This window comes from Plecotus auritus (genome assembly GCF_963455305.1).
Source record: "Plecotus auritus genome assembly, chromosome: 1".
NCBI classification, from domain to species: Eukaryota; Metazoa; Chordata; class Mammalia; order Chiroptera; family Vespertilionidae; genus Plecotus; species Plecotus auritus.
The window spans coordinates 191979448-192229747 of NC_137770.1; the positions used below are offsets into that span (position 1 = coordinate 191979448).

The 250300-nt window shown below is 40.7% G+C and overlaps 4 protein-coding genes and 2 pseudogenes across 20 annotated transcripts; 2 read left to right on the forward strand and 4 right to left on the reverse strand.

Annotated features, from left to right (window-relative positions):
- Positions 1 to 64256: 64256 nt before the first annotated feature.
- LOC308241885 (V-type proton ATPase subunit G 1-like) lies at positions 64257 to 64713 on the reverse strand (annotated as a pseudogene). Its single transcript has one exon. The product of its transcript is annotated as a V-type proton ATPase subunit G 1-like (transcript).
- Positions 64714 to 93642: 28929 nt separating this feature from the next.
- Positions 93643 to 170844, reverse strand: GPAT3 (glycerol-3-phosphate acyltransferase 3). Of its 3 annotated transcripts, none has more exons than XM_080647012.1 (13): positions 170449 to 170844; positions 149632 to 149921; positions 138829 to 138895; positions 112370 to 112640; positions 108475 to 108549; positions 106573 to 106662; positions 104767 to 104860; positions 101294 to 101409; positions 100030 to 100085; positions 99471 to 99556; positions 98692 to 98820; positions 97849 to 97928; positions 93643 to 94909 (listed from the first exon to the last, which is right to left on the reverse strand). In XM_080647012.1, the coding sequence occupies exons 2-13, from the start codon at positions 149770 to 149772 to the stop codon at positions 94798 to 94800; spliced, it is 1317 nt and encodes a 438-aa protein (XP_080503138.1). In that variant the 5' UTR covers positions 149773 to 149921; positions 170449 to 170844; the 3' UTR covers positions 93643 to 94797. The 3 variants fall into 3 exon arrangements, with proteins under 3 accessions (XP_080503138.1, XP_080503137.1, XP_080503139.1); XM_080647011.1 differs by lacking the exon at positions 170449 to 170844 and adding an exon at positions 150191 to 150443; XM_080647013.1 differs by lacking the exons at positions 138829 to 138895; positions 170449 to 170844 and adding an exon at positions 150191 to 150325 and having other exon boundaries at positions 93644 to 94909; positions 112370 to 112542.
- ABRAXAS1 (abraxas 1, BRCA1 A complex subunit) lies at positions 170416 to 195642 on the forward strand. 8 transcript variants are annotated; one of them, XR_013959335.1, is made up of 10 exons: positions 170422 to 170584; positions 173170 to 173260; positions 177428 to 177464; positions 180514 to 180580; positions 184935 to 185128; positions 186713 to 186832; positions 187571 to 187655; positions 191270 to 191384; positions 191764 to 192454; positions 195151 to 195642. XR_013959335.1 is itself a non-coding variant. In XM_080646959.1 (9 exons), the coding sequence occupies exons 1-9, from the start codon at positions 170498 to 170500 to the stop codon at positions 192195 to 192197; spliced, it is 1230 nt and encodes a 409-aa protein (XP_080503085.1). In that variant the 5' UTR covers positions 170422 to 170497; the 3' UTR covers positions 192198 to 193843. The 8 variants fall into 8 exon arrangements, 6 of the variants coding, with proteins under 6 accessions (XP_080503087.1, XP_080503085.1, XP_080503086.1 ...); XR_013959336.1 differs by having other exon boundaries at positions 170481 to 170984; positions 195151 to 195628; XM_080646959.1 differs by lacking the exon at positions 195151 to 195642 and having other exon boundaries at positions 191764 to 193843.
- LOC308255711 (trafficking protein particle complex subunit 14-like) lies at positions 182611 to 183821 on the reverse strand (annotated as a pseudogene). The gene is made up of 4 exons: positions 183547 to 183821; positions 183299 to 183450; positions 182871 to 183061; positions 182611 to 182758 (listed from the first exon to the last, which is right to left on the reverse strand). The product of its transcript is annotated as a trafficking protein particle complex subunit 14-like (transcript).
- Positions 193995 to 199872, reverse strand: MRPS18C (mitochondrial ribosomal protein S18C). Of its 2 annotated transcripts, none has more exons than XM_080647039.1 (6): positions 199727 to 199872; positions 198877 to 198929; positions 196530 to 196613; positions 194769 to 194826; positions 194193 to 194252; positions 193995 to 194112 (listed from the first exon to the last, which is right to left on the reverse strand). In XM_080647039.1, exons 1-6 carry the CDS (start codon positions 199809 to 199811, stop codon positions 194036 to 194038), a joined length of 417 nt encoding a protein of 138 aa, XP_080503165.1. In that variant the 5' UTR covers positions 199812 to 199872; the 3' UTR covers positions 193995 to 194035. The 2 variants fall into 2 exon arrangements, with proteins under 2 accessions (XP_080503165.1, XP_080503164.1); XM_080647038.1 differs by having other exon boundaries at positions 199643 to 199872.
- A 35-nt stretch (positions 199873 to 199907) lies between these two features.
- On the forward strand, positions 199908 to 242956 carry HELQ (helicase, POLQ like). Of its 5 annotated transcripts, none has more exons than XM_080646918.1 (18): positions 199908 to 200412; positions 201448 to 202165; positions 206571 to 206749; positions 207368 to 207568; positions 208000 to 208072; positions 213574 to 213671; positions 214806 to 214904; positions 216582 to 216727; positions 219201 to 219440; positions 223336 to 223477; positions 223837 to 223941; positions 227891 to 228149; positions 229486 to 229643; positions 231839 to 231937; positions 235168 to 235341; positions 238356 to 238469; positions 239377 to 239511; positions 242413 to 242956. In XM_080646918.1, the coding sequence occupies exons 1-18, from the start codon at positions 200218 to 200220 to the stop codon at positions 242503 to 242505; spliced, it is 3228 nt and encodes a 1075-aa protein (XP_080503044.1). In that variant the 5' UTR covers positions 199908 to 200217; the 3' UTR covers positions 242506 to 242956. The 5 variants fall into 5 exon arrangements, 4 of the variants coding, with proteins under 4 accessions (XP_080503044.1, XP_080503042.1, XP_080503043.1 ...); XM_080646916.1 differs by lacking the exon at positions 242413 to 242956 and adding an exon at positions 240356 to 240520; XM_080646917.1 differs by lacking the exon at positions 235168 to 235341.
- The last annotated feature ends 7344 nt before the right edge of the window (positions 242957 to 250300 follow it).

The window sequence follows — 250300 nt, forward strand, 5'->3', positions numbered from 1 at the left end:
GAGAGCCTGGCTGACTTTCTCTGGCGGAAGGGGGAAGGAAGCCCCCGACCGCACTGAACCCCAGTTCTGACTGCACTGAACCCCAGTTCCGGGCGAACCCCTGGGGACCCACACTCTTACGGGGGGAGTCTGGACTCTCAGGGGGAGACTCGAGCCGGGGAAGGCGGAGGACTGAAAGCGCACGTGCCAGTGCGCACAAAGGCTGCGGAGGTTGCCACAGGCTTTCCCTAGTGGAAGGGAGTCAGAGGCTCCTGACTGCACTGAGCCCCAGTTCTGACTGCAGTGAACCCCAGTTCCAGGCGAGCCCCTGGGGACCCACGCTCTTGTGGAAGGAGTCTGGACTCTCAGGCGGAGACTCGAGCTGGGAAAGGCAGAGGTCTGAAGGCGCACACATGTGCGCAAGGGCAAGGCTGACGGGAAGCCAAGACTGAGATTCCACCCCATCCAAGCTGAGCACAGAGGCTATTGCAATTTGGCAAGTCTAATCCTATAAGGCTGTCTCCAGCACCGAACTTCTCCCAGCATAGACACAGCTGATCCTTACAGCCAACTGGCCTGGAGGTCAATTCTTCCCAGTGATACCAACAACAATAAAGACTTAATTACAACAAGGCTGTACACACAGTCCACAAAGGGGTGCACCAAGAGTGTCCACCTCAGGTTAACTGGGGGGGCAGACCCACTGGGCCATATTGGAAACCTAGCACACAAATCTACCTTACCAACTCAGGGAAGCAGTGAAAATGCGGCGTCAAAGAATCAGATCACAAACGAAAGAAATGGAGGAAAACAAACGACTGGATATAGAATTCAAAACCATGGTTATAAGGCTTTTTAAGAATATCCTAGAAAAGGCCGATAAATATAACAAGACCCTCGAAGATATGAAAAAGGACCAAATAGAAATTAAACATACACTGACTGAAATAAAAAATATTATACAGAGACCCAAAAACAGACAAGAGGAACACAAAAATCAAGTCAAAGAATTGAAATACAAAGAAGCAAAAAACACTCAACCGAAAAAGCAAAAAGCAAAAAAAAAAAAATCCAAAAAGTTGAAGATAATGTAAGAAGAATCTGGGACAACTTCAAGCGTACCAACATCAGAATTATGGGGGTGCCAGAAGAAGAGAGAGAACAAGATACTGAAAACCTATTTGAAGAAATAATGACCGAAAACTTCCCCCACCTGGTGAAAGAAATAGACTTACAAGTCCAGGAAGCCCACAGAACCCCAAACAAAAGAAATCCAAAGAGGACCACACCAAGACACATCATAATTAAAATGCCAAGAGCAAAAGACAAAGAGAGAATATTAAAAGCAGCAAGAGAAAAACAGTTAATTACCTACAAGGGAGCACCCATACGACTGTCAGCTGACTTCTCAACAGAAACTATGCAGGCCAGACAGGAGTGGCAAGAAATTTTCAATGTGATGAATAGCAAGAACCTACAACCAAGATTACTCTACCCAGCAAAGCTATCATTCAGAATTGAAGGGCAGATAAAGAGCTTCACAGATAAGAAAAAGCTGAAGGAGTTCATCACCACCAAACCAGTATTATATGAAATGCTGAAAGGTATTCTTAAAGAAGAGGAAGAAGAAAAAAGTAAAGAGAAAAATTATGAACAACAAATACATATCTATAAACAAGTGAACCTAAAAATCAAGTGAATTAAAAACCTGAGGAACAGAATAATCTGGTGAATATAATAGAATCAGGGGCATAGATAGGAAGTGGACTGATAATTCTCAGGGGGAAAGGGGTGTGGGGGGTTCATGAAAAGAATGGACAAAAATCATACACCTATGGATGAGGACAGTTGTGGGGGAGGTAGGGCAGAAGGTGGGGTGGGAAATGGGTGGAGGGGAGCTATGGGGGGGAAAGGAGAAATAATTGTAATAATCTGAATAAAGATTTATTTAAAAAAAAGAAAAAAGAAAAAAAACATGGCCTGCAGGCTAGCCACCTGGTTTTATAAATAAAGGTTTTTGGGAACACGGTCACACCCATTTGTTTAAATATTTCCTATGGCTGCTTTCAAGCTACAGTAATATAGTTGGGCAGTTGTGACAGAGAGTGTATGGCCTGTAAGTCTAAAATAGTTACTATGTGATCCTTTAATGAAAGGTTTGCCAACCCCTGCCCTAAATGATTAAAGTACCGAGATGGCCTATAAAAAATATTCTGATAGGACACTGAAAGGCATATCATCCACTCTTTGCCTTGTTTCCAAATTTTTAACAATTTTTTCCTTACAAGAAAATTTAGATGGGATAAAGCATAACTTTATGAACCAAGATCCAGACTGTGAATGTGTAAAACCCAGAAATCAGGAAAGAACTTTAACTTTCACAGACAATGGAATTGACTGGGACCATAATCCAATTATACCTTCACAGGGCAAGATTACTGCAGACAGCATCCAAGTTTTATAGTAACCATATGGTAGAGTCAGAATAGACTCTGTCAAATCTTCTATACTTTCTCCTTTTCTTTATAAAACACAATGATAATTATTCATAGTAATAATCCTGGGATACAACATAATCTTGAAGTTTGGCAGTGTTTCATGAAAAGTAATGTAGTCTTGCCCTGGCCTGTTGGTTGGGGTGTCATCCCATACCCTGAAAGGTGGTAGGTTCGATTCCCAGTCAGGGCACATACCCGGGTTGGGGGTTCAAAACCTGGTTGGAGTGGGTATAGGAGGCAACTGATCAATGTTTCTCTCTCTTGCTTTCTCTCTCTCCTTCTCCCCTCCTCTCTCCAAAAATCAATAAAAAGCATAAAACAGCCCTAACTGGTCTGGTTCAGTGGCGCATCGGACTATGGACTGAAGGGTCCCGGGTTCGGTTCGGGTCAAGGGCACATGCCTGGGGTTGTGGGATCAATCCCCAGTAGGAGGCATGCAGGAGGCAGCCAATCTATAATTCTCTATCATTGATGTTTCTATCTCTTTCCCTCTACCTTTCTCTCTGAAATCAATAAAATATACATATTTTTAAAGCATAAAACATAAAATAAATTTTTTTTTAAATAGTCTAATCTTGTTCAGCATAGTTTCAGTGATAATGAGTGTTTCCTTGGTCTGAATCTCACAGTACAAACAACACATCCTGTGGCAGTGGTTGTCAAACTGCACACTGTAAGGGCAGGTGGAAACAGGATAGAGGAGTCAGCAATTAAGGAGTCTCTCTTATTTTAACTCCAGCAGCTGCCTTTTACCCATTTAAAAAACCAAGTGTCCACTTTGAATTAAGGCCTACATGAGGAGAAAAAAATAATTTAAAAAATTTTAAATGCCCAAAGATGCTGCTCGGTTGTCAAGGATATTTAATGAGGAGAGAAAACATAGACATGAAATGGGACATCACAGCAGATTCTGCAGCCATTAAAAGTACTTTAAAAGTCATTGAAAGTACTAAGAACAACTTCATTCTCATAAATTTGACAATTTGAAAGAGATAAACCAATTCTTTAAAAAACAAAAATCAGCCAATATGAAATAGGCAACCAAAATAGTCCTGTAATGACTAAAAAACTTGGACTGAACATTTTAAGACTCCTGAAAAAGAAATCTTCAGATCACAATGATTTTTCTTAGAATTTTACCAAACATTTAAAAAGTTAACACCAACTTAACACAATCTCTTCCAGAAAATTAAAAATGAGAGAATACTTTCCAACTAATTTTCAGGCCAGTATTACCCTGATACCCAAAGCAGATAGAGATAATAAAACACACACACACTAACAACCAATATCTCTCATGAATTAGAACACCAAATGTTAACAAAATATTAGTAAATAAAATCCAACAATAATACAAAAAGAATAATATACTATGACTAAGTGGAACTTATTTCAGGTATGCAAGCTCATTCAATATCCAAAAATCAATTCATGTAATCCACCATATCAACAAGCTAAAGAAGAAAAATCCACTTACAGAGAAAAATCATTTAACAAAATTCAATACTTATGACTTTTTAAAAAAAAAAAAAATAGGCACACTAGAAATAGAGAGATACATTTTCTGTTCCACGCAGATTGAATCATGTGGCTTGAGTCCAGCATTAAGCCAGGCCTGATACTAGGTTCAGGGAACCAACTCTTACCCTGCCGGCCACTGATCATAAAGAACACTCCAAAAAGCTCAGAGCTAACATCATACTTAATGGAGAAAGATTAAAGGCTTTCCCTCTAAAATTGGGAACAGGGCAAGGATCTCCATTCTCACCAAAATATTCAATTCAAAATATTCATGTTTGAAACATACCGGGTGTGTTAATCATTACAAGAAGGCAAGAAAAAGAAAGAAAATACAAGAAAAAAATATTGGAAAATAATAAATAAAACTATGTCTCTCTGCATATGACTTAAGTATTTATTAGAATATCCCAAACAATCTAGAAAAATAACTCCTAGAACTAATAAGTGAGTTCAGTAGGATCACAGGACACAAGATCAACACTTAGAGATCAACTGCATTTCTATATACTTCAACAAATAATTGGAAAATTAAATCCAAAACTCAATACAATTTACAATACAATTGTTCCAAATAAAATAAAATACTTAGGTATAAAATCTAACAAAATTTGTACAAGATCTGTATGATGAAAAATAAAAAAATGCTATGAAAGAAATCAAAGAAGACCTAAAAACTTAAAAAGATAAACTGTGTTCATGGACTGGAAGACTCTGCATACTAAAGATGTCAATTCTACTTAAATTGATATATAGATGCAATGCAATTTGTACAAAATTCTCAGCATGGTTTTTGTAGACATCAACAAGCTTATGCTAAAATTTATATGGAAAGGGAAAAGTCTGAGAATAGCCAAAACAATTTTGAAAAAGGATAAAGCATTAAGCAAAAGCAATATGATCAGTTATTTCACACGTTAGTATACTCTTTCATGTGCACTGTTATCTTATGTGAGATGCAGTTTTGCACAATAGTTCTGCATACAATTTTGGAGCTAGACAGGCCCGGATCTAAGTTCTGGCCCTATTGCTTGTTAGCTTTGTGACCATGGGCAAGTGATTCAATTGCCCCATCAGTAAAAGAGAGATGTAAGAATATCATATATAATAAAAGAGAAACATGTAAATTGACCATACCTCCATGATGCCCACCAGCCAATCAGGACTAAGTATGCAAATTAACCCAACAAAGATGGCAGGCTAATTTGCATACACAGGTGCTGGGCGGAGAGCAGAGCAGGAGAGCTGGCGGCTTGGAGGACTTGGCAGAGCAGGAGGCCATGGGATGGAGACAGAGCAGGAAGGGAAAACCAAGAGCGTGGGGAGCACCAGGAATTCTGGGAATAGTAGTTCTGGTGGCAGCCCCAGGACTGGAAGCAGAAGCCCAGAGTGCAGGGAGCAGCAGGAATGCTGGGAATCATAGTTCTGGTGGCAGACAGATCTCCTAGACCAGTGTTTCTCAACCTTTCTAATGCCGCGACCCTTTAATACAGTTCCTCACGTTGTGGTGCCCTCCAACCATAAAATTATTTTCGTTGCTGCTTCATAACTGTAATTTTGCTACTGTTATGAATCGTAATGTAAATATCTGTGTTTTCCGATGGTCTTAGGCGACCCTGCTAGCGGTTCTCAACCTGTGGGTCACGACCTACAGGTTGAGAACCGCTGCTGTAGAGCCTAAGACCATCGGAAAACACAGATATTTACATTACGATTCATAACAGTAGCAAAATTACAGTTATGAAGCAGCAACGAAAATAATTTTATGGTTGGGGGTCACCACAACGTGAGGAACTGTATTAAAGGGTCGCAGCATTAGAAAGGTTGAGAACCACTGTCCTAGACACTAGAGCAAAGTGAGCCCAGAGCAAGTTACTGTTGCGGTGGGGGATGGAGGGTAAGCAAAATGAGAGACATAAGTAAAATCACAGTGTCTAGGAAAAAGTAAAGGGAAGATATCCTAAAACTTCCAGGAAATCTCCACCAATGAAGCAAAGGAAAAAAATGCCTCTATTATTCTGTGAGCAACAAACCAAATTGGGTTGGGGTCTCAGACAATTCGCTCATATGATTGCAAAGACAGAAACTCCTGGATTGAAGAGGGCTCCCCTGAGGGCTCCCAGATTGGAGAGGGTGCAGGCTGGGCTGAGGGACCCACCCCCCGTGCATGAATCTTCTTGCACCGGGCCCCTAATTTGCTTCATATGGGGTGTTATAAGAATTAAACGAGATAATATGTGTAAATGCTTAGAAGAGAACCTGGCCCATGAAAAGTGCTCATTAAGTGCTAACTAATGTTATTTCTGATTCTTACTACATACCTCTGATGCAAACACGGTTTTAAATTACTGTTTTGTATAGCGGTCATGTGACTTGCCCAAGGTCACAAAGGAGACCTTGTATCCTGTTTCCACCAAAACCCTCTGACAATATCCCCATAATCTTCCTCTAGTATTTAAATATAATAATGACAACAATAATAATAGCTAACACCATGCAATATGAAGAAACCCAGGCACAGAGAGATAAGTGATTTGACCAAAGTCACCCAGCTAATAAGCAGCCTAGTCAAGAACCAAACACAGTTAGTCTGGGACCAGAGCCCAGGTTCTTAATTACCACACTATAAAAGAGGTGCTATTTCATTCATTCATTCCATACACAATTCTTAGAACTACTATTTTTGAGACGGTGCTAGGTTTCAAAACAACAGGATGTATAAAATAGTCCTGGACACCCACGAGCCTACAATCTAGTAAAGATAAATTATGATACAATCTGATGAATGTTGTTTGAATGGCATGAATAAGATGCTTCAGCTGCACAGAGAGCAGCTGACAGTGTCTGGCCCAATCAAGGAAGGCTTCATGCGGGAGGTGCCCTTTCAGGGAAGTCTTGCCTCAAGATAAAGGAGCAGGTGGCATATTTCAGGCAAAGGAAATACCATTAGTAAAGGCTTGGGATTCAAATGTGCAGACGTACTGGAGCCAGTGAGAAGTCCATTCACATTATCAGGTACATGAAGAACAGTAACAGGGAAAAAAGGTTGGAAAGATGGACAGGAATGGCATTGGAAAGTCTCCAGCACAGTAAACCAAGAAGTCCGAATTTTATCCTTGAAACAGGAGACAGGGCAAACAGGTTTTAAAAAGCTGTGTAATTAAATTACTGTGATTCAATCATTTTTAGACCACTAACCCTGGAAGATGATAGACTTGGCTGGGACACATATTTGCAGGATGTCCAATTAACAAATGGTTAAAATGGTCTTAGAGAGACAAGAGTGGAGTTGGGGGATCTGTAAATGTGTTTGTGTATACGTGTGCAATATGGTGTGGTGTGTGTGTGTGTGTGTGTGTGTGTGTGTGTGTGTGTGTGTGTGTTACTCTCCAGCTGATTCTGAAGAAAAGCCTGGTTTGGGATCTTAAAAGAAATCCAGTGGAGCCCTGGCCAGGTGGCTCAGTTGGTTGGAGTGTCCTCCCGTACACCAAAAGGTCTCGGGTTCAATTCCCAGTCATGGCACATACCTGGTTTTCAGGTTTGATTCCTGGTCGGGAGCTTATGGAAGGCGGCTGATCAATGTTTCTCTCTCTCTCTCTCTCTCTCTCTCTCCAATAAACATGTCCTCAGGTGAGGATAAAAGAGAGAGAGAGAGAGACCCAAGTGGAGTCCAATTAAAATAAGTGAAAATAAAAAGAGTCTGTATTAAAGACAAAATACTAAATTAGAATCCTCAGGATTTTGTGAGGAGTGCAGTTGGTGCAGGAGCCTCTTATTCGAGTCCCAGGAATTACAGAGGAACTGCCGCTTGTGACCCATCGTAAGACAAGAGGGGCCAGGCAGTCAACATGCCATCCCTAAATTACCTCAATGCCAATGGCATGTACTAGAGTTATACTTTTATATTAAAAGAAACCTTGCCCTGCCCAAGCTAACACTACCTCATTCACATTTCCATCCTTTCTCCTGCTTCTCTGCTCCAATTCCAAGTCAGTGTCCCTACTAAGGCCCAAATTTCGTCACGGAAATATTTCCTTGGCCATTAAAACTTGTTTCTTCCAAAGGCTACTGTTTAAACAATCTGAATTGGAATGATTGTATCATCCCCAGTAAATTAGCTACTTACTATTCCCTGACCTATTCTTCCTATCACAGTCTCATTTGATTATTCCAAGCAGACAAGTCTATTTTCCTCCGTTGGCAAGCAGAAGAGGAAGGTGGGATGGAAGTTATATTAAGAAAAAAGTAAGTGCACTGTAGTGCATACTTGAAAGCATTTCTACGATAAAAGGACGGAACTTAACCCAGGAAAGTCACAGTGTCAAGCTTAAATGCTTTCTCTACCGGTGTGCTGGGGGAGGTGGGGCACATAACCTGGAAAGCTGGCTGAGCAATTATATTACTGACAGAGTTTTATGAGACAATATCAAAGGGGAAGTGCAATGAGGCTGTGTCAAACCACAGGCTGCACAAAAATATGGGATCATAGAAAGAGGGACAAATAAAGTTGGCAATGAAGAGGGCATTAGTTTAATTGCTTAACCTTTCCTTTCGACTGCATCTCTAAGTGGAGCAAAATGTTCCCTCAGGTCTCCTGAAGGCACCTGGTGCTTAACAGGAGAATAAGGACCCTGGAGGCAACGTCAGGCAGGAGAAGGAGCTGATCGCAGAGGGAGAAGTCAGGACTAGTCAGGGTGAGATAAAGTGTATAACCCCTCAAATGATGCATTTCAGCTTTCCGCCAAGTCCGAAATGGCAGGTGGCAAAGCTCTGACCCCAAAAGAAAACAATTTTTGCACTGGTGGGAGAATTCATGGAAGAATGGTTACTTTTGCTTCATGCTTTGTAGGTACCATTAGAGATCACTGGGAATAGATGCAAGGGAAAAGGAAGTTGTGTTTGTTGGGCAGTTCAGCACAGGGGAGCCTTGGGGACCTGCAGGCTGTGAATTCTAATTCTGGCTCGGCTGCTAATTTCCCCTGGGACCTTGAAAGGATGCACTTAATATCGTAAAGCTTCAATTTCCTTGTCGGGAGAGGTGGGCCTGAACCTTATCAATAAATAATTACGAAGCATGCATTTCATTCACGCCCCCAGAGCAGCCTATTACATGGAGTTATTCACAGGAGGAGCAAATTAAAATGTTTCTAAGTACAATTAAGCATATATATACATATATATATATATGTATATATATGTATGTATATGTATATACTGTGTGTGTGTGTGTGTGTATGCACACATACATATATACACGATGGTAGATGTTTTACTTAAATCTAAACTCTAGAGCGGCATTTTTCCCCCTAAAGAATCAAGCCTCAAATGAGAAGAAATGTCAAAGCTCTTTGAAGAAACATTAAGCTCTGTTCAGATATGAGGCTTTGTCATTATTATTATTATTAAGCAAAAAAAATTGTGTTAAATTCTGAAGGTGCATGCTATTCCCACCCTCCAACTAAGACTTTCATTTATTCCATGTTTATTTACCAAATATCTTTCCTGTGCTGGCATTAACTAGGCACTAAGAATGCAAAAGGGAACTGTGGCCAGATACCAAAGGACATGGTATAATTCCACTTACAGAAGTATCTAGAATAGGCAAATTCACAGTGACAGTAAGTAGAATGGAGGTTGCCAGGGGGTGGGAGGTGGAGGGGGTTGGCGAGTTATTGTTTAATGGGTACAGAGATTCCATTTCCAGTGACAAAAAGTTTTGGAAATGAGTGGTGGTAATGGATACACATGTTGTGAATATACAAAATGCCACTAAATTGCACATTTAAAATGGTTAAAAAAGTAAACTCTATGTTATGTGTGTTTCACCACAACAATAACACAATAAATTGAAACCAAAAGAAGAAGAGAACTGAACATGTTCTTTCTTCCTAACAAATCCAAGGCCCTTACCTCCCAGTTTTCTCAAGTTCTTTATCATTTTGCATTCTGACACTAAGAACCTACTTGATTCGGGGTTATTTCCAGAATATTGAGTATTATCAAACTTTCATTATCTTGGATGTTCACTGAAGCTCTCTTCTCACAGCTGAGTAAATATTCTTCCAACAGGAAGCCTGACAGATGAATTGTCTTGGCCCTGAGATGTATGTTCCCGTCAGAACTCAGACAAGTGTGGCAGTTTCTTCCTAAGCTCCTTTTTTGAATAGTTTAGCATGACTCAAGCCTTCACCACCTTCCCGCACCTTCAGGGTATTTTTTCCAAGACAATTTGCCATTAATAAAGGCCGTCTTCTCACAGGAGAGAGGGCAGCATGCTGGTCTGGAAAGGGGGAGGGGGGATTAACTTGGAGAATCAAGCAACACACTCAGGAAAACTGAATTCTGGTTCCAGTTCTATTCCTAATTTAACCATAAGACCAAAGCCTACCCCACTAAGTCCTCTCTATGGAAAATGAGAGATTATAACACCTCCTAAAAACCTCACTGTAATTTAACAAATCAACTCCCATAGGAACATGTTATTAAAAAGATTTAAACAGAGCAAAATTATTTTGGTACTTCAGGAATTAAATCACTTTGGTTGCGATCCAAGACTAATCCAATTTATACTATATTCTACTTAAAGTTATGAGTGTTAAAGTCAAGTTATTGAATTTAGGGTTTATTTGGCATAGTATTGGCTGATGTGTTTGTTGTGTCACTTTAAGAATATAATTCAGCCATGTAATTCACCCTAAATTTCATCTTCACTTGCTCATCAAATTCACTAATTTACTGTTCTTTAAATTCATGCCTCACCCTAAACCACAGTTATTCAACCTCATCTTTAGTGACATTTTGAACAGGGTATCTGGAATAATTTTTTGTTGTGAGGAGCTATTCTGTATATAGTAGGATGTTAAGCAGCATCCCTGGTCTTTACCCACTAAGATGCTAGTAGCACCCTTCCCCAAAAGTTGTGACAACTAAAATATCTGCAGACATTACCAAATGTCCCCTGTGTAGCAAAATTGCCGACACCACCCTGCCACCGACTCCCATCTCTCACCCCCAGCCCACCGAGAACCACAGCCCTCGACTTGTTTCTAGTCATGTAACAAACTGCTTCTGACACCCCCCCCCCATTCATTCCTTCATAATGCCTTAATGGCCACAGTTTGCTTCACCTTGTGTCTTTCAGAACACCTCCCCTCCTGTGAGAAATAGAGTAATTCTTGTCCGAAAGGCACATCTATGGGGACAGCACAAGCATGTGATATTCTGAACAGTACCTTAAAGGCCTCATTGTTCCTGAAAATATTTAGCTAGCAATGCCTAAAAAGATTTTGAGGTAGGACTTAGAGATGAGGTATAGATCAAATCAAAATTGACTAGAAACCTTACCAAAATCCTTTTAGGGAAAAAAAAAAGTTGTGTAACCTTTTCAGAAACCATCACTCACTTCAAATTGTTTTAATCCAATTTCAGTGAGAATTAAAGAGCACAGAAATACTGCTTGTGTGTCAAGATCCTCTTGAACTTTTCTAGCAAAAATGGATTCTTTCTATAAACCATTCTTGACTGTGTGGCAAACTTGCCTAATTTCGGTCTGACTGGAAATGTTTTCCACACACTTTCTCCCTGACCCCAACACCAGCTTCGTAAATCTCAGATGGTCCTTGAGAGACTACAATGTGATTTAAAATATTGGAAAACTTGAGATTTCAGGAAACTGATGTAACCTGTTTAATATTTACCCCTCTCTTTCAAATCTCCCAGACTGTCTAATGAGCTTTTCAGGGTGTTTCTTCCAATCGATTGCCAAGATAAATATGGCTACATTTGAGGGAGGAAAAAAGGAGAAAGATATTTCTATAATTCTGGGTGCTTTCTACCTCTGCACCTGATTAGGCCTGCAAATGGGAGAAACCATCCATTTGGGGGGAAAATAAGATAAATCTCCTAGTTTTAAATACCATTATGATATGATGTGAGGAAGTACAGTTTCTATTAGACAAAAAATACATTCTATAAATTCTTTTGATTAAGTATCCATTGTACTTTCCAAGGAAAGATGTAAGCAGACAAAAGTCCAGGAGCTAAAATTTCAATTCTTTGGTCTCAACTACCTATCACAAGGCATTAGCGAACAGGAGCTGAAACTGTGTGCTTAAGCCCAGACATGTATTGTTAAATGTGACATGCTCAATTTATCATTAGTTATGAAGTGAAAACGGATGAATACACATTCAATTTAGTTCAGCTGCTTTCTTCATTTATCACACTCTTTCATCATCCATCATTTTCCCCCACCCTTTTGATTTGAACAAATAACACACTTTCATAAGTTTAATCTAATTAATCATAATTTAAGGTAATGTTCCCTTAATGAACCATACATCTGATTTTATAAAGTTTGTTGCAATTTTAATAAAATGTGTTCCAGATAGAATCTAAAAATTTTCTGTTTGAAGCCCAACTACCTAATCATTCTTCGGCCTAATTCATGTTTCTCAACTCTGCGTGGATGCGTGAGCATGCACACACAACACTCACACACAAGCACACTCTTCTTTCTGGGGTCGATGAAGATATAACAATACTGAGAGTCATTGGAGCATATTGGTCTTCTATGGAACAACTGTTTCAGTAAATTGGAAAGTGTTCGTTGTTTTATGAGATGAGATAGGAAGTTAAGAAAATTAATTACAGAGTAGAGAAAAAAGTAATGAGGAATAAAAAGGATTCCTCTCCCATTATTATTATTATAAATATGAAGTCAGGCCCTGATGGTAACCACAAAGACCAGGACAGGAAACATATAAAGCAGAAATTGCCATTTGTGCATAGTAAATTATGCTATCAATCCCAGAATCACCTCTTTCCAATATAACTCCAAAGAGAGTCTCACAGGAGAGATGATAGTCTAAAAACTGTTGTAATCACATATTATTCTCCATATTTGAGCAGGGGGAATAAGATGAGCTCCCAGTCTGAATCTGCACAAGCTTTGGTTTAGGTGGCAAAATGTCACAGAACACTTAAAGCCAGAGGAAACATCAAAACCATTTTGTTCAAATCCTTTGCTTCAACAAATGAGGCAACCAAAGCCTTAAGAGATTGGGGACTTGCCACAGGTCACTGAAGTAGGTGGCAGTAGAATGAAGACTACAACACAAGCCCATTGACTGGCATTCCAGCACCCACTCCCACCTGGCCTTGCATTCCCTTCCATGGCAAGGAAATTCACAGGCCTCTTCCCTGTTTAATACCAGCTGCTTTCTCTTTTGTATTAAAAAAAAAAAAAATGAGCACATTTTAGAAAGAAAAATAGGAGCTTTTTAGAGCCTACTAGACCATACATAATCCTATCTAATAAAGAGGTAATATGCAAATTGACCATCACTCAAACACACAAGATGGCCACCCCCATGTGGACACAAGATGGTCAGCAGGGGAGGGCAGTTGCGGGCGATCAGGCCTGCAAGGGAGGGCAGTTGGGGGCGATCAGGCCTGCATGGGAAGGCAGTTAGGGGTGACTAGGATGACAGAGGAGGGCAGTTGGGGCAACCAGGCCTGCAGGGGAGGACAGTTGGGGGGGACCCAGGCTTGCAGGGGAGGGCAGTTGGGGGTGACAAGGCCTGCAGGGAAGGGCAGTTGGGGGTGACCAGGCCTGCAGGGGAGGGCAGTTGGGAGTGACCAGGCCTGCAGGGGAGAGCAGTTAAGGGTGACCAGACCAGCAGGGGAGGACAGTTAGGGGCAATCAGGCCTGCAGGGGAGGGCAGTTGGGGGGGACTGGTTCAGCAGGGGAGGACAGTTAGGGGTGACCAAGCCAGCAGGGGAGGGCAGTTAGGGGTGACCAGGTTGGCAAGGGAGGGAAGTTAGGGGTGACCGGGCCAGCAGGGGAGGGCAGTTAGGGGCAATTGGGCCGGCAGGGGAGCAGTAAGGCATTGATCAGGCAGGCAGGGGAGCGGTAGGGGTTGATCAGGCTGGCAGGCAGAAGCGGTTAGGGGAATCAGGCAGGCAGGCAGGCAGGCAAGCGGTTGGGAGCCAGCAGTCTGGGATTTTGAGAGGGATGTCCCAGATTGGAGAGGGTGCAGGCTGGGCTGAGGGACACACACCCCCGTGCACAAATTTCGTGCACAAGGCCGCTAGTATTAATATAAAGTAGCAGTCTCAGGACACTTTAGAAGCCAAGTGTCACACTGATGATGCTATCAGAGGGAACAAAACCCCTCCACTGCATCTCTCATTGTCCTCTTACAAAAGCTGAGGCAGCCCCGCAGGCGTGGCTCAGTGGTTGAGCATCAACCTATGAACCAGAAGGTCATGGGTTCGATTCCCAGTCAGGGCACATGTCCAGGTTGTGGGCTCAATCACCAGTTTGGGACTTGGAGGAGGCAGCTGATCAATGATTCTCTCTCATCATTGATGTTTCTATCCCTCTATCACTCTCCCTTCCTTTCTGAAATCAATAAAAATATATTCTCAAAAAAAAAAAAAAGCTGAGGCACCTTGTTTCATGTGGGAGCGTTGCCTCCAGCCACAGCACTTTGATTTCCTGCTGGGAAAAGCTTTTCTTGACTGACTAGCTGCTCTTTACAGTCCTTCTCATGGGCATGGGGTCTGCTGCTCTGCTGCAATCTCATTAGCAACACTGGCACCATTTGCCCCAGCTCTCTCCTTATGTCCCTGACATTCTAGCCACAGTGAGTTGGGTGGTTTTTTCCTGAGCAAGATGCAAGGGTCATTTCTTTCCTCGGTCTTGTCCAGATGAATTCAAAGAATGAAGCCAGGACGAAAGGTGGTAGATAAAAAGGGTGGAAATTTATTGGAAACAAGTACAGACTCCCACATAGGGAGCGTGTTCCAAAGGGGGTAACTCACTAAGCCCCTTTTTTAAGGTTTATAAAGGCTGCAGTGCTTTGTCTCTTGATATTCCCTTCTGATTGGTCACTATATCAACTTCAAAGCTCAAACCCTACGAGGTACACCCCTTTCTTTTCTCCCCCTTCAGTGGTAGAATTCTCTGCCTCCTGTGAAAATCTGTTTTCCTCTTTCTCCCATTTGTCAGCATTTCTCCATCCCCTATGAGAGTTTGTTCCCTCTTTCTCCCCATACCCTGTGGCTTTTCCCTAACTTCTGTGAATGGATGTCTTCCTCTCCCCTTATCCTGTGGCACCTTTTTTCTCTCTGTGAATATATGCCTTTTGGCAGCTCCAAGCCTTCACATTTGCAGTCCTCCCCCATGGACCCTCTAATTCCTAAAATTCCCTAAACCTGCCTATTTTACCCCTAAAACTCCTTTCAATAGAACAGCAAGACAATGGTCAAAGTGAAGAATCAATTACCACTAATATAAATAGTCATCCCCTCACCTCATGGTTTAAGGGCAGAAATCATCTAATAGTCCTGACATCCATCCACCTTGGCAAAATGCTTTTCTGCCCTAAAACCGATTACAAATTTCACTCATTACTGACCAATGCATAAGAAATGATCACACACTCACAAACGAAAACATGAAGACAAGTCTTAGCTGGTTTGGCTCAGTAGATAGAGTGTGGGCCTGCAGACTGAAGGGTCCCAGGTTTGTTTCCGGACAAGGGCAGGTACATCAGTTGTAGGTTCCTGGCCCTGGTCAGGGGGCATGCTGGAGGCAACCAATCAATGTGTATCTTTCACATCAGTGTTTCTCTCTGTCTCTCCCTCTCCCTTCCACTTTCTCTAAAAGTCAATGGAAAAAATACCCTCGGGTGAGGATTTAAAAACAAAAAAAAAACACTCAGACAAGGTTAATTTACGTGGTGTGTGTGTGTGTGTGTGAGAGAGAGAGAGAGAGAGAGAGAGAGAGAGAGAGCGCTAAGGACAGTTAGATCCTGCAGGTCTTCCAAGGGGCTGCTAAACCGGGCAGTCTTAGATGGTAAAACCCTGCTTACACCCCGGACACACCGGGGATGGCCAGTGTGGGCACAGAGACCACGCCATCTTGAAATATAGAGCTACTTGAGACTAGGATCCTAGCCTCACCACCACCCAATCTGGTCTCAGACGCAAACTGGGACCCTGCAGCCACTATGGGCAAAGACCTGCGACCACAGCTACAGATCCACAGACGCCAAGAATCCAGACATCCCAGCTGCAGATTTCTGTGAGTCACTGAACCCATCCCCCTCCCGGCAAGCTCACTACAGAGCCATAGGAACTGCTAGACCCACCTCTTGCAAGCAGGTCTCCTGCCCACACAGGGCAGCTCCACTTACCTGAATTTGAACCTGGGTGCACAGACACGGGGAGACTGTTTCCCACAGCACGCACTCCCGTGACCAGACCCCACGCCCACACAGGGTGGCTCCGCTACCTGAATTAGAGCCTGGGCAAGTGCACACGGAAGTCTTTTTTCCGCAGCACAGGAGTGGACCTCCTGACGACACAGGGCAGCTGTGCAACCTGGTTTCCCCAAGCAGACTAGGGGCCCTGATTCTCCACAAAAGAGGAAGCACTGAGCACCACTGACTTGACTCTGTTTCTCATCGCGTGTGCCTGGGACCTCTGATTCCAAGTGCATGCTCACTAAGAACCAGTGACTCCAATTCTCGGCACATGCACACACAGGGGCCCTGATTCTCAGCGTGAGGCCGCACCAAGCAACAGAGACTCTGATACTCAATTCTCAGTGTGGGCACAGGGGGATTCTGACTCCTGGCACCTGCTAGGGGACTCTGATTTTCAGCACATGCCAGCAGGGTCTCTTTTTCAGAGCATCGCAGATGGGGACCCTGATTCTAGGTGTGCACATGAACCCACACTGAGTGCCGGTGTCTCTGATTTGGGCGAGCATGACTCCCACCAACCCACGGCAGCCACACGTGTTGGTGTCAGAGCTCTTCAGTGACACTCGGGTGGCATAAAGCTCCCACTGCACATGGCCCAGGCCCTCACAACTCAACATTTGAACCTTCTGGTGATAGTTAGAATGGGGAGACAATGAAACAATCCCCAGAGGAAAGAAAAAGAGGAAATGCCAAGAAAGAAAATAAGTGAAATGGAGGCATGCAGCATGACAGAAAAAAAATTCAGAGTACTGATCGTACAGTTCATACACTGAATGGATGAGAAAATCAACAACTGAAGCAAAAATCAGTAAGAAATCAGAAGTGATATAGCTACGAACAAAAACACCATGGAAGGTTTCAACAGTAGACTAGAAGAAGCAGAGGACCGAATTAGTGAGTTAGAAGATAAGGTAGAGAAACAAGCCCAAACTGAACAGCAACTGGAGAAAAAAAAATTAAAAAACAGGAGGAGAGCCTAAAGGAGCTTTGGGACAACACAAAACAAAGTAACATATGTATAGAAGGACAAGAATAGCAGCAACGATTAGAAATCTATTTGAAGAAATAATGACAGAAAACTTCCCTGATATGGGGAAGAAAAAAGTTACACAAGTACAGAGTCCCAAGCAAGATGAATCCCAAAAGACCCACACTAAGACACGTCATAATTACAATGGCAAATGTTAACGACAAAGAGAGAATCTTAAAGGCTGCAAGAGAGAGACAGAGAGTTACCTACAAAGGATCCCCCATCAGATTATCAAATTATTTCTCAACAGAAACACATCAAGCTAGAAGGGAATGGAAGGAAGTATACAAAGTGATACAAAGCAAAGGACTGAATCCAAGAATACTCTATTCAGCAAAACTATCAATAAAAATTGAAGGGGAAATCAGGAGCTTCGCGGACAAAAAAAAAAAGGCTAAGGAAGTTTATCACTACCAACCCAGCAATACAAGAAATGCTAAAGGGAATTCTGTAAAAAGAAAAAATAGAAAGGAAGGAAGGAACACAGGCATAAAGTACAGAAATGGCTACAAACAAGTACCTATCAATAACAACATTAAACATAAATGGATTAAATGCTCCAATCAAAAGAAATCGAGTGAATGAATGGATAAGAAAACATGGCCCATATATATGCTGTCTACAGGAGACCCACCTCAGAACAAGGGACTCACACAGACTGAAAGTGAAGGGATGGAAAAATATCTATCAGGCAAATGGAAATGAAAAAAAAAATCTGGGGTAGCAATACTTATATCAGACAAAATAGAACTCAAAGTGAAGACCATAACAAGAGACAAAAAAAGGCCATTTCATAATTCTAAATGGATCGATACAACAAGAGGATCTAACTCTGATAAACATTTATGCACTCAATGCAGGAGCACCCAAATACATAAAAAAAAACTTCTGGAAGATATCAGGGGAGAGATTGACCACAACACAATCATAGTAGGAGACTTTAATACCCCATTAACATCACTGAATAAACCCTCTAGACAAAAAATTAGCAAAGAAACATTAATCCTAAACAACTCACTAGATCAGATGGACTTAATCGACATCTTTAGAACATTCCATCCCAAAACTACAGAATATACATTCTTCTCATGCGCACATGGGACATTTTCAAAGATAGACCACATATTTGGACACAGGCAAAGTCTCTCCAAAATCAAGAGGATTGAAATCCTATCAAGCACTTTCTCAGATCACAATGGCATAAAATTAGAAATCAACTACAGTAAAAACAATCACAAAAATTCAAACACTTGGAGGCTGAGTAACATATTATTAAACAATGAGTGGGTCACTAAAGAGATTAAAAAATAAATAAAACACATCCTGGAAACAAACAACAATGAAAACACAACAATCCAAAATCTTTGGGACACAGTAAAAGCAGTCCTGAAAGGGAAGTTCATAAAATTACAGGCTTACCTCAAAAAACAAGAAATACTGGTAATAAACTATCTAACTCTGCAACTTGAAGAATTAGGAAGAGAGCAACAAGAAAAGCCCAGTGTGATCAGAAGGAAAGAAATAATGAAGATCAGAGCAGAAATAAATGACATAGAGACCAAAAAAACAACACAAAAGATCAATGAAACCAAGAGCTGGTTCTTTGAAAGGATAAACAAGATTGATAAAGCTCTAGCCAGGCTCACCAAGAAGCAAAGAGAGAGGACCCAAATAAACAAAATCAGAAACGAAAGAGGTGAAATAACAACAGACCCCACAGAAATACAAAGAATCATAAAAAAATACTATGAGCAACTCTACTCCAACAAACTGGTCAACCTAGAAGAAATGGACATATTCCTAAAAAAAATACGACCTTCCAAAACTCAACCAGGAGGAATCAAAAAATCTGAATAGGCCTATAACTATGGAGAAAATTGAAGCAGTAATAAAAAAAAAACTTCCAACAAACAAAAGCCCTGGACCAGACAGCTTCACAGGGGAGTTTTATCAAACTTTCAAAGAAATAAAACCTATCTTCCTCAGACTATTCCAAAAAATTCAAAGGGAATGAGCACTTCCAATGCTGGCTCTTTCTATGAAGCCAGCATTACCCTAATCCCAAAACCAGATAAAGACATTACAAAGAAAGAGAATTACAGGCCAATATCCCTGATGAACATAGACACCAAAATCCTCAACAAAATTCTAGCAAATCAGATCCAGCAGTACATCAGAAAGATCATACACCATGACCAAGTGGGTTTTATTCCAGGGATGCAAGGATGGTACAACATCCACAAATCAATAAATTTTATACACCATATAAACAAACTGAGAGATAGAAACCATAAATCATATCCATTGATGCAAAAAAAGCATTTGACAAAATCCAATACCCTTTCTTGATAAAAAAAAACTCTCAGCAAGGAGGGAATAGAAGGATCATACCTCAACATAATAAAAACCATATATGACAAACCCACAGCCAACATCATACTCAATGGGCAAAAACTAAAACTAAGAACAGGAACAAGACAGGGATGTCCACTCCCATCACTCCTGTTCGACATATTACTGGAAGTATTAGCCATTGCAATCAGACAAAAAGAAGAAATAAAAGGCATCCAAATTGGAAAAGAAGATGTAAAACTGTCCTTATTCGCAGATGACATGATATTGTACACAGAAAACCCCAAAGACTCCATCAAAAAACTACTAGACTTAATAAATGAATTTGGCCCTAACCGGTTTGGCTCAGTGGATATAGCATCGGCCTGTGGACTGAAAGGTCCCAGGTTCGATTCCGGTTAAGGCAGGTACCTTGGTTGTGGGCACATCCCCAATGGAAGGTGTGCAAGAGGCAGCTGATTGATGTTTCTCTCTCATTGATGTTTCTAACTCTCTATCTCTCTCTCTTCCTCTCTGTAAAAAATCAATAAAATATACATTTTTAAAAATTAAAATAATAAATGAATTTGGCAATGTAGCAGGATACAAAATTAACACCCAGCAGTCGGTGGCTTTTCTATAAACCAATAATGAACTCACAGAAAGAGAAATTAAAAAGACAATCCCATTTACCATTTCAACAAAAAAATTAAGATACCTAGGAATAAACTTAACCAAGTAGACCAAGGACCTTTACTCAGATTTCAGGAAGCTAAAAAAAGAGATAGAGGAAGACATGAACAAATGGAAGAATATACCATGTTCATGGATTGGTAGAATCAACATCATTAAAATGTCCGTACTACCCAAAGCAATCTATAAATTCAACACAATCCACATTAAAATACCAACGGCATATTTCACAGACCTAGAAGAAACTCTCCAAAAATTCATCTGAAATTTTAAAAAAAAGATCCCAAATAGCTGCAGCAATCTTGAAAAAGAAGAACAAAGTTGGAGGATCACAATACCGGATATCAAGCTATACTACAAAGCTACTGTTCTCAAAACTGCCTGGTACTGGCACAAGAACAGACATATAGACCAGTGGAACAGAACAGAAATTGACCCAAGCCATTATGCTCAATTAATATTTGACAAAGGAGGCAAGAGCATACAATGGAGACAAGACAGTCAATAAATGGTGTTGGGAAAACTGGACAGATACTTGAAAAAAAATGAAACTAGACCACCAACTTACACCATACACAAAAATAAACTCAAAGTGGATAAAGGACTTAAACGTTAAGATGGGAAACTATAAAAATCTTTAGAAAAAGCCATAGGCAGCAAAATAGCAAATATCTGTCATAGCAATATCTTTACTGATACAGTTCCTAGGGCAATGGAAACTAAAGAGAAAATAAACAAATGGGACTACATCAAAATAAAAAGCTTCTGTACAGCAAAAGAAACTATCAACAAAACAACAAGAAAGCCTACTGCATGGGAGAACATATTTGCCAATGTTATCTCCGATAAGGGTTTAATCGCCAACATTTACAGGGAACTCATACAACTTAACAAAAGGAAGATAAACAACCCATCAAAAAATGGACTAATAGGCACTAAGGACCTAATAGACACTTTTCAAAAGAGGACATTCAGAAAGCCAAGAGACATATGAAAACATGCTCAAAGTCACTAATCATCCAAGAGATGCAAATCAAAACAACAATGAGGTACCATCTCACACCTGTCAGAATGGTTATCATCAACAAATCAACAAACGACAAGTGCTGGAGAGGATTTGGAGAAAAAGGAACCTTCCTTCACTGCCGGTGGGAAGGCAGGCTGGTGCAGCCACTGTGGAGAACAGTATGGAGTTTCCTCAAAAAATTAAAAATGGAACTGCCACTTGACCCAGTAATCCCACTTCTAGGAATTTTTCCCAAGAAAACAGAAACACCAATCAGAAAGGATATGTGCACCCCTATGTTCATAGCAGCACAATTTACAATAGCTAAGTTTTGGAAACAGCCTAAATGCCCATCCGCAGATGAATGGATTAGAAAACTGTGGTACATCTATACAATGGAATACTATGCTGCTGTAAAAAAGAAGGAATTCTTACCATTAGCAATAGCATAGATGGAACTGGAGAGCATTATGCTAAGTGAAATAAGCCAGTCAGTGAAAGATAAATACCACATGATCTCACTCACTTATGGATAATAAAAAACATTATAAACTTGAACAAAAATAGACAGAGGCAAAGAAGCATCGAACAGATTGTCAAACTACAGCGGGAAGGCAGGGGAGGGTTGGGGGGGTAAGAGATCAACCGAAGGACTTGTATGCATGCATATAAGCATAACCAAGAGACGCAAGACACTGCAGGTGGGGGGTTGAGGGCAAGTGCCGGTGGGTAGGGGAGGCCGGGGGCAGGTCAATGGGAAAAAAAGGAGACATATGTACTACTATTTGTAATACCTTAAACAATAAAATAAAAAAAATAAAAAATAAAGAAATATTCACAAAATATGTTAGACAAAAAGGCCGATAAAAAGTTTTGCAGTATTATCTCACTTTTTTAATTTTTTATGAATATATTGCTTGTGTAAAGAGACTGGACAAGCATACACTGAAATGTTAGGTTTTTTTGGGGGTTTTTTTTGTTTTGTTTTGTTTTTTTGTTTGTTTTTTTTATATTTTATTGATTTTTTACAGAGAGGAAGGGAGAGGGATAGAGAGCTAGAAACATCGACGAGAGAGAAACATCGATCAGCTGCCTCCTGCACACCTCCCACTGGGGATGTGCCCGCAGCCAAGGTACATGCCCCTGACCGGAATCGAACCTGGGACCCTTTAGTCCACAGGCCGATGCTCTATCCACTGAGCCAAACCAGTTTCAGCCTGAAATGTTAGTTTTAACTAACCTCATGCGTACAATTTGTGGAAATTCCCTGACTAGCGTGATTCAGTGGTTGAGCATCGACCTATGAACCAGGCAATCATGGTTCGATTCTGGGTGGGGGCACCTGCCCGGGTTGCAGGTGATGTTTCTATCTCTCTTTTCCTCTCTGAAATCAATTTAAAAAATGAATTGTGGAAATTATAGTTCACTGATTAACTGTGTGAGTTATAATCATCTAATTTCCCCCTTCTGTGAAAGCAAGACTTGGCCTACCTTATTTACTGTTATATTCCCAGTGCTTTGCATGCACCTAAAGAGGCGTAACAGTTCGATAGCTATCTTTTAAGAGAATGCACATGATTTTTTATTTTCTTGTTTATGCTCATTGATATTTTCTCAATTTTCTGTAGTGAGAATATATGCCTTTACAATGATAAAACAAACAATACACGTATTTTTATTGTTGTTGCTGTTACCAATGCCTGTTGATATTCTCTTCAAAAGCAACTTTGGAGTGCTTTCCTAGGAAGCAGTCACAATGAAGGTCCCAAGGAAACTAGTGAAAACTGGGAAGTCAATAGAAATTTGATATAAAACTGACATATTCGCAAATCAGATATCAGCACTGATAAGTATGCTTTCCGGTGTCTTTCTGTCAATCAATAGTTAATTGAACAGCTACTGTGTACCAATCATTCTAACAGTCCTTGGGATGGAGAGAGGAGATGAACACAGTGAAGAACTGAGTAAAAAAATACCTCCCCACCTCCAAAGAAATTACGAATTTTATTGAAAAAACCGAGCCTATAAGCATGTAATTCCATGTAAGACAGAATGAAATGTGATACAACAGAGCTATAAATTAAATGCCATGAAAGAAGAGAAAGGGGGGATTAAAAGCAATTGTGTGGTGCAGAGGTCAGAGAAGGCTTCAAAGAGGGGCTGACATCCTTAAAAGATCCATAGTTAAATTTTGATAAATGGAGAAGAAGGAGGTCTTTTCTACATTTAACCTTGAATTAGAATAAAACTAATTCCCAATAGCCTGGCATTTAATCACTGCAGAATCAAAAGGCCAAGCAGACTCGCTAAACATTCAGGGACAGATTTTTTTCTAACCCAGAGGGCATGCAGCAGCAACAACAAATTACAAACTTTGCCCCAGAGTTGGATGCTTGTCCAGCCCATACCTGCCCAACCTGCAGTAGAGCAGCGACAGGTTCTGAGCATTCAATTTATTTTTTTCAAAGCCTTTATCACCACCTGATTAGCATATCTTTATGTGCTGGCTGTCTGTCTCTCCCCACTAGAATGAAAGCTCCAAAAAGGCAGGGATTTTTGTCTGCTTTGCTCACTACTGTATCCCCAGCACCTAGAAGAGTGCCTAGGATATGGCAGGCATTCATTAAATATTTGTTAAATCAGTGAATACACTGTAGTGTGGAATGTAACATGCAAAGTATGCTCCATTCAGCATCATCACTAACACACCCAGTTAAAGGGCCAACTAAGATCCTGAATCCAAGATGTATGAGCCCTGTAAGCATATGGATTTGGACCAGTAGATTCAGGACACTTCAGGAATGGAGTAGTTTCAGAAGCTTCCAAGTTCATTACCCTAGAAAAGACCTTGGAGAGGCTGGCTCATATCCCTCAGAAAACCCATCAAATTAATTCATTTCCTCCTTCATTCCTCCATGCTTTCATTTAACAAGCATTTACTGATTTTTGTTCTGTATGAAGTATTGTTATAATACAGAATTTGTCTTTGTCCTAGGTACCAGGGAGAGAGCTCTTAAACTCGAAATTTCCCATGTGTCTTTGTTAGATGGTACCACACTCGGCTTTATACTAAAGAAATGACTCAGGATGAGGGCTGGTCAGGCCAGAAAGACCAATCATGTGACTATAGGGTTAGGACTTTGAGCTAGGTGATATAACCCCAATCTCCACAGAGAAAAGAAGGGTTAGAGCCCTAACCGGTTTGGCTTAGTGGATAGAGCGTCGGCCTGCAGACTGGAGGGTCCCAGGTTCGATTCCAGTCAAGGGCATGTACCTTGGTTGCGGGCACATCCCCAGTAGGGGGTGTGCAGGAGGCAGCTTATCGATGTTTCTCTCTCATTGATGTTTCTGACTCTCTATCCCTCTCTCTTCCTCTCTGTAGAAAATCAATAAAATATATTTTTTTTAAAAAAGGGGTTAGAGATTAAGTTCTACCACATGGGCGATAAGTCAATCAATGCAACTCCAATAAAAACTCTGGACCCTAAAGCTTGTGTGAGCTTCCTGGTTGATGGGCATATCAATATGCTAAGAGAATGATGTGTCCTGATTCTATGTGCCACAGATATGAAAGCTCTGTGTTTAAAACCCTCCAAGACCTCACTCTATATGTATCCTTTATAATAAACTGTAATCATTAAGTATAGCACTTTTCTGAATTCTGTGAGTTCGTCTAGAAAATTATCAAAACTGAAGGGTTCATGGGAACACCCAAATTTTTAGTCAGTTTGTCAGAATACAGGTGGCCTGGGAACCCCCAAACTTGTAGCTGCCATCTTAAGTACGTGTGGTTTTGCTGGGTACTGTGCCCTTAACCTCTAACCTCTGACCTAACTCAGATTTAAAGAGCTTAAGGTACTCACTCTTTATCACCAGTAAAAACCCAGGATAAAAGTAGAATTTGGTAATCAATTAGCAATATTACAAAGTATGAAGGCATCCCCTGGTAGAAGCACGCTTTCCCCTCCTGGTACCACCAAGGCAATAAGAGGACAGGAGCACCAGGAAGCCACTCCAAGTTCACCCAAAGGCCAACAACCCATGATTTGGCTAGGAGGGCTGCAACTCCAACATTCCCATGTGTGTGCCTGTGTGCATGCATGCATGTGTGCATATGTGTGTGTGTATGCTTCAAGAGATATAATTATATATATGTGTGTGTGTATATAATTTCCTGCAGAAGAATTGCTTGTTGGAATACTAGGGGAAAGTCCAGAAACAGGTTTTCTCATTTCTATCTGAAATGTTTCTTCCCAACAAAATTTTCAAGTATACTCTTCTAAGTAGGAAATACAAAAATACTTCCAAAAAATTATATCTGACAATGAAGTCAGTGCAATATATCAGGCCCAGAAATTGGCATTCTTATTTTAAATAATGATACATATGGTATTATACTAAATAGATTATGAGATAAGAGGACAATTCCGACATTAATATCCTAGATGAAACCTTAGTTTCTTAAACCTTAGGAGCCCCCGTTTTTTCGTCTGTATAATGAGGATGACAAACCATGTCCCAGATGCCTTAAAAGATTTTTATAAAGGAGGGGGAAGCTATTTGAAAACTATTCTCACTGTCAGATATGGGTTGTTACTATATTATAGCGCAAGAAACTACTGAACTTGAGTTTGTTTTTTTAAAGTTATTGCATTTCCTTATTTAAATTTTTTAAATATATTTTTATTGATTTCAGAGAGGAAGGGAGAGGGAGAGAGATAGAAATATCAATGATGAGAGAGAATCACTGATAGGCTGCCTCTTGCATGCCCCACACAGGAGATCGAGCCCACAACGCAACCTGGGCATTTGTCCTGACTGGGAATTGAACTGTGACCTTCTGGTTCATAGGTTGATGCTCAACCACTGCAGCCACGCTGGCCGGGCCCATGATCAACCTATATATATAAAGAGGTAATATGCAAATTGTCCATTACGGCTTCACAGTAACAACCGTTCAACAGGCTGCTCACACATGGAGCACCTCTAGGCCCCCGCCCCCGCTCCCGAGGGGCGGTGGTGGAGGCTCCCTCCAGCCTCCCAAAGCCACGCGGCTCCCTCCCAGCTCCCGCGGTGGCGGCAGCTCCCGAGGGTGGCGGCAGCTCCCATGGAATTGGGGCGGGTCCCTCCTGGCTCCTGTGGAAGCAGCGCGGCTCCCTCCCGCCAGCTCCTGCAGAAGCAACACAGCTCCCACAGAAGCGGCGGGTGGCCTACTGTGTGTGATATCACATGCTGGGCCACTAGTATTTATAATATGTATCAAAGGTCAACCGATAAGACTGGAATTGCATTTTTTGGAAACCTTAGCAAAAAGAAATTTGGAAGATTTAAGATAGAAACAATTGAGTGAGCCCTTGAGCACTTGTCTCCTTTGCTAGAGTATTTAAGTAAAATTTTCAAGAAAAACTGGAAATGGGATTAATAACAAGGATATACTATATAATGAACAATTTAATATTAATCCTGTACACTTACATAATGCATCACTGTTGAATTTCACACCAATTAATCTCTCTTCAGCCTTCTGACAAATGCTATGAGGCTTTCTAAATATGATGCTGTAGACCCAGTAATGCTACAATTTTCCCAAGGTCACAGAGAGAGCAAATACCACCTGAAAACAGCTGACATTGAACAAAAATAGCTCATATTTATTGAGTGCTTATTATGGGTCAGATACCACTCTATGCATTTCACACACTTAATTTGTCTAATGTTCCACCAAACCCTATAAGGTAATACTGTCGTTTAACTATGGAACTTGAGAAAGAGAGAAGTTGGAGACTTCTTCACAGTCACACAGTTAATAAATGATAGAACTAGAATTCAAAGTCAGAAATCCCTATGTCAACTATCCCCAAAAATGGGAACATCCATGAAGGAGTCCCTTGTTTCATTTCTAGGTCTTCAATAAGAGGAAAAGGGTTTCTGGACACATTTTTCCCCCAAATAATCATTATAACTCATGGTCAGTAGTTACTCTTTGTTTTACACTTCAGTATAAAATATATTGTTTTATGCTTATATTAGGCTGAACCTTATGAAGCTGCTGTTTTTATAGGATAAAAATGGTGAAACATTAGCAATTTCATACGGTTCAGCCTAACACCATATAGATTTTTGTGGTCTAGGCTAGTGGGCATATACTATATTCTCTACATAGATCCAAATATGAACACACAAAACAATTTCTGGCAAATATTTCTATATTAACTTGTAAGATGCTTCAGAGCAGCTAGTGTTTTATTCATCTTTGTACCCCTTACAGCACTTACCATAACACCTTACACATTGAGCTTCTCAATTAAATATCTGTTAAATGAGAGAAACCAAGATGGCGGCATAGGTAAACACCTAAACTGCTGCCTCGCACAACAATTTCAAAACTACAACTAAAAGACAGAACGGACACCATCCAGAACCACAGGAAAGCTGACTGAGTGAAAATTCTACAACTAGAAGGAAAGAGAAAAGCTCACAGAGAATTGGAGGTACGGCAAAGGGTCTTTGTGCGCGCAGAGAGGAAGGGCGGCTGAGAGCCTGGCTGACTTTCTCTGGCGGAAGGGGGAAGGAAGCCTCCGACCACACTGAACCCCAGTTCTGACTGCACTTAACCCCAGTTCCGGGCGAACCCCTGGGGACCCACGCTCTTACGGGGGGAGTCTGGACTCTCAGGCGGAGACTCGAGCTGGGAAAGGCAGAAGTCTAAAGGCGCGCGCGGGCCAGTGCGCACAAAGGCTGCGGAGGTTGCCACAGGCTTTCCCTAGTGGAAGGGAGTCAGAGGATCCTGACGGCACTGAGCCCCAGTTCTGACTGCAGTGAACCCCAGTTCCAGGCGAGCCCCTGGGGACCCACGCTCTTGTGGGGGGAGTCTGGACTCTCAGGCGGAGACTCGAGCTGGGAAAGGCAGAGGTCTAAAGGTGCGCACATGTGCGCAAGGGCAAGGCTGACGGGAAGCCAAGACTGAGACTCCACCCCATCCAAGCTGAGCACAGAGGCTATTGCAATTTGGCAAGTCTAATCCTATAAGGCTGTCTCCAGCACCGAACTTCTCCCAGCATAGACACAGCTGATCCTTACAGTCAACTGGCCCGGAGGTCAATTCTTCCCAGTGATACCAACAACAATAAAGACTTAATTACAACAAGGCTGTACACACAGTCCACAAAGGGGTGCACCAAGAGTGTCCACCTCAGGTTAAGTGGGGAGGCAGACCCACTGGGCCATATTGGAAACCTAGCACAAATATCTACCTTACCAACTCAGGGAATCAGTGAAAATGCGGGGTCAAAGAATCAGATCACAAACGAAAGAAATGGAGGAAAACAAACGACTGGATATAGAATTCAAAACCACAGTTATAAGGCTTTTTAAGAATATCCTAGAAAAGGCCGATAAATATAACGAGACCCTCGAAGATATGAAAAAGGACCAACTAGAAATTAAACATACACTGACTGAAATGAAAAATATTATACAGAGACCCAAAAACAGACAAGAGGAACACAAAAATCAAGTCAAAGAATTGAAATACAAAGAAGCAAAAAACACTCAACCGAAAAAGCAAAAAGAAAAAAAAAAAATCCAAAAAGTTGAAGATAATGTAAGAAGACTCTGGGACAACTTCAAGCGTACCAACATCAGAATTATGGGGGTGCCAGAAGAAGAGAGCGAGCAAGATACTGAAAACCTATTTGAAGAAATAATGACAGAAAACTTCCCCCACCTGGTGAAAGAAATAGACTTACAAGTCCAGGAAGCCCACAGAACCCCAAACAAAAGGAATCAAAGAGGACCACACCAAGACACATCATAATTAAAATGCCAAGAGCAAAAGACAAAGAGAGAATATTAAAAGCAGCAAGAGAAAAACAGTTAAGACAAAGAAACCAAGATGGCGGCATAGGTAAACACCTAAACTGCTGCCTCGCACAACAATTTCAAAACTACAACTAAAAGACAGAACGGACACCATCCAGAACCACAGGAAAGCTGGCTGAGTGAAAATTCTACAACTAGAAGGAAAGAGGAAAGCTCACAGAGAATTGGAGGTACGGCAAAGGGGCTTTGTGCGCGCAGAGAGGAAGGGCGGCTGAGAGCCTGGCTGACTTTCTCTGGCGGAAGGGGGAAGGAAGCTTCCGACCGCACTGAACCCCAGTTCTGACAGCACTGAACCCCAGTTCCGGGTGAACCCCTGGGGACCCACGCTCTTACGGGGGGAGTCTGGAATCTCGGGCGGAGACTCGGGAGCCGGGGAAGGCGGAGGACTGAAAGTTCCCGCGCGCGCGCGCGTCTGTGAGCACAAAGGCTGTGGAGGTTGCCACAGGCTTTCCCTAGTGAAAGGAAGTCAGAGGCTCCTGACGGCACTGAGCCCCAGTTCTGACTGCAGTGAACCCCAGTTCCAGGCGAGCCCCTGGGGACCCACGCTCTTGTGGGAGAGTCTGGACTCTCGGGCGGAGACTCGGGAGCCGGGGAAGGCGGAGGACTGAAAGCGCACATGCGCGCAAGGGCAAGGCTGACAGGAAGCCAAAACTGAGACTCCACCCCATCCAAGCTGAGCACAGAGGCTATTGCAATTTGGCAAGTCTAATCCTATAAGGCTGTCTCCAGCACCGAACTTCTCCCAGCATAGACACAGCTGATCCTTACAGCCAACTGGCCCGGAGGTCAATTCTTCCCAGTGATACCAACAACAATAAAGACTTAATTACAACAAGGCTGTACACACAGTCCACAAAGGGGTGCACCAAGAGTGTCCACCTCAGGTTAACTGGGGAAGCAGACCCACTGGGCCATATTGGAAACCTAGCACAAATATCTACCTTACCAACTCAGGGAATCAGTGAAAATGCGGGGTCAAAGAATCAGATCACAAACGAAAGAAATGGAGGAAAACAAATGACTGGATATAGAATTCAAAACCACGGTTATAAGACTTTTTAAGAATATCCTAGAAAAGGCCGATAAATATAACGAGACCCTCAAAGATATGAAAAAGGACCAACTAGAAATTAAACATACACTGACTGAAATAAAAAATATTATACAGAGACCCAGAAACAGACAAGAGGAACACAAGAATCAAGTCAAAGAATTGAAATACAAAGAAGCAAAAAACACTCAACCGAAAAAGCAAAAAGCAAAAAAAAAAATCCAAAAAGTTGAAGATAATGTAAGAAGAATCTGGGACAACTTCAAGCGTACCAACATCAGAATTATGGGGGTGCCAGAAGAAGAGAGAGAGCAAGATACTGAAAACCTATTTGAAGAAATAATGACCGAAAACTTCCCCCACCTGGTGAAAGAAATAGACTTACAAGTCCAGGAAGCACACAGAACCCCAAACAAAAGGAATCCAAAGAGGACCACACCAAGACACATCATAATTAAAATGCCAAGAGCAAAAGACAAAGAGAGAATATTAAAAGCAGCAAGAGAAAAACAGTTAATTACCTACAAGGGAGCACCCATACGACTGTCAGCTGACTTCTCAACAGAAACTATGCAGGCCAGACGGGAGTGGCAAGAAATTTTCAATGTGATGAATAGCAAGAACCTACAACCAAGATTACTCTACCCAGCAAAGCTATCATTCAGAATTGAAGGGCAGATAAAGAGCTTCACATATAAGAAAAAGCTGAAGGAGTTCATCACCACCAAACTAGTATTATATGAAATGCTGAAAGGTATTCTTAAAGAAGAGGAAGAAGAAAAAAGTAAAGAGAAAAATTATGAACAACAAATACATATCTATCAACAAGCGAACCTAAAAATCAAGTGAATTAAAAACCTGAGGAACAGAATAATCTGGTGAATATAATAGAATCAGGGGCATAGAAAGGGAGTGGACTGATAATTCTCAGGGGGAAAAGGGTATGGGGGGTTCATGAAGAGAATGGACAAAAATCATATACCTATGGATGAGGACAGTGGGGGGGAGGTAAGGGCAGAAGGTGGGGTAGGAAATGGGTGGAGGGGAGCTATGGGGGGAAAAAGGAGAAATAATTGTAATAATCTGAATAAAGATTTATTTAAAAAAAATAAAATAAAATAAAATAAATATCTGTTAAATGAAAGGATAATGTGTTTATTTATTTATATCTATACCTTGTTCCTCAAAGGTCATAAGGTCTCAAGTTAAAGATTAGGCCTCATTCTAACAAGGACTCATCATATCCAAAAATTGTACACAATAATTTAAAAAGAAAAATTTTAAAGGGAGAGACTGACATGGAACTAATCCATTTAGAAAGATTTTAATCATATTTGGTTCAAAATTCCAAGCTACCTATCTGCACAGAATGACCTGTCATTCTGTTTCTTAAGTAACCTCTATTGGCTTAAGTGTCCCAAGCTTTGGGATATCCCTCTTCCTATTCTTCTAGGGTTGTGGCCAATCTGGACCTGCCCCTGAGTCTGAGAAGTGGGAGACAAAGGTGGAAGGTTGAAAGATGGGTGGTGGATTCAAGGATGCATGGATAGATAAAAGGATGAAAGGATGGATGGATGGATGGATGGATGGATGGATGGATGGATGGATGGACGGACAAATAGGTGAATTGTATGCTCCATAAGAAGGAAGAGGAAGAACAGGAAGATATGATGCCTGTCTCTTGTTCTCTACATTATATTATATATTCTATTGTCTCCGATCTGCACAGATTTCTTTCTTAAAAAATAATATTAAGTTACTAGTATGTGTGGCATCCACTTGCTCATCTAAAGTACCTATATTAAAGCATCTCTGCTTTAGCAAATTCTAATTCTGCTGAGCACATTCTTCTGCTAAGAAACAGGCTGGACTCTGATGATTACTAAATAAGAACATAATTAATTATTTCTTCAACTGAATAGTCCTGAATTCTACCACAAATCAATCAGTTCTTCTAGCCTAAGAAGCTCTGACTCTATTTTAGCTCAATGAAAACAAAATCAATGAAGGCCAATTATAGCCCATCTCGTTAGGGTATGCAAATGGTGTGCCATACAAATGCACAGCCATTGCCCCTGGAGTCTCAGAGGAAGTTGGGGAGCCAACTATGGGCTGCTGCTGTCCCCTAGCTGTTCAGCCTGCACAGTACTGCCATAGCTGGAGTCTGCAGTGTGAGACCAAGGGTAAGCTCCCTTCCTTCAATCCTTTAACAAATATGCATTCAGAGGTTCCTATACAGAAGGCATCATTGTTCAGAGAGCAAGTCTAGACAGACACCCAATGTTCAAGAGTATTGATCTACATTCTAGTATATCAATATTCTGAATCTGAAAGCTGGTTCCCTTATAATTCACAAGCTTGCAGTCTGATTGTGTAGTGTTCATAAATTTCCGAGCAAGGATAACATGTCACAAACTGCCAGAGAAGTACTGTGTCAGGGACAGACACAGGGTTGATAAGCACACAATACTGAGATGTAAAACCAAGCTCCCCTGCTCCCCAGGATTCCCTGACACCTACCACAACCCAGCCCAGGGGCTGAAATTTCTACTACTGCTATGATTCTTTGGGGCTAAAGGTGTGCATCTTTAGAGAGCTCCTAGTAAAATAGAGAGGCATCAGATGGAAAGAGTAGATAACCAGGCTACTGTTTCCTAAACTCCAGGTATTTGGACACCAAATTTCCACTTTTTCCACATCATATTGACCATATTTCATTGAACCTAAAATGTTGTGACTGTTGAACCTTCTTGATTTGACTACAAGTGTCAACAGCAGAAGTACACCACTGTGAGTGTATTGCCTGACCTAGCCCATTGGCATCTTAAGATGACACCAATTGCATGATGCATGATTTCAGAGATGTTAAAATAGTGAGGGGGGTGTAAATCTTTACAATCTTTGAAAGAGTAATATTTTTCTCTTTACATCAACTCACTTTTTTTTACTTAATAAATTTCTCTTTAAAATAAAACTTCTTTTTCACTGCCTTAGAAAACCAGTATCACTGACATAAATAAAAGGGCACTCTGTACATAAACGCAATTAGAATGGAAAAAATAATTTAAAATTCTAGCTAACATAGTTAATCAAGGTATACATTTTTATTTATGGCTTTTTCTAGTGTTATATATTATATTTCAATACAAGAAAAGGTCTAAGAAATAATTCTACCTCCCAAGGTTTTGAGCCTGAAGCCTATACTTGCTTTGTTAAAAAGTGAGATTAGCATCCTGGCCAGTTACTCAATGGTTAGAGCATCAGCCCTCAGACTGAAGGGTCTGGGGTTCGATTCCAATCAAGGGCATGTACCTTGGTTGCAGGCTCTATCCGTGGTCGGGGCTCATGTGAGAGGCAACCAATCGATGTGTCTCTTTCACTTCAATGTTTCTCTTTCTCTGTCTCTCCCCCTCCCTTCTACTCTCTCTGAAAATCAATGGCAAGAATATCCTCAGGTGAGGATTAACAAAAAAAGTGAGATTAGCAATTGGTGAAGGATTAAAACCATGAGAAAGCACCAAAATGAAATTTTCTCCTTGTCTTAATAAGAGAGATTTTGGAAAAAATTAAAAAGGGGGTCATTTTCACTTTATACAATTCAATGTTATGTAATACATTTATATGCCACATAAAATATTCTCCCTCATACCAATAATCGTTCCCACAGTGCTCCTGGTGAAGAGACCCTGAAAAAGCACCACTAACCCCATTAGAAAGAGTTATCAGAATTAACAGACTGTTAATTTGGGAAGCCAAGGAAAGAATACTAGATGATGAGACAGAGGAAAGGGGCATTGTGACAGGTATAGAGGAAGAAGCCCAAGGCTATCTATCACAGAGGATACAATCCAAGGGAAAATATCAAAGTTAGGGAGGAGAAGGATGCTGAACTGCCAGGGAGGGCCAACATAAATGCCCTGGGCTTCTGGGAAAGAGATGTACTGGGGTGTGTCCATGGAAAAAGGAGACAATTCGAGTAATTAGGAATAATAAGAAAAAACCCTGACCACTTAGCAATTGCTCCTTCAGTGAATCAAGGAACAGAGGACTCTATGAAAATAAAGGACAGCAAGTGCGGTCAGCCCTTTGCATACTTGGATTCAACCAACCTTGGGTTAAAAGTTGGGAATCTGAGGTTGGGAAACTACAGTTGGGAATGCAAAAATACTGTTTCATTCCTCAGTTGGTTAAATCTGCATATGTGAAACCCAAGAATGGGAAGAGCCCACTGTGCAGTTGACCCTTGAACTACGCAGATCTAATACCCAGAAATTTTCATCCTGTAAACAGAGGACATGAATTTACAGTATCGATAAATACAGCAGGGTACTGTAAATGGGTTTTCTCTTCCCTATGCTTTTCTTAATAACGTTTTCTTTTCTCTAGCTTACTTTACTGTAAGAATACAGTATATAACATACAAAATATGTATTAACTGACTGTTTATATTATCACTAGTGGCCCGGTGCATGAAATTCACGTGGGGGGGGTGTCCCTCAGCCTGGCCTGCACCCTCTCCAATCTGGGATCCCTCGGGGGATGTCCGACTGCCGGTTTAGGCCCGATCCCTGTGGGATCGGGCCTAAACCGGCAGTCGGACATCCCCCTAGCAATCTGGGACTGCTGGCTCCTAACCCTCACCTGTCTGCCTGCCTGATCGCCCCTAACCACTCTGCATGCCGGCCTGCTTGCCCCCAACTTCTCCCCCACCGGCCTTCTCGCCCCAACTGCCCTCCCCTGCCGGCCTCATGGCCCCCAACTGTCCTCCCCTGCCCCCAACTGCCCTCCCCGGCCAGTCTCTAAGAAGGTCTCCTGGTCTAATTAGCATATTACCCTTTTATTAGTATAGATAAAGGCTTCTAGTCAATGGTAGGCTATTAGTAATTAAGTTTGGGGGGAGTCAAAAGTTATATGTGGATTTTTTACCGTATGGGGGTCAGTACCCCTAATACCTGAGTTGTTCAAGTGTCAACTGTATATACTTAAGGACCCTGAATTATTATACTAAGATTTTGTGGGAAATAAGCTCTTCATTCTGATATTAAATCACTGCTATTTTAGGGGTTTTTTTGTATAACTCTCTTAATACCAATATACACCAACCCCCCAATCTCTCATGTTCTCCTCTGGAAAGCATGAAGAACAATTAGCCAGAATGGTTTTCACCATAATCCTTATACATTGGCTATTTTCTAAATAATGCAACCCACGTCCTTTAACCTAAGATATGACTTACTGAGATACCAATCACTTAAGATGCAAGGCCTGGATGTTCCAAGTCAGTGTAATGTGAAGTTGGTATTCTTAACCAAAATGACATAACCTTTTAACCCCACCTTTAGTCTTTTCACTTATTTTTTATTCCATTCATCATTTTGTGCTTCTTGCCTTAAATCTATTTACCTCTTTTACTAGTAAATACAGTCATCAAAATTGGTAATTATATTCTAAATAATGGGTGATCAATGCCAAGGGTATTCTTGCCCTTCTCATGTCATACTCCTGTTAATACAACTCTCAATCATGTTCCCTTTTTTAAAATAATAGCATTACAAATTGCTGACTCATATTTAATTTATGGTCCACAATACCTCAGCCAATTCTTTTAGTACCCTTGGATGCAAATCACCAGGGCCTGCACATTTAGATAGAGATCTCATTTATTTAAATTATCTTCCTCCAAGCCTTCTTTTCTCTTTTCATTCTCCTAAAGAATGCACTACCTGTTTTCAGAGCTCCATTCATTTGATCATGCAGAAAGGTTTTTTAAAAAGAGATTAAATGCCCTGTGGCCTTTTGATGTCATCACTGAATCTCTATCTTTCCTATCTAATTAAAGGACAACACTCTGCTTTAGTCTTTTCTTGCTCCTGATAGAGTAAAAAAAAAAAAAGAATGTTCTATTTCAACTGTGAAAGTTGCATCTCATTTCCTGCTTTAGTAATTCTGACCTTACCTCTATGAACCATCCTATAGGTATTTGTCCTTGAAGCATCAACTTTCTCTAAAATTTTTTCTATTTCAGAAGCCTGTGCAATTCTTTGAGAAATCAGTTATATTTCTTTCTGTCTTACCAACTCTTTTAGACATGGATATGAACCCTCTTGCCCTTGACAAAGCTCTAATAATGCACTTTAAGAAATATAATCTCATGTTTCAGTAATTAGTTGAAAAAGAGATGAAAGAAAGGAGCCCAGGTGAGCAGAAAGTTTCTTAAGAAAATACATCATGAGCTGGAGAAACCAAGATGGCGGCATAGGTAAACATATAAACTTCTGCCTTGCACAACAATATCAAAACTACAACTAAAAGACAAAACGGACACCATCCAGAACCACAGGAAAGCTGGCTGAGTGGAAATTCTACAACTAGAAGAAAAGAGGAAAGCACATTGAGACTCAGAGGAGCTGCAAAAGGCTGAGGTATGGAGACTTGCACACGGAGAGGACGGGCGGCTGTGTGCACGGGCGGCTGAGTGCGCGGCTGGCTTTCTAAAGCGGGAGGGAGAAGGAAGCTCCCGACTGCACTGAACTCCAGTCCTGGGCAAGACGCTGGGAAACCAGACTCATTCGGGGGGAATCTGGACTGTCAGGAAAAGAGAAAGCACACTGAGACTCGGGAGCTGCAGAAGGCAGAGGTCCGGAGGCATGTGCGCAGAGAGGACTGACTGCTGAATGCATGGGAGGCTGAGTGAGCAGCTGGCTTTCTAAAGCGGGAGGGAGACGGAAACTCCCAACTGCGCTGAACTCCAGTTCCGGGCAAGTTTCTGGGAACCCCGACTCATTCGGGAAGAAACTGGACTGTCTGGCAGTGGGCGAAACTCGAGGGCAGCTTTCTCTCAGATGTGCTTGCAGCGATTACCAAGGGACACTGATACCCAGGGGCCTCATAGGGCAGGGCTGATGGGAAACCAAGGCTGTCTGATCCACCCTGAAACTCCGCCCCTCCCAAGCTGAGCATAGAGGATTTTGCAATTTTGCAAATCTTGTCTCATAAGAGTGTCTCCAGCACAGAAGTTCTCCCAGTGTAGACACAGCTGATCCTCACTGCCAATTGGCCTGGAGGTCAATTCCTCCCAGTGATATCAACAACAATCAAGACTTAACTACAACAAGGCTGAGCACACAGCCCACAAAGGGGTGCACCAAGAGTGTCCACCTCAGGTAACTGGGGAGGCTGAGCCACTGGGCCCTAGAGGACACCTACCACACAAAGCTACTCTACCAACTCAGGGAATCAGTGAAAATGTGGAGACAAAGAAACAGGTCACAAATGAAAGAAATGGAGGAAAACAAACGACTGGATATAGAGTTCAAAACCACGGTTATAAGGTTTTTCAAGAATTTCCTAGAAAAGGCTGATAAATTTAGCGAGACCCTCAAGGATATGAAAAAGGACCAACTAGAAATTAAACATACACTGACTGAAATAAAAAATACTATACAGAGACCTAACAGCAGACTATAGAACCGCAAGAATCAAGTCAAAGAGTTGAAATACAAAGAAGCAAAAAACACTCAGCCAGAAAAACAAAAAGAAAAAAGAATCCAAAAATTTGAAGATAGTGTAAGGAGCCTCTGGGACAACCTCAAGCATACCAACATCCAAATTATGGGGGTGCCAGAAGAAAAGAGAGAGCAAGATACTGAAAACCTATCTGAAGAAATAATGACTTGAGACTTCCCACACCTGGTGAAAGAAATAGACTTACAAGTCCAGGAAGCACACAGAACCCCAAACAAAAGGAATCCAAAGAGGACCACACCAAGACACATCATAATTAAAATGCCAAGAGCAAAGGACAAAATTAAAACCAGCAAGAGAAAAACAGTTAATAACCTACAAGGGAGCACCCATACGATTGTCAGCACATTTCTCAACAGACGGGAGTGGCAAGAAATATTCAAACTGATGAATAGCAAGAACCTACAACCAAGATTACTCTACCCAGCAAAGCTATCATTCAGAATTGAAGGGCAGATAAAGAGCTTCACAGATAAGAAAAAGCTAAAGGAGTTTATCACCACCAAACCAGTATTATATGAAATGCTGAAAGGTATTCTTTAAGAAGAAGAAGAAAAGGGTAAAGATAAAAATTATGAACAACAAATACATGTCTATCAACAAGTGAATCTAAAAATCAAGTGAATAAAAAATCTTGATGAACAGAATAAACTGGTGAATATAATAGAATCAGGGGCATAGAAAGGGAGTGGACTGACAATTCTCGGGGGGAAAGGGGTGTGGAGGTGCGGGAAGAGACTGGACAAAGATCGTACACCTATGGATGAGGACAGTGTGGAGGAGGTAAGGGCAGAGGGTGGGGTGGGAACCGGGTGGAGGGGAGCTATGGTGGGAAAAAAGAGGAACAATTGTAATAATCTGAACAATAAAGATTTATTAAATTTAAAAAAAAGAAAATACATCATGTGTTGCTGGGATTTTTTTTTTTCAACACCAAGTAATATATGGTCACTTGTATTTGGAATATTTTCCTTCTTTAAATCCGTAATATTTCCCTTTACTAAAATACCCCAGAGAAATATATTCCATATTATGTCCATCTACCCAATCCAAAATTTGTCCTAACCACTCTTTATTCTGGACTTAAACTAAATTTCTCTGCTTGCCACCTGACCTTATTTCCTCCTATCATGGCCTGAGTAGAACAGAAATGAAAACTAGAGTGTTACTATTTTTAATATAACCCAACATTTTATTCAGTGCAGTTCTGTAACCACTTCTCAGTATTCTCACTGCCAATAAATGTATTGGACTAATGAATCCAAGCCACCTGGGTAACTATAATAGCCCCCAATTGTTGGCTTGTTGTCCTTCTTACCATCCCCCCTCCCCCCACCCCTGCCGTCTTTTCTCCAAACAGCAGCAGGCTGATCTTTGGAAAATATAAATTACATCATGTTGATCCTCTGCTCTTAGTATTCTGTTGACCTCTCTTTCCACCCAAAATAAAATGCAAACTCTTTGTCATAGTCTACAAGTCCTTCCATCATCTGACCCCTGCCCGCTCACCTTCCTGCTCATTTTGATACTTGGACCTTTGTACTTGTGCCCTGCCTGGATAACTCTTTCCCTTCACATCACTATCTGCTTAAACATCAGTACTCATTACATTCAACTTGACCTGCTTTATTTTTTTTCATTCCAATGTCCACAACCTTGCATCATATTTATTATAGTTATATACGTTTGTATAATATGTCTTCTTACTAGAAGGTAAGTTCTGTGAAGGCAGGGATCTTGTCTGTTTTGTTCTCTGCTGTATTTCCAGCAACTGAAACAGTGCCTGGAATATACCAAGTATGCAAAAATAATTTTGGAATGGTTAAATGATGAAATAATCCCTGATCTGTTTACCTAGTCACTGATCACATTCTTTCAAGGACACAAATGAAACACCATGATAAGAAAAGACTGCTTGGAACTCATGTGTTTGCTCCTAAAAGAAGTCCCATATGTAGAGAAAGAATTTGACTTTATAATGATATTGCAGTTTGGAAATATCTGTTATGGAACACTATTCTGAGTCTTTCATTACAAAATCACTGGGGGAAATAATTTGTAGATTATCTACAAAAGAAAATCTTGCTTTGCCCACTGTTCTTTGCAAAGGTCAAAAAGGACAGCACTGATCAGGGTTCAGGAGGGGTAAGAAATTCTGAATAAATAGTCATTCTGGGTTGAATTATGAAATCTAGGAAAGCATGAGAGCATGCTAAATACTGAAAAGAAGGCTAGAGCAAGGATGCTACTGGGAGAATGTGTTTCTTCTCTGTGTCCACACCTACATCTTCCAGGGAATGAAAAACCCAAATTATAGTCATACTATGAATTTTGTTTGACATAGGGTCTGGGCTGGAACAAAAGCCTAAGGGAGAAAAAATCATCTATGATATGCATGCACTGTTTTCGTAAATATTCTTGTTTAAAAAATAACTCAACTGTTAAGTCAAAAATACATTTTTTCCAAATGTTTCACCACCATTAAATATCAAGATGGAATCTATTTAGCAATAATCATTCATACATACCATTATTCATTTTTAAAAAATGATCAATAAATAGATGTTGCACACTTACTATGTTCTCGTACTGGAGAAATAGCATTTATGGCAGTGGGTGTAGGGATAAGGAGAGGGTTGAAAGATGTAGTCCCTATCTTCATGGAGATCACAGGCTGTCACATTGGTCTTTAGGCTTTAAACACTACTGCTCTCTGGTGCTCTTGCTAAAAAGAGAGGTGATTATGATCCAAGCATCCAAGAGTAGCCAAAAGGTCTAAAATAGAGAAACAATTTGGACACTTATTTGATCATGGCTGCTGGAGAAGTGATGGTTTCTCAGGTGTATTACAAAATAAACAACTCCACTAAATTCGTTGTTAATAAATATGCTTCTCTATGCTTGTCTATGTCTAATTATTTGGTCTCCAAATAATTCAGGTTCTGTGTTAAGGTTCACTGAAATTAGTCAGAGGATCACGATAAGGTGAATGTGTGGTTATGTTTACAAACACACTTTCTATTCTTTCCATCAACATACAAAAACAAGTTTAACAGAGAAAACTGAAGCCTTCCCAACTTTCCACCATGTAAACCACTGCATTGGAAATAGATGGGTTAGCTCAACATTCACTCCAACCTCTGTCCATCATGCCTTCCTGCACTGCAGAAGCTGGAGAGATAAAAATATTTCCTGACTCCTTTGAAGATGTGCTTGGGCAAGATCCAGATTCAACCCTGAGTGAAATGGGGAGAGAGAGATTTGTTTTGCTGGTGCAGATGTAGCAGGCAGATCATGCTCCAGAGCCTATGTTGGAGCCAGCTTCCTGATTTCTAGATTTTGGCACAGGTGGTGTGTTTCTGAACCAACAGTGGAGGCAGTGGTGTCCTGCTCCCAGACTCACAGGTAAGGGAATGTGACCCTGGAACCAACAGCAAGCCCAGGGGCCTCCTGGCCCAGGGGCCTCCTGATTCCCTAATTTCCTGATTGTATGGAAGTCACAGTTCCTTTGCCAGGTGGGTTTGGTTTGTCCTTTTGGTAGTAGTCCCTGGAAGGCCAGCTGGAACCTGTTCCTCCAATCCTCTCAACAATTCTATAAGCACACTGTGTTAAATCACCTGCTTAAAATAGCTTGAGTGTTTTCCCGGACATCCAGCAGAGCCCTAACTGATAGGACCCTGAACCATAACTCTACCCAAGAGGTAAATTATTATAACCAATAGCCTCTGCTTTTTCTGTCTACAGAAAACATTCTCTGAGTCTTATCTAAACACTACTTTGTGTGGTATTTTAAGAGTGTGTGGTTTTTTTTACACTACTTTAATGACTCCTAAAAAAGAACATAAAATTCCTTTTATGTCTCCTTGTCCTCTCTCCTCCTCCATTTTTAGTCAGCCTCCATTTCCTGGGTCATGGTAAGCTCCTTGAAGTAGATCTGTTAATGCAAGGGTCATAAAAACAAGACGTGCCCTGAAAACATCGTATGGGGGCTGTGTGGGCAGGTTGGATTCAAGAAACTCCATTTTGCTTTAGTAAAAATTATTTTGTTAGAAAACTTTGCACCTGAGAAACATCAAAATCTGGGATTCCATGCTTAGGGTTAACACAGAACACTAGAGATAATGTAGTCAGGCCTTCCAAAGCTGACTGAGAGAATGAGGCATTTAGTTCTTTACAATTTTTAAATCAACCACCACCTTCCAGCACGTGGAGCAAAATCATCATCATCATCATAATCAGAGCTCCTACCTGTTGAGAGCTTATGCTGTGGAAGACTATATGCTAGATCAACAACTATTTCCAAACCTCACATCACCCCAGAGATATCATTTCCTTTCTGTAGATGGAAAAAACTGAGGCACAGAGAATTTAAACTGCCCAGGGTTTTAACTCTGTTTAACTCTAAATACAATCACCCTTCCAGTATGTTCATTCAATCCATCATCATTTAGTACCGTGGTCGGCAAACTGCGGCTCTAGAGCCACATGCGGCTCTTTGGCCCCTGGAGTGTGACTCTTCCACAAAATACCACGGCCTGGGCGAGTCTATTTTGAAGTGGCGTTAGAAGAAGTTTAAGTTTAAAAAATTTGGCTCTCAAAAGAAATTTCAATCGTTGTACTGTTGATATTTGGCTCTGTTGACTAATGAGTTTGCTGACCACTGATTTAGTAAAACTTTTTTGAGCACCTCCGTGGGGCCCTGCTTCCCTGGCCCACGCTGCCCACAGGTAACACGGGAGATTACCTGCAACAGGTCAGACAGCTCCACAGCCCGCTCTCCTCAGGAAACGGAAGAGGCCAGTCCTGCCCGGAAACCTGACCGCCACTTCTTTTCAAGAACACCTTGCTTTGCTTCTGACCTTTTCAGTTTTGTTTTTCATGCCTGAGCTTGCAACTCAGCACCGCCTTTTCTATGTAACTTGGAGCAAGTTATTTAAACTCTCTGAGCCTCAGTTTCCTCTTCCTTAAAATGCACAAAATGAAACTACCTACCTCATGGGGTTTCATAAGGATTAACCTAAGATTGTATATAGGGCATTTAGGAAAGTGCTGGCAAACGCCGGAAGCAGCGGGTCACTCCGAAGAGGCCCAAGGGCAGAGGGAACCTAAACATCTGGCCAGGCGTCCACCTGGGTGAGCGCACCCAGAAGTGGAAGCGCTGGAGAGCTTAGGGAAAGGGGCGGGGCAATACCGGAGTCGAAGGGGCGGGGCAATGCCTGACCCTAAGTGGCCTTTCCCATCTCGTGTGGGCATCCCGCAGAGCCTCTCAGCCCGCCAGCACGCACAGCCACCAAGTTTGTCCTCTGGATGCTCGGCTAAAGCTGGGAGCCCAAGATGCCCGGGAAAAGCTTTTGCAGAATGACGCCCGGTTCCAGATCTAAGGGAAACATGCATAATTCCAGAGAACTCGCATGGCACGCAGAAGCCCCGCCAGGTGGCTGATGCCGGGGAGAAGCTGTCTGAAGCGGAGTCCCCCTGCTGCCGTCCTGAGCGCCCCCCGCAATTGGGCCGGTGACCCCAGATCTGCAGCTCACTAACAGCAGGTGCCACAGCAAAAGGCATGGCACCACTTTGTGCCCCTCTTGCTGGAACGAAGATCAATGTCATCAATAACCACCAGGCCAAACAATTTATACCACCTGGATGAAGACAATGACGGTGAGCTGATGCCCAATCCACAGGATTTACAATTAACCTTATGTTGTTTTCTGGTAGGAGATAAACATAAATATTTGCCTTCTGAGTACAGGATAGTCAAATTCAGCCCAGTTTGTAGCTGTAATTTTTAAAAGACTGAACAGTTCCTAGTTCGCCTTGAAGCCAAAAGAATCATCTTAGCAGCAGAATCACCCACGTGAGGATGGATTCAGGTCTGTGTAGTTTCCAATAAGGAGAGTATGACATAAATTTGCTTCACCCAGGGCAGGTGCAACAAACGTGTCTCTCTCCTCCTTGAGCGCAAACCGGACCTTAGTTGTATCTGCTTCCTGCTCTCCTCTCAGCCAGAGCACTTGAGGGAAATGAATCCTTGACACCAGGGTGGCTTTCCCTCATGCAGAAAGTCAGCGGAACTGCCACATGGAAAGGAGAAAAGCAAAACAAATTGGGCGCATGGGTTTGTGTGGACAGGGTTGGTTTACTCTTTCCACTGCTCCCACTGTCAGTCACTTTCATGCTGTGTGGACAGCTATCCACCGTGTCCCCACCGGAGTGAGCAGACCCTTCTACCTTCCATCCTGGTTCTCAGCCCAGGAGAGCAGGCATCACATGGAGAGGATGAACTATATGCCAGGAAACCCCAGGCTCTCTCCCAAGGAGAAACTTGCTGCTTACTACTTCTGAAGAAATCTTCCACCAGACCTTTTTTAACATTGGTCAAATTTTAACTTAAAGGAATTTATCAAATGGGTATTTTATGTTTTTAATAAGTGTATCAGCTAGAGCATGGTCCTCATAATTATAGTACCTATCTATAAAAGGATGGTTTTAGCTCAGGAGGAAAAGAAGATTGCATAAACTGATGAGGAAGAACTACCATGTGCTAATGTATTATAGCAAATGAATTAAATAGCTATCCTTTTATGAATTACTAGAGGCCACTTCTTTTGGAGGGGTCCCTTGGCCTGGCCTGTGCCCTCTCGCAATCCGGGACCCCTCAGGGGATATCGGAGAGCCAGTTTTGGCCCAGCCCCCACAGGCCAGGCTGAGGGACCCCACTGGTGCACAAATCCATGCGCTGGGCCTTTAGTATGCATATGAAATCTGGTTAATCTCTTCCCACCCTCCCCCCTTCCCTCTGAGATTCATCAGTCTGTTCCATGTTTCCCTGCCTGTGCATTGAGCATCTGCCCCCTGATGGTCAGTGTGCATCACAGCTAATGGTCGAACGGTCATTTAGGCTTTTGTATCCTATATAATAAAGAGCTAGTATGCTAATTAGACCAAATAGCAGAACGACCGTCCAAGGAAGGAATGGTCACTTCTGAGCAGAGGTGATCTGTGCTCAGATAGTCCTTTTTCCAATTAAAAGCAAAATACCTGTAGTTGTTCAGAAATGCCATGCAAATAACTCAGTGTTTACTGTGTATCTAAAGAAAATACAAATATGCAAGTAAACCCTTTAGAGTTTGTCTTCAATTTAAGATGAGCCTCTGCTCTATTGAAAGCTGCATTGGGCCTTACTGAAAATGATTGTTACGCCTGAGAAGTGCGTCAGGTTGAAGTGACATTGGATGCATGGGAAAGGAACTATGCACTTGGCCAGATAGGTGACCTATCTGTGAAGCAGCCAGGCTGGTCAGGTGAGGTATTTCAGGAGGCCTCGGGAATGGAACCATGTAGTGCACTAGTGGAGTCTCAGGATGGGCAGGCCTGGCACAGATTACACAGAAGAAGGAGAAAGCAGGGCTGAGTGCAGGACGCCTATCTTAGTTTTTGCCCCAAAGCGACCAATGGTCAATGAGTGAGGTTAAGGGCAGAGTGAGGTTAAGGTCAACGAGTGAGGTTAAGGGCAGAGTTCTTTACTAGAATCTCTTTTCTCACTGTTTTCTAGCTGTGTAACCTGCGTCAATCCACTTAATCCCTGCAGCCTCCATTTCCTTACCTGAAAATTGGGCACAACACCTTCAGTATAGTTATTAGGATAAAATGAGGCAATGTAGCCTCATTTAGCACAATTCCTGGTATATAGTTAGTATTCAACAAATAGTAGGTATGACTGTTATCTATACTAGAGGCATGGTGCACGAAATTCATGCGGGGGGGGGGGGTGTATCCCTCAGCCCAGCCTGCGCCCTCTCCAATCTGGAACCCCTCGAGGGATGTCCAACTGCTGGCTCCCAACCGCTCGCCTGCCTGCCTGCCTAATTGCCCCTAACTGCTTCTGCCTGCCAGCCTGATCACCCCCTAACCACTCCCCTGTCAGCCTGATCAACACCTGACTGCTCCCCTGCTGGCCCGATTGCCCCTAACTGCCCTCCCCTGCCAGCCTGGTCGTCCCCAACTGCCCTCCCCTGCTGGCCTGGTCCCCCCCAACTGCCCTCCCCTGAAGGCCTGGTCTCCCCAAACTGCCCTCCCCTGCAGGCCTAGTGACCCTCAACTGCCCTCCCCTGCTGGCCTGGTCCCCCCCAACTGCCCTCCCCTGCAGGCCTGGTACCCCCCAACCGCCCTCCCCTGAAGGTCTGGATCCCCTCAACTGTCCTCCCCTGCAGGCCTGGTCACCCCCAACTGCTTTCCTCTGCCAGCCCGGTCACCCCTAACTGCTCTCCCCTGCAGGCCTGGTCGCCCCCAACTGCCCTCCCTTGCAGGCCTGGTCCCTCCCAATTGCCCTCCCCCACTGGCCTGATGGTCCACAACTGCCCTCCCCTGCCAGCCATCTTGTGGCGGCCATCTTGTGTCCACATGAGGGTGGCCATCTTTGACCACATGGGGCAGCCATCTTGTGTGTTGGGGTGACTGTCATTTTGCATATTACTATTTTATTAGTTAGTATACCAGAGGCCTGATGCACAAAATTCCTCAGCCTGCAGCATTGTGGAGCTTCTCCAGGCAGAGAGCCCATTGAGAACATATTTGTTTTGCTCATCTTCTGTCCTAAGAGGCCCTTTTTACATAGGAAGTTCTAAAAAAAAAAAAGTTGTTGAATTTTACCTTTCTCTCTTACAGAAACAAACTCCAGAGAAAACCTGTCCTCTAGAGTAACCACATCATCCTAGTTTACCAGATTCTTCCCTGGTTTGGGCAATGGAAGTCACATGTCCTGGGAACTTCCTCAACTTGGGATCACCCTATTGTCCTCTCTGGCATATGTACAAGTACTTAAAGGGCAGTAGTCCCTGCCCATCTCAGGGAATACTCCAAGGAAAAAACAAGATTATCATACACACACATTTGAACTATTCCAAAACATGAAATGGAATCTAACATGACAGTTATAGAAACATAATTACCTACAAGATAAACTTAAAAAGATTTTTAGCCCTGAAGATATTTCTCTTCTACTTTCTTTTTTTTAAAGAACCTGATAGTTACATCATAACTACTGAAAGATACAATGAGGGTGGGGCGGGTGAAATGATGGTAGAAAGAAGCGAGACCCTCAACATGTACTGTCATCTCTTACTTAGAACACCAGTGTAATGTGAACTCAACTGCACCTGTGTAATTTTAGCAGCATACTGTGCACATGTTTTAAAAAATCAATTTTTCTTAAGAGCCAAAGGGTTAAGGAGAGGTCGCAGGCACAATTGGAGAGCCTAAAAGCCAGATATTATTTTTGAGAGACTATAATAGCCTGGTGATCAGTTCAAGAAAATCACAGTCATTCAAGATGATGTCTTACATGTACTAGCTTCTCTGTAAAATGAATTTACCTTTTCATTATTATTTACTGAGTGAGCCAGTATTTCATTTGTATGGATTTTATCCAGCAACTAGGAAAAAAACACACAGAGAATCTAATAAAAAGATGAAGCTGCTCTACAATATTTTGAGTCTGTATCCTGCCTTTTGAGGTCACATTTCTGTCTTTTTTATGATGTTCATTTTAGAAAATGAAAAAAATTTGTACATATGGAGTTTTGCATGTTATGTGTTCCAGTTGACAGCAAATTCAACCTGACAAGTATAGAGACATTCCTACCAGGAATGACAGCCACAAAATAAAAAATAAAGTCACAACCTCACAGCAGGTTGGTCTCACTGGTTTATCATTTGAGTGGTAATATAGAATCTTGTCTGTCTGGTCCAGGCATTTCAGTTCTGTCATTTCAGGATGGTGGTAAGAGCATGATACTGTTAGATTTGACACGTGCCATTTTTTATGTGGAATGTTGAACCTTTAGAAAGTGTATTCATTAGCAAGTCCCCTCCTCTTAAAAGGGACTTCACTAAACCCCCAACCTTTCCATTTCTCATCATTCACTCTTAAGTCCTGGTGTGTAGGGAACTTCACAATTAAACATCTTCTTTATAATATCATTGCACTGTGCTGCCGTCCAGGTTAGAGTTCATTAAAAAGTCTTTAAAAATTAAAATCTCTTACACAATGATTTTTCCAAGTAGCTGCAGAGTCACTACAAAGTGTCTGTGACTCTATTTTGGATTTTTCTAATTAATAGATACAAAAAAATCGGGTTACTGAAAGCAACCCAAGTGTCTATCAGCAGATGAATAGATAAGCAAAGTGTGGTGTATACATACAATGGAATATTATTCTGTCTTAATAAGGAAGGAAATTCTGATACATGCTACAACATGGATATACCTTAAAGATATTATGCTAAGTGAAAGTGAAATAAACCAATCACAAAATATAAATACTATGATTCCACTTATTTGAGGTAATTAGAATACAGTAGTCAAATTCATAGAGATAAAAAGTAGAGTGGTGGTTGTTGAGGCTAGGAGGAGGGGGAATAAGGAGCTATTGCTTAATGGGTATAGAGTGTCAGTTTTACAAGATGAAAAGAGTTATGGAAATGGATGATAGTGATGTTTGCATTTATTATGACTGTATTTAATACCATGGGACTGTACACTTAAAATGGTTAAGATTATATATTTTACTAGAGACCCAGTGCACAAAATTCGTGCGTGGGGGAGGGGGTCCCCTCAGCCCAGCCTGCACCCTGTCCAATCCGGGACCCCTCGGGGGATGTCTGACTGCCAGTTTAGGCCAGATCCTAGAGATCAGGCCTAAACCGGCAGTCGGATATCCCTCTCACAATCTGGGACCACTGACTCCTAACTGCTCACCTGCCTGCCTGCCTGATCGCCCCTAACTGCACCCCCTGCTGGCTTTGTTGCCCCCAACTGCCCAACCCCGCTAGGTCTGGTCACCCTTTACTATCCCCTGCCAGCCTGGTTGCCCCCAACTGCCCAACTGCCCCCCCTGCTGGCCTGGTTGCCCCTCACTGCCCCCCTCTGCTGGCCTGGTTGCCCCTCACTGACCCCCCCCCTCCACCGGCCTGGTCGCCCCACGCAGCCTGCTGCTTGGTCATTTGGTCACCCTCCACTAACCCCCCTGCTGGCCTGGTCACCCCACACAGCCTGTTTGATCATCTGTTCAGTTGCGATGGTTGCTTAAGCTTTTATATATAGAGATGTTATGTGTATTTTACCATACCAATTTAAAAATTCAGGAAAAAAAAATATATATATATATATATATATGGCTACTATCATATAAGGTTTCTTAAACTTTTTAACACAAAAACAGAGTCCTCATACTCAAAAGTTTAGGAACCTCCAGTCTAGTGGGGAAAGTATGGGTGGGAAACATAGAACTTTGGTTTGTATCCTATCTCAAACACTACCTTTTGGGCTTAAGTGAGTCATTTGTCTTCTCTGTGCCTCAGTCTCTACATTGAATAAATGAGAACAGGTGAAGGGAAGCTCACTGAGAAGTTTAAAAATAGCCTTCAAAGGAAATAATTATGACTTATCCAATTTCCTGCCCCATTGCTACTAACCATGACCGAAAGTATGAAATTAACAATAGTCATTTCTCAAGTAAATACCAAATCCACCTGAAACCATAATTATAAATCCCAGATTTATTAATTAGCGTTATTTATTTTAATCCTATCTCTGGTTGTCAATATGTGACCACATTGTGGTTACCTAACTCTTCTGCTTTGTGAGTGGTAGAAAGCTTATCTGTCAAATGACATTGCTTACGGCATCCAAATACATGAAGCAGTATTCCCTTCTAATCCATGAACCATCTGGGTGTCTGTACTAACCAGGTCCAGAGCCATGGAGGCAGTCCCAAACCTCATGGGTCCATCAGGAGAGAGTCGACAATTATTCGGTACTGGCAGCCTGCCGCAGAGGTAAAAGCTGGGCCATGTGTCGCTGGGGTGAGAGAGGTGTTGGCTTCTTTTCCATGCCACCCACTACAAAATACCCAGGCTCATATACTCATTGCTGGTTTCCCCTAATTTTTAGACATCAGACTAAATTCTAAATCTTAGCTTGAGCTGAAGATCAAAATTCAAGCTAAGATCAACAGTAAAACCTGCAGTAATTCTGAACAATAGCAGTCTTTGAAGCAACATAGCACCTGTCCACTTTAATTTAAAGATGCGCTTCAGAAATTCAATACTAAAAAACCTATTTGAAACCACAGCTCTGTGGCCCATCTTGATGGATATAAAATAACATTATTGTTCATATGAAATAACATTAAAGAGGAAAAATTGAAAATAAAATGATATTTTTAAGACACAGTGATTGATTATAACTATGTAGAATGCTTATATGTACATTAGTAAAGATTGATTATTTTGAATAATAAAAATGGTTTAATATGTATTATTTCATTAAATATGTTTAAGTTTGGAAGGACATTAGAATGGAAGAAAAAGAGGGTCAGAAAGATTCAATACAACTTCAATGGAACCAGTTTTAAACAAGTGACCTGGGACACTAGCCCATAAAGAGCCCCTTTAGAAACCCCTGACATCCTCAGGGTCAAAGGTTCATAGTTCAGTGGCCATTTCATTATCTGAATCCAGTGGGTGCCATCCTAGCCTCATGCTCCACCATCACCTTCATTTTTGTTATTCCTCACTCCGTCCAGATCAGAAGCTGCTATTTGTTGAAGAAGCAAAAGTGCAACCCCACTGGGAATGGGTAAAACCCCAAACGTCTGGACAGGTGGTATCATCTCTCAGAGTCAGAGGGACACAATGCCCATCAGGAGGGAAGGGTCTCTGCTATATGTTAATGCTGACCTTCTTGGAGCAGCATGCTCTCTTTAGCTCCTACACATGTCTAATCACTAGGGAGTCGTCTAGCTACACGAATTTTTCACATTTGTCAGCTAAATCAGCGCTCCAAATGCACAATGCAGCACTTAGAAACATTATGTGAATTTATTAAATTCTCTGGAGGACTTTGGGTCCATAAAGCAGTAAATTGATTACAGGGAACTGAGACCATAATATTTTCATCAGCAACAAAAGCCGTCATGCTCCCATATTGTCCATGGCATGTGAAGAGAAACTGTTCCTCACTTCACTTAAGCCAGCAGGCTGAGAATCACACAGCAAACGAGAAGAAAGCTCTGAGATGCGCTAACATAATTCATCATTTAATCAGTTTCTTTTAGAATGCCAGCTTTCCAATGCACCAGTTATAAGGAAACATGTGAGAAGTAAAAATGGCCTCTTTCTACTCTGGATTTGCCTATGAATGCTTCCAGAATTAGCCCTTGAGATCATCTGCTCATTGACTTTCCCAGGAAATTCAGGGATGATGAGTGATAATATTTTTTAAATCTATCACTTAATTTTAATAAACATCTAAAATGACCATAGCTCTTTTCTGTGTGTTAAAGGTTCATAGTACAAGGGGCATAATCAGAGGGTCAGCAATTCTTACTCCCCTGTAGCCTCCAGACTAGACAAGGTCTGTGTATGAGGGAAGCAGGGACCATGCTGCAGAGAGAACCACCAATTTAGGGCGTACGACTCCTCTCCTCTCACCGTAGCCCTTGACCCACGACCCTTAGCTGTGATGGAGAAGTAGCAAGGTCTTCATAAGGCCTAAAAACAGCTGGGCTAAAGAAAGAGCTCTGTTTTATTCATTTGTGGATTCCCAGTGTTTGGCAGGCTGCCTGGTACACAATAGATCCCCAATAAATGTTTATTAAATTCAAATGAAATATTAAGACAGCTCAGCAGTTTGTCAAGTTGTATGAATTCAGGGTAATGAGTTACTTGGTGAGTTTTTTTTTTTAAGTTTTTTCTTTATTGATTAGTGAGTTGTTTTTAAATGTAGTAATTTGCAAGCATAATTGTATTTCATATGTGGTAATTCACAAAGCTAAGTCCAGCACTTCCCAGTTCATATTCGAGACTCTTGATCCAGTAGCAAAAACTATCCATTATAGCCTCCTTTTTTCCCTAGCATATGTGCCCATCCAGAGTAGTCTTCCAAAACTGGAATTTTCTAGGCCACACCAGGGCATAGAATCAAAACCAATCAGCCATCGTTTTCTGTGTGTTTCTTCTTCCCCACACTATTAGCAGCAGTTGTCTGAATTGCAAAGACTGTATCTCCCCCTGACTTTTTTGCTTGTGGAAGTAGGGATGGATTATTTTTCCCCTATTGTTTCTCTGATGCTTAAAAAAAAAAAGCCTATCAATCCTTCAGAAACTAATCTAATTTATTTTGAGATTTATGTTTTGAACTCCATTTACACAGCCCAAACCCAAAAAGCCTCAATTGCTACATGAAACAGCACCACCTACTGGCACCATTCTCATATTACACCCTCATATTCTCAGCCCTGGAATCCATTTAAAATTACTGAACTCTCTCCCTTTGGAAAACTTTGATAAGTAACCTCATAACAGAACCGTTTAGAAAGACTTCAAACAATAAATTTATTACTCTATCCTATACTCAAGGAAACTACTCCCTGCTCACAATATTTGTGTGTTGTTGTGTTGTTTTTTTTAATAAAAGGGAAAATATCTAATCTCTACCTTTTTCTTGGACCATATAATTGTAAAAGACAGAAGTTTCCTTCAAGTGTTTCACCAATATTAAATGGGTTCAAAGCAAATATCTCATGTGTTTGTGTTAAATGAGTTCACCAGTACTATTTCATGTGTAGTATATTTATTTCTTACAAAACACCAAAACTAGCTTTAATGATAATCATGTACAGTAGTTGCTTTTTTCACTTAAACATTTATTTACTGGAGGCCTGATGCACCAAATTTGGGCTTTCCTTCCCCCGGCAGCAGGCTGCCAGCTGGGGTCTTCCTTCATTCCACACTGCCCCCTGGTGGTCACCACACCTCATAGAGAGCGGTGGAACTCCCAGACAGTCGAATTCCTGAGGGGAAAATTTGCATATTAGCCTTTTATTACATAGGATTTCTGATCAGAACATTCATTCAACAAATATTTACTGATCACCTTGGCTTGGGATACCACTGTGAACAACATGGATCTTGCCCCTGTGCACATACAGATGATAACCTAGGGGAAAGAGTACACAACCCGCACTGTGTCCTAAGTTTCATAATGGAGGAAATTATAGCTTGTGGGACCACAGAGCAAGGGCACCTGACATAGTCAAGGAGGATTCAAGAACAACCTTATAGCAGGAACTGTTGTTGTACCACCCATATCCCTTCAGCCCACACTGAAAGTCATTTGTATCTTCAATAGTTTTAGTCACACTGTTGGTTTTCTACATCAAGTACCCCGGTCTCCACAAAATGGACCAGCTAAAAGTGCCAGGGAATTGACACCCCAAAACAACCCTCAACCAGTGAGGGGTGGGAGTTGGTGGATAAATACCCCAGCTTCCTTGGCCCTCAACAGATAATTCTGAAGTGTATTCTACTCAGGCTCTTAAGAGGTACCCAGTGGAACATACGTAATTACTATGTTGCTAGCACTGTTGGGATTTCAATAGGTTCAATAAATAGATCCATCTTTCCCACAAATGTTGTGAGATGATTAAGAAATAAGACCAGAGGAAAAACCAAGATGGTGGCATAGGTAAACACCTGAACTTGCTCCCTCGACAACCACTTCAAAACTACAACTAAAAGACAAAACGGACATCATCCAGAACCACAGGAAGGCTGGCTGAGTGGAAATTCTACAACTAGAAGGAAAGAGAAAAGCACACTGAGACTCAGAGGAGCTGCAGAAGTAAAGTGCAGAGGTATGGAAGCGTGCGTGCAGAAAGAGCTGGCAACTGAGTACACAGCTGTCTTTTTCAATCCAGAGGGAGACACAAGCTCCCAACTGCTCTGAACTCCAGTTTGGGGTGAGACTCTGGGGACTCTGACTCATAGGGGGAGAAACTGAACTGTCTGGCATCGGGCGAAACTCGAGGGCGGCTTTCTCTCAGAGGTGCTTGCAGCGATTACCAAGGGACCCTGAGACCCAGGGGCCTCTTAGGGCAGGGCTGAGGATCAGCCATAGCTGTTTGCTCCACCCTGTTAATTCCCTGAGACCCCGCCCCACCCAAGCTGTGTGCAGAGGTTTTCACATATGAATGGCCTGATCCTTTGAAATCTAAAATTACCTAACAAACTGCGGCTGAGTCAGAGAGACACAGAACATCCAAAAGAAGGCCCAAGGCCCCACAGCAGCTTGCATTGCTTCACAGCTGGGCCTCATCTGGGCACCATCAAACCCCAAAGAAGAGGAATCTGAAGATCTCTCTGTAGCTCCTGCTAGGTGGCCTCAGGCAGAGGCTAAATTAGCACCTCCTTGGAGATCCAAGAGCCAGTGTACCCAGTGATCAGAGTAGGATCATCCAGATTACAACTCCTCAGATGCATAAGGGACACACTCAGGGGGCAGACTCAGTGAGCACCAAAGCCCCACTGAAGCAAGTCTTGCCTCATAAGGGTGTCTCCAGCACAGAAGTTCTCCCAGCATAGACACAGCTGATCCTCACAGCCAACTGGCCTGGAGGTCAATTCCTCCCAGTGATACCAACAACAGTCAAGACTTAACTACAACAAGACTGTGCACACAGCCCACAAAGGGGTGCACCAAGAGTGTCCACCTCAGGTAACAGGGGAGGCTGAGCCACTGGGCCCTAGAGGACACCTACTACACAAAACCACTCTATCAACACAGGGAAGCAGCCAAAATGCAGAGACAAAGAAACAGGTTACAAATGAAAGAAATGGAGGAAAGCAAACTACAGGATATAGAGTTCAAAACCATGGTTATAAGGTTTTTCAGGAATTTTCTAGAAAAGGCCAATAAATTTAGTGAGACCCTCGAGGATATGAAAAAGGACCAACTAGAAATTAAGCATACACTGACTGAAATAAAGAATAATATACAGAGATCCAACAGCAGACTAGAGGATCACAAGAATCAAGTCAACGATTTGAAATATGAAGAAGCAAAAAACACCCAACCAGAAAAGAAAAAAGAAAAAAGAATCCAAAAATATGAAGATAGTGTAAGAAGCCTCTAGGACAACTTCAAGTGTACCAATATCCGAATTATGGGGGTGCCAGAAGAAGAGAGAGAACAAGATACTGAAAACCTATTTAAAGAAATAATGACAGAAAACTTCCCCCACTTGGTGAAAGAAATAGACTTACAAGTCCAAGAAACGCACAGAACCCCAAACAAAAGGAATCCAAAGAGGACCACACCAAGACACATCATAATTAAAATGCCAAGAGCAAAAGACAAAAAGAGAATATTAAAAGCAGCAAGAGAAAAACAGTTAGTAACCTACAAGGGAGTACCCATACAACTGTCAGCTGATTTCTCAACAGAAACTATGCAATCCAGACGGGAGTGGCAAGAAATATTCAAACTGATGAATAGCAAGAACATACAACCAAGATTACTCTACCCAGCAAAGCTATCATTCAGAATTGAAGGGCAGATAAAGAGCTTCACAGATAAGAAAAAGCTAAAGGAGTTCATCACCGCCAAACCAGTATTATATGAAATGCTGAAAGGTATTCTTTAAGAAGAGGAAGAAGGCCGAAACCGGTTTGGCTCAGTGGATGGAGCGTCAGCCTGCAGACTGAAAGGTCCCAGGTTCAATTCCGGTCAGGGGCATGTACCTTGGTTGCGGGCGCGTCCCCAGTGGGGGGTGTGCAGGAGGCGGCTGATCGATGTTTCTCTCTCATCGATGTTTCTGACTCTCTATCCCTCTCCCTTCCTCTCTGTAAAAAAATCAATAAAATATATATTTAAAAAAAAAAAGAAGAGGAAGAAGAAGAAAAAGGTAAAGATAAAAATTATGAACAACAAATACATGTCTATCAACAAGTGAATCTAAAAATCAAGTGAATAAAAAATCTTGATGAACAGAATAAACTGGTGAATATAATAGAATCAGGGGCATAGAAAGGGAGTGGACTGACAATTCTCGGGGGGGGGGAAGGGGTGTGGGAGGTGGGGGAAGAGACTGGACAAAAATTGTACACCTATGGATGAGGACAGTGCGGGGGAGGTAAGGACAGAGGGTGGGGTGGGAACTGGGTGGAGGGGAGCTATGGGCGGAAAAAGAGGAACAACTGTAATAATCTGAACAATAAAGATTTATTTAAAAAAAAAAGAAGAAGAAGAAAAGAAATAAGACCAAAGAATAAGACTGGATATCACATTGATAATATTGAAGAATGTGGCTCATATCTTTAGGTAAGGGATTCTGTTATACTCAATCTAAGAATTAAAATATAGTTGTCCTCTCCTGCCCCCATCCAGTTTTGCTTTCTGTGGTTTCAGTTACCAGGATCAACTTCAGTTTGAAAATATTAAGTGGAAAATTCCAGAAATAAACAATTCTTTTTTAAAATATATTTTATTGATTTTTTACAGAGCGGAAGGGAGAAGGATAGAGAGTTAGAAACACTGATGAGAGAGAAATATTGATCAGCTGCCTCCTGCACACTCCCTACTGGATATTGCCCGCAACCAAGGTACATGCCCTTGACCAGAATTGAACCCGGGACTCTTGAGTCCGTAGGCCGACACTCTATCCACTGAGCCAAACCGGCCAGGGCAAAATAAACAATTCTTAACTTTTAAATTGCACACCCTTCTGAGTAGTGTGATGAAATCTCACAGGCCTGATCCTTCCCATCCGAGACATGAGTTACCCCTTTGACCAGTGTATCCACACTGTATACCCACCCATGAGTCACTTAGCAGCCTTCTCAGTTATCAGGTCAGTTATTAAAGAGAGACCACATTCACATAACTTTGATTACACAATATATTATTGTAACTATTTTATTTTATAATTAGTTATTATTGTTAATTTATTATTATAATGTATAGACTAAACCAGCAGTGGGCAAACTACGGCCCGCGGGCCGGATCCGGCCCGTTCGGCTGTTCTATCCGGCCCGCGGAGCCGAAAGAGCGGAGGGTTCTCTTGCTCTCCCCTCCGCTCCTTTACTTTGAATTTATATTAGTTCATACAAACACTCCATCCATGCTTTTGTTCCGGCCCTCTGGTCCAGTTTAAGAACCCATTGTGGCCCTCGAGTCAAAAAGTTTGCCCACCCCTGGAAAAAAATAGTGTACATAAGGTTTGGTACTATCTGTGGTTTTGGGCATTCACAGGGGGTCTTGGAACATATCCCCCACGAATAAGGGGGAACTAGTATACTTATCTTCTGAGGTACAAGCACCATTGTAAGGGGCAAGCCTCTGAGAGACAGGCCCTGTCCACGGCATATTTATGACAAGGAGCAGAATAGAATTCAAGCTTCCAGCAGACGGCCTCATCCCAAGAAAAAAAGGGAGAGACTGAGCCATACAGTACCAGTTCCTCCTCCCACATTCACCAAATAAGTGACTCTTCCTTCAGAAAGGAACAGAAAAGGCTGAAAGTGTTATACTCACAGAGCTCCCTTCACACAGAACAAAGCATCAACAAAGGGAAAGAGTGCCCCAACACCACTACCAATGCTCCATCACCTATCAACAACACTTTAACGTAGTCTAGCTAGTTCAGTGACTCCGCCACAAACCCACTCAATATAATAAATAAAAACAAAATATTTTAATTTTCAAACTCTCGGTACTCTTTCCAAGTAATATTGGCTCCCAATTAAGGCCACAATGATTAATTATATAAACAGGCAATGATAAGTGAATCTATGATTTCTAAGAATTAATAAATGGATTTTTGCCCTAGCCGGTTTGGCTCAGTGGATAGAGCGTCGGCCTGGGAACTGAAGAGTCCCGGGTTTGATTCCAGTCAAGGGCACATGCCCGGGTTGCAGGCTCAATCCCCAGTAGGGGGCGTTCAAGAGGCAGCCAGTCAATGATTCTCTCTCATCATTGATGTTTCTATCTCTCTATCCCTCTCTCTTCCTCTTTGAAATCAATAAAAATAAATAAATAAAATAAAGTAATAAAAAAAATAAATGCATTTTATTGATGTGAGTACTGATATTATCTCCACTGCTCAGATCAGAAAACTGAGACTTAGGAAGTTGCTGAAGGGCACACAGCTAGTAAGAGTGGAGCTAGGATTCAAACCTTGGTCAGTCTTATGCCAAAACTCACGCACTTAAGCACTACCCTCTTCTTCCCCTGTAATTATTAAGCTAACTGTGTGTCTTAAAATAAGTCAGTCACGGAAAAGGACAAGAGCCATATGATTTCACTCATATGTGGAATATTAAAGAAAAAGTGATAAACTCACAGACACAAACAGCAGTGTGGTGGTTACCAGAGGGAAAGGGAAGTAGGAGGAAGTCGCAGAGTGTAAAGAGGATCAAATATACTAGTATGGTGGCAGAAAAACACTTGACTTTCGGTGGTAAGCACACCATACATTATACAGATGATGTATTATATAATTCTACACTTACATTTACATAATCTCATTAACCAATGTCACCCTAATAGATTTAATAAAGCAAAAAAGAGAGAAAGAAAAAATAAGTTATTCAATTTGCTTTAGATTAGAAATGCCAACTGAATGGTGTAAATTGATTCTGCTTCCATCTTTTTAGACAAACCATTGCCAACTATCTTCCAATCTGAAATTAATCAAAAGTCAGTAATATCTTTGATTTTTTTAGGTTCTATTTATCCCTATTCTCTATATCAATGAAGTTCCCTTATTTCAGCACCACTTTTGAAATATATGCAGTTGTGGAAAATGCTACAAATGGAACATATACACAATTCATACTGCAATTACAGCTCCTTAGTACTTAATGCTGTAATTATTTTTTATGTCTTTAAATTCACAGAAGACAGCACCTAAACTGATATCTGAAAAATATTAGGGGCCCAAATAAGTGTTTATTTGAATAAATGAATGAATGTCTCTGAAGTGTATGATTCACTGAAATAAGTTTCTCACAGAAGTTTTCTCTTTTGGGAATTTTCAAAGGTATGTGAAGTGAACTCATAGTTGATCTACACAAGTGAATGACTGTGGAATAGATTGTTGGACCAAGATTAGCCACTATATCTGGACCTATGAGGAATGCACATTATCCAGAAATCCTAAGCTTGGTGTATCTTTGAGTTGTCTCCTCTTGAGGAGGGGTTGAGTCTGAGTTGTACTCAGAAACAAAATATTTTGGAACTTTCAGAATTGCATACATAGGGAAAAGGTATGGATGTGTGCTGGTGTCCAAGTAGTGGAATATAGTGGGTTGTGGTTGCTCTTCTAGTTTGCTTATTTGCCCAGCAAGCATTCCTACATATCCTGTCACTAAGGAAACATATTCATGTCGCTCAGGTCCCTTCTCCTCTGCCCCCCAAACACAGTGGACGATCACCAGACTCAAGCTGGCTGTTGATGGTACCTCATTCCCCTTATCACCTGATTGGTGCAAAGCTTGGCATGTCACCTAAATCAGGCCAGTCCTTCCTGGAGATCCCTCTATTACACCTGAATCGGAATGCAGAAATTTGGACTTCTGGCAACAATCATCCTTGAAACAAGAGGGAATAAAACCAAACAGAACTGAGAAAAAGAGGAAGCAGGTCTTGGTGACACTGAGTCTGGATCTAGCTTCCGTGGCCTTGATTCCTACAGCAACTCCATCAGTTCTGTGAGATAGGTTTCTATCACTTGAGGCTGAAAGAGACCTGATGAGCATACCAAGGCTTTGCCCTAGCCAGATAATGTAACCGCCCTTTATGACATTGATTCTATTGGGAACCGTTTTCAAATCCAAACAGCCCAAAACCCTCATCAAATTTTTAAACACAATCTTTCTGGCAAGTTGAGGAGGAGTTGAATTCAATATATTCATAATACTGGCCACAAGATGGCACCTAAAGCATTCTTTCAAAGACAACCAGACAGGATGATTACCCATTTGTAATGTCTTATTCATGCCTCACATAGATCCTACTAGGTTGCAAAATCATTCCATTCTGGTCATTCTGTTTTGTGTTCTGATTGTTTCAGTGCGCCTCGAAGAGCATCTTATACTTAATGGTCTCAGGGAAATCAAGTCACTAAAACAATGCACAAATGTTAAAAGGTGAGGTTTGATTATTTCAGGATAACAGCTCTATCTGCAAAGTGTTCGAAGCATTTAGTCTTATTAACAGGCTGTATGACTGCTGAGATCACCAAACCTTATTATACAGCCATGATATTAGCATGATTATTGGCCCTTTCTTCATGGCCAAGCACAACTTTATATTATTTTTAAATTGTTTTCTTTGTTTTCCGCTTAGAGTCACAAGTTTATATCCCTGTCTTTAAACCAGATTTAGTGTCTAGCAATTGGCCCAAGAAGCCTTTTTAAGGCTTGCCTTTGGTTTTCAGTTACAACCTACAACACATAGGTCAACACAAAGATATACTGCATCTTACAGATTCTATCTTTGAATTATGTTTTAATATGAGTTTATGAAAAATGGAAGGACAAAGTCTCTTGAATAAAATATGATTCTATAACCAGAATAAAACTTCATGAGCCCTCTTTATGGGGAAAAGTCCTTCCTCATTGACCCTCCTTTGATAGTAAAACAACACCATGATCACAACTTGTCATTTTTCTTTTTAACACTTGGCACAATTTGTAATTATACATTTCTATTTAGCTATTTGCTTAATATTTTCCTCCCTCTATCTATAGTTACTATCTTCATGAGGGAGGAACCATATCTTTCTACCACTATGTACTTAGCACCTATAAGATTGACTAACACTCAATAAATACCTATTAAATGAATAAAAAAAAATGAGTGTCACAATTCTAAGTCAATTTCCTGAATACAGAGAATTGCTATAAAACAGGTGCCGTTGTTTATCAGAATATGATTTATGTCTTGATAAACAATGGCAGGTACACAGAACAGTCCCAGAGTCCAATCCAATCCAGGTAAGGAGAAAAGCCTTTCTCAGAGAACTTTGGATCTGTACTAATTACTGGTATCCAACCCATTTCCAGCATGCTCTCTCTTCTATCTATAGAAGAGGCTAAGAAGTTTCAGAATCTATTCCTATTCCAGCTAGAGTTCTCCTTAAACTCCCTTAGCCACAGATATAACACACTTAACCTGGGCCCTAAACTTACATAGGACTCTTGACCTATTAATATCTTTCTAATCAACCTTTCTTTCCTGCCTTTTCTCTCCTTGTACTCACTGTTTTCAGGTGATGTCAGTAAGATTTCCCACACTTTTATTAACTGTTTAACCTGGCTATAGCTTGTCTCCTGGCTACAAGGACTTTTTCTTTACAAATTGACATATGAACAGAAGTATTTACATAGAATATGAAGACTGCCCACAACAAAGGGAACACTGAGAGGCCAGTACTGTTGCTGTACTTATTAGAGATACTTTTTTTCTGTCTGAGATATTTAGTTTTAGGCAACAAAAATTAAATCTGGCTGACTTACACTGGAAAGCAATGTATTAGAAGGGCACTATAATTTGTAGAATCAAAAGAAAAAGTGTAGAATTAGTACTCAAGGAGGAAACAGAGCAGCTTTGAAGAGCTGGGTAGCAGGAAATAGAAGATTGTCTTCAAAATGCCTCAAAGTGAACCAGTCCAGTCCATGTTCAGTCCTTGTGGACACTTCACTCCAGATTCCAATTTCAAAGAGAATATCTGATTGGCCTAGAGGGGGTATGTGACTAACCCTTGTCCAGAGATGGGCACCTTGGTTGACAGGGCCACTGAGAACCCACCTATGGGGGATGCTTCAGATACTGGTAAGTTGAGGAGGAAGGAAAGGAAATAGATTATCTCCAGATGTGCATTAAAGCCTCTCAATCTAATACAGATTTCGTTGGGTACTAAAATGTGCCATGTACCTGTTAGGTCTGCACCAACAGGAGCCAGGCCAAAAGACATTGTGAGAGTTTAAGAAATTTTATTACATTCTCTCACAGAGACTGAGACTAGTATACTGGTATAGGTGCCAGGGAGCAAAAGTAGGGAGAGTGGGCTATTTATATCTCCTGTGCAGGTCAGAGTAACCAGTCACACTAGGTGCAAGCAGGAGGTCGGGTGTAGGCAGTCCACTGGAAACTGGAAACTATTCTGTGTGTTATGTGAAGACTTGGAAATAGATAATAAAGGCATTTGGACTTGGTTTTCTAAAGTCAAATAATGAGTTAAACTGGAGAAGTCTTGGAAGAAGTCTTGGAAACTAAATCTAGCAGCACTAAAGTTCAGTGCCAGAAGGACCTGAAGAATTCATCTTTGTCTAATCCCCTCACTACAAAGATGAAGCGCTGACACTTTGGAAAGGAGAAATGGGCGAATTAAACGGGTCACCTAAAAACACAGAAGCGGACAATCTCTCTTTTTTAATAGATTTGTATTGATTTTTTTTAGAGAGAGGAAGGGAGAGGGAGAGAGAGATAGAAGCATCAATGATGAGAGAGGATTATTGATTGGCTGCCTCCTGCACGCCCCCTATTGGGGGTCAAGCCCACAATCCGGACATGTCACCTGCTCGGGATTCAAACCATGACCTCCTGGTTCATAGGCTGACACTCAACCACTGAGCCACACCAGCCAGGCCTGACACTCTCTTTTTAGTTTTAACTCATATCTATTCAATACTTGCTCTATGCCAAGCACTCTGCATTTCTACAATGAGACATATTTATTGTCTCATTTACTCCTCTAATACCTCTGAGAACGACTGTAATTAGGCTAATTTTACAAAGGAGTAATTCGGGCTTACAAGGTGAATTTACTTGCCCAATGTCAAAGAGCTAATAAATGGAGGGCCAGTTTTCAATCCCATGATATTTGATGCCAGAGCCCAGGCTGTTAACCAGGACCTACTATATGTCAGACACCATGCTGAGAGTTTAGAATACATGACAAACAAGATACAATACCCGGCCCTGAGTTGCTGCATCTGATACTGTGAGTTACTGTTGTGGTCTGCAGTGATGTTTCTGTCAGGTGGGGAACAAGCATTTCTCCTTTGAAATCTACTCAATAGCAGCAACTCACTATTAGGCAATTAGCTTAGTGCAAAGATTATAGGATTTAGGGTCTGAAGACTCTAGTTTTAACCTCAACTCTGCTATCTACTTGTCAATTAGGAGCCCTGGGTTGGCCTCTGTTGCCCATACACAAAAGAAAAAAATGCCCATCCTGATTAGCTCAAAGGACTATTGGGAATTTAGAAAATTATAGACTTGAAAGCCTCAGCAAACGTTCGAGAATTACTGCAAATACCCATCTGAAGTCACATTTTCAAACCTTTGTAGAAATTATTATAATCAGTTCATGAAAATTTAAGGAAGTAAAACACAATAGTGGTTCATAGTGGGACAAGAAGGATGGGAAAAGCAAGGAACCACAGATGAATACAATAGCACTGATCATGTCCTGGTTCTTAAGTTGATCAGTGGTATTATGGGTGCTCAGTTTATTAGTATGTTTTTTAACTTATAAATGTGGTGTGGACATTCTCTTTTATGTGTTAAACTAGAGGCCCAGTGCATGAATTCGTGCACCAGTGGGGTCCCTTGGCTTGTGGTATCGGGCCAAAATCGGCTCTCTGACATCCCCTGAGGGGTCTCGGATTGCAAAAAGGCACAGGCCAGGCTGAGGGACCCCACTGGTGCACGATCGGGGCGGGGTAGAGACATGGGAGGTTGGCCAGCTGGGGAGGGACCACAGGAGGGCTCCAGGGCATGTCCAGCCATCTTGCTCAGTCCAGATTGGCCAGACCCAGCAGCAAGCTAACCTACCAGTTGGAGCATCTGCCGCCTGGTGGTCAGTGCACATCATAGTGACTAGTCGACTAGTTGACTGGTCAACTGTCTGCCCCCTGGTAGTCAGTGCACGTCATAGTGAGCGGTAGAGTGGTCTTACCATATCATTAGCATATTATGCTTTAATTGGTTGAACACCAACCAGACAACCAGACACTTAGCATATTAGGCTTTTACACATAGGATATTGACTAATAACTGTTTCGCCTGGCTGGTGTGACTCAGTGGTTGAGTGTCAACCTATGAAACAGGAGGTCACAGGTTCAATTCCCAGTTAAGGGCACAAGCCTAGGTTGCAGGCTCCATCCCCAATAGGGAGCATACAGGAGGCAGCCAATCAATGATTCTCTTTCATCATTGATGTTTCCATCTCTCTCTCTCCCTTCCTCTCTGAAATAATAAAAATATATTAAAAGTAATAATAATAACTGTTTGCATTTTTAACAGAGAAAGTAATAGATTACTGAAAAAAAGCTTTAAGGCAAGAGATTAGAAATATGTAGACTCTTTTCAGGGTAACTTTTGTATTTGGGGGTTTTTTTAATTATTTTTGTTATTGTGATATGTATTTATATGTTGCTTGAATTAAACGGCATAGAAAAACAGACAGCGTATGCCCATTAGCTTTCTAAGAAATATGAGGTAAAAAGATGAAATCTTTCGATAAACTCTACACTAAGTTTGTAGAAAGTTAGATTTGCTGTTAGTTAGATTTGCTGTTCTCCAAAAAAGCAAAAGGACCTACTATATAGAATACAGAAATAATTTAATGCCTTTTCACAAGATTATAACTCAAGCTTTGCAAACACTTCATATTGCATGGAGGCATATAAAATGCCAACCCATAGAACAGGTGCTTCTTCTTCCCCCATCCATTTATGTGGTAGTTTTCATGGATTTCTGGCCGGATATCACAGATAAATGCCAAGAGGTTGTCAAGGACTTCATCCCTGTTCTGCCGGAAGTAGGTCTGGAGGTTGATCATCTTCTCCTGGGTTTCCTTCTCCATTTCAATGCTGCAACTGCCGTGGGATCCCAGAGCCGAAGCTTCCTTGGCCTGTGCTCCTTCTTCCTACGCAGGCGGTACTGTTCAGTTTCAGCCTGAACCTCTTTTTGGCCTGCTTCAGCCTCCAGTTCCTTCGCTTGTGGGCCTTAGACACCTTCTTGGTAGCCCGCTTCTCAGCCTGCAGCAGCTGCTGGATGCCCTGCGACTGACTGGCCATGGTGGCGGCGACTCCCAAATCCAGGAGAGCAGCCTAAATCTGCTCCATTGCCCCACAGATCAGCTCTGGGGTTCTTTTATGGAGGGAACTTAAGGCCACACAAATTTTGGGGTGGGTGGAGAGGAGAAAAAGCAACATATCTAACCTACTAATTTCCTTAAACTCAGATCCTACCAAGTTTCAGTCTTAGAACAGTTTAGTGCTCCCTTTCCCCTTTTGAATAGAAGACAATTCCTCTTCCAAGAAAGAACTCTCATCTGCTCTAGGGAGATAACACATTTGTTATAACTATAAATTTATTTGTAAGAACAACTGGGCTTTACACAGGCCATCTGGAGAAGACAAATGTTTCATGTAAGCATGTGGGAAATTTCACTGACAACATATATAGCTAAATGAACTGTCTGAAGCATTGCCAAAGGGAGAAAGCTCCATTACACATGAGGAAGGCATTTCAACAATCACCTCAAAATAAATATGCATTTAATTTAACTAAAACATATGTAAGGTGTAGCTGTGTTTCTTCTCAATGTACTGACGACCAAATATACAGCTTTTGCAGTGAAATACATAGGATTCAACTCCACAGGGACAGCCATGAAATTACTGCCTTCATCCATCTACTCACTTTTAAAGAAATACATTTGCCACCCTAGCCGGTTTAGTTCAGTGGATAGAGTGTCAGCCTGCCAACTGAATGGTCCTGGGTTCAATTCCAGTCAAGGGCACCTATCTCAGTCAAGGGCTCCTCCCTGGCCCTGGTCAGGGTGCATACAGGAGGCAACCAATAGATGTGTTTCTCTCTGTATTTCCCTCTCTCTTCCACTCTCTCTAAAATCAATGGAAAAATATCCTTGGGTGAGGATAAATACAAACACACACACACACACATCTTTTGATTCTGTAATTACTTTAAAATAAGAAGTATCACCCTATGAGGTCTCTGGTCCCAGCAGGAGAGAGGAACGCGCGTTTTGTGGGAGCTGGAGGATGAGGGAAGTCTTGAGCCTAGAAAAATCCGTGGCTGTTGGGGCTGGCGTGATCCGTGAATGTGGAAGGGGGTCCTCAGAGCTGCTAATAGAAGGGATCTCTAAAAAGCAACCCATTTTGATCTGACGTGCAGGGACACCCTAAGAATTTCAAGGTGTGCCGGCTGCTTAGACTTACGCGCAGCCCCCAAGTTCGCACACTTGGGCTTTTTCCTCTTGAAATCCTTACTTCTGATTACTAAGCCCAATACATAGGATCACCCAGTTGGGGACACCCTGGGAGACTGCAGGGGAAAGTTGTTTTTCTGGAACCTGGGGATCGGAGCGGGGAGTGACCATCGGAGAGCCAGTTCTGAGGCAGCCCACCCCCACAAACCGGAAGTGAGTGCCACAGGGAAAGAAGGCTCTAACACTGCCTAGAGAGGCCATATATAGACCCGGAAATCATTCCAGAAACACTGCCACCCAGGGGCTGAATCACAAATTGACTCTTGTGTAATCAAAAATAAAGGAATACGAGAAATTAAGACACACTGCCTGCTTAAAATCAGGACTGGCTTACGATACTGAAGAGTAGTGGAATGCAGGGAACTGCAATACTGTCTGGACTGAGAAACAGGCGTGCCAAACAGAACAAGAGAGGAAGTGAATGACCTTCACTACTCCACATTTTATTTTTATTTTTTATTTTTTTATTTTCATTTTTTGCATCTTTTACTCAAGAAACTAATTTTTTTTTCTTTTTTCCTCACTTGATTTTACTTTTTTAATTATTACATTTTTATTTTCAATCCATATTATTACTGCTGCTATTTTACCTTTTTTTTTTTTTAAGTGTCATTTTATTTTCTCTTCATTTTACTTTGGGATTAGTGTTCTACATTCTATTTTCATCTTTCCTTTAGCATCGTTTTACTTTATCTCAACTCTACCTTTATGCCATCACACTCTTCCTAACCTTCCCCTTTTCGGTGTCCTGTTTATCTTACCCCTTTCCTGCTCTAGATTTCCCCTATTCTTTCTGTTTACCCCCTGTTAAAATTTCACCCTACTTACATATCTAATCTCCAATTCCCTGCTCCAAGTCCTTACACACCTCTCTCTTCGCTGTCTTAACTATCCCAAAAATTGTTTTTCTCTCTGTCCTTTTGTTGTTGTTTGCTTGAATGTTGATTATATCGAATTTTTATGCTTTTTTTTTAGATTGTTTTGCTTATTCTTCTTTTGTTTGTTTATTTTTTTGTTTGTTTTGTGCTTCTGTTTTCCCTTGCCTCACTCAATATTAGTTGGTGTTGTAGCTTGTATTAATCCCCAGGTACTTGTTGCTGGCATTTGCTGGGATTAGTGATTGTTCTATTGGAGTTTTATCCCCACATATATAGCTTGTTCCCCTTTCTCTCTTAGTCTCTTTCTTGTCTCTCTTACTTTATTTTCCTTTTCCCAATTTCATTTTGACACTCCTTTTTTTTTTTCCTTTCTTTCTTTTTCCTCTTCTTTTTTCTCTCCTATCCCCTATTTTGCCTTTCTCTGGTGGTCACCTTTATTGGAGGTTATTAATATTGTGAAAACATTTCTGTTCAGTGCCTTGTGTGTTGTACCTGGTAGTGCTGTATTTTGTGCCTTTAAATCAACTCAGGAGAGAGAGAACTACATAACCAGACATCCAGAGAAGAGAGACCATGGGGAGACAAAGAAACAGCCCACATATGAAAGAAAAGCAGGCATCACCAGAAAAGGAAGTAAACAAAATGGAGGCAAGCAACCTTCCAGAGAAAGAATTCAGAGAAATGGTCATAAGGTGGCTGAAAAGAATGGAAGACAAATTCGACAATATGAGCAAGAACCAAGAGGAAATGAAGAAGAACCAAGAAGAAATGAAAAATGACATCACTGCTGTAAAGAACTCAATAGAAAGCATCAAGAGTAGACTAGAAGAAGCAGAGGACCGCATCAGTGAGCTAGAAGACAAGATGGGAAAAAATACCCAAGTAGAGCAACTTCTAGAAAAAAAGATTAAAAGGCAGGAGGAGAGCCTAAGGGAACTTTGGGACAACACGAAACAAAACAACATCCACATAATAGGGGTTCCAGAAGGAAAGGAAGCTGAGCAAGGAATAGAAAACCTGTTTGAAGAAATAATGACAGAAATTTCCCTGATATAGGGAAGAAAAAACCCACACAAATCCAAGAAGCTCACAGAGTCCCAAGCAAAATGAATCCCAAAAGACCGACGCCAAGGCACATCATAATTAAATTGGCAAACACCAACGACAAAGAATCTTAAAAGCGGCAAGAGAGAGACAGAAAGTTACATACAAAGAAACCCCAATCAGACTAGCAACTGATTTCTCAAGAGAAATTCATCAGGCCAGAAGGGAATGGAATGAAATATACAAAGTCATGCAAAGGAAGGGTCTGAATCCAAGAATACTGTACCCAGCAAGGCTATCAGTCAATATTGAAGGTGAAATCAGGAGCTTCAAAGACAAAAAAGGACTAAGGGAATTTATTACCACCAAACCAGCAATGCAAGAAATGCTAAAGGGTCTGCTGTAAAAAAAAAGAAATAGGAAGCAAAGAAAGAACACAGGGGTAAAGAATAAAAATGGCGACAAATAAGTACCTATCAATAATAACTTTAAATGTAAATGGATTAAATGCCCCAATCAAAAGACATAGGGTAACGGATTGGATAAGAAAACAAGACCCACATATCTGCTGTCTACCAGAAACCCACCTCAAAAAAAAAGACGCACACAGACTGAGGGTGAAGGGATGGAAAAAGGGTTTCCAGGCAAATGGAACTGAAAAAAAAAAAGCTGGGGTAGCAATACTTATATCTGACAAATTAGATCTCAAAGTGAAGGACATAACAAGAGATAAGGAAGGCCACTTCATAATACTAAAGGGAGCAATCCAACGAGAAGAAATAACTCTGGTAAACATATATGCACCCAATACAGGAGCACCCAAATACATAAAAAAACTCCTGGAGGATATCAAGGGAGAGATTGACAGCAACACAATCATAGTAGGAGACTTTAATACACCACTATCACCATTGGACAAATCCTCTAAACAAAAAATCAGCAAAGAAACATCAATCCTAAATGACTCACTAGATCAGATGGAATTAATTGACATCTTCAGAACATTTCACCCCAAAGCCACAGAATATACATTCTTCTCAAGTGCACATGGGTCATTTTCAAAGATAGACAATATGTTGGGACATAGGCAAAGTCTCTTCAAATTCAAGAAGATAGAAATCATATCTAGCATCTTCTCAGACCACAGTGGCATAAAACTGGAAATCAACTACAATAAAAACAACCCAAAGAAATCAAACATGGAGACTAAACAGCATGCTATTAAACAATGATTGGGTTACCAGAGAGATCAAGGAAGGAATAAAAAACATCATGGCAACAAATGACAATAAAAACACTACAATCCAAAATCTATGGGACACAGAGAAAGCAGTCTTGAGAGGGAAGTTCATAGCTCTACAAGCCTACTGCAAAAAACAAGAAACAATGGTAATAAATTAACTAACCCAACAACTCAAAGAGTTAGAAAAAGAGCAACAAGAAAAGCCCAGTGTAAGCAGAAGGAAGGAAATAATAAAGATCAGAGCACAGATAAACGACATAGAGACCAAAGAAACAATACAAAAGATCAACAAAACGAAGAGCTGGTTCTTTGTAAGGATAAACAAGATTGATGAACCTCTAGCCAGGCTCACCAAGAAGCAAAGAGAGAGGACCCAAATAAACAAAATCAGAAATGAAAGAGGTGAAATAACAACAGATCCCGAAATACAAAGGATTGTTAAAAAATACTACGAACAACTCTGTTCCAACAAACTGGACAACCTGGAGGAAATGGACAGATTCCTAGAAAAATATAACCTTCCAAAACTCAATCAGGAAGAATCTAAACAGCTCAATATGCCAGTAACTATGGAAGAAATTGAAGCAGTCATCAAAAAGCTTCCAGCAAACAAAAGCCCGGGGCCAGACAGCTTCACAGGAGAGTTTTACCAAACATTCAAGGAAGAACTAAAACCTATCCTCTTCAGACTATTCCAAAAAATTCAAGAGGAAGGAACACTTCCAAGCTCCTTCCATGAAGCCAGCATCACCCTAATACCAAAACCAGATAAAGACAACACAATGAAGGAGAATTACAGGCCAATATCCCTCATGAACGTAGATGCCAAAATCCTCAACAAAATTCTAGCAAATCGGATCCAGCAGTACATCAGAAAGATCATACAACATGACCAAGTAGGATTTATGCCAGGAATGCAAGGATGGTACAATATCTGCAAATAAATAAACGTGATACATCACATAAACAAATTGAGAGATAAAAATCATATAGTCATATCAATTGATCCAGAAAAAGCATTTGACAAAATCCAACACCCTTTCTTCATAAAAACTCTCAACAAGGTGGGAATAGAAGGATCAGACCTCAACATAATAAAAGCCATATATGATAAACCCACAGCTAACATCATACTCAATGGGCAAAAACTAAAACCATTTCCCCTAAGAACAGGAACAAGACAGGGATGCCCACTCTCACCACTCCTGTTTGACATAGTACTGGAAGTATTAGCCATTGCAATTAGACAAGAAGAAGAAATAAAAGGCATCCAAATTGGAAAAGAAGAAGTAAAGCTGTCCTTATTTGCAGATGACATGATATTGTACATAAAAAACCCAAAAGACTCCATCAAAAAACTAACAGACTTAATAACTGAATTCAGCAATGTAGCAGGATACAAAATTAACGCCAAGAAATCTATGGCATTTCTATACACCAATAGTGAACTTACAGAAAGAGAGTCTAAAAAAGCAATCCCATTTACCATCGCACCAAAAAAATTAAGATACTTAGGAATAAACCTAACCAAGGAGGTAAAAGACCTATACACGGAAAACTACAGGACACTGAAAAAAGAGATAGAGGAAGATGTAAACAGATGGAAGAACATACCATGTTCATGGATTGGGAGAATCAACATCATTAAAATGTCCATACTACCCAAAGCAATCTATAGATTCAATGCACTCCCCATTAAAATACCAACGGCATATTTCACAGACCTAGAAAGAACTCTCCAAAAATTCATCTGGAATAAAAAAAGACCCCGAATAGCCACAGCAATCCTGAGAAAGAAGAATAAAGTAGGAGGGATCTCAATACCAGATTTCAAGCTGTATTACAAAGCCACTGTCCTCAAAACAGCCTGGTACTGGCACAAGAACAGACATATAGATCAATGGAACAGAATAGAGAATCCAGATATCGACCCAAACCAATATGCGCATTTAATATTTGACAAAGGAGGCATGAGCATACAATGGAGTCAAGACAGTCTCTTCAATAAATGGTGTTGGGAAAATTGGACAGATACATGCAAAAAAATGAAACTAGATCACCAACTTACACCATACACAAAAATAAACTCAAAATGGATACAGGACTTAAATATAAGACGGGAAACCATAAAAATTCTAGAGGAATCCACAGGCAGCAAAATCTCCGACATATGCCAAAAGAACTTCTTCACTGATACTGCCTCTAGGGCAATGGAAGCCAAAGAGAAAATAAACAAATGGGACTACATCAAAATAAAAAGTTTTTTACAGCAAAAGAAACCATCAACAAAACAACAAGAAATCCCACTGTATGGGAGAACGTATTTGCAAATGTTATCACTGATAAAGGTTTAATCTCCAACATCTACAGGCAGCTTATACAACTTAATAAAAGGAAGATAAAGGATCCAATAAAAAAATGGGCAATGGACCTAAATAGAATCTTTTTGAAAGAAGACAGAAGGAAGGCCAAGAGACACATGAAAACATGCTCAAAGTCACTAATTATCCGAGAGATGCAAATCAAAATGACAATGTGATACCATCTCACACCTGTCAGAATGGCTATCATCAAGAAATCAACAAACGACAAGTGTTGGTGAGGATGTGGAGAAAAAGGAACCCTCGTGCACTGCTGGTGGGAATGCAGACTGGTGCAGCCACTGTGCAAAACAGTATGGAGTTTCCTCAAAAAACTGAAAATGGAACTCCCATTTGACCCAGTAATCCCACTCCTAGGAATATATCCTAAGAAACTAGAAACACCAATCAGAAAGGATATATGCACTCCTATGTTCATAGCAGCACAATTTGCAATAGCTAAGATTTGGAAACAGCTTAGGTGCCTGTCAGCAGATGACTGGATCAGAAAACTATGGTACATCTACACAATGGAATACTATGCTGCCATAAAAAAGAAGGAATTATTACCATTTGTAGGCACCTGGATGGAATTAGAGAACATTATGCTAAGTGAAATAAGCCAGTCAATGAAAGAAAAATACCACATGATCTCACTCATTTGGGGATAATGAAAAACAGTATAAACTGATGAACAAAAAGATAGATACAGAGGCAGTAAAGCATCAAACAGACTGTCAAATTACAGCGGGAAGGTTAGGGAGAGGTGGGGGAAATAAGAGATCAACTGAAGGACTTATATGCATGCATATAAGAGTAACCAATGGATGCAAATCATTGGGGGGTGAGGGCATGTATGGGAGTGGGGTGGGGGGGCAATGGTAAGATATGTACACATATAATACCTTAATAAAAAAAAATGAAAAAAAAAAGTATCACCCTAGCTGGTTTGGCTCAGTGGATAGAGCAACAGCCTGCAAACTGAAGGGTCCCAGGTTCAATTCCAGTCAAGGGCACATGCCCGGGTTGCGGGCTCAATCCCCAGTGGCGGGCGTGCAGGAGGCAGCTGATCATCGTTGATATTTCTTTCTCTCGCCCCTCTCCCTTCCTCTCTGAAATCAGTAAAATGTATTTTTTAAAAAAAATAATAATAATAAAATAAAAAGTATCAAAAATAAAAGTTGAAAAAGGTGGTCTGGGTCGCCTGTGGGTCTGGAGGCAAGGGTCCCTGCAGCCCTGTGATCTGGGGACACCCAGAGGCCCCTCCTCAACCCGGGCCACAGGTGCCCAGAGGAGTCCCTGCCCCCCAGCACCTGCGGTCCACCCAGCCTCCCTCAGAACCTGCTGTCCCCCCCAACCCCCTTGCTGGAGAACCAGAGACACCCGTGGCCCTGACCTGAGGGGAGACTAGAGGCTGGAGGTGACCCAGGGGACAGGGTAGAGACCTCTGACTCATTTCTTTCCCTGCCCAGAGACTAGAACAATAAATGAGGAAATAATTTTTTTCCTATTTATATCTTAGGGTTTTTGAGAAAAAAAAATATTTACACCTCATGTTAGTATAATATTTTACAATTTAATAAGTGTTTCAAATTAATTATTTCATTCAATCACAACAACTTTATCCCCATATTATCTATATACTAGAGGCCCAGTGCACAAATTCGTGCATGGGTAGGGGCGGGCCAGCCCTCCCTGATGGGGACCAATCGGGAGTGGAGCCAGCTGGGAGGAGGGGCCACAGGCAGCCAGATCGGGGTGGGGGGAGCCGATCAGGGGCTGGGCTGGCTGGGGGGAGGGGCTGCAGGTTGTTGGCCAGCCAGCCCCACCCTCAGTTGGGGTGGGGGGCTCAATCAGGGGTGGGGCTGGCTGGAGGGAGGGGCCACAGGTGGTTGGCTGGCCAGGGGGAGGGGCTGCAGGAGGTTGGGGGGGGCCAATTGGGGCCCCAATTGGGCCATTTGGCCACCACAGTGCACATCATATCCACAGGTCATTCTGGTCATTCCAGTCATTCCAGTCGTTCTGTCATTCTCGTCGCTTGGCTTTTATATATCTAGATATATCTATATAGACATATAGACATATATAGATATATAGATATATAGATATATCTAGATATATAAAAGCCTAAGCGACCATTGCAACCAAACGGATGACCGAACAGGCTGCGTGGGGTGACCAGGCCAGCAGGGGGATTAGTGAGGTGCAACCAAATGACCAAGCAGCAGGCTACATGGGGCGACCAGGCCAGCAGGGGGATTAGTGAGGGGCAACCAAATGACCAAGCAGCAGGCTGCGTGGGGCGACCAGGCCGGCAGGGGGGTTAGTGAGGGGTGACCAAATGACTGAGCAGCAGGCAGGCGGGGTTGGGGGTGGGGGGCAGTGATGGGTGACCAGGCCAGCAGAAGGGGGCAGTGAGGGGCAAACAGGCCAGTGGGGGGGGGCGACTAGGCTGGCAGGGGGGGCGACTAGGCCGGCAGAGGGGGCAGTTGGGGTGGCTAGGCCAGCAGGGGCCAGTTAGGAGCCAGTAGTTCTGGATTATGAGAGGGATGTCCCAGATTGGAGAGGGTGCAGGCTGGGCTGAGGGGACCCCCGCCCCCCGTGCATGAATTTCATGCACCGGGCCTCTAGTATAGATATAAAAGCTTAAGCGACCGGCCGACTGGCCAACTGGCCAGTAGCTATGATTCACACTGACCACCAGGGGGCAGGTGCTCAATGCAGGAGCTGCTGAGCTGCAGTCACTTGGCAGCGGCAGTTCTCAGGTGACACACCCAGAACCAGAGAGGAGGGAGCCTGATTTCAGGGTGCCTCACCTGAGAACCACCCTCTTGCAACCCAGGATCCCCCAGGGGATGTCAAAGAGCCAGTTTTGGCCCAATCCCCGCAGGCCAGGCCGAGGAACCCCACCAGTGCACAAATCCGTGCACCAGGCCTCTAGTAGCTAAGAATATGAATACTATATTAAGGGAAAAGTAGAGCTACAATACGTAAACCCCAAAAGTCAGGGGCTTAACACAATAATAATAATCCCCAATAATAATGCGGGTATTCCTGCATTAGGAGCTTTCCTGCATGAGGTGATTAAAGAGCCCAGGCTCCTTCTGCCCATGGTTCCACCAGGCCCTAGGACCTTAGTGCCCTTTGCCTTCACCTGGCAGACAAGTAAAAAGAGAATGGAGAAAGCACACCCACTTCTTAGCAACCTCATCCTGTCAATGACCTAGGTTACTTCAATTTACATCTCATTGATGAGAACCAGTTAACGGTTTCACCCAGATGCAAGGGGGCACTAGGAAATGCAGCCCCTAGCTGGCCAGCCACTTCTCAGTGATAATATTATTATGTGAAGATGGAGCATAACTCTGTGGTGAACAGTTAATCATCTCTGCCACAACAGAGTGGTTCTATAATTAACTCAATAGTGCACAACTAGTAGATAAGTGTATTAGTGTATCTACTTCCCTATAACATACTACCACAAACTCTTAAAGTCACACACATTTGTTTTCTCACAGTTAATCTGGGTCAGGGGTCTGGACATGGGTTAGCTGGCCCCTGCTTCAGAGTCACACAAGGCTGCAGTTGAAGTGCTGACTGAGATGAGGTCTCATCTGAAGAGTCAGCGAAGGAAGGATTCACATTCCCACTCACATGGCTTATGGCAGCATTTGGTTCCTTCCATCTGTAGGGTTCATGGAAGCTTCCTTCTTCAAAGCCAACAATGGAGAGTAAGCTAGCAAGAGAGCCTGAATATACAATGTAATATAACCTTTGCTATATTCTACTGGTTAGAAGCAAGTCACAGGTCCACATATATTCAAGAGGTCCACATACACAAAAATATAAATTCCAGGGGAAAACCAAGATGGCGGCATAGGTAAACACCTGAACTTGCCACCTCGCACAACAACTTCAAAACTACAACTAAAAGACAAAACGGACATCATCCAGAACCACAGGAAGGCTGGCTACGTGGAAATTCTACAACTAGAAGGGAAGAAAAAAGCACACTGAGACTCAGAGGAGCTGCGGAAGTAAAGAGCAGAGGTACAGAGGCGTGCCTGCGGAGAGGGCTGGCAATTGAGTATGCAGCTGGCTTTTTCAATCCGCAGGGAGAAACAAGCTCCCGACTGCTCTGAACTCCAGTTCAGGGTGAGACTTTGGGGACTCAGACTCATACGGGGAGAAACTGGACTGTCTGGCAGTGGGCGGAACTCGAGGGCGGCTTTCTCTCAGAGGTGCTTGCAGTGATTACCAAGGGACACTGAGACCCAGGGGCCTCTTAGGGCAGGGCTGAGGATCAGCCATAGCTGTTTGCTCCACCCTGAGACTCTGCCCCATCCAAGCTGTGCTCAGAGGCTTTTGCATATGAATGGCCTGGTCCTTTGAAATCTAAAATTACCTAACAAACTGCTGCTGAGTTAGAGAGACACAGAACATCCAAAAGAAGGCCCAAGGCCCCACAGCAGCTTGCACTGCTTCACAGCTGGGCCTCATCTGGGCACCTCCAAACCCCAAACAAAGAGGAATCTGAAGATCTCTCTGTAGCTCCTGCTGGGTGGCCTCAGGCAGAGGCTAAATTAGCACTGCCTTGGAGATCCAAGAGCCAGTGTACCCAGGGGTCAGAGTGGGACCATCCAGATTACAACTCCTCAGATCCATAAGGGACACACTCAGGGGGCAGACTCAGTAAGCACCAAAGCCCCACTGAAGCAAGTCTTGCCTCATAATGGTGTCTCCAGCACAGAAGTTCTCCCAGCATAGACACAGCTGATCCTCACAGCCAATTGGCCTGGAGGTCAATTCCTCCCAGTGATACCAACAACAATCAAGGCTTAACTACAACAAGACTGTGCACACAGCCCACAAAGGGGTGCACCAAGAGTGTCCACCTCAGGTAACTGAGGAGGCTGAGCCACTGGGCCCTATAGGACACCTAGCACACAAAACCACTCTATCAACACAGGGAAGCAGCCAAAATGCGGAGACAAAGAAACAGATCACAAATGAAAGAAATGGAGAAAAGCAAACTACAGGATATAGAGTTCAAAACCACGGTTATAAGGTTTTTCAGGAATTTTCTAGAAAAGGCTGATAAATTTAGTGAGACCCTCGAGGATATGAAAAAGGACCAACTAGAAATTAAGCATACACTGACTGAAATAAAAAATAATATACAGAGATCCAACAGCAGACTAGAGGATCACAAGAATCAAGTCAAAGATTTGAAATACAAAGAAGCAAAAAACACTCAACCAGAAAAACAAAAAGAAAAAAGAATCCAAAAATATGAAGATAGTGTAAGAAGCCTCTGGGACAACTTCAAGCGTACCAACATCCGAATTATGGGGGTGCCAGAAGAAGAGAGAGAGCAAGATATTGAAAACCTATTTGAAGAAATAATGACAGAAAACTTCCCCCACCTGGTGAAAGAAATAGACTTACAAGTCCAGGAAGCACACAGAACCCCAAAAAAAGGAATCCAAAGAGGACCACACCAAGACACATCATAATTAAAATGCCAAGAGCAAAAGACAAAAAGAGAATATTAAAAGCAGCAAGAGAAAACCAGTTAGTAACCTACAAGGGAGTACCCATACAACTGTCAGCTGATTTCTCAACAGAAACTATGCAATCCAGACGGGAGTGGCAAGAAATATTCAAACTGATGAATAGCAAGAACCTACAACCAAGATTACTCTACCCAGCAGAGCTATCATTCAGAATGGAAGGTCAGATAAAGAGCTTCACAGATAAGAAAAAGCTAAAGGAGTTCATCACCACCAAACCAGTATTATATGAAATGCTGAAAGGTATTCTTTAAGAAGAGGAAGAAGAAGAAAAAGGTAAAGATAAAAATTATGAACAACAAATACATATCTATCAATAAGTGAATCTAAAAATCAAGTGAATAAAAAATCTGATGAACAGAATAAACTGGTGAATATAATAGAATCAAGGGCATAGAAAGGGAGTGGACTGACAATTCTCGGGGGGAAAGGGGTGTGGGGGGTGCGGGAAGAGACTGGACAAAAATCGTACACCTATGGATGAGGACAGTGGGGGGAGGTAAGGGCAGAGGGTGGGGTGGGAACCAGGTGGAGGGGAGCTATGGCGGAGGGGAGAGAAATAATTGTAATAATCTGAACAATAAAGATAGATAGATAGATAGATAGATAGATAGATAGATAGATAGATAGATCAGGAAAAGGATCCTGGGGTCACCTCTAAAGTTTGTCTATCACAATAAGAAACTCAAACCCAGATCTCCTGACTATAAATCAGTGTTTCCTCCATTTAATCATTTGTCCAGCTATGGATCCCATAGTTCTTACCTGTAAAATAGGGATAATATTTGCATATAACATACTCAGTTGTTATATGAGGAACAAATGAAATAGTGGATATGAATGCACTCTACAAGCTGTAAAGTACAATGTAAATTTAATGGGCAATTGCTATTACTGTTGTATCCCCTTGCTTCTTATGTTTCTTTACTCTTCTTGTCCATCTAAATCCTATTCTTCTGTCAAGAACCATCTTATTGTTGCCTCCTCCATGAGGTAACAAAAGTTTCTATTTCAGTGACAGCTGAATGAACAAATCAATGAATGTCCCTATAGTCTCTGTTCAGAAAGTTGAGCTATAGAACAGGTGATTAATCCACAAAATATTTTAACTGTTGCCAGAAGATCCACTTGCTTAATTTCATCCATAAATATGACAATAGCAGAACAAAATCTCCTGAATTGGAAATTATTAAGAAGAGTAGACAATGGGGGAAAAGGAGACATATGTAATACTTTAAACAATAAATAATTTTTTTAAGAATTTATTAGCTTAAACAGTGAGGGGGGGAAAAGGAAGAGGAGAGAGAAGGAATAAATTTAAACCCTGTGTCCACATAGCAATTTCCCATTATTAAAAAAAAAAAACTGCTAATATGACATTATTTACTTTCTTAATAGAAGATGAAGTTGAACTCTTGGTCTCAGACTTTGGCTTATGTCTGTGAATTTTATTCTAATGATGTAAGCAATTATTTGGTGAGACCACTTTAGGAGGAAATGAGATCAGTACTAGGAAATAAATGGTTCTTGCTACAAAGCAAATCATATAAGAATTCACATATCCACTTAAAAATGCTTTTTAAAAACTGAATACTTAAAGAAAATTCTGATTTGGTCATAACTTCAGTGATTGCTATGCCTTTGTTAGCTGAATGACTTGTGCTGCCAAGACACATGATCCTGATCCAAAACTACCTCAAGAACGTGTTAAAAATAGCAAACCAAAAATGAACTGAGCACAGGCAACCAAAGCCAGCCCAGTGCTGAAGGAGCCACACTATTAATAGAAGAGAAGATCGAGAGAAAACAAGGTCAAAAAAAAACCAAAATGTTTTCTTTAACACAGACTAATGTTTTCTTCAATACAGTTAGGAAGTGGGTTACTGCTTACATTGTTTTATGGAAGGCTGCCGTGGTTTACACATTCTGAAATTCTGAGAGTTATTTTTCTAGAAAGCAGCATTCTCTCCCAAAACGTGAGTGTGTTTACAGAAGAAATACACTCCTACCTGCTTTCTCCTGCTCCTCCTAAAAATGGAACTACAGCATTGTGGAACCTCTACTTCCCTTTTGAGAGTCTGTTAAATTACCTCTTTTATATTCAGCTGTGAGAATGAATGGTGTGTTCTATGCTGAAATTTACCACTTGAAACAAATCTGTGTGTTTAGCCTTAAATATGGGTACTTCAGACTGCAGAGGGTAGAATCAAGTATAGATTAACAGTGAAAGATATTCAGGGCTTCAAATGCTTCTTTTCTCCATCTCATTCCAAAACGGGGGATGGAGACTTCGGGAAAATCTTCCTCTAATTCCCATGAGTTTGCCATAACTTGCCCTGCCCCAGACTGCCTGGCTGTCTGTCCTGGCACTGACCAGAGATTTTGAGCTTTACAGCTGCTGAAAGGTTCATGTCTCTGCAGGCCCCATTGTCTCTGCCTCAGACAGGAGTTCTGCACCAGGCAGGAAGCTACCAGAAGCTCCTGGGCACAATTACCTGTCTCAGGTTTAATTACATTAATATTAATTAAATTTAATGGTTGATACTGTCCAGAAAGAAACCTACTCTGTGGAAAATATTTAGATTCTATCAACGTTCAATAAGGTCTGCTGTAGATATGTTGTGCTTAAACCATTAAAATTAGGTGTTACAATTGAGGGAGGGGAAATCTCTGTTGGCCAGAGCATAGTCCACTAAGGTTTCCAGTTCAATCCCCTGGTCAGGGCACAGGCAAGAAGCAACCAACAAATGCATAAATAAGTGGAACACCAAATCTATGTTTCTTCTCCACCCCCCCCCAATCTCTTTCTCTCTCTCTCAAATCAATAATTTTTTAAAAACACACTAAATCTAAACTATATCATAACATGGATCTCTATTTTTCTCTCTGCTTTCCTCTCTTCTCACTTCATTCTCAGAAGGGACTTTGATTATGGCAGAAAAGATGATCCCCAGGAGCTCTAGAGTTTTTTCTATGTGCAGTCTCAGGAAAAAAATAAGAAATTATCTCTCTGTGACTCTATTGTTCCTTCAAAATGATTGCTTGACACTCTTAGATCATGTATCCACCCTTAGACCAGAAGTCCTCAGACTGGCCAGCATGTGGCAGAAGTCACTTGTCCAATACCAGAACATGGCAATAAAAGGAAAGAATATGGCCCTAACCAGTTTGGCTCAGTGGATACAGCATTGGCCTGCGGACTGAAGGGTCCAAGGTTCAATTCCAGTCAAGGGCATATACCTTGGTTGCAGGCACATCCCCAGTAGGGGGTGTGCAGGAGGCAGCTGATCGATGTTTCTCTCTCATCAATGTTTCTAACTCTCTATCCCTCTCCCTTCCTCTCTGTAAAAAATCAATAAAATATTTTTAAAAAGAATATGGGAATGAGAAACGATAACATTTACCCATTGCATCATAGTGATATCAGACTTTAGTTTGTTTCATAGTAATATCAGGCCTCAGTTTTCAAAATGAAACTTAAAAACATTGACCTAAAACATTTAAATATTTTTTTATTAAAACTCATCCAGGAAAGTGACCTGGTTATTAAAAGACTATATTTTAAATATGTATACCGTCATCTCTCAGTATCTGCAAGAGATTCTCTCCAGGACCCCCATGGATATCAAAATTCAAGCATGCTCAAGTCCTTTAGTTGACTGTTCATATCCATGGGTTCTGCATCTATGGATTCAACTAACCCCCAACCCAGTGTATTTTTGACCCATGGTTGGTTGAATCTGTAGATGGGGAACCCACGAGTGCTAAGAAGGGCCAACTGTACTTATCTATGTGTAATGTAAGTGTGAAATTAAAAGTAAAGGTGTGGTGGGTCTGGTCTCCACTTGGATTCCAGAAGGTGAAATCTAGTCTGTTCCATCATACTTTGCTCATCGGTTATTGGTGATTTTCAAAGAATAAGTATTGTCTTCTATCATTATTCTATATCCTGGTGGAAAATTTATAACAAAAAGTAATGCCTTTCTTAAGTCATAAAATGAGCTTAGTATGATTATTTAATTAAAATCTATTTAAGGACAAAAAAAACAAAGTAAAGGTTGAGCCCTGGCCAGTGTTGCTCAGTGGTTAGAGCATCAACCCACACACCAAAGGGCCCAGGGTTCAATTCCCAGTCAAGAGCATGTACCTGGGTTGCAGGGTCTATCCCAGGTCCCAGTCGGTCCCGTGAGGGAGGCAACCAGTCATTGTGTCTCTCTCACATTGATGTTTTTCTCCTCTCTCCCTCCCCTTCCACTCTCTCTAAAAATCAATAACCTCAGGTGAGGATAAACAAAAACAAAAAAAAGTAAAGGTTGAAGAGAATCCAAGATGGCGGCATAGGTAAACACCTAAACTGCTGCCTCGCACAACAATTTCAAAACTACAACTAAAAGACAAAACGTCTATCACCCAGAACCACAGGAAAGCTGGCTAAGTGGAAGTTCTACAACTAGAAGGAAAGAACAAACAGCATTGAGAGGTGCACAAGTGCTGAAAAGCTGAGGTACGGAGGTGTGCTAATCGAGCTGGTGACGGGCGACTGGGAGCACTGCTTTTTCAGCCCGAAGGGAGACAAGCTCCTGATTACTCAGAACTCCAGTTTCTGGGGAGACACGGGGGACCCAAACTCCTACGAGGAGAAGCTGGACTGTTTGCCGTGGGGTCGGAAAGTGAGGGAGGCTTGCTTGCAGGGCTGCGCACAGGAATAATTACTTACTGCACTGGGGCCCGGGACGCTGGGACGCGGTCGGAGACACAGAGCCGGCTTACTGGCAGCCATCACTGTTTGCCACGCCCTAGCCTAGGCACGCCCTGAGACCCCGCCCTGTACAACCTACAAACCCACCCAAGCTCCAAGCAGCGGCTTTAGCATATGAATGACCTGCCCTATGGTAGCTTAACCTAGCAAACTTGCAGCACTGGTCAGACAGCTCCAAAACCTCCAAACCCCAAGCAAAGAGGAGAAAACTGTAGTTCTCGCTGTAGTGCCTGCTGGGTGGCCTCAGACAGTAGCTGACCTGCACCCCATTAGAGATCCAGAAGCTAGGGTACCTAGTGGTCAGTGTGAGACACCAGATTTCAACTCCTCACATCCATAAGTGACACATTCAAGAAGCAGACTCAGTGAGCACCAAAGCCCCACTGAAACAAGTCCTGCACCATAAGTGTGTCTCCAGCACAGCAATTCTTCCATTATAGACACAGCGGGTCCTCACAGACAATTGGCCTAGAGGTCAATTCCTCCCAGTGTACCAACAGCAATCAAGGCTTAACTACACCAAGACTTTGCACTCAGCCCACAAAGGGGTGTACCAAAGGCGTCCACCTCAGGTGATTGGGGAGGCTGAGCTACTGGCCCCTATAGGTCACCTACCACACAAAGCCACTCCATCAACACAGGGAAGCAGCCAAAATGCGGAGACAAAAAAACATGTCACAAATGAAAGAAATGGAGGAAAGCAAACTACTGGATGACATAGAGTTCAGAACCACATTTATAAGGTTACTCAAGAATCTTCTTAAAATCACTGAGGAACTTAGTGAGACCTTTAAGGATCTTAATGAGAATGCCAAAAAAAAATGGAAAAGGACAAGTCAGAAATTAAGCATACACTGTCTAAAATAAAGAATATACAGAAACTCAACTGTAGATCAACGTACCCCAAGAATCAAACCAAAGATTTGAAACATGAGGAAACAAAAAACACCCAACCAGAAAAACAAAAAGAAAAAAGAATCCAAAAATATGAAGATAGTGTAAGGAGCCTCTGGGACAACTTTAAGCGTACCAACATCCAAATTTTTGGGGTGCCAGAAGAAGAGAAAGAGCAAAATATTGAAAACTTATTAGAAAAAATAATGACAGAAAACTTTCCCTACCTGGTGAAAGAAATAGACTTACAAGTTCAGGAAGCACACAGAACCCCATACAAGAGGAATCCAAAGAGGACCACACCAAGACACATCATAATTAAAATGTCAAGGGCAAAAGACAAAGAGAGAATCTTGAAAGCAGCAAGAGAAAAACGGTTAGTTACCTACAAGGGAGCACCCATACGACTGTCAGCTGATTTCTCAACAGAAACTATGCAGGCCAGAAGGGAGTGGCAAGAAATATTCAAAGTGATGAACAGCAAGAACCTACAACCAAGATTACTCTACCCAGCAAAGCTATCATTCAGAGTTGAAGGTCAGATAAAGAGCTTCACAGACAAGAAAAAGCTAAAGGAGTTCATCACCACCAAACCAGGATTACATGAAATGCTGAAGGGTATTCTTTAAGAAGAGGAAGAAGAAGAAAAAGGTAAAGATAAAAATTATGAACAACAAAATGACATCAAATACATACCTACCAACAAGTGAATCTAAAAATCAAGTGAATAAAAAATTTGAAGAACAGAATGGACTGGTGAATATAATAGAATCAGGGACATAGAAAGGGAGTGGACTGACAATTCTCAGGGGGAAAGGGGTGTGAGGGGTGCGGGAAGAGATTGGACAAAAATCATACACCTATGGATGAAGACAGTGGCGGGGGTAAGGGCATCAGGTAGGGTGGGGAATCAGGTGGAGGGGAGCTATGGGGAAAAAAAAGAGGAACACCTGTAATCTGAACAATAAAGATTTATTTAAAAAATAAATAAATAAAATAAAATAAAAAATAAATAAAGTATTCATGCAAAAAAAAAAAAGGTTGAAAAAAAGAAATGCTCCGCAACCACTAATCAAAAAAAAAAAAAAAAAGAAGAAGAAGAAGAAGAAGAAGAAGAAAGAAGAAAAGGAATAGCTCTTCTCCTTCTATCTTCCTGAACAATTCAGTCCTAAAGCCACAGGTGAGGTTTTAAGTGTGGTAAGGCGCGCCTCCACACTGGTAGTGGAAAGTCCACAGTGGACCAGAACAGGTGTCAGAGCCTGTGCAGGGTGAGGAGGACATTCATATTGGGAAGGAATAGCCTGGCGTGGGGGGGTGGTAGTCAAGGCTCACAGGATGAAGGGGCATCCACATGAGGGAGTGGCCCTGCCTGAGCAGGTTAAGAAAAACATTGGTAGAAGGGGATGGTCCAGCATGAGCTGGCGGAGACTGGCTGGGAAGAAAAAGCATTCCTGTGAAGCAGTGGTGACAAAGGCGGTGAGAGATTGGTTACAAATAAGTAAATATATCAAAGACAGGGATCCAGACTTCTCACTGTCTAAGAAAGGACCTACAAATATAGAAAGGGAGAAAACTAAAATGAACCCTATGGTATTGGATTGGAAATGGAGATGTTAGAGAGAATTCATGGTTTTTCAGATAAACAGATATAGGTGATGATGGTGGTGGTGATGATGATGCCATGTAGATAAATAGACAAAAATAAATACAAATGTGTGTATGTGTGCATACATATATCTGTAGCTCTGTCCACTGAGAAGTTCTGTGAGCAGCAACACCCCAGGAATAATATGCACATCTAGCACCCAGATCTTGGCTTCAAAATGCCATTCTTCCCAGAAAAAAACCAGAGCTCCCTTGAAAAAATGATTGATTTTTAGGGCTGGGGCAGGGAAAGTAAAAATTGAGTCTGAAACAACTTGTGCCTGTAATGATATGGATGTGTCAAAAGGACATTGTAGCTAGCCAGAAAGTGTTCCCGCAGACCAAATCTAGGAGAAATTCATAATTTAAAAAAATAATAATCATGGTAATAGATTTTAATTCATTAAATGAAATAGAAAACCCTGAGCCTATACTATTACAAATAAATAAATAAATAAATAAATAAATAAATAAAAGTTTGATAAGCAATGGGATCCTTACATAGTTTCAAATTATCTCCCTCCAAATGACTCATTAATCGACAAAGGAGAAGAGTAAGTTTACAATGGAAAAAGCCTGGCAGACACCATGTATTACGGACGAATTGTGTCTTCTCAAGATTAGTATGTTGAAATGCTAACACCCGGTACCTCAGAATGTGACTGTACTTAGAGATAGGGCCCTTAAAGAGGTGATTAAGGTAAAATGACATCATATGGGTGGGATCTAACTCAATATAGCTGGTGTCCTCATAAGAGGAGTTTGGAACACAGAGAACAGAGACCAGGCTATGAGGATACAGAAGATGGCCATCTGTGAACTGAAGAGAGAGGCCTCAGAAGAAACCAACTCTGCCGACACATTTATTTTGGTCTCTAGCTTCCAGTGCTGTGAGAGGATAAAGTTCTGTAGTTTAAGCAACCCAGTCGGTGGGATATTGTCATAGCAGCCCTAATATAGCAACTAATATACCACCTTAAGTACCCAAACTGAAGAACCTCAGTAATGAGAGAAATCAAAAGAATGTGCCACAGGTTAGGATGCAATGAAAGGACCACAGTGTATCACTTCTTATTCCTGACCAAACTGCATAACCCAGATCTAATCATGAAAAAAACATCAGCGCCATCCAAATTAAAGGACATGCTCCTAAATAACTGGCCTGTTATTTTCAAAATTGTCAGGGTCATGAACATCAAGAAAGGATGGAGGAATGATCAAAAATTCACCCACTCATTTGGCAAATATTCTTCAAACTTACAGTGTAATGGGGAGTGCATAAAACAAACAAGTATATAATGTTTGGAAATAAGTGCTAATGGAAAAAAATAAAAAGGCAAGGGAATAGGGAGACAGGGACTGCTCTATTAAGTAGGGTGGCCCAGGAAAGCTTCAAAAGAGGGATATTTGAGCCAACAAATAAAACAGAAAGGGAGCCTCACAAACATCTAGATCTTTCTGAGCTTAAGTAACAAGTGTCAAGGCCCTGCATCAGGAATATTCTTGTTGGTTTCAAAAAAAGAACAAAATGGCCAGAGTTTTTGGGGTGGTTGTGGAAGGGAAGAATGACAGAAATTAGCCTGAAGGGGTGACCAGTGGCCAAATCGCAGCAAGGCCTTGGACATCGTGGTAAGGACTTTGGATTTGATTCACGGAGTGATGGGATGCCACTGGAGAGTTTTGAAGGTGGAAGTGACATGATTCAATTATGATTTAAAATAATCACATGAGCAGAGGCAGGCAGAACAGTTGGAAGATTCTTATGGTAGCCCACGTGAGAGATGATGGCTTGGGCTCAGGTAGTAATGGTGGAGAAAGAGTAAATGGCTCTGAAAAGAAGAACAGGGAAATTTCAGAAGCAAACAGTTCTGATAATAAACAACCCTCTCCTGTTTAGGGTTTTTGTTGTTTTCTTTGGGGATGGAGGGTGCCCGTGCAGGTACAAGGAATTCATTCACCTGCATTTTCCCTAATTTCACCAGAGAGTGCTTACTTGTCCTCCACAGCTCACTCAGATGTCCTCCTTTCCATACACTCTTCCATGGCCAGCATTAATCACTTGTCCAGACTCCCACAGCACTTTGATCCTGGGCCAAAAAAAGGCCTTGCCACTTCCTCTTGTGGTTAGTGGTGTTTATCTCCACTTCCAGATTCTAAGCTCCTGCGGAACAGATTCCTGTCTTGGGCAGCATAGAGCTTCAGAACTAAGAAAGCCTGAATCATCACACGCATTTCATAAAATATGTGTTAAATGTCTAAAGAAAATCAGTTGAATAGATTCGCCATTGGTTAATCAGATGTCTGCAGAACCTGCTGGAGAGGACAGGGTGTTCCTCTGCCCCATCCTGAACACAATTCCGGCTTTTCAGAACCTGCCTTACAAGCAACCAGCACTGAACACTTTTTCCAGTTAGGAAATTTGGAACTCTTTCTCTTGGGCCTGATTTAGCAACAACTAGATGTCAGGGCTGCTTGTATCAAAAGGTGGTTGCTATAATAAACAGGCCTAACCAAGGTCAAACGTTCCTTCAACTTAGCAATAAGCATTGTCAGGTGTGCATTCCATGGATCTTAGACTGCTCCCTTCTCCCAGTCACAGGGCTCGATTCCATGGATGCTAGCTGTAAGGGGAATATGCTTTTCCATAAACTCTTCCTTAAGAAGGCTTAGGTATTACTATCCCAAGCTTTATAAAAAATAAAAATAAAAATAAAGGCCATTCTGAATCCCTTGTGATGATTCTGTCCAAACATGTTTCTTGATTTTTTTTTTCCACCTGCTCAAAGGGTTTCCACAAGTCCAGCTACTTTGTCCTCGGACTAAGAGTAGTAATGGGCACATAGCAGGCACCAAATGTATATATTTGCTTTATAAAGCCAGAAAAACAGTAATCTGAAAACGTATCCAACTCTAACCTGTGATTCCCAATTGGTTTTTTATAATTGGCAAGGATGTGTCTTAATTATATTAAAGAATACAATTTTCAAAGCTTCTAAAAAAATTTAAATTCCCTTTTTAAAAAATATGTATTGTATTTCACCTGGAGAAGAGAATAACTCTTTGGTCCCACTCTTCCAGGCACCTCACTCCCTAATTATAGCTTAAAACTCAAAGGGCTCTGAAATACTTTAGTTCACCAAGATAGAGCATACATATTCTATTTTCAAAGCTATCCTGGGCATCTTATCCACAAATAGACCAAGAGGCTATCAAGTAATCAGAATTGCTATATTCTTCCTACAGCTGCAAGAGGTACCCAATCATCACAGGGATTTTTGACCCTAGAGAGCACCATCAAAAGCTTTAATGGGACCTCAGCCCAGGCCGATACATGGGCAGTCAGAGGACTTGCCAGTCACCTACAATGTAAATACCACTGAACTTGCAGCTGCTTTCAGCTGCCCTCATCCTATTAGGTTATTGCATTCTCCACCAATACTAAGAATTTCATAACTTTCCCTGCTTCAGTTGCTATCTTCCTGTATCACTTTTTTTTATAAAAAATCTTCAGCAGGGTATTTAGTTTGCATATTAAGTTACTAGTGGTGCACGGATTCATGCACATTGAAAAGAAATTAATTAGAAGAAATATTTTAAAGTAGCTATTTGCCCTTTCTCTATAATAGAAGTGTCAACCAAATTCACGATCAACAATAACAGATGGAAACACACACGTGCTCCAGCGAGTGCTTTATACATATATCACGCATGTGCAAATCAACTTAGCCTTTTATAGATATAGAATAAACTTGCTTAATTAGACCTGCTTTCTGATTTAGCTAAACGTTTTCCAGCCCAGTGAAGCACCCCAACTTCTCTTTCAGGTAATTGTCAGCAACACAGCAGTAAATATCAACATGAAACAGGTTATTATTATAGATCACTCAGGGTGAACAAAGGGTGAAATATTTAACTGCAGCAGTGTTTGACTATATTCTGTGCAGTGAGAAAACCTAAAGTCATTTTCAGGGTCCACCATTTCTTACTTCTTTTCAGTTGGGTCAAGTTTCTAAGCTTTCTAAATCTCCCTTTTCCAGCTAATGAAAAGAAAATAGGATTCCACTGAGTCTCCTATCTACCTACTCCCGGACTTCTGTGAGGATCAAATGAGATGAGGCATGGGAAAACGCTTCACAGATATTTGGTTAAAGGGTAAATGTTTGCACCTGGCTATAAAGCAAGTTGTGTTTCTGGGCTGGGCTGGGCTTTGGGACACATTTTGCACCATGGGGTCTCAGCAGCATCGGCTGCGATTGGGTGGGCTGTCGCTCCGGGGTGGTGGCAGGGCCTGTGTCCCACTTGGGGGAAGCCAAGTGTTGCTTTGTGGGTGCCAGATCCATGGTGCCATTTCTCTGTGTGCGTCTCGGCAGCTCCTACATTGAGCGCCTGCCCCCTGGTGGTCAGTGCATGTCATAGCGACTGGTCAGACGGTTGGACACTTAACACATTAGCCTTTTATATATATAGGCTAGAGGCCCGGTGCACAAAAATTCATGCACGGGGGGGGGGGGGAGGGGCAGTCCCTCAGCCCAGCCTGCACCCACTCCAATTTGGGATCCCTCAGGGGATGTTCGACTGCCAGTTTAGGCCCAATCCTGCAGGGCCTAAACTGGCAGTTGGACATCCCTCTTGCAATCCGAGACCGCTGGCTCCTAACCACTCACCTGCCTGCCTGCCTGATCGCCCCTAACCACTCTGCCTGCCTGCCTGATTACCCCTAACCCCTCTGCCTGCCGGCCTGATCACCCCTAACTGCTCCCCAGCTGGCCTGATCACCCCTAACTACTCCCCTGCTAGCCTGATCACCCCTAACCACCTCTAACTCAGCCCCCACACCCAGGACCCGGGCTTCCTTCCCTCTGGCTGGCCAAAGGCACCTGGGATCCCTGGCGGCTCGGCCCAGGCCATCAGCAGGCACCCAGGACCACAGGCGGATTTTTCCGGGACTGTGGGCATCTTCTCCAGGGCTGGCTGCAGCCATAGGCGCCTTGGCCCAGCTTTGTCAGGATGGACATCCAGAAGACATCAGGTCTAATTAACATATTACCCTTTTATTAGTATAGAGCAGTGGTCAGCAAACTCATTAGTCAACAGAGCGGCAACCCGCGGCTCGCGAGCCACAGTTTGCTGACCACTGGTATAGAGAGATGATTCTAAAGGAGTTTTTGCTCTTTACATTAAAATGGCTCAGAGAAAAGTTTTTTAAAGTTAGAGTTGTCGCTTTCTAGAATTTTTATTTCTACCAACATGTACTCACCCTCTTTCTATATAATAATAACAATAAAAAGATTGGAATGCTTCCATTTACCAGCAATAATGTTATGACTATTCAGACCAAAGGGAGGCTAGGTTATCCTGGATAGATAAGCAGGGCAGCGAGGCCAGCTGTGGGGCCTTCACCTTGAGGGCACTGGCTGAACCACACTTGAACAGCAGTTTTCAGAACCTCAAAGGACAATAGATAAAGTTGAAGGCTGGACCAAGGTGGGAAGTCTAACTAGAGACTTCCATTGAAGGTGGGATCTCAAAGGGCAACATCCTTTTAGAAGAAAGTAAAAATCATTCATCTCCCACTCCCAGATACCAGCCAAGTAAATTGTCTGTGTCAAACCTTAAAACCCTAGTGCTAAGTGAAAAGGGGAGAAAAACAAAACAAAACACTTTCCACTAAGGTTTTAAAACCACTAGGCAATTAGAAGAAACAAACTACTTATAAACACAACAATGTAGATGAATTTCAAAATCATTATGCAGAGAATTCAAAACCACAGGATGGCCTTCACTGGGCTTTACAAGCTAAAGTCTCACTATTTGCACACCTCAATAAACCTCAAGCCAATAAGGTAGTTTAAAGTCGTCCCAGGTTGATAGTGCCCATGACCAGAGGTAAGCAAGCTATTTCAGGTGAAAGGTCAGAGTAAATAATTTAGACTTTGAGGGCATCCAGTCGCTGTTACAACTACTCAGCTCTGCTGTAGTGGTGCAAAATCAAACAGACCATGTGCTAACAAAGGCATGTGGCAGTCTTCCAACATAGTTTTGTTTACAAAAACAGGCAGAGGGCAGGAATCAGCAATTTGTGATTGGCCCAAATGAAGATAAAATTCTTTGGATGACAGATTATTATGAAAATTCTCTAAACACACAAGGAAATAAAACTCCATCAATGATAAGCCACAGGGGAAAAAAGACAGACCCTGAAAAGGAGTAAGATTTTGGAATAGGTGGGGAAAATACAAAATCAATACTCCTAAAATGCTTCAAAACTTATTTAAGAGTAAGCACATCTGAAAAAGAATCAGATATAACTCATATAAATAAGCAATATAAAAATTGAAATTAAAAACTGAATGAAGAGATGTAGCAGCAGATTAGATAGAACTAAAGAGAGAATTAGTGAAATGGTAAAACTGAAGATTATCTAGAAAGAAGTCTAGAGGAGCAAAGAAATAGAAGTGGGAGGCTGGGCAGGGGGCAGTGGAGGGGTTGAGAAACAAAGAAAAAAACTCATGGACACAGACCACAGTGTGGTGATTGCCAGCAGGAGGGAGGTTTGGGGGAAATAGAGAGGGGTATGGGGGGGATAAATGGTAATGGACGGAGACTTCACTTGGGGTGGTGAATACACAATACAGTGTACAGATTGTGTTGTAGAATTGTGCACCTGAAACCTGTATAATTGTTAACCAGTGTCACCCCAATCAATTCAATAAAAAGGAGAAAAAAAAAGATATCAACAGAATGACCAAAGTACAACATGTGCAGTGGAGGTATAATGGCAAATTACCTAGTTGGATATGCTTTGGCAAATCTGCTTATACAGGAAAACTTTCCTCAGGACTGTTCTTTGCACCAGACTGTGATCCAGGACTATTTCCCTGTGCTCTGAGTATATTTACTGTTTCATACATGGCTGCTCATCTGATCTCAGAATGTGCCAGGACATTTCATAAGCCCTAGGAATTCCTAAAACCAGTATCTGTAAACAGAACCAGGACAAAGAATTGAGATTTCAATAAATGAATCTGTGCAAAGGGTTAGATGAAAAGTCTTACCTAATGGGATTTTTCTACCCAATCCTGCCTACCCTTGATATCCCATTACCGTTACAGAAGACACAGGAATACTAAACTCAAGGGACAATATTTCTAAAGTGAGTATAAATAATATAAGGAAAGGCAAATGCAAAAAAAAAAAAAAGGAGTTCTAAGGAGCATAAGCTAAATCTAAACAGTATTTATTTACTAAAAACATGTTTTCAGTAACATGGCAATTCCTCAAACAACTTGAAAACTAGCTATGTAAGCAAAGACATACAAAAGTTCTGATTAAGCCTGACTGGCTAGCTCAGTGGTTGAGCATCAACCTATGAACCAGGAAGTCACGGTTTGATTCCGCATCAGGTCACATGCCCAGGTTGCGGGCTCGATCCCCAGTGTGGGGTGTGCAGGAGGCAGCCAATCAATGATTCTCTCTCATTATTGATGTTTCTGTCTCTCTCTCCCTTTCCCTTCCTCTCTGAAATCAATAAAAATATATTTGAGAAAAAAAAGTTCTGATTGAGATAGCATGAGATTTTCCAGTGAATACACAATAGCATTATTGCTTTCACGGTGCTCTTGGAAAGATATGTTTTATCAGTGTCCAAACAAAACAGACTTGACAAAGCATATTCAACTTGGTGCTTTGCCATTATCCATTGAAGCTCTCTTGGAGAAAAGAAGAAAAAAGGAACTCTTCTTTCTGAGAAAAAATAAGACAATGAGTTACCATATATATATACACTGAGTGGCCAGATTATTATGATCTGTGAACGCATAATAATCTGGCCACTCAGTGTATATATATTAGAGGCCTGGTGCATGAATTCGTGCATGGGTGGGGTCCAGCCAGCCTGGCCAGAGGGAGGGGACATGGACAGTTGGCCAGCCTGCCTGCTGGTCGAACTCCTGGTCGAGGGGACAATTTGCATATTAGCCTTCTATTATCTAGGATATACACTGAGTGGCCAGATTATTATGTGTTCAGAGATCATAATAATCTGGCCACTCAGTATATATGGTATATATATAATAAAAACATAATATGCAAATTGACCAAACAGCAGAACAACCATCCAGACAACCTTCCGGACGACCACGCTATGACACACACTGGTGCCAGGCCAAGGCGGGTGCAATGCGATTGGTCGGGGGGCCCCGCCATCACCCCACAATCGCCCCGCAGAAGGAGGCCCAGGCCACCCTCTGCACAGCAATTGGTCACAGAGCCCCGGCCAGGTGGGCCAGGGCCTCCTTCTGCGCAGCGATCGATCATCAAGTCCCGGCTGGGTGGGTAGGGCCTCCCTCTGCTGGGTGATCGATCAGAGAGCCCCCGCAATCTATCACCCCGCAGAGGGAGGCCCAGGCCTCCCAGCCGGTGGCCACAGAGGGAGGCTCAGGCCACCAGCCAGCGACACTGTAGCGGGTGTACGGGGCTGGCCAGCGATCACTCCACAGAGGAAGGCCCAGGCCAGCCAAGTGATTGCACCCCATGCCTGTTGCCCTCAGAGGGAGGCAACCAGTGGCGAGGGAGGGGGAGACAGCACCACACAGATGGAAAGCAGTGGTAGCGGCAGGGGCGGGGCCAGCTGTTGGCAGTCGGAGGAAGGAAAGCCCTGATAGGTCCTGATTGCCAGCCAGGCCTAGGGATCCTACCTGAGGGATCCCAGATTGCAAAAGGGCACAGGCCAGGCTGAGGGACACCCCCCCATGCATGAATTTTGTGCACCGGGCCTCTAGTGTGTGTGTGTGTGTGTGTGTGTGTGTGTGTGTATTTGGATTTGCTGATGTTCAGTCAAGATCACCCCAGAGTACAGTTTTTTGGGGGCAAAACTTAAAGCAAGAAGAAAGAAAAAGATGAGGGTTGGGGGGATGAGAATAGCAGAGTAACTAACCAGGAAGGTAGCCTGTTTGCAAATTTTCCTTTGGGATCAAATCCATGTAACTAGATAAGAGTCTATACTGAGAATGCTGTGCCAGGCCAACCTATAGTCAATTAAGAGATAGTTGCCTGAGTTCACCAGCGAAATAACTGAGGTCTGTGACTCTGCTCAAGACGGAGTCCACAGGGTCAGAGTCCAGGTAATCAGGCCAAACAAAAAGAAGAAAGCAATAAAAAACCAGCAGCTCATGCTCTCATTTCCTAGATGTTCCAGTCCAATGAAATCTAACTATGTCACTGAAATGAAAAACAATTATTGTTTGTAAGAAAAAAAATCTAACTTACTCAAAACCAAAAGATGATAGAGGTGATGGGAAAATAATACAAAACACACTTAGAAATATAGAATTTATTTATATTCACCATAAGGTAGTTTCACATTCTATACGTGTGACCAGGAGAGATATAATACTCTCCGAGTTTAACATGGCATTATATTGCTATCAAACATTGCTTATGCTGTGCGTCAAAAAACACTTATTTTCCCCCTTTACAAAATTTAAGGCTCAGTTTCCAAAAGATCATTTTACCACTTATTTTTCTGTTTAAGAAACTGGAAAAATTCTGAAACAAACTATGATGCGATGAAGGGTGAGGGGCAGTGCCACACACATCACTCATTCATACTCCTGCTTAAGACACTAAATGTGATTTTTGTTGTTATTGTAAAAGGCTCCTCCTAATTTGAAATGTGTTCGGTTATAGTAGATGGGAGAGGTACTAGGTGCAGATCTTTAGCATACAAACCAGGAAAACTAAAAACGTTATCACCAGTTGCTGGCTAAATGTATGTATTGGCAACATGCCTACATATGACACACTCACACAGTAACTTGGACTCACTTCTCTTTTTTAAAGCTCACCAAATGGTATTTCTCTCCTAACACACTAGTAAAAAATATTAACATTGTCTTCGGCTTTCAGGTCAGATGGCCACGGAGTTGTCCTTTCTCCTAAATACTGTCCTCCATTTTTCTTTTCAGGCTTTCAGGAGAACATAACCATGATGGTAACCTCACCCCACTATTTAAAAGACTGAAGGAAGAAGTGAAAAATGGCATGAGAAAGCTAATCAGGAAAAAAGAGTTTGGGATGTTTTTTGAGAATGATCATATCGGTGACTCCAAACACAAAAAGTGTGACTCCAAAAGTGTTTTTGAAGTACTTTTTCCTGTAGAAGTATTTCATTCAATGGCATAATCATCCTTCAGAAGGCAGAATCTGTTTAAATTCAGTCAGCTACCTTACAATCCAGGAGGCTAATGCTCAAACAGCAACAACAAAAGGACACAGAAGGGTTCTGCCTCTGGCATAAAAAGGTAGAGACAATCATCCAGTAGAAAAGATTTACAATAAAAAAAACAAACAATAAAACAAAACAATGCCCCCCAACACACGCACGCACGCACGCACGCACGCACGCACGCACGCACGCACACTCCATTCTAAGGGCTAGTCTGGGAAGCCAAGCTTTATCTCCAGAGTGGCAATCAGTCTGAATCAGAGTTGAGAGATCCATTGCCAACAATCATCTTGCTGTAGTTCTTCTGCTGCTCTTCCTTATAAGTGTCCTTCACCTTTTCTCTCTTCAACCCACCATCCCTGGGAATAGAAAGGCAAACAAATAAAAGATACTCCTAGCAGTGATGTAAAAGGGTTACCTATTAATACATGTGGCATGGTTTGCCATGACGCTTATGCAGCTGGTCAGCAATGGGACAAAGAACACAATTTTGGAAGCAGAATGACCCAGATTCCAGTCTCTGCTTTACCACTGACCAGAGATGTGTTCCTGTGAGGGAGGAACAATCGCTCTGAGGCATGGTTAAAATGTCTCCACTCAGTTTCTTCTTTAGGGCTGCTGACTCTATATTAAAACTAGAATTGTTTGCCTATCTTTTTCCCCAAGGAAATCAAAATATTGTTCTTGTTCTCATCTAATTGGCCCCTGTCTTACTAGAAAACCATATAGACAATCTATAATAATAAAAGCGTAATATCCTAATTAGATCGGACGTCCTTCCAGACGAAGCCGGGGCTGCGAAGGAAGCCCGGGAACCAGGTGCCAGAGGAAAGCTGGTGCCAGCAGCCGGAGGAGGGAAGGCCTACTCTTACACGAATTTTGTGCATCAGGCCTCTAGTTTAAAATATACACATAAGAAATGGTCAGGGTACTGAATATGTACAAAGTAAATTCCTTACTCAAATCTAAGCCTATGTCTACTGAGTTGTATTTTCATTCACAGCACTACATTTGAAGCATGTATAATCTTCTGTATTCCAAAATAGACTCAGAATAAAACAAAATAATAGTAAGTTGCATTCAACTGGTAGGTAGTGCCTACATAAGCAGCATTCCTTAGCTCAGAGCCTGTGAATCTTTGAACTCTCTCCAGGGTGGTGAAAACACAGACCTGCCCGGGTTATAAGGACTGTGCGTGCCTTTCCTTCTTTGGAGAACACAAAGGAACAACAAACTGTAAGAGTTGGGAGGAGACTGGAGTATCAGGGGCCACTCTCCCTCCTAATCAAATGTTTTTCATTTCAACTCCTGGGAGGGCATCAACTGAGAACTTGCTTACTTTAACTGTGCCTGTTTAACTTTAACCCAGTTAAGCACAAATGCTTACCAAGTGCTCCCTGATAATGATGAATAAATCACAGGTTAGCCAGTGAACTTAATGCCATGAAGACAGAACCTGACCTACAAGCAGATGCCTGTCTGAGCCCATTGCAATAGAGTCAAACCTAAGCCAGCACACCAGTATGTCCTCAACTTAAGAATACACAGTGGGCCACAAATCCTCCAGGGATCAGCTGTAAAAAATATTTCCATGGAAAAAAGTTATAAAGTGTCTTTAGGTCCCCAAAATTGCCCACAAAAGTCTCTTTTATCCAAATGAACTGCCTCAAACTGTTGCATTTATGTGAACTCTGAATGGTAGGAATTGAGGAAGGGAGAGGGAGACCCAAGAAAGGCCATTCCTTCTTTCCTGAGGTCCAGGCCAAAAATGGCAAAATATGAAGTTAGCAATGTTTGCCCTTGAGCATACTGACATTATTTTTATGTAATTCTCCTTCCCAAGCATCTAGTAAACCTCACACTGCCCTAAGCACCCAGCTGTGACTTGCCACCCCTATAGACTTCAACCTTGTGCCCAGGTCCCCTTTGCAATGACAGCAGATCTTGGTTCTTAAGGAAGGCAGCAGCCATATTTAAAAGCCAGTTTAAGATGATAAAATTAAGTTTTCATTTAAGCTAGGAGAAAACTGATCCAGATATGCTCATTTAGGCCTATTAGGAAGATGACAAATACATCTGGAAATGTAGTGAGTCTATTTTCTTTTCAAAGAAGAGGCTAGGTAATTAAAATAACCTTTTAGTATAAAATTGCTATGGCCTGATAAAAGGAAATTGAAAAATTCTGAGAATCATTTCCAACAGATTTTATTTAAGCCAATTTGATGGGAGTCTGTCCTGGGGCTGACTCCCCTTGGCTGTTTTTGTCTCCCAAAGCTTGCTTTCTTTCTTTCCTTTTGAGGCTACTGAGCTAAAGCTCTAAGCTTTTCATAATGGCTTCAGGACAGGAGTAGGGCTGGGATGTCAGGTAAGAGGAAAGGAGAAAAGTTCAGAAAACAATGAACAAGGAAGCCAGTTAGTTATACAATGAACATGAACCCTTAGGGCATTTGTAAATTAAGTCATTGTAAACTAGGGCATTGGGAAGCCTGTCTCTTCAAGATGTTTCACTTATTCCAGCTTAGATAGCATAATACAAATGTTAGTCTTAACCCATCTTAGCCCTAGGGCCAGTCAGTTGCCTTGAATCAAGTAATCAAACTCTGGCCCAGCTGGTGAGGCTCAGTGGTTAAGCGTCCACCCATGAACCAGGAGGTCACGGTTTGATTCCTGGCTGGGACACATGCCTGGGTTTCAGGCTCCAACCCCAGTGGGGGCATGCAGGAGGCAGCTGATCGTGTGTATCTCTTATCATCGATGCTTCTATCTCTCTCTCCCGCTCCCTAAAATCAATAAAAACATCAAAGAAAAAAACAACAACAACAAAAACACCTCATACTCTGGGGTGGTCAGCCAGGCATTTAATCAGAAACCACCATAAGGCTTCAGCTATCTTGATCTCCCATCAACCTTCCAAGCTTTGTCAATCAGCATAATGAGTTTTCACTGTAAAAATTAGTGACTTGTTAATTAACATAATTAGTGGCATGTCCAACTTCTAGTCTGTGCTCTAAGGACATGGATGTGTCATGTCCTTGCTTTAGTTCCTCCCTGCTAGCCATCTGCTGAACACACTGAGCAGAGCTGGGCAACCATAAAGTACAAGTGCATTGAGGATGGCAGAGTAACACAGCATGAGCGGGAAGGAAAAGGAGAAACTTCTATCTTATTTAAGCCACTGTTATGTTGTATGAACCCCTATCACGGTCAGCTAAACCTCCAGCTAACTAGCATAATGAATAACATTACTAAAGTGTTTTTAATTTTTAAAAAGTAGTAGTACTTCTGAAAATTTTCTTACCAGGGAAGCTCAGTCAATCCTCCTTGTCTCGCAATAGCAGACTTAACCCTATTAGCAAACTGGACTGCATCTTCTCCTTCCTGGGGGGAAAAAATTACAAGTATATCCTGGGTACACAGTTTTCAAATCATGCCTTAAAATGTCTCAAAATAATTTAGATTTACTTTAAAATATAAGATTCCCATTTTAGCTCAAATATGTTTGAGTCTCAATCACAGCAAGTATCATTCATTTTATTAAGACAATGCAGTGCTGTGTTGTTTCATTTTTTTTAACCAGGTGTACATATTTATTATGCACTCTATTAGTCTTATCCAAGATACACCATTCCATAATACCTGTAGGCCCAATAAACTAACAGCAATTATAAAAATTATTATGGAAAACAGACTCTGAATATAAAATGGCCTGATTTGAAGAGAACTACATTTTTTTAAAGAAAGACTTTTGCAATTTATTTATATACATATATTTATATTTTATCGACTTTTAGAGAAAGAGGAAGGGAGAGGGAGGGGGTGGAGAGAAAGAAAAACATTGATCTGCTGCTCCATGCACACCCACTATTGGGGATCAAGCCAGCAACCTGGGCATGTGCCCTGACCAGAATCTAGCCGGCAACCTTTTGGAGCACAGATGATGCCCAACCAATTGAGCCACACCCCCCAGGGCCAAAAGAACTACATTTTTTTTAAAAAATGACTCATTTTCCTGAGAAAGCAGAAAGGCAGTCCAGGCCTAGCTGATGTGAGGAAGGGAAAACATCCACATTTTCAGGTAAAGGTTTTCTCATTTTTATCTAATTAAAGCCCCAAAGACCAGCTATTGTTTTCTATGGCCTACCTCTCTCGTCATGGGAGGCAAGTACCACACATCACAGACGATGGCCCAGCTGGTCATCATTCGAAGCAGGTAGCTCACCATGTTGTATTTACTACTATTCCAAAAGGCATCACCAAACTGAGGGTTATACTGAGAAAAAGAAAAGAAAACACATCACAGTTATAAATTGAGTGCTGGCTTCTCTTATCCAAGTCGATGCTTTCTAGGTGGCAGGCCCAACCTCTCTCTATAAGATTCAAAAAAGGAGAGAAGTTTCTTTGCTTGACAGAAATGATCAAGGAAGTAAACCAGTCCAGCAAACTCCTCTGACCACAGCCCGGAGCACTGCAACAAGAGGCTGATTGACTCTTTTTTTATTTTTAAGAGTTTATTTGAGCCAGACTGATGACATATGCCGGGTACATGACCCTTAAATGTCTGTCACCCCACTTAACTGGAAGGTGGGTGAAAATAGGGACAATATCTGTTTTGCTCATCACTGCCTATGTGCTCAGTATTGAGGCTTTGGCCTGGCTTGAAGTCCCCTGGTACACTGGTCGGCAAACTCATTAGTCAACAGAGCGGCAGACCGTGGCTCGCGAGCCGCAGTTTGCCGACCACTGCCCTGGTACATATCTTATCCATATCCATAGGGAGAGAATGATCAAGCAAATGGGGTAAAATGTAAACAGCTGGTGAATCTGAGTAAAGTATATACAACTGCTCCTTATTCTCACCAATTTTTAATTATCAAGTAACTAAGTGCCCTTTTCTGAAGGAAAGAGGGGAATCTGTTTTACCTTAATTGCAACTGGATATATGGTTCCTCCAATTTCAAAACTTCCCTTTTTAAACATCATGACTGAAGTATTATTGATGCAAGTTCCTGCAGGAAAATGGGGGGGGGGGGGGTGGTTATTAAAAGGAATTACTTTGATATAAAATAATTTAAATTACTCAAATCATATCAAAATTACAGACATTTTACTACCACTTCACAAATTGATTCCTGCTTAAGTAGTAATTTGATAGTTCCAAGCAGGTCTCATGAGAAACTTTTACTTTATTATTGAATACTTTAGAGATACAACTTCTTCACAACAGGTAATAATTTCAACACATTTAAAATAAGGACCTTGGAAAAGTTATTGACAATACCGTCCTAAGTTCATTACCCAGAATTAACTTTTAAGATGAAAAAGGTATGACTTCCAGCAAATCTCAAAAGAAAGCAGGGAATTACTAGTTCAGAGAAAGCCATCCCATGCCCATAGGACAGCAGATGTAGGCTAAAATGCCAATTCCAGAAAAATCCAAATCCTCATACACTTTTGGTGCTTGTTATCAACTATAACTTACCTTCAGGAAAGATTAATATGGGTAATTTTTTCTTATCAGCAATGTGTTCTCGTAGTCTGTGAAGAAAAATAAAGGATCAAAATTCTATCTATAAACAGAGAGAGATGGAAATCCTCTTTGATATTCTCTACACTTTACTATCACAAATATATGGAAAAGAAATAAGGAGAAAAGAAACAAGATATAAGTCAAGAAAATAAACTCAAGTGGGTCCCTTTCTAAAAAAGTGTAAGGATAGCTGCACTAGTTCAATTTCTCTCATCTCAAAGTGAGTGATTGGCAGTGTCTTCTGCCCACTCTTTAAAAACAAATGTTGGGCAGACATATGACAGGAGCTCTGGAGTCCCTGTCATGAGCTTTGTGCCCTTTCTTCTATACCTTTATTACTCCATCTGAAAAATTGGGATATTGATTGCTGGACCTGTCTACCTATGGCCATTAAGTGTAGAACCTTCCTTAAATGGGTCAGGCTGAACTTTCCTAGGAAATATGCACCATAATAAAGCCTGTAAATTCTTCCAGGCTTAGGTTCTGTCCTCCCTGCAGCCAGCCCTGGATTTCAACTGCTCGTCAGAAGCTAGTAAGGCTGAGATGGAGATTACAGCCGCCAGAGTGGCCCACTGCTAAATAACCTCCCACTGCTATCCCCCATCTAGAGGGTAGTTATTCTAACAGATTTCAATAAGTACTTTCCATTTTATCCTTAAGAGCATGGCTCACCTTCATGCTTATAGAAGCAATGACCAGAGTGCCTTCAGTTAAAGGCCTCAGGCAAAAAAGTGTTTCCCAAAAAAGGTTTCTGGTTAGCTCATCTCTATCCCAAGTCCCAGAGGGACTTAACCTGTTTCATAAAGAGATTAGCTCTGTCTCTCTCCAGGTAGATTTAAGTGGTAACAGTCTTTCAGCAAACATAAACCTATTAATTGATTGATGTAATCTATTAATTCACCAAACAGTTACTAATTATTTAACTTTCTAGGTAGTAATTTTTAACTTTGAAAATTCAGTAACTGGACTATACCTAAATCACCACAACATAAACTGATGGGCTTTCTAATCTCATCATATGCCCCACTATTCCTGCAGAATTAAAACTTTTAAACATCTAGCTAAGACAGGAGATGTAACCAGAAAAAGCCTACCATAAATAGAGCTCCATCTTTTAGCTTTAATCTTAGCACTGTTCTGCCCTCTTGGGCAGGAAGGCCAAGATTAATCAGATTTTATGCTATGCCAATGGGTGGTGAGTAATGTCACTGCTTACCTCTTAGTAACCAGGTGTCGATCCCTCATTTCTGAGCGTTCAAACCAGACATGTGGGCAAGCCTTAACCATAGCTCTCTGAATAATTCCCATCAATCCACCATGAACCTGGCCAACCTAGAAATACCATCAGAAAGATAAAAAATGTAAATGTAAAGGCACAGTTATTCAAAGAAAACGCGTGCGCGCGCGCGCGAGTGTGTGTGTGTGTGTGTGTGTGTGTGTGTGTGTGTTTAAGTAGGAGTAAGTTCCTATTCCCCAGTAGAAAAGATCAATCTTCTTCTACTGACTAAAGTTATTAGCCTATACAAAGGACATGAATGGCCAAATATAAGCAAAATGTGTTCTTTAGCAGCACCTTTGAATTTTAAGCTATGTAGATATGATAGCTATACTATAGGTTTAAAAAGTAGAGTAGTCAGATAAAAAGTAGAGTAGTCAAGATAAGAGAAACTCAAATTAAAACTACACTGAAATACCATTCCTCACCTATCAGATTGAAAAAGAACCAAAGCTTGACAATGTGCTCTAAACCAAGGCTATGGGAAACGGGCACTCTCGTACATTGCTTGGGATGGGGGAGATAATAACACCCATGGAAGGAAATTTCACAATACCTTATCAAAACTGCATATATATTTATCCTTCAACTCAATAATTCTACTTCTAGAAACTTATCCTGAAGATAGACCATTTCACTCCAACAAAATGAAAATACATGTGCACAAGGTTGAAGTGGCTTCCTTCAAATGCCTCCCCAGAAAAGTACACCTGATGGAGTACTACTCTGCATCTGTGACAAGAACAAGGTTGAACTGTACGACTGATTAATGATTTCCAGGAGACATTGTTAAATGGAAAAAAAGCAACCTGCAAAGAGCCAATATAGTATAATACTTTTTGTATGAGACAGAAGGGGAAATATGCATATATATTTGTTTACCTCTACAAAAATAAAGAATAACCAAAAACAATGAAATTGGAATCTTACAAGGGTAGAAAGGAATGGGGTAGAATGGAAGGAATGGGTTAGTATGCCTTTAAACAAAAATGTTTTGACATTTGGAAACATATTAATGTCTTACATATTCAAAAATTAAATCAACAAGGATGGGACTAGCAAACTGAGAGCAAATGAACCCAGCTATATTTCAAGTGAATAAAAAAACAATGCTGAAGCAAGGTGGAGGGGAAGGGCGCATGGGAATCCAAGAAATTTATAAAGACAGTATTTGACCACATACCCCCATCTTGGATGGGGTACCGAGAACTGCAAAATACCTTGAATTATTCTTACATTTGTTTCTCGTAGTAAAACAGGTGAAGCAATTCTGAAACAATTTTGGATGTATTATAGAATTGAGAAAATGAGTTGATATTTTTGGGAAACAGAACGTTCACAGTGAAAAAAGGAAGATAAAATATGGATTGGGGAAAGCAAGGAAGAACCCTATAAATTGGATAAATTTGTATAAACTCATATATCTAATATTATTATATCAATATTAAAAATAACATTAGGAATTTTAAATATAAATATATTAAAATATAAATATTTTACATGCATTTTTATAAAGAAAGCCAATGTATGAGAATGCAAATAATAAAGCAAATGGGCCAAATATTACCAATACGTAAATGTGGATAAAGGACACATGGATGTTGTATGTAACATTTTTATTATTTCAACTTCTATGTAAGTTGGAAAATATTTCTAAACTAAAAAAAAGTAGAGATCTTTGCTTAGGAGGGAAAAAATCTCTGAAAAGCCACTGAGATGGGATCTTGAACATTCTTCAAATATATAGTTTGTGTTTAGCCAAGAGAAACCAAATATGACCTCGAAGGTAGCAGTAGTTTCCTCCCTCCATTTCCCCGCCCCTCCCGCCTCTGACTGAAATCCAAATGGCTTTAGGTTTCTATCACTCAACACATTAGAAAGTTCATAAGTACTATGCTTTTCTAAACCTTGACTAATATTGTGATTGCAACTATACATGATCAAAAAGCACAGAAAATGCCAACAAAATTCTGAGGTCTTCAGTCACAAATGAGCTATGCTCAGCGCTTGTTGACAAGGACACTGAATGAATATGGTCTCAGAAACACAAAACCATGATTAGGTAAACTGGTTAAAATGCCTGAACCTCTGCTTTCTTATCTATAACAAAATGTCAACTCTAACTTCACTGAATTACAGGGAAGGTCAAATATAATGGATGTGAAAGTGCCTATCCACATAAATTACACATAAATGCAAGGAATTATTATAGACTCCCAGAACTATGCTGACGGGGGCGGGGGCGGGGGGGGGGGGGGGGATAGGGGCATCTATCAAGGGTTGTTAACTGGAGGCTCCTTGGAAGGGCTTTCTGGAGATCCATAGACATCTTGAAATTAGACACAGAATTAAGTTTGTATGATGCACAAGTATGTTGTTGTTGTGATTTGTTTATTTTCCTTAAAAAAATTACATAGCTATTAACTGATTCCTAACCTAAAAAAAGGTTAAGAAGTACCAATTCCCAAAAGTCTTTGCAGAAAGTTGGTTAATGCTCCCTTAGATTTAGAGAGAACCCAATGACTTAGAGAAATTTAGCAATGTGTTACATATATCTGAAATCCTATTTTAGACAAATTAAAATACCTAGCAATAAATGAGGAGTTTTCACAAAGGCCTTCAAAACCCCCTCAGTGATTGTATAATCTGTGTACAGTCAAATACCACACATGTGCTGAACTCCCACTCTCCTACCTACAGCAGACAATGAATAGTGGCTTCCTTCAAATGCCTCCCCAGAAAAGTACATCAACCATGACTGTCAGTCACTGGAACTAAGAAGTGAAAAAAAAAAATAATAATAATCCATGTGCTCTTCCTGAAGCCCAAGCCACCACCACCAAAGGGATATGAAAAGAGGATTCCCCAAGACTGTGGGTTATGGGGTTTGTATAGGGTTTTCTTTTCTTTTTTATTTTAGGGATATAGACAAGAATTGAAAAAGACAATGTGGTATAAATATTTGCCTTTCTTGTTTAATCTTTATTAAAAGGATTGTTTGTTTGTTTGTTTGTTTGTTTTAAATTGCATATGACTCCCTAAAGGAAGGCAGAAATAACTTGGCTGGTAAGAGATTTTCACAGATCTAAGGAAGAAGACTTTAATCTCTGAAAGTGTTATTAAATATCGCAGGGATTTTAGAAGCAAGATGGAATCAACTTGATAAAGTCCTATCAAACTCAAGTGTGTCTGCATTTCAGTAAGTTAAATTTTTATTGCCTTAAATATAATATTTTTTCTTTCTTTTTCTTACACTATATGTTCATGTAAATAATGTGTATAACATATAGCTACAGTAGTATAACCCAGTCACTTTCTAATATAAAACTTTCTGATTTATGCCCAAATAAATTTAAAATTTGAGCAAGCCACAAAACATGGAACTACTTGAAATATCAATAAGCTGCTCTTACCATAGCATAGCATCCATCCGTTGTTAGGATCAAAACATCTATTGGGGAGGTATGGTTGGCAACACAAATGCCTCCCTTCTGGGGTCTGTCCTGCCTGCAATCACAAACAATGGTAAATACTAAACCTTGAAAAATGGCCACTATTTAGCAGAACAGCACGTAGAGATTCATCCGATTTTGTTTTAAAAAGTCCATTAAAAAAATAAAGTTCGTAGTATATGGGCCCACCTTAAAAAGGTTATCTCTGGGGGTCTATCTGATTTAAACAGTGGTGAATGGGATTGGGGCAAGAGTATAGGAAGAAGAACCACTGACTTTCCTTTTATATATTTTTATGTTATTTTTTTGTAATGACCAGATTTTCCTTTTATGATGAAAATATAATTTTAAAATATTAGACTGAATTACAAAGATTCTATCATTTTAATAAATTTTATGATAAGTATCATTTATTTTATCTTAAGCATTTTCCTGTTATTTCCATCTTCATAGCATCACTTTTAGAGCCTCTACAGTGATCCACAGAGTAAATTTCCTATTGGTTCCTTTCTACCTTCTATCCCCCTAAAACAGAAGTTGGCAAACTTTTCTTATCACAGGCCAGAGAGTAAATACTTTAAGCTTTGCAAGCCAGCCAATCTCTGTCAAAACTATAGGACTCTGCTATTTTGGCACAAGGCAACCACAGATAATATGTAAATGAATGAGCGTGGCTGTGTTCCACTAAAACTTTATTTACAGAAAACAGATGGTGGGACACATTTGGCCTATGGGCCCATAGCTTAGTTTGCTGACCTCTGTCTTAGAGTTCAACCAGTACTGGACACTAATGAAGCAAAGCAATTTTCTTTGGTTCTATTCAGAGAAGAAAGGGAACCAAATGTATAACAACTTTAGCATATTTTCCTTAAAATGAGAAGCAATTCTATAAAGAGTTATGAATTCCTCTCTATGTAATTAAAGCACCTTTCCTCTGCTCACATTTCTTCCAAAGCATTTTCTCTTACTCCTCACCCCAAAACTCACAGCTCAATTACAAAATCATATAATTTTAGAAATTGAAGGGACCTTTTATGTTGGTAGCACATGGGGAAGCCAAATAATAAGATGTTTCCCTTCCACAAATGAAATAGAAGGATCCAGTCACTAAAAAATTAGAGGCTTGTCCTAGAACTTTAAAAACAATGATGTGAAATGTAAGAAAAAATAAAGTTGAGTTAAGAGAAAAGTTAGCAATCAAAATTCCTCTCATTTAGCTTATAACTTCACTTAGCTACCGTTATCCTCTACAACTAAGGGTAAGGGAAGCAGAATGTTGGGGTCCGTGTTAAGGATCAGTTATGGAATTTTAGAAGGGGCAGGAGTGAGAACACAGACTAGGCCTCCAGATTCCAAGTCTGGTCCTCCTTCAACCATACTAAAGGCCTGTTACCTTCACCACTGTTTAAGTCAGACAGACCTCATTCAAAATCTGACTGCCACTTACTATGCAACCCCAGACAACCAATCCCAGAGCCCCTGTTTCTTCACCTGTCAAACAGGATAACAGCGCCTCTCAGAGGGAAGACCTCGAGAAGGACAGGACTGCCCTGCACACCACAAATGCCCAATGACCAAGTGTCATTACATGTTTATTGGTATGTCCCTTCTGCAAACGGATTGCTTTTTAAAAGAGTTTTGTGTGTGGTTATGTCTCTGACACCCTAAGAGGTAGGATTAACACACAGGAAGTCCTCTCATTTCACCTATCCATCACACACTAACCTGACCTAGAGAAAGCCAGGCCCGAAGCCAGCAGACACTCACCTGTTGTGATAATGAATGGTCCCAGAGAGGGCCCGCACACAGATCCGGCAGCAGGTCAGGTGAACCAGCTCACTTAGCCAGTTTTTGAAGCTGAAGGAAAGAAAAAACATTTTATTGTACAGTTCTGGGCACTCCTGGGAAATCCTATCTAATAAAAGAGTAATATACAAATTGACTGTACCTCTGCTACACCCACAAGCCACGCCCACCAGCCACACCCACCAGCCAATCAGGAGGGAATATGCAAATAAATCCAACCAAGATGGCTGCAGCCACAGAGAGCAGAAGGGAGGCTTGGGTTTCCCTGGCAATGGAGGAAGCCAAGCTTTCTGCCTGCCCTTGCCGGCCCAGGCCTCCACTCAATGCTACAAAGTTTCAATTATAGAAGATAAATCCCAACAGAAATGGGGGCAGCCACAGAGCTGGAGAGAGCAGGAGGCTAGGGTTGCCCGCGGCGATGGAGGAAGCCAAGCTTCTGCAGCCCTAGCCTGCTTTGGCCTCTACTCAAGGCTACAAAGTTTCAATTATAGAAGATACATAAATCCCAACAAAATGGCTGCTGCCACAGAGCGAGCAGAAGGCTTGGCTCCACTCCAGGCTACAAAGTTTCAATTGTATAAGATAAATAAATCCCAGATCCCAGGGCCTCTGCTTGGGTCACCGGGGGGGCGTGGCCAGCCTGCAAACCACCACAGGCCCCTCGCCCAGGCCACCCCACACCCCAAGGGAACCCCCACCATGATCTGGGACACCCTTCAGGGCAAACCAGCCGGCCCCCACCCATGCACTAGGCCTCTATCCTATCTAATAAAAGAGTAATATGCAGATTGACCATCTCTCCAACACACAAGATGGCCAGCAGGGGAGGGCAGTTGGGAGGAACCAGCCTGCAAGGGAGGGCAGTTGTGGGCTATCAGGCCAGCAGGAGAGGGCAGTTGGGAGGGACCAGGCCTGCAAGGGAGGGGGCAATCAAGCCTGCAGGGGAGGGCAGTTAGGGGTGACCCGGCTGGCAGAGGAGGGAAGTTGGGGGTGACTGGGTCTGCAGGAAAGGGCAGTTGGGGGGGGGGGGGGAACCAGGCCTGCAGGGGAGAGCAGTTGGGGGGTACCAGGCCTGCAGGAAGGGCAGTTAGGGGTGACCAGGCCTTCAGGGGAAGGCAGTTAGGGGCAAACAGTCTGGCAGGGGAGCAGTTAGGCATCAATCAGGCTGGCAGGGGAGTGGTTAGGGGGTGATCAGGCTGGTAGGCAGAAGCGGTTAGGGGCAATCAGGAAGGCAGGCAGGCGAGCAGTTGGGAGCCAGCAGTCCTGGATTGTGAGAGGGATGTCCGACTGCCCAATTAAGCCCGATTCCAGTGGGGTCCCAGATTGGAGAGGGTGTAGGCTGGGCTGAGGGACACCCCCCCGCCCCGTGCATGAATTTCATAAACCGGGCCTCTAGTAATACAATAAAAGCTTTAATGTGCTCCTTCACAGCAGCAGCCTGTGCTCTGAAACACAAGCACAGTTCAATTCTCATAGTCTCACTGAGGCACTTAGGACAAAATGCTAAAGGAAAATAGCCCCCGGCCGACTCAGCTCTCCCCATAAGTTTCTGATCAAGGTAAGCTGAAGCTTCTTTGGTCTCAGCCTTATGAGGCTGACAATATTATAAGACTCTCACTTTCCTTAAGTTCCTCAATCATTTTCTTTCTTCTCCTTCTTTCCCTTTGAAAATACAACTTCTTGGGACTTACGTGAAAGTATGTTTGAAAATCAAATCAAGAATATGAAGTAAGCAGGATTTTAACAAGTGTGTTGAGGCCATAAATTTGATACTGTACATAGGAATTCAACAAATATTCTCTTTGTGGACATAGCTAAGAAAAGGACAATCCTATTTACGGCTGGTGAAAGGAAACATGTCACCTGCTGTCTGGAAGCTGCCCAACCATTGTAGTTCCAATAACCAACAAGCTGATCCCAATGAAAGCCAAGGTAACCCTGGAAAAGAAAAGGGGATGCAAACGTTTAGTTGAATAGTAGGGGTAAAGAAACATAACCTGAAAGTTCACAAATAATAAAATTGTGGATAAGTTGTGGAGCATCCATGCTATGGGATATGGTGCAGCCATAAAAACTGGATAAATCTATAGATTCTGACATGGAAGAACGGTCCTTGGTTCATTTTGAGAGCAAAAAAAGCAAAGTTTCAAAACAATGTATGGAAAACGATGACATTTTCAAAATAACAGCAGGCACATGAATCATCTACAATACACAGAGAAGGCCTGGAAATCGATTCACAAACCATCACGTTCAATCTACATAATCATCAGAGTGTCAAGTGGGCTAGTGAAGGGAACAAATTAAAAGTCTTGACCATCTACTTTATTATTTTAATTTTTAAATTATTCTGAATTATTTTAAATGAATACATAGTAACTTCTATACAAAATAGTTTTATGTTGTATAAAGGAGTTATTTCAGGTTGAAAGTAGTCATCGTGTTTTGTTTGGGTACTTTGGTGTGGTGTGATAAGGTTATAAAAGAAAATATCTTGCAAAGGTCTGAAAATCACTTGGTTTTCCCGGATTTTTTAATGACAGGTGAGCAAAAGGATACAATTCAAAATTTTTTAAAGGTATTTAAAATTTATAACAGATGGCAAAATAAGTTATACTTACATGCTCATTCATAATAAGAACTCCAAATTATATATTACTCAATGCAAACCTAATGGTTGTTCCTTTGGACAGTTCAAGATAACTTGAAAGTTAGCAAACAAGATGACTGACAATATTTTAAATCTCCACACAGACACTTTCTCATTTTTGAAAAGTGCTTTTAATATATATTTCAATAACTTCAAAAATAATGTAATTTTAGAAATTAAATAGAATTACTCAAAAAGAAAAAGTTGAGTTTTATAATCTTTCAGAATAAATGGGTTTCCTCATAAACACCTTATAAGGGTATTAAAGTCTTGGTTTAACACCTTTTTGTTGTTGTTGCTATTCATCTTCACCCGAGGATATTTTTCCATTGATTTTTAAAGAGAGTGGAGCCCAGCCATCGTGGCTCAGTGGTTGAGTGTTGACCTATGAAACAGAAGGTCACGGTTCGATTCTCAGTCAGGGCAAATGCCTGGGTTGCTGGCTTGATCCCTAGTGTGGGGCATGCAGGAGGCAGCCAATCAATGATTCTCTCTCATCATTGATGTTTCTATCTATCTCTCCCTTTCCCTTCCTCTCTGAAATCAATAAAAATATATTTAAAATAAATAAAGAGCATGGAAAGAAGGGGAAGAGAGACAGACAGAGAAACATCAAGATACATTGATTGGTTGCCTCACGCACAAGCCCCTGAGATGAGCCTGCAACCAATATAACGCGCCCTTGACCAGGAATCATACCTGGGACCCTTCAGTCCACAGGCCAAGCTCTATCCACTCAAACTGGCTAGGGTGGTTTAACACTTTTTGACTGTACAGCAATTAGAAGGTCAAATTAAGTTTCCTTTAGTTGCCATATTTTCATATCAGTCACTGATGATAACTAAATAGCTGTTTTAATCTTAACCATCAATTATGCAAAAATTTTTAAATGTTTTGCCACCTTGCTCTAATGAGAATCACCTGTTCCTACACATTAAATCAGAGAGGGTGACATTTCAACAATTGTGTTCCAAACCATTGAAGGTTTTTGTCTGCTAGACTAACAAGCCAGAAAATTCTGTTTTCCAGTTTAAGTGAGCAAACAGGAGAATTCTCTCAGATGACCCAAAGTTTTCAGCCACAATCTGTTTATGAGGTTTTATTAAGAGCTTTATTGAGCTACAATTCACATATCATAAATTCACCCATTTAAAATGTACAATCCAATTGTTTTTGGCATATTTACAGCGTTGTACGACCACCAACACAATCATTTTTAGCACAATCTGGTTGTGTTTTTTTTTAATGCTTACTTTATAGCAATTCCTTCTTTTTAAACACCAGTTTTAAAGCAATTCTTTCATAATGAAGAGTATGTAATAAGAATGGGAATCTTAATTCTGCCATTTCTTCTTGTTCTTGGATACTTACATTACAGGATTATCTTAAGCCTGGTTTCTTTGCAAGAATCTTTTATGTAACTTATCTATTTTGTGAGCATTACTTTAATTTAAACTAGATAATAAAATAATAACACTATTTGCTGGACGCCCACAGCAGGTGAAAGCTAACCAACAAGTGAGGGAATCTCAAGACTCTGTGGTGAAATCCTCACTGTTCTCAATGGCTGCCTGGGATATGGTGCCTGACCAATGGACCAAGTGAAGATGGAAGAGCTTATCTATATAATCAACTTCTGAGGTTTCATTGCTTTTTAAGAATAAAAACAATAAATGGAAGCTCTAATTATAATAAACTAGAAACTTCCAATAAATAAAAGCTCAAATATTGCCTTCCATAGCATGCCAAATAGGTAGTCTTGGACATCCCCAAGTACATGAACGCTACACTGGCTTAAGGTTCAAGCAAAAGTGTATGTGAAACCCAGCTGGAGTGTGGAGTGTCTCAGTTAGCTGAGTGTCATCCTGTGCACCAAAACATTTATATTGGTCCTTGTCAAGGGCACATACCTGACTTCAATTCCTGATTGGGACACATACAAAAGACAACCAATCAATCTCTCTCTCTCTCCCTCTCTCTCTCTCTCTCTCGCTCTCTCTCTCTCTCTCTCTCCCTCTCTCTCCCTCTCTCTCTCTCTCTCTCCCTCTCTCCCCCCCACTCCACTTTCCTTAGCATGTCCTCAGATGGGGATTTAAAACAAAAACAGACGTGTATGTAAAACCCTGAATTTCACTTTGTTATTAGAGCTGAAATGATTCCCAAAAGACATAACATGCCCCCAATAACTAGTCACTGGCAACAAGAGCACAGGAAAGCAGAACGAGTTTCTTAGAAATGTGCCTTTGCTTATACTTAATCTTTTCCCTTGTAATAAATCTGAATGAGGCAAGTATAGGCCACCCTAGGGATGGTAAAGAGGTTTCAACTTACGTACTAATTTTTGTTGGCTGATAGCGACTGCCTGGAAAGCTCTATTGAGAGGATGCCAAGGCCATGCCCAAGGGAAATGAAGCAAGACAATAAACAGCAATGTATGACTGATACACATGCATTCTACCTGCCACCACCATACTAAACAAACCTTAGTCACCTGCACTTCATCCCATTGCCCAGTGCTACCTCTTCTACTCCAGTTCCACACTATGGTTCCAGTCAGTACCTCCTCTTCAGGTGGCACTCAAACTTAGAACCAGAAGGAGACCCAGAAGTGGAACTTTTAATAAGAAAAGTGAGTGATCATAAATGGATGTGGATGGAACATATTCACTCTACTGAATGGCTCTCTCCCATGTGGTAACCACTCTCAGGAATGTTTCCTCTAGTAGGCAGCTATGAACCACGACAGACCAGCAGAGAGACAGTTTGTTTGACACACAGTGAGTGTGAAACTGTAAAATCTCTTCTTTTTTCTCATTTCCCTTTTCTATCCATCAAATTATCTATGACTGAAAGTGTAACATGGATCCAGACTATATATTAGATTCTGAATACACACCTTAATTGGGGAGGTGGGGGCTGGGGAAGAGGAGGAGATGTGAAAGGAGAATAGATACTTAAAACATTCCTGTGGAGGTCACATTTGATGGTGTTTTCTTAAGTGGGAAGGAGTGAGACTAGTACCATAATACTCACATGTGGCCATTACATACATGATTTAAAAGAAAGCTGAACCAATTATACCATCAAACCCCTGGGCAGGAGACCTACCTCAGAGGTAATAGGACACAGTAGCGTACTATGACGCCCAGCACCCACACCATGGTGAGCCGCAGACTGATGTACTGGAAATTTATATTGGTCCTTGTCAGGAGATTCCATGACACTAGCTCCTCTGAGGAGAACCTCTGGGTCACTTCATCTTCCACAATGGCTTCCAATCCCTTCTTGGAGAAATAAAACGCGTCAGACAGCTCAAAGTCCCTTCCTCGCAGACCAGAGAGCCCTTTTTCCATGGGTGACTTATCTCTTTGGATAATACCTTAAAAGAAAGCAGCAGGACATGAGGAAATGCCATAGGACATACAAAAAAAGTGGCCAAAGGGCCAACTGTGCACAAGACAAATAAATTTAACAGATAATATGGCAGATTTCATATATATAAGACAAGCAACTGCAGTGGGAGAAGAGGTGAAATCACCAAGTCTGCATGAAATGGCCTCTACCCAAGGATTTCAGTTTACAAAGAGGAATCTTAGTCCTCAATAGCCTTCTTGCTTGCATTTCCTCCTCCCTTCACACCATTAGTGAAAGAACTCACAGAAGCAAACTCGCCCCATGTATAGATCTCTAGACTATAAAAATAAAGACTTCTGTTCTCCCCTGATAAAAACCATAAAGCAAAAAACAAAGCAAAATGGTAAAAGGTATTTACCACAAAAGGCAAAGGTTGATGTTTTTAATATGTGAAAATTATTTTATAAGAAAAGCACAGGTTGCTACAGAAAAGTAAGCAAAAGTTCATGAACTGAGTTTACAGAAACAACATAAATAGTTAATAAATATATAAAAACTTATAGTAATCAAAGAAAGGTGACTTAGACTGGCCTATTTATATTATTAAATCAGCAACATTTTTAGTGATAAATTTCAAAGATAAAAATAATACAGGTACTCTCATACTCAATTTGTATTGAGTATGGAACTGGTAGCAACTTTGTCAAAATCTGTTTGGCATGAAGAAACTAAAAAAATAGTTTTGCTGATAATTCAATAATTCCAATTCTAAGAATCTGCCATAAAATATAATCAGAATGGTAGGCCAGAGCATTTTCCATTATAATCGATCCATACGATGAGCTAGAATGCATCCATTAATAAATATTCTAACATTAAGTGAAAAAAAGGCAAGATCTCTATGAAACATATATACATTGAAAAAATGTTAAGAAGGACATTAAGTAGTTATCTTTGGACAATAAGATTAGAGTTTTCCTCTTTATACTGTTAGTAGAGGCCCGGTGCATGAAATTCACACATGAGTAGGATCCCTAGGCCTGGCCAGCAATCAGGGCCAAACGGGGCCTTCCAGCTGCGACCAGGGCCTCCCTTCCCCAGCTGCTAGCTGCCAGCTGCCGGCTGGAGCCTTCCTTCGTTCTGCGCCGCCCCCTGGTGGTCAGTGCATGTCATAGCAAGTGATTGAACTCCCAGTCTCCCGGTCCAACTCCCGAGGGGACACTTTGCATATTAGTCTTTTATATGTATAGATTGCATTTTCCATAAGGAAAATAATTCAAAGGTTTTTCAAGTAGCAGAAATTTGTAAATTGAAAAATGACTACTACTACTCAGTTCTAACTACTAAAAAAGAAAAATTGAAGAGGACGTCTTTGAAGAATAAAGAGTAACTATGTACACAGTGATATAACTATACATTTGTCTCTCTGAAGTGTGTCACAAAGAAAGAAATGTATTTCCTACATCAGAAAAGTCTTTTTTTTTGGGGGGGGGGGGGTGAAGATTAAAGTGTTAAATTCCCTGAAAAAGACCTTCTTTGATTTTCTCACTTTCCAGTTCCCTAGGAAATCAATGAGGAAAGTGAAGAGTACTATATTGCCTATCCTCTGGAGAACTTGTATGTAGCGGGAGCTGTAATGTATCGGGTTTTTTGAAGGAACAGCAGCATAATGCACTGGAGTAGAAAGTAATGAAGACCTGGAATCCAAAGTCAAGTGCTGTTTAGGACAACAACCAGCTCTATGACTGTGATTGATAGATAAATCACCTAACTTGGTGTCCTCCTTTATAAAATGCGGGGGAGGGGATCTCTAGTTTCCTTACATGGGTAAAGTTTTGTGACTTTACTTTTGAGTTTATGGGGTGGTTTTGGTTTGTTTGTTTTTGCCCACATGTAAAGCTAATACCTTCGTCTTAAGAATTAGCATAACAAACCAAGTTCTTGAATGATTATTAGCCTACCTTTTTCAGCAGTCAACTCTTAAGTGATTTAACCTTTCTCCAACTCTGAAAATTAGTATCAGAGAATGTCCCAAGATAGTGTCACTACTGAACTTCCCTCTTACTCTTAGGCACTGCAATACGAAGCAGGTTTCTCAATTCCAACTATTGGCCTAAATTTAGCAGTGCAAGAGTTTCATTATTTAGCAATATATTGAATTTTTTTAAGTCTAGAGGACAAAGGAAGCACAGGTTATTCAGCAAATCCCTGAATGAAACACACTAGAGACAGTGGACAGCCCTTCTAAAAATAACCTTTTCCAGAGGAGCCAGAGATAAGAAGGCAAGTTCAAGGTGGCTCATATTATTTAGCTGAGCCAGGAGAGATCTGAAGCCAGGTCCCTAGTCCCTAGCCTTGATGTGCAATATTTTCTCTGCCCCCTGCCCTACTTTATTCTGTGTAACTCAAATAAAATATAACTCAATTTTATATTTTCATTAAGCCTCTTTCAAAAGTATATGGGTAACTGTAATGCATCTAATTGGCAATGGATTGATTTCCAAAATATATTAAGACATACAAAAAATTAAAAAGAAAAAGTCAAAGAACCCAGTAAAAATTTTAGCTAAGAATATGGCAAGTAAATCACAAAAAGAGTAAGCTTTAATGACTAAACATTTCAAAGATGTTCAAATTCACTATGATTAGAGAACTGCAAACTAAAACCACAATTTCATGCCCATAAGGATTTATTTAAAAAAAAAAATAAATTGAATAATATCAAGTGTTTGTGAAGACTTGGGACAATGGGAATGTAATTAGTACAACCACACTGAGAAATGATTTAGCACCATCTGGTAAATTTAAAGATATTTATAGCCTAAGACCCAGCAATTACACTCCCAGGAAGATTTTTGTTTAATAATCTCAAATATCAGAAAAGTTGCAACAATAGTTCACTTTATCCAGCATTACTAATTGCCGACATTTTGACACATTTGCCTTATTGTTCTATCTCTATAAGTATAAAAAGATACTTTTTCCTGAACCATTTAAGAATTAATTGCAGGCATTACACCCTTTACCCTCAAACAGTTCAGCACAGATTTCCTTTGGACATGGAGTTTCACTTATGTAACCACAGAATACTTATCAAAATCAGGAAAATGTCAGTAATTAACATTACGGCAATACTAGTAGTATCTGTGCTATAGCCCTTATTCAAATTTTGACAATTATCCCAGTAAGATCACTCATAGGACTATTTTAATTGCTGGTCCAGGATTCAATTCAGAATCATGCATTATATTTATAGGTCAAGTCTCCTTAGTCTCCTTTAATATAAAAAGGTTCATCAGCCTTTCCTTGTTTTTCAAAGGTATTGACATTTTTAAGAGTACAAGCCACATTTTGCAGAATGCCTCTTAACTTGGGTTGATCTGATGTCTCTTCATGATTAGATACAGGCTGTGTACACTTTTGGCAGAAATACTATGTAAGTCATGTTACATTCTTCTCAGTGCATTACATGGGAGGCACGTTATAGTTAGTCCCATAATGGAGACGTTTAACTTTGATCATTTGGTTTAAGTTGGTGCTTACCAGGTTTTTCCACTGTAAAGTTAACTGTTTTTCCCTTTTTGACTAATAAGTATATCCTTATTATCAATAACTATCTATAAAGGGAAGATACTTTGAGACTATAGAAATAGCCTACTCCTCAAACTTCCTCCCAGTGGTAATTAACATCTATTGATGATTCCACCTTAAGGAACATTTTTTCCCCCTTATACTCTGGAGAGATTCTTGCAAAAGTGTGTACAAGTAGACATCTGTAAGAACATTTTGCTACATTATTTGCAACAGCAAAATAGTGAATCAAGCCAAAGGTCCATTAGATAGATGGACATACAGCATATACAAATATCAAATTATTATGTTATACACCTGAAACTAACATGTTATATGTCAATTATATCTCAATCAAATAAATAAATAAATGCAGCTCATATTAAAGATGGATACATACATTGCATGCTACATAGGAATTAAAAGAAATTAACTAGAACAGTTACCGATTTAGATAATTTGTAAACATCAGAATGAACAAACAACTCAGAATGATATATGAAAGGTGGCACATTTACAGAGTTTGAATAATGCAAAACAATAAATACTATGTCTTGTTTAAGGATATACACATGTATAGGGGAAATATGACAAAATGCATAAAAATAATAAATATCAAAAATAGAGTAGTAGTTTTAGAGATTGGTGAAGTAATTAAATCAGGGAGGGATACACAGGAGAATTTGACTATTTCTATAAAGTTTTATTTATTAAATTAAGTGTTAGGTACACATTTGTTATTGCCAAAAAAAAAAAAAAAGTTACATGGAACTGACAGTTGTTCCTAAATGAAGATCTCTATTATAAGAGAGCATGTACCAGCTTAGGAGTTTTTGTTGTTTTTTTTTTTTAAATATATTTTATTGATTTTTACAGAGAGGAAGGGAGAGGGATAGAGAGTTAGAAACATCGATGAGAGAGAAACATTGATCAGCTGCCTCCTGCATAACCCCCACTGGGGATCCAGCCTGCAACCAAGGTACATGCCCTTGACCGGAATCAAATCCGGGCCAACGCTCTATCCATTGAGCCAAACCGGTTAGGGCAGGAGTTCTTTAATAAGGCACACAAATATCTGAAAATTATAAAAACAGATTTCAAAAGAAGCACTACTTAATATATTTTACCTCCTTCCTGATATATATTGACTACTGAGAGTCAGAATGACTGATTCAATTCATGCTAAGTATAAAATTCTGACAGAAAAAAAGTATTCAATTCAATCAACATAGAGTGGACACTCACCATGTATCAGGCATCGAAGAAAGGTTAGAAAAAGAGGAAATATTTCTTTTGGCACCAAGAAATATTCAGAAGTGGACTGACAGTCTTCAAAATATAGACATAGCCCCAGCCAGTGTGGCTCAGTCGTTGAGAGTTGACCTATGAACCAGGAGGTCACAGCTCAATTCCCAGTCAGGATGCATGCCCAGGTTTTGGGCTCCATCCCTGGTGGGGGGCATGCAGGAGGCAACGGATCAATGATTCTCTCTCATCATTGATGTTTCTATCTCTCTTTCCCTCTCCCTTCCTTTCTGAAATCAATAAAAACATATTTTAAAAAAATAATAATTGAGTTTCCTAAATGATAGTACAAGCCAATATCAAAATTGTGTCTGCTAGTTAAATCTGATATGTATTTATGTCAATATATTTTTTATATTTTTGTTGATTTCAGAGAGGAAGGGAGAGGGAGAGAGAGAGAAACATCAATGATGGGAGAGAATCATTGATCAGCTGCCTCCCGAATGCCCCCTATTGGGGATCAAGCCCATTACCTAGGCGTGTGCCCTTGATGGGAATCGCACCCAGGACCCTTTAGTCCACAAGCCCATACTCTATTCACTGAGCCAAATCAGCTAGGGCAGGAAACTCAATTATTATTAAGAAATTAACCCTGATTCAATTAACCCAGAACAATCCATAGTTCTTAAATTGGTAAAATCCTGATTCTAGGAAATATTTCTTTTTGTTACACAGTCAGCTTTAAAAAAGTAAAGCTATAAACATTTGAACTTTGTCCTTATACCAAATGCTTTGGCAGAGGTCCATGCTTTGATGGACATAAAATTAGAACAACTACCTCTATGTAATGCAAGAGATTAATTGCACAAGCTGCCCTGTGTCCCTGTGCCTTTAGCAAGTCACTGGTACATAAATAATACCAGCTATGAAAGGCCTTTTAGAAGAAATGGAGGCTGAAGTTAAAATCATCAAGTATAATTAACTCGAAATTAGCTGAGTGTACTCTTAAAATAACTGCCCATTTATAAATCATGCTAGTTTTCCATCCTCCAGTTATTCAACATGCTTTCTAGGTTAGCAATTAGGGGGGAAAATCAGACCACAAGGGTATATGATAGGTTTATATAAAGAAGTTGACCCTTAACTTACCAATGGGCTATATTCCAAAAGTCAGAGGCTCAGAGTTCAAAACACTCTCTCTCGTGGAAATTATTTGACTTCATCTACTTGAGCTAGAATCCCATCCACTCATATGCCTAACTAACCCCAAAACATAGGAGATTATTACATAGTAGCAGTACCATGAACCAGAAATCTCCTTTATCACTGTTTCAATAGAGAATATTTAAATTAAAATCTAATTTGGAACAAATATATACTTCCTCCTCCTGCAGTGATTTAGAGAGGGCACTGGGGAAAGTTTCTGGGGTATTGATCTATTCTATTTCTTGATCTAGATGAGAGGTACATGAGTACCTTGTGAAATTCATCCAGCTGTACATTTATAACTTTACATTCTTGCCTATCTATGTTATGCTTCAATTTTACAAAAAGACTTACCTGAGATCTGCTGTATAACATTGCCCACAGTTAATAATACTGTACCGCACACTTAAAAATTTGTTAAGAGGGTAGATCTCATGTTAAGTGGTATTGCCACAATTTTTTTAAAAAGAATTGAAGTAGACACTATTTGTGAATCCTATTTCAATGATTTACTATTTCCCCTTTTTTAAAAAAGTTTACTTTACATGCCTCTACCCAATTATTAAGCAATTGGTCAGGGAAGAGTTCACCTGTCCCAGAACCTACTATTTGGTAGTGAGGTCCTTTTTCTGGCATGAGGAGCTCTACTGAGGGAGTCTGGTCCTGGGCAAGGAAGCCAAGCCTACATACTTCCCTCCCAGGCCCTAATTTCCTTTCTAATTCATAAATGTGATTGGCCTGATGAAAGAAGAGAAAGGTAAAGTAGTTGAAAAGATGAACTTTATGTGGTTAGGGTTGGGCAAGGGGCGAACCAGTGCTGTTGAGATTAAAGAATAGAAACATTCAATGCCAAACTCCAGAGAGACAAGATCCATATTTAAGCAATCACTTAGATGTAATTAAAGATCAAAAGGTCTTTATGCAGTCCTGTCCAGTGTGCGTGGCCCCCTGGCCAATGTGCATGGTCCCATGTACCAAAAGGTGCACGTGCCCAAGTTGCAAGCTTTATCCCAGTAGGGAACATGCGGGAAGCAGCCAATGATGTTTCTCTTTCACAGTGATGTTTCTCTCTCTCTAAAAATCAATTTTAAAAAATAAATTAATTAAATAAAAGGCCAAAAACATCCAAGTATTGAAGAGGCTATGGAGCGACTGGATGGAACTCGCATGCGTTGCTCAGCGAGTATGTAACCAATTTGGAATATCACTTAGCAGTGTCTAATAAAGTTAAACACACTTGTTTAGCCTATGACCTGGCAATTCCACTTCAAGGTATGTACTCCAGGAAAACAAGTAAATAGGTTCACAAGAACCTGTTCAACAATGGTCACAGCAGCTTTACTCATAATACCTAAAACTGAAAATAACTCAAATGTCAATCAACATAATAATGGATACACAAATTATGATGTATCTGTAAAAGGAATACTCCAGAGCAAGTGTTTTAAGTCTATTGATCTATTCAACAACAGAGAAATCTCATAAACATACTGAGTGGTGGGAAAATACAAAAGAGCACATATTGTATGATTCCATTTATGTGAATTTCAAAGATAGAAAAGGCTAACTGATTGTGACAGAAATCAGACAAGAAGTTATAACAGGGCTCTCCTCAGGGCGGGGCAGCTGGCCCGGGAGTTGCTCGCTGGTTGCGCCTCCACACAATGTGAGCCCGGCTGGTCTCTGGCTGACTTGTCGCTAAAGCAGGCCCCGCACGGCAGGCCCAGCGTGCGCCCATTGGTGCGGTGGGCGCTGCTGGCATTCGGCTGCACCCTGGCTCTGGTCCTGGTGCTGGCGAGGATGTGGAGAAAAAGGAACCCTCGTGCACTGCTGGTGGGAATGCAGACTGGTGCAGCCACTGTGGAGAACAGTATGGCGTTTCCTCAAAAAACTAAAAATGGAACTGCCATTTGACCCAGTAATCCCACTTCTAGGAATATATCCCAAGAAACTAGAAACACCAATCAGAAAGGATATATGCACCCCTATGTTCATAGCAGCACAATTCACCATAGTTAAGATTTGGAAACAGCCTAAATGCCCATGAGCAAATGAGTGGATTAGAAAACTATGGTACATCTACACAATGGAATACTACGCTGCTATAAAAAAGAAGGAACTTTTACCATTTGCAGCAGCATGGATGGACCTGGAGAGCATCATGTTAAGTGAAATAAGCCAGGCAATGAAAGAAAAATACCACATGATCTCATTCATTTATGGAAAATAAAGAACATTATAACCTGATGAACAAAAAGATAGATACAGAAGCAGTAAAGCACCGAACAGACTGTCAAATTACAGCGGGAAGGCTGGGGAGTGTTGGGGAGGGAGGGAAAGAGATCAACCAAAGGACTTGTATGCATGCATATAAGCACACCAATGGACACAAGACACTGGGGGGGTGGGGTGAGGGCATGCGACAGCGGGTAGGGGATGCTGGGGGAAGGTCAATGGGGAAAAAAAAGGAGATATATGTACTACTACATGTAATACTTTAAACAATTTAAAAAAAAAAAAAAAGAAAGAAAGCCCTGACCAAACAAAACAAAACAAAAAATAAAAGAAACAAGCTCAGAGGGTTTGAGTAATTTGCCTGGGGCCACAAAGGGAATAAACAACAAAACCAAGATTTGAAACCAAGTCTGTCTGTGACTCCAAAACTAAATTCTTCCTCATATCCGAAGCCTCAAATTCCATGTCACTGTGTACAACAACCTCAAATATGTAAGATCTTCTTTATCAATTACACATCAGCCCCCATTCTTCCTTGCTAAATAGAAAGCCCTGCGTAGCAGTTCTTTCTAGCACTTCTCCTATCTTTGAGGGAAGAAATAGAACTCGAATTGATACAGGAAAAATTATATGTGGCCTCCATCTATCATTAACCTGGATATGTACTTGTAAAACTGTGACCCGAGTCACTTTCTATATATATTTAAACTGGGGCAGGAATCTCTTTTTTTCCAGTTTTATTGAGATATAATAGCCATATACCACTATATTAGTTTTAGGTGTACAACATGATTTGCTATACATTTATATTACCCAATGATTACCACAGTAAGTTTAGTTAACATCCATCACCTCACATAGTTACAATATTTTCTTGTGTTAAGAACTTTTAAGATCTACTCACTCAGCAACTTCTAAATATACAAAACAAATGTTAACTGTAATCACCATGCTGTATATTACATCCCAGGATTTATTAAACCTGACTGGAAGTTTGTACCTTTTAATCACTTTCACCTATTTTCCCACCCCTGCCTCTGGCAACCACCAATCTGTTCTCTGTTTTTATGAGTTCAGCCTTTTTTAGATTCCACATATGATGAGATCATATAATACTTGTCTTTCTCTGTCTGACTAATGTCACTTCACATGATGTGGGACAGGAATCTTTTACAGCCTGGAACACATCTATTTTCTGGGACTTTTCATGATAAGCCCAACAAAAAACAGCCCCTGGGCAGTGGTTCACTTAATGCTCCCCCAGTTCTGTATTTCAGCCTAATTTGAGTTGTCCAAGGAGGCTGTTCTGTCCAATTTATGACTCTATAACCTTAGCACACAGATGTCCCGTCAGGACCTTACTTTTCAAATCCTCTCCAAGGTATAAGCAGCTTCTCCATGCATCTTGCAGGTTAGTCAAGGTTTAGAAAGGATAATCACCTTGGTGCTTTGTTGTTATTGCTGTTCAGATATATTCTAACACCATTAATTCATCTTCATTAAGCTGGCCTGCCTATCAGCTAAGGTTAGTAGAAAATTGCCTCTATCTCTTTTGGACCCAACAGCTGAGGAACCCTACTACATCCTCAGCATGGCTCTAGGTTTGAGTTCAAGGAGTCTGAGCCAAAGATACACTGACCACAAAGCTAATATGGTTTCTAGGAAATTATAATTTTTTGTACTTTTTGTCCTCTTCAACTGCACAGCTTCTCTCAAAATCCCGCATCAATTTGTTTATTCTTTTACTTAAAGAGGACCTCCAAATTGTATAAGCTTCAGGCTTCCACAAAACTTGGATTTGCCCCACTGAGATAGACAGACTGCTCCCTGGACTCAGCTGGCAGGAAGTCAAGACTTGTTTACCCCTAGTGCCTTCTCCACTCCTTAGGACAAACAACCAATCAGCACTAGACTGAAGGACGCTGCTGTGAAAGCATTTACTTCAAGGGGCTTAAGGTCTTTCCCTTCACTCATGCTTGGGTGCTAGCAAGAAAGACTGCCCTTTTTGTGACTTTCCCTCACTTAAATGCTAAAAAACACACCGCTGAGTGGCAATTGAACACACTAATGAGACCCATGAAGAAGCATGTAGTCACACTGCACAAGAGCCAAGAAAACCCCACCTCTACATACTTAGGATGAGAGAACCAAGTTATTACCAATAAGTATTAAAACACTGGGAGTTCACAGACACCATTAACACCTTTCTGCTTAATTTCACCTATTTTTAATAATACTCTATCTATTTGATGGCCAAATTAGCAATGTAGAGGGGTTGCTGATGGTTAAGTCGAGTATTTGTTGTTGTTTTAAAGTTTGAAGTTTTTCTATTCTTGGAAGTGGAGGAATTGGAGAGGATAAAAACAAACAAACTGTGAAGACGAGGCAGAATTTTAAAACTCACTACATAAACGTTTCATGAGTGTCCCTGTAGTGGCAAAACTGCTTTAGAAAACTAGATTTTTATATACCGTATAACAGACCCATAAAAAGAAAAGGGGACGAAATCAGCACAATGATCATGACCTGCGCTCAAAGTAAATGCTGACTTAGCATCTCCTCTGGATTCCCTAAGAGCTACTCAATCATCTGCCTAGTTTTTAAAGAAGCACTGGTTATGAAACTACTCCTGCTCCCTACCCCACCAGCAATGTTTCCCCAGTTGGCACATTTTAAGAGTTACAATCAACTTTTTTTTTTTTTTTTTTACAAGTAAAGGGGTAAAGTTTACTTCAAAAACCTATCCACCCCACAACAGTCAACCCTCCATATTAGTGGGTTCCTCATCTGCAGATTTCACCAACTTCAGATCAAAAATATTTGGGGGGGAAGAAGGTTGGAAATGTTACATTGCTGCTGACGTATACTATGCAGTTAGGCCTACAATGGTTCTTGTGCTGAACCTGTACAGACTTTTTCCTTGCCATTATTCCCTAAGCAATACAACTACTTACATTGCATTTACATTGCATTCGGTATTATAAGAAATTTAGAAATGATTTAAAGTATACAGGAAGATGTGCAAATATTACACCATTTTCTGTAAGGGACTTAAACATCTGAGGATTTTGATATCTTAGGGCCATGGTCGGCAAACTGCGGCTCGTGAGCCACATGCGGCTCTTTGGCCCCTTGAGTGTGGCTCTTCCACAAAATACCACGGCCTGGGCGAGTCTATTTTAAAGAAGTGGTATTAGAAGAAGTTTAAGCTTAAAAAATTTGGCTCTCAAAAGAAATTTCAATCATTGTACTGTTGATATTTGGCTCTGTTGACTAAATGAATTTGCCGACCACTGTCTTAGGGGGTTCCTAGAACCCATTCCCTGAGGATACTGAGAGATTATTTAATCCAATTAAAAAAATAAGGGTGGGGAGAAAGCCCACATATAGTAAAAATTTACAAAAAAGAAATAACATAAATAGAAAATCATAAAATTTATAAGAAATAAGTGTGCACAAAGTCTTATGCAAATAAATTTAATAAAAATCTGGGGAAACCATTTTCTACTAAAATAACTTTACCAATACTGACACCAAGAGATGAATGCTCTAAATAGATATATTTGCACAAATGAAATAATGCTGTAGGGAGTAAAAAAGAATTTTACCCACCCAATAAGCACCAAATCGAGACCATTTTATACAAGGAATTCCACCAAACCTTTAATCTGAAAAGAAAGAAAGAAAGGGAAGGAGGGAAGAAAGTAGGTAGCTAGGTAATAGACTAATTACAAGTAAAAGGATCAACTGGAAAAATCCTAACTCCAATTTTGGCAGATGGTTTCCAGCACCAGGCAATGTTTAGTCCATAAATGCAAAGATAACTCAAATATTAAGCTATTCATGTAATTTGTCATAATACCCCTAAAGGGAAAATATATATTCACCACCCAAGATGCTGAAAATGCATAAAAAATTCAATATTCATTCTTGGTTTAAAATAACAAAACAAGAATCAACAATTATTTAACATAAGATGGAGAGCTAGAGCAAAACAAACATGATGCTTACTGGGAAGATACTGAAGGCACTACAGTCTGTACCCAACAGGAACAACTAGCACCAGTCACTCAACACTGTAGCAGCCAACACAATTAGATAAGTGAGAGAAATGCAGTACTAACTAGAAAATAAATAAAATGCAGACAAAAGTTGAATAAGAAGTAGTCACTATCCTATGTGAAATAAAATAATTGCGTACCTGAAAAAAAAAAAAAAAAAGAGCTAAGCCTATCTGAAAACCTTCATACAGTATGAGAATTCTTACTTGTATATCCTGCTACCTTACCAAATCAAATGCTTTCCAATTTATGAACAACCCTCAGTTAGATAAGATGATGGAAGAAGATACTCCATTTATAATAGCAACCAGAAATATAAACTTAAGAGGAAATGTACAAAACCTGTCTAAGAAAAACTCTGAGAGATCTCTGGAGAATAAGAAAGAACACCTCAACAAACAAAAAGATAGAATGTCCTTGGAGAGGAAGACTCAACATAGATGTCAAACCTTCGTTAATAAATTTATAAATTTAATACAACTCTAATAAAAATAAATAGTTCTATTTCCTCTAGATCATAAACAAACTGAAGGTCACATAGAAAAATAATCAAGCAAGAATAAACAGGAATAGTCTGTAAAGAAAAAGCAGCAAGAACAACTATCCCTACCAGATATGAAAACAATGTATTAAAACATCAATAATTAAAATAAGAAGCCAGTGCATGAGAAGACAAGTAAATACACAGAACAGGATAGAAAGTCCAGAAATAGATTCAAATATATACTGGGATTCAGGAGGTTATTAAAGATGCATCACAAATAAATGTGGTGGAGATGGATGTTTTAATAGAGTGTTACGATAACTGGATAGCTGGATATATACACCAAAATAAATAAATCAAACACTTAAATATACAAAATAAAACCACAAAAGTAATCAAAGAAAACACTGGAGAATTCTCTTAAAACTTGGCCAAAGGAGAACTCTTGATACTAAAAAACTCAAAACCAGAAACTATAAAAAGAAAATACTGTATTGATTGATTTAAAACATAAAAATGAAAGTTATCTGCATAATAGCAAATATGGTAAACAAAGGGAAAAATACAATCACAAATTTAAAAAAATATTTGTATCTCAGTGCAAACAAAAGCTAATTAATTTAATATAGAAAAAATGGTCAAAAGACATGAGTAGATAATTCCATTCCTGGGGGGAAAAAATACAAATGGCCCTTAAACATGAAATGTGTACAAAGTCCCACTCCTTTTAAGAGAAACACAAATTAAGACTAAACTGAGTTTCGACTTTTCACCTCAGACTGGCACAAATCCAAAAGTTTGATATATATTTACACCTTTGGTGAAGCTGTGGGAACTTACATACACTCCTAATGGAAGTGCAAATAGTACAACCATTCATGAAGGGCAATTTGGCAATATCAATCAAAATTACAAATGGTCTTTTGACAGAGCAACCCCAGGTTCATGTTACATGTAACTCATGTTACAGGTATATATATTGCAGCTTTTTTTTAACAGCAAAAGGTCAAGATCTACAGGTAAAAATAACCATTCACATTCATATAATGGAATTCCTTATTAGCTGTTAAAAATGAAGAAACTTTCTAAGTAATAATTTGGAAAGGACAATAGGATATAAGTGAAAAACACAAGGCTTAGAATAATATTTAGTATACATCATCTCTGACGTTAGCAAGTCTAGAAAATAATAAACATTTGCATCATAATAGCACGTTTGTAATAAAGAAACACAGGGAAGATCTGTAAGAAACTAGCATGATGTAGAGGTAGATAGTGACAGGAATGGAAGCTACACTTATCAAAGCCTTTGTTTTTTGTTTTCCTCACCTGAGGATATTCTTTTCGTTGCTTTTTCAGAGAGTGGAAGGGAGGGGGGAAGGAGGGAAAAGAGAGAAAGAGAGAGAGAGACTGGTTGCCTCCTCCATATGCCCCAACCAGGGGTGGGAAGCAAACCCACAACCCAGGTACATGCCCTTGACTGGGAATCAAACCCAAGACCCTTCAGTGCGAGGGCCGACACTCCAACTACTGAGCCACACCAGGTAGGGCTCAAAGCATATGTTTTGTTTTTTTTTATATTTTTTCATATATTTTTATTGATTTCAGAGGGGAAGGGAGAGAGAGATAGAAACATCAATGATGAGAGAGAATCATTGATCAGCTGCCTCCTGAACACTCCACACTGGGGATCGAGCCTGAAACCTGGTTATGTGCCCTTGACCAGAATCTAACCCAGGACCCTTCAGTCTGCAGGCCGATGCTCTCTGTTCACCGAGCCAAAACAGGTAGGGCAAAGCCTGTTTTTAAATTGCTGTAACTGTTGAATCATTTAAATGCATTACTTACCCCGGCTGGTGTGGCTCAGTGGTTGAATAGCAACCCATGAACCAAGAGGTCACTGGTTTGATTCCTGGTCAGGGCATATTCCCAGGTTTAGGGCTCAATCCCCAGTGGGGGGACATGCAGGAGGCAGCCAATCGATGATGCTTCTCTCTCACCGATGTTTCTATCTCTCTATCCCTCTCCCTTCCCCTCTCTCTAAAAATCAATAAAAACATTTTAAAAATAAAACAATAAATAAATAAATAAGTAAATGCATTACTTGGCAAAAAATAAATATGTTTTTTATCCCTGTCCAGTGCGGCTCAACTGGCTGGGCAGCATCCTGTGCACCAGGAGGTTGCGGGCTCGAACCTCAGTAGGGGCGTGCAGGAAGCAGCCAATGTTTCTCTCCATCATCCTTCCTCTCTCTTTAAAAAATTCAATAAACTATTCTTTAAAAAGTTAATATGTTTTACACAAAAACTTGCAAACACATTTCCTTTGTGTATTCATCTGCTAGTTCTCCCAGAATCACAATCTGTTGGCTCAATATGTCCTCAGAATTATAAAGATGAAACAAGGTAAAACTGCATTTATGACCACATTCCACATAACGAGTGATTCCCTTACATTTCAAATCTTACCCAAAAATACTTTATTTTTGGGTTAGCTTTAGAAGACCCTAATAATCTCTAATCATATGTGTATTGAAAAAGCAGTTTACAGATAAGGCAGTCTATGTTTTATTTCTGAAAAGGAGTTGATAGTCAACATCTATTATTCTTGGGGGTAAAATATAGCACAAAGGAATGTCAGTGGGCCGAGGAATAAGGAGAGAGAAAATATAAAGTTAGAATTTTTTCTTCTTAGTTTCCATTCCCTCTGCTCTTATTCTCTTTCCTGATTGATCTTTGTCTGGTTTGTTTATCTCTTCCTGCCCCTTTTCTGTGATGTCTTTTCTCTAGCCTTGGTAAATGTCTTTCACTCTCTGGAAGTTCACTAAACATACCATTTCAACTTTCACACTCGGTGAATAACTCCCAAATGTGCATCTATTGTCCTGACTTCTCCAAGACTCACATTTTTAAGTGGCTGCCTAGACACTTCACTTCTCCACCAACCCCACTGCTCTGGTTCAAGGTCCATTGCCTTCCAGAACGGCTTCCTATCTACCATCTCTCCTTTCTCCACTTCTCCCAGCCCCTGTCTGTCTAATCCCACTTCCACAAAGCTACCAGATGTGTCTTCCCAAAACTTGGAGATCCCTTCATCTTAAGAAGTAATGTCTTAGAATGGCATTCAAGGCCTTTTAAGATCTGACTTCAGACTAAATATCCAATCTTAACTCCTTCCACCTCCACTTGGCTTCCCTCATTCTGGCTCCAGCCACACTAAATCAGTTCTTGGGTCCCTAATATCTTCTAGGAACTTCTGCCCTCCTGCTTTTGCTTTGTTTTCTTCCACATGATACCCCTTTTCTTAAAAATCAGTCAAAATTTTTCACATCAGCAGAACTCCATGGTTTCCTGGTTTTTTTCCCTTGAGTCTATGAACCACCAATTCCATGTATTATATGATGAAAGGGTTGTCTTAACAGAGTACAAGCACAGACCAAAAAAAAAAAAGACCAAGTTACATCAAACTTACGAAATTCTAAGTTGCTAAAATTAGATCAGGCTTGTACTAAAGGGCACAATGGGTGACTCTCCTATGGGGCAATGCCCTCCCCCTCCTTTTTTTTAAGCCAAAAAGGAAAATAAGGGGGTAGAGGGATGTTAGTTCTTTTTGTTGATTACAAAACACCTGTTCTCTCTTTTGCATACATACCCTTACACAAATGCTTCACTGATTGGCAGTCTTGGGCACACGCTCATCATATAGAATGCAGGAGGAGCAGAGGCTACACACTGTCACATTCTGGAGTTTCACAATGCCTGAGGCATCACACACTTGATATCTGTTGCGGAGGCGTCATGTGGGTTACCTACTGACTGGCGCGTAAACTTCGTTTGAACACATGAGTCATTGAAAACGAGGATGTTCATTTACTTGAGAACAGCTGTGCCATCATTGCAGAAGCAGGAAGAGGAAGGGACATGTGTGCATGATACACTAACAGAATCCAGCTTAAACAAAAAGCTTACCATGCTTGGGGAAATGGAAGACACACTTATCCTTTGCAATGACTTTAAGTACTTTACATAGTCTACCAAGCAGTTAAATGTTGTCAATCACACATAGTCAGAGGGATGGCCTCTGGAATTATCAGTTTCCCCTCTGCTTAAACCAGTTTCCCCTCTGCATGGGCAGGCAGGTGAGCAGTTGGGAGCCAGCAATCCTGGATTGTGAGAGGGATGTCCAACTGCCCATTTAGGCCCGATCCTACCGGGATCGGGCAGTCGGACATCCCTTGAAGGGTCCCAGATTGGAGAGGGTGCAGGCTGGGCAGAGGGACACCCCCCACCCATGCACGAATTTCATGCACCGGGCCTCTAGTATCTTAGAATAGCAATTCTCCACCTCTTTCATCTCATTGCATACATAAACACTAATTACTAAAATTCTGCAGCACACCAAAAAATAAATATTTTTGCCAATCTTATTTTTTAAAATAGTTATAATTTTGATTCATTCACACCAGACAGCTATTGTTGTGTTGGCTGTTGTGAGTTTTTTATTTGATAATCTAAGGGAAAAATAAGTCAGTGCATGTTTTAAAATTGCTGAAAATTACTATCTTAGAAGAAGTGGAATTGTGGAATTATAATGTAATAGGTCTTCAACTTTGCTACAAATTGCCAAATTGTTCTTCAAAGTCACTTAACTAAGTTTTCATGATATTATACTTAGAAATATAGATGACTAATCTTGTGGCTTTCAAACAAACAAGCAAAATAATCAAATCTTTCTCTTCTATAGAGTTATATTAAGATGCAAGGATAGCCCTAACCGGTTTGGCTCAGTGGATAGAACGTCGGCCTGCAGACTGAAGGGTCCCGGGTTCGATTCTGGTCAAAGGCATGTACCTTGGCTGCGGGCACATCCCCAGTAGGAGTTATGCAGGAGGCAGCTGATCGATGTTTCTCTCTCATCGATGTTTCTAACTCTCTATCCCTCTCCCTTCCTCTCTGTAAAAAATCAATAAAATATATATTTAAAAAAAAAAAAAAGATGTAAGGATAAAAAGTTATGGTATGCTTGTAAATTTATCCAGAATCATCTACTTTCTATAAAGTAATTTTTATTCTGAGAACAAAAACTGTACTCCATATGTCCAATAAAACAGTGTCAATAAATAAACAAACATATTTGTGGACCGTGACTGAATCTTGATTCAAACAAAGCCATTATAAACACTTTGAAACTTTTAGGAAAATTTATATATGGGCTGTGTATTAGATTATATTATGAAACCATTCAGTTTGTTAAAGGGATAATAGCATTGTTGTTATTTTTAAAGTCCTTTTTTTAAAAATCCATGGAAAGACAAGAAATCTTATGTCTGCATTGAATCCTTCAGCAGAAAATAAGAAGTGAGCCCTAACCAGTTTGGCTCAGTGGATAGAGCATCGGCCTGCGGACTGAAGGGTCCCGGGTTCAATTCAAGTCAAGGGCATGTAGCCTGATTGCAGGCACATCCCCAGAAGGGGGTGTGCAGGAGGCAGCTTGTCGATGTTTCTCTCTCATCAATGTCTCTGGCTATCTATCCCTCTCCCTTCCTCTCTGTAAAAATTCAATAAAATATATTTAAAAAGAAAATAAGAAGTGATAGATGAATCAAGTGTGGCAAAATCTTGACAAACTTTGGAGTTCATTATACTATTCTCTGTTTTGGTGTATGTTTGAAAATTGTTATCATCATCATGACCGTCATCAAGCATACGAATTGCTAAGAGAGATAGACTGGTAAAAGCAGGGTAAGACAATTGGCCTGAAAAAGGAAATCTCAACCTCTAGCCTTTCCATCTCATAACCGGATTATTTATCTCTCTCAGGTAGCTAGACAAGTTCCAGTATTTTAAAAGTGAGATAACACATGCCGAAACCGGTTTGGCTCAGTGGATAGAGCGTCGGCCTGCGGACTGAAGGGTCCCGGGTTCGATTCCGGTCAAGGGCATGTACCTTGGTTGCGGGCACATCTCCATTAGGAGGTGTGCAGGAGGCAGCTGATCGATGTTTCTCTCTCATCGATGTTTCTAGCTCTCTATCCCTCTCCCTTCCTCTCTGTAAAAAATCAATAAAATATATTTAAAAAAAAAAAAAAAAAAAAAAGTGAGATAACACTGTTTTTTCAGGGCTTTATCCCCAGTAGGGGGCATGCAGGAGACAGCTGATCAGTGATTCTCTCTCATCATTGATGTTTCTATCTTTCTCCCTCTTCATTCTTCTCTAAAATTAATAAAAACACAGTTTTTAAATGGCCTGCCCAAGATTAAAATGAGTATAGAAAAATTCCTCAAATGTCTGTCACAAACTATTATCCCACATTTTGTGTGAATTCAAAAGATTTGATTAATGTCAGTGTAACCAATGTTATACAGGTATCAATATTGTGAGTCAAGTCTTACAGAAAGAATTCCAAAAATAAAATTACTGCAGAGGGAAATGTTAAGCACCCTGTTTTCTCTCTAAATAGGTATAACTTCAGAAGTTTCACCATAGCATTTTCTCCTCTGTGTGTGTTTGGGTGGGGGAAAAGCAGGGACTTGAGGACAATAGATACAGAGCAGAAGAGAAATTTAGCATAGGGGCTTAATTAACAGTAGGTCACATGACCCAAAATCTTTAAGGTGCAGTGCCTGCTGGAGTAGAGTACAGTGGAGGACCTGAGGAGGTGGCATACATTTCTCACTGCCCACAGCACTGAGTCAGACCAGCAACACATTCCAGAGAACATTGCCAAAATGACTAAGCCACAGGCCCCATTTATTTGTATTGTTTGTGACTCATACAACCCCAGGCAAGGGCAAAGAGAGGTCTTGATTCCTAACTGTTGACTTTTGGTTGGTGAACATTCAAAATGCCCTAGTATCATAATGTAATTATAGTGGAATTAATCTTGATCATGAAAAGGACATAATTAATTACATTCATTACAAGTGTGGTAGGCAGCTAGACAGACATGAGCAGAGTAAGGGTGATAGGCCAGGTACAGAAGATCACCAGGGTGGAAAGCCCAGGTGCCTAGCAAAGGACAATTATAGGGTTGTAAGGTGGGACAACCGAGGATGACTTTTCTTTTTTTTTTTTTTTTATAAATCTTTATTGTTCAGATTATTACAGTTGTTCCTCTTTTTCCCCCCATAGCTCCCCTCCACCCGGTTCCCACCCCACCTTCTGCCCTCATCCCCCACCCCCACTGTCCTCATCCATAGGTGTATGATTTTTGTCCAGTCTCTTTCCGCACCCCTCACACCCCTTTCCCCCTGAGGATTGTCAGTCCACTCCCTTTCTATGCCCCTGATTCTATTATATTCACCAGATTATTCTGTTCATCAGATTTTTAATTCACTTGATTTTTAGATTCACTTGTTGATAGGTATGTATTTGTTGTCATTTTGTTGTTTATAATTTTTATCCTTACCTTTTTCTTCTTCTTCCTCTTCTTAAAGAATACCTTTCAGCATTTCATATAATACTGGTTTGGTGGTGATGGATTCCTTTAGCTTTTTCTTATCTGTGAAGCTCTTTATCTGACCTCCAATTCTGTATGATAGCTTTGCTGGGTGGAGTAATCTTGGTTGTAGGTTCTTGCTCTTCATCAGTTTGAATATTTCTTGCCACTCCTTTCTGGCCTGCATAGTTTCTGTTGAGAAATGTGCTGACAATCGTATGGGTGCTCCCTTACAGATAACTGTTTTTCTCTTGTTGCTTTTAATATTCTCTCTTTGTCTTTTGCTCTTGGCATTTTAATTATGATGTGTCTTGGTGTGGTCCTCTTTGGATTCCTTTTACTTGGGGTTCTTCTGCCCTTCTTGGACTTGTAAGTCTATTTCTTTCACCAGGTGGGGGAAGTTTTCTGTCATTATTTCTTCAAATAGGTTTTCAGTATCTTGCTCTCTCTCTTCTTCTGGCACCCCCATAATTCTGTTGTTGGTACACTTGAAGTTGTCCCAGAAGCTCCTTACACTATCTTCATATTTTTGGATTCTTTTTTCTTTTTTCTTTTCCGGTTGGGTGTTTTTTGCTTCTTTGTATTTCAAATCTTTGACTTGATTCTTGCGATCCTCTAGTCTGCTGTTGGATCTCTGTATATTATTCTTTATTTCAGTCAGTGTATGCTTAATTTCTAGTTGGTCCTTTTTCATATCCTCGAGGGTCTCACTAAATTTATCGGCCTTTTGTAGAAAATTCTTGAAAAACCTTATAACCATGGTTTTGAAATCTATATCCTCCATTTCTTTCATTTGTGACCTGTTTCTTTGTCTCCGCATTTTGGCTGCTTCCCTGTGTTGATAGAGTGGTTTTGTGTGCTAGGTGTCCTATAGGGCCCAGTGGCTCAGCCTCCCCTGTTACCTGAGGTGGACACTCTTGGTGCACCCCTCTGTGGGCTGTGTGCACAGTCTTGTTGTAGTTAAGCCTTGATTGTTGTTGGTATCACTGGGAGGAATTGACCTCCAGGACAATTGGCTGTGAGGATCAGCTGTGTCTATGCTGGGAGAACTTCTGTGCTGGAGACACCCTTATGAGGCAAGACTTGCTTCAGTGGGGCTTTGGTGCTCACTGAGTCTGCCGCCTGAGTGTGTCCCTTATGGATCTGAGGAGTTGTAATCTGGATGGTCCCACTCTGACCCCTGGGTACACTGGCTCTTGGATCTCCAAGGAGGTGCTAATTTAGCCTCTGCCTGAGGCCACCCAGCAGGAGCTACAGAGAGATCTTCCGATTCCTCTTCTTTGTTTGGGGTTTGGAGGTACCCAGATGAGGCCCAGCTGTGAAGCAATCCAAGCTGTTGTGGGGCCTTGGGCCTTCTTTTGGATGTTCTGTGTCTCTCTGACTCAGCTGCAGTTTGTTAGGTAATTTTAGATTTCAAAGGACCAGGCCAATCATATGCAAAAGCCTCTGCGCACAGCTTGGGTGGGGCGGGGGCTCAGGGCAGAGCAAACAGCAATGGCTTCCCATCAGCCCTGCCCTAAGAGGCCCCCGGGTCTCAGTGTCCCTTGGTAATCGCTGCAAGCACCTCTGAGAGAAAGCCGCCCTGGAGTTACGCCTGATGCCAGACAGTCCAGTTTGTCCCCGTATGAGTCTGGTTCCCCAGAGTCTCACTGGGAACTGGAGTTCAGAGCAGTCAGGAACTTTTGTCTCCCTTGTGATTGAGAAAGCCAGCTGCGTACTCGGTTACCAGCCCTTTCCGCACACGTGCGCGCCTCCGTACCTCTGCACTTCACTTCTGCAGCTCCTCTGAGTCTCAGTGTGCTTTTCTCTTTCCTTCTAGTTGTAGAATTTCCATTCAGCCAGCCTTCCTGTGGTTCTGGATGATGTCTGTTTTGTCTTTTAGTTGTAGTTTTGAAGTGGTTGTGCGAGGCAGCAAACTCAGGTGTTTACCTATGCCGCCATCTTGGTTTCTCCCTGAGGATGACTTTTCCTCCCCTAGCATATAGCTGGTCATGAGGTTTGGACCCCAGGCCTGACCTTTCCTTAGAAATAACATCTAGGCCTCAGTTGTATTTCAGCCCCAGGCCCAAAAGAGCAACAAAACCAGCCATAGCTGACCTCAGGACCAGCTGCATTGAATAATGACCCCCTGCCCTGGTGCCAAGCAATCAATCAGTGGAGACCCAGACCCAGAAAGGACACACCTGGAAAGCTGCTGAATATTAAGATCTCCCCCAGGGACCTCCACGAAAATCTCCACCCTTAAAACCCTTAGGACAGAGGACCCAGTGCACTCTCCCTCCCGTGAGCGCGCCCAAGCCATTTTTTAAAAAATATATTTTATTTATTTTTACAGAGAGGAAGGGAAAGGGATAGAGAGTTAGAAACATCGATGAGAGACATCGATCAGCTGCCTCCTACACACCCCCTACTGGGGATATGCCCACAACCAAGGTACATGCCCTTGACTGGAATCGAACCTGGGACCCTTTAGTCCCCAGGCTGACGCTCTATCCACTGAGCCAAACCGGTTAGGGCCCAAGCCCTTTCTTTTCCTTTCTCCTTCCCCCTCCCCACAAGCACTTTACCATTAGCTTCCTCACTTCCAAGCTCCAAGGACCCTTCCTTTACCTCTATAACTTGTTTCCTAAGCCCACTTTTAGGAATTACTTTTTCTACACCTGTGATTTATAAATAAATGTTCTCTTATAGTTTGGATCTTGGCTCTGAATTCTTTCCTGGCCAGAAACCAAGTACCGAGGTTGCTGAACTCAGGGCTGGTCTGACCCCATGGATCTAACACCCAGTGCCATTCCCACCACCTACAACACAAGTAAAATCAAAATTACTGTTTCAAGTTTGGTAGTGTAAGTCCTGAAAATCAGTCAGGTACCCAAAGAGTGAGGCTTGTGGCTATTCATAGTCAAATGGTCCCTGGCACTGTTCACAACAGAGTAAAATAAAAGTTGCTAAAATCTCTGTCAGTCCATGTCTCAGGGTCTGAAGAGATGCATTTGTGTTTTGGCTGAAGTGGTGAAAGTTCAGCTGATGCAAGGAAGCAAAAGAACTTTCTCTCATGTTAGCCTTCTAGCACATCAGCTCTCTGAGAACAAAAATTAGGATAGAGGATAAAACTATATTCCCTACCAGAGCTGAATGTTACTTGAAGGGAATAAAAACACTGAACTTCATCATTGTATCAACAATGAGGAAAATTCCTAAACCTAGAAGAGGAAGGTGTAATAATAGAGCTTCTTAAAGAGATCTTACTTACCATCATATCTGAAGCTTAATAACTTAGAATGTTTTAATAGAAGACACAATAGAATATGGCTAAAGACAGAAGAGAATTATTTAATCACACAGATAATATTTCCCTAGGTTCACTTTTCAGTTGGCTTATTCAATAAAAGCACAGATGAAATATAATGCAAGGGGAGGGAGACTTTAAGTGTTTCCAAAAATGTGCTCCACCAAGTAAAAGAGCAGCCAAAGGAATTTGTTGGTGCAGAAAACAAATATAACTATTCCCCTGTTTAGTTCATCTCTTCTTCTCAGCTCTACAAAGCTATCATCGGCCCAGTATCATTTAGATAGACACCTCAAAATTGCTCCCTCACTACTGGGAGAGAGCTTTGGCCTGCCTGTGACCCTGGCCTAAACTTTAACCAGCTCATCTCAGGTTTGTGCGGTTGTTGGCTGCAGTACAGAGACATGATGCTCCGAATGCAGAAGATTGCACCAGCCAGGCCAGTGCTGTGTGTTTCATCACCCTCTGCCAGTCATCTAGGATTAAAATAATCAGGCTAACTCCAAACACCAGGATGCATCAACAGAGCACACACCCTGGAACAGAGCTACCTAAGCAGGACGTAAGTCAGGATGGGAGCAAAGCTGCATACCATGAACAGTTGTGGGATTAACAGAGAGGAAAGCTGCACATGCCAGAGCCTAAGTCAGATCTCACATTGTCCTTTGCTGATGCACCTATTTTAGCATTTATACAGTGGCCTGTTGGATGCCTGTCTCCCCACAGGAACCATGCCTCAATCACCTTTGGATCCCCAAATAATCCTAGAAGGATCCCACTTGCGGGTAGCAAATGCTGAACAACTGCCACTCTTTCACTTCCACTTCCACTCTTTCCTGGAGGTACCTTGGGAAAGTTAAGACCGAAAATAGAAAAGACAGATGCACAACAACAAAAAATCCAACATGTGAAAGTATTCACTTTCAGATAGGCTAAAAAAACTAAACCAAGGCTACTGGTCACCCTCACCTAGTGACTTTTTGAGCCTCTAACCTACCAATTGAAACACCTTGTGCCCTTTTAAATTCATAACCCAAGATATGAACCACCACTGCCACCACCTCTATACATAGGGCCCCATAAACGGTCACTCAAGATCAATGAAAGCCCAAATTCTCACCAAAGACAACAGAAAACCAGCAATAAAGTGTGTCCTCTCCTTAAAACATAAGGACACACATGAAAAAATGCACCCAACCCAGAAAAACAAAAAATAAGTAGATCTGCTCTGAGAGAAAGATATCTGGCACTACAAAGAGGATATCCAATCTTAGTATAAATATTTTCAGTAATAATACTTTGGTATTTAAGTAGACACCACAAAACTCTACTAGTCGCTTTACTCATTTGAACATAACAATAAATTATACAAAAATAGACAGATGTTTTCATTCAAATAAGTTATTTTTTTTAATAAAATTTCTACAACTCCTCTTAGACAAGCCTCCAGAAGATAAACTCCTTCTAGTAAAGTGTTTAACAGTTTAACCTTCTTTAATCCCAAATTAGATGGGCACAAAATTCTTTCAATAATTATTTTTGAAAAATGCATAAAGACTTAATCTTGTAATTAACTCTAGTGATTCATTTCTTACTAATGTTATAGCCACTACTCCCATAGAATTCTACTCCCCTATGAAGCTGCTGTCTTAAATAATTCTTAAATTTTTTTAAAAACGTTTTCTTGGGGATAAAAGCAAAGCACACCAACAGAAGCAGAGACTGGTTAAATCCATTGATTTGTTAATTCACTTCTAACAAACATTAAACAAGTTTCATTACTGCAGGCCTTTTCTGAGCCTTTGTTACTGTGCAACACTACTCTCCAAAAGGCAGGTGTAGTATGTGGTGATTCCCAAGCTGATTTCACGGGAGAGTTGTTTTTGTTGTTGTATTCCATGTATCATCAATTAGCTTTTATCAGGAAAGAGTATTCTGAGGAACAGAATACTTTGAAAGCCACATATTAGAATCTACACTAATAAAAGAGAAATATGCAAATTGACCATACCTACATGACACCCACGAGCCAATCAGGAGTGAGTATGTAAATTAACCCAACAAAGATGGTGGGTTAATTTGCATACACAGGCTCGGAGCGGCTGGGCGAGGCGGGCCACCTGCTATGAGGGGGAGGGCGGAGGGCAGAGGGAGCTACAGGAGTGGCGCTCTGGCCGGAACGGAGAAGACTGAAGGCTCCGGCCAGAGCAAAGTCTCCGGCCGGCAGGAGCAAAGACGGAAGGCGGCAGCCAGAGCGAAGGCCTGGGTCCTGGGTGCCGGAGGAAAACCAGTGCCAGCAGACAGGGGAAGGAAGGCCTATTGCACGAATCTTCGTGCAACGGGCCTCTAGTAGTGTTAATAAAACCTGAAAAATAGGTTTAATTCCCAGTTTAGTCCAATTACCTTTTTTTTTTAAGCCATTGACTACATCTTTAAAACCATGAACAACCACCTTTAAATGCATGCCTTTACAAATACACAGGTAAACTAGCAAACATTACCTCCTTTACAGTAACAACTCATTCAACACTCAAGCAGCTACTATTTTGAAAAGAATTATGAACAATCCTACAGAATGCACTACTCTATGCATATTACAAGTTCAAATTGAGTAGATGTAAATGGGACATTTTATATCATCATATTTTGGATATTTTAACCATCAAAATGAAAAAAAAGACTCACCAACAGAAGCTGAGTTTTTAAGAACTGACTCCTTTTGGACTCCTTTTTCAATTCGTAATGTGGCCCACTGTTCAAAAACAAGAAGTATTAATTTAAACTGTTCCATAGACACAGTATAGCATACTTAATTATGCTTATTCAGAAGTGAAATTAAACAGTAAGCCTTAGTGTTACTTGAATTAAAGAGATCCCCCAGGGAATCTCTGATGTAGCACTATTCCAAGTCCCAGGTATACTCTTCTCTTCTGATAATGCCTTAATGATAAGAGGAACAGATCACGTTTACTCCATTTAAATCACTCACACACAATCTGGTATCACAATAAATTCTCCTTGAAAAGGTGGTGAAGCATGTTGGGCAAGAGCAAAGGTTATGGCCTTAAAACTACCAGGGTTTGCCCTGGCCAGTGTAGCTCAGTTGGTTGAGCATCATCCGGTAACCAAAAAGTCACCAGTTAAATTCCTGGTCAGGGCACCTGCCCAGGTTGCAGGTTTGGTCCCTGAGTGGGTACAGGAGACAACTGATCAATGTTTCTCTCTCACATCAAAGTTTCTCTCTCTCTCCCTCTCCCTTTCTCTCTCTCTAAAAAATCAATAAAAACATATTTAATTTTTTTTAAAAAAAAAGACTACCTGTGTTCAAGTTACTTAATCCCTCTAGGCCTCAGTCTCCTCATATGGAAAGTGAAGATAATAGTTCCTATCCCATAGGGTTTGCTATGAGGATTAGATTAAATTAACACATGTAAAAACTCAGGGCCCAAACTATAGCTATTATTTTCATAGTAAATTAGGCATTCAAGGCTCAGATGCACTCAAGTCTAATTGCCTGCATCAACGATAAGCTTGAAAAGGAAGACAGAGTGAGACTTGGAAAGCTGGAAAGCAATCAGTGAAGTCGGTAACTAAAGAAATAATATGCCCAGATGGTCACTTATGTTTTAAGATACACAGAAAAAATATTATAATTATGAGTAACCAGGGGTTTGAGAGAAGTTAAGAACAGGAAAAATCAACTCCCATTTTGCTTTGAATGTACATAGGAGTATAAAGAAATATACCAAGATGTGACTTGCTATTTTCTTCTTTACACTTTTTTTAATGCATTTTCAACATTATCTACCATTAACATCATAGTTCAAAAACTACAAGTTGGCCCTGGCCAGTGTGGTTCAGTTGATTGGAGCATCATCCTGTGCACCAAAAGGTGGCAAGTTCGATTCCCGGTCAGGGTCAGGACACATAGCCAGGTTGCGGGTTCGGTCCCCAGTCGATTGATGTTTCTATCTTTCCCCTCCTCTCTCTAAAATTAATAAAAATTGTTTTTTTTAATGTGCTAAAAAAAAAAAAAAAGAAAGAAAAACTACAAGTTAACCTTGTTGACAGCATTCCAGAAAATCCCAATGGTTATTTTATCTAGTTTAGAAAGGAGCCATTAAAATATTATTTAGATTATTACAATTCCAGAAGTTAACACTGGCTAAATTGACTGATTTGGGGTGGGAAGGGGGGAGCCGAGGAGGGAGAGGTAAAATGCATTGTAATAATTATAATTAGAACTTAAGCACCCTCGAGGAACAAAAAGAATTTATTAAATATGTCAAGACGTATATCTCAATTATTGATAAGCTCAGAGGGATAATTCAGAGAGATGAAAATAAAATTTCAAATAAATAAGCAAATAAACTGATAAAAAATAAATAACCTAAAATATGTACATGAAGGTCGAAGAGTAAGGCATGATCTGACTATGTCAGGACCCTTGCACAACATTCCAAAGAGCCAAGTAGGAACATGCCATTTGTGCTTAGAGAACAGCCTATAAATAGATGCTAATCTTCCAGGCTTCAAATGTCAAATCACAAATTATAATAAGACTCAGTCTTAATCTGGTTACATCTTTTTCTCTTCCTTGAAAACTTAAACTCTATACCTCCCACGTTTTCTCAATAGAGGTAAAAGTTTATTACTATGTTTTTATTTTTAATTTTTTACTTATTGATTTTTAGAGAGGGGAGGAAAGAACATCAATTTATTGTTCCACTTATTTATGCATTCATTGGTTGATTGTTGTATGTGCCCTGACCAGGGATCAAACCCACAGCCTTAGCACATCAGGATGACGCTCTAACCAACTGAGTTATCTGGCCAGGGCTCTACAGTTTTTCAATTTAAAGCTTTGTACCTATTATCATTGTAAGTAGACCACAAATATGATTAAAACAAAATATTGTAAACGATCAATCATTATTAGTCTTGGAGCTCAGTTTTCTTTTATGGTAGGCATTTGATTTTATATTTTATATAAATAGTAATTACCTTCAACTAGGACAATTATTTCATGATGGAAAATATTGGTATTTTGTGGTTGTTATGGACTAACTTGTCCCCCCCCAAATTCATATGTTAAAGCCCTAACCCCCAGTACATCAGAATGTAACTGTATTTGGAGATATGACCTTTTAAAAGGTGATTATGTTAAAGTGAGGTCTTTAGGGTGGATACTAATACAATCTGCCCAGTGTTCTTATGAGAAAATTTATCCAAACAAGGAGATACCAGGGAAGCACACACACAGAAAAAGGGCTATATGAGGACACAGCAAAAGGCAGCCATTTGCAAGACAAGGAGACAGGCCTCAGGAGAAAGCAACCTGCCAACACCTTGATCTTGGACTTCCAGCCTTCATAACTGCGAAGAAATAAATTTCTGTTGTTTAAGTCACCCAGTCTGTGGTACTTTGCTATGGTAACCCTAGCAAACTAACACAGAGGCATTGCTTAAATAGGATGATTTGCTACAAAGAACTCCATTTTCTGTCACCAGACAAGGTTCAGAGTACATAACATCTCCTGAAATGGTAACACCCAAGGTCTGTCCTACCAAATGCAATTACGGTGTTGAAGACTAGCAAACTTTAAGGTGGGAGAAGTTATTTAATGTAACAGGGAATTTATACTGGAAAACCATTTTCTTCCTTGGGCTTCTTCTCCAGTGAATGTGAAAATGTGCCTGCTCTGCAGTCAGACATACAAGCATATGAATCGCAGTTCTGCCACTTTCAGGCTGTCACCATCTCAGACAAAATACTTTAACCTCTTGGGGCCTCATTATCATCTTCTCTAAACCTGGGACAATTACCAAGCATTGTTATAAAGATTGAAGAAAATAATCTACCTTTCCAGGGATGCAAAGCTGGTACAATATTCACAAATCAATAAACATGATACATCACATAAACAAAATGAAGGATAAATATCACATAATCATATCAATACATGCAGAAAAAGCATTTCACAAAATCCAGCACCCTCTTTTTTTTTTAAATATATTTTATTGATTTTTTACAGAGAGGAAGGAAGAGGGATAGATAGTCAGAAACATCGATGAGAGAGAAACATCGATCAGCTGCCTCCTGCACACCTCCCACTGGGGATGTGCCCGCAACCAAGTTACATGCCCTTGACCGGAATCGAACCTGGGACCCCTCAGTCCACAGGCTGACGCTCTATCCACTGAGCCAAACCGGTTTTGGCCAGCACCCTTTTTTGATAAAAACTCTCAGTAAAGTGGGAATAGAGGGATCATACCTCACCATAATAAAGGCCAAATATGACAAACCTAGAGCCAACATTATACTCAATGGGCAAAAACTAAAAGTGTTTCCCTTAAGATCAGGAACAAGACACTCTTATTCAACACAGCACTGGAAGTCCTAGTCGCAGCAATCAGACAAGAAGAAGAAATAAAAGGCATTCAATTTGGAAAGGAGGAGGTTAAACTCATTATTTGCAGATGACATGATAATGTACTTAGAAAACTCTAAACACTCTACCAAAACCCTGGCCATGTGGTTCAGTTGGTTGGAGCATCACCCCATACACCAAAGGGAGGCAGGTTCGATTCCCAATCAGGTATTAAAAAGAAGAAAAAGACTCCACTCAAACACTGTTAGATTTAACAAAGTCACAGGATACAAAATTAACATCCAGAAGTTGATGGCATTTCTAAACACTAATAGTGAACTCTCAGAAAGAATAAATTTTTAAAAATCCCATTTACTATTGCAATGAAAAAAATAAAATACCTAGGAATAAACTGAACCAAGGAGGAAAAAGACCTGTATTCAGAAAACTGTAAGATATTTAAAAAAAAGAAATAGAGGAAGACATAAACAAATGGAAGAATATTCCATGTTCATGAAAATGGAGACTGACATTAAGAGAAACAAAAAGAGTCTTCTAGACCAGCATGGACAGTGCCCCATATGGATGAATCAGAGGCAAAGAAAAAGGCTGAAGGCAAAGTGAGAAAAAGGAAAGGGGAAAAGCAAAGCAAAAGCAGTGAAGGTGGCTAAGGGTTTGGCTTGGTTAGACTTTTAAAAACTTGAAAAGTACCACATGGGACAAATCTTTGATTAGAATTTATACACCTATTTCAGCTTCTATCAAATGAAAACCTTGTTTCCATTTTTTAACTGGGCCTTTTTCTTCAATTCAAACCCAACATAACACCTCAAATTTGTTTTAGGAATTTGAATAAAATATTTCCTTTGAAAAAAAATTCCATGTTCATGGGTTGGAAAAATTAATATAATTAAAATGTTCATACCACCCAAAGCAATCTACGGATTCAACACAATCCCTATTAAAACACCAAATGCATATTTCATAGATCTAGAACAAATGTTCCAAAACTTTATATGGAACTAAATAAGACCATGAGTAGCCTCAGCAATCTTGAAAAAAAAGAACAAAGTTAGAGGATCACAATACCAAATATCAAACTATACATATATCAAACTATACTACATGGACATTGTAATCAAAACAGCCTGGTACTGGCCCAAGAACAGACATATGGATCAATGGAACAGAACAGAGACCCCAGAAATCGACCCAAGCCATTACTCTCAATTAATATTCGACAAAGGAGGCAAGAGCGTACAATAGAGTCAAGACAGTCTCTTCAATAAATAGTGTTGGAAAAATTGGACAGGTACATGCAAACAAAAATGAAACTAGACCACCAACTTACACCATACACAAGAATAAACTCAAAATGAATAAAAGACTTCAAGTTGCAAAACCATAAAAAATCCTAGAAGAAAACTAGGCAGTAAAATCTCAGACATCTCACGTAGCAGAATTTTCAGATACATCTCCTATGGCAAGAGAAACAAAGGAAAGAATAAACAAGTGGGACTACATCAAACTAAAAAGCTTCTGCACAGCAAAAGAAACCATCAAAACAATGAAAAGGTAACCCACTATATGGGAAAACATATTAGCCAATGATACATCTGCTAAGGGGTTAATTTCCAAAATATATAAAGAATGTATACAACTCAACACCAGCAAGACAAACAATCCAATCACCTCATACCTGTCATAATAGCTACATCAACAAATCAACAAATGACAAGTGCTGGCGAGAATGTGGAGAAAAGAGAACCCTAGTACACTGCTGGTGGGAATACAGATTGGTGCAGCCACTGTGGAAAACATTATAGAGTTTTCTTTAAAAATTAAAAATGGGGCTGCAGTTTGACACAGTAATCCCACTTCTGGAAATATAGCCTAAGAATCCTACCTGAAACACCAATCATAAAGAATGTATGCATCCCTATGTTCATTGCAGTATTATTTACAATAGCTAAGATCTGGAAACAGCCCAAGTGCCCATTAGTAGATGAGTGCATAAAAAAGCTGTGGTACATTCATACAATGGAATACTCCATGGCCATAAAAAAGTAGACTCGCCCTAACTGGTTTGGCTCAGTGGATAGAGCGTCGGCCTGTGGACTGAAAGGTCCCAGGTTCAATTCCAGTCAAGGGCATGTACCTTGGTTGCGGGCACATCCCCAATAGGAGGTATGCAGGAGGCGGTTGATCGATGTTTCTCCCTCATCGATGTTTCTCTCTATCCCTCTCCCTTCCCCTTTGTAAAAAAATCAATAAAATATATTTTTTTAAAAAGAAGAAGAATCTCTTACCCTTTTGACAGCAGGACCTGGATATTATGCTAAGTGAAATAAGCCTGTCAGAGAAAGACAAATACCACTTATATGTGGGATCTAATGAACAATATAAACATGAACAAAATAGGTCCAGAGGCACTCATGCATGGGACAGACTGTCAGATCTCAGAGGGGAGGGGTGATGGGAAGAGATTAACCAAAGAATATATACACATATATGCATAGCCAATGGACAGAGACAATAGTATGGTGAAGGCCTGGGTGGGGCAGGGACTGGATGGAAGGGGGCAAAAGTGTGTGTGTGGAAGCGGGGTGGGGGGGAGATGGGGAACATCTGTAATACTAACAATAAAGAAATAAACAAATAAATAAAGAAATAGATAATCTATCCAATGATCACCACATGCCTTTTAAAATGATGGGAAACTTAATTGGTGGACAGAAAAGAGGGTAACGGGAAAGAATAAGAATTAAAACAAAAGGCAGGAATTGTCTGCTCTGAGTACATATGCTAACCTATCAAAGATCTGAAGGTAGGTTAAATTTTAGCCACATGAAAGAAAACAAAAAAAGACCAGACTTTTTTAATTCAAACTCCAAGAATTGAGCGCCTACTATGCATCAAGTGCTTTTATTCACCTCTCCTCATTGAATCTGCATAATAACTCTTGGAGGCATATTCCTATATACACAAGTAGAAACTAAGGTCGAGATGGTTAGGTAACCTGTCCAAGGTTACAAGGCCAGAAATTTTTTTAAAAAAATATATTTTATTGATTTTTTTTTACAGAGATGAAGGAAGAGGGATAGCAAGGAGTTAGAAACATCAATGAGAGAGAAACATCGACCAGCTGCCTCCTGCACACCCCCTACTGGGGATGTGCCAGCAACCAAGGTACATGCCCTTGACCGGAATCGAACCTGGGACCCTTCAGTCCGCAGGCCGACGCTCTATCCACTGAGCCAAACCAGTTAGGGCAAGGCCAGAAATTTGAAAGAACTTGTTCATGCTTCCATCTTATTCCTCAAAAACTGAGGGGGAATAAAAAAAAAAAAAAAAAACGAACAAATAAAATTTAAAAATCTATAATAATAAAAGCATAATATGCTAATTAGACTGGATGTCCTTCCAGATCACCTTCTGGACGAAGCCAGGGCTACGAGGGAAGCCCAGGTCCCAGGTGCTGGAAGGAAGCCGGTGCCGGCAGCTGGGGGAAAGAAGGCCTACTCTTGCACAAATTTTATGCATCAGGCCTCTAGTAAATAAATAAAAAAGTTGAGGGGAAAATTTAATAACATTCCCCTACCTTCTTCTTCTCCATTAATCCTTTATTCTCTTCCCATTCTTTATTTCCCACTAATCTTAGGCCAATGAATTGCAACCCTTCAACACTTTCACCTCCATCATTAACCTTACAATTAACTTTCATGGTTGACAACAGCATTTTTCAACCTTTAATCTATGCTCCTCTCTGATAAACATGAAAACTTCACACACACCTTCTAAAGTTTCAGATAAATACACCCCACCATCTAGATGGATCACTCTCTACACACCATTCTCTCAACCAAAATTTTACTTTTCATAGTTTACATTCCTAAAACAATTTTCCCAATATAATGTAACATCCCTGAGAAATTATTATGTAGCCCTTGAAAACCACTAGTTTAGAGAATCACTAAGAATTCAAGCCTTGTCCTCAAGTGGCTTGCCATATCAGGAGCTTATGCACACATCTATATATATAAAAGGCTAAGTGACCATCCAGCCAGCCGACCGGCCAGTACATATGACACGCACTGACCACTAGGGGACAGATGCTCAACACAGGAGCTGCCGAGCTGCTGTGACTTGGCAGCCACCGTTCTCCAGTGACGCACCCTGGAACCAGAAAGGAGGGAGCCTGATTCCTCCTGGGGCCTGCGCGATTCCACCTTCAGCAGTGGGTTATGTTGTTGCTGGGGCATTATCAACCCCAAATCTGGTTTACTGCCAAGCTGCAGTTCTAATTAATTTCCTTTCAATGTGCACAAATCCATACCCCGGGCCACTAGTATAGAGATATTCAGCAATGCACAAGGCAGCATGCAGTAGGAGCTCAATAAAAAATTATTACCTGAAATGATAAGCAGCTAAGAAGGAGTTAGAGAAGAGCTGGGTCAGTTACTTGACAAATAGCAATTACTACAATCAGCTATTCAGAAGGCACCCCACACACATTTAAAATTCCAGAATTTGAGTTTATGGCCATGAAAAAGCCATCCATTGTCAACAAAACTTAGAAAAGTAAATACATAATGTACAAAACTAAATGACCTTTTAAATAGTATGTAGGTTGTAACCTGGGAAACTTGAGATTTTTCAACTTTCAATCAAAAAGCCCATAGAATGTTCTTGGGACTGGAATGCAAAAGAAACAACCAAATCAGCTGCAATATGCTAAGGAATAATGAGTAACAGGAAAGGCTGGACCTTGAATGGAATCTACAAAAAGGCAGGGTATTTGTCCAGAACTCAAGATATTCTAATCCTGAACACTAACAAAGATGTTCTAATACTAAACAACCAGTACAATTTTTAAGGGAACTATTCCTATAGTCAGAAAAAGTAATCCCCTATGCTAATCCCCGCCTAACAGAAATGTCTTTGAAACAACTACTGCTGTTCTAGTGGAAGGATGGAAAGCTCTGGGTTGCCACTTTCATCTCCTGTGCCTAAAGCAGATATCGCTGTGGGATCGCAGCTCTTTCCTGATGTGCCCAGCTTCTTCCAAACACAGACGCTCCAGGCAACTACAACCAACAAGTCAGAGTTGGCTCACAAAATGAATCCCCATCCTAATTCCATATATGCCAAGCATCTCCCTGACCTAATAACTTAGTCTTGGCAAAGAGGATGGTTCCTTATGCCACCTCTACCTGGTTTCCAAGCCAAGTGATGTATCTCCCACAACAATTCGAAAATTGTTCTTGATAGTTTGATTAACAGAGTACAATTCTGAAAGTCTCTTCAACTCTAGATGGACAAAAATGAAAACTTAAGGTGCAACCAAACTGAAGGCCAGATCCTGGACTGGCGATATCTCTTCAAAATATAATAGTTATTTGCCAGGCTGACAGCAATTGCTGTTCTCTCTCCAGGACACATCTTTAGCTGTACCTTGAATTACTGAAGCAAGAAACACAGGAGTCAGCACCCGGAAGCCTGTTTGTGCGATTTACCCTCACTCTATCCTTACTTGGGTATAAATCCCAACAGACATTGCTGTATGGAAGAACAGTTCAATTATTTCAGAGTTCTGAGAAAAAGTGAACACCAGCTGAAGAGGATCCTGTGCTATAAAGAGAATATCCTGAAGAAGTCAAATAGTAGGAGGCAGCTAAGACATTCACAGCTTGGTGTGACCACGTTCAGAGTGTGAAGTCAGTAAGAAAGCCCTGGCCGGTGTGGCTTGATTGGTTGGAGCGTCGTCCCCTACACCAAAGGTGGTGGGTTTGATTCCTGGTCAGGGCACATACCCAGATTGCTGGTTCTATCAGGGTCAGGGCCCGTGTGGAAGGCAACTGATAGCCAGAGGCAACTAAAAGATTAGATAGATGATATAGATAGATAGATAGATAGATAGATAGATAGATAGATAGATGATAGATAGATAGATAGATAGATAGAGGATAGATAAATAGAGGAGCCACCCTGCAGGCTGGGTTTCATCCTGAGACAGGAAATAAGAGCAGAAAAATGAGAACCCACATTAGAAGTTAGAGAAATGAGGATGCTAGACCCTAAATAATATTATTATTCTTTGATTAGCAGCCAACACTTACATGGCACCTAACATGTCTCAGCACCCTTCTGAGATGTTTGACATTTTTTTAACATACTTCAACAAGCCTGTGGAAATCAGCATTATTGTTCCCCCTGTTTGATAGATGAGAAAAATGAGGCTTCCCTAAAGCCTGGTATTAAGAAGCAGAGCTGGGAGTTTGGTATCATATCTAAGCAATCTGTACCCAGAGGCTGTACTCCTAACCACTAGGCAGACACACCCTCTCATTAGTTATGACCACTTCATTCAAACTACTGAACTGGGTCTCAAATTCCTCAGCTGTATAAAAGGGGGATAAGTGCCCCCCTATCTTCCAAGGCTTGGGGGAGCAGATGCTGAGACAGTGAGCAGGAGGAGAGCCCTTGTAATTTAATAATGCCATGTATAAGACGAAGCTGCAGCCGTCACCCACGGGGCCCACCTGCACCAAATACCTTTCTTTGCAGAATTTGGAAAGAGGAGTGTAGGGAGAGCAGAGGTCAAAGACACATGTTTAATGACATTTCAAGTGCCATCAATTAGATAAAATTTCCATGACTTCATTAAAATATAATCAGATTTTTTTTCTACCATTGAGCAATTGGTTTCTTATCTTGAGCATAAACCTGATGCCTTAGTATAGGAAAGGACCTCTGAAACCAGAGGCTGTAAAAACTTCGGAGAGTGAAGTGACAGCGGCACTGCGTGACGGATATAAAGAAAGCCAACGACATAAAAGGCGGCCGCACTGTTAATCTATCAGTAAAAATAGTAATAACGGAGCACCGGGTAGGGTAGTTCTGCCTCCAAGAAGAGGAACAATAGAGTGGTCCAGGGGTCCCAGCCACGATCTCTCCAGCTCTGCAGAAGCTGACTTGAAGCTACTGCGGAGGATAAACCGAAACGCACACCCTGCGGACCACTGACCTTCAGAACTGGCCCCCCCTAAACTGGGCTCTACCCTCGGTCCCCACCCCAGACTCTCCCTGAAGCCCTCCGAGGTGCGGGGACACTCACCTCTAAAGTTTTCACCAGGATCTTCATGTACATCTCTGAGATGCCCAAAGACACCCCGAAGGCCGAAGGCAGGAGGATGAGGCCGAGCACCAGCGTCAGCCAGGTGAAAAGGATCTTCCCAACCAGCTCTGCGCCCTCCATGGCTCTGCGCACCCTTTCGGGAGGGGTCCCGGCGGAGGTCCGAGCGCAACGGCTGTCCCTGTTCCCAGGCAGTGGGGCGGCAGCTCCTGGAGCAGAGGCGCGGAGCCCGGCCCGGGAGAATCAGCGCTGCCACCTCCCGGCACTCACCTCTGCAGGGGAAAAAAGAGAGGAAGGAAAAACTTTCAGAACCACGGCAATTTCCTTCCTTCCTTCCTTCTGGGGCTCCTCCTGCGGCGGCCGATTAACTCTTTCTCCGCTGGAGACCCAGACCAGCGTGGAAGCCACCGCACGCACGCAGAGCCGGTAGCACCAGCCAGGAGAGGCGAGCTGGGGTGACCCCGCGGCGCCTGGGAACGCGCCCCACCCGGTGCCTGATTTCCTCTGGGTTGCGATCGCGACAACTCAGCGGGTGACTCACGGAGGCCCTTGGGGAGTAAGGATCCCTGCGAGCGTCCGCACTGCACCACACCAGCCTCCGTGGGAACTGGCTCCGGGCAGAAGACTGTACTGGTGGCTGGCGGCGCTCCGCCGCCCGAAGCCCTATTTCTGCGCGCCGCCCTGGCCCCACCTCCTCCGCCACCCAACCCGGAGCACCCTAGCTGGACAGGCTCCGAAAGCGAGAGCGTCGCAGCCTCCTGGGCGGCCTCGTTTCGTCCCTTTGCCCCGCCTCCCCCAGCACTCTCAGCGAGAATCCCTTGAGGAACAGAATTTTCATCTACAAAATGTTAGCATTTTCTCCACCACCCCCAAACAAACTACTATGTGCCCGGACGCTTGTGAAGGTCTTGTTTGTGTGGGCGTAAAACAACTTCTTGCAAGTACATTCGGGGAGAGCGAAATGGTCAGAGCGCTGCGAGCTGCGGTTTACCCCGCTCGCAGGTCTCCCACACCTTCCCCTCCGTCCCCAACCGAGCTGAGCTTTCTAGGGCGGGGTGAAAACTCTCTCCACGAGTCGCCTACACCACTCAGCTGCTGTCTCCCTGGCACAGAAATTTTTCAGCTGAGGCTCGCTCTCTGCCTGGAGTAAGAATCCAACCACAGATTCCCTTACTGTTCACGCAACACTCCAGCGCACTGGGAGCTGCAGAAAAACGCCAGGCTGACGCAGGCCTTCACCAAGCTGACAGCGCCTCCTGGGTATTATCCCCCGCACTGCTGCAGTGCTAGCGCTGATGAGAACAAGGATGGCCAAAAGCCTATGGGTATTTACTTCACTGCGGTTCATGCTTCTTAGAGACATGATCTGATTTTAAGACTGAACATGATAATCCGGATGTTGGGAGCGCAGTAGATAAGAAAATCCGGCTGCCCAGGTTTTCCAGACCATCACTGAATGGGACCAAAATCTCATACAGGTCTCTTTCCGGTGTTATTTCAATCTGGAAAAACTAGGAGGGCCAGCAAACTGAATGGAAACTGTTGATAGCAGATACGGCAGAGAAAGTTGCCCGTCCCCAGGGCGTGGAGGAAGTGGGAAGCAGAAGGGAGGAGGCCAAGGAGGAGAGAAGTCAAATTGCCAAGAATGTAAATGTTTGTCCTCTGCACCTCCTGCCAGTTAGGTATCATAACCCCCACACACACACTGAGAAGGGGGAAATGATAACTTGGTCATAAAAAAAAAACAAGTTATGAATGAAGACGTTCAAGCACTTGGTTTCTCAAAATTAAATGTGGTCTGCCAGTTTACAAAAACAAGGACAACACAATTGCTGAAATCTTTCAAAACCAAAGTGCCCCCCCCCCCCACACACACACACACACAAATACAGTATAGAACCAAAGGACCAGGACATAATTTAAGCATCAGAAGCCAAGGGCCTATTGTCCAGAAAGATCCGGAGTTGGTGCCCCTTACCATAAATGCCCAAGTTCCAAGATCCGCCCCACCAGCACTTCTGTATACCTGTTCCCTCTAACTCCTTAAAGTCCCTTAACCTAGTCCAGTGAGCAAGATGGATTTGAGGCACCATTAGATCTCCCACCCTCTCTGTTGGCACCTTCTCAATCAATAAATCTCTCCTTACTCCAAACTCTTGATGTTTTGAGTTTTGGTCTTTTGAAGCATTGGGTTTATAAACTTTGGTTAGCTAACATATTGAAAATAAAAAACCTCATTATCCTGCATTAGGGAGGGCCTTAAATCTAAGTTGGTAAGTGTCTTTAAAGAGAAGGGAAGAAAAAACATAGGCAGAAGGCCATGTGAAGACTGAGGCAGTGAGTAGAGTTATGCAACCCCAAGCCCAGGAACCCTGGGGCCCTTGGAGGGAGCATGACTCAGCAGACACCTTGATTTTGAAAGGGGGGACCTATAACCTAATAGATAGAGCACCTGAATTAATCTAAAAAGTAATAATAAAACTTTTCCTTTTTTAAATATATTTTACCGAGAGGAAGGGAGAGGGAGAGAGTTAGAAACATCGATCAGCTGCCTCCTGCACGCCCCCCACTGGAGATGTGCCCGCAACCAAGGTACATGCCCTTGACCGGAGTTGAACCTGGGACCCTTGAGTCCACAGGCCGAGGCTCTATCCACTGAGCCAAACCGGTTAGGGCTAAAACTTTTCTTAAAGTTTCCTTTTCAAGGCCTGTGCAAAGCGATTGAGGAGGTGACTCAGCTGTGAATCCAGCAAGCAGAACTGAAAAGCATGGTCAGACCTACCCACCAGGAGTCAAAACATTATCTCATCGCCTGGTGACTAATTACAATACCTCCAGGCCTGCACATAGCTACATTCTTTTCCAGCCTCACCCTAGCCCCTTCCCCTATATAATCCTGTCCCCTGCACCTGGCTGGAAAACAGGATTTGATGCTTGTAAGTGCCGTGTCTTCTTGGTTGGCTAGCCTTCTCAATAAATGCCTAATATGATTCAACCCTGCCTTCATTATTGGACACAACTGGGGGTTTCCCTATAACAATTTCAGACTGGGCTTCAGAAGTGAGAGAATAAATTTCTGTGGTTTTTAATTCACCAAGTTTGTGGTCATTTGTTAAGATACCCCTCGGAAACCAATACAGTAAAGGAAGGGAGTTCTAACTGCAGGAAGGCAGGGAGGATCCTGCCTAGGTTTTCTGGGAAGAGCCTAAAGGAGAGCAGAAGAGGAGAGAGGTGAAATGAGTGAAAAGGAGCAGAGGGGCTTCCACCATTTCTTCTCTTCCTTCTCCCTCCCTCATCACTGCAAAAGTGAGATTATCTTGGCCGTCCTGTGTTTCAGGCGAGAAAAAGATGGAGAGCTTTTGCACTTGTACCAGGCTGCCATCTGCTCTCTGCACAGAACTTTGTCATTCACAAAGCACTTTAAAACACAATCACATTTGACCCTAAAAAGAATCCACTTACTGATGAGAAAGCTGAAACACAGAATGACTAAATGAATTGCTCACATTTGTGTGTCTGTGCTGGAGTCAATCTAAGACTCCAAACTCCACATTATTACCATTCCACCATTTTATGGATGGTCTGAAATTAAAACTTCTTAACTAAAACCAAGTCATGATGCCCAGCTGGTGTGGCTCAGTGGATTGAGCGTTGTCCCATGGACCAGGAGGTCATGGTTCAATTCCAGGCCAGGGCACATGCCCTGGTTGTGGGCTCTATCTCCAGTAGGGGGCATACAGGAGGCAGCCAAAGGATGTGTCTCTCTTGTTATGTTTCTATCTCCCTCTTCCTTCCTCTCTATCTAAAAATCAATGAAAACATTGAAAAATAAAAAAATAAATAAAAAAAATAAAAGCAAGTCATGGTGAGGAGTCTTCATTGACAAAAGTCAATCTTTACTTTAACTGAGCCTGCCTATTGTCTATTTACGGGTACTACAACAAACCTTTGAAATGTCTGAGTAATTTCTTTTTGCCAGACCTCTCTGGGCACAGTCACTACACCACAGCAAGAGACCACTGAACCCCTCATTGTTATTGTTATCAGGTCAATTGTTAGCTGTTAACTATTCTATTCTCACCTTTGTAAAAGAAGTGTATCTCTATTCCTTTTACTTTTTATCCAATCCCAGAGATGATTACCACCACCACCACCACCACCACCACCACCACCACCCCACCCCACCCCACTTTGCTTTCCTATGAGAACAGTCCCTTTGAGAAAGACCGGAAGACAGATCAACAGTATAAATTTTCTGCAGTCCTAAAGAGGACCTAGTATCCGCTTCTTTCAAGTGGTTCTTAGTCTGTAAACTGGCTCTCAAGTTTGGAAATTAACTGAGGGACTATGACTATTTTTTGTAATTCAAGTTAGACTTCTGTTGACCAAACCTAGACGTCTTCCACTTCTATAGAATACAAGTGAGAATTTAGTAGACTGCCCACCTATTTCTTTTGATCACCTAGAGTCCTAGACAAAGCCCCAGGTTTTCCTCGAGTCAGGCTATTCTGATTACTACTTTGACTCCGCTGCCCATTACAGTCATCATGCTCACCTTGTCTTCGGCAATTAAGTGCAGCCACTCTTCCCCTGCCTTCCTTGAGGCCCATTACCCTCATTGCAAGTAGGGATCTCAGTTCATTGGTAGCAGTTGCCACCGTAAATTCTGACCTACAAAGAACAGCCATAGAGCTCTTCAGGGATACTGGGGCTCAACTCACAAATTTATTTCTCACAGTTGAGGTAAAAGGTATGTGTCTTTGGACCTTCCCAGGATGAATGAGCAGGTCTTACAGGATATGTATTCCACTGTAACATTTCAATCTCCCTACACCTTTGTCTACTTTCCTCCATTGGACATCAAGGTAGTTCTGGCATTTCAACTTAATTTAGTGTATACCACTGTTGGACCCATGTTTCAGACACTAAATCCAGAATTTCTTTTTAGTGGGTCTGTGATAGGCAGTTAGACAGACATGAGCAGAGCAAGGATGATTGGCCAAGTACAGAAGGTCACCAGGGTGGAAAAGCCCCAGGTGCCTAGCAACGGACAACCAATTGTAGGGTGGGGCCTTGCCCCAGGGTTACTTTTCCTCCCCTAGAATTTCTCTGGTCATGCGGTTTGGACCCCTGACTTTTCCTCCCTAGAGATAACATCTATACCTCAGTTGTATTTCAGCTTCAGGCCGATAAGCAACAAAACCAGCTGACCTCAGGACAGCTGCATTGAATAATGAACCTCTGCCCTGGTACTAGCCAATCAATCAGTGGAGACCACAATCCTGAAAGGACACACCTGGAAAACTGCTGAATATTCTATTGAGATCTTCCCCTAAAATCCTTAGGACAGAGGATCAAGAGTGCTCTCTCCTCTCCTCACTCCCAACGTATCTGTGCCTTTTCCTTTTCCTTTCCCTCCCCGCCCCCTCCTGGCTCCTACACCCACCCAGCCTATGCCCCAGGCATGTTACCATTAGCTTCCTCACTCTGAGGCTCCAAGAGCCCTTTCATTACTTCCATAACTTGTTTCCTAAGCTCATCTATCCTAGGAATTACTTCTTCTACCTCTGTAATTTGCAAAATAAATGTTCTCCTACAGTTTGGGTCTTGACTCTGAATTATTTCCTAGCCAGAACCCAAGTACCGAGGTTGCTGAACCCAGATTTGGTCTGGCCCCACCAGTCTAATACCTGGTGCCATTCCCACTACCTACAACAGATCCACTCAGTACATTTTACCTGATCAAACTTTATATTCTTTCTGCCATGCTGTCACACCCTTAATATCCATTCCCACACATATTCCCCCAGATTTCTGCCTGGAGAACTTGGAAAAATCATGCAGTTCTTCTGTAGCATAGTACACCTCCTCATGGGTCACACTCTGTACCTGACCTTTCGAAGTCTGCTGGGACTTAAATTTAATTACTGATTTAAAAGCAAATAGTGGTAGAGACAGGTCCTGATGAGAATCAACAGTGTCTTATAGAGTGAGTCCCTGCAGATTCATCAGGCAGAGGTAGAAAGCTGCTTCTACTGACAATGAGGGCTCAGCAGAATTTAGGGGTTCAAGGCTCTCAGATCATCCAGATCTGCCCAAATGTTCCCATATCAATGTTCAGGATCCTGTTCCCAATCCATGCCCTCACTTTTGTCTTGTAATTCAGCCGCTCACAGGATAAGACTGTGGACGAAAGGGGCCACATGCTGACCTCACAAGCTCAGGGAAGGCCTGCATGGCAGTCTTGCAAACTCAGAGACCTAAAGTAACCACAAAGGATGGTCTGAAATTAAACTTTAACTAAAAGCAGTTATGGTGGGTAATTACGTCCTAGGCTGGTATCTTCACTGACAAGGTCAACCTTTACCTTAAATGAGCCTATCTGTCTTTTTGCATCTATAATAACATACCCTTGAAATGTCTGGGTAACTTGTAACTTCCTTTTCCTGGACCCCTTGGGGCACAACCTAATGTGCTGGGCACCAGGACAGATACCACAAATTCCTTCATTATTATCATGTTAATTGTTCCTGCACCTACCCATTTTACTTTTTATCCAATCCCAGGGGTTCCCTCACCCCCCTTTACTTTCTACCGCCTCTCTAGTCTATCACCAATGGATTTCATGTAACCCACCTATGTCCCTTTCTTTTGATTGCAATGTATAAATACAGATGTAACCTGCCATTCTCCAGAGCATTATCTCAGTTCATTGAGGTTCTGCTTTCCAGCATATGTCAACAGTCTGGCTCAAACAAACTCACAAAAATTCTTTACAGGTTTCACTGTTTTTTTACGTTAACAAGACTCTAGGTTTGTATTTTAGAATCTTGGCTTGTGACTATAGGTGATAAGGGTTTCTTTCAGGGAAATATAGATGCTTTCAGGTCATTTATATGGACCAGACCTCAACCTGAGAATTTGAAACGCTGAGTTTACACTGTCCTTTCCCTACTACTGAAGTGCAGTTAGGAACAACCAGCCAATCTCAATATATTCCTTAGTTTGATTAAAATGTTCTAAAATAGCAAATAAATGGTCAACCAGAATCTTGCCTTCTATTGATATTTAATAGGAGTATCCAATGGCCCATTTTGTGTTATCTCTTACCATATCATGACATGGACTACCAGTGCCTTCCTTACCACTGAATATAGTCATTAGTGCCTTTAAATCTAATCAGATTAGAACGCCAACTCCAGAAAACTCACCCTTAAGATTCTGGTCCTCTACAACCACTTTCACTAGCAAAATCTCAGTCAAGGCTACACAAGAGAAGCAGAAGAGTGGAAGATATTTATTAAGAGATTTGCTACAAGGAATCACTTATGTGCTTGTGGGGATTAGCTAAATATAGCTGAAATCCATAGCACAGGCTATCAGGAAGGGCAGGCTGAAACTCAGGCACAAGAAGCTACAGTCCACAGGTGGGGTATCTTATTCTTCAGAGAAATCTCAGCTCTGCTTTTAAGGTTTTTGGGCTGATTGACTCAGGCCCACCCAGATTATCTAGGACAGTGGTCGGCAAACCGCGGCTCTCGAGCCACATGCGGTTCTTTGGCCCCTTGAGTGTGGCTCTTCCACAAAATACCACGTGTGAGCACGCACGTACAGTGCGATTGAAACTTCGTGGCCCATGTGCAGAAGTCAGTTTTCGGCCTGGGCGAGTCTATTTTGAAGAAATGTTTCTAACACCGAGCCACACTCAAGGGCCCAAAGAGCCGCATGTGGCTCGCGAGCCACGGTTTGCCGACCACTGATCTAGGATAATTCCCCTTAAGGTCAACTGACTATGGACTTTAATCACTTTTACTAGCCCTAACCAGTTTGGCTCAGTGGATAGAGCGTCGGCCTGCGGACTCAAGGGTCCCAGGTTCGATTCCGGTCAAGGGCATGTACCTTGGTTGTGGGCACATCCCCAGTGGGGGTGTGCAGAGGCAGCTGATTGATGTTTCTCTCTCATCGATGTTTCTAGCTCTCTATCCCTCTCCCTTCCTCTCTGTAAAAAATAAATAAAATATATTAAAAATAAATAAATAATCACTTTTACTAAGTAACTTCAAAGCAACACCTAGATTAGTGTTTGATTGAGTAACTGAGGACTGTAACCTGGCCAGGTACACACATCAGAAAAATCATCAATCACATGTGTGAGAAAGTAGGGTGAAAAAAGAAAGTAATATCTTAGTATTACTACAAAATTAGTTGCAACTTCATGCACCATCTGAAAGGGTCTTGGGACCTCCAGGAGTCTCTGAGCTATACTTTGAGAACTACTGACCTATATAAAAGGCCTGCATAAAAGTATTTATCCAACAAAAAAACAATTGGGAATGGAGGCACATTATTTATAGTAGATTGCCTCAGACCTCATGCCTCATTTGACTTATGTGAATTAAATTATATGATTAGAAAATTAAAAGAGCAGAAATGAAATGGTGGCCATTCTATTCAAGTAGCATTTTGAGATGGGAAACAAAAATCAGCATTTCCTTAAGACATCTCAGTTCTTGGGGAATGGGGGAAGATCTCTCAAAGTGTGAATATTTCCCCAGCTGAGTGTGATATATTTAAAGCTAGAGTGCATATTTTCAAACGGCTTACCCCTTCAAGTCAAGCAACTACATCATCTATGCTCAGTCCAAAAGCAATGAATCTATTCCAATACTGGTGGGAAAACTGACATGGTGAGAGGTAGCCTATTGGTCTCCATGATGGAAAGTTCCTAGAGGACTTTTTAAAAATGGCTTTGAAACACCCAAGTTTTTCTTTATGGATGTGCTTAGATCCTAACTCTTGCTTCCAAGATGTGACAGAATCTACAATCTGTCATAGGACCTGATATGTGAACCTACTCTATCAAGTCTCCAAAAGTAGTAGTGAGAACTAATGGTGAAAATTTTTTATCCCAGAGAAAACTGTTATGATATAGTGATATAGCCTTTTTTTTAAAAAAAATTGAATGTATTGGGATAACAACCTATATAATAAAAGCATAATATGCTAAATGTCGACCGCTCGACCAGTTGCTATGATGTTCACTGACCACCAAGGGGAAGATGCTCCTACTGGTAGGTTAGCATGCTGCTGGGGTCCAGCCAATCAGGACTGGGCGAGAGGGTTGGACATGCCCTGGAGCACTCCCACGGTCCCTCCCTGGCAGGCTGGCCCCCATTGGTCCCAATTGCAGGCCAGGCTGAGGGACCCCACCCATGCATGAATTCATACACCAGGCCTCTAGTTGGTTAATAAATTTATATAGGTTTCAGGTATACACTTCTATAATACATCATCTGTATATTATATTGTGTGTTCACCACCGCAAGTTAAGTCTCCTTTCATCACCATTTATCTCCCTTTACTTTCTTCTACCTCACCTATTATAGTGATATATTCAATGCACGCTTGCTGAATTGAACAGACTGTCCCAAAGGGCAAGAATGCATCTTCAAGGAGTGTATACACAGGGAAAGGAAGTCTCTGACCAGAAAGTCCAGGCTGTCCTCTTCCCAACCTATTTATTCATTGATTGAAAGTAAATCAGGAGTCAGAAATGAGAGGACCTTTACAAGGATCCATACAATGTTTTTTAGAAAATTTGAACAGATTGCCCACATATTAAAAAAGTCAAACTAAAATTAGGATTTCTGGGTTCTCCTATAATCAGGCAACACTGAGCTCACATTCCTATAAGACATAACCTTTCCAGTATTATATTTTCTCCATTCCTTTCGAGGTATTTTGTCATCACTGATTTATTTCTTATAGTAGAATAGAGTTGAGAGGAAAATGACATGTACTTTGTACTTAAGTACTTATCGAAATTTTTTGCCCTGGACAGTGTCTCAGCGGTTAGAGCAGCGGCCTTCCCACCGAAGGGTCTCAGGTTAGATCCCCAGTCAAGGCCAATCAATGTGTATCTCTTACATTGACGTTCCCCCCCCCCCCTCTCTCTCTCTCTCTCTCTCTTTCTTTCTCTCCTTTCCCCCTCCCTCCCTTCCACTCTATCTAAAAGCAATGGAAACAGATCCTCAAGTGAGGATTAACAACAAACAAAAAAATAAAAAGAGAGAACAGTCAAATTTATCCCAGGATTAGTCTTGGACTCTTTCCTTCTGCAAGTTCAGAAGTTAAAAACTTTTTCAAATCATGAGTGTTGCCTTTTATTAATGGATTGCTGTCACCACCCTGTAATATATGGTGCTGAAGTTCACTTCTGCTTTTGAGCAGAAAGCAACTAGCTGACAACAACAATTAAAAAGAAAACAACCTGGTGACTAATCAGTAGCTTCAGTGTACTCTGGCCTCTGTTAAAAATACAATCTCTTCAATACCATGATGACTGTTATAACACATTTCTATTATTTATGTTGCTTCACCCATTACTCTTATTTGTCCCCTCCTGGTATCTCCTCCCTGGAGTCCTGGGGAAAAACACTTCCCTCATCAAACCAGAGTTTAGTTGAGCAAAGCTTAAAATAGATAATGGTGTCAAGCACTTCCCAGCGTCATTTCTATGCTTCAGTTATTTCCCACTATTGTTATTATTCTTTTTTTAAACACATGATAACTTTTTTGTTTTACTGACATTTAAATCCACCAGGTATTGTTCTCAGTAGAAGACTAACATTTGAGGCAGGACCTCAACATAAATGCAAAGAAAACTGGGAACCAACCATGTCCATGAGTAAACAATCAAGTGAAGGGAATTTTCCCCCCAGTGCTTCTCAAAGTGGAGTCCCTGGAACCATGGGGGACACAGACATATTTCAAGGGTCCCTAAGTCCTCTGTGAGTAAGTAGTGATCATCCACTCTTTAAATTCAATATTTCTTAAGTTAGGGTATATGAACATCTTCTTCAAGATCTGAGAATCCTCTGGGTTGAGCATCCCAGGAAGGTGGTGATATGGTTTTGAATATGATGAATTTAATACTAGAGGAAATGTTCTTTGGAACCAGGAAAATCTCAGCCTGAGTCTATCACTAAAGACCTTACAAACCAAATGGTTCACCGACACATGTGCATTGAATGAATTAAGGAGAACATCAGCTGCTTACTGTGGACTGAAGTCTCAGCCTCTTAGATTCTCCTATTGACCTGCCTTTCCAAAAGTGTGTCTGGGGGGCATTTTCCCTGTGATTCCTACCTGGAACATACTGTGACCCAGTCTCCACAGCACTCCCAAAGCCAAAGTCATGCAGAGATTCTGCAAGATTGCCTAGGAATGAGCTACCCTGATGAGACAAATCCCTCCTGTAAAATTCCTATGGGGTTAGAGAGGGTGAGATAATATAAAAAATGGGGATGGACCTACCATTTCTTTAGTGTGATCATCTCCATTTAAGATAGCTAAAATGGCCCTTGGTTTTAAGATTAAAAAAACCTGACTTGGTCAAGCTTTTCTTGCCAGTTCATACTAATCAAATTTACAGGAGACTGAGCTATAAATCAGAATGCTAAGTGCCATGTGTAATACTGTATATATTTTGCTGTTGGCCAGAAAATCTTCAAAATATAGTGCTTCTTCCTTCACTGCATCAAAGTGATGGAAGGCCAAATCACAATCAAAAGAAATGAGAGTATACCAGGGGTGGGCAAACTTTTTGACTCAAGGGCCACAATGGGTTCTTAAACTGGACCGGAGTGCCGGAACAAAAGCATGGATGGAGTGTATGTGTGAACTAGTATAAATTCAAAGTAAAGGAGCAGAGGGGAGAGCAAGAGAACCGGATAGAACAGCCGGATCAGGCCCGTGGGCCGTAGTTTGCCCAAGGCTGGTATACACCAATAATGAACTCACAGAAAGAGAAGTGAAAAAGAAATCCCATTTACCATTGCACCAAAAAAATTAAGATACCTAGGAATAAACTTAACTAAGGAGGTAAAAGACCTGTACTCAGAAAACTATTGAAAAAAGAGATAGAGGAAGACATAAACAAATGGAAGAACATACCATGTTTATGGATTGGTAGAATAAACATCATTAAAATGTCCATACTACCTAAAGCAATCTACAGATTCAATGCAATCCCCATTAAAATACCAACAGCATATTTCAAAGATCTAGAACAAACTCTCTAAAAATTCATCTGGAATATAAAAAGACCCCAAATAGCCACAGCAATCCTGAGAAAGAAGAACAAAGTTGGAGGGATCACAATACCAGATATCAAGCTATATTACCAAGCCACAGTTCTCAAAACTTCCTGGTACTGGCACAGGAACAGACATATAGACCAATGGAACAGAACAGAGAACCCAGAAATAGACCCAAGCCATTATGCTCAATTAAGATTTGACAAAGGAGGCAAGAGCATACAATGGCGTCAAGACAATCTCTTCAATAAATGGTGCTGGGAAATTTGGTCAGACACATGCAAAAAAATGAAACTAGATCACCAACTTACACCATACACAAAAACAAACTCAAAATGACTAAAGGACTTAAATGTAAGGCGGGAAACCATAAAAATCCTACAAGGCTCCATAGGCAGCAAAATAGCAGACATATGTCGTAGCAATATCTTTACAGACACAGATCCTAGGGTGATGGAGATTAAGGAGAAAATAAACAAATGGCACTACATCAAAATAAAAAGCTTCTGCACAGCAAAAGAAACCATCAACAAAACAACAAGAAAGCCCACTGCATGTGAGAACATATTTGCCAATGATATTTCCAATAAGGGTTTAATCTCCAAAATTTACAGAGAATTCATACAACTTAACAAAAGGAAAATAAACTATCCAATCAAAAAAATGGGCAAAGGATCTAAATAGACACGTTTCGAAAGAGGACATACAGAAGGCCGAGAGACATATGAAAACATGCTCAAAGTCACTAATCATCCAAGAGATGCAAATAAAAAAACACTGAGGTACCATCTCACACCTGTCAGAATGGCTATTATCAACAAATCAACAAACGACAAGTGCTGGCCAGGATGCGAAGAAAAAGGAACCCTCGTGCACTGATGGTGGGAATGCAGACTGGTGCAGCCACTGTGGAGAACAGTATTATCAAAAAACTAAAAATGGAACTCCCATTTGACCCAGTGATCCCACTTCTAGGAATATATCCCAAGAAACCAGAAACACCAATCAGAAAGCATATATGCACCCCTGTGTTCATTGCAACACAATTTACAATAGCTAAGATTTGGAAACACCCTAAGTGCCCATCAGCAGATGAGTGGATTAAAAAACTATGGTACATCTACACAATGGAATACTATGCCACTATAAAAAAGAAGGAACTCTTACCATTTGCAACAGCTTATTTCGAGAGCAATATGCTAAGTGAAATAAGCCAGTTGGAGAAAGATAAATATCACGTGATCTCACTCATATGTGGGATATAATGATCAACATAATTTGATGAACAATAATAGATCCAGAGACAAATGGCAGGGGGGGGGGCGGTTAGAGAGTAACCAAAGGACTTTTATGCATGCATATTAGCATAACCAATGGACACAGACACAGGGGCAATGGGGGCTTGCCCAGTGTGGGAATGGCTGGGGAAGGGGGCAATTGGGGGTAAAGGAGACTTATATAAAACTTTAGACAATAGGAAGAAAGAAAGAAAGAAAGAAAGAAAGAAAGAAAGAAAGAAAGAAAGAAAGAAAGAAAGAAAGGAAGGAAGGAAGGAAGGAAGGAAGGAAGGAAGGAAGGAAGGAAGGAAGGAAGGAAGGAAGAAAGGATCCAAGGTTCTTTCATCCAGGGCCAGGAGAAACCGGGAGCAGATGACTGCTGTGTGGCTAAAGGATTACTGACCACCACCTGGCCCCTCCTGGTGTTACATGGTATCCACCCAAGCCAGCCTCTCTGGTTTCTCTCTCTTTCCTGATTCCACCTGGAATCCTGCCTTCCTGCTTTAAACAGGTTTCTCGATAGTCAGCGAGGTCACAGGTTTCTTTCATATTAGTCATATTCTGATCATTCTTCTGAGAAATTTACTCTGGTCACCTTCATGGGTGTTCCTCGCATCTCTGGTACATTTACTAGTCTTTTTAAAAAAAATTTTTCAGAAAAATGACTTATTATGCAGTTTATTTTTTTTATATGTATTTTATTGATTTTTTACAGAGAGGAAGGAAGAGGGATAGATAGTCAGAAACATCGATCAGTTGCCTCTTGCACACCTCCTACTGGGGATGTGCCCGCAACCAAGTTACATGCCCTTGACCGGAATCGAACCTGGGACCTTTCAGTCCGCAGGCTGACACTCTATCCACTGAGCCAAACCGGTTTTGGCTATGCAGTTTAATTCATCCCTTAAATCAGCTTGGGGGGAAAAAAGTGAGAATAAATGATCAAGAACAAAAAATAATGAGTAAAGAAATAAATATATACATTATTTTCATTCTCAAAGGATGTTCTTATTTCCAAATTCTGGTCTTACTCTATACTCTGTATAATGACCTTTTAAAAATAATCTAAAAATGTCCATTCATTCAATAAGCAAATGAGGGAATACTATGTATGTAGATATTATGATACTATGTATATACTATGTATGTAGATATTATGATAAATCTTGGAGATTTAAAGAAGAATTAAATGATCTTTCTGCTAGAACAGCGGTCGCCAACCTTTTAGACTTCACGGACCACCAGTGGTCCATGGACCACAGGCTGGTGACTGCTGGTAAGCAACACAAATTCATCGTCTCACAGTTCTGGAGAGCGGAAGTCCGAATGCAGCAGGGCCGGGCTAGTTCCTTCTGAGGGCTGTGAGGAAATCTGTTCTGGGCCTCTTTCCCAGCTTATGGTGGTTTGCCTGCAGTCTGGCGTTCCATGGCTTGTAGACAGATCATCCCATCTCTGCCTTCACCTTCACATAGCATTCTCCCTGTGTGCATACGTCTCTTTACATGGCATTCTTTTATAAGAACACCAATCATACTAGGGTAGGAGCCCACCCTATGAGGTAACTTCAGTTTCCTCATCTCTAAAATTTGGATAATAAAAGCACTTATTTTATAATCTCCTGTAAAGCAGTGGTTTACAAACCTGAAGACTATCAGGAACCACTTTTATCAAAAAAGGCAATGCCTGCCCTGGCCGGTGTGGCTCAGTTGGTTGGAGCACCGTTACATACACCAAAAGGTTGTGGTTTCGATTCCTGATCAGCAAACATACCTAGATTGAAGGTTCTATCCCCGTAGGGAAGCATAGCGGAGGCAAACAAACAATGTTTCTTTCTCACATCCATGTTTCTCTCTCTTCTCCTTCCTCTCTCTAAACATATCTTCAGGTGAGGATTAAAAAAAAAAAAAAAGCAATGCCTGGGCTTCATCGTTGGTGATTCCCGTTCATTAGCTCTGTCCTGAAGCCTAGGAAGCAACGTTTTAAATATTTTTTAATATATTTTATTGATTTTTTACAGAGAGGAAGGAAGAGGGATAGAGAGTTAGAAACATCGATGAGAGAGAAACATCGATCAGCTGCCTCCTGCACACCTCCCACTGGGGATGTGCCCACAACCAAGTTACGCGCCCTTGACTGGAATCGAACCTGGGACCTTTCAGTCCGCAGGCTGACGCTCTATCCACTGAGCCAAACCAGTTTTGGCGAAAGCAACGTTTTAAAGGTCCTCAAGGGGTATCAGGTGTCAACCAATGGACATTTGTGCCAATTCAACGCCAACAGGAATCCCCAATTTGGGGTGTGGTGAAGAAGAAAACCTTTTCAGTGCAAACAGCTCAGTTGTGATACAGCACAGCTATGGAACAGCTGGGTTAATTTATTGCTTTGGGCTTCAGATTCTGCATCAGTAAAATGAGGGAGATGCTTGGAGACTGTTTTCACTGCTTTAATTAATGTCTGGCTTTGTTTATCTCTGATACATTCTAACTTCTAATTAAGTTATAAGTTAAAGGCTGAAAGTAAATGATGAATTAAAATCAATAATGTTACTAATGTTAAATAGTGTAGGTTCTTACAAAGCCTGATTCCTCCACCCTTATGCTCCACAGGGATTGCAGTCTTAACTCCTTTAGTGGACCTAAGTTCTGACCAGCCTTCCTAGCATTTCAGACGATTTCCCAGTGCTTCATATATTTCCCATGTATAAGGCTGCTTCTCTCTCAATCACCTCTTTATTCTTTTTGGTTTACTGGAAAGGGTATGGTGCTGAGAGTCAGGACAGGATTAACAATTCATTGCTGTATTATTCACATTAGTCAAGACATGGAAATAACCTAAGTGTTCCCATAAAAGGATAAAAAGATTTAAAAAATTTGAGACTCTGCCCTGGCTTGTTTGGCTCAGTGGATAGAGCATTGGCCTGCCATCAGGGCGGGTTCAATTCTCGTCAAGGGCATATGCCCGGGTTGTGGGCTCGGTCCCCAGTGGGGGGCATGCGGAAGGCAGCCAATCAATGATTCTCTCTCATCATTGATGTTTCTGTCTCTCTGAAATCAATAAAAAATGAGACTCTGTATAAAGTACATGATTTTCTAATCACTTTGTTGTATATCTGAAACTAGTACAGAATAATATTGAATGTAAACTGTAATTGAAAAATAAATTTTAAAAATGTGACCTACACAAACACACACAATGGAATATTATTTAGCCTTTAAAAAGAAGGAAATCCTGCCATTTGTGACAACATGGATGAAACTGAAGGACATTATGGTAAGTAAAATAAGTCAGGCACAAAAAGACAAATAATGCATAATCTAAATAGTTGAACTCAAGGAAGCAGAGTAGAATGGTGATTGACAGTGGTTGGGGAGTAGAAAAAATGGGGAGATGTTGGTCAAAAGGTATAAACTTATAGTTATACAAGGCAAATAGGTTCTGGAGATCTAATGTACAACATGGATCCTACAGTTAATAATACTGTATCATATACTTGAAATTTGCTAAGAAGGTAGATTAGGCCTAAACGGGCAGTCGGACATCCCTCTCACAACCCAGGACTACTGGCTCCCAACTGGCTTCTGATTGCCCCTAACCACTTCTGCCTGCCAGCCTGATCACCCCCTAACCACTCCCCTGCCAGCCTGATTGATGCCTAACTGCTCCCCTGCCATCCTGATTGTCCCTAACTGCCCTCCCCTTCAGGCCTGGTCACCCCTAATTGCCCTCCCCTGCAGGCCTCGTCACCCCCAACTGCTCTCCCCTGCAGGCCTGGGTCCCCCCCTCAATTGCACTTCCCTGCAGGCCTGATCGCTCCCAACTTCCCTCCTCTGCCAGCCTGGTCACCCCCAACTGCCCTCCCTTGCAGGCCTGGTCCCTCCCAACTGCCCTTCCCTGCTGGCCTGATCTCCCACAACTGCCCTCCCTTGCAGACCTGGTTCCTCCCAACTGCCCTCCCCTGCTGGCCATCTTGTGGTGGCCATCTTGTGTCTACATGGGGTCAGCCATCTTGTGAGTTGGAGTGACGGTCAATTTGCATATTACTCTTTTATTAGATAGGATAGAGGCCTGGTGCGCGGGTGGGGGCCAGCTGGTTTGCCCTGAAGGGTGTCCCAGATCAGGGTGGGGGTTCCCTTGGGGCATGGGGTGGCCTGGGCAAGGGGCCTGTGGTGGGTTGCAGGCCGGCCATGCCCCTTGGCGACCCAAGCGGAGGCCCTGGTATCTGGGATTTATCTTCTATAATTGAAACTTTGTAGCCTTGAGCGGAGGCCAGGGCAGGCCAGGGCAGGCCAGGGTGGGCAGAAAGCTTGGCTTCCTCCATCGCCAGGGAAACCCAAGCCTCCTGCTCTCTCCAGCTCCGTGGCTGCCGCCATTTTTGTTGGGATTTATTTATCTTCTATAATTGAAATTTTGTAGCCTTGAGGGGAGGCCAAGGCAGGCCAGGAAGCTTGGCTTCCTCCATTGCTGGGGGCAACCCAAGCCTCCTGCTCTCTCCAGCTCCGTGGCTGCCACCATTTTTGTTGGGATTTATTTATCTTCTATAATTGAAACTTTGTAGCCTTGGGTGGAGTCCAGGGCCGGCCAGGGTGTGCAGGAAGTTTGGCTTTCTCCATTGCCGGGGAAACCCAAGCCTCCTGCTCAGTCCGTGGCTGCAGCCATCTTGGTTGGGTTAATTTGCATACTCGCTCTTGATTGGCTGGTGAGCGTGGCTTGCAGGTGTAGTGGATGTATGGTCAATTTGCATATTACTCTTTTATTATATAGGATAGATTGCCTCAGAGTAGATCAGTATCAGCCCTTTCCACCTGAGTCCTATGTCAGGTTATATTTACATCATTCTTTGAACCCACCTAGTTTCTTTTAGTGAAGAAAGGAACAAATTATCATTTTTAAAAAGTCTTCTTAAAACAATTCTATTGTTTGTATGGGTCCAGTGTTCAGGCTTTTAATAATCGATCTCTGTCGGTTATGATTCCATTCAGCCAATGGCATTAGTCCACTGGTCCTTTTTTTAACTTTTTGTTCTTGTTTATTTATTTGTTGGGATGACATTGGATAATAAAATTATACATGTTTCAGATATACAATTCTACAATGCATCATCTATATACTATATTGTGTGTTTACCACCCCAAGTCAAGTCTCTTTCCATCACCATTTTACCTTCTTCTACCTTCCCCCAGTCCACTGGTCTTAATTAGTAATTGCTTCCTATTGAAGAATAATGTCATAAGACAGGAAAGTCTTCCTAAATATGATACATTGGACAGAAAGATTAAGGGCATGGATAAAAGTTAAAACACAAGGTTTTAAAGCTTCTGTATTAAAAATAATTACCTTAAACACAATTAAAGTTAAAAACCATCTAAGAAAAAACCACTTTCAGTATTTGACAGACCAAAAGATAATTCTTTTAATATATATTGATTTAACAGTTAAATCAATAAGATATAAAGAGCAATAGAAAATGGGCAAATATATATATTGAGATAATTCATAAGAGAACAAACATGTCTTAGCCTCATGAGCAAAGCAGTACCAATTACATCAATTGAAATTATCTAAGAGAAAATTTGTGACCCATAACATTGGCAGAGATTCCATTTAATGCCATTTCATTTTTTCAAGGCACTCATTTTTTTAAAAAAATAATATATTTTATTGATTTTTTTACAGAGAAGGAGGGAGAGGGACAGAGAGTTAGAAACATCGATGAGAGAGAAACATCGATCAGCCGCCTGGCCCTGCACACCTCCTACTGGGGATGTGCTCGCAACCGAGGTACATGCCCGTGACCGGAATCGAACCTGGGACCTTTCAGTCCGCAGGCTGACGCTCTATCCACTGAGCCAAACCAGCTAGGGCAAGGCACTCATTTTTATGGAATTGTACATTAGAACAGCTTTACTATAGGACAATTAAATGATATAAATTTAAAATTTTGATTGGTTTTGGTTTTATGATATTAGGTAGGGGAAGTGTTTCCAAGTCAGATATCATATCTATTCCCATAAAGCAGTGGTCAGCAAACTGCGGCTTGTGAGCCACACGCGGCTCTTTGGCCCCTTGAGTGTGGCTCTTCCACAAAATACCACAGCCTGGGCGAGTCTATTTTGAAGAAGTGGCATTAGAAGAAGTTTAAGTTTAAAAAATTTGGCTCTCAAAAGAAATTTCAATCGTTGTACTGTTGGTATTTGGCTCTGTTGACTAATGAGTTTGCCGACCACTGCCATAAAGCATTCAGATAAAGGAGACACAACCTCTTCACATAAGGCCTGTCATTCAAACTTTCACCTTAATCTTATTACCAGTAATAGGATTATTACTGTTATTATTATCGATAATCTTATACATTTCTATATTCACTCAATTTTTTAATTGTAGCCCATATTAGGGCTTTACCAACAGATGTTGGTACCGTAATGCAAGAGGCTCCTCTGTCAAGGAATCTCAGAAAGTTCTCTTCTTCATTCCCTGACTATTTTACCCACTCCTGTGCATTAGGTTTTAGGTTCCCAGCCACAGAACCCTGGCACTTTTGTCAGTCTTTTTTTAAAAAAATATTTTATTGATTTTTTACAGAGAGGAAGGGAGAGGGATAGAGAGCTAGAAACATCAATGAGAGAGAATCATTGATCAGCTGCCTCTTGCACACCCCCTACTGGGGATGTGCCCACAACCAAGGTACATGCCCTTGGCTGGAATCGAACCTGGGACCCTTCAGTCCGCAGGCCAACGCTCTATACCTGTCAAAGAAACCCAACTCCTCTCCCGCTCCCCACCCCCCATCCCACCTCACGGATGAATAATCGCTGGAGAGTTCTAGAAGAGACAGTTCCTGATACTTATATTGGTATTCAGTAGTTTCATTGGTAAAGGGCAGCATCCTGCAGTTTGAAAGCCATAAACGCAGCATGTCTATTGTGATATTACAATGCCACTAAGCCATGCTTCCATTCTGTCAGCAGTGTTCATTTTTGATAGTTTTGCACTTTTATGCCACGGGTTCCTCAGGAGCAACTGGCCACCAAAACACATTCTGTACCCTCCCCACAGATGCCCAACAAGTAGCGGCCTCAGGGAAGCCAGGGAAGGACCAGCGCAAAGGTGGGGGAAGAGAGAGGGGCGGGTCCCACCAGCCACAGTCGCCTTGCTGCGCCCTCCCCAACAGAGGGCGCCCGCGCCTCCCCAGCCCGCTCCCAAGCGGAGAGCGCCGCGGCCTGTGTACCACGCGGGGCCCGCCCCCCAGACAGACCCCGTCCCCAGACAGACCCCGCCCCCCAGACAGACCCCGCCCCTAGCCCGGCATGGCCCTGCCTTCTCGCCCAGCCCCGCTCCTCGCCCGGCCCCGCCCCCAGCCCGGCATGGCCCCGCCCCCTCCCCAGCCCTGCTTTGCGGCTGTGCGGCCTCAAAGGGAGGGATCCGACCTGGCGCGCTCCGCCCCGCTCAGGGGTTCACCGCTGTGGCGGCCCAAGCATGGAGGGCGAGAGTACGTCGGCGGTGCTTTCGGGCTTCGTGCTCGGCGCGCTGTCCTTCCAGCACCTCAACACGGACTCGGACTCGGTGAGCTGAGGGGCGGGGCGGGATCCGGCGTCGCCTCGGAAGAGGCCGAGCGCCCTCTCCGCCGTTGCCCGCGAGCTCCCGGGGGCCGCAGCGCCGGCCTCAGCCCTCGGGCTCTGCCTCCTCCCGCTCCTGGGCAGCCCCGGAGGTGCCTCCAGCCCGCGAGGTCTTTTCCAGGATGAGCCCTCCCTTTGCTAAGCAGTGTTTGTTCCGAGCCCGGATCCGAGTGACCCGCACGCCCCCATTTCTCTCCTTGTACCGTCCCCCTTCTCTGGTCCCACTGGCTGTTGAAAAGCAGAAAGTACACAGCGTTCTACCGCCGCCGCCAGGCTGTGGCTGGGCCAGCTCCCTTTTCTCCTCTTTACCGACAGTCTTCTCAAAGACTACCGAGTTTGATGAAATGGTAGGGTGGTTAAGGGATAAAGAGGTGTTGCATCCAGTGGCCATTTTGGGGGGAATCTTAAGTGGATGAAAAAGCTTAATTGGGTATCGGATATCTGACTTTTGCATTAGTATTAAATTTATTAAGTTGTAAGGCCTCAGCTAGTTCCTTTTCTGATGCTTTCAGTTATGATTTAAATATTTATGCTCAAATATTAGATATATTTAAATACTTATTTCATACTAACTGCCTAGGTTAAAAACCTCTGGATGAAGCAATGAAGTCGTTTTTTAAATACAGTGTCTATTTTAATAAACTTATTTTTATGAAATTAAACGCTGTAAAACTTTGAGCCCAGGAAGTAGTGCCCTAGAGTAAGTGCTTAATAACTTGCTAATAGTTTAGAAAATACCATACTGAACAAACTCTAGTCATTTCTTAAATAACCTTGATTAACACCTAGAAAAGACAAATAGGACTATTTTAAATGTATGTAGCTGTGGAAATTATTTTAGAATGTCTTAGTGTAAATATAAACAGAATGGGTCCTTAAGTCCTCTGTAGCATAATTAGCCCTTGGAAAGTATCATAATGGTAGGCCCTTGTTTCTTAGATCTTTTTCCTTTAGTCTTCAAACGGCGATTTTCTTTTTTTAATATGTTTCTATTGATATGTAGAGAGAGGGGAAGGGAGAGGGAGAGATAGAAACATGGATTGGCTGCTTCCTGCACGCTCCCTGCTGGGGATGGAGCCTGAAACCTGGGCATGTGCCCTGACCAAGGATCAAACCTGTGACCTCTTGGTGCCTGGGCATACACTCAACCACTAAGCCACTGGGCTAAAGGGTGATTTTTTTAGATAATTATACTTGTTTTGTCCCGCTTCCTTTCCCAGGATTTGTCTAGAGTACTGGAGTGTAGAGTGTAGAGTTCTGGATTTGGTTCCCTTTTTGTCCAGTAAACCCTCACATCGTGGAAACATTCCTTTTGTGCTCTTTAATGAAATGGGAAGAAAAGGGTATTTTTAATTATAAAGATGACAAAATCTCCATTGTTGCTCAAGCATATGGGTTTTTATTCAAAAAAATTTTTTAAATATATTTTATTGATATTTTTACAGAGAGGAAGGGAGAGGGATAGAGAGCTAGAAACATCGATGAAACAGAAACATCGATCAGCTGCCTCCTGCACACCTCCCACTGGGGATGTGCCCGCAACCAAGGTACATGCCCGTGACCAGAATCGAACCCGGGACCCTTCAGTCCGCAGGCCAACGCTCTATCCACTGAGCCAAACCGGTTTTGGCAAGCATATGGGTTTTTAAATGTGCAAAGAGAAATAACTGAATTCTCCAAAACTCAAAAGAAATCACTACTGTTTTAGCAGGAATATAGCTAGTTCTTAAAGAATCAGGGCTTTCTGCTCACCTTATATTTTTTGTTTCTTTTTTGAAAAAATATATGTCTTTATTGATTTCAGAGAGGAAGGGAGAGAGAGAAAGAGATAGAAACATCAATGATGAGAATCACTGATCTGCTGCCTCCTGCATGCCCACACTGGGGATCGAGCCCACAATTCTGGGCATGTACCCTGACCGGGAATGGAACCCTGACCTCCTGGTTCATAGGTTGACGCTCAACCACTGAGCCACGATAGCTGGGCTATTTCTTTTCTTTTTTTTTTTTTCAGCTCCCCTTTTAGAAAGCAGACTCTGATACTGAATTTCTAATCTTTAATGTTTTGTACGATTTTAAATCTAAAAGCATTGATCTTTGTGTCATTTCAGAGGCTCAGAAGCCTCCACTGGCTCCCAGAAGTATGTGTCATCAATTCAGAGTCCTTGGCTAGTCATTTGGGAGTTATTCCTATCTATGATTTCCTTACAAATGGGAGCCTTCAGTTCCCAGGCAGACTGCTCTGCTCCTCATTCCTCATGCATTGTGTGCTCATTTCTAGCTTCAAACCTTTTATTCTCCCAAATATGCTAAAATTACAGTGGCACTTACAATTTCTACTCATTTTTATTTAACTGTTCATATTTCCCAACTAAACTTGGAGTGCATCTGGTCTTTGTTTTCTGTGCCTCCAAGCTGGAAGCACATATTGTATACATGGTTTAATACTTGAGAGATTGGTTAGTTAAGTGACTGAATGGTAATACTGTCAGCATATTCCATATATTTACCCTTTCTAATTTGTATCCATAGGAAGGTTTTCTTCTTGGGGAAGTGAAAGGTGAAGCCAAGAATAGCATTACTGATTCCCAAATGGATGATGTTGAAGTTATTTATACAATAGGTGAGTAACTTATTTCTTTGTCTCCTATTTTTGATGGTTTATGCTAAAAAGGGGTCAGCATAAATTACTTTTTAAATTGATTTTAAAAAAACAAAAATTTTTAAAAGCAGATTTTAAAACAGCATATTGCTTTTATTTCTCTTTAAAATACATATTTTTTTAATATGTTCGTATTGATTTGAGAGAGAGAGGAAGGGAGAGTGATAGAGAGATAGAAACATCATTTATCAGCTACCTCCTGCACACCACTTACTGGGGAGCAAGCCCACAAGCCTGGCATGTGCCCTGACAGGAAGCAAACCCATGATCCCTTGGTTCATTGGTCGACGCTCAACCACTGAGCAACACCGTTCAGGCTTGCCCTCATTTCTCAGTTAAAATTATGGCCATGGCCTAGTCCCATGGTCGGCAAACTGTGGCTCACGAGCCACATGCGGCTCTTTGGCCCCTTAAGTGTGGCTCTTCCACAAAATACCACGGCTTGGGCGAGTCTATTTTGAAGAAGTGGCGTTAGAAGAAGTTTAAGTTTAAAAAAATTGGCTCTCAAAAGAAATTTTAATCGTTGTACTGTTGATATTTGGCTCCGTTGACTAATGAGTTTGCCAACCACTGGCCCTAGTCTAAAGAAGGAGAAAGTTTGGGACATCAGCATGTAACCTTACTGTGGGAAAACAAGGTTGGCAGCTGTTCTTTCAGGGGGAAAAGAGGAAAAAGAGCTTTAAAATACATAGGGAGTTTTTTGATTAACATATGCAGCTTTTTCTGAACATTTTTTTAAATATATGTTTCTATTGATCTAGCACACAACCCGGTCATGTGCCCTGAGCAGGAATCAAACCAGCGACCTTTTGGTGCATGGGACAATGCTCACTCAACCAACTAAGCCACACTGGCCAGGGCCTGAGCATATTTTTTTAAACAAAAATTGGTGGTGTACTTTAAAAAAAATTTGCATCATGACATCGTTGTGTCATGACCATTTTCCCATATTAAATTAGCCTCTATCATTTTTTATAACTGCATTGTATTCTCTGTGGCCTTACTTCTATGGACTTTCAGCAGTCCTTAAAATAAGTATATTATCATCAGAGTTATTTCCAATTTTTATTATCATAAGTTATACTGAAGTGAACATCCTTGTATAGGTATTTTCCTTGTTATAGATATTTTCCTGGCAATATGCTTATAATGTCAAAGGATATAAACCTTTTTTTTAAAAGATGTGTTTTCATTGATCTCAGAGAGGAAGGGAGAGGGAGAGAGAGACAGGAACATCAGTGATGAGAGAGAATCATTAATCGGCTGCATCTTGCATGCCCCCCTCCAAGGATCGAGCCTGCAACCCAGGCATGTGGCCTAACTGGGAATCAAACTGTGACCTCCTGGTTTATAGGTCTGAGCTCAACCACTAAGCCACACCTGCCGGGCAAGGTTATGAACATTTTTAAAGTTCTTGATCTGTACTCTCAGATTGCTTTTCAGAAAGGTATAAGTATATATTCACACTAGGAGCCCAGCGCATGAAATCGCATGGCCCCCACCACCTACCCACCCACCCACCCACCCACTGCCCTTCCTTGACACCCAAACCTCTCCACACAGAGCTCCAGCGCACCTGGCCCAGCCGCTGACCCCTCTGGCCTTCTCTGGCCACTTCAAGTCCCGCCCTCAGTCCCTTGAGTGGCCTCGGGCTGGTCCTGCCTTCTTCAGGCACCTCCCTACTTCAGCCCCATCTCCGGAGCAACGCAGCAGCTCCGCCCCGGAGGAAAGCGTGGAAGCCTCCCACCTGCTGTGCTGTGCTCCTTCCCCTAGGGTGGGTGGCGAAGGACTGGTGAGGGGGGCGCTATGGGCTCTCACCCCCCGCCCTCCCCCGGCATGGGATGGTCCTGCCTCCTCCGGGCACCTCCCCGCTTCTGCCCCATCTCAGGAGCAATGCCCTGCTGCGCACGTGCAGGCAGCCTCCTGCAATCGGTCGTGACGTTACGGAGTAACGGACAATTTGCATATTCTTCTATTATTGTATAGGATTATTCATGTTATTTTTTGTTTGCCATTTTAAAAGGTTAAAAATGGAAGTACAGCCCTAACTGGTTTGGCTCAGTGGATAGAGCGTCGGCCTGTGGACTCAAGGGTCCCAGGTTCAATTCCGGTCAAGGCCATGTTCCTTGGTTGCGGGCACATCCCCAGTAGGGGGTGTGCAGGAGGCAGCTGATTGATGTTTCTCTCTCATCAATGTTTCTAACTCTCTCCCTATCCCTTCCTCTCTGTAAAAAATTAAATATATTAAAAAAAATGGAAGCACATATGTGTAAATTTACATATGTGTATAAATATAGTGTATATGTGTAAGGAAATACATAAAGTCAATTTAAACCCACTCTCATTAGTTTCCTCTGTGACCACCACTATTGGTTTCACATGTATATGTTTCATTTAAACAAATGGGATCATCTATACATGGATAAATATCTCCAAGATGTTATTAGTACAGAAGAATGTCATTGTGTATAGTTTGTCATTCTTTCTGATGGCTTCAGAGTTCCATTATATGGACATACCATAACTTATTTAAACAGCTATGAATGACTTTCTATTTGTAATAAAATAGTAGACCTTTTATTGTGCATATGTCTTTGTGCCTTTGAATATATCTGAAAGTCAAATTCCTAGAGGTAGAACCATTGCCTTTTGGAAAAGTCATGCCATCCTAGACTCCTCAATATGTAAAAGTACCTGTGTCCCCATAATCTTGCCACCACTAATTATTATCAGGTCTTTGAATCTTTGCCAATGTAATAAGTAAAAAAAAAAAAAATCATTTTAATTTGCATTTCTTAATTACAAATGAGATTGAGGGTTTATGTACTGACCTTTTTGGGGGGCCTTTTTCTTTTAATTGGCATGCTGCCCAAAGTATCAAACACACTTTGAGGAGTTTAAATAAGCAACCATTTACTGAGCCATTGTGCCAGGATAGTACTCAGCTTTAAGGTGTCAGGCAAGTGCTATAGAAATGCTTAAGTATGCCCCGGCCCGCGGGGCAGCAACGAGGGCACGCAGGAACCACCTAAGAGAATGAAACAAACAAGGAACGCGAAGAACGGAGGCAAGACAAGGTTCCTGATCAAGCCTCGTTTTTTTATTCGAGTGTTGCGGTATATAAGCACTCAAGAGGGGAGGGGTAGGATAAGGAGTTGCCATGGGATGATTGGTTGGGGACTGGGTATCTGTCCTAGCTGATCGGTTATTCTGATATGGGGGGTTCTTCTGGCCCTTGGGCGCGCGGGCTTTCCTTGCTCAATCAGGAAGTAGGGCTGACCAGGGAGTAAGACCAAATTCTTCTTTTATGGCCCCCGGCATAAGTATTTGCTCAAATTATTTGAAAATGTTAGATTACTTTAAGACACATGATAACAGATAAAATCCAAGATCTACAAATTTCTATATTGCTTTGGTTAATGAAATTTTCATTTTATACTTTGTTATCTGCACCCGAGAATGTTGGGCTGTTACCAGTTACAAAGACTATCTGTTCAGTGTTTTTTCAGGCAGAGATTTATCTGAGGGTAGCATACATTTGCTAGGAGAAAAATGTCTAAAGAGGATGATCACTTTTCCAATTTAGATTTATTTCTATTGACAAGAAATAAAACTAGCCTCTTAAAAAAGGTTTTGCCCTGGCCGGTATGGCTCAGTTGGTTAGAGCATAGTCCCATGCCCCGTAAAGAAAAAGATGTTTGGATTTTTTTTCTTGATAGTTAACATTAACAAATCCTTTGTGAGACAACTACTTGTAATAACAAAAGATCCCATTAACAGCTGTTTTTATCAATTGAGTAAAATTAGAGTATAACCCATTTTAGAATTCAAAGGAAAAATTGCAGCTTTGAATTTGTCTTTTGTGTTGTTGTTAGTAACATACATAGAAGGAATATACCACTCTGGTTAGGAGTGAAGCTCTTTGAATGTTGGCCCTGGCTTGGGAGAGTCACTTAATCTCTCTGCCTGTTCCCTCAGCTTTAAAATGGAAGGAATAACATCTGTCTCATAGGTTTGTTCTGAGGTTTAAAGGAGATAATGGTAAAGTACTTCCTGGCATGAGGTATTCGACATTATGTTATTCAAATAACAATGAATGTAATCTTAATTAAAAATTCTTTTTTCCAGACATTCAGAAATATATTCCATGTTATCAGCTTTTTAGGTGAGTAAGCAAGAGCAAGTAAATGATCCACTGTGAAAATTACTCTGCAAGTGAAGTAATTCTTAAAACTAACAGAGTATCTTTGTTATATATGGTGCTGCTGTTTAAAATGAAAAGACTTTTTTTTTTTAATACATGAAAATTTACTTGTTCATTTCAACCCTAATATTTCATTCTTTGTATTTATATGCTTGTGTTAGCTGGTCTCTACTGCCTCTTCCAGGCCCCAGTTTACTTTGAGGATTGCTTTTCCTTCTCACACCCACTCACCTCATTGCATTATTATAAACTCAGTGACACACTTTCATACATCAACAGCAGCCTTTTTCCCTACCCTTTTATTCTAGTTTATCATAGGTTTCTTCACTTATCATATTTTTTAATGTTATATTTTGTCAATTAACCAGTTAGGTTCCTTACCCTGCTTCCTTTTGCTTTTCTAGGGTGAAAACTTGTGCTCTTAGTCCTATAGATAGAAGTAGTATTGTTAGCTCTTAATATAAGCTGTGGTATTATTAAATACTTTTTATTGAGGTATTGTTACATACATATGGAAAAGTACACAAATAAATGTTCATAAAGCAAACAGTTATAACTATAACATGGTGTTGTTTTTGTTTGTTTGTTTGTTTGTTTTTTTAAATATATATTTTATTGATATTTTACAGAGAGGAAGGGAGAGGGATAGAGAGCCAGAAACATCGATGAGAGAGAAACATCGATCAGCTGCCTCCTGCACACCCCCCACTGGGGATGTGCCCGCAACCAAGGTACATGCCCTTGACCGGAATCGAACCCGGGACCCTTCAGTCCACAGGCCGACGCTCTATCCACCGAGCCAAACCGGTTTCGGCAACATGGTGTAGTTTTGAAATAGCTTTATGATTTATATAAACTATATGAATAATCAACGTTACTAACTTACAGTCACACTTAGTGATTGTGTAAAAGTTGCAGTGGAGCACTGGGTTAAAGTGATAAAGATTTATGGTAGGGGATGATAGAAATAAAGGCTTAGTATAGTCTTTTTAAAAATGTATTTCTTTATTGATTTCAGAGAGGAAGGGAGAGGGATATAGAAACATCAATGATGAGAGAGAATCATTGATCGGCTGCCTCCTGCACGCCCCCTACTGGGGACTGAGCCCACAACCCGGGCATGTGTCCTTGGCCGGAATCAAACCTGGGATCCTTCAGTCTACAGGCCGACGCTCTATCCACTGAGACAAACCAGTGAGGGCGGCTTAGTATAGTCTTAAACTGCTGCACCAAAAAGAGGTACAGCTCATATAGTGCCTTACATAAATGGACATACAAAAATATTTGTTGAATGACTAAGGGATTCTTGGTGGAGACTCATGAAAAATATTTCTCTGTACCTGCCCTTTGCTAGATGGAACACTTTGTCTATTTTTCCATTAAAAACTTTTTTTTTAAATCCTTACCTGAAGGTATTTTCCCACTGATTTTTTTTTAAAATATATTTTCATTGACCTCAGAGAGGAAGGGAGAGGGAGAGAGAAATAGAAACATCAGTGATGAGAAAGAATCATTGATTGGCTGCCTCCTGCACGCCCCCCACTGGGGACCGAGCCCACAACCCGGGCATGTGCTCTTGGCCGGAATTAAACCCGGGACCCTTCAGTCCACAGGCCAACGCTCTATCCACTGAGCCAAACCAGCTAGGGCCCCACTGATTTTTAGAGAGAGTGAAGAGAAAGGGAAAGACAGAAACATCCATGTGAGAGAAACACATTGATTGGTTGCCTCCTGCACAGGTACCAGGGCCCGGGCCAGGGAGGAGCCTACAACCGAGGTACCTGCCCCTGACTGGAATTGAACCTGGGACCCTTCAGTCTGCAGGCCAGTGCTTTATCCACTGAGCCAAACTGGCTAGGGCTCCATTAAAAACTTTTAATATAAGCTTTTGTAATTTAAAAAGAAAAATATATATTGTCCATTAGGATATACCTTTAGTTCTATGTAACTTAATTTTTAGTGTACAGATTAGAATTACCATTAAACTTATTACAGTGACTATTATTTATAAAGGATTTTGCATAACAGATAGTGCACCATCATAGAAAAGAATATGGTTTATTTCAGATGTTAACAGGAGGAAAATATTATGTGCATTCCTTGTTATTGGAAGGGAAAGAAGGCTGGAAGTAAACGCTTTAGAATCTTTTAGAATTATCTTTTAATTCTCCCTACATCTTTGGCTTTCCAGCTACAGAACAAAGACCACTAAACTAAAGCAGTACCTATTCTGTGCTCCCCCGCACTCCCCGTTAAAAAAACAAAAAACCAACCAACTCCTGAAACACTTTTTTTTTTTTTTTAAATATATTTTATTGATTCTTTACAGAGAGGAAGGGAGAGGGATAGAGAGCTAGAAACATCGATGAGAGAGAAACATCGATCAGCTGCCTCCTGCACCCCCCACTGGGGACGTGCCCGCAACCAAGGTACATGCCCTTGACCGGAATCGAACCTGGGACCTTTCAGTCCACAGGCCGACGCTCCATCCACTGAGCCAAACCGGTTTCGGCCTCTTTTCTTAATTTAATGCAAATATTGCCTTTGGCATGAACAATTGGAGCACAATAATGATATATACAAAAATATGTAAATAATAAATTATCTTTTCATTATTGTGCTCCAGTACTTATTTTACATATTTTTGTATGTATCAATATTTTCCTTTAAGTTTTAATAAGTAAATTGTGAATTAATTTTGAACTGGCTGTGTGAATTCACAAATACCTGTGTTTAATGAGTATTTTGTTTTAAGAAAATGTGATGCCCAAAGTTTTCTCCACCCCTTTTCCTTTTCCATTGCTTATGGACCTCATATTTCTACCACTTTAAGTCTGATACTTTGAGAACATTCTCTACTATTTATATTAGAACTTCCATCTGAAAAGCAGGTAGGTATATGTGGATTTGGGTTGGGTACTTAGGTTAGGAGTAACTAAAATTAAAGATGCTAATAAAATCATTCATATTTTTAGCTTATTTGAAATGCTTTTAATTTTGGTTTTTACAGTTTCTACAATTCTTCTGGTGAATTAAATGAGCAAGCACTAAAGAAAATACTATCAAGTATCAAAAAGGTATTCCCTGACTTACCTTGTCTTTTATATTATAAGTATTATTTTCAGTTCCTAAAAGCATGTAACACTTTGACAGAACTTTTAAGCACCATGTGTCATCACGATGTCCTATACTAGTAAAGCAGGTGAGGTAAGGCTTGTTCTTTCCAGAAATTTAAAGGGGCTGCTCTGAAAGCAAAACTAGTCATTAGAAGAATTAATCTTGTTTTCATCCTTCCCTTGATTATTCCAATGAACATTGATCTCTTCCTCTTCTACCTTCCCACCATACCCCTTCCCAGTATAATTTATTCTAAGACAGTGGTTCTCAACCTTTTTAATGCCGTGACCCTTCAATACAGTTCCTCATGTTGTGATGACCCCCAACCATAAAATTATTTTCGTTGCTACTTCATAACTGTAATTTTGCTACTGTTAATGAATCGTAATGTAAATATCTGTTTTCCCATGGTCTTAGGCTCTACAGCAGCGGTTCTCAACCTGTGGGTCACGACCCACAGATTGAGAACCGCTAGCAGGGTCGCCTAAGATCATCGGAAAACACAGATATTTACATTACCATTCATTAACAGTAGCAAAGTTACAGTTATGAAGTAGCAACGAAAATAATTTTCAACCTATTAACCAGGAGGTCATGGTTCAATTCCTGATAGGGGCACAAGCTCGGGTTTCCGGCTCAGTCCCCAGTAGGGTGTGAACAGGAGGCAGCCGATTAATGATTCTCTCTCATCATTGATGTTTCTATCTCTCCCTCTCCCTTCTTCTCTGAAATCAATAAAAATACATTTTTAAAAAAGAAGTAATTTTAATTTCCTCAATTTAAATGAGCAAATATAAAACTTAGTTGCTGAAATGGTCACAAACAGATCTCTAAGCGAAGTGGTGGTTTCTTTTTTTACAATTACTGAGTTTCCAGCAAAAATTAATTTTGTAGTTTAAAAAAAAAGGTTCAGTAACACTTAACAACACATTTCTTTAGCATGTTACAGTTCATAAAACCCTTTCACATGATCTTATTCAATCTTGAAACCAATTCTCTGGGAGAGGTGATATCATTACCATATAAATTTCAGTTTTAAAAGCTACTGGGTTCAACTTATTTATTTATTTTAAATATATTTTTATTGATTTCAGAGAGGAAGAGGGAAAAAGAGTTAGAAACATCAGTGATGAGAGAGAACCATTGATCAGCTGCCTCCTGCACGCCCCCTACTGGGGATCAAGCCCGCAACCCGGGCACATGCCCTCGATCAGAATCGAACCTGGGACCCTTCAGTCCGCAGGTCGATGCTCTATCCACTAAGCCAAACCAGCCAGGGCTCAACTTACTTAACAAACCAAGTATCCATATAGGAAATCAACTTGTTTTCATTGACATTATCTTAGTTTAAATTTTGACTAAAGATTAAGATTTTATTTATTTTTCCCTCCTGAACAGGCATTTAATAGTCTTATTTCAGTTGGAAGCAGTAGTTGGAGAATAAGTTACAGGGACAGACAAAAAAACAAAAACAAAACTCACACAACTTAAAGTGCTTCAGGCTGCAAACGTAAACATGAGGGGCAGGAGGAGGCCACCTAGCTATCTCCCCTCACCTCTGAGACAGGAGGGTCAGTGTCTGGGTCTCTTTATCATCACCACCCTCTAATCTCAGCCTTGAGGTGGGTAGGTGTGGGGGGGAATGTCAGAGGCAGGAAAGACAACTTAATAGGAATGAGAAACCACTTTGTAAACTTAGAACCAGGGAACAAGGCAGGGAAACAAGGGAGCTCTTGGAACCCTTGCCCTGACCAAGAGGTGGGACCAGCCCCCCCACCCCCACCCCCAGGAAGTCAGGGGAATACTGTTGGTTTAGTGCTGCAGCCATACCCGCCCATTTCACACCTTTTCCCTCATCAGCAGACACAGACAGACTGTGGCCTCCTCACCCACAATGGGAGGCATCCCTAGGGAGGCACAACCTGGAATAAGGACCCCCTCCAGGGGCATTCGATTTCTGGGCATGTAAGAGAGCCTGCAAGGTGCTAGTTTATGGCTCCACCACCAGGACTTTGCACTTGCATTTGGCAGTCTTGTCCAGAGAGAGCACAGCCTTTTTCGGGGGTAGGTAGAGTGGGCGGCCAACTCTGGAGGCCACGGGGGGTGTGATGGCCCTGTGCTCCATCACACTGCCAGACCTGGAGGAAGGCAGAGGATGTGGGGTCTAGTTAGACCTTAGGACCGCTTCCTGCTCCCTCTCCAATTCTGGCCTCTACTGAGTCCAGTGGCTCCCCTCCCTTGGTTCCATTCCTCATGAGGTGGCTGCGGGGAGGCTGTTGTGGGTGAAGGACTGAGAGCGGCCCAGGCTAGCCTGGTGCCTCCACCAAGTCCCGGACAGCTGGGCTGCTGGGACTGCTCTTTTGAGAGAGGGACTGGGCCTTGGGTGAAGGGTGGGACACACTAGCAGTGAATTGTAGCTTCAGTTTCATGTGCTGGCTCAGCTAGGGTGGAAAGACAGATCAGCATTCCCAGTTGGCTTCCAGGCCCCAGACCTCCTTTCAAATCACCTTTCCCCTTGATAGACCAATACTGGATCTAAATTCCTCCTTCCCTCAGCCTGGCTTTAGTGCCATCCATTGTATTTCCTCTCCATCAGCTAGCAGCCCTGATGCCTCCTATCCCAACATTCTGCATCACCACCACACTGTCCACCCCTCTCCAGCACCTCCCCAGCCCACCTCAAAGAGCCCTGTCCTTAGAACCTGGAAGGCTACACTGAAGGTGAGTGCACTACCCTTCCAGGAAAAGCCAAGGTTGTTGAGGGGCATGTGGCAGACAATGGAGTCTAGGGCAACCTGCATGGCCCGAAGGTCCTCACACAGTTGCTTTCCTGGGGGGCAGAAACAGCGACCAGTAAACACATCTGTACAGTGTTCCTCAGCAAGGGGCTTCCACGAGCACAGTCTTGATTGATCCTCAAAGTCACCCAGCCTGTGTGTGCTCCGGGGTCCACACAAGCCTCACAGCAAGGAAGCCTTGGAGATTGTTGAGCAGCGTGTAGGTGACTGTGAAATGCTCGTAGGTCTGAAATGGGGTCTCACAAGAAGCAGTCATCACAAAGCATGGGCGGTCCAGGCGAATGCTGGGCAGGCAGTAGTGGGTGTAGATGCTCTGGGTGAAGGGCAGCTTTGGGGTGGACCACTGAACCACAGCAATCAAGGGGACTTCTAGGCCCTTGGCCTTAGGTGTCCCTGAAACCATCTATCCAGTGTAACAGCGAGTGGGAAGATAACCTCATCTGTGGACACAGTTGGTTCCTCCACAGGCAGCGTGGTCACTCCCCCTGAGGTTGCAGGGCCCGGGTCGTGGGTGAGAAAACAACCCCCCACTGCCTGGATCCCCGCTCCCTGGGGGTTCGGGAGGCTGGTTGCTGGGGTTGCCAGGGCAGTGGCCAGTTCTGCCTGGGCCACTCCCAGTGCCAGAACCCCCCACTCCCACCCCCCGGCAGTGAAGCACTAGCAGGAAGCGGACAGTCTCCCCCAGGTAGAGATGGTTGAGCCCGGGGCAGCGCCTGGTACCAGCCTGGGTCCCCCACCAGTGGCACAGCCGAGCTAAAGATTAAGATTTTAAAAGAGCAAATGCCATAAAAGAAGTTAATGTTTTTCCCCCTAATCTATATTGAATAAAATTTAGTCCTGAAACTGAATAAAAAGTAATTTAACTGCAAGACAGTTTGCATACTTTACAAAGTATAAAAGTTTATATTTAAGTGTGTTTTGTTTACATATGCCCCAAATCTTGCTAAATATTAAGAAAAACATTTTTTTTTTTAAATATATTTTATTGATTTTTCACAGAGAGGAAGGGAGAGGAACAGAGAGTTAGAAACATCGATGAGAGAGGAACATCGATCAGCTGCCTCCTGCACACTCCCCACTGGGGATGTGCCCGCAACCAAGGTACATGCCCCTGACCGGAATCGAACCCGGGACCCCTGAGTCCACAGGTCGATGCTCTATCCACTGAGCCAAACCGGTCAGGGCAAGAAAAACATTTTTAAAAAAAGCTTTTATTGATTTCAGAGAGGAAGAGAGAAGGAGAGATAGAAACATCGATGATGAGAGAGAATCATTGATCGGCTGCCCCCTGCACGCCCCCTACTGGGGATCAAGCCCGCAACCCAGGCATATGCCCCTGGCTGGAATCAAACCTGGGACCCTTCAGTCCGCAGGCTGATGTTTTATCCCCTGAGCCAAGCCGGCCAGGGCGAGAAAGCCATTTTTTAATGCTGTCAATTGTATTGCTTAATTATGATAAGACACATAATAATTGTAATTATTAAGGTGTGTGTTTTTTTTCTGTATTTCCTTTCAGGATGTGGTGGGTTGGTATAAATTCCGACGCCATTCAGACCAGATCATGACATTTAGAGAAAGACTACTTCACAAAAATTTACAGCAGCATCTTTCAAGCCGGGAACTTGTTTTTCTGCTATTAACACCAAGTATAATAACAGAAAGCTGTTCTACTCATCGGCTGGAGCATGCCTTATATAAACCGCAGAAAGGGTAAATGTTGGCCAGTCATTAGCTATCTTCAGCTAATAGAAAAATACACTCAGTATTTTTATAGCACTTTTTGTAGCTTATCAAGTATTTTCATACATTGTTACATTAGATTGTCATAATATTGCTCTGAAGTCTGTCTTACCATCTGTTCTTAATAGATGGGAAAATGAATGTCAGATAAAGAAATCAGAAGCCCAGTATGGAATGTTGACTTATATTTCTGGCACTGAGGGTTTGCTATTATTTAACATAAGATGGAAAAAATATGTGTGCTTTAGATATTGGTTGCTAAAGGATATAATGTAGAACTTAAATCTAGATACTTGAGCAGCTTTTCTACAACCTCTGCAAGGAAGCAAGGTAGTTCTTGATGATCTACCAAAATGGTTTAACAGACTCCCCAAAGGTTGTATAAACATTTTCATGGAATATGAGAATTTTAAGGTAAAAGACTACCAACTAAGGTTTATTATTCATGGAAGATAGGCTAAATCTCAACAATTAGCCTTGTATTTATACTAGAGGCCGAGTGCATGAAATTTGTGCACTCGGGGTGGGGGGGTCCCTCAACCCAGCCTGTGCCCTCTCACAGTCCGGGAGCCCTCGGGGGATGAATGACTGATGGCTTAGGCCCACTCCCTGGCAGTGGGACATCCTTAGCGCTGCTGTGGAGGTGGGAGAGTCTCCCGCCACTGCCCCTGCGCTCGTCAGCCGTGAGCCTGGCTTCTGGCTGAGCAGTGCTCCCCCTGTGGGAGCATTGAGCGTTTGCCCCCTGGTGGTCAGTGCACATCACAGCAGCCAGTCGCTCCTCCATTTGGTCGATTTTCATATTAGCCTTTTATTATATTGGATGTGCTAATCAGTTAAAATAGCCATAAAAGTATTTTTTATGTAATTATCTTACACCGTGTACACGTCACAACTTTTTTTTTTAAATACTCACCTAAGGATATTTTTGCGTTTTTTTTTTTTTTTTTAAATATTTAAAAAAATATATTTTTATTGATTTCACAGAGGGAAAGGGAGATAGAAACATCAATGATAAGAGAGAATCATTGATCGGCTGCCTCCTGCACATCCCCTACTGGGGATCGAGCCCGCAACCTGGGCATATGCCCTTGACCGGAATCGAACCTGGGACCCTTCAGTCCGCAAGCTGACCCTCTATTCACTGAGACAAACCAGCTAGGGCTTTCCATTGATTTTTAGAGAGTTTGGAAGGGAGGGGGAGAGACAGAGAAAGGAACAGCAATTGGTTGCCTCCAGCACACACTCCTACTGGAACTAGGAATCGAGTCTGCAACAGAAGTATGTGCCCTTGACTGGAATCGAACCTGTGACACTTCAGTCCATGGGCCGATGCTCTAACGGTTAGAGTCTAACCACTTAGCTAAACTGACTAGGGCAATTCACAACTTTTAAAAGCCATTTTCCTCAAGTCAGTAAATTCTATCTAGGATAAGTAGTAAGGAATAGGATTTTTTTGTTTTTTAATCTTATAGGGGAAAGGTAGTCTATACTAATAAGTAGATGCTAATCTTTGACTTTATTCTAGGTTTATATTTTAAAATTTTATTTCCTCAGACTTTTTCATAGGATACCCTTAGTGGTGGCCAACCTGGGCATGTCTGAACAACTAGGTTATAAAACTGTATCAGGTTCCTGTACATCCACTGGTTTTAGCCGAGCAGTAAAAACACACAGGTGAGATTCCTCAATTGCTTCCCCACTAAAATTATTCCTATTCCTTTACTGAAATTAATTATTATACAAATGAAGAATAAAAATAAAAGGAAAATTAACTAATAACCATATCACTCAAATAAACTAGACTTTTAACTTTTTCCATATTTCCTTCTAGCACTTGTCCATTTACATAGAGGGAAGTTGTTCCATATTTAATGTATTTTCTAAGACTAAGTAGCTAGCCTTAAAATAATAAATTTTCTAAGGCATCAGTTTATATTAAATGCATGAAATTAGACTGCATAATAAATACAAAAAATGAGGCTCTAGCCAAGATTCATGCATACTACCAGCTGCTAAGTTATAACTTTTTTTGTGATCGTTAAAGAAATGATTGTCAGAAATAGCAACAATGGTATTACAGGATACTTCCTAGTGAATAAACTTTGAGAAAAGGCACTAGATTTTATTTATTTTTGTGTTCCCACAGTGCTTACCAGTGTCTTATATAAATACTGCATTTTATTGATTCTAAGATGTACAGTTTTAAATTTACCTCAAATTGGGATGTTTTACAAACCATGTCTTAGCATTTTTTTCTTCTTGGTATGTAAAATAATGTTGCCTCTTTCAATCAATGATGCTTTAAAATCAGTAAAATATGATTGTGATTCTTCCATAGCTCAACTACAAATAAGTTTTCATCATATCACTAAGTTCTGTATACTTGCCTGATGAAATGGTAATGTTTTACAGCCCTGAATTTTTTAAAGAAGATGGATCTTTAAAGGAAGTACACAAGATAAATGAAATGTATGCTTCTTTACAAGAGGAATTAAAGGTAACATAACTTGTCCAACACTTAGAGACCACTTTAGAGTTGATATCAAATTGATCATTGAGAATTTTTAGGCAAAAATTGACATTAGATTAAATTTTAGTTTCATTTAGCTTCAGTAACAAAGACCTCAATTTTAGTAGCCTATAAACATAAAAATTTAGTCTCACATAATGTCTTGGCTGCAACTCTGCTCCTATTCTAAGTATCTTCATTCTAGGATCCAGACTGAAGGAGCAGCCCTTACGTGGGATATGCTCCTCTCATGACAAAGGAAAAGAACAAGAAAGCTAGTGGAAATTCACAGCAGTTCTTAAAACTGCTCAGAGATGGCTTGTCTCTTCCACTTGTATTTCATTGGTCAGAGGATATCGCATGACAGTAGGTAGGGACATCTAATCCTTTTATAGGATAAAAACAAAAGCAAATATTTGGGAACAAGACAGTCTAGCACTGTATTTAGCTCTATCTTACTTTGTCAGTTCAATCCTTTGAGAAATAAACATCAAGGTAGGATTAGACAGATTTATTGGGCCTGAGAAGGGGAGGGTGCTTCTGAAAAAGAAGACAGAGAAAGGAAATTGGGTAGGAAGAACTTTATTTAGAATGCAGGACCAGAAAAGTTTCAGCCAGGCAAAGCTGTCCTATAGGAATGGACTTGTAATAATACCCACAACGTGCTCAGTCACTAAGAGCAGCCTAGAGAAAGCCTGGCCTAAGCACAGACACAGTAGTGGGTCCAAAAGCATGGCAGCTGGGCTGCTAGTCAACTATGCCTCCTCCAGATAAGATTACAGTAGTATACTTCCATGGTCGCCATACTCATCAATAGAGCACACACTAAGAGAAATGACGTTAATACGTTTTACACACTACTAATATGAATGATAGTACAGGAATTTTAGAAAATAGAGAAACATTTAGAATGCCACCATTGCAACATAACTGTTTTCACTTTGCCATATTCTGCAGTTTTTCCCTAATGTATACATACTTGTATATAGTTGATAGTGATGGAGGTACATCAATGTGTATCATGATTTTTATTTATTCAATATATTAAACATTTTTCATGTTGCTACATATTCTTTTGTTCTTTTTAATGGCAGTGTATTTCATAGAGTAGTACATTGGAACTCTTATGTTAAAAGTACCAACTTGGGCTAAAATACGGAATGTAAAGAGGTGTATTAAAGGAACTGTAGGCAGAAAGCAGCTGAGTTTCAGGAAGAAATTGGAACCAGGAATTAAGAGTGCCATCACAACTTTCTCTCCCTCTGTGTCTGCACAACGGTTTCCTTCAAAGTATCTACAGGTCTTTCTGTTTATTCATCCACTGGCTGGCCAGACAGCTAACTCACAGTTGCATTTAGAGAGCTCTTCTATTCAAGAGATTATTAGGGTTTGCTGATTTGCTATGTATGTCTCTGCTTGGGTAAGTTAGGGTGACGTTAGTGAAGGGTTTATTGGTGAACTTATGGCAGCGTGAACAAGTTCATGATAAATAGGCTAAGCAGACATTTAAAAAAGTATCCAGCCAAAACCGGTTTGGCTCAGTGGAAGAGCGTCAGCCTGCGGACTGAAAGGTCCCAGGTTCGATTCCGGTCAAGGGCATGTACCTTGGTTGCGGGCACATCCCCTGTAGGAGGTGTGCAAGAGGCAGCTGATCGATGTTTCTCTCTCATCGATGTTTCTGACTATCTATCCCTCTCCCTTCCTCTCTGTAAAAAATCAATAAAAATATATTTAAAAAAAAAAAAAAAGTATCCACTAGTCCTGGCCACTTTGACTCAGGCCCAAGGACCAAAGGGTTGCAGGTACAATCCCCAGTCCGAGGCAAGCAATTGATGTGAATCTCTCACATCAATATTTCTCTTTCTCTCTCTCCCTTCTCCTCCCTCCCTCCTACTTTCTCTAAAAATCAGTGGGAAAAATATATCCTCTGGTGAGGATTAAAAAAAAAAGTTATCTACTAAAACTGACTATAATAACCTTTTACCCTATAATTGGAAAATAGTTCCTTTAAATTTTTTTTAAAAAAGTATCTACTAAAACTGGCTATAATAATCTTTTACCCTGTAATTGAAAAATAGTTACTTAAAATTTTTTTTTAAATATATATTTTATTGATATTTCACAGAGAGGAAGGGAGAGGGATAGAGAGCTAGAAACATCGATGAGAGAGAAACATCGATCAGCTGCCTCCTGCACATCTCCCACTGAGGATGTGCCCACAACCAAGGTACATGCCCTTGACCGGAATCGAACCCGGGACCTTTCAGTCCGCAGGCCAACGCTCTATCCACTGAGCCAAACCGGTTTCGGCTAAATTTTTTTAAATAGGTTTTTATATTGATTTGAGAGAGAGGGCGAGGGAGAAACATGGATGAGAAACATTAATTGGCTGCCTCTTACATGCCCTGTACTGGGGAATGAGCCCACAACTTGGTCATGTGTCCTGATCTCTTGGTGCATGGGTCAATGCTTAACCACTGAGCCACACCGGAAAGTAACTTTTGATTTGATATTATACTAAGAATCATCCTATATATATTTTGTTATTAAGATATATCTCCAAAATGAAATCACTGAGTCAAAGGATATTAGAACTTCAAACAGACACATGAGGCTGGTCTGCTTTTCTTTTCTTTCTTTCCTTTTTTTTTTTTTGAGAGTGCGTTTATTATGGGAAAGAAGTGAGCCAAGGCAGGGCTACTGTCAGCTCACTGGAGAGTCAGAGAAAAGGGGACCTTGGGGACAGGTTCAAGGGATTAGCTTGGGACAAGGGCTACTGCCCATTGCTCACCCAGTTGCAAGTCTTATGGGAACCCTACAGCCGTGGGCAAACTACGGCCTGCGGGCCGGATCCGGCTGTTCTATCCGGTTCCCTTGCTCTCCCCTCCGCTCCTTTACTTTGAATTTATATTAGTTCACACAAACACTCCATCCATGCTTTTGTTCCGGCCCTCCGGTCCAGTTTAAGAACCCATTGTGGCCCTCGAGTCAAAAAGTTTGCCCACCCCTGGTTTAGGAGATGCATGCCTGTGGGGGAAGAAAAGGGGAGAGGGAAAGAGGGAAAGGCAGGGCTTGTCTCTGTCTTTTTTTTTTTTTTTGGGTACTATTGGGGAGGTGGGGGACTGGGTGGAGGTGGACAAAGAGGAGGAAAAAGGGGTCCATCTGTAATAGTGTCAACAGTTAAAAATAAAAAAGTAGTTTCTTTTTTGGAACTATGAAGTTCCTGTATGAAAATTCTTTCATAACAGCAAAATGCAGTCACTTTTCTTTAATATTAAATGTTTACAGTAGTTATGCACCTCAAAATAGTACAGTATTTTTTGTTTCAAGGTGAGTTAAATATTTTTGTTTTTTATTTCAGTGCATTATCAAAGAAATAACTGGTATGATAAAGCTAGTGTATAAATGGGAAGTTAATACATCTGTAAAACATTTGCTATCTATAAAGTATCATACAAGTGCTTATTGTTGAGTTCCTCCAAAAAATAGCAAAATTAAAGTTTTTATAAAAGCAAGTAATACTTGATATTATGTACCATAAAGGTTTTTATGAAACCAGACTGGGAACTTTATCCATACCCTTGCATTATTTTATTTTGCAGAGTATATGCAAACAAGTAGAAGAGAGTGAGGAAGCAGTAGAAAAACTACTAAAGGATGTAAACAGATTAAAACAAGAAATTAAAAAAAGAAAACAAGCACAGATTCAAGTAACACGTAAGTAAAAAGTTCGCACACCACCTATTTCTATGCCTAAAAAAATTCTGATTTGAATTATGGATGAGCCAGCTGCACTGATGAATTTGCCCATCTTAAGATTAAAAATAATTGTTTTATTAATACTCTTAATCCCACTGAGCAAAGAACATGGTGCTATTATATTCTATTGTTGATATTAAAGAATTTAATTATAATATTCTCTTAGAATATTATGGCATGAGTTGGGAGTTTGGGATTATGCCAGTCATTTTTCTCAGTTTAGACAAGTTGATAAAATTGTTAGTATTTCTGACTCAACTTTACTAACAAATAGATAACTATAAATGCTTTGTAGAACAACTATTGTATGTTGAACTGTTATTTTATTTTGTTTTAGGAGAGAAGAATGTCCAAAAAGACCCTCAGGAGAACATTATTCTTTGTCAAGCTTTACGGACCTTTTTTCCAGATTGTGAATTTCTTCACTCATGTGTTATCTCCTTGAAAAATAGGCATATCTCTAAAAGTAGCTGTAATACCAATCACCAAGTCAATGTGGTAGACAACCTGACCTTAATGGTAGAATACACTGACATTCCTGAAGCTAGTCCAGCTAGTATTGCACGGCAAGAGATGAAGCGTAAAGCTTTAGATACAGATGACAGATGGCAATTCAAGAAGTTACGGCTGTTGGATATACAAAGCCAACCATCTAAAACAGATACTGATAATAGTAACCAAGAAAAATCATCCACGAGCAGCCCAGAAACAGATGAGGAGATTGAGAAAATGAAGGATTCTGGTGACTATCCAAGGTCTCCTACATTTTGATCCTTTTAGGCCAAAAGATTTTTGATCAGCTGTGTCTGGCTATTTGCAGTAATACATTAAAAAAAACAAAACCTAACCACACCTACTTTGACAACTATTTTTTGAAACTATTTCTATTGGCCTTCCAAAGCATTTACTTAGTTTTTATTGCAGGAGTAACTTTCTTTTTAATGCTCATTTTTCATCACTACAATAACAAATCAACTTACAGTTATGAGAACAAAAGAGCTGACTCTTGGCAATGCAGAACTCAACAGGTAGGAGAGTCATGGGCTTCAGTAAGATTTTTAGGAAGAATGTTTAGTTTAACCCAATTTAATCTAATGAATTGGTTAAGTGGAGGTTGGCTAAGAGAGCTTTTGCTATGTTTTTTTTTGTATTTGTCTGTTTCGTAATTGAGAATTTTCTATGAACTATACACATCACATGAAGCCTTCATGTTTCACTCACTGTATGAAATGCTGAGCACACACTCTGGCCATTGCTTTTCCATGTTATTTCGTAATAGAGCAAATTCATAGCCAATATCAAAAATTATCATCTTTTATCTGTGTTAACATGCATTAGTTACCTTGGGGTGCTTAGGAAGCCTACATAATACTAGGAATGATTTTGCAAATAATGAGTTTCTTCTGGGATTGTTTTGCTGGTTACATAAGAAGCCCTGTGGTGTTGTGGAGGGCAGGAGGGAAACAGGTTGTCAGTCTGAACCCTATTTAAAAATAATCACAAACATTAGAGCATACAGAACATAGATAATATCTAAATGTAACCAATAAATGAACAAAACTGGGTGCACAGGCAAGAGTAGGAACAGCAGAGGCAACAAGCAGCCAACATATATGCAAATATCTTCTTTAGATAACAGCTTGAGATTTTTCAAAGATCCTACATATTTACTCAGACTGAAGTTTAAATGTGCCTTCACGGAAAGTTCAATTTGCTAAAATGCTATAGAGGTACAAACGTATTTAGCTTATACTGTTGCACAACACTACTGAACTGTCTATCAGAGAAGTTTGCTCAGGTCATTAATTAGTACACAACTGAACTTCCACAATTGAGTTTGATGACCCAACTTTTAGTGTATTTAGTGAAAAGGAGGAAAAGAATATAGGAAAAATTCCAATTTCTCTCCAACTTTTGGCAATAAGATGACACAATATATCGCCTATGGATCAGTTTATTTAAAGGACACTATCAGTTTCAGGATAGACTAGCCCAGGAATAAATGTTAGGTCCTGTGACATCACCACTATCCATCCAATGAAACGTATCTACAACGAGAAGATCCACTGTCCTAGCTCAGTATACCTGTATTTGCTAGTTAGAAAACCCTCCTGAGCAATTTCATGTCCACACCCTGTCGTGAGGGATTTGTACATTATACAAGCATTCCACTTTCCTGTACCCACATCTCTAAAATGCCACCGACAAGACATAATCTGGATCTAAAGTAAAATCCAAATACAAGTCATCTCTTCTATATTTAATATCCCATTTTCAGCAGTCTATTTATTGTATAAGCTATTTGTGGACCAGATATAAATGACAGTGCTACAGTACCAATTTTTTTATTCATGTGTATGGAAATGTAAGAGTGTTAACACTTCAAGTAATTTGGTTTTATTTAGTGAACACTCACTGGTATGGAACGCCTCACTTCACTCCTGAAACACTTTTCTTCATAAAATTTCATATTAAGAGTTACAGCAATGATTTATAGTTTGATAAGATTTATTTTAGCCTACTAATTTTCTAAAGGTTATTAAATCTTATAGTTTGAGTCAACAACCATTTATTTTAAAATAAGTTTATTGATGATAATTTTATATAATTTACTCCCGATATTTGATGTTACAAATTTTAGGGTCTTTGAGATATGCAGGATCCTTGTATGTAACTGGCATAAAACCTGTAAAGAGACAATTAAGTTCTTCACAAAAGGTAACAGCCAAAATTGATAAGCCCAAATAATTTTTCAGATTCTCTTACCCATTATTTGTGCTCTCTTAATAGCTTTTGTGATTTCTTTTTGTTTCTTCCCACAAAGACCTATAAAAAAATGCTTATTCATAAAAAAATACCAATATTCAAAATGCATAACAATTGTTTAAGTCAAGGGAGGATCGGAAAACCTGTAAAGAGCCAGATAGTAAGTATCTTAAACTTTGCAGACTGTACAGTCTCTGTCGTAACTTCTCAATTCTACTCTTAGTACACAAAGCAGCCAGCCACAGACACTACGTAAACTAAGCTATTTACAAAAATAAGTGACAGATCCAAATTGGCCTATGAGAAATAGGCCTCTGTTTAAATAATAGTCTAGGAGCGATTATAGTGTACTCCAAAATACCAACACAATTTTTTAAACACAAGTTTTCTACATGTCAGATTATGGCTACCTCTGAATATAAGATATATAAAATAGTACCCTTTTTGGACTAAGAAGCTTTCTTAAATACTAAGCTTTCTAATAGTGATTTATATACTATTTGAAAATAAACATTTGCCAGTTTTCTTAAATAACAAAAGTAGATTTATAAGTTGCTATAAGAGAAAACAAAATACCTGTTATGTGCCTTCCATGAATGCATCCAGTAAATGGAGAAATAAACTGGGACAAAAGCTGTTTGAGTTTTATTTGGAGAGGAAGAAAAAATTTATATTAGTACATGTATTATTCATTCTTGATTGTGTAAATTTCAAAAAGCATACCTCATGTCACCTTCAAGTTAAAGGTTTATTAATAAATCTCAGACAAACTTTATAAAATATGAAAAATACTACTATGCTCATCCTATTGACAGATCATCTTTTTAAGTAACTAAAGCAATTATTAAAGTTAATATCTCTTACCCAGTCTGTTCAAAATGTCTGTACAACAAATTAATGAGCATATTGTTTCAGTGCTAACCCTGTTTTCTTTTTTAAATGTTTTTATTCATTTTAGAGAAAGGAAGAGAGAAACATCAATGTGAGAGAGAAACACCCATGGGCTGGCTCCTGCATGCCTCCTACTGGGGACTAAGCCTACAACCTGGGCATGTGCCCTAGCTGGGAATTGAACCAGTGGCCTTTGGTGCATGGAACAACACTCAACCAACTGAACCACACCAGCCAGGGCTAAAGCTGTTTTCTTGTTTATACAGATTTTCTAAAATACTCCTGCTTACAAAGAAATACTAAACATTTCACCTATCATGATAGACTGTCACATAATACCAGACTATATTGAGGTCTTTAAGAGATATAGGTACATTGGGCCATTTGCTATAATTTTGTTTCATAAATTTAAATTCTTTAGCACTTTCCAGGTGCCAGGCAGTGTTCTTGGCATAATCCTCCTAATATGTTGCATTTATTTTTATTTTTTTATTGTTATGACTGTTAATCTATACTAATAAATGGGTAATATGCAAATTGGTCACAACACCCTCACAGTAACAACTGAACAGCAGGCTGCGTGGGGCAACCTGGCCGGCAGGGGCGTCAGTGAGGGGCAACCAGGCCGGCAGAGGGGGGCAGTGAGGGGCGACCAGGCCGGCGGGGGGGGGGGGGGGCAGTTGGGGGTGACCAGGCTGGCGGGGGGGGGGGGGGGCAGTTGGGGGTGACCAGGCTGGAAGGCAGAGGCGGTTAGGGGTGATCAGGCTGACAGGGGGCAGTTAGGGGCAATCAGGCAGGCAGGCAGGTGAGCAGTTAGGAGCCAGCAGTCCTGGATTGTGAGAGGATGTCCAACTGCCGGTTTTGGCCTGATCCCAGGGACATCTCCCCAGGGGTCCCGGATTGGAGAGGGTTCAGGCTGGACTGAGGCCCCCCCCGCCCCGTGCACAAATTTCGTGCCCCAGGCCTCTAGTTTTTTTATAAATCTTTATTGTTGAAAGTATTACATATGTCCTCTTTCCTAATATGTGCATTTAAAGATTTTCTTGGTTTTTCTCCCTATAAGGCAGCTATCACTTTATACTATTGTCAGTATACTTAACTCCAACATCATTCTCTACCCCAGATTTGCTACTTAACTTGCTGAGAGCTGTAAAACAGATAAAGTTGTATTTGAAGCAGTGATATTGGTGGTGAGGTAGAGAGATCAACTTCTTCCAAACTACTTACCTCCATCAACTAAGAATTACTGCCATTGTGAGCTACTATTAGAATAAAATAGAGATGCTTTATACATAGAAATATAACCAGATTTGGGATTATGATGTTGCTAAAACAGATGCCCCTCCATAAAGCCTGTTATAAAACTGACTTGATTCCCTTTAGTTAGGACTAATAAAAAAGCAAAATCCTAGAATCAAATATCATAGTGAAGTAAAAACATCTCACCTGTACATTCTTATAATCTACACGTTTTCCACACAAGACACACTTTTTAAGAGGCTCCTTATAAGGATTTTCTATTGGAACAGGCTAGGATAAAGGGAAAAGAATCTGATTAAAAAGTTTAATGCATTAATTTCGAATCTAAAAAACACTAAACCTTAAGGCTACCACATTTAAATCTATCCAAAGAATTAGTTCTGCCTTTCTTACTGTGAAAAGGAATATAACATCTTGGCTTGTAAAAGAAAAAAAAAATACTTCTGAAAAGGATTCACCATTATAAAGATTTCAGTATGCTTTTCCATATTTTGTACAAGTGTTTTATTTTGGCTTAGTTTGGTTAAGGAGGAGTTAAGTCATGGGTTCTAGGATAAAATACAGTCTTCGGAGGAAAAAGGGCTTATGGGAGAAACAAATTAAATCTGTACTAAGTGATTTCTCAAATGTTCTGCCCAAGTGACTAAAAATTCTTAAGATTTAAATTAAGAAAATCTAATAGCACAACAGGTGTCATATGTAACGTCTAAATCCATCCCCATATTTCTCTATCAGATGTTTTATCACTATTGTTGTTTTTTTAAAAAAACATTTAATCACCTTTATTTATTTGTTTTTGTTAATCCTCACCTGAGGATATTTTCCCATTGATTTTTAGAGAATGGAAGAGAGAGGGAAAGACAGAAACATCGACCGGTTGCCTCCTGCAGGAGCCCTGACCAGGGCCAGGGCTGGGAAGGAGCCTGCAACCAAGGTACATGCCCCTGACCAGAATCGAACCCAGGACCCTTCGGTCTGCAGGCCGATGTTCTATCCACTGAGCCAAACCGGCTGGGGCACTATTGTTGTTTTAAAAAGACAATGCCCCATAGCTTACTATAATATAAGGTCCTTTGACTACCATTTTATGGCTCCCAGACTGCTTTATAAGTTTGTGTCAGCTTTTGGATTTCCTTTCTTCACTAACTATAATCTTCTGAAACAATGCCTCCCTCCTACTATGAGTATAAGCAACTCCAGTCTAGAGATTCTTAATCTAGAAATGGCTTTAAAGTCCTCAAACTCCTGTAGTTGTATGTAAAATTTCAAATGAGTGGGACTATGTGCCTTTTTCGTTTGTTTTTTAAATAGATTTTAAAAATAATTCTTGATTTCAGAGAGAGAGAGGGGGAGGGAGGGAGGGATATAAACAATGATGGTAGAGAATCACTGATAGCTGCCTCCTGCACGACCCCTACTGGGGATGGAGAATGCCACCCAGTCATGTGCCCTGAACTGTGATCTCCTGGTTCATAGGTCCACACTCAAACCACTGACCCACATCGGCCGGGCATGTGTGCTTTTTCTGAGGAAATCCATAGCTTTCATTAGTGTCTAAGTGGGGTTTATAAGCTAAAAAGGAGCTCTAGTAATTTCCTTCACTCTCTTGCGGTAGTTTGTGAATTGAATGATTAAGATAGATGCTCAGGAGGACTAGAGTTCTTTGTTTTTTCCAAGTCCTCAAATGTTCTTAAACCAATTTACATTCAGCTCACATGTAATGACTGACTATATTCCTTCCCTACACTGTACTATGTGCTTTGTATGATCTGATTAGTGTCAAATTATCTTTGCAAGTAGGAAGAAAACCTATACTGCCAAGTCCAACCCTAGTACTTAAAACCTATAAAAATACATCTACAGGATAGAAGAAATTACATTTAATGTCCTCATATGAAACTTTAATCTCTCATTTATTAAGACAACCGCCCTCCAAAATTGATGAATGGGACAATAATAAAATCGAACTTGAAACGGGGAAGAGAGCCAACCTGTAAGTAAGCTTTGTATATAATGTCTTTGTTGGATTATGTGCAATTATTCCATCCACCCAAACAACCTTTTTAAATTCCCAAAGCACATATCCTTAAATTTAAGATCTAGGAAGAAAAATATGGTATTATAGAAGCCATAATTTTTAAAAAATATTTTTTTATTGATTTTGAGAGACAGGAAGGGAGAAAGAGAAACATTGATGATCAGTTTCCTCCCACATGTGCCCGGACTGAGGCTAGAAACCACAACCTGGGTATGTGCCCTGCAGGGAATCGAACCCGCCACCTTTTGGTGTACAGGACGATGCTCCAACCAACTAAGCCATACCAACCAGGGCAGAAGCCATGCTTCTTTCTAGAAATCTAGGAATTCTCTTCAAAACTCAAGTGACTACTCATCAATGAATTATACTTTTCAAACTCAGACTAATGATTATTGATTGTATTGTCCCCCTGTTGAACTCTATTTGAATAGCTAAAATATAAGAATTTGGTCATATTTGCAAATGCCTTATAAAAAGGAAGAAAACAATTCTTACCAGGTCCTCATTGCTGGTTACCTGTTTATACTGTGAACAACTTCTCCACAGCACTGCAAGTAAACAGAAACAGCAACAAACCAATTCTTTAGTTAGCTGAGTAGCTAAAGACATTGCTTTATGGGGGCAAGATGAAGCAAGGGACATAAGATCAAAGGACACCTGAATGTAAAAGGTAGGTTTTCAATTCATTATACTCACAATGATTGGACAAAAACCTTTAGGTTTGAAGCAGAGTAAGACTTAATATGGATGTGCCTTCCAGGGCTTTGGAAAAAAGGTATATATACCCTTTCCCCAGCCACACAATCTCTCATCTGCGCTCTGCGATATTTATTTTCCCTTCACCCCACAGTTAGAAACATTTTTAATGCAAATACTTGGGGAAGAAGCAACAGAGGGAAAATGTGTAACAGACCCCTTACGGATAATAGTTATTGATAGAGACGCACAGAAAAGATGAAAGTACAAAAATTGTAGATTCGAGGGCCTCTCTCACAATTTCGCCCTGATTTGGGACTTCAGACATCCGGAATTTGCTGCTGGATGACTGGAGATGTCCCTTCCTTACCAAGTTTACCCCGAGGCCTCAGGCAAGTCCCTGTCTCTTTAATAATCACCCCATTACTCTCCTCGTATGTTAAAAAAAAATAAAGTGTACTGGAAGACATCTCACGTCCCTTTCAGCTTTAAAATGCTAGTCATGGTCCATTACAGATTCCCACGTAGGAGAAACGTCCATTGCCTGGAAAACGGCGACGTTTACCTAGCAGTGGCGACTGCACCGACCTAACTAGGGCTAGGGCGGCGGCTGCCGTGCTACCGCGAAGCAGAGGATAGGAGACTTTACCCGCTCGACAGCTGACAGCAGCCGTTAGGAAGTACGTAAACTTTTTCCTCCCCGGACCACTGCAAACGGCAACCAAAGAAGCCATAGTTCCTCGGTCCTCTCTTCCCTTTCTCCTCCTAAGTCGTCCGCCCAAGTCCTTTCCGGTGCTCTCGGTTAGCTCGAGGACTCGCGAGAAAGGTTCCGCAAGCAAACGCCGGGCCGCAGAGGAGTGTTCATTGCGTTTGCGCAGAACCTTTTCGCGCCCACCCTGGCCGCGCCGCAAGCCCGCGACACCTACGATTGGGCGAGAGGAAGGTGTGCTGCTACCTTGTGCCTCCAGTTCCGACCCGAGAGCAATTCATTTGTGGTCTTTCCCAAAAGTGGATGGAGGGAGAGGCGAGTGTCCTCGGCCTCTGTCGCTACTGTTGCTCTGTCCTCCACTCACCCCTCCTCTGGGGTGTGGCGGCTGGGTCGCGGGAGACGTCCCTCGGGCAGGGCCCTCGGCCCCGGCCATGGATGAAGGCAGTTCCCGCATCCGCCGGCGGGTGTCTGTCCGCAAAAGGAACCGTCCTAGCCTAGAGATCCTTTTTGCCGCCCGCACCGCGGACGAGCTCAAGCCGGGCGATGACGAGGAGGAGGAGAAGGAAGAAGAGGAGATGGCAGCTGGAAGCCCGCGACGGAAAACTGGGGGCGTACAACCGGTCGAGGTACAGCCCCATCAGATTCCCCGGAGTTCCTCGTCCCATGTCCCACCTTAGGGGCGGTGATACAAACCCAGGTCTCCTACGGCGCGTACCCACTGAGGAGTGGGGGATCAGCTATAGAAGGCATGGAATTGGAAACTCTAAAATTTTGGCAGCGTCCTTCTCAGGTGCAAACAATTGACTAGTTATCCACTAGTCTTCGTGTGCTTACCTCAGGTCTGTTATTGTTGTTAATTCTCACTTGTGAGGTATTGCCTTATTATCCCCGTTTTTACATAGATGTGAAACGCAGACCCTGGACACATAAAAGTTGTTCACGCAGCAGATAAGTGGCTTGACTGAGACGCAGAGTTAGACTTCGAAGTTACTGCTGCTTCTGCTGTACCAATAAAATCTACCAATTATGAAGAGCGGACGAATTATATGCTGGGTACTTTCTTAAGCTAGTTACATTTACAGCAGAAATCAGGCCCTGAGAAGTTAAGAAATGACACTTCTGGCTCCGAGTCCTGTGTTTTTAATCACTACACTGTACTGCTACCTCCGGGTTTACATCTCTTCTGTTTAGTAGACTACTGTAAGTCAGTGTGCAGACTCTCCCTCTCAATTCCAAATTCCTAGGGACAATCTTGGAGTGTCCAGGAGTACAAGCATGGTTTTGTTAAAGGCCACTCTCTAGATTAGAGTCTGGGAGGGCAGGGATAGTGCAGTATCAGAACTTCCAGTCAGATGACATCCCAATAGATGTCTACCAGCCTTGCTACCTACCGCTTGAAGGATTTCGTGTTGGCTTAAGAATTAGGATCCCAGCATCGTCATGCACGAAGAGTGCAGTTTAGGCAAGTCGCTTACCCTATCTAGGCCTCCTTTTCTCTATCTGTAAAATGGGATGATGATATATATTTCACAGGGTGATTTACATTTAGTTCTGTGATCCGTATGTGACCATTTAATTATATACTTGGTTTAGCCCTAGGCTGGAACTTTCATTCTTACTAAAGCTAGAATTGACCATAAATATTTTTGTTTTCTTTCCAGAATAATGATAGTGAAGAGGACATGTTTGGTGACTATGATAGCTTTGCTGAAAATTCTCTTATAGCTCAAGTTGATGACCTGGAACAAAAATATATGCAACTTCCTGTAAATAGGAAGCATGATACAGACCTTGCCACCGAAGATCTTTGTTCAGAAAACATCAAACATAACCAACTCAGCGTTACTACTATAGGCAGCTTTACTGAATTAAAAACAGATGAGCACACAAAAAACCAGAGCGGGCATGAAGATGTCTCTATTGAACCTGGAGCTGATCTTTTGTATGAATTGCCTTCTTCACAGGTTTTATACTTTGAAAATTTGCAGAACTCTTCAAATGAATTGGGCAATCAGTCTACTAAAGAGAGGGATTGGAACTCATCCTCTCACAAGACTATGAATGAGGAATTGCCCCAAAATAGCATAGAGCAACCCCAGCAAAATGATGAATTCTCTTTTAAAGTCAGAACTAGTTCAGATGTTAATAGGAGAAAAAGTCTTAAAGATCATCTAAAAAGTGCCATGACTGTCAATGCAAAGGCCCAAATACCAATATTTTCTAGGACTAAACAGCTCAAAGAGACTCACCTGTCTGAAGAAATTAATGTTGCTCAGAAAACAATTGAGTCATCATCAGATGATGTTGGTCCTTTTTATTCATTACCCAGCAAAGTGAGAGACCTTTATGTTCAGTTCAAAGGAATTGAAAAATTATATGGTAATGCATTTTGCTGGAATGAAAACTATTTTGCCACCATTACCATAGTATTAGTGCAAATCAATAGAAAGGAGATTCTTCCATGGTCATACATTGCATCTTAAAAACAAATCAAAGTATCAATCCTCTCTCAACCTATCCCAATTGTGCTACTGCTGAACCTCTTTCCTTCCCTTTGTGGTCACACTTCTCAAACTTATCCTTGCTGGCTCCCTTTCCTCACCTCAAATAATTCCCAACCCACTCCAACTCTGAGTTCTATGTGCTCACTTAAGATATAATGACTAGGTTGTCTAAACCCAATAATACCTTTAGTTCTTAGCTTTCCTGACTTCTCAGTAGCTTGCCTGACACAGTTGACCAGATCCTTTTTGAAACACTTCTTTCTTGATTTCTTGACATCCCACTCCTGTTTTGTTTTGGTTTTCTAACTGTCCAGCTGCTTCTCATTTTTCTTAGCTGGTTCTTCCTTGGCTGGCTCTGTCTTCTATACCAAAACTTGTTGAATTCCTTTGAATACTGAGATGTCTTGAGTGAAATGTAGTAGTAGTAATACCACTGATTAAAGCTAAACATCTTTAAAGGTGGCTGAAAAGACTTAAGTGCAAAGAATATTAATGTCTCATGTAATGTTTTAAAAAGTCCTAGATTCTTGCCTGTATTTCAAATATGTGTTATTTTAGACAAAGAAGGTACAATTGCTGCCATTCTGGAAGATTAGCCTATCAACCAATCACTGCATAAGTATTTATGAAACCCCTATGTTAGTGTCTTAAGAACAATATGAAAACATGGTTTCTCTTCTCAGGAAGAAGACAATTAGGTTCAAGAAGTAGGACTACAGGGAAAAAGTCTAACATAAGATTATAGGAGTCTAATAAATCCTAAATTGTGAGATTTGTAGTTAAGAGCTAATGGTGTGTATTGCTCTTAAAGGATATATTAACTTTCTTTCCTTTGCTTTTCTCCTAGCACCTTGTCCTTTGTTTAATCTGCATCTCCTACCAGAATGAGTACCCTGAGGACAGAGCTCTATCTAATTCACCTTTTTCTTATATAACTAGCACTATACCTGGTATATCCTGGTAGGTTCTCAACTGCTGGGTGTTGTTGGCCTATTTATTCTGGCCCTGTCACTTAAACAAGTTTAGTACGCTGAGCCTTAGTTTCTGATCTATTAAAAAGGGATAATGATGATAATAAAGGTAACTGTTTTACAGGTTATATTCTGTGTGAAGGACATGCCAAATTAGACTTTAATAATGATAATCAGTAATTATATTAGTAGTTTTAAAGTATGAACTTTGGTAAATAACTTTTTAAATCTTTTTACTTGTAAATTTAGCTTAATGAAATGACCAATTTAAAAAATAATTATGTGTGCTAAAGCAGTGATTCTCAAAGTGGAGTTCTTAGACCCCAGCATCAGCATTACCTATAAACTTGAAATGTGCATTCAGGACCCAGCTCGACCTCCTGAATCAGAACCTCTGGGGGCAAGCCTGGCAGTCTGCTTTAATAAGCCCTCCTGGGTAGTCTGATGTGCCTAAAGTTTGAGAACCATTGAGCTAGAGAACCTCAACTTTATACAGGGGCTGGCAAAAATAGGTTTACAGTTGCAATACAAATCCTCCTATATAATAAAAGGCTAATATGAAAATCGACTGAACGGTGGAACGACAGGTCAGTATGGCGCACACTAACCACCAGGGGGCAGACACTCAATGCAGGAGCTGACCTCTGGTGGTCAGTGCACTCCCACTGGGGGAGCGCCACTCAGCCAGAAGTCGGGCTCACAGCTGACGAGTGCAGTGGTGGTGGTGGCAGGAGCCTCTCCTGCCTCCATGGCAGCGCTAAGGATGTCCAACTGACATGGGGATCGGGCCTAAGCCATCAGTTGGACATCCCCCGAGGGCTCCTAGACTGTGAGAGGGCACAGGCCGGGCTGAGGGACCCCCCGCCCCCGAGTGCATGATTTTTGTGCACCAGGTCTCTAGTAATACAATAATTTATAAGTGACAATGCAAGAATAATCTGTTTTGTGCATTCAAAACAACCTACTTTTGCACATCCCATAGTGTAGTGGTTGCTTTTTTATCACGGAATTATATGCTTGATGTATTTTGCATAAATATTGAGAAGTAAGTTAGTATAATTTACTTTAAAGTTTTTTTATTTTAAATATCATCTGAGGATATGTTTTTTAATTGAGAGAGAGAGGGAGAGAGAAACATTGATCAGTTGCCTCCTGAAGACACCTGACGAGGGATGGAACCTGCAATCTAGGTATGTGTCCTGACTAGGAATCAGACCACAACCTTTTGGTGTAGGGCACAATGCTCCAACCAACTGAGCCACTGGGCCAGGGCTATAATTTACTTTTGTAATGTTTGAAGATAAAGAATATTCCTAAATATTTATGATTTTGGTCATTTTATACTTTAAAAATCTGAGTTGGATAAAATGTAGCTATGGTCAAGTTGTATTATCGCACACAAACATCTGCAGGTTGGTAACTAAGGGTAATACCAGTCTGACTTTTTTTTTTTTAATTTTTTTTAAAAAATATATTTTATTGATATTTCACAGAGAGGAAGGGAGAGGGATAGAGAGCTAGAAACATCGATGAGAGAGAAACGTCGATCAGCTGCCTCCTGCACACCTCCCACTGGGAATGTGCCCGCAACCAAGGTACATGCCCTTGACCGGAATCGAACCTGGGACCCTCCAGTCCGCAGGCTGATGCTCTATCCACTGAGCCAAACCGGTTTCGGCACCAGTCTGACTTTTTAAAAAATATATTTTAAGTGTTAAATTTAAGTACTTAAGGACTTTTGAAAAATTGTAAATCTTTTTTCCTGAAATATTTTAAAGTAAAAAAGGTACAGTTATTTGCAAATTTTTGAATATCACAAAAAATGCACAATAAGTCATCTGTAATTGCCATTCATGTATAACTATTTTAATACTTTGTAATATATCCTGTTAATCATTTTTAAATTTAACCATCTATTCCCTCATTTTCAAGATGCAAAGAATTACATCATATAATTGTGCAAAATTCATTCAACCTTTGTCCCCAATGTCTTCTTTTATTATATATAAACAATGCCATGATGAGCATCCTGCACATAATCTTTATATGCCCCTTTGTTTCTAAGGGTGTAGAGTTGTAGAAGTATTACTAGTAATACTACTAGATCAAAAACAACATGCAATTTTATTTTTATACTGCTAAATTGCTTTCCAAAAATATTGTAGTAATTTATGCTCTCATAAACCATACTTTGCTCAGCTGGATTTTATATTAGTGGCCCTTTTATTTATTTTTGCCAAACCCAGTAGGTAACAGTTAAAACATCTTTTTATGTATTTATTGATTATTTGCATTTCTCCCTACAGTGAAATGTCTTGAATATCTTTTCCCATTTTTCTAGTGATAAAACACTGGTGCACAGTCTGAAAACTTCTTATGATCCACATTGTTAAATTATCCTACAAAGTAGTTATACTAGTTTCCACACCATGTTTTTTTGTTTTTGTTTTTGTTTTTTTAAATATATTTTATTGATATTTTACAGAGAGGAAGGGAGAGGGATAGAGAGCTAGAAACATCGATGAGAGAGAAACATCGATCAGCTGCCTCCTGCACACCCCCCACTGGGGATGTGCCCGCAACCAAAGTACATGCCCTTGACCGGAATCGAACCCGGGACCCTTCAGTCCACAGGCCGACGCTCTATCCACTGAGCCAAACCGGTTTCAGCTCCACACCATGTTTTGGATCTGACATGATGCTTTTCATGAATGCTACCTTGCTAAGTTGTGGAAACATTAGATGTGCCAATTAATAATCCATCTTTTATGGTTTAAACTACCAGTTTAAACTGGTATTCAGGCCATTCAAAGCTCAGCTACCCATGAGAGCTAAATAGTCCTTGGTTTGTACAAAACCTCAAACATTTTTTTCCTTCTCCTCCTATTTCTCTAAGATGGTGTTTGGATGAATGAAAAAGGGAAACTTACACAGTCTCCTTGCAGAACCTAAGAGGAAAGCCTTAGAATTCACACAGATCCTGTACTGTCCTCTGATGTCCCAGATGATGCCTCTTGTCCAGCAGGCACTGCTCGCCATGCTGGGATCTTAGACCTAAGTTTGCAGCTGGCGAGTAGGAGAGCTAGATGCCCATCCCATGCCCATCCCACTGACCAGGCCTGAATTAGAATTAGACTCACTGGCTGTGCACATCACACATTGGGGATTTTTGACATTTAATTGATGTATAGTTACATTTATTATAAGAAAATTGCTACAAAATGTTAGGTTTGATATTTTCTTCTTAGAAAACTTTCCAAGATTGAGACTGTATTAAGGGAAAATAATGCTTTTGTTTTAATTCCACAGAATGGCAACATACTTGTTTAACCTTGAATTCTGTGCAAGAAAGAAAAAATTTAATATATTCCTTGCCAACTAGTGGTGGAAAAACCCTCGTGGCTGAGATTTTAATGCTACAAGAACTGCTTTGCCGGCGCAAAGATGTTTTAATGATCCTACCATATGTGGCAATTGTCCAAGAAAAGGTGTGATTTTTTTTTTAAACAAGTGGTATTTGCTAATGCTATTTTAACATTAAGTAACTTTTTATTGACTGAAAAGAGATTTCTATTAATGATGAGGATTTAATATTTTTAGAATGTTAAAAGCAGTATGGAGTACTGAACTGAAAATCTTTTCTGATCTAAACTGGTGGATTAAACTTCATTATAAATGTTCTGTTGATATTTAGCTTGCTTTCAATTATTTTATCAAAATAAATAAGTTACTCTGATTTTTTAATATCAGAGGAGACAATTGAAATTGACTTTCTCATTTATTATGTAGTTTAAAACTTGTCTTCATTTTGCAAATATCAACATTAATTGGGATGTTGTTTTTTTTAATATGGAGCACTGCACAAATTTGCATGTCATCCTTGCACAGGGGCCATGCTAATCTTCTCTGTATTATTCCAGTTTTAATGTAAGTGCTGCCAAAGTGAGCACTAATTGTGACATTTCTTAGATGTTTATGTCTTATCTGTGACCTTGTTCCCATTGATTGGTATCAAACACAATTTTAGATTTTTTTAAATCCCCATGAGCACTTAATTAAAGTCCTTATTTATCTGTTTCATTTTTTTATTTTAACTAATATTCTAGATTTCAGGTCTGTCAAGCTTTGGTATAGAACTGGGTTTCTTTGTTGAAGAATATGCCGGAAGCAAAGGAAAATTTCCTCCAATTAAAAGAAGGGAAAAGAAATCACTATACATTGCCACTATTGAAAAAGGACATGGTCTGGTCAACTCCTTGATTGAAACTGGAAGGATTAGCAGTCTGGGTCTGGTTGTTGTAGATGAGGTGGGTTACTACTTTTGTAATTTATCAACATTTTTATTATACTAACAGTTATTATTATGTGGATCCACTTAGCACCTGTATGAGAATAAATAATTTGTTTTACTATATAAACAGTACAGATGAAAACATTTCATGCTTGATAATCTTAAATTCAGTTTTGTTTCAAGTGTTTCTTGAAAAGAGAATGTGTGGTGTGTGTGTGTGTGTATTCGATTTTGTAATAGTTCTTATGAATACCAGATGTGTCAAGATGTTGCCCCCAAACCTCATTAACTTAAAATATCAGTGAAATAATGCATATGTACTCTAGTTGCTATATCTAAAATGCTTAAGAGTTATAAAGATTACTTTATTTCATATAATATGTGCATATTTTATATAGGCATTATATCCAGATTTACTTTTCTCCCTTTTTTAAAAAAAATCTCAAGTTGCACATGATTGCTGAAGGAAGCCGTGGGGCTGTACTGGAAATGACCCTAGCAAAAATCCTCTACACTAGTAGTAAGTATTTTTTCAAATGTGGTTACTAATTGATTTATGATCAAGAGATCTATAAAAGACTTATTTCTATTACTAGCTAAATTATGTAGCCTAGAGTAAGATATGTAAGCTTTCTGCCTTAGATTGTGATTTCTAAGGTAAGCGTATACATTTTTGTTGGAAGAATGGATGAATGAGGATAATTGTTAAGATAAATGAAAATAACATGTGAGGATATCCCTGTCCTTATCTTTCATTTACTAGCTATGTGTGCATAAGCAGATGACTCAACCTCTCTGTTTCTTCATCTGTAAAATGGGGATAGTAATGGTATTGACCTGATGGGATTGTTGTGAGGATTATGAGTTAGCACATGTGAAGCATTCAGCAATGCTTAGCGCACAGCACTCAATAAGAGCTGCTGCTGCCTCCACCTTCAGTATCATCATCATACCAACAATGCAGTATATTCCAGTAGTCACTTTAAGGAGCTCTTTTGCAACATCAGATAGTCTTCAAATGTACATGAAATATTTATTCTAAAGGTCTTCTCTACTATTGAATGATATGCTATTGCAATACCTTAGCTTCTATATGCAAAAATTATTAATTGTAAAGGTCAAACTTCAGAATTATTTTTAAAAAAAAGTAATAGCAGTGGTATTTAGACATATTGTAGCACTTTATAATCATTCATTAAAAAAATATTTATTGAGAACATGCCAGGCACTATTTTAAGTGCTAAGGATACAACAGTGAATAAAACAAAGTCTCTGCCTTCATCAAACATTTTAATGAAAGAGAAATAACAATAAGCAGATAGCCAAAAACGGTTTGGCTCAGTGGTAGAGCGTCGGCCTGCGGACTGAAAGGTCCCAGGTTTGATTCCGGTCAAGGGCATGTACCTTGGTTGCGGGCATGTCCCCAGTGGGGGGTGTGCAGGAGGCAGCTGATCGATGTTTCTCTCTCATCGATGTTTCTAACTCTCTATCCCTCTCCCTTCCTCTCTGTAAAAAATCAATAAAATATATTAAAAAAAAAAACAATAAGCAGATAAACAAGAAAATATGGTGTGTGAAATCATAAGTTCTGTAGGAAAATATAAAGCAGAGAAAGAGAATGATCACCTACTTGTCAAATCTAGTGTACACTGACTGTCCTTGTCTCAATTTTACTTCAGCATTTGACTGCTTATCATTCTTTTTTCCTTTGAGTGCTGCTACATCATTCTCTTTTCGGTTTCCTACCATTTCTGTGTAAGTGGGATCCTGTGTTAGCATGGAAAGATAGCATAGCATAGTGGCTAAGGATAAACTCTGGAACTAAATTTAAATTCTGGCTCATTTTTTTTTAATCTTCATTGTTGAAAGTATTAGAGATATTCCCCTTTTTCCCCTATTAACCCCTTCTAGCCTGCCCCCACCCCAGACCTTCACCACACTATTATCTGTGACCATGGGTTATGCTTATATGCATACAAGTGCTTTGGTTAATCTCTTCCCGCCCATCCACCCACCCCTGACTGAATTCTGGCTCACTTTTAACTACATACATGACCTTGGGCAAGCTATAGTAACTGTGCTTCTGTTTCCTTATGCCTCAGAAATGGATGATAGTAATAGACCTTCTCACTGAATTGCTGTTAAGATGGAATGAGTTATCTTTGTAAAGCATCTATCATAGTACCTGTACATAATGAACATGTGTTTGCTATCTATATATATATATACTAGAGGCCTGGTGCACGAAATTCATGCACGGGGGTGTGTGTGTGTCCCTCAGCCCAGCCTGCACCCTCTCCAATCTGGGACCCCTCGAGGAATATCCAACAGCCCTCTCACAATCCAAAACTGCTGGCTCCCAACTGCTCGCCTGCCTGCCTTCCTGATTGCCCCTAACCGCTTCTGCCTGCCAGCTTGATCACCCCCTAACCACTCCCCTGTCAGCCCGATTGATGCCTAACTGCTCCCCTGCCAGCCCGATTGCCCCTAACTGCCCTCCCCTACAAGCCTGGTCCCCCCCAACTGCCCTTCCCTGCTGGCCTGGTCGCCCCCAAATGCCCTCCTCTGCTGGCCTGGTCACCCCTAACTGCCCTCCCCTGCAGGCTTGATCACCCCCAAGTGCCCTCCCTGTAGGCCTGGTTTCTCCCCTGCTGGCCATCTTGTGGCGGCCATGTGGTGTCCATATGAGGGCAGCCATCATGTGTGTTGGAGTGACAGTCAATTTGCATATTACTCTTTTATTAGATAGGCTAGAGGCCTGGTGCACGGGTGGGGGGCTGGTTGGTTTGCCCTGAAGGGTGTCCCGGATCAGGGTGGGGGTTCCCTTGGGGCGTGGGGTGGCCTGGGCGAGGGGCCTGTGGTGGTTTGCAGGCCGGCCACACCCCCTGGCGACCCAAGCAGAGGCCCTGGTATCTAGGATTTATTTATCTTCTATAATTGAAACTTTGTAGCCTTGAGCGGAGGCTAGGGCAGGCCAGGGTGGGCAGAAAGCTTGGCTTCCTCCATCGCCAGGGAAACCCAAGCCTCCTGCTTGCTCAGTGGCCACAGCCATTTTTGTTGGGATTTATTTATCTTCTATAATTGAAACTTTGTAGCCTTGAGTGAAGGCCAAGGCAGGCCAGGAAGCTTGTCTTCCTCCATCGCCGGGGAAACCCAAGCCTCCTGCTCTCTCCAGCTCCATGGCTGCCGCCATTTTTGTTGGGATTTATTTATCTTCTATAATTGAAACTTTGTAGCCTTGAGTGGAGTCCACAGCCAGCCAGGGTGTGCGGGAAGCTTGGCTTCCTCCATTGCCAGGGAAACCCAAGCCTCCTGCTTGCTCTGTGGCCACAGCCATCTTGGTTGGGTTAATTTGCATACTCGCTCCTGATTGGCTTGTGGGTGTGGCTTGTGGGTGTAGCGGAGGTATGGTCAATTTGCATGTTACTCTTTTATTAGATAGGATAAAAGCCTAAGCAACCAAACGACTGGAACGACCGGTCGACCAGTCGCTATGACATGCATTGACCACCAGGGGGCAGACACTCAATGCAGGAGCTTCCCCCTGGTGGTCAGTGCACTCCCACAGCCAACCTCCCATGGCTGACCAACTCCTGTGGTCCCTACCCCTGGCCGGCCAACCTCCCGCAGTCCCTCACCCCAGCTGGCCAACCTCCTGCAGCCCAGATCGGCTCAATCACAGGTCAGGCCAAGGAACCCCACCCGTGCACTGGGCTTCTTGTTGATATTTGTCTTTCTATCATCAGTGCCTTATACTTAACAGATATTTAAATGTAATGAACCTCTTTAGTTTTTCCTTCTTGTGACACCTCATTCTAAGCATGTTCATTATATACATTGGTGTTACCATAGATTCATCATAGGCTCTTCTCTTATTCCCTTCTTCATACAGTTTCTGCTAATTCTCATTCACACTCAGGACTTCAAGTGCTTCCTGTGTGGTGATGGCTCCCCCTCTGTATTTCCAGCTTATGGCTCTCTTCTGAGTATTATCATCTCCCAGCTGGACACTTCTACTTGAATATCCTGTGAACAGCTCAGAGTCACCATGTCCAAGTCTAACTCATTTCCTTCACACCCATTCTTCAGTCTGAATTTCCTGCCACTATTTGTCAGCCAACCAAGCCAGAATCTTACAGTCTTCACTTTTGTACATTCTGTCAGCAACCAAATCCTATCTGGTCCATCTCATAAATATCTTTTTAAATTCTCTCCCTCCTGTCCTTCTTTACTACTAAATCTTTAGCTTAATGCCTCATTCTTTCTTACTTAGATTACCACAGAAAGCTCTCTCATCTGCCTTCAGTCTTGATCACTGCCATCCCCCGCACCAAATCCATCTCCTCTAGTGCAGTTAGAATGATATTTCCCAAATGCAAATCCTATTAGTTTATTTTACTGTTTACAGTCCTTCATAGCTTCTCTTTGTTTCTACATAAATCCCAAATTTCTTAGCACAGCCTTCCTTGATTTGACAACATGCTCACCTCTTCAGCTTCATAGTCCACTCTAATGGAGTAGGAAGGGGCAACATTCCTCTTTCAGATACTACTTTGTGTGTAAAATTCAAGACAGAACACAGCAGCAATGAAGAAGCATTTGCTAAGACTTCTTTGGGTTTTTGTTTTTTTTTTGGATTTAATAGCTGGTCTGTGGAAAGCAACAATTTTGAGCTGCCCAGGAAGTCATGCAGCTTTATGAGTTTCACTCCACCTTTATTTTATTTTATTTTATTTATTATTTTTTTTAAATATATTTTATTGATTTTTTACAGAGAGGAAGGGAGAGGGAGAGAGAGTTAGAAACATCGATGAGAGAGAAACATCGATCAGCTGCCTCCTGCACACCCCCCACTGGGGATGTGCCCGCAACCAAGGTACAAGCCCTTGACCGGAATCAAACCCGGGACCCTTCAGTCCGCAGGCCGACGCTCTATCCACTGAGCCAAACCGGTTTCGGCTATTTTAAAGTAAAGTAAAATTAATCTGATTGCAAGATCGCATAAAGTGCTTTTCATGTGGCAAGAGTTCATTTCCCATTCAGTCTTGCATCCTACACTGTACATCTGTAGATAGCCAAACTTGTGGAACCTGTCATAACTCTTCATAATGATGGTCCAGATAGTCATCAACACACATTTTTATACTCATTATTGTTGTTTAGAAGTCTTAATAAAGATCCTACTTCTTGATATGGGAAGAGTTTCATTCTTTGATTGCCAGATTAATAATTTAATAATATATTCGTGTTTTTCTTGCCATCCCCCACCCCTTTCCCAAATCACTCAGGAAAAATTTAAAACCGAAAAATTACTAAATTTTTAAAGTTGCTAAAATTACTGTTATGATATAATTAGAGGCCTGGAGCACGAAATTTGTGTGTGTAGTGGGGAGGGCGGGGGGAGACAGTCCCCTCAGCCCAGCCGGCACCCCCTCCAATCCGGGTCCCCTCAGGGGATGTCCACCTGCCAGTTTAGGCCCAATCCCAGGGATTGAGCCTAAACCAGCAGTCGGACATCCCTCTCACAATCTGGGACCACTGGCTCCTAACTGCTCACCTGCCTGCCTGCCTGATCGCCCCTTACTGCCCCCCCCTGCTGGCCTGGTTGCCCCTTACTGCCCCCCCCTGCTGGCCTGGTCACCCTCAACTGCCCCCCCCTGATGGCCTGATCACCCCAACTGCGCCACTGCTGGCCTGGTCACCCTCAACTGCCCCCCCCCACCGATGGCCTGGTCACCCCAACTGCGCCACTGCTGGCCTGGTCATCCCCAACTTCCCCCTCCCCCCCGCCGCTGGCCTGGTTGCCCCTCACTGCCCCCCTGCCGGCCTGGTTGCTTCATGCAGCCTGCTGTTTAGTCGTTTGGTCATCCCTCACTAACCCCCCTGCCAGCCTGGTCACCCCACGCAGCCTGCTGTTCAGTCATCTATCTGGTTGTTTCGGTCATGACGGCTCCTGGCTTTTTATATATTAGGATAAATAATAAAAATTTTTCAATACTTCGGTGTTTTTGTTTTTTTTAGAAACAACTCAAATTATTGGTATGAGTGCAACTTTGAACAATGTTGGAGACCTGCAAGAATTCCTTCAAGCAGAATATTACACGAGTCAGTTCAGGCCAGTAAGTACCTGAAGTTTGCACTGTAGTGATTTGTTATGTATCATCTTACTTAGAAACAAAAGTAGCAAATGTACCATATAAAAAAATTCTATAGAGTAGTGAAGGGCCATAATTCCACTCACCATGGCTATATACTAATATGAATTGATAGAGAATGTAAACTCTGTGGGGTCAGGGATCTTGGCTTGGGTCACAACTGTATCTGCAGCACCTGGAATAGTGACTGGCCTAAATATTCAATAATGAATATTTATTGAATGAAAATTTCCAGACACATTCTATTTGTCCACTTCTTATTCTATAAGGTAAAAGTTTTCATTCAGTCAAAATTTAGTGATTTATGTTTTGAACTATTAGCACATTAAAAAAGTTATCTTAAAAGTTAAAATATTTACACTTGGTGGTTATAATGCTCTTTAAATAAATCTAGGTTTCACATAGATTTAAATTTAAACTCCCCAATAATGGTATTCCCAAAATGCTTGAAGAAAGTAAATAAATGTATCTGTCTGCAGTGCTAGTGTTCATGTTCTGTCTTTGAATGGGTTTTCAGAAAATGATTTTTAAGAATTGCCAAATTTTAATTTGAAGTTTTTATATTTGCATCATATATGAAAAATTTGAAAGATATTTCATTACCTTAATTGTCAAATTAGGTACTATTCTTTTGAAAATGCAATAAACTATATTTACAAACTTTTTGTCTACAAATACTTAAATTAAAAATAATGTGGTAGTTAGATTGAAAACTGATGACTAATGAAACAGAAAGTTTTAGATCTTGAGGAAAAACACAAATAACTCCTTAATAAAAGATAAAGAGTGTGAACATTTAACTCATTTGTACTTCTTGTGAAAAATAAGTGTTTGGTTTCTGTTTAGATATGTAGCTATTCAATTCAAAAGTATATTTTAAGGATATTAATCCCTATTTTTACTTACAAGCAAAAAGAGACTTAAAAAAAAGAAATGGTAAAGAAAGTACTTTTAAGTTAAAGCATGTTTTTACATACAGACCATAGAAAAGCTAAAATATTTGTATAGGTATTTTTTACAACATATTTTACGAAATTTGTAACTCTAAAAAAAGGAATTTGTATGTGTTATTAATTGCAAATGTCCCTTTAATTTAAGGTTGAATTAAAAGAATATCTGAAAATAAATGATGCAATATATGAGGTTGACAGCAAAGCTGAAAATGGCATGACTTTTTCACGTCTCCTTAATTATAAGGTAATGTTAATAACCCCTGAACCTGAGATTCCCAGACTTTGTGCCCAGTGTCCTAGGGCACCACAGAGCATTCACATGAGTCCCATGGAATATTTTAAATTTTTAAGAGAAATCTCTGATGCTTGAAATCTCTTGGACACCATACAAACTACTGGTTCAAGGTAGTTATTTTCTATTTTCAACATTAGATAACACTACATTCCTTTCTATAATATATCTTTGTGAAGATGGGTTTTTTTGCAGTTACTATAAGCAAAAACCATGTGAAAATCAATATGGGACAGGAAATAAGGGTAATAACTACAATTCCAAGCTTCAGAATACTGCAGTGTCCAGCTGTTCACACATCCCATTAGTGGGCCATTGTGGTTATTTAAGGTTTACATACACATTTTTTAAAAACCTCAGAGGGAAGGCAGGGGAGGGTGGGGGTGGGGGGGAAGAGATCAACCAATGAACTCATATGCCTATATGCATAACCCATAGACACAGACAGTAGGGTGGTGAAGGCCTGGGGGGATGGAGGGGGATGGGAGAGATCAATGGGGTAAAAACGGGGACATATGTAATACTCTCAACAATAAAGATTAAAATATATATATACTAGTATATATTTATATATATTTATATTTATTGACTTCAGAGAGGAAGGGAGAGGGAGAAAGGGATAGAAACATCAATGATGAGAAAGAATCATTGCTCAGCTACCTCATGCATGCCCCCAGAAGGGATTGAGCCTGCAACCCAGGCATGTGCCCTAATAAGGAATTGAACTGTGACCTCCTGGTGCATAGGTCAATGTTCAACCTCTGAGCCACACCTGCAGACTAAACATTTTTTTTTATTCACCTGATGTATATTATTTATGCAGACAACTACTAAGTTGCAAGGAAATATATACTTATTAGGTTGTTTAGACCTAGCTCCCCAATACTAGTAAATAAAAATGGTAATTTTCTTAGCCTGGGGCCTCCATGAACCAAGAAAATTTGCAGACCTCTCCCTTAAGTGTTTATTCATTTATCAACAACAGCAAAAAGAAACATTTGTGGGCTATTTAATTCAGACATTGGTGTATGAAAATGTTAATGTGTACTATGTTAATGTTCTATAATATATGAAGGATAATAAAAAGGGGAGAAAAGGATTTTACTGCAGTTTTAGAATTCTATGAATTCTAATTCATAGTTTCAGAAAGTCAAAGGAAGTGATATTTTAAATAACTTTACATTTTTCATGTTCTTTGAGTTCCTTGTATCTGCTTGATGAATAAATTTTTTATTTCTAAAAATGTACTGTAGTATATGATTGAATCTATATTTTTAAAAACTAGTAATAATAAAGATATATCTTATTTGCACAGTCCTTTGACTATTATTAGGATCAATCTGTGTTTCTCTGGACATATTTTGTACTGCTTTGGTGAAGATGGGCATGCAGTGATTATTAATAGCATTAGTGTTTTCACTTCTTTAATTTAAAACCAAATATACCTCACAAAATCCTAATACCATAAGAGAAAGGTGAGACTTAACATTTTGATATGTAATATAGGTTTCATTTTTTCTTTTAAATGATCAGATTTACTAAATCAGAACTTCAAATTATGGTTGATTTACTTACCTTTCAAAGCTTTTATCATTGCTAACTACCTTGTTGCTATGTCTTGTTATACAGTATTCTGATGCTCTGAAAAAGATGGATCCTGATCACTTGGTAGCATTGGTGACAGAAGTTATTCCCAATAATTCCTGCTTAGTTTTTTGTCCCACTAAGAAGAACTGTGAAAATGTAGCAGAAATGATATGCAAATTTTTAAGCAAGTATGTTAATCTTTTAAAAATACTTTGTTCTGTTTTATTTTTGTCATAATTTGCATGTTCTGTAGTCTGTTTATTCAACGAGCACTGATTACTTCTTGCAGAACATTGTTTTAAGTTATTCCACCTGATTCTAAAGGCCTTGACCTTGAAGGAAGTTTAACTATGAAATTCACATATGTGAAATAGCCAGAGAAAAATTTCAAGGCTACATGTAAGAGAATGCTAATACACTGGCTTCTATCAATGATTCTCAACCCTGGCTACACAGTGAATAGGGAACTTTTTTTTTCTTAATATGTTTTATATTGATTTTAGAGAAAGAGGAAGGAAGAGGGAGAGAGAGATACATCTATCGGCTACCTCCTGCACATCCCCTACGGGGGATCGAGCCCACAGCCCGGGCATGTGCCCTGACCAGGAATTGAACCAGTGACCTCTTGGTTCATAGGTCGACACTCAAGCACCGAGCCACACTAGCTGGGTAGAGTTATTAGAATATTATTAACTATATTCCCTGTGCTGTGCTTTACATCCCCATGACTATTTTGTAACTACCAATTTGTACTTCTTAATCCCTTCATCTTTTTCACTATTTCCTGACAATAGCTAAAGCTCTGGTCATAAATCTCCCTAAAAATGATATCTCAGTGCTTCTCAGCTAGAATTCAGGCTAAAATTTGACTTAACTTACTTTTCCATTCTTATTTCTCCTACTCTTCATTCACTCTGTGGTTCATCCAAACTGGACTACTTCTCTTCTTTGTTTATGCCTTGAACTTCCCATTTTCAAGCCTTTGATAATGCTTTACCCTCTGCCAAGAATGCACTTCCCTGCCCCTTCATTGCCACCTTTCCAACACCTGTTCTTCAAGACCCAGCTCAGATCTCAAGTTCTCCCACAACCATTCTTCATACAATCATATCTTCTCTGGTCAATTATAAATAATACCTTCCTTCTCTAAAATTATATGCTGATTACCCATATTCTCACTGCTTATAAGACTTAATTCCTTGAGAAGTGTTTATCCTATACATCCTTCTCAGGATCTTGAACACTGGCTGGCAAAGAGCAGCAGAAAGTCCTCTGCTTCCCTACTGAGCTGTCACTTCTAATTTTTGCATTGATGACTCTTGACCATTTTCTTCCCAGTTCTTCATTGTTCTTCTTTTGTCTCTTTGCCTCCATTTCTCAACTTCTTATGCAATTACTGGTGTTTTTCAGTGAACACCAGCCAGAGCTTTCTATTCTTTCCATGAAACAGACCAAAATAACACAGGGCTGTGTGTATTTTATTTATATTTTGGATGATATGTGCTACTGGTATTTAGAAGTTGTTGCTTTACAGCCATTTGGTAGTTGTTTCTACACAGTTTTCCTTTCTTTTCTTAAAATAACAGGTGCTTCTAGACATAGAGACATTGTAAGATAATATTGAAGTTTCTAAAATGTTAGTGTCCGGACAGTCATATAGTGTGGATGATTTAACAATATATGTTTCCATCTTAAGAGAAGAGAATTTATGACTTAAAATAAAATAAATCATTTTCAATAAAGCTATATGATCTAGTGAAAAAAATTAACATTTAGAGCAGGGCTCTAAACCTGGTATCTATCCATGGATTCATAGGAAGTACAGGAATGAACTTCAGGAAGCTGATGAACCCTCTGATATTAAATGTACAATATTGTGTTTATGTGAATACTAGAGGCCCGGTGCACTAAATTTGTGTACAGGTGGGGTCCCTAGGCCTGGCCTGCAATCAGGGCTGATCGGGGCCAGGCCAATCAGGGCCAGGCCAGAGAGGAGGTGATGATCGCCGGGCCAGGCACGAAAGGAACAGATGCCAGATGCCGATGCTGCCATCGTCGGTGCCCCACCACTGCACGGTTCCCTGCCGCCCCCCCTCCTCCTCCTCTCACTGCCGTGCTACCACTGCAGTGGGTGGGCAGCGGGCCAATCGGAGCCTGCCAGCCGGGGGGAGGGACGGGGCACAGGAGGTTGGTCACCAGACCCAAGGAGGGAGCCGGCCCCTGGCCCCCTTGGGAGAGGGGCCTTGGCCACCGCTACCCATCCCCGGTTCCCCATCCCAGCCTGGGGTCTATCAGCCAGGGGGAGGGACCATGGGAGGTTGGCCGGTGGAGGGAGATTGACTGTGAAAGCACACTGACGCTCCTGCATTGAGCGTCATAGCGACAGTCATTCCAGTCGTGTAGGCTTTTATATATATAGATTTGTGTGATTTTTCTTAGCTTTATTCAAATTTTCACAGTGCTCTGTGATCCACACAAAAAGGTTGAAAGAGACTGCCTAATTGTGAAATCAGAATCAAAATTCTAAGAACATTTTATGTACTTATATCACTAAAGTTAATATTTTTAAAAGAATATTTACATGCATTGACTGAAATCAAAAGTATAAGTACCTTGTCACTATAAGATCAGGATTCATATTTCTAACATCTTTTTTCCTAGGGACTATCTGAAACACAGGGAAAAAGAAAAACAGGAGGTAATTAAGAACTTGAAGAGTATCTGCAGTGGCAACTTGTGTCCTGTTTTAAAGCGCACTATCCCGTTAGGAGTTGCTTATCACCATAGTGGTTTAACGAGTGATGAAAGGAAGCTCTTGGAGGAAGCCTATTCCACAGGAGTTCTCTGCCTTTTAACCTGCACATCCACCCTAGCAGCAGGTGTTAACCTACCAGCTCGAAGGTGAGATATAAGTCACTGTTGCTTAGGCTCAAAACTTTTCAATTCCTAGCTTACTAGTTTCGTTGTTTTATCCTTTCTTGGTAGTGGGTGAGAATTTATTGTGTTTTTTGTTTTGTTTTATTTTAAGTATTTGCTGAGTTGATCCTTTGGTTTATTTCCTTAAATATTTAATGAAAAACAATATTAGTAGCTTCCCTGGTATTAAAATTCCTTCTTCCTTTTGTGCTCTCGAAATCTGGTTTTGTTTTGTAATATGTTTTTATTGATTCCAGAGAGAGAGGAAGGAGAAGGGAGAGAGGGAGAAACATCAATGATGAGAGAGAAACATTGATCGGCTGCGTCCTAAGCACACCCCCTACTGGGGATTGAGCCCATAATCTGGGCAACCTTTTGGTACATGGGACCAATCTGGTTTTGATGTCAAGGTTTATTATCCTGCTTGGGTAGAAACAGTTGGAAAGCTTTCCACCATTTTTTATCTTATGAAAGAGATTATTTCACATAGGTATTTCCTTGTAGAGAACTCATCCATAAAGACTTTTGAGTCTAGTATCTTTTTTAGAGTAGATCATTGATTACCTTTTCAGTTATTAGTATTACTAAAGCTGTGGCCTGCATAGTTGATTTCTGTTCTTTAGAATTTGTGACTTTAAAAAATTTTCCAAACAAATGGTCAATTTTTATAAAGCATCCATGAGTGTTAAAAAAAATATGTGATTCCTTTTGAGTGTGCAGTTTTCTGTATCTCAATGAGATCACAGTTATTAATCATGTTACAAGCTCCTTTATATTCTTACTCTTTGTGATTCCTTAATCTGTCAATTTCAGAGAGGTGTGTTAGTCTCCCATTTTCATTGTGAAGTTGTCTATTTCCCCTTTTTGCATTCTAGAAGTGCTTATGTTTCAAAACTATTTAGGTATAAAAAGGTGTATTCCAGCCCTGGCCTGCCCTGGTGAGCATGGTTTAGTGGTTAGAGCAGCAGCATGCCCACTGATGGGTTGCAGGTCCAATTCCCAGTCAAGAGCTATACCTCGGTTGCAGGTCCCATCCCACCCCCGGTCAAGGTGCGTGTGTGAGGCAGCCAATTTATGTGTGTCTGTCACATCGATGTTTCTCTTTCTCTCTCTCTCCCTCTTTCTCTGCCCCTCCCTTCCACTGTCTCTAAAAATCAATGGAAAAAATATCCTGACTCTTTGGATGAGGATTAAAAACAAAAAAGGTTTACTCCAAATATATACATATTATTGATTTCAGAGAGGAAGGGAGAGGGAGAGATAGAAACATCAATGATGAGAATCATTGAGCAGCTGCCTCCTGCACACCCCCCATTGGGGATTGAACCCACAACCTGGGCATATGCCCTGACCAGGAATCAAACCATGACCTCCTGGTTCATAGACCAACACTCAACCACTGAGCCATGCCAGCCGGGCTTCTCCAACTATCTTATTGTTGAATTATACCTTCTATCAATGTAAGTTTTCTAACTTAGTGATTTTTCTTTGAATATGAGGACTACATTATTTTTGCTAAGTATATCTTTTTCCATTCTTTTATTTGCAACCTCTGTTATTTAGTTTTTGAAAAAAATAGGAAGTTATCCTATATAATAAAAGCCTAATATGCTAAGTGTCCAGTCATCCAGTTGTCCATTCAACTAATCAAAGCGTAATATGCTAATGATATGTTAAGGCCACTAAATTGCTCGCTATGATGTGCACTGACCACCAGGAGGCAGACAGTCGACCAGTTGCTATGACATGCACTGACTACCAGGGGACAGATGCTCCAACTGGTAGGTTAGCTTGCTGCTGGGGTCCAGCCGATCGGGACCGAGCGAGATGGGCTGGACACACCCTGAAGCCCTTCTGCAGTCCCTCCCTGGCTGGCCAACCTCCCATGTCTCTCCCCAGCCCCGATCGTGTACCGGTGGGGTCCCTTGGCCTGGCTTGCACTCTCTTGCAATCTGGGACCCCTTGGGAGATATTGGAAAGCTGGTTTCAGCCCGATCTCACAGGCCAGGCCGAGGGACCCCACTGGTGCACGAATTCATGCACTGGGCCTCTAGTATATATATATATATACATACATACACATATATATATATATATATACATACATACACATATATATATATGTGTGTGTATATATATATATATATTCTATTTTTTTTTACATATTTTTTATTAAGGTATTATATGTGTACATATCTTACCATTGCCTCTCCCCACATCTATTCTATTTTTCTTATTCCAACTGTTAGCAGTTGTAATGAAAATGTTTTTCTGTCATTGTAGAATTAATAATTATATTCTCTTGTACATGAGTCTTGCCATTTATATATCCTCTTATTCTGCCTCATGTATGTATGTTGCAATTAACTAAAATTGTACTTAAAAATTTTGAACTTAATGAACTTAAAAATTTTTTCTTAATTTCCAAGAACTCTCTTCTTTTATCGCTCTTTTATTCAATAAAGTCTGCTGTCATATTTTGAATACAATACTCTCGAGGATTTTCAATAGATACTTATTAGAATTTAAGTTCTTTAAGTTTTGTATTATCTGCTTCTATCAGACTTTTTTTTTATGTTCTTGTTTTTCTGTTATGTCATTAGTTTTTTTTTTTTTTAAATATATTTTATTGATTTGTCATTAGTTTTTTTTTCAAGTGTTAATCTTTGCTGTTCATTGAGATTTATAAATAAAGGAGGTGGTTAATCAGTATAGATAAACTAGAGACCCGGTGCACGAAATTCGTGCACGAGGCGAAGGTGTCCCTCAGCCCAGCCTGCACCCTCTCCAATCTGGGACCCCTCAAGGGATGTCCGACTACCCGTAGGATCCTGGTAGGATCGGGCCTAAACGGGCAGTCGGACATCCCTCTCACAATCCAGGACTGCTGGCTCCCAAGTGCTCGCCTGCCTGACTTCCTGATTGCCCCTAACCGCTTCTGCCTGCCAGCCTGATCACCCCCTAACTACTCCCCTGCCAGCCTGATTGATGCCTAACTGCTCCCCTGCCAGCCTGTTTGCCCCGAACTGTCTTCCCCTGCAGGCCTGGTCACCCCTAACTGCCCTCCCCTGCAGGCCTGGTCCCCCCCAACTGCCCTTCCATGCAGGCCCATTGCCCCCAACTTCTCTCCTCTGCCAGCCTGGTCACCCCTAACTGCCCTCCCCTGCAGGCTTGATCACCCCCAACTGCCCTCCCTTGCAGGCCTGGTCCCTCCCAACTGCCCTCCCCTGCTGGCCATCTTGTGGTGGCCATCTTGTATCCACATGGGTGCAGCCATCTTGTGTGTTGGAGTGATGGTCAATTTGCACATTACTCTTTTATTAGATAGGATACCATAGATTTTTCTCTCATCTTTTAACAGGAAAGCTGGCTACAGACCTTTATATAAATGAGCAGGATGAAACCAGCTTGTTTATAGGTCAAAAACAGTTGAAATCTGCAATTTTATATAGTTGACAATAATATAAATTCATCAGTAAATTTGCATATGTTGGTGGTACATGGTGAGAGTTTTCATTTATGGAGTATAAAATAAAAACACTATTGCTGAAGTGGATTTGTCATAAGCTTTGCAGCTAGATGGACTTAAGTTCAAATTATGTTTCTGGTAATTACTAATTTTGTGGGTTGAGATAAGCCAATTAGCTCCTTGTTAAAATATATATATATTATTACAAGGAGTTTTGTAAGAATTACAGATAATGTACATAAAGAACCTAGGACATCATAGATTTTTGGTAAATACTAGTTTTCTATTATTTTAAGTTAATATGTCATTAAATTTAATATTACATAGGTATAATGAAATTAAGAATTTAAAAAATAGGTGCTATTGCTATAAGTGGAATATAACTTTTAATTAATTTTATCCATTTCATAGAGTTATTTTGAGAGCCCCCTATGTTGCTAAGGAATTTTTAAAGAGAAGTCAGTATAAACAGATGATTGGCAGAGCTGGCCGTGCTGGAATCGATTCTGCTGGGGAGAGCATCCTTATATTGCAAGAAAAAGACAAGCAGCAGGTAACACTCAGTCCAGTTGTTAGTTGGTTGTTTTGTCTTTTTTTTGGACTTTGGCCTACCACTTTTATGAGAGCATCTTTTAAAAATTAATTATTAATATTTCTTTAAATAATGTTTCCTTCTCTGGGATTAAAAGTTAGAAAGAGTAGTTTGAATACTTTTTGCATTTTAGACAAACAATGAAAAGCATGTTTCTTAATTATCTTCTATTTTCATGAGCACAACTGTACACTCTTTTTTTTTGTCTTTGTGTTTTCGTTATCTTACCCTGCCTCCACAAGATATGCAAAAAATTTTATATAAAACACCATTTATTCTTTATAATAATACAAAACTTAATACTGCTTTAACTTTTGTAGGCATTGGAGTTAATAAGCAGACCATTGGAAAACTGCTACAGCCATCTTGTTCAAGAATGCACCAAGGGAATCCAAACTTTGTTTCTCTCATTAATCGGTTTGAAGGTATATTTTAATATTTTAAAATCATTTTACTGTTACCTAAGATAATAGAGGTTAAATAGTTATGAAAACTGTAAAGTATGAAAAAAATGTTAACTTTAATTTGATGTGGAAAAGAACAGTCTGTGACCTGATCTGAATCTGGATTTATATGTCCATTTTTAATTTTTGAGTTATAAGAAATATGAGAAATCAACATCATAACTGGGCATCAGTTACAAGTATTAGAGTTTGGTGGATACTATGGATACACAAGTTGCTGTGAAGAAACAGATCCTGATATGGAATAATCCAACATTTCTGCCCTTGTTAAGAGTAAGGTTCACCTATAGTCCTGTGACCATTCTAGGTATTTTAAACATTTATGAGATAACTATAGCCTTTATCAGGTAGAAAATTTAAAAACATTAAAAAAAAGGCATGACAGGAAAATACTCTTTTACTAAGATTAGAAATTAGCTCTCTTTTTTAAGCTTACTCCCGAGTTAAACTTCCTTTTTAGAATTATTCTTAAGTAAATTTTAACTTTGTGCCCAATGTTACTCCACCACAAAGTGGCAAAGTCAAGGTTTGAATTCAGCTTTGTCTAAATACAAAACCAGTGCTCTTAACCTTTCATGCAGTCTGTAGTCACCCACAACTTTGTCTAGTTAACTCCCACCCAGCCTTCAGATTTTCACTTAACCATCACTTTCTCATGAAAGCCTCCCTGTGCCACTGAATCCAGTCAGTCTTGTGTACTCCATGGAACCACACACTGTGCCCCACTGGAATGTAAGCCCTGTGAAAGCAGGGTCCACATTTATTTTCATGTCACTGAATCTCAGTGCCTAACACAGTGCCTGGCATGTGGTTGTGTGTCAGTAAATGCTTGAATTCATTAATGGATTGACTATGGAATTGGGTATGGTTGAACTTCCAGGTTGTGGCAACAGTGGAGAATCCATCTTTGAGAGGCTGTGGAGGCCAGAGGCAGAGGCTATCCCAGTGGGTTTCAATCACTATGTCTAAAGATTTTTCACAGAGGGGTAGAAAGTGAACATGGTGGTAGCTAGAAGGATCAAATAAATGTTATTTTTTTTTTAATCCCCAGTGTTAACTGTAATTAACCAAGTAGAAAACAATATAGAAACGAAGTACATTGATAATCTACAAACTGAGTATCAGTTCTAGAATAGAATATCTTAAAAGTGCAACTTTAGCCTAATTGACTACTATATTAAGAGAAGAAGGAATAAGAAATGTCAGTGCTCTATAATATTTTTTGTTATCCCTTATATTGGTTTAATATGAAATGATTGCTTAAGTTTTCCATTTGAAATATTATCAGAATTGTGAGAGAGAAACATGCTTATTGACTGACTATATTTTAGTATAACATACTGATATCATTGAAATTGCCTAATATAAAATTACTAGAGGCCCGGTGTATGAAATTCGTGCATGGGGGGAGGGGTGTCCCTCAGCCTAGCCTGCACCCTCTCCAATCTGGGACCCCTTGAGGGATTTCCGACTGCCCGTTTAGGCCCGATCCCACCGGGCCTGCAGGGGAGGGCAGTTCATGGACCAGGGTATGCAGTTCATAGCCCAGGGTATGCAGTTCACCCCTAACTGCCCTCCCCTGCTGGCCTGGTCGCCCCTAACTGTCCTCCCCTGCTGGCCTGGTCGCCCCTAACTGTCCTCCCCTGCATGCCTGGTTGCCCCTAACTATCCTCCCCTGCAGGCCTGGTCCTCCCCAACTGCCCTCCCCTGTAGGCCTGGTTGCCCCTAACTGCCCTCCCCTGCAGGCCTGGTTGCCCCTAACTGCCCTCCCCTGCCAGCCTGGTTGCCCCTAACTATCCTCCCCTGCAGGCCTGGTCCTCCCCAACTGCCCTCCCCTGTTGGCCTGATCTCCCACAATTGCCCTCCCTTGCAGGCCTGGTTCCCACCAACTGCCCTCTCCTGCAGGCCTGGTCCCCCCTAACTGCTCTTCCCTGCTGGCCTGGTCCCTCCCAACTGCCTTCCCCTGCTGGCCATCTTGTGTCCACATGGGTCGGCCATCTTTGACCACTTGGGGGCAGCCATCTGGTGTGTTGGAATGAAGGGCAATTTGCATATTACCTCTTTATTATGTAGAATAATAAAATTATTTCTTACTCCTAGAAAGTATAGTGTTCAACTTACTTCCTTACCTATAGCATGCACATAGATTTGATAAATGAGTGATAAATGTATACTTATATGCCTTAACTGAAGAAAAAGTATTTGAGAGGGGAAAATTTAACACACATTTCTGTAACAGGGTAAATGTACATAAGTCTGCCTAAAACTACAACACAGAGAAGAAAAAAAAATCAAGAGTTTAAAAATGGACAGTCATTTGCTTTTGTTTTTAAAAATTCATTTATTCACATTTATGCTTTAATTCAGATTCATTCATTCAACAAATAAACTTACTGAGTACCTATCATGTTTCAGGTATTGCTATAGATGCTGGAATTAGAGCAGTTACCAAAACACAAAAATCCCTGCCTTCATGAAGCATACATTGGAGAGAAACCTTGTATCAATCAGTATAAGAAACTAAAGATGCTGTGAAGAAATTACTGCTGGAAGGAAAGGCCCAAAGACATGAATTTTATACAAAGTAACAGTATTTAGAGAGAATATAAGAGAGTCTTACACAAATGATGAACTTTCCCTCTTGGAATCTATTAGATTGTTCAGAATCAACATTCAAAAGCCCCTAACTGCTCTCCCTTGCCAGCCTGGTTGCCCCTAACTGCCCTCTCCTGCAGGCCTGGTCACCCCTAACTGCCCTCCCCTGCTGGCCTGGTTGCCCCTAACTGTCCTCCCCTGCAGGCCTGGTCTCTCCCAACTGCCCTCCCCTGCTGGCATGGTCCCCCCCAATTGCCCTGACTGCCTCCCCTGCAGGCCTGGTCCTCCCCAATTGCCCTCCCTTCAGGCCTGGTCCTCCCCAACTGTCCTCCCCTGCAGGCCTGGGTCCCCCTCAACTGTCCTCACCTACAGGCCTGGTCACCCTAACTGTCCTCACCTGCAGGCCTGGTTGCCCCTAATTGCCCTCCCCTGCATACCTGATCACCCCCAGCTGCCCTCCCTTGCAGGCCTGGTCCCTCCCAACTGCCCTCCCCTGCTGGCCTGATTGCCCACAACTGCCCTCCCCTACCGGCCATCTTGTCGTGGCCATCTTTTGTCCACATGGAGGCGGCCATCTTTGACCACATGGGAGCAGCCATCTTGTGTGTTGGAGTGATGGTCAATTTGCATATTACTTTTATTAGATAGGATTCTAATTCAGAGTCAACTCTACAACTAATTAACACATGAAGGGTTAAGTATTACTGATGATTGCCATTAGAAGTTTTAAATAGTGAATAAAAGGAGGAGAGAGAAAAAGGAAAAGAATATAGAAATGAGACAAAAAGATGTGGGAAACTATTTATTTTTAGGTAATATACAGGGAAAATATTGCCTGATCTTGTTTCAGTGGAGACTTTTAATACAATTTTTAGATTGTTTTCACAGGTGGCTGAAAAGGAGTGATGGGAGGATTTCTGAAGAAGGCAGAGTGGGAATTAGTGATTATTGGTTGAGAAATAAACAGATCACAGCTTTGGAGATACTGTGAAAAATTATTCAAAAAAACCTAAGAAGGTTGTGTGTGTGTATGTGTATGTGTGTGTGTGTGTGTGTGTGTATTGATGTTTTCATAACAAGTTTGAATATGATAACTGTCTTCTTCCTTAAAATGTTTTCTCTTGTTAATTTTAAAATGCCATTATAAAATTACCTTTATATGTGCAACTATGTAGATTTTATACTAATTCTTTATTTAAATATCTTTGAGGTATAGAAATGAATTATCTTAATTAGAGTACATTCAATTAGAGTACATTCAAAATGATGTCTTGAATTAAGGAAAATGCTCCAATGATGTCCTGAATTGTTTCAGATTGCAACACATCTTGGTGACATATATCACTTTATGAGTGGTACACTTTTTGGTGTTCAGCAAAAGATTTTGTTGAAAGAAAAAAGTCTCTGGGAAATAACTGCTGAATCACTTAGATACCTGACAGAAAAAGGACTCCTACAAAAAGACACCATTTTGACAGAAAAAGGACTTACACAAAAAGATTCTAATTATAAGTCCGAAGAATGGTTCCAGTATAGTTTTCATATTACAAAGTTGGGACGAGCTTCTTTTAAAGGTAATAGTTTACCTAAATTTTTAAAAAATCTTACCTTACCAAAATCTGAGGAAATGCATTGGAAAAAGTAGACATTATTCTGTTACTTTAAATTAGATTTGTAATTTCATATTAATAACATTAATCTTATAAACTTTAAAAAGTTGAAAAATGTTTTAAATTACAAGTAATTTAGGATACTGCAGAAGTATATAGAGAAAAAGATGTTCATCCCTTCTTTACACTTCCCTCCTCCGGCAATCACACGAATATTAATATCCTACCAAGAATAACAATTTGGTGTATATCTTTTCAAACAGTTTCTGTATATTTCATTTCAATGCATAATACATAGATATATACAGGTTAAAGATTTGTTTAAACTTTTGTTTTTAAATTGTTGCATGACAGTGGATAGTTTCTTAATGTCCACTTCATAATTTACTTAATGAAAAATAATATATGGCTGTTGTTAAAGGAAAATCCCATATTCCTGTCCCATTTCCACTCTTCTAGGGGCTGCCTCAGTTAACAATTGCAAATATTTTTATGTGTATGTATGCATATATTTATGTGCATTTATATATGTCTTTATGTATATACATATATATATATATACACATGCATACATACGTATGCACATGATTTATTTTTTAAATGGAATCATAGGGTATGTTTTAGCAGCTTGCTTTTCTTACAAAATATCATACACATCTTTTTGTTGTTGTTGTTCTCACTCAAGGACATGTAGAGAGAGAAGAATGGGGTGGAGAGAGAGGGAAAAACATCTATCGGTTGCCTCCCATATGCCTCCCGATTGATCAGGGATCAAACTTGCAATCTAGGTGTGTGCCGTGACCAGGAATCTAACTGCCACCTTCTGGTGTACGGGACCATGTTCCAACCAGTTGAGCCAACCAGCCAGGGCTATCATGAACATCTTAATAAGTTAGTACCATTAAATTTACCTTTTTACTTTGACTACTTTAGACATCTGTAGTATGAAGGCCATAATTTGTTTATCCATTCCCCTATTGATGAACATTTGCACAGTTTCTGAGTTTTTTCAATTATAAATAAGATTGCATAGACATCTATATTCATGTATTTTTGGGTATATGTAGAAATGTACTGGGTTAGATTCCCAAAAATAGAGTAGTTGGGTCAGAAAGTATATGCTTACTAAATGTTGATGGATACTATCAAAATGACCTCCAAAATAGTCATGCTAAATTACATAATAAGAGATTTTGAATACTGTTTGCTATATTTAGGTAACTTCTAAACAAGATTTTCTTTAAAATCACCTCTTTCCCCCTTTGGTAATTATGAAATATGAAATACTTGTATCTTTTAGGAACTATAGATTTGGCTTATTGCGACATTCTCTACAGAGATTTGCAGAAAGGTCTTGAAGGCCTTGTGCTTGAAAGCCTTCTTCATCTAATTTACCTAACCACTCCCTACGATATGGCTTCTCAGTGTGACCCTGATTGGATGATATACTTTAAACAGGTGAGCATATAAGGTTCTTCAGTATAGGCTACTTAGTCTATTAATGATAATATGATTTTTATCAAGTAGTTATTCACTTTTTCTATTAAAATATGTTTTAAATTGGGCCTTTCATTTTTTTAAAATAGTAATATGACAATAGCATTTTTGGTTTATTTAACTTAAATATTACTTTTCTGTTAAATATAAACATGTCATTATCAAAAAAATAAAAGTGTGGAAAAAGAAAAAGGATCATCCCTGCTTCCATTCCCCCAAAGATAGTTACTCTTCTGACTTGTTGACTACAGCATTTTATTTTATAACTAGTGGCCCAGTGCACAAATTTGTGCACATTGAACGGAAATTAATTAGAAGAAATATTTTAATATTGCTATTCGCCTTTTCTCTATAATAGAAGTGTCAAATTCACGATCGACAATGACAGATCAAAACACACTCGTGCAATTGACACCAGCGAGAGCTTTATTTGTATCACGCATGCCTGAGTTAACTTAGCCTTTTATAGATATAGAATAAACTTACTTAATTAGACCTGCTTTCTGATTTAGCTAAACTTTTTCCAGCCCAGTGAAGCACCCCAACTTCCCTTTCAAGTAATTGTCAGCATCACAGCAGTAAATATCAACACGAAGCAGATTATTATTGTAGATCACTCAGGGAGGATAAAGGGTAAAATATTTAACTGCAGCAGTGTTTGATTATATTCTGTGCAGTGAGAAAACCTAAAGTCATTTTCAGGGTCCACCATTTCTTACTTCTTTTCAGTTGGGTCAAGTTTTTAAGCTTTCTAAATCTCTGTTTTCCAGCTAATGAAAAGAAAATAGGATTCCACTGAGTCTCCTATCTACCTACTCCAGGTCTTCTGTGAGGATCAAATGAGATGAGGCACAGGAAAATGCTTCACAGACATTTGGTTTAAGTGTAAAATATTTGCACCTGGCTATAAAGCAAGTAATGTTTCTGGGCTGAAGAACCTGCAAGGAGGCTAGTTGCTAGGGAGAGGAAGCCAGGCATTGCTACGACACGTCATTACCTGGTGCCCACAGCCACTGTTTCCAGCTTGGACTGGGTTGTAGGCCACATTTTGCGCCATGGGGTCTCAGCAGCGTTGGCTGCAATTTGGTGGGTTGTCGCTCCAGGGTGCTGGCGGGCCCTGTGTCCACTTGGGGGAAGCCAAGTGTTGCTTTCTGGGTGCCAAGCCCATGGTGCTGTTTCTCTGTAAATGGCCAGTGCGCATCACGGTAGCTCCTGCGTTGAGCGACTGCCCGCTGGTGGTCAGTGCGCATCATAGTTACCAGTCAGACGGACACTTAGTATATTAGCCTTTTATATGTATAGATGTCTGGAATCTAAAGGAAACCATGAAGACCATCTCTGATGATTGAGAGTTTAATTACCTGAAAGCTCTGTCAGAGCCAAGCATGATATATCAGACCCAGTACTACTGATAACTGAGAAGGAATATCAGTTTTATGGAAAGGTGGACCTGGCCCTATTTATTACAAAAGCGAGTGATAGAGTACAATCTATTATGATTTTATTGTAAACAGGATAGATGCATGAATACATATTAGGCAGAAGTGGTACGTGGCTTTTAATTGCAAGAAATTAACTTTCTTTTTAATGTCATATTTTAAAATTATTCCTGTAAGTTTTCTTAGCTGGTAGTATATAATGCAGTTACTTTCAAAAGCTTTCCCTCTTCTCCTAACCACCCTTCCAGTATTACACAATACTTGGGACCATGACTTTAAGTAATTCTACTAAAATATGCTATAGCCCTGGCCGGTTTGGGTCAGTGGATAGAGCGTTGGCCTGTGGTCTGAAGGGTCCCAGGTTCGATTCCAGTCAAGGGCACATTGCCTAGGTTCTGGGCTCAATCCCCAGTGGGGAGTGTGCAGGAGGCAGCTGATCCGTGATTCTTTCTCATTGTTGATGTTTCTCTCTCTCTCTCTCTCTTTCTTCCTTCCTTCCTCTCTGAAATCAATAAAAATATATTTAAAATATGCTATGTTTTAATAATATTTTTACATTTGTAGTATTTGTACATAAAATGTGTTACTTTTTCATATCCTTTAAAAACAAGAAAATGTGATATCTCAGAAAATACTGGATTTGGTTCAAATGGTATTTTTTAAAAGTACAATTAGATTTTCCTATATAATGGCTCAATTTTTTTTTTTTTAATGTAGTTTAACCAGCTCAGTCCAGCAGAACAAAATGTGGCTGCTCTTGTCGGAGTCTCTGAAAACTATATTGGGAAGAAGGCATCAGGTCAAGCCATCAAGAAGGTACCATAATCTTTTTTTCCTTCCTAAATAACTAAATTCATTTAACAAAATTAATGCTGTTGTGTCATCTCCCTTGTTGACTTGATCTTTTTGTTTCACTTCTTTTCTCTAAATTAAATTCCCACTTTATTATTTAAAACATCTAAGGACGTAGGCATTTTTAAAAAACTATTTGTTGGTGGTGTGATAGCCTATTTTTGTACCTTTGTATTCTAAAATATTCTGTCATACATGTAAGGCTATTATAGGGAAAGGTAAACCTTATTAATTTATATTTTTCCTAGTCTACTTACTGCTTACATTATAAAAAATTTAAAATATTTATAACATGTTTTCATGATATTATGTAATCCTGAAATATATTCAATTCATTTATAACATGTTTTCATGATATTATGTAATCCTGAAATATATTCAATTCAATCCTGAAATTTTATTTTTTAGAAACTTTTATTAGGCATCCTACTTGCTATCAGAGATTCTGAGATAGGACAGGTTTAGGGTTTTTGTTGATTGTGTTGTTCGTTGTCCACAAAGAACTTCCAATCTAATATTTGACATACATAAAACATTCTAAAAGGTTGAATATCATTTGTTTGATATTTTATATTTTGGGGTTTTAAAGTTCAGTCAACAAGCATGAAGCAAGTGTATACTGCATACACTAACTTTAAGAGAAGTGGAAATAATTCTTTGGCTAACATGCTTTAAAATTCCTTAAGTTAATATCATTTTCCACATCATAATATACACTTTATTCATTTTTAATTTTCTTTGATAATCCCAACTCCATTGAAACCTAATTATCTACCTACTATTTCCTCCTATGCTTTTAAATTTACATGGATATTACTGATTTCATTTTGAAAAACAGAAGATGATGTTTACTCTCATTTGAATTGAATGCTGCAACTGTCCCATGTATTGCTGTATCATGAAATTATAAGTAGATATTATAGTATTTCAATATTTATGTTGTCACAACATTTAGATTAAGTCTTTTACCTTACAAATGGCTCTGTTGTTTAGACCTTCAAAATGTTGGGAATAAAAGTATTTTGTAAAACAAACTTTTTATAACCAACTGCATAATTAAAATAAAAACAAAGTTATATTTTAAAAATTATGTTAATTTGGAACATATTACCAAATAATAAACATTTACAAAATCTTATTAGAATAATACATCTTTTTAAACTTGCACCAAAATTTATTTTTGTTACATTTTATGAAATATAGTTAATAGCATGGCTGGTATGGCTCAGTGGTTGACTGTTGACCTATGAACCAGAAGGTCATGGTTTGATTCCCGTCCAGGGCACATGCCCGGGTTACAGGCTTGATCTCTAGTGTGGGGCATGCAAGAGGCAGTCGATCAATGATTCTCCCTCATTATTGATGTTTCTATCTCTCTCTCTCGCTCCCTTCCTCTCTGAAATCAATAAAAATGCATTACAAAAAAGAGAAATACAGTCAGTAAACGTTTACAATTGATAATAATTGCATATTTAAACTAGTATGGACATGAATTTATTTTAATTACAAATGGATTATTTACTAGTTTAATGTTTTGAAACTATCATTACTTATAATTCTAGAGAACATGATTTTACTTAAAATCTATGTAAATTGATTTCTCCACATTGAAAAAAAACACCCTCCTTTTCTTTAAACATTTCTTGTAAAAGAGCTTAGAATTGGAGCTAAGCATTTTATCTTGTCCTGTAATATAATTTTATCATTTCTCTTGACTTAAAAAATACCTTTTGAACAAAATCTACATTGACTCAATTTTAATAATGAAGGTGCACCAGATTTGAAAAATTAAAAAATGATCTTTTCCTACTTTTATCCAACTATTATGTTTTTTAGCTTAATGCTTTTTAAGTGATTGATCCAGTATCAACATGCAGAATCTTAATTCATATATTCTTTAATATGTCAGTCTAAGTTTTCATTTCAAACATTCTATTGCTATAGTACAGGATATAATTTTAGATTTTATGCCTATTTTTTCTCTTTCAAATTCAACCTTTTCCCCCCTCTGATTTTACTACACACAAAAAATAGTCACTAGACGCCACAGGCAAAAGCAGGTACACAGAATAGAAATTGTCAACTTCAGAGAGCATTTTTCTCTTTCAGTGTTTTAGCTTTGAAAACATTACATACTTATCATGTCCATGTGGAAAACATAGAATCTAATATTTACTCTTGGTTTACAATGTAGATAAGCTTATTAACATATTTATCTAGATAAATGCATTTATCTAATTTGTAATCACATTCACACATATATGCAACCTATAAATACCACAGGAAATAAAAAGGCCTCCCCAGTTCCTCTTTCTATATTTTCCTAGGGCTGCTGCCACAAATTAGCACACAGCAGGTGTCTTTTTTTTTAATTGAATTGATTGAGGTGACATTGGTTAATAAAATTATATAGACTTCAGGTGTACAATTCTATTATACATCATCTGTATATTGTATTGTGTGTTCACCACCCAAAGTCAAACTGGGTGTCTTAAAACAACAGAAGTTTATTCTCTCATAGTTCGGAGACCAGATGTTTGTAATTAAGATGCTGGCAGGATTGATTCCTTCTGGAGGCTCTGAGGAAGAAACCATCTTGCCTGTCCTCCTAGCTTTCAGTGGTTGCTGGCAATCCTTGGTGTTTCCTTGGCTTGTAGATTCATTCCTCCAATGTTTGCCTCCATCTTCACATGGCCTCTTATCTGTGTCACTCTGTGTCCTCTCTTCTATAAGGACAGTAGTTTTCTATGTTGAACTTAAAAAAAAAAAACTACTATAATTTGCTTTAACTAAAGGGCCCACTGTACATCCAGGATGATTTCCTCTCAAGATCCTTAACTAATTACAACTGCAAATATCCTGTTCCCAAGTAAAGTCACCTTCACAGGTCTGAGTGTTAAGATCTGAGCATATCTTTTCTTGGTAGGACACAACTCAGCTTTCTACACTCCCTATAGAAAGAAGTTTAACTAAATTGGAAACAATTTGGCATTTTTTTAATACTTGGAAAAATGATCATTTGAATTAATCTAAGTTACATATATTAGAAGTTAGTTTTATTTCTGTGAATCATTCTATCCTTATCCTTGCTCTCCCGTAGCACAATTTCATTCAATTTACCTTTGTCCAGTTTGAATATAATGTGCATTTTTAGCAGGTTCAGTATATAAATTTATTTGATTGTGTCTTTCTAGACGGTGGACAAGGACATAGTGAACAGACTGTACCTGTCTTTTGTTCTTTATGCCTTGCTCAAAGAGACCAGCATTTGGAGTGTGTCTGAAAAATTTAATATGCCTCGAGGATATATACAAAGTCTTCTCACTGCAGCTGCCACCTTCTCATGTTGTGTGTTACATTTCTGTGAGGTAATTCCATTAAATAGATGATAGGTGCTTTGTGCATCTTCTTATTTTAACTGTTACCAAACTCATAAACCAGTTAGTATTTTCTTTTTTTTTAAAATATTAACAGCTTTTTATTTATTTTTAAAATATATTTTTTATTGATTTTTTACAGTGAAGAAGGGAGAGGGATAGAGACTTAGAAACATCAATGAGAGAGAAACATCGATCAGCTGCCCCCTACACACACCCCACTGGGGATGTGCCCGCAACCAAGGTATATGCCCTTGACTGGAATCAAACCTGGGACCCCGCAGGCCGACGCTCTATCCACTGAGCAAAACTGGTCAGGGCAGTTAGTATTTTCTTATCGTTGACTTATTCTGTTACAAAGCAGTCAGAATTTATTTAAAATATATTTTTGTTTTTATTCACTTATTACAGAAATACTATATACATACTTATGGTAAAGATACAAAAATGACAAAATCAATTCAAGTATGTAGTGAACAAGTAGAAAGCAAGTAGAATAGTTATCCTTATTCTTAGAACCAGCATTAATAGTTTCAAGTGTTTGGAATCAACTCTTAAAATGACATCTCTCCACTCATGTTGATTCTGTCTGAGTGTCCTTCTCATGAGTGATACTCATGTGAAATGTTTGATTAGTATGTTATCAATATCTGACAGCTTCTTTTAACTACTTAGTACCATGTTCCGTAGATTGCCACAGTAATTTACCATTCTCGCTTCCAGTGTCAGCCAGCTACTTTAGTTTCTACAACAAATGCCCATTTTATAAAGTAATTCAAGGAGAAAATTTTATTTTGGCCATGTGTATTTAGGAGGGATTTTTTTGTTTAAGACTTTGCTAAAAGAAGTTTTCAGAATTTCCTTAAATAACACAACAAAGCTTGCCAGACTTTTCTACTCAGATAATTTTTTGGACAGATTTATAATATAAGCCATTTTTGCTGCATTTAAATTTTTTATTATTGGATAGCAGAATATCCTTTTCATATTTGTTTCTGTACTCAATTTTTTTAAAAAAAAATTTTCCCCATAAGTTCTATTTTTAAACTTAAAATCAACTTCATTTTCCCTATATTAAATCTCCATATTCTGTATGTGTATATGGCAATTAATTCTGTCATATGTACTAAGGAGTAAACAATCTAAAATACTTGACTTTGGATTAAATGATAACTATTTTAGTAAATTTATCTTTCTAAATATCTTCTACGTAGACTGATCTTTTTAATACTAGCTTATATTCCCTAATCACGTGCTAGCTAAGCAGTAGACAAAAATTATGAGTAATAAGAAGCTAGTTGTTAAAATATATTTTAAGTTTTCTGTATTTGTTGTTCTTCATGTTTAAAGAGGCTTTTCCTAATATTCGATACCTTTCTTTTAATTGGGACTATACAGACTTCAGCCTTGTAGATTTGTTCAAGTAAAAGAATATGTTGAACTTGAAAAACAGCTATTATAATTTAACTAGAATTTAAAATTCGTGCACTGGGGAGGGAGGGGTCCCTCAGAACGGCCTGCACCCTCTCACAGTTCGGGAGCCCTCAGGGGATGTGTGGCTGATGTCCGACTGCCAGCTTAGGTGGGGAACGGGCCTAAGCCGGCAGTCGAACATCCTTAGCGCTGCTGTGGAGGCAGGAGAGACTCCTGCCACCGCTGCTGTGCTTGCCAGCCATGAGCCCGGCTTCTGGCTGAGAGTCACTCCCCCTGTGGGAGCACATTGACTACCAGGGGGCAGCTCCTGCATTAAGCACATGCCCCTGGTGGTCAGTGCACATCACAGTGACTGGTCCTTCTGCCGTTTGGTCGATTTGCATATTAGTCTTTTATTATATAGGATGATTTCTCATAGGAAAAAAATCTACCTGGCAACTTGTGCTTTCATGAATGTATTTTTAATATTTCAAAATGTTTTTTCCTCTTTAACCAGTTATATAAGTAATGTAAAATAGGACACTAATTGTTTTAATTAAGATGACTTTTATTTTTATTATTATTTTTTAATGTATATTTTTATTGATTTTAGAGAGGAAGGGAGGGAGAGAGAAATGGAAACATCAATGATGAGAGAGAATCAGTGATCGGCTGCCTCCTGCACACCCCAAACTGGGGTTTGAGCCAGCAACCCAGGCATGTGCCCTGACTGGGAATTGAGCTTTGTCCTGGTTCATAGGTTGATGCTCAATCACTGAGCCATGCTAGCCGGGCATGATGGTTTTTAGTTACAGTTAACTGAAAACCCCATAAAAGATTAAACAATAGGAAAAAGACTATCTTAAGTAACAGGAAAGCTAGAGCTAAGGCAATTCCAGGGTGATTGATTCAGTAGTTTTATTCAAGGTTATCTTTTCTTCTTTTTACTCTTCCATCTGTAGTGCATTGACTACTTTCCTGGTGGTCACAAAGTGGCTAACTAATGCTGTTCCATGCATCACACATTCTCACAATGATAACAAAAGGTTGGAAAGAGACTTCAAAAAAAATAAATAAACTATTGTAGAACATCTCAAGCATATATACAAGAAGACAAAATAATATAATGAATACCCTTTTACCCATCCAGCTTTAACGGTTATTGACTTATGGCTTCCAGTATTTTTATTGTTTTAAATATTGTTGCACTCAGCATCATCTTGCATTTGAATCCTTCTAACAGTTAATATTTTGTCTTTAGGATAAATTCCCAGAAGTAGGAATTGTTTTCAGTCATCTGGGAAAGAAAAACTATACATTCACTTTCTGGTATTTTGATAAAAGTGAATAGAATTCTTCTTGTTGACTTATTTTTCAATTGTTTCCTCATCCGAGAACCACTTTGTCAAATTTGTCAATCTCTGCCATTCGTCCTCATGATAATTTTGCTTGGAATTATTGTTCACTCCTGGGTTAACCCAAGTTCCAGAGCTTACATAAGGGCACATCCTCTCTGAGCCCCCTACCATGCAAACTGAACTTTGAAATGATTGACCAGATTTAAATTCTGTATATTTCTTTGTGTTCTGCAGGAACTTGAGGAGTTTTGGGTTTATAAAGCCCTTTTGGTAGAACTTACCAAGAAACTGACCTACTGTGTTAAGGCAGAACTAATCCCTCTCATGGAAGTAACTGGAGTTTTAGAGGTTAGTAACTTCCCACTTTCCCAGTTGAGATGATTTCAACTAACTGTGAAGTCTTGTCACAGGTAAGTGACAACAACTAACAGCCTTATGGCAGTCTTTTTTTTTTTTCTGTTTTCTTTTTTTAAAGTAAATTGCTGCTGTGGCTTCCTAGAAATCCCATTAATTCAGAAGCACAAATGTGAAAAGACAAATAACAGAAGGGATAAGAAGGCACTCTCCAAGTATATGTGTGCTCATCCTTAGCATCTTCCTCCCTCCACTCCAGTGGAGGATTACCTTCTGTGGGTTTAGACTCCGTGCTTATTTAAGGTAGTGGTGATTCGGTGCTAACAAGGCTTATTTATGGTTTTGAAGAGAGTGAGAAGAAAGTGTTCTCAGCTGGTTTTTCAGCTTTCTGTTTTGACCAACCCTTAATTTAAGTTTATTCTCTGTTATTCAGTTCTTGAATTAGAGGAGCTCTACTGCTTGGGAACACACACTACACCCCACCACACTCCAGCACACCCAACCCCTGTAATTCCCCGAGTAGGTGGCATTTTAAGGCTATTAGACTAGAACATTTTGGTTGGTGTCTGAAATAATGGCCCTAGCCTAATGCCATAATGGATTTCTCATTGCTGATTGCAACACATATCAGATGACTTATGCTGCACAGAAGGCTATCTTGCAGTCACATTGGAACCATTCAAATACATCTTTGAACACAATACAAAATTCAGTACAAAATTCCTCTGGATTCTGATGTGTTATCTCTTCATTCTTACTTTATTTATTTTAGTATATTTTAGTATATTTAATATATATATATATATTTTTTGCATGTGTAATTTTTTCTTTCAATAAGACATTTAATTATTTTTTCTAAATCCCAAATTCTGAGCCTACTGATTTTTGTAATATTTTTCAGGGTCGGGCAAAACAGTTATACAATGCAGGTTATAAAAGTCTAGCACACTTAGCTAATGCAAATCCTGAAGTGCTAATAAAGACAATTGATCATTTATCAAGACGCCAGGCCAAGCAAATTGTTTCATCAGCAAAGGTAAGCAAACCATTTTTTAACCTTTATAATGTTTTGTAGTGTTATCTCCTTATATCTGAGACATGAAAAAAAAACACACATTTAACAATAGACACAAAACTATAAATTCATAATATGTGGGTAAAAATAGTGCATTTGTTATGATACAAGACTTGCTATAAAGAGAAAAATGACCTTCTAAAAATAGACAGTTTCAAGAGTTCATTGAAGTACCAGGAAGCCTAGAACTCATGGAATTCGGCCTCCTTACAACCTTTTTGCAGAAGTCCTTTCCTCAGCTCTCTCAACATCTGGTCTTCCCACCTTTGAATACCTTCATTGACAAGGAGCTCACAACCTCAAAAATTATGTACTTCTATTTTTGGTCACTCTTAGTATAACAAAAGCATCCCATTATAATGCGGCTCAATTTTGTCTTCTTAAAATGTTGACCATTGTACTGTAATACTACCATCTGGAACTGTTCTGTTCCTTTATTCTTATAGTAGTGTTTCACATATTGAAAAATAGTTCTCACTGCCAACAAGGGTTTCTCTTTTCTGTTTCTTTCATTTGCATTAAATAATCTATTGTTGTCCTAGTTACCCTTTGCTAGATGCAATCATATGTATCATTACCCTCCTGTCCAATGTGGGTAAAGCCATTCCACAGCAATTTGGGTTTTTTCCCCTCCTGATTTTAACTGTAGTTCCATTCTTGTAGCCTAAAATTGCTTGGCTTTTTTAAAAAACATCATTATTACAATATGGTCATATACAGATCCGAATGAGCTAAAAGTAAATTTCCATCTTACTTTTTTGAATGGTGCTCACATTGTTTATATTACCTTCTTTGATCTTTGCAGTTGTCCTGTGAGGTGTACAGAGATGGTGTTACCTTCAATTTGACAACACTAAAACTGACCTTGTTCCATTAGATTAGAAGTTCTTGGGATTGGTAAGGATGGAGTTATAGTCATTTCCATTGCAATGGCAGCTAGCACAGTACTCAGCCTAGAGTAGGTGTTTAATATATCCTATATAATAAAGAACTAATATGCAAAAAACAAACAAACAAAAAAAAGAACTAATATGCAAATGGTAGTTGCACCCTTGCGCCCTCGTGCCTTTGCACCGGGGCCGGGGGACCTGAGGCCGCGCCTCCTGCCCCGGGCGCAGGGACTGGGGGACCTGAGGTTGCGTCCTCCGCCCAGCGGGGCTTGATGGGGGACCTGAGGCTGCCTCCTCCTGCCCTGTGGGGCTTGACAGGGATGGGGTGAAGGGGAGGGAGAAGGTGGGGCCGGCCGGGTCTGGGTCTCATGCAATTTCGAGGTGCACGCGGGTGGGTAGGGACTTGACTCTGGGTCCCAGGGCGCGCACCAGACTCTGACAGGAGGGAGATTTTCATATACATTTTACTAATTTTCTTTCATCTCTGACACTTCTATTATAGAGAAAGGGCCAATAGCAATATTAAAATATTTCCTTTAATTCATTCCCTTTTAATGTGCATGAATTTCGTGCACCAGGCCACTAGTATTTGAATAAATAAATGAGATTTAAAGAAATTAAGTTATTTACCCAAGGAAGTATAGCTCAATAAGTAGTAGAGCCAGGACTGTGGAGTTAGACTGTATATCATTAGGGAAAAAAATGGAGCTATAGTAACAATGGCCAAAAACAGTTACTTCAAACTTTAAAAGTTTATTAGACAAATTCAAGCATAAGTAATTTATAGCTGTTATGGGAATCAGTGTTGTATCCAGGGATCCTAATTCTGTCACATTCTCAATACATGGCTTCCACCTTATGGACTAAGATGCATGCTCTGGTTCCCGCCTCTTCTTTCACTTTCCAGACAGTTTGAAATAGAAAAATAGATATTCCTTGCAGGATTTTGAGCAGAGGAGTAGGTCAGAGGTTGCAAATAGGAGAGCAAGGATAGAAATGAGGAAACTGGTTAGGATTATATTGAGATTATGCCATTTTTTGATAACTGGTGGATTTTTTTAACCATGGGTAATTTGAAGTTGATGGTATTCTCTGTATTCTAGTAATGCTGACACAAGAGTTTTGTGTGGTTTACTTGTTGATCTGTATAGTTTTTAGAGGATGTGTTGGGAGATTCATTTCACATGGTCACCCCTACCTCAGCTGCTGGAAAGCTTACCTAATTACATTTTAGTCTTTTTTATATGTAATGCTATGCGTATGTCAAATTGCTAGAGAGTGGGTTTTTCACTTTCACTTTGCATCATATGACTTTTTTTCCCCTCTGTGATTTTGCTAAACTTTTTAGTATAATACTTTATAACAGAAGTAGGACAAATACTTTACTACAATATACACAAAAGCCAGCTACAACAAATACCAACATTTTACTGCTGGTTTCTAAAAGAAAGTCATTACTTGTTAAATATTCATTTACCTCTACTATGCTCCATGTTTAGAAATACTTTTCTTATTATGTTTCTTTCAAAATTAACCATATTAATTTTAGGAACTTGAATAAAATTTTTCTTTGAAAAAGTGATAGGTTTTTAAAAGCATACTAAATTTTGAGGAGTAATAAAATGCATATATGAAGGATAACATTTTCAAGAGCTAATTAAATTTTTGCAAAATTGTCTTAGATTTTATAGATTAAAAGTTAATTTTTAAGTGGCTGAGTCTTCAATAAAACAAATCATGTTTTAGAGCTCCCTTATTTTTGGTATACCAAATGGAGTAATCAGCTAAAATGGCTTTAACTAAATGTTTCAGCTTCACTTACTAAAATCACTTTTTCTTAAGTGGCCATTTTTCCATCTCATATTAGTTTTAATATCTAGATTGCTGATGTATAAGGATTCAGGTGGTAAAAATGGTAGCATTTCTCTAGCATTGAATATTTTGGTCTCATGTCCTGATGTTTTTATTGTAGATGCTGTTGCATGAAAAAGCAGAGGCTTTGCAAGAAGAAGTAGAAGAGCTATTGAGATTACCTGCTGATTTCCCTCCTGTTGAAAAGGCATGAAGTGTCTGATGAGCATTGTCAATTATGAATGACTTCTCTTTTTTTGAATTATTTCTTGTATATATGTTTTATTAAAGATTCCTTATTATTTATACATGAAAAGATACATTTCAAGTATACATTCAGAACTGTGGGTGATGTTTGGATATATCTCTCACCCATAATTACAATAACCATTCTAGTAATAATCCATCTTATTAAATACTTACACATTATTTCTGTGCTCAGAAATGAAATCCAACTCCCTCAACATCGCTGCAGCCTACCTTTGTAGCCAGATCTTTCATCATTCTCTTATCCATTTCTTTCATCAAACTGGACAATTTGAAATTCCAGAATTTTCCCTGCGATTTCCAAACCCTTCATTTCCTGTTTTATTCCATTCCAAGTGCATAGAAAGTTATCTTTAAAATGTACTGTATACTTCAAGTATAAACTAAAAATGCTCAAATACTGTCTTTTCTATAAAATTATTCTCATCCCCACCCCATACATGGGAAGTATTATGAATATCCTGTAAGTATTGTGAATCTCTCATTAATGCCCATGTATTTTTTTAAACACTTTTCCAACAAGTATTTATTATTAGTTAACCTATGATTCAGGATCCCAGGGTGGGATGTACCCAGGTTCTCCTTCACTATCCTGGGAGAAGGGTGAGGACAGAGGAGAGTCAGGGTAGGGCCAGTTCAGATCTTCCCAGGAAATGTGCCTTCTGCTCATTTTTTGTTTGTTTGTTTTTCTAAGAGTTTCTTTGATTTTAATAGTTGGGAAGAAAGTTATAAAATAAAATAGACAACACAGAGCCTTGTGACTTACTCAGATTGGCAACAAACACAAGGATACAGAAATGTAAACAAATAGAGCTTCCACCCGGGATGTGGACCATTCGCCCATGGAGACATCACCCCCTTTAGCAAGCATTGCCTTCTCACAGTGGTGGAAGTCCAAGTAGTTCTGCCAATAGTTCCTGGCCTGGTTCTGGTTGGGGAAGCAGCTGTCAAAAGGAGCTCTTGATTTTTGTCTTGATGTCTTCTGCCACATTGCTACTCCTAAAAAACACCCTGAAGCAGCTCACAGCTCACAGCTCAATGTGACCCTCAGCAAAGACCCACCATGTCTTTTTTTAATGATATTAATTTCAAATCTGCTAGAAAGCCGAGACTTTTTTTATTATCTTTGTACTAGAGGCCCGGTGCACGAAATTCATGCATGGGTGGCGGGGGGGCGGGGAGGAGAGGGGAGTCCTTCAGCCCAGCCTGCACCCTCCAGTGTGGCACCCCTTGAGGGATGTCCGACTGCCCATTTAGGCCCGATCCCACACAGGCAGTTGGACATCCCTCTCACAATCCAGGACTGCTGGCTCCCAACTGCTCACCTGCCTGCCTGCCTGCCTGCCTGATCACCACCTAACCACTCCCCTGCCAGCCTGATCAACGTCTAACTGCTCCCCTGCTGGCCCAATTGCCCCTAACTGCCTCCCCTGCAGGCCTGGTCGCCCCTAACTGCCCTCCCCTGCAGGCCTGGTCACCCCTAACTGCCCTCCCCTGCTGACCTGGTCACCCCTAACTGCCCTCCCCTGCTGGCCTGGTCACCCCCAACTGCCCTCCCCTGCTGGCCTGGTCACCCCCAACTGTCCTCCCCTGCAGGCCTGGTCACCCCCAACTGCCCTCCCCTGCTGGCCTGGTCACCCCCAACTGTCCTCCCCTGCAGGCCTGGTCACCCCCAACTGCCCTCCCCTGCTGGCATGGGTCCCCCCAACTGCCCTCCTCTGCAGGCCATTTTATGGTGGCCATATTGTGGTGGCCATCTTGTGTCCACATGGGGGCAGCCATCTTTGACCACATGGGGGCGGCCATCTTGTGTGTTGGAGTGATGGTCAATTTGCATATTACACTTTTATTAGATAGGATGACACAGCACCTACCGAAATTCACTGGCAAAAGTAGGAACTTCAGTGGAAAATTAATACTACCCAAATGAACAATTTAAAGATTCTCTTCAAACACAACTCCAATATTGCCTCTCTCTTTTTCCTTTTCAGATTTATAGCTCAAATGTAGATGGCTAGTTATCTACAGGGAAAAAAAAGGATAATAACTAGCAATATTTATTAATACTGAATTGGCTTAGTTAAAGTCTTACCTGTCTGAGAGATCCATTGGAAACTTTGCAAATAGATTCACAGCCTAAGTTCTTTGTGCTTAACGTTTTAGACCATTATAATGTAGCAGTTATTTACCTAGTCATTTCTGTGTGCCAGGCACTGTTACAGTGTTTTATGTAACTAATTTAATCCTATAAGACAGTTACTATTATTATCCCCATTTAAAGTAAACTGAGACATAGAGTAAGGTAACTGCCCCAGGGATTACTTGTAGGACAGGGATTCAGACCCAGGCAGTCCCAACCTAAAGTCTGTGCATTTAACCATTATACAATGTTGTCTTGGTAGAATTTGCCTACTTTATCCCTTCTAAGTGTTCTTTTCACCTGCCATTGATTTTACCCCCAGTATTACATCTCATTCACACTCCACTCCTTCATATGAATCAAAGTATGGCATCCTGATGTCTTATGGGCTTCACTGCACATAATCCATTTGTTCTAGCTAAAAAGACCTTAGCATCGTTCATACTTCTGCTTTAAATCTAGAACCTCCGAATTACCAGGTTGCCCAAGTAAGTAAGGCTGTAAATGAGCCCTGATTCTTGCTAACCAATTTATAAGAGACTAATAATCCCAATTCAATTTGTTAATTTAAGATTAGAGATGGCAAGTTTGGTGAGGAGATACCTTTATAGAAACTAGAATACCTATATCTGTAGTCCAGGACAATCTCCATGGCCCCCGATCAGAGTTTCTCTAGGTCAGTTTAACTGAAAGGCTGTCATGTATAATGATGGGGAAGTAGCCCTAGAAGATTTTAAAATGTAAAGAAATTAAAACAGTTCAGCCCTAGAGAAAAAGAAACAGTAGGTCAGTGGGAACAGAGTGGAGAATAAAATATATATTTAAATACATTTGAGAATTTATATAATAACCATGGCTTTTCAGTTTGAAGTGATACAAACCCAAGAACAACTGGCTTAAACAAAAAGGACTGTTTCATGGCCACATTTCCAAACCACAGCAGCAATAGGACCGATAGGAAGGAACTAAAGATACTGACACTTCAGTCAGCTGACACCATCAAAAGTTCCACAGTCGTATCTTCATTTATCTAATATTTAACTTGGTTTAAGGAGATAGGTAGACAGTCAGCTAAATATATTTCTAAACATGAGGTATCCATTTGTTCCACCTCCATTCATTGAGTTATTCATCATTTCCACTGTGAGACTCAAGCAGCCATGCTGGCTTCGAAGATGGAAGGGGGCCTCAAGCCGAAAAATGCAGGCCTCCTCTAGAAACTGGAAAGGGCAAGAGAACAGATTCTCTTCTGAGCCTCCATAAAGGAATTCAGTTCTGACACCTGTTGTTAGTTCCTTGAGACCCTTGCAAGACTTCTGACCTCCAGAACTACAAAGGTAATAAATGCGTATTGTTTTAAGCCACGAGGTTTGTGGCAATTTGTTACAGCAACAATAGGAAACTATTACATCTGACAATAGCATGGGACACAATGGGAAAATTAACATTCTGGAAGATCCTTTATGGATCTTAGCATATGAGCAATCTAAATTAAATGTATTATGCCCATTGAAAGGATTATTTTATATTCCTGAAAATACAAAATATTTTAAATGGGCACAAAGTATGTATTTTCATGTCATGAAGCTATGAAAATGTAGGCTAACGGCAATGTGATTGTAAAGAACTAGCTATTATGCTATATACTAAGTGATTTTCCTTTGTGGTAAAATATATTACTGTATTATCACATAAAACTGGGAAAAATCCACAGGAAACAGATTACTCTGTACAAAGTTCAGTAACACTGGTTTGATTCTGTATAAATTTGTAAGCTTTTTGAGAGTTATAACACAGTCTACTGCCCAGCCTAGTAATGATGCCAGAATTCAACATTTTGCTGAAATTTGTGAAAGCCATTGGAAAGCTCAATGGGAATATTTGAATGCATCCCACTGAATAGTTAGCCTAATGAAACAAAGAGGTGGAATATTTAGGAGTGGTAAAGCATAAGTGTATGAACCATCATGAGCCATTGATGGTAACAAAATGAAACAGGGTACAGAAGATAAATGCTTATCGGCACTAAAGAGAAAGTGGGAGGTGGAGTCTTTGAGAAAAACTGGGAGAAAAAGGAAGACCATGAACTAGATGCTAAAAGGACAGGAGACAAAGAGGGAGAAGGGTGTTTGGGGGAGGGGAGAACATGAGGGATGCCATGAAGGTTCTCTTCTAGCTGAGATATACAAAGTGAAGCCATAAGCCACACCATCTGTGTATTTGAGCTCTTAAAGCAGTAATGAGAAACAAAAACAAACAAACAAAAAGCAGCAGCAAATGCCTTGTGCTGAGCCATCTCTACTTTCTCACCTGCTATCCCTCGTGATCAATGAAAGGCACTTGTGAAACACCTGACAGAGGTGTACACATGTGACATATGGACAGAGCCATATGGAGATGGAGTTCATAACCTTAGCCTTGTGAGCACTGTGATCTTCTGTCTAAACTAACCCTCCCTAGGGCAGATAGAAAATGTAGGCCTGACCTTTGTCACAGAGAAGCTGGGCACTAGTTAAAGTGGTGAAGGTAGAATTTACTCAGAACAACCATCGTGGTGGGAAGAGGGTCCAGCATGAACTGATCTGAACTCTGATTAGTGCAGAGGTGATGGGCATTTTCAAGATGAAGGAACAAGCAAGGCTCCAGTGGACACAGGGTTTGTTAATTGGTGCTTATCTGGAGGAGAAACAAACTTCTAGTCTCTTTATGATGGGAGGTAATGGTGGAAGTTACAGCAAGTTGCCCAGGGCCTGGGAGGGAGAGCAGGAGGTGTTTTCCCAAATTTTTGCCTTTCAGAGAGCCTCTCAGTTACCTGAGAAGGCAGTTCTGGGTGGTGGAAGATCTACATCTTGAATCGAATTGGGAGAAAGGATTTACAAACCAAGCTTTCTAAAGTAACAGCGGGGTGGGCATTCAGGGGTCTATCATTCTATTACCAGGTTTTGGTTGGAACAAATAGTCATTATTCTGGCACTTTTCTCAGGCAGACAGTTTAAGGGGACAGGGGTCATACTAGGGATGCAGCTTTGAGCTGTTAGAAACTATTAGTGTTTGTTCAAGTCTTCTAGTGGGTAGTAGGAGGAGGCCAGGGACAAAAATCTGTGCTGAGAGTCTGCTGTTTTCATAGGCCAAAGATAAGGCCTCGTTACAAAGAGGACTCGAAGGACCCTGTCTAAAGTTTGATCAAGAAGAGAATCTTCGCCCAGCTGGAGTGGCTCAGTGGTTGAGCATTGACCTATGAACCAGGAGGTCACAGTTCGATTCCCTTTCAGGGCACATGCCCAGTCGGGGGCATGCAGGAGGCAACCATTCAATTATTTTCTCTCATCATTGATGTTTCTCTCTCTCCCTCTCCCTTTCCCTTCCTCTCTGAAATCAATAAAAATATATTTAAAAAAGAAGAGAATCTATCACTTTCCAGTATTCGTTTATTTGTTTATTTTTTTAAAATAAATCTTTATTCAGATTATTACAATTATTTCTCCTTTTTCCCCCCATAGCTCCCCTCCACCCATTTCCCACCCCACCTTCTGCCCTTACCCCCCCCCCCACTGTCCTCAACCATAGGTGTATGATTTTTGTCCAGTCTCTTCATGAACCCCCCTATACCCCTTCCCCCCTGAGAATTATCAGTCCACTCCCTTTCTATGCCCCTGATTCTATTATATTCACCAGATTATTCTGTCCCTCAGGTTTTTAATTCACTAGATTTTTAGGTTCACTTGTTGATAGATATGTATTCATTGTTCATAATTTTTATCTTTACTTTTTTCTTCTTCCTCTTCTTTAAGAATACCTTTCAGCATTTCATATAATACTGGTTTGGTGGTGATGAACTCCTTTAGCTTTTTCTTGTCTGTGAAACTCTTTATCTGCCCTTCAATTCTGAATGATAGCTTTGCTGGGTAGAGTAATCTTGGTTGTAGGTTCTTGCTATTCATCACATTGAAAATTTCTTGCCACTCCCGTCTGGCCTGCATAGTTTCTGTTGAAAAGTCAGCTGACAGTCGTATGGGTGCTCCCTTGTAGGTAACTAACTGTTTTTCTCTTGCTGCTTTCAAGATTCTCTCTTTGTCTTTTACTCTTGGCATTTTAATTATGATGTGTCTTGGTGTGGTCCTCTTTGGACTCCTTTTGTTTGGGGTTCTGTGGGCTTCCTGGACTTGTAAGTCTATTTCTTTCACCAGGTGGGGGAAGTTTTCTGTCATTATTTCTTCAAATAGGTTTTCAGTATCTTGCTCTCTCTCTTCTTCTGGCACCCCCATAATTCTGATGTTGGTACGCTTGAAGTTGTCCCAGAGTCTTCTTACATATCTTCAACTTTTTGGATTTTTTTTTTTTGCTTTTTGCTTTTTCGGTTGAGTGTTTTTTGCTTCTTTGTAATTCAATTCTTTGACTTGATTTTTGTGTTCCTCTTGTCTGTTTTTGGGTCTCTGTATAATATTTTTTATTTCAGTCAGTGTATGTTTAATTTCTAGTTGGACCTTTTTCATATCTTCGAGGGTATCGTTATATTTATCGGCCTTTTCTAGGATATTCTTAAAAAGCCTTATAACCATGGTTTTGAATTCTATATCCAGTTGTTTGTTTTCCTCCATTTCTTTCGTTTGTGATCTGATTCTTTGACGCTGAATTTTCACTGCTTCCCTGAGTTGGTAAGGTAGATTTGTGTGCTAGGTTTCCAATATGGCCCTGTGGGTCTGCCTCCCCAGTTAACCTGAGGTGGATACTCTTGGTGCACCCCTTTGTGGACTGTGTGTACAGCCTTGTTGTAATTAAGTCTTGATTGTTGTTGGTATCACTGGGAAGAATTGACCTCCAGGCCAGTTGGCTGTAAGGATCAGCTGTGTCTATGCTGGGAGAAGTTCTGTGCTGGAGACAGCCTTATAGGATTAGACTTGCCAAATTGCAATAGCCTCTGTGCTCAGCTTGGATGGGGTGGATTCTCAGTCTTGGCTTCCCGTCAGCCTTGCCCTTGCGCACACGTGCGTGCCTTCAGACCTCTGCCTTCCCGGCTCCCGAGTCTCCGCCCAAGAGTCCAGACTCCCCCCACAAGAGCGTGGGTCCCCAGGGGCTCGCCTGGAACTGGGGTTCACTGCAGTCAGAACTGGGGCTCAGTGCCGTCAGGAGCCTCTGACTCCCTTCCACTAGGGAAAGCCTGTGGCAACCTCCGCAGCCTTTGTGCGCACTGGCGCGCGCGCGCTTTCAGTCCTCCGCCTTCCCCGGCTCCCGAGTCTCCGCCCGAGAGTCCAGACTTCCCCGTAAGAGCGTGGGTCCCCAGGGGCTCGCCCGGAACTGGGGTTCAGTGCAGTCAGAACTGGGGTTCAGTGCGGTCGGGGGCTTCCTTCCCCCTTCCACCAAAGAAAGTCAGCCAGGCTCTCAGCCACCCTTCCTCTCTGCGCGCACAAAGACCCTTTGCCGTACCTCCAATTCTCTGTGAGCTTTTCTCTTTCCTTCTAGTTATAGAATTTTCACTCAGCCAGCTTTCCTGTGGTTCTGGATGGTGTCCGTTCTGTCTTTTAGTTGTAGTTTGAAATTGTTGTGCGAGGCAGCAGTTTAGGTGTTTACCTATGCCGCCATCTTGGTTTCTCCTCCAGTATTC

Excerpts from the sequence above, each read along its gene's own strand:
- GPAT3 (XM_080647012.1), bottom strand. The coding sequence starts at position 149,772 with ATGGAGGGCGCAGAGCTGGTTGGGAAGATCCTTTTCACCTGGCTGACG. Across the intron at positions 138,896-149,631 it reads TCCTGGTGAAAACTTTAGAG|TGGGCCACATTACGAATTGA; the intron begins GTGAGTGTCCCC and ends GTTTTTGAACAG. Across the intron at positions 99,557-100,029 it reads CATATTAATCTTTCCTGAAG|GAACTTGCATCAATAATACT; the intron begins GTAAGTTATAGT and ends ATTTTCCTGCAG.
- ABRAXAS1 (XM_080646958.1), top strand. The coding sequence starts at position 170,760 with ATGAGCCCTCCCTTTGCTAAGCAGTGTTTGTTCCGAGCCCGGATCCGA. Across the intron at positions 170,985-173,169 it reads CTACCGAGTTTGATGAAATG|GAAGGTTTTCTTCTTGGGGA; the intron begins GTAGGGTGGTTA and ends TTGTATCCATAG. Across the intron at positions 185,129-186,712 it reads TTATATAAACCGCAGAAAGG|ACTTTTTCATAGGATACCCT; the intron begins GTAAATGTTGGC and ends TTATTTCCTCAG.
- MRPS18C (XM_080647038.1), bottom strand. The coding sequence starts at position 199,811 with ATGGCTTCTTTGGTTGCCGTTTGCAGTGGTCCGGGGAGGAAAAAGTTT. Across the intron at positions 194,827-196,529 it reads TAGATTATAAGAATGTACAG|CTTTTGTCCCAGTTTATTTC; the intron begins GTGAGATGTTTT and ends AAACTCAAACAG. Across the intron at positions 194,253-194,768 it reads TCATGGAAGGCACATAACAG|GTCTTTGTGGGAAGAAACAA; the intron begins GTATTTTGTTTT and ends ATTTTTTTATAG.
- HELQ (XM_080646918.1), top strand. The coding sequence starts at position 200,218 with ATGGATGAAGGCAGTTCCCGCATCCGCCGGCGGGTGTCTGTCCGCAAA. Across the intron at positions 202,166-206,570 it reads AGGAATTGAAAAATTATATG|AATGGCAACATACTTGTTTA; the intron begins GTAATGCATTTT and ends TTAATTCCACAG. Across the intron at positions 231,938-235,167 it reads CAGGTCAAGCCATCAAGAAG|ACGGTGGACAAGGACATAGT; the intron begins GTACCATAATCT and ends GTGTCTTTCTAG.